General features: G+C 39.9%; 8 protein-coding genes and 1 long non-coding RNA gene across 13 annotated transcripts; 6 read left to right on the plus strand and 3 right to left on the minus strand.

The window, feature by feature from the left end:
• Positions 1–3,077: 3,077 nt before the first annotated feature.
• Positions 3,078–4,516, plus strand: si:dkeyp-59c12.1. The gene is made up of 4 exons (XM_040026990.1): positions 3,078–3,245; positions 3,338–3,391; positions 3,488–3,564; positions 3,998–4,516. The coding sequence occupies exons 1-4, from the start codon at positions 3,197–3,199 to the stop codon at positions 4,421–4,423; spliced, it is 606 nt and encodes a 201-aa protein (XP_039882924.1). The 5' UTR covers positions 3,078–3,196; the 3' UTR covers positions 4,424–4,516.
• Positions 4,517–34,801: 30,285 nt separating this feature from the next.
• LOC120730473 lies at positions 34,802–36,197 on the plus strand. Its single transcript, XM_040026878.1, has 3 exons — positions 34,802–34,880; positions 35,131–35,413; positions 35,649–36,197. The coding sequence occupies exons 2-3, from the start codon at positions 35,204–35,206 to the stop codon at positions 36,195–36,197; spliced, it is 759 nt and encodes a 252-aa protein (XP_039882812.1). The 5' UTR covers positions 34,802–34,880; positions 35,131–35,203.
• A 4,220-nt stretch (positions 36,198–40,417) lies between these two features.
• On the plus strand, positions 40,418–56,296 carry gnrhr4 (gonadotropin releasing hormone receptor 4). The gene is made up of 4 exons (XM_040025671.1): positions 40,418–40,881; positions 41,388–41,925; positions 52,294–52,498; positions 55,204–56,296. The coding sequence occupies exons 1-4, from the start codon at positions 40,808–40,810 to the stop codon at positions 55,665–55,667; spliced, it is 1,281 nt and encodes a 426-aa protein (XP_039881605.1). The 5' UTR covers positions 40,418–40,807; the 3' UTR covers positions 55,668–56,296.
• Positions 56,297–66,657: 10,361 nt separating this feature from the next.
• LOC120729784 lies at positions 66,658–72,973 on the plus strand. The gene is made up of 7 exons (XR_005694997.1): positions 66,658–66,709; positions 67,093–67,121; positions 69,825–69,923; positions 70,552–70,911; positions 71,095–71,238; positions 71,625–71,686; positions 71,835–72,973. It is a non-coding gene; the product is annotated as an uncharacterized LOC120729784 (long non-coding RNA).
• Positions 72,974–83,762: 10,789 nt separating this feature from the next.
• pex11a (peroxisomal biogenesis factor 11 alpha) lies at positions 83,763–87,410 on the plus strand. Its single transcript, XM_040025673.1, has 3 exons — positions 83,763–84,157; positions 84,288–84,403; positions 85,412–87,410. The coding sequence occupies exons 1-3, from the start codon at positions 84,102–84,104 to the stop codon at positions 85,978–85,980; spliced, it is 741 nt and encodes a 246-aa protein (XP_039881607.1). The 5' UTR covers positions 83,763–84,101; the 3' UTR covers positions 85,981–87,410.
• A 960-nt stretch (positions 87,411–88,370) lies between these two features.
• LOC120729788 (RNA polymerase II elongation factor ELL) lies at positions 88,371–113,024 on the minus strand. The gene is made up of 12 exons (XM_040025680.1): positions 112,855–113,024; positions 110,000–110,047; positions 100,520–100,647; positions 98,848–99,002; positions 96,631–96,872; positions 95,875–95,999; positions 94,373–94,487; positions 93,109–93,565; positions 92,573–92,636; positions 92,023–92,194; positions 91,862–91,906; positions 88,371–91,574 (listed from the first exon to the last, which is right to left on the minus strand). The coding sequence occupies exons 1-12, from the start codon at positions 112,990–112,992 to the stop codon at positions 91,464–91,466; spliced, it is 1,800 nt and encodes a 599-aa protein (XP_039881614.1). The 5' UTR covers positions 112,993–113,024; the 3' UTR covers positions 88,371–91,463.
• A 119-nt stretch (positions 113,025–113,143) lies between these two features.
• fkbp16 (FKBP prolyl isomerase 16) lies at positions 113,144–147,181 on the plus strand. The gene is made up of 8 exons (XM_040025681.1): positions 113,144–116,046; positions 116,272–116,441; positions 117,490–117,578; positions 141,163–141,380; positions 144,206–144,387; positions 144,611–144,688; positions 146,325–146,462; positions 146,569–147,181. Exons 1-8 carry the CDS (start codon positions 115,605–115,607, stop codon positions 146,653–146,655), a joined length of 1,404 nt encoding a protein of 467 aa, XP_039881615.1. The 5' UTR covers positions 113,144–115,604; the 3' UTR covers positions 146,656–147,181.
• On the minus strand, positions 147,028–158,047 carry zgc:162879 (ras and EF-hand domain-containing protein). Its single transcript, XM_040025679.1, has 18 exons — positions 157,892–158,047; positions 157,327–157,642; positions 155,493–155,645; positions 153,299–153,389; positions 152,860–152,955; positions 150,683–150,760; positions 150,479–150,594; positions 150,328–150,396; positions 149,601–149,682; positions 149,383–149,453; positions 149,093–149,279; positions 148,910–149,011; positions 148,554–148,701; positions 148,377–148,458; positions 148,120–148,234; positions 147,907–148,020; positions 147,708–147,784; positions 147,028–147,611 (listed from the first exon to the last, which is right to left on the minus strand). The coding sequence occupies exons 1-18, from the start codon at positions 157,953–157,955 to the stop codon at positions 147,509–147,511; spliced, it is 2,064 nt and encodes a 687-aa protein (XP_039881613.1). The 5' UTR covers positions 157,956–158,047; the 3' UTR covers positions 147,028–147,508.
• Positions 158,048–159,949: 1,902 nt separating this feature from the next.
• sema4ba (sema domain, immunoglobulin domain (Ig), transmembrane domain (TM) and short cytoplasmic domain, (semaphorin) 4Ba) lies at positions 159,950–214,430 on the minus strand. Of its 5 annotated transcripts, none has more exons than XM_040025678.1 (15): positions 214,329–214,430; positions 182,570–182,978; positions 171,879–172,039; positions 171,614–171,676; positions 171,088–171,186; positions 170,429–170,540; positions 170,093–170,209; positions 169,684–169,841; positions 166,132–166,313; positions 165,518–165,668; positions 164,236–164,446; positions 164,042–164,157; positions 163,477–163,634; positions 162,879–162,970; positions 159,950–162,715 (listed from the first exon to the last, which is right to left on the minus strand). In XM_040025678.1, exons 2-15 carry the CDS (start codon positions 182,685–182,687, stop codon positions 161,943–161,945), a joined length of 2,511 nt encoding a protein of 836 aa, XP_039881612.1. In that variant the 5' UTR covers positions 182,688–182,978; positions 214,329–214,430; the 3' UTR covers positions 159,950–161,942. The 5 variants fall into 5 exon arrangements, with proteins under 5 accessions (XP_039881612.1, XP_039881609.1, XP_039881611.1 ...); XM_040025675.1 differs by lacking the exon at positions 214,329–214,430 and adding an exon at positions 212,798–212,965; XM_040025677.1 differs by lacking the exon at positions 214,329–214,430 and adding an exon at positions 212,530–212,965.
• Between the last annotated feature and the right edge of the window lie 273 nt (positions 214,431–214,703).

Raw genomic sequence — 214,703 nt, forward strand, 5'->3', positions numbered from 1 at the left:
TACAATTTATTTTATTTACAGCATCTTTTCAATGTTATTAGTACAATTTTTAGCATTATCCTAAATAACTTCTATACCTTTTATTTCATCTTGGGCATTAAAACTCTGAGCAATGTGCACACATAAGATTAAAACAATGTCTAGCGTCAGTAAGTCCTTAAAAACCTCCTTTCTTAGTTGTGGATGGCTGCATGGTTAACTGCACGAACATTTAGCAATATGCGTCACATGAGAAAGAGTGAAACATGCACGTCAGTCTGGCACATTGATGAAATTAAAGCTGAGTCTGTGTTGCTGTCACTTGCACACCATGAAAGATGTGTGAATAAACTCTTAGCACATTAGCACAGAGACACATTTGTTTATGATTTAGTCTGTACAGTGGCTGAAATAAATTTTCTATCACAAAGGTTTGTAGTTGTTTTTTTTCTTCCCCCCTTTCTCACCATCTCTTCTCCCCTCTATTTTTCTTTCTCTCCCTCTCTTTCTTTCATTCTTTCTCCCTGTCCAATCCCCCAGTCATGTCTGTCCCATCTGTAACAACCGAAAATCAAATCAAATAAATACATAATTATAATAAAGGTCAATCAAATGGACCAATATGGCAAGGCCATGATGATCCAGTTGGTAAAGTAAATCTGCTTGGCATCTTTCTTGACCTTAAGACAACAACTCTGATGGCTAAAGATCCAAATGGGACAGGCAAAAAAAAAAAAAAAAAAAAAAAAGTTTGTAGTTTAACAGTTAGCTATAGATTAGCTATAAAGCTAAAGATTTTTGTGTTGTTGCGCCTATTACAGCAAACAAAAGCACAACACATTAGTTTTGACTTTGACTTATTTTTACTTACACGTATTTAATGTTTTGTTGGTTATGTACAATTTAACAGGCAATTAAGGTCAGCAATGTATGATAATATTAATCTAGAGGTCCTCTAAGCACTGTAAGGCAATGCATTTCTTTCAAAATAAACTGATTTCCTTATTTTTGGTTATCATATATTTAACTTTTTTTTGTGTACCTTCTTTATTTATTCCATATTACATGGAGCAACTCCATGAATTTCATAAATGTTGCACCTGCACCAGCCAGGAAATTTAATAATCCTCTGAAGTATGTGCTGTATTTCACACAGACACTGACAGCCTGGGAAAATATGAGTTTATTATTAATCTGATTTATTAAAATCACTGCAGAAACAACTTTGCTTCAAAGTTATGTGCCTGCTATTTATAAATTGCATGAGCACATATTTTAATTATGATGAATTTGTTTTAGATGAGCACATGGTTTATGAAGGTCATACGTTTGGCTTCATTTATTAGAATTAAGAAGCCAATGCCGCAATTGCTAAAACCTCCTATGATAAATGAAGGCATTCAAATGCAAAATTAAGCAGTCTTTCCAACATAACGAAAGCCTATTATACATTTATTTTTTTTTATAATCACAGTTAATTCACACTCATCGCACCAGTAAACAAAGGTTAGTGAGGATTACTATAAATACCAGCTATGAAATCACATAAATGCTATAGTATTACAGGTACATGGTTAGCATACAAATATTTTAATACTTGAGTTTTTGGAGCTTCGGTCGGGTTAAAGTCATTGATAAAAGTTAAGAAAAAGGAAATTATATCAGAGACAGTCATGTACTGCAATAATGTTTGGACAAATTACCCCCCCCCAACAACAAGTAGTTGACACAAAACATTTTAGAGTAATGAACTAAGAATGATTTGGTCCTGTGTGATTTAAGCTACACAAGAAACAAGGTTAGAGGAGAAATCAGATTAAAGCAGGAAATTGCAGCATGCAGAGGGGAGAAACTAAAGCTGATAACATCAAATCAAACACACACGGATGTGTTTCCAACACTTGAGAGGACAATATATTGTATCTTATTTTTTGTTGACTTAACCTAACTGCTGCTCATCTCACTGTAACTTTGACCAGAAGTAACTCATTAACCAAAGTCTGAAATTCCTTTCAGACTTAGGTCATACCTTGTGGGAACTTGTAGTTTTTCCCCATAAGGAGGTAAAGTTGCAGATGCACGTTCCCAAAATAATAGTAGTACAAGGACACACACAAATACACATATGTGTCTTTCTTAGCTATCACTACAAACTTAAATCTAAATCTAACCTTAGGCTCTAAGACCAACTATTAACCCCCTGATCAACACTTCAAAGGTCACTAAGTGCAGTGACCTCATACATGTCCTCATTCCCAAGATTTAAAACTCAGGCTGGTCCTCACAAATGCAGCTATACAAGTACACATCCCACCTCACACACACAAGAAGGCATGCGTTACAGCGTGTCTGTGCAAACAGCCAATTATCTGAGAGTCTTTTTCTGGTCAACCAATCGGTGATCAGCAGCAGCATCCGCTCTGTTTTTTCTGGTTTCAGGAAGCAAAATTGTGTGCAGCAGAAGAAAACATGAACTCTTGTTCCACCTTGTGGCTGTTTTAAATATCCCCCCAAAAACAAAGATGTTCTTCTTCTTCTTAAAGAGTGGACACGCAACAGATCCTGCTTATACCACGTTGTTTAGTTTCTCAGGTTCTCAGGATTTATTATACTTCATTATGATGCATTAGTTGTAGCTCAATGAACTCAAGTAAACCCTTTCTGAGGTTAAAATAATTATTTTGATCTATATTTTAGAGTATTAGAGTGTTGTCCACATCAATCTTCAATCATAAACAAAAATCCAGCATTGAAACTTTACTAATTAATCGATTACAGAATTATTTTTTCTATCCTTCATAGCTTTTAAAACTGCAGCAGTTGTGTAGATTATTTAGGAAAAGCTGTATTTGCCTGTTTAAAGCTTAGTTTCCTCTCAGATGATATAATAGAATTAAGCTCATGTGGCATACAGTGGAAATGAGGTTATCTGACGTAATGACAGAACCATTTTGGACTTTACTCCCTCTGCTTCAGCGCACTCCACAGGAGAGACGCAAGCGAGGGACCACGTGAGGGAGACATCATTAAGTTACTGCTGTTGTTGTTGATGGTGGTAGTGCAGGGGGTGGGGAGGTGGTGGTGGTGGTGGTGGGGGGAGTGGTTGGGGTTTGTTTACCCCGCCCACCTGTCTGCCGTATAATAACTGCTGTCAGACGGCAGCAGTGGCACAGTAGCAGCCTCCTCAGAGAGGCACAATACAGCTGTTTCATTGAATATGGATGCCAACATTGTTGTTATGGGGATGGAGAGCGTTGGGAAATCAGGTAAAAAACAAACAAACACATTTTCAGTGGAGATGAGAGGTTACACTTAGGTCTCTTTTTCACACAGTGAACTAAAGTTTGTGTCTTTTTAGCGCTGACTGTCCGCCTGTTAACTCGGAGATTCATTGGAGAGTATGGAGATATTGGTAAGTGCCCACTCTTTATTTTATTTATTTATTTATTGCTAACTTTGATGCATTGATGCCTTAAACATCTCCTAAACTATCTTTTGTGTTTTTCAGAATCAATCTACAGCCACAGCTTCATAGTAGATGGGAGAGCGGTCACTCTCAATATTTGGGATTCACATTATTCTCAGGTAAGAACTTCAATATGTTGTTACTAATTCAAATTTTTCTATTTAAAAACTCCCGTTTCTTGATATATAGTGTTTAAAAATCTAAAAGAAATCCCAGTCTAAGTAAAAGCAAAGGTATTAGTGCTGGCATATGGTAAATATATTAAAAGTAAAAGTAGGCTGCTCCTTTTATTCTAATATTATTTTTAAAATTATCTTAAAGTTCGAAGAACATTTTGAATGTGTGAGCTGGTCATGATAGCGATAAATAAAAAACTAAATATCTATAAGCTCGTGTCTGTAAGTCCTAGAAATGGAGTATCACAAAATAAAAATTTAAAATGACTGACTGTCTTGTTTTTGTACAAAAATATAAAATGCTAGGACAAATGTACTTTGCTGCTTTCTGCCTCTAACTGTTGCTTAATATGAACTTCAGTGTGTGGTTTTGCAGGATTTCTCTGCAGACTCGTCACTCTTTGAGAAGAAGGTGCGGTGGGCCGATGGCTTTGTTCTGGTCTACAGCATCTGCGACAGGGCCAGTTTCAACACAGTTAGCAGGCTCATTCAGACTATCAAATCCACCAAGGACTGCCTGAGTGCAGACAAAGTACCCATAGTGATTGTGGGTAACAAAAGGGACCTGCACCACAGACGGACAGTGACGAGCGAAGAGGGCCGGCTGCTGGCTCTCAACACAGACTGCCAGTTCTATGAGGTGTCGGCCGCCGAGAACTACCACAGTGTGCTCATGGTCTTTCACGGCCTGGTGGACAGATTGAAGGATGCCAAGCTAACCACGAAGAAGCCTCTAAGGTTGAAGGGCATAGTGAAAAGCATGTCTGCAGTGTTTGCCAGGAGACGGACTGAGTCGTTTTAGTAGAAATGTGACAAAAGAAGAGGAGACTCCATCAGGTGGATATCTGTCAGTGAAACATTACCGCGTGTCGCATGTGTGTTAAAAAAAAACCTCGAAAAAGGTAAAAGCTGTTATGCTTCAGAGAACATGGGCACAAAACAATTTCACAGAGGTTACAGATGCTTTCTGCACTTTAACTGCACTTAAGTTAACATAGTGTCATTCTTCATCCAGCCTCTTGCCATTTAAAATCCAAAAGTGTGCAGCGATGTATGAATTGTGTTTGCAGTGTATGTGTGTTTTACAAGATTTTTTCAGATGTTGCTTCAGATCCAAAGAAATTCTATGCACAAACTAAATGTGCCTTTACTTATTATGTATATGCCAAAGATCATTTCTCATGATTAGAGTGAAAGTTTCTTCTCACGAAAAAAGTGGCTGAAACGTGCTAAATCCGTTAATTAATTCTTGGAAGTGAGGCGTAATATTTCTATTTATTCAAGTCTAAACACTGTAAACGAACAACTGAATAAAGTGTTTTTTTTTGTCAAAGTGTTTTATATCTTTATGTTTGGTTGTTTGACTGTAAGTCAGTCCCTGAAATATACTGTTTGTATGAAGTTATAAGAATTTTAAATAAACCATGTGCAGAAAGATTTTCTATTGCGCTTGTTTGTTTTACAGTTATTGATTCCTGCTCACCCCAAAATGAGTGAGGATCCTGTGTGTACTTGAGATCAGCAAAGTCTATTCTGGTGGATGCTCGGCTAAAACATTCACACCCATGTCTCAAAACTGTCTCACAACTTAACAGCACATCACACTTCGTGTTATGATTGTTTGAGACCTGGATTGTTGCAGTTATTCAAGAATAGATTTGCAGTTTTTTGTACAGCTTCGACATCCACATGAACACATCGACTTTTAATTTTTGCTTAATCCCACCAGTTCACTTTTCTCACACTGCACTAGCTATACCAAATAATTGGCCAAAAGTGTGTATCAAAGCATAGGCTCAACGAGTCACAATCACAGTCAAAATGATGGTCTAATAATGGCCTAAGAAGATATTAGCTGCTTGATATATTTATTCTTGGACCATTATTAGACCACTTAAACCACTGCTACAAGTAGAACAAAGGAAAAGAAAGTTTTTTCATAATTTCTGAGGTCTCTCATATATGAAATGGACTGTTATCCAAAAATATTTGTATTTATTTGCAAATGTATTAAATTGACAAATTTGTGAAAGCAATATAACGCAAACACTAATGGGAAATACTACAACTTGAACTTAATAATATCATCCTGGAAGCCTGGATTCATCCCAAACAGGGTGAGAAAGAGGGCATGGGTTTCCTATCCATGTCTTAAGAAATAGACTGTGGATATCTTGATGCTTTATGCCAATACAGGCACAAAAGTATGATAGCTGGACAATTCATGCAAAGAATGGATGCATATACTTTTCAAAACCTTTTGTTGTATATTAAAGTCTGTGATGTAGTGCAAGTAAAATCACCAGCAGTGACAGGGTTGAAGCCTAGAAATGATTCACCTCTATTATTTAACTTAAACATAGCTGACTCATTTCATGTCCCCTTGAAAGAATACTGGCAAAACATCCTTTGCAAATCTATTTAGGACACAGTACATCCAATGCCATTAACTTCGAGCTTATAAAACACATTCAAGTTTTACTTTGACCCATTCCTATAAGCCACAATCTTTACAGATGTCTTCTCAAGATAGGTCTTTGAAAATATTACATGATGTGAAAAATCCTTTGAAAATAGCCCTGATGTTACAAATCACATGCTTCTCTGACTCTTAGAACAAGGAACCTGCCAGTAACCCTTAAGAAGATCGAGCTTACAGATACGTTCAGCTGGCCCCACAGAGTCTGTCATCATTGGGAGAGAAAAGGAATATTTCTTACTTCATAAAAAGCAGGGAGAAGCCCAAATAGATGAAGAATTTATACTAATACCCTGTCTGCGTCTAGTACTTTGCACTTCTATGGCGACTCCCTACAGAAACCCAGCGTGATAGGCTCAGCATCACCTATATCAACACCATGTTCTATTAAATCAGTTTGCCTGGAAACAAGCGTGCGCACCTTCAACTAAGTTCAACCAGTTGTTTACTCACTGAACCACTGCCCCGATCGAAGCAGACACAAAAATAATCAGGAAGTAAGTGAGAAAGCCTGGGGGCTATCACACACCCGGCAACGTGTCTGACAAAAGCTTGTCCAGAATAACATCCTCATTTGTGCAAGTATGTGGATTCTTTGTCTCTGACACAGAGAAGAAAACTCTTGGCTTCAATCAGATTAAAATGTCCATCAGGTGCATTTCTTTAGGCGCATTTCTTAACCGGGTGTTTAATAGAGTATCGTGAAAAGTGTGCAGATCTAATCTACTCAGATTATGTTGTTGTAGAAACACCCTTCTTCAATTCACACCCATTTGTTTTTTCCATGATAATCTGCAGATTCCACTCTGCAACCAGCAGACCACTTCCCCTGAAGAAATACTCTAATTTGTTTCTAGCCTGCTCCAGTGAACTTGGTCTGACCCTAGAGATTAGGTAGCAGACATATGCATTCTCCTGCGCTCGCCTTTAGCCTCATCTGTCAGGTGCTGGGAAGATGTCCATCTTTGAGGCTATTAAGGGAGCAGCAGAGGAGGGCAAATGGCAGATAGCTGGTGCTGCTCTCCCTACTTTCTGTTCTTGTGTATGAAGAATTTGACAGAAACAAGGCAGAGGTTAACAAACCAAGACTGGAGCAGTCTAGGCCCTGCAGGACCTTGTCACAGTCTCTGACCCCTCAAGGTCTTTACAGCAGGGCTTAGACAGAACAGAAGCCTGACAAAATGTTTCACCTGTGAGAGCAGCTTGCAGCTTTACTCGGGCTGAAATGATGTGTCTCTTGAGCAATGACACTTAGAGGGAAGTGAAACTTTTACAAAAAGGAGAAAAGTGTAGCTAAAAAGCATGCACTGTGTAACCACTTGTCATGCCATTGACTGAGGAAACAGCTTTGGAATGTTTAAACAGCAACAAGTTCTTTGGATATGTGGCAAACATTTTGCATCCAAGTGTTTTTTGTTCCAAAAAAGCCACCAAAGGGGTTTTGAAGAGCCTTTTAGTGCATTTCATGCACATTATAAAGAGCTGACCATACATCATGAATATGCACTTTGGGTATCGGATTCTTGCTAAGTGCTACCTATAATGTCTTACATGTTTTTGGATTAAAATTCGACCAGCATGCAGCTCATGATACCTGATGCCACTTGAAGCAGTAGAGTTTCAACAACAGTAAAATCATAAACTGTTCTTATGAATAAAGTGATTTTTTGTTGTTGTTCAGGGTCGTTGTAGTCTTTAGATGTTAGATATTTTGCAGCTGCTCATCAGATCTTTTTCTGCCTTTACATCAACCCGAAAACTTCAAGGCACAAACATGTGAAGGTGCCGAAAGTGTTTCACAGCTTCACTTGATGCTATCACATCAGCTGCAGAAAACACTAATATTATCTGAGCCCATGCAACAGGACAACATGAGGCTACCAGTGCACTGTGTGTGCATTTACAATGCAATTGTCCACGTTAATATATGTCCAAAATTTGTGTTCTTTAGCAGATATATAAATATAGAAAAAAGTACACCATACTTCTAGTAACTCATTTTGCTAACTGAATGCACATGTTCACCTGTGGTGTTTTAGCATTTTATCCGGTATATATAGTTTATTTTTGACTTATTAAAGATTATGCTATTATACTTTTGACTATTGTGACCATTGGCGGTGGCTGTAGCTCAGGTGGCAGAGCAGGTCAGCTACTAATCAGAAGGTCAGTGGTTTGATCCCAGGCTGCCTCCTAGCTGCATGCCAAATATCCTTGGGCAAGATACTAACCCCATGTTTGCCTACTGGTGGTGGTCAGAGGGCCCGGTGGCGCCAGTGTCCGGCAGCCTCGCCTCTGTCAGTGCGCCCCAGGGCAGCTGTGGCTACGATGTAGCTTGCCATCGCCAGTGTGTGAATGTGTGTGTGAATGACTGAATGTAGTGTGAAGCGACTGAGTAAAGTGCTATACAAATGCAGGCCATTTTCTGAACGTAAGTAGCCTGATTATATGCTATTTCACTTGTGCTGAATTGCGTTTTGTAAATATTTCTGTGCAGAGACTGTCTGAATAGATGAGTTTGAAGCTATTTTTTAAGGATGCCACAGAGTCAAGGGCACAAAGAGTGAGCGGTAAATTGTTCCAAAATTTTGGTACCAAGGTTTGAAAAACACAATCCCCCCATAGTGTTCAGAGGGATGCATTAGATCACAAGAAGGTTTCAGCTTGGAGAATAGGGGTGGAGTAGTTTGTGACAGATGCTGCAGGTTTAGTTAAATGACTGCCCTTAATTCAATATTTAATATTTAATGTTTAATGTTCCTAAAACTGAATCCTTCATTACCCTCCTTTATTTACTGTTAAAATAGAAGGTGGTCTAAAGCAGTGTTTACGGCCTGCATTAAAAACAGGCTCTGGAACCCGAAACCAGCCACTGACCTTGAATTGATACGACCGCCTTCGCCATGTTGTATTAGAAATTGTGAGGCTCGTGTTTACCCCTCTGCCTTTCAGGTTCAGTGATCACTGCTGGAGATCAAGCTACTGGAGATCAAGCTACTGTGGAGAAACTACTTTAGAGTTTGAGGAGATGTACTCTGAGATGTACTTTTTCTACACATCAGTGACGCTGAGCTGATGAAGTGGATTGCACAAATCACATATGTTAATCATATTTTTATCTAGAAGACTCCAGCTGTGATTCTTTATATTATTGTAGAAAAAGGTTTGTCCAGCTGCCCATAAGTTTGGCAGCTAATGGTCTCAGAAATCTCAAAAACTGCTTGGACTCCTGCCTTCTAGCATTTGGTCAAATAGTAGCTAAAGCACTGAACCCTGACTGACTGCTTGAAGTCAAAGTCACACAGCTACCTCTGGAAGTGAGCATACCTCAAAAGTATGTAGAGCATGGTTTGAAATTCCTTTGCAAAAATTGCAGACCCCCCACAAAATAAAATTAAGTGGACAGGATTAGCTGTGCTCGCAGATAATCAGTGTGTCTCTGTCATTGTGACAACAAAGAAAAAGAAACAACAAAATAAAATAAATAAATTGAGTATCTAATCCATACGTTTTTATTTTTAACTCCTAGTCACCCTCAGAAATCCAACAAGTGTTTTTATTTTTTTTTTCCAGGTTAGCTGGAGGCACATTTTGAAGAGACATACCTGATCAATGCAGTAACACAATGTAATTTTCTTTTGCCTTATTAAAGGCAAGCAGGTCTTATTTCATTACTGGGAAATCGACATGGACTAGGAGGCCAGCAAGTTCAATGATCTGGTAAACAAAGAAATAAAATGTAAGGAGAAGGTGGACCCAGTTGTAAATGTTACAAACCCACACATGAATTCTGTGAGACAGTAATGCATTGAACCATTTGGATTCATTGGAAAGGAGCAAACAGTATCTGGCTGACTGCTTTCACAGAGACAGAGAAGGGTTTAGAGAGGCTTAAACTGCATTTTGATCACGTTTAGTCTACAGTGCTTGGAGGGCTTGGTATTTATATCGGTTTATTCTAGCAATATTCATATTGAAATGGAGATGGGAAAAAATAGGCAGCAATTTAAAAGCCTGATTTAAAGGTGGCTGGAGCCATGAGAAGCAGAAGTAAACGGTTAGTTTTATAGCAGAAGTTTCCTTTATAATCTGATTGAGCCGCTACTCTATTTATGTGAACTGAAACTTATTAATTCAGCTAATGTTAGCCCAGGATTAATTCTCCTCTCATAGTATCTAAAAAAAGTGTATACCAGTAGGCAAGTGTATGAAATGAGACAATTCTTGGCCATTTTATCTATCTATCTATCTATCTATCTATCTATCTATCTATCTATCTATCTATCTATCTATCTATCTATCTATCTATCTATCTATCTATCTATCTATCTATCTATCTATCTATCTATCTATCTATCTATCTATATATATATAGATGAGGAAAATAAAGCATATAAAGCACCACAAGCTTAAGAAAGCTTAGAAAAAGAGCTTAGAAAGGGTTTCACCTGGACTCTTGTGGTGTTAAAGGCTTTGTAAATGTGAGAATAACTTTTAAATTCCTAATAAAATGTTTGCTCCGGGGGGTCTGGCATGTATGGACTGTAAGACTGAAGTGCTCAATGAGCTTTTTTTTTTGTTGTTGTTGTTAAATATTAATTTTTTTTTAAAGTGTTAACTGTTCAAAAAATGCCAGCTATCCCTTTACTTGTGCCCTTTTGGATTTGCCAAGCTCTCCCACAAAGGTTTAAGGACCTCCTGCAGTGCTGCGCTGCTCGGCACCTTTCCAAATAAGGCCTGGAAGTTTACACACACCAACCATAATTCACCCCCAGCAGTGAAAGCACAGAGTTCAGCAGCACTTTGTGCTGTTTCATGTTAGCATTTAGTAGCATTTCTCACTGCAATCTCTGGAATCTAAAACCCAATGCACACAAACATAGTCTTTTACATGTTGTATCGCAGATTTTCAGAGCTTATTTGCTTGTTTTCAAGCTCATTCAAACAGCACAGCAGAGTTTAATTGTGGCACGTGGTAAAGTTGCTCTTTGATGTGTAAAATTTGCTCATGAGAATAATGAGAGACAGTTACAGGACCCAATAGCCTCATCTGTCAGTTAACTGACACGAACATGGCAGATTTCACCAGCAGGTAGTTTATTAAAGTGACGTCTGCTTCACTCTCTCTATTATCTTATGACACAGAAGCATGATAATGCATGATATCAAATTCAGTACAGGACTGTCCTGCAGCTCATAAAATGGCTCTTAGTTTGATTGAAAACATTTTAATCTGCGTGATTCTACAGCTCAAGAATATATTTGCTCATTTGAGCCTTTATTAACCTCATACTACACAAAGGCTATTCATGTCTGGAGGACAGGGCTGATAACGCTTTGATCTAATATAAGCTGGGTGATTGAGTTGAGAAAATGTTTCCTCTCACATGAGAGGTTCACGTGGAAAGGAAATGAGAGAGATTTTCACACGTGAGCCAGTAAATGAAATCAGGCATGGGGTGTGAGTGACTCATTGCAGCATAATGGGTGGTGGAAGGTTGACTAGACAACGCCTGTGGCACACCATGCCTGCTGTAACTACCCATAAGTGGTCTTCCACTGAGGCTCAGACAAAACATATTCTGACCTCTCCATCACGACATTCCTTAAATTGAAAATTAATGAAAAGAGATCGAACACAGCAGCTCACCAGAGAGGATGTATGAAGGCTGAAATAACACTGATGCTGTTTTGGCCCTTTTTTCTCTCTCTTGTTGGAGTTTATAAAAGCACACTTGTGCTGTAAACGCCCCTCCCTGAGCCTGGCTCTGCTGGAAGTTTCTTCCTGTTAAAAGGGAGTTTTTTCTTCCCGCTGTTGCCAAAGTGCTGTATAAATAAAGTTACATTGAAGAATATGCCTACTTTTTATTTTTGCTACAATTAGAGAACATAGGAAATGTACATCATTGGCTTAGGTTAGATTCCGGGGTGACCCTTCTCACCCTGGACACAGTCTGTTTGACCTGCTCCCCTCAGGCAGGAGGCTCCGGTCCATTCGCACCAGAACCTCTCGCCATAAGAACAGTTTCTTCTCCTCTGCTGCTGGACTCATGAACAATAACCATATGACTGTTCGCACCACAAACACATGACCCTACACTGAGTTCACTGCATCATTCCATTTTTGCACTGATCACCACCTGCATTCATGTATATATCTACCTGCTTAGCACTTTTAATTTTAATTTTTAAGTTTATTTAAGACTGACAGTACATTTTGCACTAAGTACCGCAGCAATTTCCCAATGTTGTAAACCTGCTCAACATTTGGCAATAAAACCCTTTCTGATTCTGATTCTGATTTAGAACACTAAAAAACATATTAAATTAATAATACAGAAGTGTCTAAAATTCATGTTTGTCTTAATGACAATGCCAGAAATTGTTATCACTCAGATCTTAGCTAATCGGTCAGTGGCTGGATTTGATTTGACTTGACCGGCATCAACATCAAGTCAAGTCACTTTTATTATTATAGCACATTTAGGAACAGAATCACCCTTTAAACTAACAAGCATGGAGAAAACAGGAGGATACAGATCCAAGAGCCACAGAGAGCTCTCAGGCACAAGTATTAACGGTACTATACAAGTATACAAAAACGTATGTAATACGTATTGTAAAGGGAAAGCATGAAAACCACATAAACATGATAATGTATCTAAAAAATACTGGAAGCTGCCAGCGCTGCCTCTCAGCCTTCTAGTAGATACACCTATGGTGTCAGTTTCAGAATCCTACATCGCCTCACTCTCATTTTATCACATTCACAAGATTTTCAGAAAACTTTGAAGTTGACCTTGAGGTCGAGGTCACTAAGATTTAAACTTGTTAAGGATTTTTAGTTCTCATTCTCAAGTTATTGCACTCACAGACTTGCACAAACTGCCGCCTGCTGGTCACAGTATGTTGACGACAATACCCCATCAGTGTTTTATGGCGTGGGCTAAAAACAATCTTAAAATGAAATGATGCAACACAAAGCTCAGTGAAAGTAAAACAAACATAACTGGATGACTTATAAATAAATAAATCAGTATATCAAATAAAGAAGGTCCTGGGTGCGACCCTACTGGCTGGTTACCTTGCGTGCATCTGCATCTGGCTTTCCTCTGTATCCTCTTGTTTTCTCCCACAGTGGAGAGACCTGCTTGTTAGTTTAAAGGGTGATTCTAAATTGAATGTCAGTGTGAATGTGAATTGTTATCTGTGTCTCTAAGTAAGTCCTGTGATGAACTGGCAGCTTATCCATGGTATACCCTGCCTCTCACTCAGCGCGAACTGGATAAGCTCTTCTAAATGCAGAAGTAAAAAAAAATATGATGTGACATAAAATATGTGAAGCGATGGACTGAAATGACAGCTAGGGGTTGTAGGTGGGCCTTAAAATCTTATTAAATATTAGTGGTGGGACAGAAGACTATTTTAGAGTCTTAGGGTATCAGAAGTGAAAGGCTGTTTGCCTTTTAGGGTGAGAGTTCAGGACTGAAAGCAAGACTCAAGTGAGCCTGAGGTTAAATATGGAGTCGAGAACAACACAACAGACTCTCAGTGATGGAGAGGTTGCCGCTCAGTGTGCAGAGCTGGTTGCATCTCTGCATCTTTGCTGACGTGACAATGAACCCCAAACTGCTCCATATGATTGAGCCATTAAATGAGTGAGTGTACATGAGAAGCAAATAATTAGAATTTGGCTAATGATTAGCAACAGGAATACATGACATTTCTGTTATTACACAGATTTACATAAACATATTAGATTGATTTCATATAACTTTATGAGAACATTCAAACATTTTTTGTCTGAGTCACTGACAGTTACATTTTATCCGTGCAGTAAAACTGCATTACATCATCCTCACTAAATTCATCTGGAGAAAAAGAATCCACTTCACTAAAAGTAGCTTTGACCTTATATGTCTGAGAACATACTTTAAACTATTACAAACATTACTTAACTTGATTTTTGCCTTTTAACACAGGCTTTACTCAAACAGTTTTACCAATGTCTGCTTAACATAGAGTACGGCATACTTCACACAGCATGTCCGCTCACAGTATGCATGCAGACTTTAACAGCGTTGACTAACTGCCAAGATGACTTTACCGCAGGGGTCTGATGTTGTGTAACGGCTCTTTTGTGTGTGATATTCATCCTCTGACCTATGCTACAAACGTGGGCTCGGCAGAGAGTGTGTGCTGAATGTGAAGAATGCTGTTGATTATGTTTTCAGAGAGCTAAATCCGGGGTCACACAGCAAGACTGCTGGGTCAAATATTATCTAGAACTTGAGCTGCTGATGGAGAACTAATAGTAGAATACGCACTTTTTCATTATTAACTCGTGAAAGACGTGCAATCAATAAACATATATGCTAATAATAAGATTGTTTTGGACATCAAGTTGTCTGAAAGCAATCCACTGGGCTGGTTTTTCCTCAAAGTAGTAGCATTTGCATAGAAAATTAGTTTTGTATTCTTTGTTTTCTGTTGTTCTTCATGCCCGGCAGGGATTGAATTAATCACTATGGGACAGTAAAGATAATTGAGCTGATATGCTGCACGCCTGCAGGCTGGAGGAAAACAAACAGTCCCAATGCACACACACACGCAAAGGTTGGAGAAGACTATGCAAACTCCACTAAATGCCACTGCTATACACTAATTAGAGTCCTTCTTGTCTTGTGCTAATAGCATACTTCAATGTGAAAAACATTTGAAAAGCATCACTCAAAGCCGATGGTGGTTGACAAAATTAAGCGCCCTCGACACTGAATTTCTCAAGAAGATTCGATAAATTTCAGAAAACATCAAGGAGCAATTTTCTGTGCAAATGATGAGCAAACCGCAATCAGAAATGTCAAAAGCAGGAAATGGTCTAACACATCAGTGAAACAGCAGAATCCTCTGTGTCAGGAGAAATTATTGACTCATTAGTCATCTTGAAGTAGAGTTGACCTGAAAGAAGTTGGACAACTCCTGAAAAAACGTTAACAAGCTTTTTCCCATTATATCACAAAGCTGTATACTATTGATGTCATTTGGACTATTATGTGGTCTGTGCTTCGGGAGTATGGGGTGTCTGGCCCATTACTACAAGCCATTTGATCCTTATCTGGGTGTTTGACTCTGCCAGGGCTGCACTGTGTCACTGATTATATTCATAATTTTTATGGACAGAACTTCTAGGTGTAGCCAAGAGGCGGAAGGTTTTCACTCCAGCAGTCTCAGAATCTCATCTCTGCTTTTGGCTGATGGTCATCAGGTGGTGACCTCCAAAGTCTGAGGCCATGGTCCTCACACAGAAAAGGGTGGAGTGGCCACTCAGGGTCAGGGACAAGTAGCTGCTCCAAGTGGAGGAGTTTAAATATATCAGGCTCTTGTTCACGAGTGAGGGGAGAAGGGAGCGGAAGATCAACACAGGACTGATGCTACAGCTGCAGTGATGCGGTCGCTGTGCCGGTCTGTTGTGGTGAAGAGAGAGCTGGGCGCAAAAGCAAAGCTCTCAATTTACCATTTGATCAATGTCCCCACCCTCACCTATGGTCATGAGGTTTGAGTGGTGATTGAAAGAATGAGATGGCGGATACAAGCAGCGAAAATTAGCTTTCTCCGAAGGATGGCTGGCCTTTAACTTGGACATAGGGCGAGGAGTTGAGCCGTCCGAGAGGGGCTCAGAGTATAGTCATTACACCTCCACTTCAAAAGGAGCCAGTTGAGGTGGTTTGGAAATCTCACAAGGATGTCTCTTGAGCGCCTCCTGGGTGAGGTGTTACAGCCAAGTCCCACCGGGAGGAGACCGCAGGGCAGGCCCAGGACACGCTGGAGGAGGTGGCTGGGAAGGAGGTGTAGACTGCTCTACTTAGGCTGTTGCCCACGTGACAGACTGGTGACCTGTCCAGGTGTAGCCTGCCTCACCCTCTATGGCAGCTGGGATAGGCTCCAGGCTCCAAACTTTTTATTATTACAGTCAAAATACAGTTATGTCAGTTCTAAGACTAAACGTTCCAAATTGAAACCAGAAATTATTAACATTTCTGGGGTATAAGCCAATTTTCAGATGGCCACTCTCTCTAAACTAGTCATCCAATTTTTATGAAATTGGGCCGAGGTGAACAGAAACTGTATCAAGTATGAACATCCCACCTAGATATGACATCATAACCTGGTCTTGCAGACTGGGTTCTAAAAATGAATAAATTCAGCTGAGTTTTACTTTTGTTTATGTGAACTGAGCTTGAATATCCCAATATGTGTTAAAATTAAGTCTGCTCTATATAGAACTTTTTAATATTTTTACACAATGAAAAAAGGTGAAACACGAAGAAACCGGAGCTTAGAATGTATGATTAAAACTCATCCACACAATGTTCAGCAGTGATAAATGACAAATGTCTTTTCTTTCTTATCAAAAGAAAAGAAAGGTCAACTTAACTGACATATTGGGATTCAGTGCATCAAACTCCAAAAGAAATACCAGATTTTATTGCTGAAGCAGATGACTTCAGAAAAAATGTTCACATAGCATTAACATACATAAATATTCATGACAGTAAAGATTAAATACTAAAAACTGAGGGAGTTATAAACACACTGTGGGGTTAGTCCAAAGCAAAGTTTATGTTAACAGAACAAATGTATTAATATTTATTAAAAACCAGCTCAGAGCAGCAAAAAACTGCAGCATTAACTCGTGTCTTACAGCCGCGACAACAAGTTGTATTACAAGACGTTTTTAAAGGTATCATTTCATCTGCACAGACGCATTATGTTTTTATGAGTTCTAGTGAACTACGGGAGGTATGAACAGGTGTGTCAGTATCACACAAACTAATTTCTAAAAATAACCACAGGAGGGCAGCTGAGTCCAAGAAACAGTCTGATCAGCTCCATTCAGTTGTGCTTTGTGCTGTTGCCTGCATGTATGGCTGTTACTTTTTTTTCTCCTCAAACAAACACTTAATCTAGTTTATTAATATTTACACAATCTCAAAATATCCACATTTTTTTCATAACCACCATCAGTCAGCAAACGATAGCAGCACATTTACTTTGTTTACGGTTGCATTGTTTGTCTAAAAAAGGATTAGTGACAACACAGGTTGCGTTTAAATTGCACCCATCTGAATTTGGGGGTTCATGCTGAACAGATTAATCTGTGTGTGGCTCACTTCCCAAATTGTCGTCGCAGCAGTCCAGAGCCAGCGTGCCACGTACGGTGAAGAATGCTGGCCCGCTGACAGCGATGAGCGGTGGAGAGTCATTGTGAAGAGAATTTGCACTGGATTGTTACGCTTCCACGTTTTCATGCACATAATCTGAGTTAGCAGTTTAGGCTTAATGGCAAAGATCACTTCCAACGTAAGTAGAATGGCATTCATGCAGTGGGTCATAGAGTAAAGGTGTTCAGTTCTGCTTAGTCACGCTTCCCATTGACATTTTTAGCCAGAAGCAAATTGGCATTCAGTTTTATCCCTGAACTGCAAGTCGAATAAGTGCGCTCAAAGGTCGGGTGGCCCGCTGAGGAAGCCAGACTGACTTAACAGCAGATACTGACTTTGGCACTAATCACTTAGTGAGTATTAACGAGCATTTTGCTTGTCAGACATTATCTTTACCTGGTCAATAGTTTATGACACATAGGCCTCACTTCCATTGTGCCATGATGACAATTTTACACCAAATAATAGATACTAGCAAATCTTTTTCTCAGTCCCAGTCATCTCACAACCCTGAAATTACTATTTCTGTAATTATTAAAGTGACAAGTAAAGAAGAAAAGAAGAAGAGTGTAAAGACAGAGTAAAAGTAAGTAAAAGGAGACTCTTAGTGATATAAACCTAAAAGCACTGGAGAGCAATGGGTCTAAATTCAGAAAATCAATGGAGCTATTTGGCGGCAGCAGAGAAAAGAGGGGCTGATCTGAAGATATCCATCAGCAAAGGGTGAGCAGATAAAGTCAAATAACTATCTTTAGCTGTGTGTTAGAGCCATTTGCAGTTAAAAAGAAAAAGCTACATCTGCTGAGGAAATTAAGGCCCTTTGGAGTGGGCAGCTGCATTAAAACCTTTTGCTTTTGCAGTGGCTCACATAAAGTGATCAAGTGGTAGCTGGATTCAGGTGTTTTTAGTTTCATTTATGATCATTTTAGCACTGGATGATGCAGAAGATGCTACAGGTATTAGAAAACTTCTGCTTTTCATCCAAAAGCAGAAATTCAGCTTTAAATCTATGAACTTCACAGGGTAACAGCATTAAAATTAGTCGTTTGTCAGAGTATTCTCAAATGAGTAATGAGGTCCTCAGAGAGGAAACCATGGGAACCTGCAACTATACAGTTTGTAGGAAAAATAGCTTTATTTACTCTAAAATTCATTAAATTATTTGGACCACCAATGATCATTCACCAATGTGTTTTAAGGCGGTAAAAAAATGTCAGAGTAATTCTGCTTTAAAAAACTTTAAAAAAGAACAAAAAGAAGAACATTTCTGGTTAGGTTTAGACACAAAAACAACTCTTCATGATTTAGTAAAAGATTGAAATGAGCACCCTGAAAGAATGCTTGTTCTTGCGTTTCTATACAGAGAGCCTGATTATCACCTATGAATGCCATCCTGTGTGAAACTGGGTGCAATTTACCTAGCGTGTGCACAAGCAAATACAAGTAGAAGGAAGCTAAATGGGTAGAATTATGGCTTACACCTGTTTCTAGACAAAACAGCGCAGATTCTATGTTAGTTTCTGCAATTTGAGCATTGATTATACGGCTGAATCTACATGAAACAATACTAACATCCTCTATTTTTTTCTTAATGCTAGCTTTATGCCTGTGCATGTCAATTGGTTTATTATGGAGCTGGGAAAGGGAATTCTCCATCATCCGCACCTGTTTTCAAACAATAAAGATGTTAAACATTCAAGAGGAACTTAACGGTGACTGCAAACATCATTATGCATGAAATTGAGATGGCTTGTGTGGCTGCTGCATTCATATTTACCTGAAGGTATTTTACTACAAATGAAATCCTATGAAAATTTTAAACGTTGGGCTGTTTTTATTGTCTCTGTTATATTAAAAATATAATAAAAAGAAACAAGATTGGTCACATTTTTGAAAACATATTTTTGAAACATTTGTTCAGGGCTGACTCATGAGCAAACCCCAGGAAAAAGGTAATAGTTCTCTTATTTAGAAATTCTTCTGCTTTTCCCAACATGTTTTTGAATTTAAATGACAGACACTGTAATTTCACACATTACATTTAGCACTCTACTTCATTTACTAAAGGCAAGCCCTTAAACACTCTCCTGAGCTGAGCAGCCAAACCAGACTGTTGTTTTTATATATGAAAATAATCAAATGCAGCGGCATACCATCACTGTCATGCATGGTTTTGCTATATATGAGATTTTTGTTGTGCCTAGAACTCTGATAGGACGCAAACCAGTGCAATAAGTACAGCCATGAAATTTCCTCAGAACAAAATATTCCACATTCAAATGCTAGTGGCGTAACAAAAGTGGAAGCGACTGGCAACTCATCCAGGAAGTGGTAGACCACATAAAAAATGCAGAGCGGGGTCAGCAGATGCTGAGGCTCATAATGCGCAGAGGTCGCCAACTTCCTAGTCGATTGCCACAGCCCTCCAAACGTCAGGTGGCTTTAAGAATACCTCAAGAGCACTGTGTAGAGAGCTTTATGGAATGGGTTTCGATGGCTGAGCAGCTGCATCCAAGCCTTACATCACCAAGTACAATGCAAATCATCACATGCAGTGGAAAGCACGCCGCCACTGGACTCAAGAGCAGTGGAGATGTGTTCTCTGGAGTGACGAATCACACGTTTCTGTCTGGCAATCTAATGAATGAGTCTGGGTTTGTTGGTTGCCAGGGGAACAGTATTTGTCTGACTGCACTGTGCTGAGTGTAAAGTTTGGTGGAGTGGAGATTATAGTGTGGGGTTGTTTTTTAGGAGTTGGGTTCAGCCCCTTAATTCCAGTTAAAGGAATTCTCACTGTTTCAGCATACCAAGATATTTTGGAACTTTGTGTGGAACAGTTTGGGGATGACCCCTTGCTCTTCCAACATGACTGTTCACCAATGCACAAAGCAAGGTCCATAAAAATATGGACGAGCTAGTTCGGTGTGGAATAACTTGACTGGCCTGCACAGATTCCTGAACTGAACACGACAGAACACCTTTGGGATGAATTAGAGTGGAGACTGTGAGCCAGGCCATCTTGTCCAACATCAGTGTCTGACCTCACAAATGTGATTCTGGAAGAATGGCAAAATTCCCATAAACACACTTCGAAATCTTGTGGAAAGCTTTCCTAGAAGAATTGAAGCTGTTATAGTTATAGTTATATTAAAGCCTATGGATTAAGAATGAGGTGTCACTTAAATTCATACATGTGTGAAGACAGATGAGCAAACAGTTTAATATATGTGTTCCACAGGTCCTTTCTGTGACAATCCAAGACCTCTAATAAATTCGGATACTAAAGTTAAACTTGCTTCTGCTGAATGATATACCTGTAGTTAAACTGGAACTGACCCACTGAGATAGTCAGACAGCAAAATGCACTTGTAAGGCTTCGATGTCCTAATTAAGTGGGCAATGGTGTATCACGTGCTTTTCTCAGCCTGTAGAGCTGGATAAGGATTTATTAAATCTGACACAAGCTCAAAAAGATAAACTACAGTGGAGCTTTGCCAGTTCGCTTGAACTACAGCAAACAGGGAAGCCCAAACATTGACATACACTTCTGGGCTGAAAGAGCAAGTGGAAAAAGGATCATTATCAACACTGACTGTATGACAGCCTGAACAGGGACTTGAAGCCCAGACCCTCAGATTAAAAGGCTGATGCCCTACCAGCTGAGCTACTCAGGCCCAGAAAGCTTGCTGGCACTAAATAAAATCCTCAGTAAAATCCGATGTCTGTGAGACTGCACAGAAAGATTAGTTTAGCTTTTCTGTTACAAAAGGGATCTTAGTTCTCTTGGATTTCTGGCAAATGAGTGCTGATGATGTTATGAACCTTCCATCTCAACACCACAACTAGCGTATGAGTAAAAAGTAATTATTTCATAGCTAGTTAGCAAGACAAGTAGCCTTTATTTAATTTATTAAGGTTTTTTTTTTTCTAGAAAATCAGAGGCACACAATGAGTTTCCACAGTCAACAGTGCAAGAGGTCGAGCTGTGATTATCTTCCGCCGATGATAGTGTTGTTTTCTGCAAATTAAAGTGTGTGCACTGGAAAAGGGTTGGAAAAAATAGTGAGGTTAGTAAACCTGCCAGGGGAAACTCAAGGATCAGAACAATGCTGTTTTTGGAAAAATAAAAATGGATACTGGGGATAGTCAGCACATATATTCTGGTGAGGACTCAGCAGGTGAGACCAAAGAGAGATATTAATGCCTGATCAAGAATGTTTTTAACCACAGGGATGATCTAATCTCTCTGCCCAAGACAAAAACATATAGGTTTGCTCTGTCTTGGTGGGAATCTTTTTTGTATATCAATAAATTACGTACAAGCACAGGTACCAACCTACTTTCAGCATAAGCTAGTATCAGTGACCTTTAGATCTTCATCTAACCTTCTCCCAAATGAGCTCAGCATGAGCCTCAATGTTGTATTAATCGGTCACGTACACCTCTGGTCAAACTGCACTACAGCTGACCCACTGAGATAGTGAAGTGTACTTTTAGGCTTTTAATTTTACATTGAAGACAGCCAAGTGATGAACTTTCATGGTAAAACAGACAATCAATTAAGGTGTTGTGGGAGTGTTCCCAGTCAGGGAACCAGACCTCTGACTTGGTTTGATTGAAAATTTAATTTAAAGTTTCTCATTTCCACTCTTCTACCCAGTGTTTAATCTTGCATTAGGTGTTCATACTCATATAGTTTAAATACAACTTTTTGGTTACCCAAAACAAACAAATGAATAAATAAATACATAAAAATAAAGTCCGGACAGAAGAGCTACTGAATTTGTGTCACAGGCCGAGTCTCTGACCCAGCGGTTTTGAGTTATTTGGCATCTTTGATTCTTTTTTGCTTGTAATTTAGGTCTGTCAGGCTTCTGTTGTCATTTGTATGCCTCATGTTTCCTGTTTTATTTTGAAGGAGTCTACTGTGCCTTTGTCATTGCATTTAGTTTCACTTCCCAGTAGCACCATTAGGTTCATGTGCATCAGCTGTTTCCTCATGTGTTTTCACTTCCCCGAACCACTCTTGTGTGCATTTAGTCTGTGTGTTTCTGTTCACTCATTGTCAGGTTGTCTGTTATCTTCACCACAGTCTTCATTGACCATCACCATCAACACAGGAGCACCTCAGGGATGTGTCCTCTCGCCACTGCTCTACTCCCTCTACACTTCAGACTGTGTGGCCACCCATGGCTCCAACACCATTGTGAAGTTTGCTGACGACACAGTGGTGTTGGGTGCCATCTCCAACAACGATGAGGCGGCCTACATGGATGAAGTGAAGAATCTGGCATCGTGGTGCCAGGACAACCACCTCCAGCTGAACGTCAGCAAGACCAAGGAGCTGGTGGTGGACTTCAGAAGGGGTCAGCACAGAGACTACAAGCCCATTATCATCAATGGAGCTCCAGTGGAGAGGGTGCAGTCCTTCAAGTATCTTGGTGTCCACATCTCCTCAGACCTGACATGGGCTGCCCACATTCAGGTCCAGACCAAAAAGGCTAGGCAGCGCCTGTATCACCTACGACAACTGAGGAAGTTCAGGGTCTCTCCAAAGATCCTCAGGATTTTCTATACAGGCGCTGTGGAGAGCATCCTCACACAGAACATGACATCGTGGTTCGGGAACAGCTGTGTGAAGGACCAAAAAGCTCTCCAGAGAGTGATCCGTACAGCAGAACGCTGCTGCAGGATTGCTCTCCCCCCGCTTCAGGACACCTACACCAGGAGATGCCGGACTAGAGCAGCGCAGATACTGAAGGACCCGTCCCATCCTGGCAACAAACTGTTCCAACTTCTGCAATCTGGTAGAAGGTTCCGCATCTTCCGGGCAAGGACAGAGAGACTCAAGAGGAGCTTCTATCCCCAAGCCATCCGTGCCCTAAACACACACACCCGCCCTCTCACATCATCTATAATTGACTGAGACAGGACTCTTGCAGACACTAAACCAAGGCACAATGTACATTTCAATTCCTTTAATTTTAAATATGTTTATATTGTCTATCCTGTAAAATAGTCAGATGTCTATTCATATTAATGTACAGAATTCACCTGCTTGCTGCTACTACTGCACATTCACCCAGTGTATATACTATATGTGTGTATATATATATATATATATATATATATATATATATATATATATATATATATATATAATGTTCTTCCTCTACACCCCCCCCCCAATTTTTGCACATGTCGAGGAGCGTGTCAGGCTACATTTCACTGTGTGTTATACTTGTATAACTATGCATGTGACAAATAATAAAGAACCTTGAACCTTGAAGAATCTTGAACCTTGAACCTTGAACCTCATTGGTTTTTCCTCATAGTTCTCACTGTGTTTCATAGAGCCTTAGTTTACACAGTGTCCATGGTTTTCTTCATGGTTGTTCTTAGTGTTTCATAGTTTTCATGTTCTTTGCTGCCTTCAGCCAAATAAAGGCTTACTTTTTGTTCAACCTGCAACTCCTCTCTCCGCATCTGCTTTTAGCTCCTCTTCACAACACATCGGCCGCCCCCGCCGTGACAATTTGATTGAATAGAACTTTCACTTAGGGTCCTCTGTTGTGCTAAATTGTAGCAATCATTTTTTTGAATTCTCCCTCTGATGAATTCTGCTTATTAAAAACCAAAGGTCTAAAAACTTTCCAGGGTTTAATCTTGTGCTTAGTGTAGGTGTTCCACCTTATTCAGTGGAAACGCAACATTTTGGTTTCAAGAAAAGAATTGGACAAAAGAGCAGTTACAGTGTTGAAGAATTGGATTTTCACCGACGTCTTTTCTGAGAAATCATTGCAATTATTTCTTTGAATTCCCCCCCTTATGAGCAACCAAATGTCTAAGAACTCCCCCTGTGAACACCCTAAAACTCAGTGAATAACTGCAAATAACATACATGCTAGTTTCCCTTTTGCTTTCCACTTACTTCATCACCAGACTGTATGTACTTTTTGCATGTTCTGGATTTTCACATTTTTTGAGCATTTACTCTTTTGTCTTCCAGGTGGATATCATAGCGACATCATAGAAACTGTTAAAGCTTACTTTCCTGAAAATAAAGTGTTCTCACTAAATATAATCCACACAGCAAATGGATCTCGCTAACACGACTGGTAAATTAGAAGAAAAGGAATCTATTCTAGGAAGAAGAAATGATCCTTAATTAAACTGATGCAGTGCATGAATACTGTGGCTGAACAAACAGGAATTAGTCCAGATTAAGTTGTACTAGAGCACTGAATGCATTCTGAGAAATGAAAACAAGCTTTCTCTATCCATGAATATGTATAGCTGAAAAAGAAAAAAACCCTCACTCGATATATCGTCCTATCACTGATGACCACTTTTGCTGCTTTAAGATGTGAAGTGTGGATAAACAGCACTCTCAAGAGATCGATGCTATATCACTCAGACGCCAAACAAGATTAAATGATTAGAGCTGTTCAAGGCACAAATTCAGTGGAAGAGGCAACATTTAGGATTGACCAACTATTCCCTTTGTTTGCATTTAAATGGTTTGAAAGCAATTGCTGACAAACTAGTCTTAGAAATAATTGTTGCTAAGTAGTGCTTTTACAAAAGCTGCTTCTAAATTCATAAGAAACGCACAGTCATTTTAACTTCATTTTTATCTTAACACCAGAGTATGTGATTTAAGTGTTCTGACACTAGATTATGAGAAAAAGACAAACTGATAAATGGTCAATAATCCAGGTAAGGAAACCCCAGAATGGAAATGACCTTTTAAACCGGGGAGGGGACCTATTGCCTGAATTATTCTTCTGTTACAATATAACCAGGCCAATCAGAGTCATTGCGGGGAAAGGCCAACCTTGCCCTCATGGCTGTTGATTTATGTATATGAAATTGATCAATGTTTTGCAATATTCCTACTTTTGATTGCTGTTTGAAATGGTTTATAAGACTGGTGAAACCTGCAGTCCGCTGAGAAAGAAGAAGTCACTTGGGTGAGTGATGAAATATTTCTCCCACTGAAAATGTTGCTTCCGGTTGTACTTTCAGGGAAATATGGAACGTCCTGGTTGTTTTTGTTACTGAAAAGTGTGAAATGTATTGTCTTTCATGTAGACCAATAATAACTTTACTCTATAAACTGAAACATGGCCAGCCAAACAGCTGCATGGCCCTTCTTTTAGTCTTTGATGTTACATGAACATGCATACCAATCATTAAACCCTCAAGAAATTATAGTAGGGATGAATAAACCTGAGTAATATGCAAATGAATAAAAGGGTTTGTTAATCTGCATATTGCAAAAACTGTGGTGGTTCATATGCATGTTTATGAATTTCAGCGCATTAATTTTGTTTTGCTCGACTGAACAGTTAAAAAACAGCAGCTAATCCATTAATTGCATAACCACATAGCTGTTATTGGATTCAAGCAGAACATCAGAAGCAATTCAGACTCCAAAGAGTCTAAAGATCTTGTTATCGTTGCGATTTCTGTCCTATCTTATGTTTTTGGGCGATCGTGGTTCAGGGGGTTGGGAAGCTCATCTTGTAACCGCAAGGTTGCCGGTTCGATCCCCTGCTCTGTCTGTCTTGGTCCTTGGGCAAGACACTTCACCTACTGCCCACTGGTGTTGGCCAGAGGGGCGAATAGCGCAATAGCGCTTCTGTCAGTCTGCCCCAGGGAGGCTGTGGCTACAACTGTAGCTTGCCTCCACCAGTGTGTGAATGTGAGAATGAATAGTGGAATATGTAATAAAATAGTATTAATGTAATGTAAAATAGTGGAATTCACGTTGGCAGTAATGACACCTGGTTACGCCAATCGGAGGTCACTAAAATCAATATTGAATCGGTGTGTAAGTTTGCCAAAACAATGTCGGACTCTGTAGTTTTCTCTGGTCCCCTCCCTAATCAGACCAGAAGTGATATGTTTAGCCGCATGTTCTCCTTAAATTGCTGGCTGTCTGAGTGGTGTCCAAAAAACGATGTGGGCTTCATAGATAATTGGCAAACCTTCTGGAGGAAACCAGGTCTTGTTAGGAGAGACGGCATCCATCCCACTTTGGATGGAGCAGCTCTCATTTCTAGAAATATGGACAAATTTATTAAACCCCCCAAAATATGACTATCCAGAGTTGGGACCAGGAAGCAGAGTTGCAGTCTTACACGCCTCGCTGCAGCTTCTCTCCTCCTGCTCCTCCCCCCCCCCCCCCCCCCCCCCCCAAAAAAAAAAAAAAAACCCATCTCCATATCAGTGTTCTGTGTCAGCTCCCAAACAAACTAAAAACAAACTAAAAACCAGCAACAAACAACTTAAACATAAAAAATCACAAAGAAAGAACAATACAGTATCCACATCTGAACCAAAGAGTAAAACAGTGAAATGTGGATTATTAAATATTAGGTCTCTCTCCTCCAAGTCACTGTTAGTACATGACTTAATAATTGATCAACAAATCGATTTACTCTGCCTTACAGAAACCTGGTTGCAGCAGGATGAGTATGTTAGTTTAAATGAATCAACACCCCCGAGTCATTCTAACTACCAGAAATCTCGAAGCACAGGCCGAGGCGGGGGGGGGGGCAGCAATTTTTCATACCAGCCTTAATCAACGAAAGACCAAGACAGACTTTTAATTCATTTGAAAGTCTGGTGCTTAGCCTTGTCCACCCCAGCTGTAAAACTTAGAAACCAGTCTTACTTGTTATCATCTATCGTCCACCTGGGCCTTACACAGAGTTTCTGTCTGATTTCTCAGACTTTATATCTAATTTAGTTCTGAGCTCAGATAAAATAATTATTGTGGGTGATTTTAACATCCATGTAGATGCTAAAAATGACAGCCTCAACATGGCATTTAATCTGTTATTAGACTCAATTGGCTTCTCTCAAAATGTAAAAGAACCCACCCACCACTTTAATCACACTCTAGATCTTGTTTTAACATATGGCATAGAAACTGAACATTTAACAGTGTTTCCTGAAAACCCTCTCCTGTCTGATCATTTACTGATAACATTTACTTTTACAATAATTGATTACACAGCAGTGGAGAGTAGACTTTATCACAGTAGATGTCTTTCTGAAAGCGCAGTAACTAAGTTTAAGAATATAATCCACCCACTGTTATCATCCTCAATGCCCTGTACCAACATAGAGCAGAACAGCTATCTGAATACTACTCCAACAGAGGTCGATAATCTTGTTAATAATTTTACCTCCTCACTACGTACGACTCTGGATACTGTAGCTCCTGTGAAAACTAAGGCCTCAAATCAGAAGTACCTGACTCCGTGGTATAATTCTCAAACACGTACCCTAAAGCAGATGACTCGTAATCTGGAGAGGAAATGGTGTGTCACAAATCTAGAGGATCATCATTTAGCCTGGAGAAATAGTTTGCTGCTTTATAAGAAAGCCCTCCGCAAAGCCAGAACATCTTGCTATTCGTCACTGATTGAAGAAAATAAGAACAACCCCAGGTTTCTCTTCAGCACTGTAGCCAGGCTGACAAAAAGTCAGAGCTCTTTTGAGCCAACCATCCCTTTAACGTTAACTAGTAATGACTTTATGAACTTCTTCACAAATAAAAATTTTATCATTAGAGAAAAAATTACCAGTAATCATCCCACAGATGTAATATTATCTACAGCTACTTTTAGTGCCATTGATGTTAAGTTAGACTCTTTTTCTCCAATTGATCTTTCTGAGTTAACTTCAATAATTACTTCCTCCAAACCATCAACGTGTCTTTTAGACCCCATTCCTACAAAACTGCTCAAAGAAGTCCTGCCATTAATTAATTCTTCGATCTTAAATATGATCAACCTATCTCTAATGATCGGCTATGTACCACAGGCCTTAAAGCTGGCTGTAGTCAAACCTTTACTCAAAAAGCCATCTCTAGACCCAGCAGTCTTAGCTAATTATAGGCCAATCTCCAACCTTCCTTTCATATCAAACATCCTTGAAAGAGTAGTTGTCAAACAGCTAACTGATCATCTGCAGAGGAATGGTTTATTTGAAGAGTTTCAGTCAGGTTTCAGAGCTCATCACAGCACAGAAACAGCTTTAGTGAAGGTTACAAATGATCTTCTAATGGCCTCTGACAGTAGACTCATCTATGTGCTTGTCCTGCTAGACCTCAGTGCAGCATTCGATACTGTCGACCATAATATCCTATTAGAGCGATTAGAACATGCTGTAGGTATTACAGGTACTGCACTGCAGTGGTTTGTATCATATCTATCTAATAGACTCCAATTTGTGCGTGTAAATGGAGAGTCCTCTTCACACACTAAGGTCAATTATGGAGTTCCACAGGGTTCAGTGCTAGGACCAATTCTGTTTACATTATACATGCTTCCCTTAGGCAGCATCATTAGAAGACATAGTATACATTTTCACTGCTATGCTGTTGACACCCAGCTCTATCTATCCACGAAGCCAGATAACACACACCAATTAGTTAAACTGCAGGAATGTCTTAAAGACATAAAGACCTGGATGGCTGCTAACTTTCTGCTTCTTAATTCAGATAAAACTGAGGTTATTGTACTCGGCCCTGAAAATCTTAGAAATATGGTATCTAACCAGATTCTTACTCTGGATGGCATTACCTTGGCCTCCAGTAACACTGTGAGGAACCTTGGAGTCATTTTTGATGATGATATGTCCTTCAACGCACATATTAAACAAATATGTAAGACTGCTTTCTTTCATTTGCGCATCATCTCTAAAATTAGAAATATCCTGTCTCAGAGTGATGCTGAACAACTAGTTCATGCATTTATTACTTCCAGGCTGGACTATTGTAATTCATTATTATCAGGATGTCCTAAAAACTCCCTGAAAAGCCTTCAGTTAATCCAAAATGCTGCAGCAAGAGTGCTGACAGGGACTAGAAAGAGAGAGCATATTTCTCCTGTTTTGGCTTCCCTTCATTGGCTTCCTGTTAAATCCAGAATTGAATTCAAAATCCTGCTCCTCACATACAAGGTCTTAATTAATCAGGCCCCATCTTATCTTAATGACCTTGTAGTACCATATCACCCTAAGAGCACTTCGCTCTTGCACTGCAGGCCTACTTGTTGTTCTTAGAGTATTTGTAGGGTAGCTGTAGCTCAGGTGGCAGAGCAGGTCAGCCACTAATCAGAAGCTCGGTGGTTCGATCCCAGGCTGCCTCCTGGCTGCATGCCAAATATCCTTGGGCAAGATACTACCACCTACTGGTGGTGGTCAGAGGGCCCGGTGGCGCCAGTGTCCGGCAGCCTCACCTCTGTCAGTGTGCCCCAGGGCAGCTGTGGCTACAACATAGCTTGCCATTGCCAGTGTGTGAATGAATGGGTGAATGACTGAATGTAGTGTAAAGTGCTTTGGGGACTGAGTAAAGCGCTATACAAATGCAGACCATTTACCATTTATTTAAAAGTAGAATGGGAGGGAGAGCCTTCAGTTTTCAGGCCCCTCTTCTGTGGAACCAGCTTCCAGTTTGGATTCGGGAGACAGACACTATCTCTACTTTTAAGATTAGGCTTAAAACTTTCCTTTTTGCTAAAGCATATAGTTAGGGCTGGACCAGATGACCCTGAATCCTCCCTTAGTTATGCTGCAATAGACGTAGGCTGCCAGGGGATTCCCATGATGCATTGAGTTTTTCCTTTCCAGTCACCTTTCTCACTCACTATGTGTTAATAGACCTCTCTGCATTGAATCATATCTGTTATAAATCTCTGTCTCTCTTTCACAGCATGTCTTTATCCTGTCTTCCTTCTCTCACCCCAACCGGTTGCAGAAGATGGCCCCGCCCCTCCCTGAGCCTGGTTCTGCCGGAGGTTTTTTCCTGTTAAAAGGGAGTTTTTCCTTCCCACTGTTGCCAAAGTGCTTGCTCATAGGGGGTCATATGATTGTTGGGTTTTTCTCTGTATCTATTATTGTAGGGTATACTGTACAACATAAAGCGCCTTGAGGCGACTTTTGTTGTGATTTGGCGCTATATAAATAAAATTGAATTGAATAGGAATTGGAATGTAAAGTGCTTGAAAAGCGCTATATAAATGCAATCTATTATTGTTATTTTCCTGCCTGTGATAAGCCAAGTTTTACTCCTATGCTGCTGCTACAGGGTTAATGCACAAACAGCTATTCCACTTCCTCTGACACATCTTGAAATAACAGCTTGTTAAAAAAGGAAAAAGAAGAACCAAACTAACAAAGAAACCCAAGAGAACTGCTCTTTCACTGTATTGTATCAAAACTCAAAACACCGGGGCACCGACCCAGGACTGTGATAGTTACAGGAACTGAAGATACTTTGTTTAAACAATCATTCACCACACATTTATTTAACCCAGCATTACTCCACTACCAATTTAACTAAATTGTATATTCTAACTGACCAAACTTAACTTTTATCTTTCTTAAAAATCAAAATATATCTTTAAATCAATAGAGCCAGGAAATAGAAATACAACAATTTTTTATTGAACATATCTTTGTTTCAGTAACGAAAGTAACAAAAATGGTTTCTTTACAATATTGAACTGTGTCCGCTGAAATTTGGTGAATAAAATGACATTATAAAACTCAGCCCTGCTGAACACTGGTATCTTAACATTTACAAATAACAATTTGTAAATTTTCTCTTTTGGCTCTCACCGAAGGCGGTTGCACTTTTCTCCTCTCCTGCCCTTATCTTCTCTGCTTAGCTTCTTATGTCCTTGTCTTGTCTTGTGTTTTTACTTACTTTTCCCTGGAACACTCTCTCACAGTCTGTTCTCTAAAACCTAAAAGAGGAATTATGGATTTGCTCACGTGGTCTCTGAATGCAATTGACACCCCTTCTCAACGAGAAGTCTGGGCTCGGTTGAGCCTGAGTGCTGAAGATATCTACCTATTCGGAACCATGATAACAGGGTTCTGGCTGATCGGAGTTGGCTTAGCCCTGTCTTATCGAAGAATTAAGGAAGTGGAACCGGCTGTTCAAACCCCCACAAGGCTGCCCGCTGGGATTGAAATGATGGGACGAGGCGTGAGTTTCTCAAAATGGGCTCATTGAATGCAGCACGGAGAAGATCTTGGAGAACGCACGGCTGCCGTGAATACTCAGAACAAGACCTCTGAGTGAAAAACTGGATTACATCTGGAGGGGCTAGCTCGAATAACACCTTTGAGCGCAAATTCGATCACATCTTGGGGAAGTGCACTGCGGTCGTGAGTTCCCAGAACCTGCTCTTTGAGCAAAAAGAATGACAACATCACGGAACGTAAGTTTGGATAACATCATAGAAAGCTCACGGCTCTCCACATCTCTGCTGATTTTTAAGTGTTTGTAGTTTGGGTTTTAGATCTGTCTTACCTAGGTTCAGAAGTACTTGTTGAAAAAATTACAAGTGTCCTTCATGTACTTTGGGTTGTTCAGATACAGTGCATAGATAAGTCCGAAGACAATGTACATGGCCTGGAGCAGGTTCTCAGCATCCATCATAATCTTGCCCTCCAAGATGATAATCAGTAATTAGTACTGATTACTTCCCCAAAAAAGTAATCCCGTTACTTTACTGATTACTTATTTTCAAAAGTAATTGATTACTTAGTTACCTTTTAAAAACACGATTTACAGCCTGAACAGGTGATAAAACAATAGATCTTTCAGCCCAATTCTACTTTCTCTGCATAATCCATCATACAAAATGTAATCAAATGAAAACGTCTCTTTTTAAAACTTGTTTTATTAGTTTTAATCTTTTAAAAAATTTAATTATATGCAACATTCTCTGACTGGAAGAAATTTGTTTAATATTTAAACCTATTTTCTGCACATTCCAGCACATAAAATAAAATATTTTTTGTGTTTACACTCACTCTTTCAAATAGATGCAAGTAAAACACAGCAGAAAATAAATAAAGTCAAAGACTAGCGGTCCTGTTGCTCTGTTTTCACCTGTAAAGCAGGAGTGGGGTAGGCGAAGGTTTGCCCTGGTGCAGGTGTGCCGCAGCGGTCAGTTGAAGAATCTGCGAGTTTCTCTGTGAATTTCCCATTACATGGTAGCGTAAGTGTGTGGTCGCACTCGGAGCTTGCTTGGAAGTTTAGGGGGGGTTTTCGCTGTAAAAAGAAGTTTTCTTCCCACGCACAACGAACGCTAATGTACGGAGCCCCGCAGGGGACACATTAAGACGGACATTTGCGAGATCTCGCAAAACTAACTCGGGATCTCGCAAAACTTTTGCGACCGGGAGGTCGAGGCACGATGTGCCGGGAAAGCGGTGTTCCTCCCGGCTGTAGTAGGTCTCGACCTCCCGTTAGCTTTGAGATGGTGGGTGTCAGATCTCCGAAAACGTCGGAGCACTTTTGCAAATATGTGATGTCTTGTAAACCGAGCAGATATCTGACGTTTACACAACTACATTCACGCCTCAAAATATCTTAAAAGTGTATTTTGTGACCCAGAAAGAGTAATATTACAACTAAGTAGCTGCTGCCATTGTTGGAATTCAACTTTTGCGAAATCCCGAGTTTGTTTTGCGAGATTTCGCAAAAGTTTTGCAAAAGTCCGTCTTAATTTTTTTTTCTCCCATGTCCCCTGCGGGGCTCCGTACTAATGTTTTTGTCACTTTTTATGGAATCAAACTCAAAGTAAGGTCAGTACTTCCATGCTTTCAACGCTGCACGCTCATACTCTCTCCCGCACTCATTATATTATCCATTGCTGATCTGCACACAGCTGTTGTCACGAACGTCGCACTCGCTTACGTCACTGTCATGAGACATTCTTGCAAAAAAATCACGGTTTTAGTAACGCAGTAACGCAGCTTGCTTACGGGAAAGTAACTGTAATCTAATTACCGTTTTTGCAATAATAATCCCTTACTTTACTAGTTAAAGTAATCGGATTGGTCACAAATTTATGGTTTGAATCCGGCTCAAAGCCTCGAGATTGGGTTTTAATTAGCTAACAGGTGATGTCATGGTTACTATGACATGATGAAATCATAATCGCACTGTTATGATGACATAAACTCGAGTTTCACCCTCTAGATCATCTAAATATGTGTTTAGATGAAATCTGTGCTTCAAATATTTAGTAAGTCAGGAAATATTTAAAAATGGGGATCCAGACACTGTCCTTCACAATCTATACAGTTGAACAAAAACTAAATGTTATTAAAAGTCAGAAAAAAACATTTTTTTCCCCAGGTGGTATTTTACGCCTACCTGTATTTACTGATGCTTATCCTGATGCTTTTATTGGGTGAGGGTGTGCTGCTCTGAAGACAATCTACCCATACAGGGGACAATGGAAAATCAAATATATCAATTAAACAATCAAATATTCTGGGAAATAGAAATATACAGAAATAGAAATGTTATAAAGGGTGATAGCTTTACAGCAGACAGGATTTCCTGGCTTGGTCCTTGTGACAACTTGGCTTGACTGTCAGAGGAAGTCCCTCACGGCTTGTCATGTAGGTGATGGAAAAAGTGCTCAGGATAATCCCTAGTGGATAGCAATTGGATCAGTGTCCTGTCCACTGTGACTTCAAAGCCTTGAACCTCTTGATCAGTTTTGGTGCTGGCTGCTGTGACATTGCTTCCCCAGAGACCACAGTTAAGCACACTGCATGGGCCACAACCTCTGGTGCTGAAAGATTCAGCCACCACTTTACAGCCTGGTAAAAACAATGGTTTTCTGATATTACAGTTTTTCTCGATTGGTTTGGCTCATTTCTTGAAACCGAGATGACATTCTCAAAATAACATGGACAAATCTCCAAACCACCTTGCAATTGTTCACAACAGAATGTCATTTTTCATTGGTTTTATCAAATTGCAAATGCTTTAGTACATGTCTCAAGTGACTCTGTGCTTCTTTTCAAATGATTATGTACAAGTAGCTACAGTTAGCACAATGAGCCCACATTTAGCACATTTTCCAAATAAATAGATCTTGGCGATCTAAACGGATTAGTTGATTTTTCAGTGAAATGGTTACTCACTCCAAAACATATCAGCATGGTTTCATTGTGTAAGTCATCAAATGCACAATTGTCTGTTCAACTGTCAAAATTAGTCAAAGATATAATACCATGAAAGAATATCTTGGAACATTTGATAAAGTTATGACAGTACTTGACAATCAATCAGGTGAAATTAGAACTAATGAAGGAGCAGTTTCCCACATCTCAGATGACCAATCAAACAGGTTGTTTAGATACCTGACAGGTGTTGTCTATGATTATGACTGCTGCCAAAAGTATATAGACAGAGCTTGGCCTGGGGCCAGTTTCATTTGCAGTGTGAACATGGAAGCACCTCGCCAAGTACAACAGCAACTTCCTGCTCGAGGAAGAGGAGGAAGAAGAAGAGGAAGAGGAGGAGTGAGAATGCGTGGAGGAATAGGGGGAAGAGGCCGAGGAGCACGGAGGCACCATGATGTCCCAAATGAAATCTGGGCCACCCTTATTGACCACGTTATAAACCATCGCCCCACAATGGCAGAGGCAGGTCGCCGAGTGCAGCCTAATGTGCCTCGGTCTACAGTCTCCTCCATCATCCAAACCTTTCGCAGGGAAAACAGGTACAGAACTATGCTATTGAACTATTCAGTGTTGGTGTGTGTGTAGGCCTAGAGTACTGTAATATCTTCATGTGATGTCATATGATACTATAACAATGACAAAGAAAACAAATGGAGAAAATACTGTGAATAGTATTCCAGTCACTGTGCAGTGCATCACACTTTTGGTACCATAAAACAGCAGTACAATTACATTGGTAACTCATTTCGTAACAAATTTACAGTGTTGACCTTTGACTTGTATGTCTAGGATTGGACGACAGCCTCAAGTGGGTGGCAGAAGAAAACTTCTAAATGAACAACAAGAACGAGAAATATGCAACATGGTCATTGCAAATAATGCCATCACACTGAGACAGATTCGTAATGCAATCCTGCTAGACAATGTAATGTTCCAAAATATAAACTCTATCAGCATCTCCACAATAGACCGGGTATTGAAGAAACATCAGATGACCATGAAACAGATTTACAGGGTACCATTTGAGAGAAACTCTGACAGAGTGAAAGGGCTGCGGTACCAGTATGTGCATGTAAGTCAACTACTGGTTGTCTATCATTGTAACACTATTACAGTAAGACATGGTTACCACTGTTTTTTTGTTTTGCGTTATCCTTTTTACCTTCAGAATCCAGCTTTGTGTGACTAGAGCATTTTGCCTAGAAATTGTCTTCAGTTTTCCACTCCCTGTTTTTACAGTACTTTAGATCCTCCCTGCAGTATCCTTCTCTACTTGACTGATTAGATTTATTTCTATTCTATTGTAGAGAATAATGGCATTAGAAGGCAACGAAACCCCTCACATCCTAGTGTTCATTGATGAAGCTGGCTTCAACCTGGCCAAAGGTCGAAGGCGTGGCCGTAACATCATTGGCCACCGAGCCACTGTGGATGTCCCAGGCCAGCGAGGAGCAAATATAACAATGTGTGCCGCTATATCAGAAAGAGGTGTGGCCACACACATTCCCAGTTTAGGGCCCTACAATACACAAAAGCTCCTCAATTTTTTGGACCACCTTTATACTGATCTGATCCCAGAAAATGAGAGAGGTGAAGAAGGACCTCAGCTACCACATTATGTCATCGTGTGGGATAATGTGAACTTCCACCGCGTCCCACGCATCAGAACCTGGTTCACCACCCATCCCCGGATGCTAATGGAGTTTCTTCCACCTTACTCTCCTTTCCTAAATCCAATTGAGGAGTTTTTTTCAGCTTGGAGGTGGAGGGTGTATGAGCATCAGGCTCAAGACCAGAGGGCCCTGCTGCATGCAATGGATGCTGCATGTGAGGACATCAATGTAGGGGATGGTTGAGACATTCACGCCGTTTCTTCCCTCGCTGCATCGCAAGAGAAAATATCCGTTGCGATGTGGATGAGAATTTATGGCCTGACAGAGAGCAGCGCGTCGATGGCCAGGGGGATGAGGATGGTGGCCAGGAAAGAGAGGGTGACAATGGCGACCACTGAAAATATTACTGTACTATAGTTCTGAAACTTTATTTACAGTATGGTAGGCTAGAGTTTTTTTTTGTTTTTTTTTGTTTGTGTTTATAACTGTTCACATTTACAGGATCCTGTATATGTTTTCTTGTCACAGTATGTTCTCTAATGTTAACATTTCTTTGTACGAATAAAAATGTTTACAGTTTCCTTGAGTATGAGTGGTTTATTGGAGGCTGATTTTACTGTAAAATCTTTTAGTTTTATTCATAGTGGTATTCTGTTGCTAGACCTGTGCCTCAGTGACAAAACGTCTAAGCATTTTGACTTGCAGTGCTTAAACAATGCCAAAGGTATAATGCATTTTGGGGGCATTGACTATTTATATGAGAAGGATATTTAGTTTTGACACATGGATAAACTCTTTTGGGAGAGATATGAGCTTTTGCAGGGGATCCATGGTGTTGTGCTAAACCATCCAGGTTATTTTGACAAAAGCACTAAATGAATGCACATGTGCCAAGGCAATTGGGAAGGATCTGTGCTATTTTGACTGTACTGACCTTTTATATGGGAAAGGAATCTGCTTTTGAAGCATGGACGAAGAGTTTGGGGAAAGATATTTGATTTTGCTAGTGAGCTATAATGTTGGGCAGAACTGTAAGACTGTTTGGCCAAATGACCTTATGGTTTTGAGAATGTCATCTCGGTTTCAAGAAATGAGCCAAACCAATCGAGTGAAACTGTAAAAAAGGACAGAGTCACTTCTACAAAGGAGTGGAAACATGGTCTCATGGCACATTCACCTCCTGCTGTCTGGTCTGTGCAGTCTGAACCTGTTTTACAGAATGATGAATCTGAAGAATCTGGACCTCAACATTTTTTGAAGCCATGTGGGATCTTCTTGACAGAAAACAAAACAAAAGGCAACTAATATCTGAAGAAGAGCTTTGAATGTCCTTCAAGTAATCTGAAGAATGATCCCTGTAGATAAAGATTGAATTTCAAGCTTGTTCCAATTATTCAATTGTTTTTGACTCATTTACTGTATTTACAGTAACAAATGTTTCAATAAAGTGCTGCTCGTATTTCCCTGTAAAAGATGATGAAATGAGGGGTGAATTCCTGAATCAAGGCTAGTGCTACCCTGAAATGAATCGCTGCGTTTGCTTGCACCACTATAAGGGTGATGTTGAAATATAGCTGATTATGTGTGCCAAAGCCTTTGGGTAAGATGATCCGTGAGAGGAAGAAGTGGCTCAATGAGAACGAAAAATGAAAAATGCATGAAATTATGGGTAATGTCCTTCACACTTCCACTCCTCAGTCTATCTCTCTCCCCTCAGTGTTTGTAGGCAGGAGGCTAAATGGATCTGCGGCTTTGAGGGAAGCGTTAATTCACCAACAAAACAGACTCTAAACCCACAGAGAGAAGTGAACATTCATTCCAGCCAGACTGTGATTACCCACATGAGTTGTCACATCACAGTGGGTAATTTACTAAATAAGAAGGTAACAGTGTGGCGACTTAAATCAAAGCCCATTAGCCTTTCTACCATTGAGTTGGCCTTTGTTTCTATAGTTGACACTTCCATGTCTTTATCTTGAGATGTGAATTATTCAATTCAATTCAGTTTTATTTATATAGCGCCAAATCACAACAACAGTCGCCTCAAGGCACTTTATATTGTACAATTATTCAGGCAATAATTTAATTAACATAAAAGAGTATCACAGTTTAGGGACGATTAATCATTGTGGTTTTTATTTCAGTAAAACAAACGCTGTAGAATTTTGATACAAAATGACATTATCACCGATTACTTTGTATTTACTGATTATATTAGAGTAAATACACCGTCTCCGGCTGCTGTGGTAGCTTTTGATGATTGACCTACTTACTAGACGCATCGTAAAAGGAGCCCACCTTGACCTTTATGAAGGGACTCTGGATTTGTGCTCAAATGTAAACCCTAAAGTAACATCCTGCAGTATATTAGTATATTAGTAACACAGACAGCTGTTTTCTTAATTCCACATTTGACCTTACTTTACACAGTAGACAATGCCCTTTTTAAAATCATAATTATCATCTGATTTATTTATTTAGTTTTTTGGTGGGGCAAAACATTATCTATTAAGCTTCACTGCCAACACTTTGTCAAAAAGATCTCCTTATCCTCCATAAATATCATCCAAGGCCACCTTTTACTAGACTGAGCACAAGAGATACACTTCATTTCTACATTGTGATTAATTTACGGTTAAAAGGTCAGTGTATAAACAGAGAGCCAAGACCACACTTCAGTTTTCGTCCTCCCTGAAGCCACGGTGAGAACTGTAAGGGAGCAAAACTCCTCTCAATAACAGATGAGCTGCCCTAACATTGTGATATGTGCATAATTAACACAGAAAGTGCATTACTAACAAGAATTTAAGACAGAATTGATAGATAGATAGATAGATAGATAGATAGATAGATAGATAGATAGATAGATAGATAGATAGATAGATAGATAGATAGATAGATAGATAGATAGATAGATAGATAGATAGATAGATAGATAGATAGATAGATAGATAGATAGATAGCAAAAGCATGGTGCAGGGACTACAAAGACAGTAAATGTAAATGTTCCCGGGAGACTGATCTAGTGCTGTCAGTTGCAATGATAAACTCCAGCCAGAGGAAGCCTGCAAGACAACACAAACAGACAGAAGAAGAAAAACACACACAGGAGGCCCGGCCCAAGCAGCAGGGTCACAGTTACAGCTGCAAATATATAACTTCGTACATTTGATACTGACACTTCAATTCAATTCAATTCAATTTTATTTATATAGCGCCAAATCACAACAAAAGTCACCTCAAGGCGCTTCATAGATACAGAGAAAAACCCAACAATCATATGACCCCCTATGAGCAAGCACTTTGGCAACAGTGGGAAGGAAAAACTCCCTTTTAACAGGAAAAAACCTCCAGCAGAACCAGGCTCAGGGAGGGGCGGCCATCTGCTGCGCATGGTTGGGGTGAGAGAAGGAAGACAGGATAAAAGACATGCTGTGGAAGAGAGACAGAGGTTAATAACAGATATGATTCAATGCAGAGAGGTCTATTAATACATAGTGAGTGAGAAAGGTGACTGGAAAGGAAAAACTCAATGCATCATGGGAATCCCCCGGCAGCCTACGTCTATTGCAGCATAACTAAGGGAGGATTCAGGGTCACCTGGTCCAGCCCTAACTATATGCTTTAGCAAAAAGGAAAGTTTTAAGCCTAATCTTAAAAGTAGAGATAGTGTCTGTCTCCCGAATCCAAACTGGAAGCTGGTTCCACAGAAGAGGGGCCTGAAAACCGAAGGCTCTCCCTCCCATTCTACTTTTAAATACTCTAGGAACAACAAGTAGGCCTGCAGAGCGAGAGCGAAGTGCTCTAATAGGGTGATATGGTACTACAAGGTCATTAAGATAAGATGGGGCCTGATTATTTAAGACCTTGTATGTGAGGAGCAGGATTTTGAATTCAATTCTGGATTTAACAGGAAGCCAATGAAGGGAAGCCAAAACAGGAGAAATATGCTCTCTCTTTCTAGTCCCTGTCAGCACTCTTGCTGCAGCATTTTGGATTAGCTGAAGGCTTTTCAGGGAGTTTTTTGGACATCCTGATAATAATGAATTGCAGTAGTCCAGCCTGGAAGTAATAAATGCATGAACTAGTTTTTCAGCGTCACTCTGAGACAGGATATTTCTAATTTTAGAGATGTTGCGCAAATGGAAGGATTATCACTTGAAAATAGTATTGTGATGAGGTGAAATGTAATTTACAATAATCAGAAAGTAACAAGTTCTATCTTCCATCAGTACTTAGCCCTCTTGTTATGTTGGTTTCCAGGAACACTTATGTTCCCCGGTCAATTTGACTCGGGCATGTTTACTCATCCAAAAGTGTCAGAAACACTGGCATTGATTATTTTACAATTTTCTTTTATAATTTTGATCTTTTTCGTTTTCTGTAGTGATGCAGATGACATGTGACATCTCTTCTGTTCTGGGTCAATCTGACCCGCAAAGTAACAGGAGGATTAAAGGAGGATGTTTGCCTGTTTTAATTTAACAAAACTGCCTTCCCCTCCAATTTAGCAGCAACAAAGAAAACGTCAAACTTCAAAAATGAAAGAGCTTTAAAATTTCACCGAATTCAACCACCAGTAAAGGTATTTGTTATGGTCCCAGTTTGATGGGAAGTAAAATGCTTCTCTGCAGCTCCAAGCAAACATCAAATCCATGTTATGATGAAGTTTCTCCAGTGAAAATAAAGCTGGGTAAAGGAGGCTTACTCTCCTCAGCAGCATCCCCCCGCCCCCCTCACAGCTTGCCGAATAATTCGTCTGTCTTCCTCCAGATCTAACATTAGGAGCGGCACCGGTTCGTGAATGGTTAACCCGAGTGACGGCGTTGGTTGTCATTTTGCACAGCGGACGAATGAAGCGGTCTGAAGCAACAGCTGCAGTGACTGCAGTAACACGCTCTCTTTTAGCGATCACTGGTAACGGCGGGTAAGTCGTTTATTTCTGGGTCATAAATTGGTTTAATTCCGATTTGTTCCCCCCTGACTTTCTTTATCTTTGGAATAACGTCAGGAAGATGGGAAGGTATGAAACAGCGAGAAATTAAAGGATGAGACTAGAAGTTTAGGAAATGTTTACATCTCGGTTATTTTATTTGTTATTTTTTTGCATTTTCTTTACCTCTTTTTGAATTATTTTGTATGTTCTTCTATATCCTCTGCATTCTTTGTGTGTATTCTTTCCATTTTTTTATTGATAGTTTGCGCACAGCAGCCCATTCGGCAATATAATTAAAGCTGGACATACATTCTTCGGTAGAAAATGCCACATATGCATAAGGCACAACACCTTTTGCATTTATTATCAGGTTGAATGAAGATTTTTTTTTATTTTCCCCTTTCAGACTTGCAGTTCCGCGCTGGAGATGTTGGAGGAGAAGAGATACACATTCTAACTTTTCTTTTCTTCTCTTTTAATCTTGTTTTTGGGTCCAGTCAGTCCGATCTCCGTCAGGCTATGTACCACCAGCTGACGGATCAAACAGTGAATGGCAGCTGTCAGGGACCCACCTCAGCGTGCAATAAGAGTGCAGATGGAGACGCGCTCGAGCTTCCCACTTTCTCCACAGCAGCCAAAGTCAGAGTCATCATCACCTTCGCTCTGTGCGCGGTGTCGGCTGTGTGCAACTTGGCCGTGCTGTGGGCTGCCAGCAGCGGCGGCAGGCGCAAGTCACACGTCCGGATCCTCATCATGAACCTCACGGTGGCCGACCTGCTGGTGACTTTCATCGTGATGCCGGTGGACGCGGTGTGGAACATCACGGTGCAGTGGCAGGCGGGGGACGTCGCCTGCAGGCTGCTGATGTTCATGAAGCTGGTGGCGATGTACTCCTGCGCTTTTGTGACAGTGGTCATTAGTTTGGATAGACAGTCCGCCATCCTCAATCCGCTGGGAATCAGTGAGGCCAAAAGGAAGAGCAAAGTCATGTTGGCTGTGGCCTGGACCATGAGTGTCATCCTTTCACTCCCTCAGGTAAAAGAGGACATGGTGTTGCTACCCTGTGAGTTTGCAATTTAATGAGGAAAAAAAAGTGAATTAATTTTTATTTAAATTTTATTTAAACCCAAAATTCAAGTTTTGATCGTAAAATTTGAAAATACCACGTGGTTAAACTAAATATAAGCGCATGAAAACACTTTTGAGTTTAAATATAAATTTCATTAATTTCTAGACTAAATAAACTAAATAAATGATTAAAAAAAATATATATTCCACATTTGATCTCTCATATATTTTAGTATGAGAAAAAGAAGTTTAATAATAAATCTCAGTTTTTCTATGTGGAAAAAGCTCTAGCTGCTCATTGGCCAGACTGACCTCTAAGTTTAAAACAGAATTTTTTTGTTAATTGACAGAAATTGTCCCTTTTTTCAGAAACAAATTGTTTATCTCTTAGTTATTTACTTTGGTGTAGTGTGAAGGGCTATGGTGCAGGTCTTTATCATTCGGAAAAGCTAAAAAAATTAATGTGTTTTATGATTTTTTAATATGTGAAAAAACAGCTCACATTTTCCAATGCTGTCCAGCAGGCCAGACTGGTAACTTTGTGAGACTGATGAAGCCCCCCCCCCCCCCCCCCCCCTTATGCCTTTACCCTTCAGTTAGCGCATAACAAAGGAGGCTGGGGACCTTCATCAGGTTGCCTGCAGGAACTTAAGAATTCACAACATAACTTGTTATACACAGTGTTCATGTGACTAAATTGGATGCAATTTGCACACTTTTCAGCCGTTTGCACACTTTTCAGTGTGCTTATCACAAACCAGTGTGGCAGAGGTGCTCACACATGGGACCTACTTGAAGTTCAGTTTCTTGCCCAAGGGCACTTTGACACAGAGAGACAAAGTTCCGTTTAACAGACTTTTTAGACTTCACTTAATTTGTAGAGTGAGCTTAGACAGGATGGTATTGGACTGGTTCTTATATAGTGCTTCTCTACTCTCTTTGAGCACTCCAAGCTCAAGTAGCATCAGGTCAAAAGTGGATGGAGCTGTTCTTTCTCGTGGCCCCCTTTACTCTTTGACCTCAGTAAACACTTTTCAGATGATTTTATGGTGTCAGCTGCAGGCCACAGGTCATACTGAATAAAGAATAAAGTTATTTTTGTACATTTGTAAATTATCGAGATTCTAAGTGTCAGGAAAGAGGATTCTCTCTGTTCACATTTGATATCAAAACACTAGGGGTGCAACAATACTCGTATCGATATTGAACCGTTCGATACAGTGCTTTGGTTCGGTATGCATATGTATGAACAATACAAAATTTTTAATTTATTTGATCAACTTTCCTTCTGACGATGCTGTCTGTGTTGAGAGCTCAGTGGATCTGCGTTCGACTACTCCGCCTAGGCTGCACTGTCGAGCGCAGTTCCACTGAGCGTAGCACAAGCTAGCAAGACAGAAGCTAAGCTTGTTGCAACATGGCAAATTGAACCTCCCCCACTCTCATTCAGATCTGGCCTTTGGGACTATTTTGGTCTTCATGTGAAGTATGACCCTGAAGGTAAGCCCCTCATGGACAAAAGTAAAACAGTATGTCGGATGTGCCACGCAATGCTCAATTACATGGGTGGGAACTAGTGCGTTAGCGCAGTTTGCAAGTTAACGTGTTGACACTAGTGATGGGATTTCCGGCTCTTTTTAGAGAACCGGCTCTTTCGGCTCGGCTCACTAAAAAGAACCGGCTCTTCAGGTTGTTTTGTTGCTTTAATTAATTTATTATTAACAATAATATAAAATTATGCACAAAAGGAATTACTAATGTAAAAAAAAGTGGTTTTATTTATATATGTTTATATATAAATATATGCGGTGGCCCCTAGAGACAAAACACGTACAAACTCCAAAAAGCACATACAAACTCCAAAACACATTTCTAGCATGAACTGAACTTCCAAAACAGAGCTACCTAGATCACTTAAATTACACAATTGAAAGCATGAAAGCATATGTGTATTGTTTGTGTATTTATACACAAGCATTCATATTTATAGTCAAATAATAAATAAAAAAAAAAAAGTTCATTTACCTGTTATTACCACACACCAAATCCGGTCGTTGGTACTTGCTGGCTTGTGTAGCCACTAGGTAACAAAAGCTCAACACTGCCCCTAGCATCCTGGAGCACTTCTGTTGTCTTTTGTACGTGTTTTGAGTTTTTATGTGCTTCTGAGTTTTTACGTGTTTTGGAGTTTGTACGTGCTTCGGAGTTTGTACGTGCTTTTACGTGTTTTGGAGTTTTTACGTGTTTTGGAGCTTGTACATGTTTTGAAGTTTGTATGTGCTTTGTCTGTAGGGGCCACCGTAAATATACTTTTATTTATTCGCTCCACATAAAATGTAATAAATAAATCATATAATAGAAAAATCAACTATTCACATTTCAACTTTTAACTATTTAAATTTTCAGCTTTTTCCTTTTACAAATTTAAAGTGAAACAACACAAAACACTGCAAACCACAACACAATTAAATATAAATTAAAATATGAAAACATAAAGAAGATGCATATTCTCTGTCATATGGACCTGCATGAATAAACTTTCTGAATCCTTTATCATCTGCAACTGAAAATAGTTGTGAATGATTACTATACCTTTCTAATGTGACCTTGTTGTCCCTGGCTCTCTTTCTCTCTCTCTCTCCCTCCTGCTCTGTTCCTGTGCTACTGTGAGTGTAACTACCGCCCCTCCCCCCTTTTCCCAGCGTAAAGCACAAGGCTCGCATGCTGAGTGAAGCGGAAAAAAAGTGCGAGAGAGAGGGTGAGAGAAAAAAAAAAAAAACACAGCTTGTGATAAGGAGCCGACTCGCATCGTTCACGTCAAAGATCCGGCTCTAAGAGCCATTTCGTTCGCGACCGACCCATCACTAGTTCCACGGTAGCTCGTTAACGGAGATTTGCTGTGTTGTGGTGTTCATGTCATTTCAGATTAACGCTGACAGCACTAGTGGGAACACAACGAATATGACTGCACATTTACTCCGACATCATCCTAGTGCAAAGACAAGTGGAAGCAGACAAAAGCAACAAGCACACATGCTACAAACTTTACCCGAGTCATTTAGACAGCCGTTAGCACATGATTCTCCTTATGGGGACCTGATATGTTTAATATGCTGCTGAGAATTGACCCTGTGCACGAGAAAATAATAACTTCCTGGTTTGAGACTGGATGTGGGGTTGTACATTTCCGGTAGCTTTACTTTGCGGTCAATCGCTACTGCGAAGATATACTCCAAAATCATGTCCAAAACTCGAAAACGGAAAGATCGCGTTAAGTTACAAAGAGGAGAAGGTGGGAACACTCACCACTGTTGTGTCATAAAAAATCTAATGATCAACTTTGACGTTTAAAGAGTTTAGATCGATCAGTTGTTTACATCACTCAACACAAGCAGAACTGCATTACTGCATGCAGAAGACACATCGTCCACATTCAGAAGCACATCTCTGTATAGTGACTGGTCTTGTGATTTAAACAGGCAAATGTTCAGCATTCAAACTACAGGTGAAGAATAGTCAAACCAGATGTTTCCCCCGTTATGTCGATATCAGCTAGTCAAGTGTACACCTACACAGCATGTTAACAAACCGTGAAAAAAAGCCACACAAAAAATGAATGATTGCTGGTAAGGGTTTCTCTACATTAGTATTTACAAAGGGTATGTTGTGACTTACCTTCAAAATTACAGCGGTCCCTCGCTATAACGCGGTTCACCTTTCACCTCGCTGTTTCTCAGATTTTTTAGTGCAAGTTTGCATGCTTTTTTTACGTCACATTGTGTCCTGCGTCCTGATCGCTGCAGACGATCTCCTCCGTGCCGTCTCTCCTGTACAGTACAGAATCGCTGCATCGATCGCTAGCAGTGTGACTCTGAAGTGCAGTACTGTATGTCCACGATGTCCACGAAACGTTTTGCACCGTCAAAAAATAAAATTGGCTACTTGATTTCACCTATCGCTGGTTATTTTTAGAACATAACACCCGCGATAAACGAGGGACAGCTGAGAAATATAACATTTGAATCCCTTTTCTCTTTTGCTCTGAGGCGCAGGGAAAAAATATCAACAAGTCGGTGAACATCATTTACAGATATATTGGGTAAATGCCCAAGACATCTATAGAAATGTAAATCGCTGCTTGATTCATTCATTTGCTTAACTTGTTTTGGACCGTAAACAGGGCGTGAATAGGACACCGGAAACAAAGCTCCCCACAGGAGTTTCCACACCGGAAGTAGCATATGCTAACGTGCACATAGTCAACATACCCCAGAAGAAGCGTATAGTATAGCTTTTATTTCGGAAAGAGCCATTTCTCTGTAATAAACTCTCTTTTCCAAAGATGAGTGATTTCTCGATCAGATAGATTTATTATTTTATCCCTTTGTTGTTTCAGCAACATTAAATTTAAAAACTGTACTTTTGAGTTAAAAAATATATTTATAATTTTAATAAATGACAAATTAAAAAAGCATGAACATTTTTTTTGTATCGAAAAAATGTCGAACCGTGACACCAAAGTATCGAACCGAACCGAGAATTTTGTGTATTGTTGCACCCCTACAAAACACCAAGATGGTGATATTGAACACACTCAATTTGAAGCTTCAAATTGGGATCCTACTGACCAAATGACCAAATCAAATGGTGACTACATTCTTCTTTTATAAAGTCTATGGCTATAGGAGCAAAAACCAGATTAAGAAATTCACTGGCCACACAGGATTTTTTGCTGACAGCCTGTCCAGGGTGTACCATGCTTTTTGCCCTGCTGGCACAGACAACAGCCACACACAACTGCTGAATAAGTAGTTATATAAAAGGATGGGTGCATGGATGGACTGAGGTTTTCCCATTTTCACATACCCCTGTGGTCATTGGCCACTTTCAATAATGTCTTGGGGTGATTGGGCTGATTTTCAGGTACTCCGGGGTATTTATCTTTAATGTTACACACAGGTGTAATTTTATAAAGCACACTGACACACTGTAACACATTATATACTGCAGGAAAATTATTTGCAAGTTGTATATGTAAAATATTACGTTTATTACAGTGTTATCAGCTCACTTTTTAGCTTTGATCATTACTGTGCCCTGGAGACTAATTTTAGACTTATATATGTCTTTAAGGAATATTTCATGAGTTTGGGAATCAAATCAGCATGTGTGTCCTGATTTTTTTAAAATTATGAAAAAACGCAATGCAGCATAAAATAATTTAATAGGATGTCCTAGCAAGTCCCCCACATTAAAAATAGAAGTAACTGTATAATATTGTTTCTGCGCTTCCCTTTTTGTAATATTTCTTTCCCTTTTTGTGTTGCTTCTTTTATTTACTGTCACGGTCTGGCTGGCAGACCGTGGGGAGATGGGGAAATAGGACCCAAACGCGGACTCTTCAGTGCAACAGTGTTTATTTACAAGGTGGTGAAGTAAACAACAATAAATCCCCAGTTTCCCAGACTCCCGTGTAGTGTCTTCTTCCCAAAAGTCGTGTAGTGTGTAGTGTAGTGCTCTCTGCCCCAGTGTCCCTGCACTCCCCGTGCTCACTGCTCCTTCTCGTCCCACACTCCTCGTGTAGTCAAACGCAATAATCCAGCGTCGGTGGAAGCTCCATCGCTCATCTAAATAGCTCCCCCGACAAGCCCAGATGAGGAGCAGGTGTGCAGCAAGGACTTCGGGTGTGGCCAGCCCTCAAGTCAGGCCACGCCCCCAGGGCTGAAGGTGCCTGTAACTTGGTCACAGAAGAAAGGCAACACACACACACACACATACCTGCCTACATACAGATGTGCACAGGGGCAGTGCAGACAACACACCAAATAACAACAACAACAACAACAACAACAACAATAATAATAATAATAATAATAATAATAATAACAGTCATAGTCCCCACTGCCCACGGACCCCGAGTCCCCAGAGCCGGTCCGTGACATTTACGTTTTTTTTCTATCTATAAATCTTACTTGAAACATACATTAATTGAATATAAGTTTCTTAAAACAGCTCATATAAAACAAAATGCTAAAAGGTTGTAACACACTTGAAACTTTTGTGTCAAAGAATAAATCATTTCCACCAAAATTACAAATTCTTCTGCCACTGTTTAAACTCAAGTGGTAAAATAAAAATAAAGATTTTTGTCAGAATGACAGACAATCCTGAACGCTTATTATACCAGAATAATTTCTTTTAAACATCTCAATGCTTTTTTGTAGCCAACTGAATGAATGCTCTTGAGATGTCCATTTCAAAAGGACAGGATTTTACATTCTACTTAAAAAAGAAAAAAAGACCACTTAAAGTTCTTAGGGGAAATGTGTCCTTCAAGGATCATACAATGGAGGAAACTACAGTTACAACAGCAAAAACAAAACAAAAAAAACATTTAAAACTGCTCAGAACAAAACATGTAAACTAGCAGCATCAAAAATCAGATACTGCAGGAGGTAAACATGAGTCTTCTAAGGACAGAGGTACTGTGCTGTGAATCACTGGCTATCTTGTGGCTCCTTTGGGCCACAGATTCTTATTAACCTCCCCTCTAATGCTCTCTCTTGCATTGTAACAGGAAGATCCAGCAGGAACGCCACATCAATCCTCTGCACTCTTCTGCATATTCCTATATATTCTGTTGTCTTGTCCTCGCTTCACTGCCAGACATTGTCATTCCTCTCTCTGTTTCTTAGGTGGACTTTTTCAGCCATAAAATGCAAATTTGTCCATATATGCTGTTTATTGTAAAACTGTTGTACTCAGGCTTTACAAATGTTGTGCTCCAATTAGAGATCTACATATGTGGGCAGGACAAATATTGACGATTAGATAGTTAGATGGACCAGATTCTAAAAACTTTGCCTGGTCAGATGAGTCTCAATTTCCACCCCAGCATGAAACCACGGATCCTTCTTGTCTTGTACTGTATCAATAGTTTAGAGTCCTGGTGGTGGTGTAATAGTGTGGGAGATACCTTCTTCTTATTGGCACACTTTCAGCCCTGCTTGATTTTCTTTACTGACCATGCCCATCCCTTTATGATCGCAGTGTACCCATTTTCCAGTGACTATTTCCAGAAGGATAAAACACAATGTCATGAAGCTCAAATCATTTCAAATTGCTGTCTTGAACATAAAAATGAGTTCATTGTTTTCAAATGGCCAAAGTTACCAGACCTGAATCTAATAGAGCGCCTTTGGAATGTTGTGAAATTGGAGATTCATATCGACATAGCTGCAGTAACTGCGTGATGCTATCATGTCAGTATGGACCAGAATCTCTGAGGAATGTTTCCAGCATCTTATTATGCATTATGGCAGTTCTGAAGGCAAAAAGGGCAGTCCAACCCAGTACTAGCAAGGTATACCTTAACAAACTGGCTGGTGAGTGTATGTTACACACAAAGATATTTATGTTGCAAGTGCAATGCATTTTTTTCAGTGACTTATTACACAGAATATATTTCAGCGAATAACTTAAAGCTCTCAGTTTTCTTCCCTCAAATTTGTTTGCTGCACACATAATGCACAACACTGAGTAACCAAAGTCCATGACCTCTCAAAACCTCTTCCGCTGAAAACCAAGAAAAAAGAAAAAAAAAAACCTCTCTTGATTATTTCGAACTCTTCACAGACCAAAAGAGAACAGGCTCATGCAAATGTTAATGCAGTCGTGCACGCTCGAGTCCCACGATTTCATCAGAAAACAATCAGAACAAGATTAAACCCAGAACACTTTATGGATGCATGATTTATACTAAAATTTATAGATGGTATGCAGGGTGTGCATATCTTCACTTTTTTTCCCCAGCTTTGTATCAAAAGAGCAGTGTGATCTTTAGTTACCAGAGGTGAAATGATAATTTCTCTGCTGGGTAAGGTCACACTAACAAATCTCCCAATGCCTCATACTGAAAGTCAGCATGTAAACTAATATACTGTACATATACCCCAATGCTAGGAGGTGATATAAAAGGACAGTTTGTTATATGCATATACTGTATTACAGATAAGGTTGCACTTCATTCAGCAATTTAAGCTTGAAAACCAGAGAGACTGCTGGTTAAACGTTTTTACTGGATGTTCCACTGAAATTCTGCCAACGGCATTTTATTTCTCCCCTTACCAATTTGTTGAAGCGATGTCTACGTCGCTTTAAAACATCAATAGCAATGACATCACCTTCAGCCTCATACTGTTATATTATGAGCACATTCTCTCTCAAAAATTAATACCCTGCTCCACTTTTGCTCTGAAAAATGTCAGGAGCTCTCTCACCAGTATAAATGTTGGGTGAGGAGCGGGGAGGTTCTTCCACTTAGCCTTTGAGAGCCAAACTGGAAGTGAAAGTGTGGAAGGGAGCCAGATGGTAGCTCTTCTAGTACAGGTGGGAATCTTACTGGGGTCCCACACTAATAAACATTCAACAGAAACATGACTTTATACACTTTTCCATGAAAAGTGTATAAATTCGATTGGGCTCATTCATGGTATGTACGATTTTTAATAACAAAAGTGTCTTGCTCACACGTGCCTATTCATACCTGGGAAGAAAATGCATGCATTTACCAATTTACAACATGTTTCTCATTTATGTGAGAGCCGCCAACAAACTCCAGTTTATGTTTTAGCAAAATTGCCAGGAGCAATTCTGCTGCTGTTTGTTTCTTTTCTCTTCCCACAGACACTTCAAATCCAAACTAAATGCTTGAGCCCCGAGGTTTGACTTTCCCTAGAAACACTGTGACTGTCTATTTGTGTATCTTCATGAACACATAATAAAGCAGATTTGAAAATTAGAAGCATTCAGATTGTGAAACATATAATTGTTTTTTAATTTTTTAACGTAAAAACAGCAACATATTATGAGTTCAGATTTGGAACTAAGCTTTCCAAACAGAATGCAAATATTTCTTTTTAAGTTGATATAGGACAACAACAAATATTAAATTCTGAAGCTGAAAAGTGTTTTTGTTCTTCAGAAAACAAGTCCTAATTTTGAGCGTGTTTTCCAGCAACATGTTTTTCTAAAAGCTTGGTTCGAGGGCATCAAAATCTCACTGACTTCTGTCATTAGTGGATAACCTTCTACCACCTGAGCCACAGCAGCCCTCAAGTAATTGCACTGCAGCCCAGCAGCAAAAGCAGCACGTTCGATTACTTGGTGCTTTACTTTCATCAGGTATATTCCAGCAAGACATTGAGGACTATCATGTAATGAATAGAGTGCTGAATCTTAAACAGAAATAATATCTGCTATAGTAATGCACGGCTAAGTTAACAGTTTTTTAAAACTGTTCTATTGTGAAAGCAATCATCATTTCTCTTTGTATGGAAGTATTAAATGGATTGCAATTATATTGTGAATTATGAGTTATAATAATGCACTCAAAGTAATGACCTGTCTATCAGTAGCAACTGGGAGTCTCTTCCTTGCTTAAGGATACCTTGACATGTAAACATAAAGGGCCAGAAGTGCAGCCTTAACCCTAAAATTATTGGATGATCCCTATTTTTTACTCTCTTCCTGATACTGTAGCTAGGATCTTTTTAACCAGTCTGGAAATCCCTACTTTCAGCTTCTCCCTCATTGATAGGGAGTCACCCCAAAGGGAAGCTGCACATGTTTGATTTGGCAGCCTTTGGCACCACATGCCCAAAGAGATTTGTGGCTTCTCCCAGAACTGAACTGGGGATACTTTGCTTGAGTGGGGGATGTAATAAACAGCTATACTATACAGGTACTCACACTTGTTGCTCTTATTCACAGATTTTCAGACAACAATTATTGACGATGTCCAACTGCCTTAAAATGTGTCAGAATGAACATTTCGCTTGCTGGCTGTGGATTCAATATCGATTAGAGGATCTGTAAAGACAGTAAAACAGACAAAAATGATTTTAACAGACAAAAAAAAGAAGAAATTGTGCTTATTCACAATTATCTCTCAGATGTTTTTACAGTAACTATGGCAGAGACTGTAATGCCCAGACCACCTCCATGCAGAGATTTGAATTTCTAAAGCATTTCCAGTTGAAGGGTTTTAAAGAAAACCAGTATCCTTTGCTAACTTCAGCAAAGTGTCAATCCCAGGATGAAAGACGAGGCCTTAACCAAGCATTTTCAGACCCAAGCATTTGATCAGAAAACACCTTTAAGTGTTATTCTATGCAAGCATATGGTAAAATATCACTGTGTTCAGTTTTACTTTCTTATTAGATTAACTGATCACTAAATATTCATGATCCACTTACATCATGCTTGACTACAGGATAGATCACGAGGATGCAGTGCCGTCGCTCAGTAGAACTTTTCTCGTCTTTTTTTATCCAGATGTTTATATTTCGCAATGTGACCATCACGGTGCCAGAGAAGTTCACCCAGTGCACCACCCATGGCAGTTTTGTCCAGCGCTGGCAGGAGACCCTTTACAACATGTTCACGTTTGTGTGCCTCTTCCTTCTACCTTTGGCCATCATGATCTTCTGCTACACACGAATCCTCATTGAGATATCCAGCCGCATGGCTCGGAATAACTGTGAGTGTTTACTTTTATTTTTTTCAAAGGCTTCAAAAAACAGTCGTGAAAAAGAAAGTAGACCTAAATTACTCAGTCATTTTTTAGCAGCAGTAGCCTAAGTAATAACTTTTCTGTACGATTTTCTCTCACATTATTTTGGAGGAACTTTGGCCCACTCTTCTTTACTTATGAAATGTTGCTTCAGGTCATTCAGGTTTTGTAGGCATTTGTTTATACAAAGTTCTCTTAAGGTCCCGCCACAGCATTTCACTCAGGTTGAGGAATACGAATGTTTCACACACAAATCCAAAATGTATTTTTATACCTGAATTTGTTCATATTTTAGGAACAAATTCAGAAATCCCTTCAACCATGCATAAGAACAAATGACAGCATGGTTAAATAGGCCTACTAATAATAACAATAATAATTAAAATTATTATTATGCTTTTTTGGTCATTGTTTACAGTTGTAAAAACCACCTTGAGCCACAAAATGCTCAGAATTACAAAAAAAGGTATATAAAGAAAATAACATACTGCTGCTAAGGGAAAGCACAGCCACCCTTTGAAAAAAGCTTATTTCCGCCGCTTGTATCAGTTAGTACCCAAAGCTCATGACCATAGGTGATGTTGGAGATCTGTCATCTCCACAACAGACCTGTGCAGCAGCATCACTGCAGTCGTGGCCCTAATCCGTCTGTGAGTTCAAACTTGTTCCATTATCTCTTATATCACCTTATATGTTAAATGTTCTTATTAGTCATTTAAAATAGCTTCTATTATTATCATCATATGTCGTCACTTACAGTATAATTTCTTGGTACCGAAAATGGATTCTTGAGAATGAGGATTTATTTTATTCATTGCAGTGAGTTTCTCATGTGGAGCTGACAGATTAGGCTTACTGGTCCTTGTCCTCCACCTTGTCCTTTTCTACTTTTTCTTGTACTCTGTTAGTATTTTTCATACCAACTTTAATTCCAAACCTTTTTTTGCTTGAGGCACAGTAATTGTCTCAGAGGAAATTATATTGAGTACTCCTGTTATTTTAGTTTCAGTCTTGCTTTTTTATTTATATTTTCGTCACTCCATGGAAACACAAAACTAAGCTTCTTCTGGCTTCTTCCTTGCACCTCAGACTCTATTATTCAATTTTCTACATTCAGACTTTCTACTCATTTCATGCCTTAGAGGTTGTTACGTTCCCCTAAAAGGGTCCAGGCGATGAGGGAAAGTAACAAAAGGTGTCCGGGTCAGAAAAAGGAGACAAATTGGCAAAATGGTTAAATGAAAGAGTTTTATTAATAACTTTCTATTAATAACTCAACTAAAAGAGACGGACAAGCCATTTAAAGAAACAAAACAAAACTCAAGCGTCGGTCAGTAAACTGAAAAGCAAGTCAAAAAAGGGTTAGCAAACAAACACACTCATGTCCACCAAGCAGGAGCAAACAATCACAAAACAAAACAATCTCACTAGCTGCAAACACACAGCTCACTAGCTGCAACCACTCACATGACACTCTGCCACCAGAGCTCACCTTTCTCTGCCCTTAAATACCTTTAATTGCTGATGTGAGTCAGCTGTACAAAAGAAAAAGGTGGCACTAAGGCAGGAAAGATGCCCACACAGGCAACTTCAGGAGGAGGCCCTAATAGGGCCATAACACCCCCTCCCATAAATACAAACCTGTGGTTTGTCAAATTGTTCTACCTGTTGCAATAACCAAAACAACAACCAATCAAGTCCGTAATCGTTGCATCACCAAATTATAGCAACGGTTAGGCATTGCCTGCAGAAGCTGCCAACCCCATCTCAATGGGTTCAAAACACTGACTGAGGCTTCTCTCTTACAACATCTTGACTGATTTTTCTGCTTCACCTCAAGGTTAAAATATTTAATTATATAGAGAAACAGGTACTGAGCAGTGGCGATTGCGCAAAGCTGCTGGTTCTGAATGATTCTGATCTTCTAACATACGCATAGTGGTGGGAACAAAATATGCCCATTTCATAAATTCGACAGTAATTTTGCCTTCCAACAGATTTTTTTATGTAGATTTCCATGAGAATATTAGTAATTGAGTCCCAAAGTCCTGTTGCATGTTTGGCTCAATGTCTTCAAGGTTCCACAGGTGCTGTGCCAGCAAAACCAGCCCAAATCCTCCCCTGTCCACCACCACTAACAGCTGGTATGAGGTGTTTGTGCTGATTGTGTTTTGTTTTCTCCAAATGTGGCACTGTGAATCATGGCCAAACATTTCCACTTTTGGCTCCAAGTCTTGTGGTTTGTTCACATTGCAAGCTTAAGCTGTGCTGCCATGTTGTTCTCAGTGAGCAGAGGCTTTTTCTTGGCAGTCCTTCCAAAAGGGATCATATTCATCATAACGTAACATGCTAACTGAGACCTGTAGAGTCTTCAGATGTAGCTCTTGAGCTGCTGTACAGTCGACCTTGCGGTGACTTTGATGATATGTCCACCGCTGGGAAGATTTTGCATCATGTGAATAGAAATCTAAATGCTCCAGACCAAAACCTCTACCAATTTTTTTTGCTTTAACAGAGGTGCTTACACTTGCTGATGATGACCTAATCAAGTGAATCATTCCTATGGATTGCAGTAAGGGTGCATAGAGTGCTGTGAACAGGCTTTTCTTCACATGAATGTATATTTTCAGGGAGACATGGAGTAACGGACGTGGTGCTTTCTTTTCTTCCAGTCCTGTCAAGAGATGTTCATCTACGCCGATCCCACAATAACATCCCTAAAGCTCGGATGAGAACTCTTAAAATGAGCATTGTCATTGTGACGTCATTCATCATCTGCTGGACCCCGTACTATCTGCTTGGATTGTGGTATTGGTTGTTCCCTGAAAAAATGGAAAAGACAGTTTCGCATTCACTGACTCATATGCTGTTTATTTTTGGCCTTTTCAATGCCTGTCTAGATCCCATCACCTACGGTCTGTTTACCATTCATTTTCACAAGGGTATGAGGAGATGCCGTCAAAGTTCAAACGCACGGACTGAATTAGAAAACAACACTCGCCTTGTACAAATGAGTCGGCTGTCCTCTCGCAGGCAGATTGCCTCAGATGTTCACAGTGCAAGCACAGAGGTGGTAAGAGAAAGCAACATCATGAAGCATGTCTCAAACCCAGACATGTCAATCAGCAAGATATGATGGCTTAAATAATTCCATAAATGAATGTGTTTCTCTCAATGAAATCTTTTTGTGTTATAAATCTGTTCATGTTCCACCGATATAATTGATGTTGTATTATAGCTTACCTTGAGTTCAATAATCCTGTGGTTTCTCACACTTAATACATCGAAGGCCTCTTATATGATCTGAAAGAGCACTGCCACATTGGCTGAGGGTGACTCAGTACAGACAGATTGTATTAAATGTGAGCCTATGCAGCATGTTGTTGATACTGACTGCATGTCCAAAATCAGTTCTGTGTTTAATGTGCTGCACCAAAATCTGACTCGAGTGAAGGCTCTAAAAAACATCTTTGAGGAGAGCCATTTGGATATTTCACATTAGTATTAGTGTAATCTGTGTTGCTTCCTGTGACTGAGGCTAAAGAAAATATCTGGATTTTGAAGTTTTGTATTAAAAAGTAAATCAAACATCACATAAACCTTTGCTCCCTCAAAATAGTGGTCATTAGTAAATGTTTGCATGGTGCTGCTTCTGTTCTGCAAGATGTTGTAATGTGAATGTATTTATGTGTTTATTTATTGAATAAAAACTTCAGCTTTTTGCTTTGTTAATTCACAAACAGTAAGAGATTTCCCACCAATTTAATGTACATCTGTCATCAAAATAGAGCAATGCAGTGCATCTGATTAAAAATAACAATAATAATACTACAAATCCAGTTGTTGTAATCTTACATTTTCTACTGATTAACTTCTGTTTAGATTTAAGAATGAATTCATACAGTCAGTTAAACCTTATGATATAAATCTGTGTAGTTAGGAATTTCAACAGCTTTGGTGCAAATGAAAGACACAAAAGGTGCAACAGAGAGGAAACAACAGGTTAACTATAAACAACAACAGAAGATTTTGCAGGTGGTCACAGATCGTTGCTCTTTTTTTATCCCCCACTCGTCAAAGACATTTCTCTCTCAGATCATCAATGCCCGACTGGCAGGCTGGTCATGCTGTATGATGTTGCAGGCAGCGAGCTTGGTTATGGTGTCTCCAGGATGTCACGTGTGTCTCAGTGATGAACTTGCTCTCATCTATGCAGAGAATATTGCACGTACACAGGTACAAATTTGAGAAACACTGGGAAACATCAACTGATGACAGATTGAATCAGGCTGTTTTACAATAATTGGAGTCCTTGTCAGGGTAAGCCAGTTTTCTTTGAAAATCCAAGAATTTCTTTAATGAGATAATACGCATGTAAAATAACATTAAATGGCAGCAGTGAATGAGACTTGGCTCCAGCCACGGTCTCTCTTTGTTTAATTGGGTATTTAGTCAGATTTAACATTCCCGTAACTATAAGCTGATCTCTTCTTCTGTGTTCACTGCCAAAATAGCAAAAAATTGCTCATAAGCCGTTTAAAGATTAAAACAAGTTGCACTAGTTCACATTTTCATCATTCATCATCAGCTAATCTCTTGTGTGACTTTATTGTGGTCATAATTAAAGCGCTTAACCTGGAAAAGTTGCTTGACAGTCCCTGCAGATACATGGATAAGCAGTGCTTTTTAACATTTTTTTTTTTCATCAGATTATACCCAGCATTTTGCACTACCCAAAGCTCTGCCTTTTATTGGGATACACAGAGCTGTACTTCATAATGTTTCATCATCATCATCATCATCATCGTTTATTTATATAGCACTTTAAAAACACACAAGGCTGACCAAAGTGCTGAACAACAGAAACATAATAGATACCATAAGAATAATAAATACGATAAATAATAAATAAATAAAATAAAATAATAAACATAGCGAAAACAATAAAATACAAGTCAGTCAACTACTGAATCAAAAGCCAGTGAATAAAAATGCGTTTTCAATCTGGATTTAAAAACCATCACTGATGTCGATTGCCTAATGTGAAGAGGAAGATTATTCCAAAGCTTAGGAGCCACAATAAAGAACGCTCGGTCTCCTCTCAGTTTCAACCGTGATTTGGGGACTGAGAGCAACAGCTGCTCAGCTGACCGGAGCGAACGAGTGGGGACATAGGGCTTCAGCAAATCAGACAGATACGCAGGTGCCAGACCATTTAAAGATTTAAAAACCAATAAAAGAACTTTAAAATTAATCCTAAATTCAATTGGAAGCCAGTGCAGGGAGGCCAGAACCGGAGTAATGTGCTCAAATTTCCTTTTACCAGATAACAACCGTGCTGCAGCATTCTGTACTAGTTGCAGGCGTGTCAGAGTGCCCGGTCCAACCCCTATTAAAAGGGAGTTACAATAATCCAAGCGTGAGGTTATAAAAGCGTGGATAACAGTCTCCAAGTCACGCCTTGAAAGAAAAGGTTTAACCTTCGACAGACGCCTGAGTTGATAGAATGACGATTTCACCACCCCATTCACGTGGCCATCAAAGGTAAGTGCAGAGTCGATTTTTAACCCAAGATTGGTAATCGAGCTCTTCAGGTGAGGGGTCAGAGCAGCAAGGTCAACATCAGGGATGTCAGAGGAACGATTCGGGCCAAACAGAATTGCTTCCGTTTTACGTTCGTTAAAATTTAAAAAAATTTGAGCCATCCATGACTTAACATCACTAAGGCAATCAAGCGGGAGTCTAATTTGGGAGCTATCAGAATGACTGAAAGGAAAATAAAGCTGGCAATCATCAGCATATAGATGAAATGAAACTTTATGTTTACGAAAGATCGCACCCAGTGGCAGGAGATACAATGAAAACAGTAATGGCCCAAGAATAGATCCCTGTGGTACACCCCATGGCAGAGGGGCCACAGAGGACGATGACGAGCCCAACTTAACACAGAAGCTCCTGTTTGAGAGATATGATTTTATCCACAGGAGTGCAAAGCCAGAAATGCCCACACAATGCTGCAATCGAGAGATCAGCAGGTCGTGATCCACTGTGTCAAATGCAGCAGTCATATCTAGTAGTATAAGCACTACGTGTTTACCACAGTCCGTCGCTACCAGAATATCGTTCATAACCTTTATGAGAGCTGTCTCTGTGCTATGAAACGGCCTAAAGCCGGACTGAAAAACTTCAAACATTTGAGAGTTGTTTAGAAAATCCATCAGCTGAGTGTGAACAACCTTTTCCAAGATCTTACTCAGAGAAGGAAGTTTAGAGATGGGTCTAAAATTTGACATTGCTGAAATATCTGAGCCTGGCTTCTTAAGTAAGGGATGAATAACTGCATGCTTAAACTCACTTGGTACTTGACCTGACAAGAGGCTGGTATTGATTATGTTTAAAATATGTGGTCCAACAGTAGGAAACACCTCTTTCAGAAAACGGGGTGGAACGACATCATTCGGAGAACCACACGGTTTAGCACTTAACACAAGCTTCTCTAGTTCAGGTAGAACAATTGGTTGGAAAGCAATGAGCAAATTTAAACAGGGAACATGCACAGCCGGGCCAACAGAAGATTCATGAGTGATCTTTTTTTTTTTTTTTCATTGTTAATGCTGATAAATTAAGTCTTATACTGTTTTAATATCAGAAAGCAAGGGAAGCTTTCTGAACATGTATACTGCCAATATGACAAGTGGCATTCAGAGTGAAATACTCATTAGTGACCTGCAGGAAAAATGCTATGCTAGAGCGGATGATAAGGTCATTAATTCTGGCAGATCAGCCTCAATGGCATTTTTTCTGCTAAGTGATATGAAACCTAGCAGGAGATGGTTGGCTTGACTTTTGACTTTTTCATTAAGTATATTTTATTTAAAGCCTGGTTTTGCTTCCTTTATACCCCAGCTCTCTCCCATCTAAATGACATCATGTCTGGTTCTTAAAAAAAGATGCCTTTAAATTCCAAACCTCAGGCTGGAACATCATATTTTCACAGTCCAACAGTTAATCTTACTCTAGCTACATCCATTTCTTATTTACAGCCCATGGTAAAATATAGTCTTTATTAAAAAAAATATTTTTTATAATTCATATGCATTCGTTTTTTTTAAGTACACTAATAATAATAAAAAATACAAACAATATTGAGTCTTACAAAATGTCGCATTGCAGTAAAACAAACAAAAGTAGTGCACAGCTGGACGCTTATGTGTCTGCTGCAGTTGCTTGATGTACTCAATTTAGTACACCCATTCAAGTGTGTTGTTTATGTAAATCATGTAGCAGCAGCTCAGTGCATTTAGGCATACAGACATGGTCAAGATGAACTGCAAAGCTCTAATAACCAGTTGTTACAACAGAAGTATGCAGAAGAGCATATGTCAAACCTTGTAAAGGTGGACTACACCTGCAGAACACCATGCCAGGTGCAACTCCTGTAAGCTAACGACAGGAAACTGAGGCTACATTTCGCATGGGTACTTCAAAACCTTATAGAAGACTGAAAAATGTTCCCTGGTCTGGCAAGTCTAATTTCTGTCAAACAGAATTTGGAGTAAATAACATGAAAGCATGTCTTGTACTAGTGCTTCAGGCTGCTACTGCTGTTGACCATGTTCATCCCTCTTTGACCACAGTGTACAGATCTTTTGATGTCTGCTTCCAGCAGGATAATGCATCACATCACTAAGTTCAGATAATCTCAAACTGGTTTCTTGAACGTTATACTAATAAAGATAATAATAAGCTGCTATAACTCTTTGGGATTTTATTTTAAAGGTCACCAGGTGACACTAACTGGCAATATCTGAACCACCTATCTATTAAAGAGAACCCCACCAGTGAAAAATGTTATTATTGTAAGGGGTGTGGGAGAAAAGTGAGACTAACAACCCAGAGCACCAATGTGGTGAGACTGCTTCTTATTAAGTCATTAGGGTGTTATGAAACCAGGCTGTTGTTTTTTTTTGCTTTCTTCCTCTTCTTTGCTCTCACGTGGAGTTGGAAAAGTATCTCTTCCAGCTACTCATCCACATCCAGTCCAGGTCCATTCCTGCAAAAGAGAAATTGTGTTTTTACCTACTTGAAAACGTGCCTGCCCATCCACTCCCCTCCATCTCTTTATGTCCTAGGAAAATATGACTGGTTGCTCCCTCCACTGTCAGCCTCACCAGCATTTCCAAGTAATAATCCAATTTTTTGTTTTTTTTTTACAAATTTCTCCTGCACTGTATTGCACTAGCATGAAAGTTTAACCCACTTCTCCTGTCTGACAGAAGTCTTCTCATGTTCTGTGAACTGAAGCTCTCCTGTGGTTGTTTAATCCTGAGCTTTGCTAAATAAACCTTTTAAAACTGTGTCAGGTCGTCGAGTCCACCACTCTAATTACCTTAATTGGTTATGGCACAGTGTCATGATTAAACTTTGTGAATAACTCACACTGGATGACTAAACTTTGATTCAAACAGTAGTGCAGGCTCTGATGCCTCCACTTTCACCCCTAAAAAAATGAAGCAACGTTATTCAGTTCATCATTCGCTGGACTCACAAAATCAAAGACAAAAGCAGCAACTGAAGGAAGTTAGTTGAAAAATTTGGCTAAAAGAAAGGCGAGCAGAGCACAACTCCAGGTTAAGAATGATTAAGCTATCAGCCGTTGGTAATGGCAGTCATATGTGACACTATCTAAAAGTCATGTAACACAAATCAACACAAAATATGTATACAATATATGGTAAAATGGTAAATGGCCTGTATTTGTATAGTGCTTTACTAGTCCCTAGGACCCCAAAGCGCTTTACACATTCAGTCATCCACCCTGTTCACACACTGGTGATGGCAAGCTACATTGTAGCCAAAGCTGCCCTGGGGCGCACTGACAGATGTGAGGCTGCCGGACACTGGCGCTACCGGACCCTCTGACCACCACCAGCAGGCAACAGGTGAAGTGTCTTGCCCAAGGACACAACGACCGAGACTGATAAAAATATATATGAAATACATCTATAAACAAACACAACTGTTTCCATATTGCACTAGCCCCCAATGGTAAAATGTGGTTGTAAACATGGAAACATGAGACTGTGTTGTAACATTGTAACATTTTACATGAAAGTTATATTGGATCTGACTGTTTCTGAGACGACTTGGTCTGTGCGGTTCATCAATTAAGAGGAGAGGACAGCTGACTATCCACTGGGCGTTATATAACCATACATCACCCCGTGGAGCTCTTTCTTCTGTGCTGTTTTGCAGCTGGAGAACCATACACAGAAACAGTAGGCCAGGATGCTCAATACCGTGCAGCGATTAAAGGACACTATCAACTTCACAGGGATGTTATTCTCTCTGAGAACCTTTAGAAAGCAGAGTCTCTTTTAGGTTTTTCTAACTACATCATCAGTTTGCTTGGTCAGGTCCTCCCTGATGATGACTTCCAGTAAGCATTAGTCAGAGATCCTCTCTACACAGAGCCTGTTGATGGTGAGTGGCAGGATGTCATTTGCCTTCTTCCTAAAATCCACGATAAGCTCCCTATAAGCTCCTTGGTCTTTGCATTATTCAGGAGAAATTTGTTGTTATTACACCAGCAGATCCATCTCATCTCTGTAGGTGGATTCATCCCCCCAGAAATGAGCGCCACCACCAAGATATCATCCACACACTCAACAAAGGTGTTACTATAGTGGGCAGGAATAAAGTTGTGTGTGAAGTGGGTGTAGAGCAGGCAACTCAGGGGTTAAAGCTTTGCAACACATACATTAAGCAGTAACACTTTACAATAACTACATGTGATTAAGCGTTAGTACACTATAAATCATCCTAAGTGAGGACCATGTATACCATAGAAAGCATTCATAAAATGAACTGAAAGGTCCTTGAGACTCAAACTCGAGTCTTTGCTACGTTCAAATCAGAAAACAGACAAAGCACAAAGTGATACAGAACATACAAATTTTTATTGCATGATGCAACAAAATCCACCACAGGTTTGGAGAATAATGAAATATTAAGTTGGTCCAGAATCTGAGTTTTCTTGGGGGTTTAAGAGAGAAAGACACGCACAGGAGTGGAGCTTGAGTACTTTACCTTCAATAAACTGAAGTGTCTCTATTTAAAATAAAACATGAATGAGGTATAGTGACGCAATGGGGACTATTTCACAGAGCTTCACATACAAGTGTAAGCACCACAAAGTGTCCAACCTGAACTGAGAGATGCTGCTTTAGACTGCTCCCAGTGTGATAAGCAGGGCTGGACTGGCCATCGGGCATACCGGGCATTTGCTTGGTGGGCCGCTCGTGATTTTTCGTTTTTATGGGCCGATGGGGTTTTATTTCTTTTCTTTTTTTTAACGGTATAAATGAATAGTGGTGGATTGGCCAGTTGGTCATGATCGACTCTGGGCTGGACCAATTACAGCCGAGGGGGTTAAACTTTAAAGTTGAGGTGAAAAGGAACGCGATTTGTCCCGTACTACTTCAGCTAGAAAGTTGCTAATTCAATCATGAAACAGATCAACGATCAGCTGATCGGCTTTTCTCTCTGCGCCAGGAAGAGGAAACCGGCGGAGGTCACGCATTAAACAACAGCAGCACGTTTAAGCTTGATCAGCTGTTGTAATTTATTTAATATTACTTTCTAGTATCAGCTGATGTTTGCTGGAGCCACAGCTGTAAAGCTGCTGGTCATGATATCCGTTTGTATATGTGGTGAGAGGGAAACATGAAGATGAAACCAGGAGATGTCCTTACTGAATCATCAGAGCTGAACAGGTGATGGAGAAACAGGTTTACCTTTTAGGTGACATTAATGAGTTGAAGGGAAGTTATGAACTGTTTCTGAGAGACAAATAACACCAGGATCCTTTTCTATGTAGCTGACAGCTGGTAACTGTGCAGGGGTGGATCTAGCAAAGTTTTGCCGGGGGGGGGGGGCAGGTAGGGCATTAACAGGGAAAGGGGGGCACAAAGAAATACTTTTCTTTCTTATTCTTATTTAAAATGTCTAGTTTTTAATAAATAATTATCTGAATCTTACAACCAAAGTTTTCATTTGATGTAAAATGTATAGAAATCCATTATTGTATTCAGTAAATATTAAGTCTAGTATATGCCCTAGTAAGTTATAGTATTCTTCCCTTTGGGAAGGTACCTTCTATGACGTCTGCAATTTTGTTGAAGAAAGATGTTGAATCTATTTAATTACTGGAGAAAAATAATAGATTTCTGTGCATTTGTTTTATACGTGCATTAAATTAAAATCGGTTTTGTCAATTAAGCATCTTGAGGGTGTAGGTTTAAGTTTATTATAAAGGCTTTATGGCTTTTCCTATAATACCATGGTGGGCCGGTCACTAGTCAAAATGCCCGGGCTGATTTTTTGTCCCAGTCCAGCCCTGATGATAAGGGTCACCGGAAAAATGCTGGAAAATGTCACTGGGATGTTTCAGACTTTTTTCCCCCGTCTGGATAGGTTAGTTAGGTTTAGTTTCAAAGTTTTCCCTTTTTAAACAAAAATGTTAAGTTGCTTGGTCCTGTGCTTTCACATACAGTATGTGAGCTCAGCTGACATGAAGCAGTGGGTGTCTCTGTCTCCAGCAATAGCAGCACCTCGAGGTAAAGGGGTGACCAGGTTCAGGAGTGGGTTGCCATGTCCTTTATCAAGGAAAATGACATTTCCATGTAGTCTCAAAAGCCTCTGTTTGGAAATAACAGCTTTTAAAAGCCATGAATGTGAATTCAAAATTCTAAAAATATTTTTCTAGGACAGCAGGAAATAAATAATTGAATATATATTCACACTAGTGTTTTACATCAACTGTGACTTCTTTTTAGATTTTATTTAATCATCAGTTATGGTCATAAACACATATTTTAACATAGATCTTACAAGTATGTTTACTTTCAATCCTGGATTGAATAACAGTTTATCATCATACATCAATTCACTTGGTACAGCTAAGGTCGTAATTTTAAAAGCACATGAGCGGTAGTCATATTTATCGTATTGCAGGTTATTATTAGCACTGATGGCACACTGCACTGACGCCTCTGCAGCGGTACATGCTGCACCAACACAGGTGTGTAACTTAACATCAAAACCAAACAAAGCTGGACCAGGAGTGTTTTTTCTTTGCCCCTTACTACATGTAACTCATGGATGGAGCGGTGTTTTGTCTACGCATAAAAGACAACTCAGCAAATAACTGTAATAACTGTATCTTCATCAGTCTGTCACAAAAACACATAATTTGTTCCAGTCTCTTTAGCTGAATCTGTGAAAAATGTCCAAAGTTTTCATGAAGCTTTGAAACTCTGATCAAAATATCCCAACAGTGACATCTGCGGTCTGGATGGGGTAGGAAAGTGTGAGGGCAGAGAGGAGGAAAGCAGTCCTGAGGAACTTTTTTACATACATGAGAAAAATGGATTTTCTCATGGTTAAAGATGCAATGAGTGATGTGGCAATGGCTCCGACGTCTCTTATTGCATCTTTCAAGATTGCAAAACATGTGCAACTCTCCCACAGAGAGGAATAACTCATAACACACTCAATGTTTGAATTATCTCTGGTAAAGCACTCGGGGTTGCAAACATGGTTAAACTTAATTATTCATAAGTATACTGACTATCTATCAATTTATCCAAATGACCAAAGTTACATATATACCACAAGCTATTAAATGCATGCATCATTCCCCTTCACAGCCTATGGCCCAGCATGTTAAAGAAATCTTATAAGCCATTGTTTTACTGGTCAAGTTACATCTTTAATAAGAAATCTTTGCTAATCAGCCAAATAATATAAAATCTCACGATGTCAAAGTTCGTTTCTTCCTTCTTTTCTGAATCATCAGCTGCCGTTTGTGTGCATCTGTGACCGAAGGACGGCTATGAGATGGTAATATAAATATAGCGTTTTTGATTTAACATTGTGAAACTTGCATGTGCTTCCATGGTAATCTGCTGGGATGTGTGCCATAAAGACAGATCTCTTAAGACAATTCAAGAATTTTCAGTTCGTTGTCCTCAAGAGTTATAATCCTCGTTCAGACATTTAAAAAAGTTAATTTTTACCTTTCACCTTATGCTCGAGGAGAACAAAGAGACAATGAGCATTGTGTTGCTGAGAAACATGCAGATCATCCACCGTATACCTGAAAGTCTAATAAAGCTTAAATGCTCAGAAAATTCATTTTTTTGTTCCTCTTTGAAGGCTTTGGGAGTAAGACTAGAAAACTGACAAAACCCATACTGATTTGTTGATTTGTTTATATAACCTAAAGCTACTGTGGGTACTTAATAGTTCTTTTTGTTTCAAAAAGTGTAGACAGTGATTATGAAAAGTAAAATGAGGAAGATAGAGTTCCAAGCCAAGATGCTCCTCATATTTCCAGAAATATATGAAAATATATGACAAACAAGATGTAAAAAAAAAAGAAATTGAAGATTATGAATCTTCTTGCACTGGGCTGGACTCCCCTTTTTAGTTGTATTTAAAGTATAATTCATATAAATAATATTTAATAAATATCACTGAGACTCTTAGAGGACGATGTTTCTCTTGGAACCCAAGGACAAATCCAGTCACATCCATCACTGGTGTGCTGTCAGACACAGGCATATGTGTGGCCGACTGAGATTTCTTTTTTATTTATTTTATTCCACTTCAGACAACAACTGTTATTTTTAAACACAGAAAATAAGAACCTGTCCTACTTGAAAGCTGAGTCCTCTGTTTGGTGTCAGTGAAATCAATAAAACACTGAACCTACCCACACTTTTCTTCTGCAAGGTGTAATCTGATTGACTGCAGGGCTGCTCTTTCCACAGCTGGTTTCTATTACATTCTTCTGAAGCAGCAGACGTGACATATCACAAACTAGTTCTATCCGGTTAATTAAAAACTTTGTGGGAAGATACACATATCTAATGATAAAGTCAGAAAAAAATGTTTATATTGGTGGCAGCAGTAGTAGACAGGCTCATTTTGTCATTCAGCAAAGCAATTAGAGAAAACCTCTAACGCACTGGGATTTATGGGTAGTTGGAAACTTCTCACTGATCTGACCTAAAATGATAAATTTTCAGTGGCTTTAAGATTAACAAAGACAGAATTTCTTTGAATTTAGAGTCAGGAGCTGTGGTTCAACCTGATTTGAACTGTAATATAAAGGTAAGTGATTAATTTTATATTCATAAACATACTATACAAGTACGAGTTCTGTTATTAACTTGAGCAAAGAGACATCACTGAAAGGTGTTGATATAAAAAAAGGTCTAATGTACGACTTATCCAAGGTGATCTAATGGAAGCGGACGAGGTTCCTGTTTTCTTTAGACTTTTAAAAATTTGAAATTTGATTCTTTTATACTGTTAATTGCTAATTGCATGCTGTAATTTTTACATCAGTTAATTTTTATATCATTTAACTGCTTTTTATATAGCCTCTGAAATTATTTGAATTAAAGCTGAGAGACATTGTATTTGTTTAAGCTCTTATGTATTATGTGCAAAGTATGATACCATAACTGCTGCTCTTTCATCTCATTGTTCAGCTTTTTTGGAAAAATGATACTGGTTTAAGGTTAGTGCAATCTTCTTGGGCATTTTTTGTCTGTGTTGGAGAGTGTCTCACAGACCTGATTTTCACTTGGGGCTCAAATGTTGGGGAATAAAGTATGTCACCATTACGTGCAGTCACACTGGGCTCAACCTATTCTGGTCATCTTAATGTGTGCTGCAGGGTTTTTGAGCCTCGTGATTATAAAATCATATAAAGTAAATGTCATAAAAGTAAAAAGAAGAAAAAAAAGAAAGAAAACTCAGAAAAGTGTCACTGTGCTACAATCAGTATATGATCTCACAGTGGTCCCTTATTCATTTAGCAATATAATACTTATAATTTCACACATTCGAGGAGGGAATTGGAATTGAAACCCTCAATAACAATCTTTTTACTTTGTTCTTTGCTTTTTTAAGGTCCGTAAACACAGATGAGTGGGAATGCAATCAACCATGAAGAGGTTAGCATGATTATTTGATTATAGTATTGCTAAAAACTGATTCAAATATAGAAAAAAACACAAATCACAAAAAAGTCATGCTTCTTCATCAAATTACTGCTCAGAAATAATGAAATTTTCCATTTTGAAGACTAGACAATCAAAAAGTAAGTGATGATCAAGTAGGTGAGGGAAGGACTGGATGCAAAGTCAAGCTTTGGGAAGCACATGTAATCAAAAACATCTCCATCATTGCTACTTTCAGTAAATCAAAGGTGGTGTGGTGTTATTGGTAGCGTTCATTGTGTTTGTAGATTGGCTGCTTCATCAGTGTTAATTTTGACAGCAAACTTTCTCAAAACTTTTTTAGTTTTAGTCATAGTTTAGGCATCAAATTCTAATTGACTAAATACCATCTTTTTTACTGAGAGAACTTCAAGAGACAATCCAGCAGTTGCACTGTTTTATAATTAAGCAGTTAAAAGTTCAGGTTGCATGTCATGGTTCTGGGTGTTTCACCCAGCTTTTGAGTTTATTGTGTTTTTTCCAAGTGTTTTTGTGTTATTGTGATGATTTAGGTTTCACTAGTCAGTCCTGAGTTTTTCTTGCTGTTTTCAGAGTTTTCTCGTGTTCCGTGTTTCCCCTCCCTGTGTCTCCTCCCGTTGTCCCCTCAGCCTGTCTAGTCCCCATGGATTAGTCTGTGTCTTAGTATTTCCTGTTTTATTTTGACAGTCTCCTGTCCTGTGTTCAGTTTTGCTTCCTCTTGTGTCATTAGGTCTGTTCATCACAGCTATGTTCCCCATGTGTTTCCACTTCCCTCGTCACCCCATGTGCATTTATTGTGTGAGTTTTCCTTCGTTCATTGTCAGGTTGTTTGTTAGTCTTCCCCATCTATTGTTTTTTTTCCTTGTTACCTGTGTGTTGCTCTGAGTTTAGTTTCTCCCAGTTTAGATCAGTTATTGGCTTTTGGTTTTTCTTATTTTTGTACCTTTGTGTTTTTCACCTAAAAAAAACAGCTGCTTTTTGTTATTAAGTTCCTGTCTCCATGTGTCGTGTACGCCTGAGTCCTCACCTCACACACGATCTGCAGATTGTTGACATTGCACAGCTGTGGACTTATCTATGTCAGGCAGTCTGCACATGGAGAAGTGAAGTGCAATTCATAATTCAAAGCATATTATTAGACACATGAAAACAGAAAATTTTTGTGATTGGCTGTCGATGGGGAGATGGAATAAAAGAAAAGACCCAGCTGTTTTTGGTGTGGTGCTGCTCTATCTGTAGTTTGCATGTTCTCTGTGCCTGTATGGGTACCGTGGCTTCCTGCCCTGCTTGCTAGGTTAATTAGTGATTCTAAATTGGTTGTAGGTATGAGTGTAGAGGGTTGTCTGTCCTGTGTGTTGGCCCTGGGATAGACTGGGGAACTGTCCAGTATGTACCCTCCCTTTATTAACCATATCACAGTTTGGATAGGTTCAGGCTCCCACCGTGATCTTTAACTGGATTAGTGGAAGACAATTTACAGTGAACGGCTCTCTTTTTTTGGGTTTGTTTTCAGTGTTCGACACAACTGTATTTTGTGTTTGTTTATCATTTTATTCCTGTATGGTCCCAAGAGGCTGCAGAGCTGCAGAACAAATATAAAAGATAACATTTCCAGTCAGCTGCTGGTGAATCTACAGCTGGAGCATGGTGACACAATCATGAATTACATACTTTGCATAAATGAATCCACAAATCACAGAAATCAAACACATGTCTGCTTTCTGGTGTCTTATAACTCCTACATGAGACTACACTTAAAGAAACTTACAGTTATGTAACACCTGCTTTCTCTCCAGTAGCTTTTTTTATTGGTTGCATTTGGAGACGGGACCAAGTTCGTCAACCCATCATGCTTTAACTTGTCATATGAATGCAAGTGTTACTTTTTTAGTAACACACTGTTGAGATAAGATGAAAAACTTTTTTAGTATGCTTGTAACAAAACAAGTGTTTCACAAACCCTTCAAAACACAGTTGCACTTCCTGATTTGGTCGACACAATTTCTGAAGGATGCAGAGTGTACATTTAAAATGAGCAGCACACAACTGTTAGTGTTTTTCGGGGCATTATTTTGTGCTCCATCCAGAGTTTCCCTGTTCATAAAAATCCTTTATTTTCCCTCTTCTCTTGTTCCTCCACAACAGACAGTCGTCTCAGTGAAGCAGCCGTAATAAAAAAACAACAACAATACACACTTCTCTTCCTCTAACACACCAGCTTTAGCTGTTATGTTTTTTAGACAGGAAGTCATTGGAGACAAGCTGAGACATAGAAGATCATCTCTCATACGATAAACTGGAAATGTGGCTGAATCAGTTGGCTCTGGTGTTGCTCACAGGTAAGTTTATGATTTCTTAGTGAATGCTTTCAGGGTTTGGGTCTGTTAGTCAAAGTTTTTAATTTTTGACATTTTGGTTTAAGATTTTAACTTTTTATTATTCTGAAAGTGAATTTGATTTGCTGTGGTATTTGTGAGTCTTTGATTTAGATGTTTTACTTCATGTGTTTCCCAGTAATGAGTTGCTCTTTTGAGGTCCCATATTTTGGTATGTGATTTTGTTGTTACTGTAGTTTGATAAGCTTTAGTTGTATTGTAGTTTTTCGGTTTTTATAGAGTTTTGGATGCCTGTTCAGATGAGTTTCTGTTGTAGTGTTAGATCTGAATTCTTGAATTGGATTTAGTTTTAGTTCCTTCGTTGAGGTTGTTATCTGTGTCATGTTCCTCTTGGTTCCTTCTTCTGTCTCAACTGCTTGTGCTTACACAAATGCTCCCTTGTCTGTCTTTATGTTCTTTTTGATTATTTCCTGTTTTACTCGGTTTAACCTGTGTCCTCTGATTCCCATGCACTGTTGTTCTGCTAAAAACTCCACTCTATGACTCAAAATTGATATCTAACACAAATAAAATAAAAAATTAAAACAGAAAAAACAAGAGGTATAACATTTCTTCTTTTTTCTGTCTACAGTGGTAGCAGCAGCTGTGGGGATATCGGGCCAGACTCACGTATTTCTGGATAAAACCCAGACAAGAGTGATTGCTCCATCTGGGTCATCTCTGACTTTGCACTGCTGCTTGAGTACAAAGAAATATGAGAGATATCGAGTGTCTTGGTATTTTAGCTCACATGGACCTTCATTCAGCAACTCAGGGAATCTGTGCAGTAAAATAATTAACAAGTTTGCAAACAGTTCCACTGAAGGCAGTGAAAATACACACATTTTATCTGTTGTTAATGAAACATGCAGTGGATGGTGCTTTTGCAAAATCACAGTAGAGGTTCCCAGTTTAACAGAAATTCGGAGCAATGGAAAAGAAGTACTGGTTTGTAAGTATTCTTGTAGTGACATTTTACTTTAACTAGCATGTGTGAGCAATGCGCAGAAATGTAATAACTGGTTTAGTTATACATTTTGATACTAATTCATATGCTTCACCCACTGATACTTCAAATAAACTGGCTTACAAAGATTAAATGAATGCTCGTCAGAAACTATTATTTTGCCCACAGCAAACATCTTTCAAAGAAGAAGAAGAAGAAAAGGAGCTAAGCCCTGTTCAGGCCGTTCGTGCAGCGTGCCCAAAAAGAAGCGTAAATTTTTTTTGTCGAGCCGTTACAACAGACAACAATCTTGTGGATCAACAGAAGAGCAATGTAAGACTAAGTATCTCTTGTATGTGTATATTTATGTATTTAACTTGTATTTATATTAAACTTATACAATTAGCAGATGCACACTTAGGTTTGTAAGATGAATCTCCTTTCCGCAAGTAACGACAGGAGTGCCAAAGCAGCCAAACATTTGTATCGGTACTTTATTGTTACATGGTTATGTGATGGGTTATGGTATATTATAATAATTTGAGTTCTGCTATACAGATAAATTTAACTTGCAGTTAGACATAGTAATGAGCAGAATAGCAAATTACCTTTTACAGGGAGTGGATTAGTAAAGTAAAGAGTTAGTAAAATTTCACTCTTTTTGTGTAGCAAGCCTAATAGTGAAGAGCCTTTTTTGTGATGTGTATTTGACTTTTCAGCTGTGTGGACAATGGCCAAAAGAAGAGCCTAAACACGTCGATTCAGCTGCAACAGGCCCCAGGTAGCCTATCTAAATACTAATTTACATTACCTTTGTTTCTTTCATTTATAGTGTTCATTACATGTTTGCATTACCCAAAACCAGTAAGCACATCATGCATAAATATTGTTTAAATCTATTGTCTCTCATTTCCTTTTATTCCCCACAGTGGTCCCGCATACGTCCTTCAAACGAACTTATATAACTTAATGCCGTCATAATACTGTTTGTTGTGCCACGTCTACCTTTCACTATTTACTGCACACAAGATGTTCAAAATAAAATTTTAACCTTGATGTTTTCAGTCATCAAGGATTGCAGTTCAGCACGCCAGTGAATACTAATTGCCTCCAACCGACACTTTGCTCCTGATAATGTGTACATCTAATTATTAAAAAACATTCTGATTAGGTCAACAGCTCATCAGGAAAGGACAGAAAAACAATTCACAAATCCAATTTACTTCATATACCCAAAGACTGTCAATGACAAAAAGGAGTAAAACAGAAGCTAAGGACATAAAGGATGCTGTGGCCATTGGGTTTTATCATTTCTATTTTTTCTGAATTTTTACCTTCAAATCTTAATATTAATTCAATCTTTTTTATTATATATACATTTTTGTTGTACAATCATTGGAAATTAGAGAACTTTTTAAATCATGAAAGTTTTTTTTCTACAACAATAAACAGAAATTATTGAAAGTGTCTCTCTTCATCTTTGTGTTTTAAACAATGCAAAATGTCCTGTAATCTTATCATCATGTGCTTATGATTTTTCTAACAAATGGCTGAATTTTATGCATTACCAATGTGAAATCACAGCCTAATCTTAATGCAGATGTTTGCACACATACAGTACTGTACATGCAAAAGATGCTCGAAGTGGGGAAACACTTCAAGACATTTTCTCTGTGGGAGGATTGTTCACCTATTTCCAATCCTGATTATGACCGCCACCTCTCAGGCCGCCCATACGTCTGTAAAGTCAGTTATGATCTGGGTGTCTGGTTTATGATTATATCAGGTTGCAGTGACTTGACAAAAACTTTTTTTTATGAGTCAGACGTGAATAATAAATTAGACCAAATATAAAAAGTAATGAATTATGTGATATAAAAAATGGATTTTCTTTCAGTAACCTCAAAGAAATTTGTTCATCGTGCATTTTTTTAACCATCATACCTTCTTTTTTGTTTTTTGCTTTCTTACACTCAATCTCAACATGTTCAGTGCTGAATTAAATTAAAACAAATGAAATTGAGACCATAACGCTGCACGGGTCTGAGATTCTGCTCTGTATTAAACTGTCTGCAAACAGCATCTCTGAGTGCTCTCGTTATTGGTGATAGATTCAAATAAAAATTGAAGCAGACCCCTGTGGTGCTCACGTCTTTTCTGCAGTACAAAAGAATAAATAAAGACAAATATTATAGCATACAATAGTAATTATTTTTGTCTTCTGTTATGTACAATCTGTTGAAAATAGTTATTCAGCAAATAGAAAAACACCAGTCGGCCAAAAGATATAATAGAGATATTCAAAATGTGTTATTTGAGAATTGTTTAGAGGAAAAATGTTTTTTGACATAACTGTGACTTCATACTGTGGAGGTTAAATTCAAAAACTCATCACTGCAGTCAGATGAATTATTTTATTAATGCCCCATTAGTAGGTGTGCACAAAGTCCCCCTTCATATAGTTTTAAATGTATGCCTGTAGATTAATGAGCTTTTCCTGGTTCTAATTATAGCACAGCAACACCATAGCAACAGCAACAGCATGGCCACAACGTCCTCATATTTCTTGGCCTCCTCATTCATTTCTAAATGCTGTCTTATGGGATTTTAAAGTGAGGATATTACTTTGATGCATGCACTGATTTTATCAATCTAAAACCCTTAATTAGATACAGCGGGGAAAATAAGTATTTGACACATCAGCATTTCCATCAGTAAGGGGATTTCTAAGTGGACCATTGACACAACATTTCCACCAGATGTTGCCATCAAGCCAAATATTGAATTCATACAAACAAATCAGAACATTGAAGTATACAAGTTAAACCATAATAAATAAAGTGAAATGACACAGGGAATAAGTATTGAATACATGAAGATAACAAGGGGCAAAATGACATAGAAAGCCAGGAGATCACCTGAAATCTGTCAGTATTGATAGAGAAATCCTGTCCCCTATCAGTACTAATTGATATCAGCTGCTTTAGTCCTAATTGATGGCCTATAAAGGCTCCTCATTACCCAGAAGGCACACAGGAAAGACTTCATGATGGGTAAAAGCAAAGAACTCTCTCAAGATCTTCGTAATCTTATCGTTGAAAAGCATTGTGATGGGAATGGTTATAGGTGCATTTCCAGAATGCTGAATGTTCCTGTGAGCACTGTGGGGGCCATTATCCGGAAATGGAAGGAGCATCAGTTCACCATAAACCTGCCACGATCAGGTGCTCCACGCAAGATCCCTGTCCGAGGAGTCCAAAGAATAATCAGGAGAGTTCTCCAAGAGCCAAGAACCACTCGGACAGAACTTCAGGAAGACCTTGCATCAGCAGGTACTGTTGTTTCAAAGAAACTATAAGCAATTGCACCGAACCGCCATGGCATCCATGCACGCTCACCACGCAAGACTCCATTGCTGAACAAAAAGCATGTCAAGGCTCGGTTAAAATTTGCGCAACAGCATTTGGAGAAGCCTGTGGATTATTGGGAGACTATAGTATGGTCAGATGAAAGCAAGATTGAACTTTTTGGCAGCCATTCTACACACCATGTTTGGAGAAGGAATGGCACTGCTCACCACCCCAAGAACACCATACCAACAGTTAAGTTTGGGGGTGGTAGCATCATGGTTTGGGGCTGCTTTTCAGCAAGGGGTACTGGCAGACTTCATATTATTGAAGGCAGGATGAATGGAGAGATGTACCGGGACATTCTGGATAAAAATCTGCTGCCATCTACCAGGAAGCTAAAAATGAAAAGAGGGTGGACATTTCAGCAAGACAATGATCCCAAACACAAGGCCAAGGTAACAATGAAGTGGTTTCAAAAGAAAGAAAATCAAGTTGCTTGAATGGCCCAGTCAATCACCTGACCTAAATCCCATAGAAAATCTATGGAGAGAACTGAAGATTAAAGTTCATAAAAGAGGCCCAAGGAACCTTCAAGATTTAAAGACCGTTTGTGTGGAAGAATGGGCCAGAATCACTCCTGAGCAATGCAGACGACTGGTCTATCCATACAAGAGGCGTCTAGAAGCTGTAATCACCAACAAAGGCTTTTCTACAAAGTATTAAATAAAGTGTGTTCAATACTTATTCCCTGTGTCACTGCACTTTATTTAATATGATCCAACTTGTATACTTCAATGTTCTGATTTGTTTGTATGAATTCAATATTTGGCTTGATGGCAACATCTGGTGGAAATGTTGTGTCAATAGTCCACTTAGAAATCCCCTTACTGATGGAAATGCTGATGTGTCAAATACTTATTTTCCCCGCTGTATCTTATAAAAGTATTTCAAAACTTTGTGGATTCTCTGCCTTGAAGGCACACTTGAAATCCTGTTTGATGCAGATAAACAGGCAGCTCACATGGTTGAGGTTTTGATTAAAAGTCCCAAAGTCACTTGTCTCAACTGAGGTTTTAAAACAGCCCTGTCGTGTGTGTTTTTTCCATCTGAATTAATAAAAGAATGACAAGTGTGTTTGAGGGGTTTTTGTAAAAAATGTAAGACTAGAGAGCTGCAGTGTTGACATCACACCCTGAATAACCTCTCACAATATTTTTTTTCCATAAAAGAGACAAACATCTTTACTTCTGAGAACATCTTTACTTCTGAGAACATCGTGAATTCGCAACAACTGTTATTGCAAATCAGAACCTTGGTTATTTTCCACAAATTAAGGCAATGATTACTTTGTCCCAAGCGTCAAAAGTAGCAGTGCTTTGGTCTCTACTGGTTTTTGCATCACTTTTACATCATTCAGCCCTCCTCTCACTTTAGGCATGCAGTCCAAAGAATAAACCACAATTTTATTATTTAAATAAAATCCATTCTTATCTTAACACATGAAATAAACAACATAACATAAATACTCCATACAAAGGCTGTCCTTTTAATACTAGCTGACTTCAAACCTGTAGGTTCTGACTTCTCTTTCAATACTGACCAGAAGGAAGGAGCAGGATTACTTATTTATTTATTTATATTTAACATGAGATGAGATTAATTCCACTACTAGGATAAGGATGCTTGGCTGAAAAGCATCAGGATAAGACCTGCATATAACTGGTCTGCACTTATAAAGCGCCTTTTTGACCTTTGCAGTAATACAAAGCATTTTAGATTATGTTTCACATCCAACCACATCTACACACTTACACGACAATGCCACGCATGATGCTTGCTTTCTGTCAGAAGTACCTCCTGAGTTCTCCTGATAGCAGGAGAAAGGCACCAGCAGCCCTGTGATTAGTGGACAACCTGGTCCACTGCCTGAGTTGTGGCTACGTTGTGAAAGTTTCTTGTAGTCAGCTGATCCTTCAAAATCAGTTCCTGAACTTATTCTACATGTTTAGATTTGTCTTTAAAAAAAAAAAAAAGAATTGCTCAACAATTGTCAATTGCTCGACTACCTAAAAGGGATAAGCAACTGTCTGTTTTTCCAAGTCATAGATTAACCTTTAATCAATTATGCCAATTTTCAGTTAATATACTGACTATTGTTTGTGATGATTTGTGTGTTTTTAATATTTTCAATATTTTATCTCTTATATTTTTCTTTTGAAAGAGTATTTTTGTATTTCAGTTCCTCCTGCTGTTTCTTCTAATTCATCTCACGTGCCAGACTGTCTTTATCCTCAAAGCAGTGGAGCATCTCCACAATCCTTGTGTCATTCCTCTTTGTTTCACGTGTCTGATCTCTGCCCCTGTTTTTTTATGCGTCATTAGTCTTTACGCATTGTTTGGTTCTTTGGATCTCTGGATGGTTCATGGACTCTGTCGTTTTTTCCTGCTCCTTATCTACATTTTTTTGCCTGACCTACCTCTGCTTTGTTTAGAAACACTTGGATTTTGGACCTCGCGGCGTGTCTGATCCCTGCAGCGTTAAAGAGACTGCTCTCGCTCTCTTTAACGCTGCTCCTCCTACGTGTGCCTGTGGTGATTTATCAGGATTCATGAGCTGAATGACAGCGAATCTTGTTGAGCCTTTTTTGTGAAAGAAAATCATTTAGTCCTAATTGGTGACATTAGGTTTATTAAATAAAAATAAATAACTGCAGTGAGTTGTTATATGGTGTTAATGACATATTAGTATAAAGTGCAATTAACTGCAGTGTTTTTAGAAAATCAGTTACTGAGGCCATTTTTGAAACCTGTCAAATACAGACATGGTGCATTCATGGTTGTGTCATAAATTACTACTTCATACACTGCAAGTAATAAAAGTGGTTTTCAAATGAATTATTCAGAAAGAAGGGGCCCACAGACAAATCTCTATCTCAGAAACTCCATAAGTTAAACTTTGCACAGCTCAGAAAGAAAGTCGGTTGGCTTGTGGCTACAGAGTGTATATGAGCCCAGACATCGTCTTTATGTTTCTGCTGCTTGCTTTGAATGGGCTGTCTCCTACTCGGATCTCTAAACTCCTACGCTCATGCTCAACCCCATATCCCCTCAACTCATCTAAAATAAACCCTTTAGCTATTCCAGGGAGATGTTGCATGCTTGAGGTCGTAGCCCTTTAATCTCAGAAGACTCTCCCACACTGTATCCGACCTGCTCTCATCACTGACGCTTTAAAAATTGTTTTCATATCCCTTTATACCTTTATGCCTCTGTGTGCATGGCAGGGCTATAAGTGCACCACACTTAGAAAATGTGTTGTGCTTTTGTTGTTGGTCTGGTCTATTGATTGTTTTTCTTCTTACACATAAAAAACTTGGATTCACAGAAAAAGTTCATCTTAACCCAGTTAAGATCGCCTCAATGTAGATATTCTCATGTGTTGTTACTTCCTTGTTTTGCGTCCCTTGGGATGAAACTAAGTATATTTTAAACAAAAAACAATAAATCGAACAGGGATTGGCTGTATGCTTGTTAAAAATATTTTAAGGTACACTGAGGAAAACTGAGAGTACTTTTATGGCACATAAACAAGTCGGGGCGAAATTAAATGTGTGCATGTTTGAAAAAGCACTCACTGAATAGAAACACAGCATGATTCCTGTATTAGTTAAATTAAAAATAATGGTAGTCAAGAAGGAGAAAAAGATGATACATGTAAACAGACCACACACTGTCTAATTAATGGCATCAAAGCAACCAACGTTTTAAATAACTTCCACAGAGAAAGCTACACATGTGATCTACGCACATACAGTCAGAAGTCTTTGTTTTTTAGAGCTTCAGCATTTTGTCTATAAAAAGGTGCAGTAATTACTGATGTGTGTGGTAGGAGCATGACATCAGTTATATTTCCAATCATTTGTTTTGTTTAATTACCAGAATAAAATATAATTTACTGCATCTGACACAAGCAGACGTGAAACATCTGGAGAAGCTGTGGAAAGTGCTACTCTACCTGTAACATCATTCAGCATGACCAGTTTGGTGGTGGGTCGGTGATGGTCTTTGGAGGGATATCCACAGACCTCTGCAGGCTAGGCAACGGCACCCTGATATCCATTAGGTATCAAGATTAAATCCTTGGACCCATAGTCAGATGCTACGCCTGTGCAGTGGGTCCTTGATTCCTGGTGCATGACAATGCCCGGCCTCATGTGGTTAGAGTACGCAGGCAGTTCCTGGAGGATGGAGGAACTGATACCATTGACGGGCCCCAACACTTGACCTAAATTCTATATGACATCTCTGGGACATCATGTCTCAGTCCATCAGACGCCACCAGGTTGCACCTCAATCTCTCAAAAATGTGGTTCAGTGATGCCCAGCTCCAAAACGGGGAGGCAATCACCCAGGACACCATCCGTCATCTCATTATGAGCGGCCCCTGATGTTGTCAGGCATGTTGGAATCATACAAACTACTGAGTTGCTGCAATAAAATCAGTAAAATGTACAAGCCTGCAACATTTTTTTACTTTGATTTTCAGGGTTTCTTTGAATTCAAACCTCTGTAGGTTTATAATTTCCATTTCCATCAAACGATGTGGAATCCTCTCATTCCTAACACGTTACTCAATCAGCATATCAGTATAGATTCTTTCCCACTGAGAGTTATATATATATATATATATATATATATATATATATATATATATATATATATATATATATATATATATATTCATTCAATAAAAATATTATTTTAGGACATACAGGATGGGGGGTGAAAAGGGTCACACATTAAAAAGATTTCGTTGTTAATTATACAGCCTCAGACCGCCATGCAGCTTCATGTCCATGCAAATAAGTCCAGTTGATATTTGCAGTACAAAGTGACCTTCTCTACAAAGAGCTGAGGAGATCTGAAATCCCGCATCCGACTCTGATTTTCATGCACTTTCACAGCAGTGGAATTCAAAGGTGGGCTTTCAGAAAGCTTATACTGTAATTTACATACTGGCTGTGGACAACGCCTTGACACTGGTGGTAATAGTTCAGCACCCTACAATATTACTTCAATATTCTGTTAAGATGTCGCAAGCATAATCCCATCTTTGACTTTTATGCACCTTCAAATTTAATAATATCTTACAGTTTTTCTCAATTAGTTTGGCTCATTTCTTGAAACCGAGATGACATTCTCAAAATAACATGGACAAATCTCCAAACCACCTTGCAATTGTTCACAACAGAATGTCATTTTTCATTGGTTTTATCAAATTGCAAATGCTTTAGTACATGTCTCAAGTGACTCTGTGCTTCTTTTCAAATGATTATGTACAAGTAGCTACAGTTAGCACAATGAGCCCACATTTAGCACATTTTCCAAATAAATAGATCTTGGCGACCTAAACTGATTAGTTGATTTTTCAGTGAAATGGTTACTCACTCCAAAACATATCAGCATGGTTTCATTGTGTAAGTCAATTGTCTGTTCAACTGTCAAAATTAGTCAAAGATATAATACCATGAAAGAATATCTTGGAACATTTGATAAAGTTATGACAGTACTTGACAATCAATCAGGTGAAATTAGAACTAACGAAGGAGCAGTTTCCCACATCTCAGATGACCAATCAAATAACAATGTGTGCCGCTATATCAGAAAGAGGTGTGGCCACACACATTCCCAGTTTAGGGCCCTACAATACACAAAAGCTCCTCAATTTTTTGGACCACCTTTATACTGATCTGATCCCAGAAAATGAGAGAGGTGAAGAAGGACCTCAGCTACCACATTATGTCATCGTGTGGGATAATGTGAACTTCCACCGCGGCCCACGCATCAGAACCTGGTTCACCACCCATCCCCGGATGCTAATGGAGTTTCTTCCACCTTACTCTCCTTTCCTAAATCCAATTGAGGAGTTTTTTTTCAGCTTGGAGGTGGAGGGTGTATGAGCATCAGGCTCAAGACCAGAGGGCCCTGCTGCATGCAATGGATGCTGCATGTGAGGACATCACAGGGGATCAATGTAGGGGATGGTTGAGACATTCACGCCGTTTCTTCCCTCGCTGCATCGCAAGGGAAAATATCCGTTGCGATGTGGATGAGAATTTATGGCCTGACAGAGAGCAGCGCGTCGATGGCCAGGGGGGTGAGGATGGTGGCCAGGAAAGAGAGGGTGACAATGGCGACCACTGAAAGTATTACTGTACTATAGTTCTGAAACTTTATTTACAGTATGGTAGGCTAGAGTTTTTTTTGTTTTTTTTGTTTGTGTTTATAACTGTTCACATTTACAGGATCCTGTATATGTTTTCTTTTCACAGTATGTTCTCTAATGTTAACATTTCTTTGTACGAATAAAAATGTTTACAGTTTCCTTGAGTATGAGTGGTTTATTGGAGGCTGATTTTACTGTAAAATCTTTTAGTTTTATTCATAGTGGTATTCTGTTGCTGGACCTGTGCCTCAGTGACAAAACGTCTAAGCATTTTGACTTGCAGTGCTTAAACAATGCCAAAGGTATAATGCATTTTGGGGGCATTGACTATTTATATGAGAAGGATATTTAGTTTTGACACATGGATAAACTCTTTTGGGAGAGATATGAGCTTTTGCAGGGGATCCATGGTGTTGTGCTAAACCATCCAGGTTATTTTGACAAAAGCACTAAATGAATGCACATGTGCCAAGGCAATTGGGAAGGATTTGTGCTATTTTGACTGTACTGACCTTTTATATGGGAAAGGAATCTGCTTTTGAAGCATGGACGAAGAGTTTGGGGAAAGATATTTGATTTTGCTAGTGAGCTATAATGTTGGGCAGAACTGTAAGACTGTTTGGCCAAATGACCTTATGGTTTTGAGAATGTCATCTCGGTTTCAAGAAATGAGCCAAACCAGTCGAGTGAAACTGTAATAAATCTGTCAGTTGTTTGCCCATCCAGACAGTTTCAGGTGTTGGGGATTCGAGTTAGTGGATGCTGAATCTCTAAAGCTGCTTTGTTTTACATCTGTTTCCTTTACAGTGTGTGCTGCCTGCTTCACTCAGTCTGTAAGGATCAAGTTGATTACTAACTGCACTTCCTCCAGTGGCCACTTGAAGTTGGCTATATGAATCAGCAGACTCCAAAATAAAAATCCCAACTTTACAGCATTTAAAAGAATATTTACAGTCGATTAATGAAAACTATTTTGGGCTCCGTGCTTTTTCCATAGCAACTGTGGAGGGTTAAGTTTTTAAAAGTTATCCATGTGGATACTGTGTATGCTGTGGCTTGCATTCACTAATTGGAGTCACTGAACTGAACTTCTCCACCAAGTTTGTGCCGTTGTTGCATTTTTCACCCTTTTTTTAATGGCCTGTCTTAGAAGTGTGTGCTTAAGTATTGATGTGTGAAATTCTAGTATTTTCATTAGGTTGTTATTTAGCACTAATTACCACATATGTGTATCGCCGTCTAACACTGCAGCTTACAATAGCTAACTTTTAACATAGCGGCCTATCCTGTCATCCAAACATGGTCACTTCACAAAATTAACACAGTGATAGTCAAAAAAGCAAACTTTAAGGCGTCACAAACCAGTGGGCGACTTTATTTATTTTTGCATCCATCATTTATATACAGTCTATCGTTCATTTTCAGTATTCAGTTTTTGGTGGATATAGTTGTCTTCATGTTCACCCAGAAAGCTGAGCTCACCGTCTGGGACAAGGCAATGTGAACTGCTTTTGAATTAATATACTGTAGCTGTGCAATTTTGGAATCTGACTATCATAGTTGACAGTTTGGCTGTCCACACTGATTTCCATGCATTTAAAAAAAAAACACGTTAATATATATCTATTGTGTATGGAACTAACTCATTTTATAATCTAAAACATGCAAGTTTAACATATATGCCAAAAAAACCCAACACAACAACAACAACAACAACAACACACTTTTCCGCAGCACTTTTCTAGTCAATTTGAGCATGCAAAGCACTTTCTTACTACAAGCTTCATTAACACAAGTGCTTTATTCTGTGTCTAACCACTTTACCTAACATTCACACTCACTCCAATGGATGCATCAGGGACAACTTGGGGTTCAGTATCTTCCCCAAGGGCACTTTGGCATACACACTAGGGAGCCAGGAGAAGTCTGGTGCAAAATAAAGGCTACTTTTAAGTATAAATATATTAATTTTTTCCCAAAAATTACAAAATGAAAAACTGAAATAACAGATCACAGAGCTGCTTCTTTGCCAATAAACAGAGATTTACTTTTTAGTTCTCTGGGACTTCACTGAAATACTTTTACAGAAATATATGTTCATATTTTCTTGATCTCATCTGATGGGTATCCCTCTGCTGAACAAAGAGGAGGGCATATGCCGCAAGCAATCAAAACCACTAATACCATCAGAGCTTACATTACTGAATACATAACAGAGCCAAGCAGACAGACATACACATACACACACACCAGAGAGGCAGAGTGTAATTATTCAGCACCTCACCAACAGTCAACATGCTGTCAAACTAGAGAGATTAAAAATAAATAAATGCTGTAAACAGTTGCACAGCAGAGGCAAAAAATAATTCCACTCTCCATTAGTATGATGGCAAGTATTCAAGAGCAGTTTCAAGGTTATATCGTTACCTGAAGGTAAGGGCTCTCTCAAAGTCATGATGTGTCTTTTCAAAGTGTGAGACACTACTCCAGCATTTCTTAGGTTTATGATCAAAGAATATTAATCTAATAAAAAAGGCTGCAGTGTCACAGAATCACTTACATGCTCTAGCTTGACCAGCTGTAACATTAAAATGTTTGTGAACACTGATAAATTGTCTATCTGTATTTATTCTGTTTGCACTCAGGATTGCTGTAACTTCACTTAATTTTGCTTTTTTAAATTCCCTGGTTATGCACTTGGAAGCTAGAATTTTGCAATATCCCTTTTGCCTTTGGCTGACCTTTTGTCAGTGCTACAGCAGTGATGTGGATACTCATGTGTATTTCTGCATAAGAAACATTTGCTGCACATCAATAAGAGGAAAAAAATCTCTTAGAAATAATATATAGTTTTTTTGTATTTTAACTGCTTTTTTGTAACTCGGTTTTTCAAATGACTAGTTAAATCTACCTGGATCTGTGTTAAAAAAAATAAAGAAATGTATCCAACCATGCAAACTGAAAGATTATTTTTTTAATTAATAAATTAGTTTGTTTGAGACTTTCTATTGTGTGTAATGTAGGTTTTTATTCCCCGCTTTATTTATGTATTTATTTATTACATTTGTATTATTATTTTTTTTACATTTCTTACATTGTTTATTGCGTATTTATTAAATTTAACTAAAAGCAAATCGTAAAGGACCGTTTTAGTTTTAAATTGTTGGTATTTTTATTCACATACGGTAACAAAACCCTTCAATTTATTACAATTTCTTTTAGTCTTTATTTTTCATTCTTTGGGTTTCACTGTTACCATAGTAACTGGTAGTAACGCATTGGTCCGTACAGAAAATCAGTTCGGCTCTTGGTCCGTTTCTAAAACCATCCGTAGTGAAACAAATAGGTGTTCTTCGGTTGCAATAGTTTGACTGCAGGGAAAGGAGATTGGCTAATTGTAAACGTGGGGTATGGATAAAGTTTGAAAATCAAGATTACCTGATAAATACTTGATAACGAGTTTTACTCATCGGCGTTATATCACCCTGGCATTGTGTAAGCAGAAGAAAAGTGACTGATGCCGTGCCGACTGTAACGACAAATTAATGTTAACAGGTTCGACGAGGTGGAAACTTGGCTCTAGCTAACTAGAACAACCTGTACTGGTGTGGTTTAACAGCATGGACCCATTTGTAAAATTCACAAGTCAGAGTCAGGGAAGGGACCGCATATTCAGGTGAGCTTTTCATCGCTTTTGTAACCAGCTCGTACAAACGTTACTTTATTTTCTTGATAAAAACGGGAAAGTTACCGCATGACTGTATCCTTCTAACTTTCCCCCTTCATCTGCTTCTTGTTTATTTTAGGGCAGCTCAGTATGCTTGTTCACTCGCTGTTTATTTACTTCGAAACAACTCGGACAGAAAGGACCTTGTGGCAAAACTTAAAAGTCTGGAAACCAGCTTGAGCGCTGGACGAAAATGTGAGTAACTGTTGAGGGAGTTAGGAGGCGTTCAGTGGCTGCGGTTAAATTGGATTTCAGTTTCAAATCCACTGTGTGGTTGTCCTAATTTATTGCATTGGTTTCTGTGAACATGGGTGGTTCTAAAAACTGTGATGAATTCAAAGAGCTTGTTTTATTTTTGACCATCAGACAGAAATACAGTTATTCAAACTAAACAAACGCATCATACATTTGGTTAACAAATGACTTGAATCTTGTCTCTCTGTTGAGTTTGTCTATGAGCACTGTATTTCTTCATCATCAAGGCCAGTAATTCTGCCAAGGAGTGCACAAATGGACAATTTTTTTTCTTTTCTTGGCAAACTGTCTACTTAAAACTTAGACAGTGTTGTTCTGTAGCTTTCTCTTTATCTCACTGTAAGCTGGGATAAAATCTGCACCGACTGTTGCTGCAAATGACGGTAATTCTGATAAAAGTACCACTCATAGATGTGCTTACTTTAGAATTCATGTGGAATTTGACACATTTTGTACCTTGACATTTGGTAGCTTTAGTATGAATTAGGTAAAGACTGAAATGAAACAGGCTTTGCATGGAAATTAAGGATATGGCCGTGCCTTAGAGCAGCTTCTTTTGTTATGCCGCAGCTGAGCTGTGTTAAGGCCAAGGCCAAGATCTGTTTGTGCACCAACTAATGATCTCTTTAAGGAACTTTGCTGCCTCTAGGGCTGGCCTGCCTGTCTTTGTGTTTCTGGGTGAAGGGTCATTTATGACTCCCAATTTAAAATGTGATAACGTGTTGTGAAAGGTTCAAAAGTTTAAAATGAAGAGACTGGGGTGAATTGATGTTGTTCCAGTATGTAAACACAGATAGGCAAATAGTGAAAAGATGCTGTAGTTAATTTTCTGTGTACCTTAACTGTATTTCCATCTGTTGTGGGCTGCTATAATGAAGTGTTGACCTGCCATTTCATATTAAATTGATTACTGCTCTAATACCCTTTCATGTCCTCCTCCTTTGTCAGTGCTCAGGCTGGGAAATGCAGCAAATTCCATTGAGGCTGCTAAGCGAACCGTGCAGCTCTCGGACCGAGTGCTGCGCCTGTGCCTTACTGTGGCCAACGTGAGCCGCACCCTCTACTTTATCTGTGACAATGTACTTTGGGCCAAAAGTGTCGGTCTTATCCGCAATATCGACAAGGAACGCTGGAGTTTAAACTGCTTCCGCTTCTACTTCTTCTCATTAGTTATGCATCTCAGCAGAGATGTTTATGCGGTTCTCCAGGTGATGACAAAGAGGTCAAGAGATAAAAACTTTAAACAGAGAATGGATCAGCATCTCACTGAGAATCCTGAAGTAGCTGAAGTTGTCGTCCCTCACCTGGATGGCTTTCTCTTTCTGCTTTTGGAAACCCTGAAATCACACCCGGACCTTGCCTTGGACTCTGTGAAAAACATCTGTGATCTCTTCATTCCCTTAGATAAGCTTGGTTTATACCAGTCAAATGGGGGAGTGATCGGATTCTGTGGTCTGATATCATCGCTGATTGGGATTGTCACCCTCACACAGCCCAGGCTAAGGATTGCACCGTGATGACACGGGCAAAGTTAAATATTACAAAGCGATTACAGATCAAAGAGTTAATCACGTCAGGTGCGTTCAAGAGGTCGCTGGAACTGTAATGGTGGACAGAGGTTAAAAACAAAACCAGCACATTTTACAATCCCTGAGTCAGTAATAACTAATGGACTTGTACTTTTTTTAGAATTACTGGATTTCTCTGTTTTGCACAATATCTGGAATTAATTTTGAAAGGGAGCAAATCGAGTCGATATAGAAACTTTGTCTATTTGTTGTACTTTAGAACATCCAATGACAGGTACTTTTGTATTCCAGTCTTGCACAACACCAGCTGTTTTACACTGTAGTAGAAAATAAGGGCTACTTAGTGGTTATGAAAAAGAAAAAAACTTACTCTGTCACTTCTAAGTTCACTGTTTTTCTTGTTTTTCTGCTTTGTACTTAAAATGAGGCAAAACTTGCAGCACCAGTTTCAGAGAGTTTCTTCGGTTTCTTTCTTTTGGCGTTGGCTGAACGTGAGTAATTTATAGGATGTATGTTACGAATAGAAGATGTGTTTGAAAAATGAATAAAACTATGCAACAATGTTTGTATTATAGAGAGAGTCACCTTTTAAACATTCTAATAAGAACATATCTGTGAATTGAATACTCGAGACACAGAAACTCACCGGTCACTTTGTTAACTAGACGTGTTAAACTTCTCTTTAACGCAAATGTCTAACTCAATGCGTTTAGTTGTGTAGACGTGGTCAAGACGAACTGTACAAGTTGAAACTGACCATTAGAATGGAGAAGAAAGGTGATCTAAGAGTGGCACTCTTTGATTCTGTCATAGCCTTGTGCTTCTATATCTGTAGTTCACAGAGTCAAATACAGGAGTGATTAGCTCCAACAAAATGATGTGAAGTAAATATCCAATGATGCAGTTCTCTGGGGAAAATGCCATTTGGTGCCAGAGACGAGGGGGATGTCCAGATTGCATTGTGCTGATAGGAATGGCAATGTTAACTCAAATAACCACTTGTTAAAACCAAAAATTGTCTCTCCCAATGTACAACACATAGACCCTTTTAGCATTTAAGATGGGCTACAGCAGCAGAAAAACACACCAGGTGTAACTCCTGTCAGCTAAGAACAAGAAACTGAGGCTACAGTTCACACAGACACAATACAATTGGGCAAAATTACTCTGGAAAACGCTGTGTTTGAGTCCAGATTTGTCAATTCAATTCAGTTCAAGGCCTTGAGGCACTTTATACTGCAGGGTAAAGACCCTAAATAACACAGAAGAAACACCAACAATCTGAACCATGAGCAAACACTTTAGTGACAATGGGACATAAAAAAAAAAAAAAACCCTTTAACAGGAAGAAACCTCACCTACCAGAAACCTGGGCACAAAGACACCATGTGAAAGAGAACCAAGGATTAATAATATAACTAATGATTAAATGTAGAGTGGTGTATAAATATATATATCAAACATTCAGATGCAGGGTCAGAGTTTGCATAAATAATAAAAACACATGGATTCATCCTGTATTAATGAGGCTGGTGGTGTAACCTACAACCACAGTGTACTCTGATGACTACTTGTAAAATAACATGCCAGGCAGCTCCGAAGGCAAAAGTACGTCTAACCCACTATTCTAAGGAGCTTGGAAAGAAAAGCGTCTGGACTTTTTTAAGTTTCTTGAAGACGTTTAACCTGTAATCCGAGAAGCTTATTCAGTTCTAAGAGCAACTGGTGTACGCGTGACACAGCAAAGAAGAGCCATCTCAACGGGACAAGACTCAGCTGTTCATCTGCATCTAAAGGACAAACGTCACTCTTTCCTGGATGCCAATTTTCACATTTTGGACAGAGAAGACAGATGGTTTGAAAGAGGAGTGAAATAAGCCATCTATGTCCACTGTGAACGGCCATCTTTGAACAGAGGTGGTGATTTACACACCCAACTGTCTGCCATCTATAATCCTGTTTTGAGATCCCTTCCCAGACGCCTTATCGCCCACTCACATCAGTATATCACATGATAGGGTGGGGCTAGGTTTCACTATGGGTTCATCAGAAACCTTGGCTGATTGTGACCTACACCCGTTTTCACACCTTGGCTCCTGTGATTAGGTAGGGGATCAATAGGGCTTAAAATCTGGGACTCTACAACAGTTGCTCTTAGAACTGAAGAAGCTTCTCGGATGAGAAATGGAACGTCTTCAAGAAACTTAGAGAAGTCCAGACACTTTTCTTTACAAGCTCCTTAGACTACAATGACCTGGATGACAGCAACCTTCACAGACATACGTCTAACCCAGTACTGCTTTGTTTTTAAAGCAGACGCTTTAAAAACTGTTCAAAAATGGAGCAATACTGCCCTCTTGAGGAAGTATGACGCACTGTTGAATTGAAAAGACCTTTATTTTTCAATTTCACCGAGACAATACACATTTTTCTTGAAAGCTTTTCTCAAGAGGATGACATGATAACGCATCCACAATCAAAAATTGCAAAAATATATCCTGTTTCCCTTTCATCGTACTTGGGTTTTGCTGTGTAAAGAATGAACAAACTATGCAGAGATGAATTCAATAAAAGAACAAACACAGAACATAATAAATACATTTGCTCTCCTAGCTAGATCAAATGCAGTGATTTCTAAAAGAAGAAGAAGAAGAAGACGAAAAAAGGGTCATTTCACATTTTATCATGGCTTTTTTTTTTTACCAGTACCAAATAATATGTGGAAGTGGGTTGCCAGGTTGGAATCAAAACCAAAACATAAAAGTCCAGGCTGTTCTTTCAAATGCACATGTGAGCAAATATCAAGCAGCTTCTATAATTTTGGAAAAATCCAGCTTGTCCTAACTGGAATAGTTACACATTTCAAAAGGCATCTGAGATTAACTTTATCAAAAAAAAAGATGAAAAAAGCACTTTGAAAAGTGGCACAGTGTTAAACTACAAATTTATAAATACTGCAGCCCCAAGTTTCCTTTTTCCAGAATACCGATGATGGTTATATGTAGAATCACTCTGCTCTTTGAATGAAAGGCACCTTTAGTAGTTAGCTACTGTGACAGTACAAAAAACAGACAGCACTTGAAAAGCACCTTAAAAAAATCAAAGGTGTGGTTTGCCAAAAACACATTTAAACAAATGGAACATTTATCTTCATGATACTGTGATTTTGCCCAGGAAGTTTCACCTCTTCTACGGTTTATTTGATCATTGTAAAAGGTTCTTATTTGTAAGTGTGAAGCCCTTCATTTAATAGAAATAGTTAAATTGCGACTTTAAACTCTCGTGATCTAGCTGGTGCTCCATCCTGCCAACAGTAGAAACATTTTAGTACCTTTCTTGTGCCAAATACAAATAAACTGTTTTGTATTTTTAAGAGCCTCTTGTGTTTTATTACCACTGAAGCATCTGCTGCTTTTTTCTAGTACCAGCACAAATGCTACGGGTGTTTATCGCGTATTTGCTTGGTTGCTCAAACCAGTAAATCTTAAAGAGATCTGGTCCTGAGAAGATAACCAACCAGGCACATTAACTAAATGATCCCTTTTCTGTGTACTGGGGCTTAAGGAATCTAGTTCTGGTAATACTGAATGTTGAAAGCTGGTGCTTCCTGGGCTTACAATTTTCCCCTTCCCCAATCATCAGTGCAGATAAATGTATCTTTCTTGGAAACTTTCATATGTGCCGAGACAGAGGAAATGTTACTAGTCTAAAATCCTTCAAATATATCAGAGTACTGAATGAATTAAAAAGAAACAAAAAAGTGATGATTGCAAAATAGCAAAAAGACCCCACCGTCTATTTGCACTGACAGAATCAAGAGGACCTTGGTTTTGCAATGATTTCTGCAAATATTCCTCCTGATAGTGGTGCTTGCTAGGATTGGACGTGATTATCTGACAGATAACGAAACGACAAATGAAGCTAAAAATACAAAAACAACACAGATAAGACAACTGCTGCACAACACCTATCCAGTAACTGAGCTATCCTTCAAACTAAAAAGACATTTACAGAAACAGTCTGAGCTGGTTAAGCAGAGACAATTTCAGAACTGGGGTACCAGGATTGTGGAAATGTCAGACATAATGTACATGTCAAGGCAAATATTGGCTTCATTCTATCATTTTTAGCCACCTTTAAGACAACTGTTGTTAGTATAGCTACACTGATGCAAATGTCCAGAGAATACTGAAATCTGATCTGCTTATTTGCACTTTAGGCTAATTCGGGTGAAATAAAATGGCAGGTGGTGGTTAAATGAAAACATCTAAAAGTCTCGCCAGCAGCCACTAGAGGTCAGTCTGCTCCTTACACGCAGCCGAACCAGAGTGGTTTGAACTTAGTGAGCGACCTACAGTGCCATACTCCCTGTGGGGCTAACAATTACACAGTAAAATTTATAAAGGCTTTGCTGTCGCATTCAGCAGAATAATATCAAAATGTAACACCCACTCAAGTGAATTATGCTCTCACCCCATTTTTTTTTTTTTAAATAACCAAGGTGTAAACACAGCATGCTCATGTATGTCAGTAAACCTGTCACAAAATAAATTGGGAGAGATTTCTGAATCAATAGTTGTTTTTTTTCCTCACTAGACACTAAAAGGCAATTCTTGGTACTGTAGGCTACATGTGGGTGAAAGTGACAGAAACTGTGCACAAGCACTTTCTCAAAAAACCAACGTTATAGCACTGCGAGGAGTCGTTTTGTGGCATTTCAACATTTCTCAGAAATGAAACAGTACGCTAGCAGAAAGCTACAGGACAAAATCCATCATTGAAAAAGCCTAAAGAAGCAGATTTTAAAGAGAAATCGACTTTTCAGGGTCTCAATCCTGCAGAAAAGGTGTCTTGTGTTGTTGTTGTCTCGTCGTAATGAAATATAAATTAATTAGTAAATTATGATCTAGTCTAAAGAGAGAAACTGTTCATGGCACGGTCCTATCGCTGTCAATATGGGATCTGATCATTGACTGATCAATCATCATTTGACTTTCTATCAGCAAAAAGCGCATAAATTTCTCTATTTTTAAATATAAAGACTTTAGTAGCATTTGTTTCCCCTCTAGGACTGATTGTACCATCACTTTTAATACTTAAAAATCAACACTTTTTTTTAAGGTTTTTTTTTAGTTCAGATGGGATAAAGGAGAATTTTTAGGCAGGAATGATCACACCCATTGGCTTTCACCGTGTCACGTTTTACAGCAGAAAGAATCCAGCGGCAATCACAGCTGTAAACCAGATGGTGTCGAAGGGTAACATCGGATCATGAGTCCGTGGTCTCGGCCCGCTTTTTGGGAAAAAAAAGAAAAAGAAAAAAAGAACCTCGCTCCTCGATTACATCAAGACCAAGGAGTAAAGTGAATAGTGTCTCAGCGGCTTCAGGACCCATCCGGGCAGTCTTTGGGTCCGTTAGGAGTCTTTTGGTCCAGTCGTATTACACCCTGCCGAAGGGCCGAGGCCGATCACTACGAGAGTCCCTGCGCTCTGTCGTATTCTGTGATCAGGCCTTTGATATGCGACAGTTTCTTATGGAGGTACTCGCATCGCTTTTTCTCTTCCCGATACCCAGGAAACTTCTGCAAGAAAGAGGAAGAGAGTCCAGTTAGATGTTGTTGGCTTCAACCTGATTTTATGAGAAGATGCTTATCTTTGCTTATCTCTGATTATCAGTAGATAAAGAATTTTTAAAAAGAGCCATCGATGCATATCAGCAAAAAGGAATGGTTTGATATGAAGATAACGTGGCTAACATATCTTAGATGATGTCTTGAGATAACTCTTTTAAAACCAGAATATGTTTTTGTGGTTCTTGTACACCACTGAATAAAAGTGTTTAGATAAAAAAAACAGCAATAAGTCTTACTTTTTTGTACTTGCGATACTTCTGTAGTATTTGTTCCTCCATAAGCTGAAAAAGCAAATATAAGAAAAGGTGTTAGTGTGCCATATGATCTGATCTGTTTTCTATTGTGGTGATTTACAAGAAACGGAGCAGCTAGAGTAGCCTCCAAAACCGGACAGTACCTTGTACTCTTGTGTTCCTGGAGAGAGAGTGTTGATCTTTGAGCCCAACTGAACAAACATCTCTGTTATAGCCCCAATCCGGTCATGAAGAGCTCTGTATTCATCGTACTCGGCGCAGAAGTCCTCATTATACTTCTGACGCTGCTCCAGCGCAGTTATGATGCTGTATTTTCTAAAGAAAATGAAAGAAAGAGAGGAAAACATTGACTTTTTTTTTTAAAAGCCAAGAAGCAGAGCCATCGTTTCCTGTGTTTCCAGTAGGTGGCACTGCACATTGGCAGATTTCAAGGCCCGAAATGTAACTGATTACAGCCTAATATGTTGACCAGATGTACGAATAAAAAGCTTTTTTTTAAAGTAATTGTCAGGGAAGCTTTGTGGCATGTTATTTAGATGTGCATTTTTTCACTATATATAAATATTTTGAAGCTGAACTTCAACAGTCAGCCAGACTCTGAAACCTAAACACCTCAGTGAGAGATGAATCTCTTCTAAATCTGGTAATATGACATAAATAACAAAGCCGGACACAGAACATATTTAATCTTACGTTAAATAATCAGGCAGATCCTCTGCTGTGCCACAGCTAACAGGTGTTTTCTCTCCCTCATGGCCTGTAGATAGGAAAAACACACACATCGAAAAAAGGTTAAAGCGCACTGCCAATGCAAATGTGATAATGTGGCCATCATATCAAGGCTGACGGACTCATTTATCTCTGTGTCTGATAAGATTTCCGAGCCGAGGCAAGCGGTGACGCCAGCAGCCCCGAGTAGGAGGCAACCGCTGCCTGCTGACTCGCTCGACCGTAGGTCACACAGCTGTTCCACAGTCAATCATCAACAGGCTAAACACAGGGTGACAGTGTGCGAGTTTTAACCGCTCATCTAAAATCATTAAAATTGAGAAAAATATATCGATTTCTCCTTGTGGTCTTCCAGAAACAACATATATAAAATATAGAAATTCTAACAGCTGAAGGGTTTCGTGGCCTGCACAAATAAGACTATGATGATTGGTGGCTGAACAATAGGACACGCGGAGGGTGACAATAACATGACATTTTATAGTTTTATTGCTCTTTACCTTGGAGATTTTCTTGATTCTGCTTCAGGTCTGGGCTAGTTTCTATCCAGTCTGCTTTCAGGCGTTCTCTTTCTTTGTCTTTGTGTTTTTTGGATCTTTTCTTTTTATGTTGGCTGTTGGTGAACTGCTGGTCATTGCACATGGAGGTTTCAGTGTGCGGAGGCTTGGCGGTGGGTGCAGTCGGAGCTGCTTCAGTCCTCTCCGCTTTGGGAACCGTGGATGACCCGCTGAGTTTGTGTGGCGAGTACAGACCGTTTGGGCTCCCCTGAAGATGATTGTTGGTTTTGTCAAACTCTGTTTTAATGTGTCCGCTAGAGTTTCCATGACTAGAGGAGCTACGAGCCCCATTGGTGCCAAAGTCAGCATGGGAGGGCGACTGCAGAGGCTGGCACTTGTCTAATAGCCTTTGTCTTTTGGGGGTTTGAATGTTGGATGGGTCCAAAGCTGATGGGCGTTTCTGGGGGAAAAGAAAACACAAGTTTGCAAAGTATGATCAGAAATATTCTTCTTACTTTATGGTTGCTATTTTTTGAATTCATTTTAATTCAAAGATTGGCCCATTTCAAATGCTTTTACATCAATAAAAAGCTACAGCAAGCAGCACTTTTGCAAAAATTCCACAATATGTGACGATTACAGTCAGGCTCTGGCTCAAAGGGAACAAAATCATCTTAATAGCATAAATTCACACATTAAATTTGTTTAATTTTAGATTCACTGTGGATGGGTTGAAGGCTGCTTATGTGAGAAACATGTTGTTTGATGTTTTCTCTGCCGAGACTAGTTACTTGGTGGAGTCTGGTTGTTAACAATTGCTCCTTGCCAGGAAACAGTCTGGCACATAAACATGTTAATCTACCCAGATCCAGCTACATGTGCTAGAGGGAGAAGTTCGCTGCCAAGGTCTTGAAGGAGAAAGGAGCTTTCAGCTGCAGTTTGGTTAAGTTTAAGTAAACAAAACTGCAAAGTTAAAGAAGAAACAACAGCATTAACAACTTTTTAAAGAACACAAAAGAAGAGCATAAAACCTTGAAGGCTAACTTTTCCCTTATTTAACATAGAGGATACAAGACTGGTGTCAATTTTTCCATATCGCTCTGGGCATTCTTGCCCAGAGCGATATGGAAATATGCATTTCCCTAAATGTCAAACAATATCCATGTTTACACAGTGTACTGTGAATCTGCATAAGAGGAAATTCCCTGTCTATTCTTAGTCTAATAAGACAGAAGCAACAGGGGGGGAAAAAATTACGTTGAATTACCACAGAGAGAGTTTTGGCAGGACTGAGCTGTGAAGGAGAATCCCCGGGAGTTTTGTGGAATGAATGGTTGGACTGGGGACTCTTCAGCTGGCTGCTGTGGAGTGGCTGAAGCTTCCTGAGGAAAGATTGAGAACACAGCACCTTCAGTTGGACAGCAGCTTCAAGGTAAATTGCCTGTGAAGCTAAACAGGAAGAGCCAGTATATAAGTCACAACGTTTTCTTTGGCAGATTCCTGAGCAAGCACATGATAAATTATCATTTACTTTGATGTGGAGATGACAGCCTTTTCAGAGAAGCTCTAATCATCAACCTTACAAAACTGCATTTTTCTCCCTCCTCGTTTTGCTTTTTGCACGTTTCTGTGGCACAGTTCGTGTCTTCGGTGATGAAATCCACAAGGGGGCAACCACAAAGACAAAACACAGGCCGGCGTAAGAACAATAGCAGCTGATTTAACCTCTGTAAGGGTAAACACTATTTTCTGGTAATCTGCTTCCTACAGCTCCTTCCTCAAACAGATGCCACTGCATAAAGTCACTTCCCCCAGTGGTTTCAAACCTCTTCATTAATGCGCAGTGCAGTTCAGAACAGATTAACATCAAGAGGTACATGAGAGTAGTAAGAAAGCCTTCACAACAAGGACCTTCCCCAATGCACGGATAAACTACAAGGAAGAAGCGTACAGTTTGCACAGTTTACAGTATGTGCACAGCGTCACAGCTTTATCACACTTGGCGAATCATTCGATGACTACAATTGTAAGACTTTTACACTCAGTGGGGGTGGTGAAAAAAACAAGGGAGATTGTGCAATCAGACAACAGCACTTCTTCCAAAATTCTCATGAAGCACATGGCCTGCATGGCTGGCAGGCTGAGGAAATGCACGAGGGGTGGAAGCTCACCATCAACAGCTCAGCCTTGCAACTCTGAGCGCTCCACGCTAATGCCATTTGGCAACACGGCGCAGGGAATATTTTTCGGCGCTTTGATGTGTCCATTAAGCGATTCATCAGTGCGGAGAAGTAGCTCATTTAGTAGCTCCTCTTTCAAAATGATCACAGCAGACTTCTACATCAATCCATTGGCCTTTCGGTGTTAACGCCAGCACTGTCACAAAGCATCTATCGCTTTCTTCTAGCCTTATCTGCCTACGAGAAGTCTCTGAAAATCTAAAAAAGAACTTAGGGGTAATGGACATATGCTTCATTTTATGCTGCCAGTCAGACACTTATATTCGTGTGATAATGGACTAAACCCAGCAGGCGGTTAGTTTAGGATAATCTCCTTCCAGCGCCCCAGTTTTTGTATAAAAAAAGGAATAATATATTAATTTGTGAGATGCCAGTGGGTGGATATTTTATCTTTACGCTGAGCTGAGCTGGTTGTTTACCCTGTTTCAAGTCCTTTTGATAAGTTAAGCTAACCAGTTGTTGGTTTTCTAAAACATTTTGCTTTTTAAAGTCTCTCAATGGAAAAAATACCTGAAAACTTAATTCTCACCTGATCAAGAGTCGGTGGATGAGCTGCTTCTCCTCTTCTAGATATCCAGGCCATTCTCTCTGGACGTGTCTGTAGAGCTCATCCTTCAGAGAGTAGCTGTGGTCTTTAGGGCTCAGTTTAGCAACCTGAAAACCCCCAAAGATTTCAGTCAATCCACAGGAAAAAAGAGATTGAGTATAAAAATAAAATAGATCCAGCTGCGTTTGGCTTTATGTGTAAGTAAAAACAAAAACTACCTGTGTCTGATAAACAGTTTAACCCTAATCCCGCTGATACAAATCTGCCCAAACCAACCACTTTCAATTTTGAAAGTAGTCAGATCCCAGCTGGAGACAACACGCCCCCCCCCTCCTGTCAAAACACAATCTTCTCGTCCAGAGATAATTAAAGCAGAGCCCTAATTACAGCTACCAGCGGCGGCACAGTCTCCACTCGATGATTGCAGTGGGACACTCAAACATTGTGAGCACAGGAAATATGCCTGAAAGAAACTAAACTGACGTCACTTTCTTTTTTTTTCAAGCACAGTTTTTAGCTGCATAACACTAAGCTAGTTATAGCGGGTGTATAAATAGTAGTTTACTAGTAAATTGCATGTTGGGCTTTTATTTATGTTTGCATGGTCAGTCTTTAACATGATAGGAAAAAAAGCAGCCTGGTTTGTATTCACCTGAATTTTTTTTTTACTTGTTGCATTTGAGGAAATTTCTCATTAGTGGGCAAGGTGTTTACATAGCATTTTACCAGATATCTCACCTCTTCCAGTACTGAGGTCAGGTCAGCCTTGTCCTTTGGAGTTGCCCGCTCCCTATCCAGCCACAGCAGCAGCTCGGGTTTCCTGTAGGGCTTTAAGGCCAACAGATGAATGATGCGATCCCTCAAAGGCCGGTGTGCCACAGGGCTGGGAACCAGGCTCCTCTTGTTGTTGGGGGAGTGCTTGTTGTTGCTATCTGAGCTTGACACCAGACCTTGTTTCCGCTGGACCTTCACACACTTGCCTAAAGTCAAAACAAAGCAGCTTACTTTGATTAGAGATAGGAAATTAAAAGGTTATCGGTGTAATAATCTCAGGCTGATGAAAGGCAATACAGTCGCTACCCTGTACAAAATTTACAGATTATAACTGATCTGATAACAGGATTCACAGTATCCTGTAATAGCGCAGCCAACATGTTGGGGCTAATCCAGTCCTCAGGCCAGATATTCAAATACAACCTGGTTTTGAAAGACCAACCTGCGAGGGAGTAAGTGTCGCCAGTCCCCTTAAGTGTAACCCAAACGAAGCACATGCACGACTTGCAACGCTCTCATCCTAATCGCGAAAATCAGTTTTAACGTGTAAATAATTTAAACACTGCGCTCTCTGCACATATGCAGAGGCAGTGTTCTTTAGAGTGGAAAACAGTGAGTGGGTTAGATAGCACGCTTAGCTGCCGTGTAAACAGGAGAGCGTTTAAACTAAAGCAACTAACAGAGAGAACCTTTCTCAGTTGGACCGAGGCAGGCAGTGCTTATGGATATCTACAGACTGTAATCTCATTATAGCTGTAACACATGCTTTGAGGTTGCTGTAGGTCAAACGCTAACAGTGCTTTCACGGGGACAGTGTGGCAGACTGTGCTGTATGTACAGATGATGCTTTACAGCACAGTGATAATGTGAAAACTGCTGATATTTACACTCTAACAGTAATTTGCAGTTTTGGCAGTATACAGTATTTCATGCTTCTTGCACAAGCTTGTTCCAACAATTTACCCATGTCGTGTCAATTTTAGGCAAATATCCACCCTGCTCTGAAACAACCTGTAGTGCAACTTTCCAGCAAGCAGCGACTAGAGCCATTGTTTCACAGCAATAAATTAAAGCAGCGCTTCGGGGAAGTTTTAAGATTCTCAAGGAAGCTTTGCTGACTTTCCATTGTGACCTACTAGAGTTTACACGCTTTGCAGTAGTGCGGGTGTATTTCCGCACATTTACCAAACAGCCTGAGATGGAATTGTATGCAGGAAATGGCTCAATTTATTTTTCTTTTAAGACTTTTTCAAGCTTCCGAGCACCAAAATGTGTGTACTACTGAACATAACCAAAGATTAAATCATACAATACAGTCCAAATTATGTACATTTTTCTATTGTAGCCTGCATTTAGGAGTTGACGTATAGACTCTTTTTTTTTCCTGTACAGTGTAACATTACTGTACCATAAAAAGACGGCAAGTTACCGCAAAATAATTGTGCAGTCTCAACTGCATGCAGTGCATACTGCGATCCATTTCTTTTCCCTCTCTGCAGGAGTGTCCAGGAGACGGTACATGAAAAGACATGTTTAACTGAAACTGGATATTCTGTAACTGCACCAGGATGTCTCCAGTGGTTTTTGACATTTATTATCTGAATACACATGTAAAAGCCTCAGAGGACTATTTCTGTTTTCTTGTACAAATCATAACCTAAGCTAACGCTGGGCTTGAATGCCACCAGGCCTCAGTCAGGAGTCAGGCACAGATCACTACAGGTTGTGTGTGTAAATATCTATTTAGGTGTTTTTAGGAAACATATAAAATGACTAACATTTCAGTTTGTGTAATTACATTTTAGACAACTTCACCAGCATGAGACCTGTTAGCGCATACTTTGTGCAAACTCAATCACATTAATGATGCTGGCAGGGAAACTGGCAAAGTGCCTGAGCAATTTTGTCAGAATGAAAGCAAGAAGAAGAAAAGGTTCTGCTTTCACATGAGTAACTGCAACACGGCACTTTGATCAATTATGTGATAACTTTATTATGTGATAGCACCATATGGTAATTATCAGAAGGATTAAATATTAAAAGGCGGTGGTTTCAAGGCTTTTCGGGAACATAAAAAATTCCAGTTATCTGTCCTTGGTTCCTAAATGCCTGAAGGCTGCTGTGTAAAATGAAGTTGGAAGACACAAGAAAATATCGACGCACGTATTGTAAGAAACGTACTTGGGCCCGGCTTGATCTCAATTGCTGACCGGCTCCAGATGTCTTTCTCCACCTGAGACATGCGCTCTCGGGTCGTCTGATAAGAGTCGTCTGTGGCGCAGACTGTGATCTTGTCCTGAATGCTCCCCTGGCCCTCCAGGTGATCCCTGCCCTCTCTGTGTAAAGAGGGAGGGAGAATTAGGAATTCTAACTGTCACCCAGCATTTTTTTCAGACACCATGAGGTGCTGGAAAATACCAAAATAAGACCAATATTTTCCATTTTTTTAAACTTTTTTATGTTTCCTAAAATGTGATAAATTCTAGACTACTGTGCAAAAAACCTGATTTCAATTACCTACCTTTGTTTACTTTCTACAGTTTTAACTTGAACACATGTCTGTTATTTGAATTACAGTGTTTTAGTAACGATAAAAATACCTAAACACTTACTTGTAGCACATTTGTAAATGATCAACTCCTCTAGGATTACAAGAAATCATCAATCGCAATCCACAGAGTAATATCACCACTAGCTAAAGATGGAAAAGTTGCCAGCATCAATGAATGAGGCATCAATGAGGGAGGCACACACAGACGAGATGTTTGTTTATTTGTGGTTTATCCATCACAAGCTGTTCGATAAACTACATTTTTTGGAGATATGTTTCTCGGAGATATTTGAGAGAGTGCACGCGGTGAAGCCGAGTCAACAAACAGCAGTCATTGTGCAGCTGTTTTTGTGCACGGCCTGTGCTGTGGCCGGGTTTTCCCGCGCTGCATCACATATAAACACCATTCCTTAGTCAGATAAAGAGACAGTGAATCATTGCTTTTGTACATATGTATATTTAGTGATGTATATCTTTCTCTTGTGTCTGTTTCACCGTGCACATCCTGCTTTACCCTCGCGGAGCGTGGCAGACAAATAAAGATAACATTAAACTTGCTATGCCACCTTGAGTGCAATTAAAGCTTCCCAGCAAGTATTCAAAATAACATAACAAAAGGACAAAGAGACAGATAACCCCATCGCTGGCTCACCAACTTGTTTGACTACAATAAAGTCGCAAATACTATTGCAAACAAACATACTGCCAACCCTTTGTTCCCTTATGCTCTCTCTATTGAAACTGTATGGATCTATCCACGCACCGATGTTTACATCTGACATTTGGTAAGACATAAAAACATAGAGCTGATATCTTTGATTAAATTCCATGTGTCATTCATTTGTCACTTATATCCCATCCATTCATTTTAGCAAAACATCAAATGAACAACTGAAAGGGAAAAAAATCCTGTCATTGTTCCTCCATGACTCTGTGCCAAATCTGGTCCGGTTACCAAGTTAAATTCTTTATAACAAATGTTATGAAGGCTTAATGACTGTATTTCTAACAAGCTGCTCTAATGTAACCTTTTAACAAACCCTTTAACCTGGCAAAGCATAAACACTACTTCTCTGTTTTCAGTTACGTGTGGTCACACCTTTGAGGTCATGGTGGCACGACAGCCTCTGGGTATTTTTGTAGTTGAATAGAGCCTGACGGTGATTCTCTGCCTGTTGTGGTACTATTACCAAAGAGAGAGGCCACTGTTTGGCCTGGTCCTGCGGTCTCACTCTGGTACCAAATTTACTACAAATTCCATTTGTGGTCGACTCTGGAAAGAGTTATGTGTGTGTTCCTTACCCTGAGACATACTGATGAATGCAGTCGAAGCTGGACTGAGGCTTGTCTTTGCTGTCACTGGATAGGTAAAATGAGAAGACTCTGAATCCATCTGGAGACTCAGGAGTCGGTGCGGGGATCTTTACGTACTATCCGAGACAAAAGAAACAAAAACCACGAGTTTTAAAAAACATTGATTTACAGAGTAAAGAAATGCTTATGATCAAACGTTTAAAAGCTGGTCCTTGGTAATCATTAACAGTTCGACAGTGTTCTCTGACATGCTTGAGTGTGTGTGTGTGTTTGCGTGTGCTAGCATTGCTAATTTAAGAGCCGTGTTATGCAACAACCATGTTTTATCTCCCCCAGATATAGCCTCAGCTCATTCAGTGTTATCTCAAAAACACTACCCAAAGTAAAGCAGCCAAACTTACAAACTTTGGGGTTTATTTTCCTGATCTCAGTGACACCTAAATAATCTTTTGTTTGCGGCCCATAACAAGAGGCCTCCCAGGTCACGTATGATGACCTTTAAGTAGTCACAAGAAGAGCCTGTTCGCGAGGCACAACATAACAAAAGCACAGTGGACAACCTTTTCACTCCGGCGATAACCTCTTCTGTCACAGACTGTCCACGGCTCTGTTCCAACAAACAAGCCAGCAGGTTGAAGTCTATTACTTTTAGAAGCCTGTTACATAAAATGACCTGAAAACCCACTTCCACTGAAAGGATAGTTCAACTTAGAAAGTCATTAACCAACAGGTAATATGTCCTTTAAAGCACACTGGGTAGTGGCTCTCTGCTACACTGCCTGCAGCTGTGTTTCAGCCTGAAAATGGGCAGTTTGGCACTTTTGTTGATAGACTGTCCTAGATTCAGATGAAGCCCGTGATTATTGCCCATGCTTTGCAAACACGAGTACGTGTTCACTGATGAGTAGGACTAAATGTTGTTGTTTTTTTTGCCTCTTCAATGGCAGATCCAGTAAAACTCCTCAGGCCAAAGCATGCAGTAGTTTCTTTAAGCACAAGTCTCAAGAAAAAACAAATGTCAGTCAGATGGACTTCTTTAGTTACCGTTCATGATTGATTGATGATGAGCTGACTGAGCTGAGAGCGCTGTCCCCCTGGCAGATGTGGCTGGCAGGACTATAGCTGTCACAAATGCCCAGTCATGCAGCAAAGCCATAAGCACTTTTTTTGCAGCAGGGAGCCAATGAACAGCTCTTCTCCTCCACACCCCTCCTCCTTTTCTAAAAACCCAAGGCATGCCATTCACCCCACCCCCCCATCTGCCCCCAGCTTTCCCTCATGCGCACCCATGTCAACACAAAACGCAAAGCAACACACAAGGCCGGGGACAGTTGAGACTCACAGCTGACCATTAATTTTGACCTATTTATGTCTGACCGTTAACATGAAGAGGTAAAGCAGAGCCCTGCATATGTCGGCTTTGCTTCCCCCCCCCCCCCTTTAACAGTAATTAGAAATGATCAGCCAGAAAAGCATCAAAGTGAGCAGGCATAAGAGGCGAGGCACGTCCTCGGGACCAAAGAGTAAAGTAGTGGCTGCCACGACCAAAATTATAAGTCAACAAAAGTCGCAAATTTGTTTTTAAAATCAGGGTACGGCTAAACAAAGGCTTTGGGATAAAGTGAGGTTGCACTTGCACATTTAGCATTGCAATACTGCCACCACGTCCCCTTTTTCAGTCACTATGAGCTCCTCCAGCCATGCATTAGATCTGCCTGTCACCCCCATCGGTGCCACCTTGCACACTTCACATTCTAATTCTAATCAATGTCACTTAGGTCAGACTGTTTAGAGGTCGTCCCCCATTTCATTCACAGCTTCCTTTTCAAGCTTCATAACCATATGTCTTTTAACCCATTAGTTCCCACTTCCTGACTTCTCGAGGAGAGCCTTTCTACATAGCCGCAGGATAACAAACTTTAAAGCGCCAGACGACTATAAAGCCTGAACAATAACCATAGCTCAGTTTATTTAAATATCACAAATTTACAACAAACGTCAACCTAATTGTAAGGTTTGTATTGTAAGGTAAAGCTCATACAACATTAGAGACAGAAACAGCAACCCAATAATCCCCTATGACCAAGCACATAGTGACACAGATGTTTTATATTGTGCTTACTTGCTTTCTTATATTATCAACTAAGAAGACCGATGACACTCATACCTTAGAATATATATGAAGCTACAGCTACACCAAGTAGCTTGCCTGCGTTAGCAATAAAGCTCAGAAAAGAAAAGAGAGATAAGGTATCTATAGCTAATCAGCAGTAATTGTGGAACTATCACATGACCCACTGTCTCATAATTCCAAGAAAAGCTATCAAACTATATCAGACAGGAAACAGTTAATCATGAGAAAGGGTTAGCTGGTATCAGTTAACTTGTAGAGGCTTGATGACACTTCCTCTTTGCTTTGAGAAAGTGGGAGATCTGAAGAATATCACTGAGTATGCAAGATTAATGCAAGCTTGAATATCAATTTATTTATTTATTTGTTTATTCAAGCAGAGCATTTGGAAAAATATTACAATTTTTCATTTAACATTTTAAGTCCAACAGCTTTTTGTAGCTAGTGAGTGATATCATGGATATTTTCAATGTGGAATATGTCCAACTAAATAATTGTCTTGCACTTCTGTGAATAAAAAACAGAAACCAGGAACTACAATTTTAATGCAGAAATTCAACCACCCTTTTATTTTAACCCTTTTTTTTTACATTTCGGAAAATAAGGTTTGCGAGGCCGCGACAGATCATGATGAAGCGCTCAGTAAGGGTTAGTCGCACTGAACCTAAAAATGCGAGTCATTTACTTGAAGAATTTAGGAGTCACTGTCTGTTATTTTGTAGACACGTCTGCAGGCACTTGTCCTTTACAGCTAATCATGTATCTGCGTCTTTGGTGCCTCCTGAGTTTGAACAAGTCTCAGAAGGAAAATGCACAAACATATGCCTAATATTATTTCTTTAACTGCTCAAAAATGACTAGAACAACACTGCTGCTACTTTCTTACCAAAATTGATTGTTTGAACAATAAGTTTTTTGTATGTTATCTTGTAAAAGCTTAGAGCACTAAATAACATTTTTCTCTGACTTGTTACCTGGTTAAATTGCTACTTTTTTGCTTTATACCAACAGCAACTAGTAGTGCTGAAGTATCAGCAAATACAGGTTTATCTGTTTATAATTTTAAATGCTGCAGAATACACTAATTATCACAGTCAAGTGGACTTTTGATGTGGTAACTCAAGGATAGAACTTGCACCAACAGGTCTGTTATCCCAAGGCTGCTGTCAGTCACGTAATAGGTGTAGATTTACATAGAGACGCTGAGTCATACACATATGGAGCTTTGGCCTGATCCCCTGAGGCCGCCAGTGTGTGTGTGTGTTGTCTTTTTGTCTTTTTTTAGGCAGAGGAACCTTCACACCCTGACGGGTCACACGGAGGGAGAGAGGTCAAATATTTGACTGTTTCAGTGGAATGTCAACAGAGAGGCTATTATCAGTCAGAGCTCAACGCTCAACGCTGAACAAACAAAAATACAAACAAAAAGAAAATAAACTATCCAATCAAAAAAAAGAGTGTAATTGGAAATTGGTTATAGAAGATCCACACACAGCTTTTATATGCAGCTACTAACTCAGAGATAAATGAGTAGCTAACATCAAAGAAAAACGCAGCTCCATTACCCAGAGGTCACTGAAACAATATTTACTTCTTCGTGTGCTTGCTGCTAATGACTTTTCATTTTAGTTCAGTACTAGTGACAAACTATCTCGAAACATTTTATTCTAGGGGGTTTAGTTGTAATAGGAAAATATGTCAGTTGAATTATTAAAAATGCGCTGTTGAACGCCATTTGAATAATTTCTGACTTCTGTCTTGATTCCTGCTGTAAAAAGTTCATAATTATGGAGATAACTATTAATTCAGGGTTACTTGTCCGGTTCAGAACGTGGCAAAGAATTCATTAAATTGCTTATGTGCTACAGTATTCCAATTATGATTGTCGAGTCCTTTAATCTGACGATTAATTAATCAGAGAAAAGCTTAATCGGGTATTACTATGATCAGAGCGTGCTATTAACACGTGTCAGTTTAATATATTTGAGCAGCTTAATATTAAGAAGCACACAGCGGTGAGAGCTGTGTGCAGCACTGCTTCTCATTATTATGGCGAGAGTAAAAGTTTAGCTGGAGGACAGTTACAGTTCGAGCAACAAAAAGGCGAGCCATAGCACCTTGTCAGTGCGGCCCCCCCATCGAGCGCACGGGCTAGTACAATAACTGCCTCTGTGGCTGTAGCCCAGGCACATCTGCTACTCCAGGCCCTGTGTGCGGAGATGTCAAATACTTTCAAGCTGTTTTAAGGTGTGAACTGGACTGGAACAGAAAACCTTGGCAGGGGTCTCAGCAGTTGAACAAGGACAAAGGGCACCGATGGTGATGTCCTTGTAAAACTTCATCTGTAACTCCTCGAGCATGTTTAAACTGCTCATCTTTGATGAGGTTAAACAGAGTTCTTAACCCTGTCTTTGTGTGACAAGAGCGAGGGGGGGAAAGGGATCATTAATGAGATCTACGTTTGCCCACCTCTGTGCTACGCGCAAGCCAAACATCTGCAGAAAAAGATGAGAGGATAGTTTTTCCTCTCTTTCTTTCTTTTCTTTGCTCTGCAGACGAATGCGAGGAGGCCAAGGTTCCCAGCTCTGGTATTTGGCATGGTGGCACTGAGCAGGCGCCTGGATATGTGATTTACTCTGAAGCCTCTGCCTCCTGCCCCTGTCTGTACTGACACTAGTAACCATTGTCTTCTCATCTGAGCCTACTCAGCCATAGCTGCTCTGTGAGCTGCCCATCTTTTGTTCTAGCTTCTTCCCCCACAAAGCTGAGTGCAATGGCCTGTCGGGCCGCCTGGATTATTCATGAACAGCAGGGACGTGTGGCTGTGTGTGTTGTTGGGTGGTAAAGGGAGGGATTGGGGGTTTGGGTGTGTGCGTGGAAGGGATGGGGGTGGCGTTGACTCCCAGTAGAGCCAGTGCATGAAGGATGGCCCTAAATAGTCTTCCTTTAGGAATGTGTATCTCAGTAGAAGAGGGGGATGGATCCTGACTGGAACTAGTGTACTGGTTATGTTTCTTTTTAAAAAAAAATACAGTTTAATATATGAATGTAACTTAAGATTGACAGTAATAATAAAACAAAGGAGAGGAATTTGTTATTAACGTTCATTTGTTACAGTGTGAGCAACATATCCACTGTGACAGTTATTAAAATCAAAATTACATACCCTCAAAGATTCATTTAGACCTCTTACAGTGTGAACTGAGCTTTCAGTGAGGGTGGATGGATGTGGCGGTGATGCTTGAGGATCTATTCATCGAGGGGGGTTGGTAGATACAGGAAAAGCAAAAGAAGCGGGGGTGGGGACTGACGGGAGTTGTTGTGGGGATATGGGGATGGGCAACTGTCGAGCAACCCCCAAGGTACTGCCTGTTATGCCAAGCAGAATCAGTCTTTTTCCAAGAAGCTGAAGCTAATCTGTCATCCCTCAACAAACGCTCCCTATCTCAGCACCCCTGACACCCCCACCCCTTCTTTTAGGTGCCTTCCTCTTCACACACAGAGGGATGGAGACGACACTTAATAGCCTTCAAATGTAGAAGAGCTAGGCTGCTGTTTTCTCTCAATACAATATGTAAACTTCCCAAATAAATAAATAAAATCTATTACACACATGCAGATTGTGTTATTATTGTGTTATTCTGCAAATGTGTTCCCCTTATAATCCAACAATCCACTGCAATCACTCTGCTTACTTATTACTGGACTGGTAATCCTATAACAATTCCCTGCCTTGAAAATGAGGTAAAACGAGCAAATAAACATTAAATATCTCCAAAACTTTCAAAAGAGATGAACTGCAGGGCTGTCATTTTGCAAGAACTGGAATTATCACCATACAGGTTCATACTTCTGACTTAAGCCACTTTAAGAACCTTGATTCTGGTGGCATGCAGCATGACCTACAGCGCAAATCATCCCGGAAAACAGTCACATAATCTGATGAATTTCTTTGTGGAACCACGTCTCAGTTTCTGGTGCCTTGCAGATATTTTTGTTAATAATTTATGGTTGAAGGCTTTACTTGTTCACTTTGGGGATATGGAGCATAATTTAACAACAAATAAAATCTAAATCTGCAAATCTGTTTCAGTGGAGTCATGCGTTATTTCTGAGTTTCCTAACAAGGCACTTGCCTCTTTGGGACGTAAATGAACTGCATAAAGACGCAACACGAATGCAAAACTATTTGTGTTTCTAATCCTGAAAATTCTGTTTGACTCACTTGCACGTTGCCACCTTATTGCCTGTCCAGCTTGAGCCACTGATTCATCTTTTCATCACTCTTGTAAGCTTAAAAGACCGGTGTTCTTCAAAAGAAGCCAAAGAATACAGTAATGACAGAGAAGCTAACTAAAAAAAAGTCCTCTTTAACCCTAGGATCTCATGGGGCTTGTTCTAAAATATACTGTATGATCTAAAAATCCCAACTGCCTCTGCAAAAACACAGTGGGCCTCAAACGGGCAGAGAACAGAGGGACTTTTGCTTCGCTTAACACATCTGGATGAATAGAGCGGCGTGTGCCCTTTCAGAAACACGTGGGACAACTCTCCCTCTCACCGCTTTGCCACTGGGAGAGGACAGCTCTCAACCACATTCCTGTTATTGTTATTCTAATTAGGTCCCAGAAAAAAAGGGGGGAGCGAAAAAAAAAAAGGATGTGTGGTGTGCATGCACACATACACTCTCCCACAGTGGAAGAGCTTATTTGCAGTATGAACGCGAGGCGAGGCAAAGTGGTGCGGTGACAGGGGAATAGAGTCAGAGCAGCCATGTGTGAGATAGAGGCCCTGATGGTCTTGCAAGGATTCAGCCAAGGCATGGGGTGAAATGGCACAATAATCAAGAGGACAGGCGGGAGGGAGGAAGCTAGCTCTGCCTTCACACGCAGTCGTCGTGAGGATATCTTAAGAGCACCTCTGCATTCCCCCTCATCCAGCGCCACTGTCTGTACGTGACAGCTGTGCACATGAAAACAGAGCCATAAACAAAAACAATTACTCTGGCAACTCCAGTTGACCGTTTATGCACTGAAAAGGTAATAAAACCGACGTCACAGCTGACACGGCACATCGCACACGCGTTTAAACGAAATGGCAACAACAGACGTATTAGACTCATCAAGCCTTTTTTCAGTGCTGCGGTATAACATCGAACGACTCTACACTACAGCTTTGCAGGATAATAACTGAGATTTCTTATAAATGTATGAAAACATGAAGGTGCGCGCATTTAATTAACAAGCAGCTAACCTTTACCTATCAGTAGACTTTAGCATGTATTATTATAAAACAAAGGCCAGGTTCTTTTCTTACTAAATGGATATACGTCATGCCAACAAGCAGGCAGCATTGCCAGTAGCACAGGAAAATAAGCACTGGGATGTGAAATTCCAGACCATGGGAACCCAGACCAGCTCCGAATATATTCCTTAATCCTAGTGATGACTTTTAAGGAATCCAGAATGTTTCTTTTCAAACTCTCTTCTACAATGTTCTTATTGATTCATCAAAATACGCTGTTTTTCCTTTTTTTTTTTTTTTTTTTTTTACCGTTTTCCACTCACTGCTCCCAAAGTATTGTCATTGATCAAACTCACTCATTTTCCTTTCCTACAACAACATGCAGTTTTAAATCTGTTTGTCCAAATTAAACAAGTAAAAGCCGGGGTTAGCTAGATTCTCCTGTTTTTTTTTTATAGTAATTTGTGTTTCATAGTTGCCTTGAACACCAGATACAGAGTCCTGTTGTGTCTTTCATTGCATGATTACAAGCTTGGCAGACAATTTACAATAGTAGGGCAGAATGCCGCAGGGACAGAGGGAAAAGCAGCCGAAAACCTCAGCGTGCTATTTCTTGATAGGAACCCTGGCCCCTGATACCACGCAGCCCTGGACTGATGCCAGGACGGTGATTTGGAGAATTCTTCTGGTTTCTGCGGCCCTGGAAGTGCCCTTTTTACAGGAAACGTGACATGAGCCAGCAAGGACAAACATCAGAAAGAAGGCAGTCGTGGCTTTTGTGATCAAGCTCTACAGTTGGCAGCTGTCAGCAGACGCATGACCTCTTGGACCTCATGTTGCTTTTGGGGAAAAGGATGTGATCCAGCTAACAGTTAGCAAGTGGAAAGATAAGGGGAACGTCTACATCTGTGATGGTGAAACCCTCCAACCGACACAGATACTGGATGTCCTCTTGGTCTGTTATGTGCCAGACTGCCATGTTAACCAGCATCCTCCCCCCACTAACGGCTTAATATGGCCTCCCCCACCACCAATGGCTGCCGCTACCTCATTAATGCCCAATCGTCCAGCTCTGGGACTATTGTCGGAGGGGGAGGGAGCCCATGCTTGAATTCCGCAAAGCAATTTGAATATGTAATGTGCCAGCCAAGATATAATCACCAAATCCTATTCAATGATTAAAGCACACTTAAATTGCACTCACTTAACATTGCTACACAGAAAGATGCAATAAGCTGGTTAATCTGCTGCTGGCTTTACAGATGTTCCTTTACATGTTTACATTCATCATTTGCACTTTGAACATATTTTGCACATTTTCTTGGATAAAAATTCCTCCACTTGTTTACCACCCCTGCTCGTCAGATCTTTCATGTCTGCGCAGAGACAACAGGCGTAGAGACATGGGGGCTCCCTGGGGTTTGCCAACTCCCCTTCCTCCTCCCCCCTCCAAAAACAAAGCCTCCCCAGTTACAAGCCTGACCCAGTAACCTGGCTAGCAGCCTCGGGGTGTAGCACACCCTGTCTTAGGGCCCATGTGAGCACACAGGGCTAGCATTTGTGTACAGAGCAAAGTCACTTTCGTCAATGCAATCGGCTCTTATGGGGATTAGAACAGCTCCTTTTAGACAGGGCTGATTGTGTGGTAAATGTGTAGAGGCCTAGCAGGCAGAGCTCGGGAGGTTGTAATACTGGCCGGGCTAATCTAGCCGGACACAGGCAGGAATGGCCTCTTACTTTCAGCACCAAGCCATGATATGTATCTGATTTCTGTACATATACGTTTAGAGAAAGAAACATTTGACACAACTTATTGTGACTTGGAAAATGACTGACACCTTTCCCTCAAACTGGGTGCACTGACTGCTGTTATTTTCTTCATAAAACAATTCAAGGCAGCAAAACCCATCGACCTATGACAATAAAGTCATCCAAACATTTGGAAAATCACCACCTCTTCAACGATGTGTTCTTAAGAATCATATAAGACATCTTCCAGAGGAACTGTCATAAGCGTGCTCCACAACAAATCAGAAGTAATTAGAGCGTTCAGGTTCTCAGACATCAGTGGGAGAGTATGCAAAACATCTTACCCCTTGGCTCCCCTTGAAGCAAATCGCTGGCTGATTTGATAGTGATGCCTGAGGAGAGAGAGAAAAGGAGACACTGGTCAGTGATTGAATCAACAGCTCATGCATTATGAGTAAAGAAATACCGCCATTGTTTCTAGATAACTGCCGTTTGGATTAGGGAACTTAAAACGCTAAAATGTTGCCATCACTCCCAGCTGCTCAGATGCTTCTTGCTTTAATCAGAGGAGAGTAATGTGAGCGTTAATCGTTCCATATCCTGCAAAAAACTTCGCTCATGTCAGTCGGCTGGCCGAGCGCGTTTGTGCGCGGGTGTGCGTTTCGGCTGATTTCCCCTCTAAATGAATAAAAGGCTAAAAAGCAGATCCCAGAGGAAAGACAAAGTACGCTCTGAAACCAATTATATGTCTTTGAAAAAAAAGCACTTTTACAAGCCTGCACTGTGCTGGAAATACTGTACTGGTCTCCAAGACCACAGTGAAACCTGGCTTAAGCTCCTGAACACAATATTGTTTCTCTCCCAGCTAAATGATAAAGAAATATTTGAAAAATCCCTTTAAAAATGAAGCCTGCTTTTGAGTCGACACGGCTCCCAGTAAATAGCTGGAGACTGTTATCCACGAAACACAGCTTTGCCTGTGATTGACAGGGCTCGTAATTTATTATTAACAGCTTTGAGAAATGTATTCGCTATTGAGCATTGTTGTAATTTTCTTCATAATCCATTAGCTTTTAATATTGAATGGAATAATAAATATTAAAGCACATAACACAGCCGTAAGGCTAAATCTAACTTGTTAAAGGTCCAGATTTGATCATTTACTCACTAAAAGAGTCGCTGTTTGACAGAATTGAAATAATTGGTTAATTGAAGTGCTTTTATAACACGTAACTAGTGGTTTTACAAATGTCAACAGACTGTTTATTTATTAACAATTAGCAAGATTTCTTTGAGGGGGTTGCCAGGTTGAGGGAAAAGCCCTCTGACTGATGTTTATTGTTCTACCGCAGTGGCATTTAAATCACATTTATTAACAACTGCAAACATGACGGCTTATTGGAAAACGAAGACTAATGGGTGTTTAGTGACGGCTCGTCACATTTAAATAAAACGAAAGGAATTTATTACAACTTGGGAAAACATAAAGTTGTTACTGATTTGTAACTTGAAGTATTAGTAAAAATGTTATTGACCTTTAGTAAAACCACTGTTGTTTGCTAAAATGGCACCCATTACAAAGAGCTGCAGATTAATTCATCAACATAAAATAAGCAATTGTTCTTATTCTTATTTTTGAGCAGAAAGCAGCAGTGGTTTTCCTTGTTTCCTTAAATACCTGCTGGTTTTTGGTTAATTATGGATAATTATGATTTTACAATAATGTTATAACAGTTGTGACAAACTGTTATAACATTATAAAATGGTTTAGTGCATTAGATCTTCAGCTACAGACCTTATGTGATAAGCTTTTGTAGTTTCCTTAATAAAATCATTCTCTAGCTTGTGCTTTACAAAAACACATGTATGAAAAGCATAAATAAATCATAACTAGTAACAGAAACTTTCAGGTTGCGGCTCCTTGGGACAACATCTTTCACAGCTCGGTGGGAGACCAGCGGTCTAAAACCGTATTTACTATGGGTGGTCTCTGACTTGGAAAACTTTTGCAGTAACCTCTCCTGCCTGCCTGCCTGCTGTGGCCTGGGAGAAGCTGTCAGGTCTATGAGCTCTGGAGTTTACTCTGCTTCACAGACCAATGAGCTCCGGAGATGGGCAGGCGTCCAAGCGTGTAAAGGCCAAAAAACAATACACAAGAGCACAGCAACAACTTGCAAAACCGTGCCACGCCGACCCAATGCGTACTACACAGCTGATCCACCGAGTCCCAAATCCAGAGTTAGTTTCGGGCTGTTGTCTTTTATGGTCCGTGACCGGAAATAGACTTGTTTTGATGGTTAAGCAGGAAACAAACAAACAAACAAGAAATATATTTAAGCAAATATGACTTCAGTCATAACTGGGACTAACTGTCTTATCGAGCATTGCTTTGGGAAAGACAATTTAGACAGACTAAATTATCCCGGTCTAATCTAATGGACCATAAAAACAATAAAGCAGTCTCCAGATTCGGAGCAGTCGAATAATTTGCTTGATAGCTTGTTCATTAATTTATTCATCAGAGCGGAATAGACAGGGGGAGAAAAAAGCCTTTTAAAGAACATTTAATGATCGGCAGGGACAGTAAGTAGTGCGCATTTGGAAACGCAAAGCAGAACTTATGATACCAACAGAGGACGGTAGTAGTCCCCAACCACATTTTGTTTATAGGAAATCGCCTGCGTTTTCCCATAATCTAAATGTACATATGTTTTTAGATCTAGTGTACTGACACACGAAAACAAAACAGCGAAAACAAGCCCAGGGGATAACCACAAACCTTTGTCATAAAAGAAATCTAACACCTTTTGGTTTTCAAACAGATTACGATTTGATAACTTCTCATTTTCTGTTCAAAACAAAACAAATTTCTCGGATTACAGGAAAATTCAGTCACCAGAGTGAAATGATTTGCTTGTTATAATCACAATAAATCATGCTCAGCCTGCCTTTTACTGTAACACAGCCAGAAGAAAGTAACGCAGTACACAATTATCTACCAAAACGCTTTTGTCGACGGCATTTGAACCGTCTGTAATCGGGATAAGTGGGCAAACTTCACAGTTTTCTCCCTAAAATAAGGAACTGTCTTATTTTCATGCAGGTCCCGGAGTTGGGAGGCGATTCAAAAACAAGAAAATATAGAGAGGAAAAAAGACACACAAGCTCCAAAGTTGGTGAACCTGATAAATTGTCTTACCTTCAAGTTCTGGTAGGCTTCGAGGGTCCGGATGGCGGTGTCAGTGAGCTTGACGTGGTACAGAGTTTGATTCGGGGTGTTTTTGTTGATTTTAGCACAGGAGAGCCCATACCGATGCTCCTGTCTCAGCGCTGCCATTTCTACAACTGAGAGCTGCTGCTGGCGACATTCTGCCTGAAACGTCACCGAGGAGACGACCGTCTGTGGGCGGAGCTAACACACACTTACAGGAGCACGCACGCACGCACGCACGCACGTACACACGCGTACTTTCGCTTTCGAGAAGTTCCAGTCGTCGGACACCCCGGTCTCTTTTTATCTGCTCTTTGATCCGTTCGCGGTTTGGGGTTTGGTCGAAGTTAATCTCATCCACCGGGGTTTTGGTAAATGCATGTCGTGACTGTTTGCAACGTTAGAATAAGGTAGACTATAAAAAGTTACACCTGATGGGATGTTAGCTGTAATTTATGTTTAATTTCTATAGCATATTTTCGAGTTTTAACTGCAGACAGCAGACAAGTATAATAAATAGTTAACCTGCCAGTCCTTCTACATATATATATATATATATATATATATATATATATATATTTCTTGTCTAACAGTGGCTACACGGAAACTTTAAAATTTGAATAATTGTATTCAGATAATCTTCATTTAAAATTTAAGAAAATAATACAATATTTATTGACGTGTGAGGATCTGGAACCAAACAATTTTTTAAATTATTATTATTATTATTATTATTTCCTTTAAATCTGGCTAAAAACTAAAGCAAGTATTAAAGAAATTCCGAACCAAACTCCTTACATAAAAACATGTGTAGCCTATCTTATCTCCATATGGCAGAAATCAAATAAGCACTTTCATTCATTTCTTAACAGATAACTTACTTTAGCTGCTGATTAAAGAGCACAGCCAGCTCTTATTTACCTATACATATTAGCCAGTTCTCTACTTGAGGGTTTACAAACTATTTGTGAAATAAAAGTGTGATCATAAACCACTTAATAGGGTGTATTTTGCAATGCTTCAGATTTTGGTATTGCTGTGTTGATATGGTAAAATGATAAGTGGGAAATAATTTTACAGTGATCTGTTATTGAAACAACGTCAGTGGGTTATTATTTTCTGGGGGGGGGGGGTTTCTGTTACATTAGCAGAAACCCTGATAGCGTTGTATTATTACCTGTGAACGATAGTGCTGTTGCCCCACAGCCAGAGGTTCCTGGATTCAGGGCAGGGCGTTTTTCCCAGTGATTGAGCTCCCGCACTCATGGGCATTGTCATGAAAGGGATTTTAAATCCAAAAAGTTTCACTTCCTAGTTTTTTAAAAAAAGAGCAGAATAGTTTATCGCACTTTTTATTATGAGATAAATCTAATTGGAAGTGTAAAACAAAAAAGAAATCTCACTTTTCCAAATATTTTGCTCCCATACATGTTTGGACAAATGCTTTTGGGCCACACCTCATAATCTTCAAAGTCAGAGTTTTTCAGTCTTGTTGCCACAGTTGTGTCAAATCAAGCACCTTAGCCATGCAATGGGCATGATACTATAACACAATGCAACCAGTATACGTCAGTTTCTGAAATGTCTTTTCTCTTGGATATTCCATGGTCAACTGTAAGTGGTGTTATTACAAAGTGGAAGCATTTAAGAACCACAGCAACTAAAAGGCACAAAGGCACAGACCACGTAAACTCGTAGAGTATGGTCACTGATGTTGTAAAAGTTGCCAATGCGCTAGTGATTCAATAACTTCCTCTGGCATTAACATCAACAGGAAACTGCACCAGAAGCTTTGTGGCATGAGTCAATGGCCAAGCAGCTCTTGTAGCTGTAATATGTAGACAGCCCAGTGCTTTTACTCATGTAGTATATATATGTTGTGTTGCTTTAATGTAAATCTGCTGTTGGCCTGGGGTGTGAAGTTAAATAGCAGCTTAAAAAAATCTGGCTTGTGTGTTTTAAAGATGAAACATTTGCATATATTTTCTTTACAACCATGACAAAAGCAAACATCGCATGGAAAGTGTGATGGATAAAACACTGCATTTATTTCCATTTCTAACGAATAACTGTGACTAAAGCCAAATGGATTGTGCATAAACTGTAATCCACGGTCATCTTTGCAGCCTGGGTGTTATCACGGGTCGTCTGTGAATCCTGTGACACTTCAGCGAATATACAAATCTCCAGTGCAACTTGGGGTAAATTAAGTGGGAGCTTGTGTCTGCTGAGAGCTCATTGGTAGATACTGCATTCATGGAAACTGCGTTATGGAGCACAACGGTGAAGTCATTAAGAAGCTTACAGACGTTCTGGCAGATTAGGTTTTTCTCTTCTAATCCTGTAGATTACCACTGCACAAGCCCTGCTGGCTGAGAGTGCGTCGATGCGTTGCAGTTTCTTTACATTGATCATTTTTGTGTGTGTGTACTAAAGTGTCATCACTGAACTACGTAGACTAAGACTGATACGAGCGGAAAAAAGGACAGGTCAAAGTGCGCCAGAAGTGCCGAAAGTAGGCATGGGACCAACGCTTTGAAAAAACCACTGATGAAGCTAGGATTTAAGGATCTGACCTGGATTTACTGAAGCGCAACATGGATTTTTGTAAATATTATTTGAAGGAGATATTTTGTTGCACCATAGTTGGTGAACAGAACTCCTAACCTACATCTAAGGAACCACTGGGTGAACAACGAGGATCATCTCTTTTGGAGGCCCATGCTCTCTGTAGTGAAATGGAGACAGAGCCATGTTGTGAAGCGCATAATGACCCTGGAGTAACGGCTACAGATTCTGAGGTGAAGGAGCCAATTTTCGGACTTGTTGATGGAAACAGTCTCAATGAGCTGCCCCGTGCGCCTGCAGAGGAAGGCGAGGAGCTGTTTGGGAGTGAGCAGGCTGAAACAGAGAGAAGTGCAGCAGAGAATAAAGACACTGAGATAAAAAGCCCCTCTGATCCTGAGCAAGAGAGTGGGGAGACAGGATGCAAGGCAGTGAAGAAATTCAAAAAATCAAACAGTTGGAAGATGGTAAGATTTCAAGACCCATCAACAGAAGATGATGTGTTGGAAAGGGACAGCTCCACGGAGAGTCTCTTTCCTGAATATGCCACACAGGAGTGGACTTCCACAAGCTTTGAAGACCTGTTCATGGCAGAAGATTGGACAGAGATTACAGGTAAGATACATTATGTGTTGGTAGGAAATCCTTTAAAAAAATTAATAAATTAGATTTTATAACCTTTATCTGTCTCATATAGTTTTGACGACAAACTAAAACAAGTGACCAAAACGTGACCGAGCTAAGGCCCGGCCTGTTTGTGGCTGTTTCTGAGCACGTGTTTACCCACAGCAGATTAACCCCATTTCCTTCTGCACAATCTTTTCTTCTTTCCTCACGCAGAGGACCGGCTGTTGAGGAAGAAAGTGCTGGAGCCTGGGACCCCACAGGGCCCGCACCCTGCCTGGGACCAGGAGGTTACTGTGAAGATGCAGTGTGTCCTGGAGGACCGCACTGTGGTGGAAAAGGACTCCAAGCTTGTCTTTGTTATTGGCGAGGGAGATGTGAACCAGGTGAAAGCTTTAAGCCTCTGCCACAACGTGTGTTTCTGCATTATTGAGAGTGTGTATTACATCACACTTGTTTGTCTCTGTATTACATCACACAGTGACGGATAGAGACACAAAAAGCAGGTCAGGAAATCTCTCTAGCCAAGCTGCTGAGTCCGTGAGCTAACATCAGCATGCTAACATGCCCATGCTAACAGGCCCATCTTCTGAGTGACTCAGAACATGGGCCTGTTTGTGATTAAAACAAAAGAAAAACAAAAGAAAAACAAAAAGTGTAGTCGAGGTCAGAAGCAAGAGCCAGGCTGAAACCAAAAATCTGGAACTGGTTAATTACTACTTAATTAATGCTCATAAGATAATTACATATGAAATAATTTGTTGCTGCACTGCTAAAATGAGGCAGAATCCTCTTGATGAGGTTCAATTAAATTCAAATCAGTTTTTTCTCATATAGCACCAGTTCTCAACAATAGTCAATCAAGACACTTTATATTGTAAAGTAAAGACCCTAAAATATTAGAAAGAAACCCCAACAATCACACGATCTCCCATGAGCCAACACTTGGTGACTGTGGGAAGGAAAAACTCAATTTTAACAGGAAGAAACTTCATGAGATAGCTATTAGTTATATAATCATAAAAAAAAAACAGAATTGCTCACCAACGTTTTTCTGTCTTATTTATTCAGAAGATATTCTGAGCTATATATGAATATCTAAACCAAATGTAAAGGTAAGCCATCCAATAAATATTAGACTTAACCATCAACCTCTTGTGGTGGCACAAGAGGAAACCTCAGCGGCACACGAGTAAAATTATTGCTTGTCCTCTAATATCAAAACAACCAAGTCCAAACGAGACCAATGTAGCAGACCAACCAGACAGACTGACATTGACAGTCATCAAGCTAGCATATCGGAAAACCAGGTTCAGATACTTGGAGTTCATCATCTAACGTTGCAGTCAGTTAGAAGAAGCAGACACTGTCTTTTGTGTAATTCAAATAATACGTACTCAATCCTCTAAATGACTTGTACTTTGAGACCTGCAGGCCTTGGAGGAGTGTGTCATGTCCATGCAGAAAGGAGAGATCACATTACTGCTAACAGATTCGCAGTATGCCTATGGACTTCTGGGAAGGTAAGGACTTTCCAGTTATTGTTGTTTGATGATAATGTTATGAACTAATGAAATGCAATGAAACGGAAACAAGAAGTGGGCTGTTACTTTTTTTTTTCAACATGAATGACAATTAGATATCATCCCAGTTAGCCGCCCAGACCTCTTGAACCTGTTGCTGTGGGGGCGGCCTGGTTATCCAGGGGTAGCAGGGTTAATGGACCATAAACAGGAGCAGATGGCTTCCTCCTAACAGCCTGCAAAGGCTGCCTATCACCGGTGCGTTCGCAACATCCCGACCTATGGGAGCGCAGCGCTCACGTTATGGCCACTGGTTTGGGTTTATAACCTTTACACCATTAAAGAGTCAGGATAAACACAGAGGAGATTGGTGTGTCACTGCAGAAAACCCGATTGTTTATAGTTTAAATGTTTGTTCTAGATAACCTGAACACGTGAGAATGAGACAGTAATGCACCACAGTGATTAGATGAGATTGTGTATAACACCAGTGAAAAGACTTAACGAAAACATATTAGCAGATGTTTTTAATGCGATTTGTTTCCCCCTGCATGATGTTGCTGTAACATTTTTTCCGCACAGCATTTTATTCCATATTAAGCAATTTCATAAAAAGTAAAATTGTGTCCATTAATTAAATTCTAAAAGCCATAATGTGAGCTCTGTACTAATATTTGAATAGCCCCACATGCATTAGAGCAAATTAAAGATTATTAGACAGTGGCTCTCTGACTGGAGATTAGTAACAAATATCACATTTGTCTGCATTTTTTTCTAGGTGTAAATCATACTGTACCATTAACTGAGAAGCTGTAATTCAGAGTAATTCATAAGAAAAACATCTATACGCCCCAAAATACTATGTGTCAGTGAAAGACTGAAAAAGGTTCAGTGAACTTTGTTCAGATTTACTGAACACAGTGTTTTTCCCCCAGTGTGCGTGTAGGTTATAATGAGTGCTGTACATAAGGTTCTGTTTGTGTTACGGAGATATGTGCACGACATGATGTGTGAGAGGTAAGGACGAGGAGTGTCTGAGGTGTTGTCTGGAATCTGGCCCAGCGTTGTGCGTGCAGTAAGAGACAGCAGGAGGTTAGTTAATGACTGTTTTGATGGAGCTGATTAGGGCTGTGTGCTGTGGAGTCAAACTTATTTGTGCCTAAAGGTAGACAATCAGAGCTTCGTGCTGGTTTAGATTATATTCGTCTGTCACTAAACTAAATATTTAGTGTGACGTTTGAGAATTTTAGTAGTGTGGCATGTTTCAAGGGATAAGCTTGTACCTGCCTGCGTAAATTTAAGCAGCAACAGATGTCGTGTTTCACTGTAGACGTGATGGCTGTAAAATATAAGACAATGAGGCTAAATCTCAGCAGCCTCTTTCTGTTTGAAGGCACATTGCTGAGTGGATTGAACTGTGTTAGTCACCTGTTGCGCACAATGCCACTTCACCGTTGTCTGCAAGAAGGGTGCCAGTGTGATTCAGCACAGGGCGGTGGAGTGGTCTTTAGTTCGGAGTGTGGGTGATGGGCTGGCTGCAGTGTCTAATGTGATCATGAAATGCAAATGTGAATATTGAAAAGAGGTGAACACGAGGATGATGAAACGCTGGCAAATGTCGGCAGTGTTTAGCCACTTGGTTACAGAATAAAAGATTAAGGAACGCTGACGTTTGTCCTGTGAGAAAGAAAAGCTCAGAGCCCTTTAAAGACTACAAGTGACAAAAGACTTCATCATGTTCGCCTTTTTGTGGAACAGAAGTGTGCGTCAGTTCTGTTCCCGCTGAGAGATGCTACTTAGTCAGAGACACAGACTGCATCCCCTCAATCAGCAGGTCATTATCAGAGAGGAGTGGAAGCTAACATCTGTTGATCTCTGGACGGGCACTTTAGCATTCATAAAACCTTCAGGAGCCGGAGCGAGCCTACCTCATCTGTCCTGCGCAACCCCAAAGTCAACAACTTTATCTATCACCAGTAGCTGCTTTCGCTGTACGGCTAAACTCGCAAAAGGAGGAACTGTAATTTGAAAAGTTTACATTATGCACAGCACATGTATTTTTAGCTCTGTCTCACTGTGAAGAGAGTGCACCCTACGGTTATTTTGGCCAGCTGTCAACAAACATAAACAGAAGGTTTAACACTCGTGTTGGCACCAAAGGTGTTGGCGTACGTTTACTCCTGGCATTACTGAGAACTAACTCAGCGGCATACATGTTAAAGTGGAGTTAATTAGACCACTGGGAAGTGTCAGAGTTAAATTAATAGTTTTATCCAAGTCCAGATGGACAGTGCCAGCCAGCTAATTATTCTAGTTTTGCAACAATGTGTTATGAGGGTATTGTGTGCTATTTATCATCAATCCATGTATTGTTTATTTGGCACTGCTGTTCAGCTTATTATTATTACAAGTACTTATTAAAATAAAATAAAAAAACAACTTTAAATTTCTTGGTTTACAAAATAAAACATGTTAAAACAAACTTTAAATAGAAATATTAAGAGCATGGACGTGGTGCAAAAGCCAAGCTTGGATATGATATGTCTACATGATATATACACTCACCAGCCACCTTATTAGGTACACCATTGTAATATTGAGTTGGAGCTCTTGTTGCATTCAGAACTATCTTAAGTCTTAATGGCATATATTCATCAATGTGCTGGAAACATCCTACAGAGATTGACATGAGAGCATCGCACAGTTTGTTGGCTGCCGTGATGGGAATCTACAGTTGAACCACATCCCAAAGGTGCTCTGTTAGATTGAGATCTGGTGACTCTGGAGGCCATTTAAACACAGTGAATTGTAATGTTCAAGAAACCAGTTTGAGATGATCTGAGCTTTGTTACATGGTCTGTTATACTGCTAGAAGCAGCCATCGGAAGATGGGTAAGCTGTCATCATGAAGGGATGACATGGTCAGGAACAATAGTCAGGTACTCTGTGTTTTTAAACAATACTCAGTTGGTACTACAAATAGTGCCAAGAAAATATACCACACTCCATTACACCACCAGCAGCCTGAACTGTTGATACAAGGCAGGATTAATGCTTTCAGGTTGTTTATGCTAAATTTGACCCTACCATCCGAAAGTCCCAGCAGAAGCTGAGACTCATCAGACCAGACAATGTTACTGTGATTCTTTACTATCCAGTTCTAGTGCGTCTGTGCAAACTGGAGCCTCGGATTCTTGTTCTTAGCTGACCAGAGTGTTGGTCTGCTGCTGTAGCCCATCTGCTTCAAGGTTTGATGTGTTGTGCATTCAGAGATGCTCTTCTGCATACCTTGATTGTAACAAATTGGGTTACTATTGATAAGATAAGATAAGATAAGATAAGATAAGATAAGATAAGATAAGATAAGATAAGAGTCTTTATTGTCATTGCACAGCCACACATAGTACAATAGTACAATAGTACAATAGTACAATGAAATTGGAAAACTGTCCCACGTCGGCACGTACAACACAACACATCACAACACAACACAGCAACTTATGTAATAAAAGTAATAAAAAGAAAAATAAGTGTATGTGTATTGCACATTGTTATTATTGAACCTTGTTATGAATATAAATATTATTATTTTTATTGTTGTTACCCCCCGAAAAAGTCCAGGGAGGTAGGCAATCAGGTCAGCTGTTTGCATTGATTAGGACTATTGCCCTGTTGTAAAAGCTGTCCTTGAATCTGTTCGTCCGCGACCACAGCAGCCTGAACCTCCCGCCAGACTGCAGCAGCTCAAATACCCGGTGTCCTGGGTGTGTGCTGTCCTGTAGGATGCTGTGTGCGCTCTTGAGACAGCGAGTGCTGTAGAGGTCCTTCAGGGAGGGAAGAGGATGTCCAATGACTTTTCGGGCCATATTAATGACCCTCTGAAGTGCTTCCCTATCAGATTGGCAGAGTCAGACCATTCTCATCTGAGCTCTGACACCAATGAGGTATTTTCTCTCAGACAGAATTGGCATTTACTGGATATTTTCTCTTTTTTGGACCATTTTCTATTAACCCTAGAGGTGGTTGTGTGGAAAAACCCACTATATTACATGTTTCTGAAATGCTCCAACTGGCCCGTCTCACACCAACAACCATGCCACTTCACTTTTCTTCCCCTTTTCTGATATTGAGTTTGAATTTCAGCAGATCATGGTAACCAACAGTGTAGATACTAAACTCAGTTGTTTGCATGTGGTCAGCTGATTAGATATTTGTCAGTATTTAGAGCACTCATCAAACATCCCTTTTCTGCTTTCAGGCTAACGAATGTTAAGATACATTCATATAAACTTGGCAAAGTGGCACTTAGAGTTTAGTTTGAAAATAATCCAAAATTAAAACCTTTATTTGATTTCCAGAATGAATTATTATAAGTGTGGTCAGATCGACTCAGTTACCATTGGGGTTTTATTATCAGTATGTGAGTTATACCATCTCCTGACAGGACAGTAAAGCATCAAAGTACACACATAGCTAGAAGATTGTAGTGTTCTCAGCTAAGGGGCCAAAATCCTATTTTACTATTTTAAACACAGTTATCTGGATCAAAAAAAAATACAAAATAACATAATTAGTTCCTTCTTTCTCTGCTCCTCTTCATCAAGTTCATAAGAGAGAATGTGAAGTGCAAAATGCAATTGCAATACACCTATGAATAGCCACTAAAGGAAGGGCAGAAGAACAGGAGACGGCTATTGTCAGTTTCTGAGGAGAGAAAAACAAACAAGTGGAGGGGAGGAATCTCCTTCTCTTTGGCCCCAGGGGATGTGGGCTTGGTAGCTTCTGGAGCTTTGCTTACACCACCTTTACTCTTCTGACTTTATTGTTGGAAAGGTGAAAGACACTTTATAAAGCTTCCGTTCATGGGAAAGTATTGTAAGACTCACCTTAATAATCATTGTAATTTTGTAATATATGGATCTCAGTGTGAGTGCCAAAACGTTTTTCCTTCTAATATCACACTGGATCCGACTGAAGAATTGATAAAATCCTGGACTGGTTTCCTCCAATATTCTAAAGACTGAGAAAGGCACTCCTGTCTGACAGTAAAGGGAAACTTTGTTACTTTTGAACAACAAATTCTGTTTGCAAGTCTTTGTGAGTACTGGAGCATGTGTGAAGAAATGTTCCAAAGTCATTTGGACTCTTTTAAGTGTAAAGACTGTCTCAGGAGATGTTGCTTGAAGCAGTGTTGCTTAGGTCTGAAGACTACACGCTTCCAAACAAATAAATCAAATTGCTTTGTGGGTAATTGGTGTGCAAGTTTCGACACAGAAGAAGAATCTCTGCTTGATTTTCATCGGTTTCCTTGAGATTGTCTGTGTGACAGTGTTGTTGGAGTGCTGGCTTGGAAGAGATGGGAAATATAATAAAATACGAACAAACACATAGTGATGTGAAAAAGTATTTCACCTCTTTCTGATTTCCTTTTTTTTTCATAATTACACATTTCAGATAATCAAACAATTTTAATATTAGTCAGAGATACCTAGAGTAAATACAAAATGCAGTTTTTAAATGGTTATTTTATTTATAAAGGGGGAAAAAAGCCCAGCATATCAAAATTACTCAGTTATGGTCAGATTTCATGATTTAACAATAACTGGGAGAGCTCCAAGGAGAAAACCACAGCCAACCAAAAAGAACACAGAGCCTCATCTCATATTTGCCAGAGAAACATCTTCGTGATCTTCAAGACTTTTGGGAAAATATTCTGCAGACTGACGAAACATAAGTCAAATTTTTGGGAATATTTTACTCCCGTAACATCTGGGGTAAAACTAACAGCATTTAATTAAAAGATCATTACACAAGCTGTCAAACATGGTGGTGATAGTTTTTGTTTGAGTTATCATTGTATTAAAATTTGTTTAATGATCTAAAAGATGTAATTGTGGAGGGGAACAGCTGTTTACAGCACTTTATTTCTTAGTCTATTCCTATCTAAGCAGTGCTGTGAGGCTAAACATCTGTTATAAGGCTTTATTAACCTAACACGCTCACATGCTGATATTAACAACTTTCCCTACTGTTCTACTTAGCTGTAAACACACAGTACAGTTTGTGCTTATAGGGAAATCATTCACTTTCCAGGTTTCTCATCACAATATTAATTCAGTTAAAATACCATGACCCAATGATACTGTGAAGTGGTGAACTGTCTTATGCTTAATTTATGCTACTAAATTTGCTGAGGTTATCTGCTCACAGAGAGCCTACGGAGAGGAGTTTTCAACCACCGCAAACATATTTTCAAGCTGTTTTCCAAAATCTCACCTGTGACATTCACCAGGAATAGGAAAAATGTTTAAAAAAGAAAGAAAAAAGAAAGAAAAAAGAAAGCGTACAGCATGAAAAGTCAAGATAGTGGCTGCAGTGGACACTAGACATTGTTTTTAACACTCAGTTTCACTTCAGCTCTTTGTGTTTTTATAATGTTGCTCTTCTTGACAGCTGTTTTAAGGACCTACAGTAGCCAATAGACCGGTTGTACCACACGTTTTCGACACTACTGCCATGTGACAACAGACACTCTCTGCTGGTAGACGGGCTGTCCGTCTTCCTGTGCACAGACTGCGCACACACTACCCCTGCTGACCCATAATTTCCCCATTAACCAACACTGCAATACTGTGAATGAGTACTGACAAGCTGACGCTAGCAGTGATGTCACCAGAGATCAAGGAATGTCAAGGATATACAGACACTTGATGAATTAACCTTTAATGACCCCAAAAGAGTGGGACCCAAGGTAAACTTTGAGGTGACTAATTGAAGTGACACCTGGGAATGAAGGACGGCTTAAATATAACCGGTTATGTAATATATAAGTGGGTTTGCCATTCAATTAAAGCTTGAAATGTTCACCAGTGACGATCTAAAAAACAATGGACAGTGAGCAAAGTCTATAAATAGCATAAGAGACACAGTTACATGGCTATTAAAGTCTACCAAAGTATTTCCTGCGCACTTCATTTCCTGTTTTTAATCTAACTGTTACTTCATGTTAAGCCTCAGGCTACTCACTCGGACATACGGGACATCCAGCCTTTGTAAAACAGATAAAACAACTTGTCAGTTTTCAAGTGTACGCATGTGCGTGTGTGACATAAAATAACAAATATTTAGTTGGAACAAACAGACAGTATACAATGACCGTTGATATAGCACTCTGTTTGTTTACATTTTTGAAGATGTTAAGCTAAGTGTGGAAATCTTTTCCCAAGGCCTCTGAGGCACACCCATATCCGACAGGGAGGGAAGCAGACAGGTGCCGGCGACACTTCTTTAAGCAGGAAAGCGCACAGATAGATTCACAGTGATCAAGCCTGATCAAGTCTGACTGTGAGTAAGGATAGACGACTGGCATAGTGGCTTGTTCGTGTCCAAAACACAGACAGAAAAGCAGTTTGACGTGTTCTGTGTTGCAGGAATAATTAAAAGGGTGTTGTGTGGGATTTATGGCCATGCACTGGTGCCAGTTTTAATGGGTCTTTGGCTAGCTAGAGACAGGGATTACAGGAATTCAGAGTAGTCAAACTTGCACACTGGAGTCCTCTAAAAAGCTCACAGTGGGCAGCTATGATGACACTAAACATAATTTGAATGCTGGTTGGTTGAAATGTTGACTTGAGCAGGAAAGGAAACAACATCAAAGGTCACCACGAAGAAGAAGAACCTCAAACCATCAAAGCTCAAAAAGAGAAGTACAGACCCAGTTTTGGACACATATGAACTTCTGGTTTCACTTCACTAAAAAAATGTTATTTTTCTCTGTGACTTGTGTGTCCTACCTGACAGAAGCTAATCCTTGAGATGAGCCAAACAAGAGACATACTTTTGACACCGCCCCCACGTGACAGTGTACAGCTCCATCATGTAGACTACTTTGTGCAGCGCCTATGGACCACCAGCATGCTCATTTGTTCTTTATGCAAGCTAATCTCTCTTCCTATCACCCACTGTAACAAGACACGGCCAAGAACTGGCAGTTCTGCTTTCCATTACATTAGTTAGTTGCCAGCAGACAGGTAGGATGACTCACTTGCCACGCAAGTGCACTGGTGTCTGTCACTTTAGTGCACACAAGCTCACCTCCCCCGTCTCTTTAAATCTAACCATGTTGTCCATTCAGAAAATCTTTGAGGTGGAGTTCCTCTGTGTGACTCACTGTGCAGAACCAACTGGGTCAAATGAATAATGTGACCTTTGAGATGCTCCTCTGTGGAAAACCCGTTTACATAAACCATTCATCTCCACACTGGTGTTTCCACCCTGTGCAAAATTAGTTAGGCAAACAATTGGCTGTTTGGTATAACTCACAGTACTATGAGCAACTTTGTGCCTCGCTTCACTGTTTGTCATCAGTGAGGGATTCCAGAAGCAGATGTGAACAAGATGAACTTTTGGCTTCACGTGTGTCACGTGACCTGAACAAGTTTGACTGTAGCTTTTGGTCTATGCATGTGTGTCTGTGTGTCCCTTTCCCAGCAAAGAGACAGCAGGCTGACTTGAAACCACACCCAGTCCTCAGGCTTCAGGAGCAGACCAGCAAGCACTGACAGCTGTAACACGCTCTAGATAAGATCAGGCTCAGCTTTGAGTCGGCATGCCTACTTCTGCTTGTTACAACTGCCCAGTAGATTGTGGCTTTAACGTATCAAACTTAAGCTAAAATTAAATCTGAGCTGAACTGACCTTTTGCTTTTCCGTCTGAAATCTAGATGATGAAGTTGTTTTGGCGCCGCGAGCAGTATTTTGCCACTCAGGCCACTGTTTGAACTGTGCATGTCCTTCATCTAATCTCCCTGGATGTTTACCTTTTTCCCCTACTGCTAGCAGGCTTATCTCTCACATCGACAGCCTGGGTTGTAATATAGCACTGCCCTCATTTATATCTACTTCTGCTTTCTGTGGTCAGGCAGGGGGTATTTAGAGGGAGAGTAAATCTCCTAAACTGAAATGTTCTTTTATTGAATTTTAGGTAGACTGTTTATTTTAGAGCAGTAAGGCCTGGTAGAGAAACACTGGTACTGGATAAGGATTTATAATTCTTGTCTAGTTTTAATCTTACAGTGCTTACTTTCAGCTTTTTATTTATCGTTGCTGGTTATTGTGTTCCTCTTTTATCCCACTTTGATAGGCCCGGTTAACTTGGCACTGCATTTGCTGTGGTGTGGTTTTTCACAGATTTATTATTGTGCAATTATGCAATTTATACCTAAAATATTATCTGGAGGCCACAAGAATGATCCTTGTCATGACGGCTAAAAACAGTGGCGAAAGAAGTAATCAGAGTACATAATTTGGGAGTAAACAAACAAAGCCTATATATACACTCAGTGTTTCTCATCAAAGTAAACTGTGTGAATTCTTGAGGCTGGATTTCCAGATCCAGTTCCATAAGCCATCATTTGTTTTATTTTATTTTATTTTGTTGGATGCAATGCTAGGTAGCTTTGAGATCAGTCTCATCCATAGTTTATATTTCATAGTGCATCACCAAAACAGAGTGTAGTTTTAATTACTAATTGAAAATGTAATAGCAGAATTTGACTCACTGAAAAAACACAGTAAGAGTTTGTCTTAGTGGATGCACTGTGGGGATAATTAAACACATTAAGTCATGTCATTTGTAAGACGATTTCATAAAATTTGCATAATGACTGAAACTAGTACCACTGAACTCTCTGTGAATGGTACTCATGGCCATTGATCAGTGGGCTTTGATCAGTGGTTGATGATCAATGGTCATTAGAATTTGCATATTAATGATCAAGGAACTGACCTCCCAGCCCATCGTTCCTTCAGTCGTGCTAGTTTCAGTCATTATGCAAATGTTCTGTTAATAAGATTGGGGAAACCTGCAGTCAGCTGAGACTGAAGAAGTCACTTAGATGAGTGACGAAACATTTCTCCCACTGAAAATGCTAAGTCCAGATGAATCAACTTTTGGGGAAACTATAGCTCTATTTTCTCTGTGACTGTCATCAGCCTTAAGCAACCACTCGCAGCCACTCTCCTTTTTACCTCATGTCCCTCATTTTTTGTGGACTAGCCTCTAGGCCTGTGTGGCTGGGGTCTTATAAATTCTTCATGGCCATATTAGTACGTTTTTTGTTATCACATTGCTCAGGTCCAAAACAAACACAGGAAATAGAAAAAAAAAAGATTAATTATAACTAAAACTTAAGCTTTCAAAAATTTATAAAAGGACAAAAAAATGATCAGCAAATGAACATTTGGCTGTGGCCTCTGAGATGATAAAATAGTGATTATTTTATTCATGTGTTTTTGTTATTACACTGTATTAATCCTCATCATCTCCGTAGCTAAAAACTGGTTTTTACCCAAACATTTCCACCTAAGGTAAAACTCTCTATATAAACTATATATCCCATTCCCGCTACAGAATACGGTTAACCATGGTACTCTTCTTGAGAGGGACGTCAATATCTGTACCTGCTGACCAACCCTCATATCTGAAATGTTACTCTCCTTGGTGTCAAAACATGATGCCTGCACTCAAACACCACACTGTTGGTCCACTGTGGCCTTAGGTATTGTATGCTGTGTTGAACAACCACCATATTACAACAAAAGCCTGTTTTCCAGTGTTTGCTGTGCAGGGGGACATGAAGGACCACACGTGAGACAGCTCTTCAGCCCCACCAGCACCTTTTTTACCATCCATGCCTGCTGTCTACAAAACACACAGATGGAGAGGCACAGAGATTAGTGGAGCATGATAAGGACTAGATGGCTGACCAAACCTGATTTTAAAAGCAGCTCATGGTCAACTGGGCTGTATGTTAGCTGTGTGAAATTTAAATTAAGGGCATTAAGCCTTGTGAAGAGGTCAGCATGCTTCAGATGACGAGCATCTAAAAGACACGGTCTAAATTACTAAGGTTATTACTTCTTTCCTCTTTGTATGACAACTAAGTGATGCTGTCCAGAACAGCTATAACTGTTGCTGCTGATGTGGTCCGATGGCATGTCATATGCCAAACTTTGTTAAGTGGATACACTGGTCTTTGTTGCTTTGTATTCAAAACTGCTTTCAATCTTCCTCGTCGTTCTCTCAAACACAGAACCTGCCTCTGGGATCCTTTGACTTCCAGGACCACCCTGTCCCGCTCGTCATTTGTGGCTCACAAAAGACACTTCCTATTATGATTTTACAACTTGACGTTCACATTTAAAACTTGGAAAATTACAGCTCTCCTGTGGAGTGAGCTCAAGCAGGCTGATGAGGGAAAACACACAAGAGTGGCCACTTTATACGTATGTGTTCATTTGGAACTGCAGCAGAATGGAAGCAGATGGGATACTGGAGGGGGCAAGCTGTTTCTGACACTGCACACACATACACACTGCATAGGTGGGTTAATGTTTAAGGTACCATGCTCTCTGAAGGCTGAGGCAGAGAAGACAGTGTGCCTGTGCAAATCAGCTCGTGCAGTGGTTGTCAGTAGAGAAATGTGCTGCTGCTGCTGTGAAAGGATGTGAGGTGACGAGTGCAGCCGAGGAGCTCAGAGGAGAGATCTGTAGGAGAGTGACAAGTGGCACTGGTGTGTGTGTGTGTGTGTGTGTGTGTGTTGAGGTGATGAAGAGGTACCGTCAGCGGGGACGTGGAGCATGACTCATCGCACTGAGACGTCAGCGCACCGTCATCACACGTCTGCTGAGGACGAACTCCCGCTGACGTCCTCGCTGCGAAATCAAAATCAGATGTGCAGTCCTCGAGCTTAAGGGATTAACTCAGCCTCATTACGAGATCTCATTATAAATGAAACAGTCTCTGTTGTTTGATAGCACTGATGGGATTAGCCGCACTCTGATAATGTTTCATATTGTTATTCCAGATGGTGAAGGACAAAACAAGTGAGCTCATGTGCCAAAACAATGCATTATCCGCAGAGGAAAACAAGTGTGTTTGCGAATATAATAGGAGCATAAATGGCTTGGAATTCTTTGCAAATGTGCTCGTCTGTGTTTGTTTTCTGAGAACTCTGTGATGAGAGGGACCTGTCCCTTTTCCACAGGCTCAGGTTGAGTAAAGCCAAGCCCTTCCTCTTAAGAAATCTGGATGTTTTAGTCATGATTAACGCTTCAGGTCTCATAGTCGACACAACGAGATGGAGGGAGAGACAAAGAGCCTGCAGACACGGGCTGCTCCTCCATGACAACCTGACTAATAGGTCAGGAGTTCGGGGTGCTGCTTTTCATTCACAGGCTACACAGGGAGGCACAGCTGGCTGCTGGTAAAAAGAAGCTGTGGCTTTAATTGGTTAGATTATAGAGACACACTTATTGAGGCAGTCATATTTCTCCTGGACACCGAAGTGACAGTGAATAATGGCCATGACGTTGTTGTCTGATGTGCACACAGCACACCTTCAGGAGAGTCAACATGCTTGCTCGTAAATGACTCTTTAAACACGTCGAACATGGAAAAAAAGGCACCAAGGCCAGGTGTAGCTGTGCACAGGTGCACGGGGGAGCAACAACCGCCGATTCAAAGTTACATCTTGTTAAATAATCAGTCGGGGGGAGCGTGATAGCTCCTGTCTGTTTGTTGTGCAAAACGATATTGCAGAAATGGTGACATTTTCTCGGCGGGCGTTATCTGGTTTCGGCACATGCACATTTGACAGTTCAGACTTAGAAGGGAAATTAATTTCTGATAGCTATCTCTTTATGACATTTATTCCGTGCCCAGAATGTCACACATAAAGCAACTAGAAGCTTGTGATCAAACATTAATGTTCACAAACACAGAGGGAGGCAAACAGGAGACCTCGTTGAATGGTAATTAACGTCTCACCCATATTTTATGCTCAAATCACATTTTCTGGGGGGGAAAAGGGAAGAAAAAGGAATTTTTCGATTTGAATGGAAGTTAAATCATCCAATCAGGAAGCATAAAACGCTCGGGCTCCGCTGAAGTAGGCAGACATTTATGTGAAGTGTAAGAGTAATGGAGGAGGAGGACTTTCATCTTTCAAAGAGCAGGATATTTTGGCTCCTTCCTCTGAATTTGTTGTGAGCTTTGAAGTTCCAGTGTGAAATCCAAAACTGGGAAATATTTGGTTTATATAATCAGTAGACATAATGTCTGCCCAAAGAAAGAACCTGGCTGCCATCGCTTCACATTAACATCTCAGTGGATCCACTGAAACTAAATCTTAGAGCCTTGGGCTGCTTGAGAAATTGCCTCTTGACCGGAGCGTGCACACCTCCGAGATAGCTGCTTGTTCATATTGATTGATTATGGACTTAAGAGTCAATCCAGGGCTAAGATTTCTTCTGCAGATAACAGTGAGAGTGATTTAATAGATAATGACTTGCAGTGGTAAATTTCACAGGGAAACAGACTGCAGTTATCCTCCCCAACACTCAGCAAGAGCTCTGAGCCTTTTTTTAGGGGCTGGGGGTGGAGGGGAATAATTCATCTAGATGCTGCCACACATCAGAGCCTCAAAGCTGAGAGATTTCAGATTATTGCATAAGGTAGAAACCGAAACTTCCTGCTCACCTGTGAGTCAGAGAAAAGGTGTTGTTTTTGTTGCAAAGCTTCACTCAGTCATTGACTGCAGAGAGCTGGAGCTCGCCGGTGTCCTATTGCGGGGCAAATTCGCTCTTAGATTTTAAGAGCAGATGGATTTTTATCAAAAATACATTTACTTTAATGGGTCAATATTTCATCAAATTTCTAATTCTTCACATTTGCTGCAAGGGTTTTCTTGCTTTAAGCTCCATTAACAGTTTGTTTAGAAAAACACACACACACAAAAACCATTTGTCAACTGAGATTTCAGCTGATGTTATCGTGGTCGATTCTTTCCACCACTGATTGCCGTCTTCTTTGATGATAAAGCCAGTTATGTTTTAGGGAGGGCCTGCCATATGATTGAAGAGTGTCTTTCGGTTTCACAGTCAAATCTGTCCCATGCTTCTGATGCCTGTTTTTAAAAAGTAAAAATGGCAAAGGTGAAAACTCTTAGCTTCAGGCTTTAAAAACTGGATTACATGAAACCCGTTGGTCCATTTTTATGCACATTCTTGACCACATTCCATTTACGTTAGGTACTTCCAGGATTCTTGTTATTTGGAGACTGACTCTCCTTACTGGTACACTTAGTGAAAACTATAAGTCACGCATACTGTTGTTACTTCCTGCTATGACACGATAACATTTCCTTGTATATGTTCCATGATGTGCAATAAGTTGTGGCTTTTGATGAATCTCTAAATCCACTGATCTGCTACACCAGTGGGATTACCTGAGTCCTGTTATTGTCTCACTCTTGTCCTGCACTAACCACTGCAACTCTGTGCTGTTTATGATGCTTGCTGGTTATCTCTCTCGTCTTCTGTTTGCTCACCATGAATACTGAGTCAGTTCAAACAACTCTAAGCAATGAGTACATAAAAATAGTCCTCATCATTAAAGATTCACCATAATCCTGAGTAATTACTTGGCAGAGGAAGCATTCAGTATGAACATTATTAGTGGAAACTGAGATTCATGAGACCAGAAAACAATGTTCAAATCTTCTATTGAACAGTTTTGGTGTCCACTTTTGTCCAATTTTGCTTTGAATTGTTACAATTTGTCTCTCCTTAGCTGACTGCAGTGGCACCCAAGAAGTTTATGGTCTTGTCCTTTCAGAGATGTCCTTCTACAGTATGTGCCTTGGTTATTTGAGTTACCGTTGACGTCTGCTCTGAACTCTGACATTAATAATGTGTTTTTTGCTCAGAGAAATGACGCTCACTGGATATTAATCCTTTTTCATACCAATCTTTGTAAATCCTAGAGATGGTTGTTCAGGAAAATCCTAGTAGACCTGTCATTTCTGAACATCTCACATCTGCTCATTTAACTCATAGATGGTAAAAACATGGACGTAGCTTTTCTATAGGAGAAATGAAGCCAATGCAAAAGTTTTTTAGACTTTTTTAGGGCACCAGATGGTGGTCACAAAGGACTCTCAATTTATAGAAGTCTATTAAAAACAGCTTTCTGTCTTGAACTCTGTAAAGACTTACCTTCTGAGTTCACTGACTAACTCAATCTTTTTGGTTATTTTTTAAGTCTATTTTGAAAATCTTAAGCTCTACTTGAGAGTGGAGGATTAGCTGTGGTATAAAACCGCACACTGATTGGCTACAGATTAGTCAGTCACAAGTCCGGAGCAAGCTCAGACCTGCTCTGTTTTTTTGCAACTGAGATGGCAATAAGGGAATTTTTTTTCTCGAGGCTCCAAAACGGGACTTCAGGAAACAGTGGATGATGTCACGGTAGCTACAGTGGGGCAAAAAAGTATTTAGTCAGCCACCGATTGTGCAAGTTCCCCCACTTAAAATGATGACAGAGGTCAGTAATTTGCACCAGAGGTACACTTCAACTGTGAGAGACAGAATGTGAAAAAAAAATCCATGAATTCACATGGTAGGATTTGTAAAGAATTTATTCGTAAATTAGGGTGGAAAATAAGTATTTGGTCACCTCAAACAAGGAAAATCTCTGGCTCTCACAGATGAAGTGTACCTCTGGTGCAAATTACTGACCTCTGTCATCATTTTAAGTGGGGGAACTTGCACAATCGGTGGCTGACTAAATACTTTTTTGCCCCACTGTACCTAACAAAGTGACTTAAATAATGGTTTGGGTGAGTTGCAGAAAAAAGAAACGTCTCTTTTACTGTATAAAATGAAAATATTCCAGTATGCAGTAAATTTAAACATAAAAGTTGAAGACCTTTTTGTAGGACACACATTTTACTCACACTTGCACGGGTGGGACCTGAGAAAATCCTAAAAAAGAGAATTGCTGGCAAAAAAATCCAAAATGTAGCCAATGTTAATTTGCGTTAGATATCAAGGACACAACCTGGTTATTTTTTCACATGTTACAGTGTAACCAGTGGGATCTTCGCACGTAAACTGCACTGGATATACTGATGTTTGCATAGTTCTGTTGCACTCGCATCCTCGTGTCATTTTTACAGAAGGTACTAGTACTGACATTGACCCATGCCAGGCAGATAATTACAGGACGTACTGTACTTTCTCTACTTAATAAAGTTGTATAACCAAATGATCCTCTGGAGTCTCTCTGAAACGACTGGACAAGTACCCATCCCTATGATTAAAAATCCACTGTATGCCCTGCAGGTAGCCCAGAGCTGAGATGAGATTCATTTTAACAGGCCTAAGTAGAATGTGCTGTAGCTTATAAGGGGGCTTTCAAGGGGCTCAAGAACCAATATGCAGACAGGAGATGTCTTTGATCCCTGTGAGCACAGTTTCATTGGTTCATTCTTGGAGGAGGAACTAAAAACAAACAGGAGAGGAGAGTGCATGCGGCGGCAGCAGCTGAAAAGTCTTACACTGGTAGTTTGGTTTCTTGATCTCTGACTGTAATATGAGGCTGTTTTGCTGCAAATTAACTAGTGCGGCAGCAGGCGAGGAAAAACAGCTGCGACGTCTCACCACTGCCAGGATTATAGCTAAGCTTCTTTGCGTGGCTGTATTGATGCTGGCTGTCCATCCAAGAGTCAAAACAGGCTCCGCACAGACATGTTTTCACCACCGGAAAAAATAAACAGCCTCATAAATCCTCGTGCATTTTGCATTATCATACCACCTGCACACTGCATTTATTACGGTATATTGGACGGTTGTAACCATAGAAACCAGGATGAGGCACATCGCCGTCCTTTCCATCATTTATGGAGCGCGTGACGTCAAAGTGACCACTATTTTTCCTCCGAGGGAGTTTTTCCTTTCATTCGGAGCAGCCAGGGGTCTGCGTGACAGATAACAGCATGAGTCAGCTGCACTATCAAACACCTTAATGAGGAAGTTTGCTAAGCCACATGAATCAAAGTCATCTATAATGAATTCATACTCGCCTCGTGACACAAGAGGGAAAAGCGCATCCTTATCTCACTCGCATTCACATGAGCACGAGAAGTGTGGAAACATTTCTGCTTTTAATCTGATCTGCAGGCCCATTATGACAAAGACAACCGCGTCACGCAAACGCCACACAGTAAAGTCACTGCGCTTAGAAGCAGACAATGTCCTCATCACTGGAGATAACAGAAATGGGATATTCGTGGAATTTCTGCTGAGTATATCGGTGTTGTTGCTGTAACATTTCAGCATTTCATTCAGTATGTAAATTTTGTAAGAAAGTCTATTTAAGGCGTTAACTGCTTCTGTGACACCTAGAAATTTGATCCCTCACAGCCTCGGGCTCTGTCCTGCTGCTCCCACCCAGAAAACCTTCCTGTATGTCTTTTCGTTGCTCTAGTTTTGGTCAGGCGACAACCTGTAGAGTTATTTCTCTGCAACACGTTTTGAAAATGAGGAACAGATTAAAATCAGGCTTTCGTTTTTAAATAAACGTATAACTGTACAAATAACAAGATCCTTTATAATAAAAGTGATCGGCCACAATACAAGGGAGTCACAGCAATAATTTTTAGTTACTGTCTTAAACAGCCAGTCCAAATTACCATCAGCATAACAGATTACAAACACTTCCATCGGCAGGGTTAAGGAACAGAAACAAACAAATATGGAAACACAGGAACTTGGTCAATCAATCAATCAACGGCTTTCATAGCTTAAAAACAAACAAGTTATGTGACTTTTGTTTGCTATAAGAAACCTCTTGCATGATGAGATGGTGTCATTTGCCACTTCAGTCCAAATAAATGTCTTCATCACAACTTTCATGAGAGTTTGCACATCTAAACATCTTCTAACTTCATGCCATTATCATCGACTACAAAGGATGGGTTTAACTTCTGGCACTCAGCGATTTGTTGACAACATTTTTGAAGTCGTTTTTAATATTGCTTTGTAATCCATCGCCATTTCGATTCTCTTGAATGTAGACGTGACCAATTTAGAGGACAGGGTGCTGGCTAGCTAGCTAGCTTGGCAAGGTTAATCTGCAATTAACTTTGATATTATGTAAGATTATATCTATTCTTAGGGGGGGGGAAGGGTTAAAACAAAGTGGGCCTATCAGAATCCACTTTGTTGTACTTAAAGTGTCTAAAAGAACAACAACGTGTCAGCAAGACAAAATATCACTCACCTTCCACTCAAAATGGCCGTGGCCTGAATAAAATTCCTCCTCCTTATACAAAACTAACAGTTTTATACGATTACTGATCCATACATTCTCCCACCCCATTACCTGCCTATGTGGCTTTCTCTCCCGTTGTTTGGTAGGAGGAGCTAAAGTGGCTCTTTTGATGTTGAAGGTTGCTGACCTCTGCCCTAAAGGATGCCCTACTTCATCTGGTTTTACTCTTAATAGGACCATAATTCATGAAATTAATATCATGGCGGAATAAATTAAAATACTAATAAAGTCAAAAACTCCTCAGAAAAGAGTTTGTAAAGCAAAAATTAATCTCATTTCGCAAAGAAATTTGACTTCTTTTTGAAAACGCAGATTTTTCTATGCGTTTGCACCTTTCGTCCACACGTAAACTGCGTTTTCTGTCACTGAAAACGGAGATTTCTAAAAACGCCTGCCAGGGTGAATATTTTCGAAAACTCAGTTTTTGCATTTACGTGTGGACGAGAAAAACGGAGAAAACGCAGCGTCAAAGGTGTGCGCCTTTTTTGACGTCACACTGTGCGCCACGTTATTGTTTCGGTGAAATTAATTTCTACAATACTGTTAATTGTACTCTCTGCAGTGTTTAAATGCTTACATATACACACAGTTACTGTCCCTCCACACATACGACTCGGTTCTGCTTCTATGCCCCATCTTTGTTTACTATTTCCCACCGAGGCTTCTAGACTTCTGATTGGCCAACATTTCTACACGGTTAGGAATATATCGCCACCTGGTGCTTTGGCATGTTCCTAGCAGTGTTTTCCTTCTGCGTTTACGTGTGGACGGGATTATTTTTTAAAACGAAAATGGAAAATCTCAGTTTTCAAAAATACCCGTGTACGTGTGGACATAGCCTTAATTCATAGAACACCAAATACACAGCAAAACTCGCTGGTTCAGACTACGTGGCTACAAATCTTGGGTGAATAGAGCGTAAAACAGACCAAAGAACCTTTAATAGTTAAATCTAACTTTTAGCTTTGTTTAGTTCTATAGAACAGCGGTCCCCAACCCCCGGGCCTCGGACCGGTACCGTTCCGTGAGTCGTTTGGTACCGGGCCACGAGAGTTGAGGCTCAGGTGTGAAATGTATGGTTTTTAGGGGTTTTTTGCGTTATTGTGTTATCGTTTTTATCGTTAACTCGGTTTTCCTGGGTCTTTTCACGTGTGTTATGAATAAATCTTATTTTTTTCGGTACCAGTACTAGTTTTATTTTGTTGTATTTATCCGCGACACCTTAAAGGCCGGTCCGTGAAAATATTGTCGGGCATAAACCGGTCCGTGGCGCAAAAAAGGTTGGGGACCGCTGCTATAGAAAGTACAAAAAATTTGCAATTGTTACACCATTACACTTCATTAATTAATTAATTTATTTATGACCCTAGTTTCTCCAACAGCAGCAGAGAGAGGCTGCCAGGAGTAAGCGGAGGGGGGTGTTGACTCTGCAGCTCACTTTTTAGGAAGTTGACCTGGGCTGTAGTTACAGGTTCGGGTTTCACTGGGATCTTGCAGCGAGGCCGCACCCCGTCCAACAGGCTCTGCTTCCTGTTTGCACTAAAAGGACCCTTGGGGCTCATTGGCTAAACTCGGCGTAGTAGCACACTGGTGTGGCGCTAATCATCAGTGACCCGTATGACACTTTAAACCTTATAGATCTGTCAGCAGGCTGTGTTCTCAGATTACTCTCAACATCTCGAAAGTCATGTTTATTTTGTTTAATGCCCGAGTCTGTGCGCGACTTCAGTTTCATTCGCAGGGTAGCACATCACTTGGAGTTAGTCGAGTGTTGATGTGGCACATTCAGTTGCCACAGTTGACGTTGAAGCAGCTGTGTGGCTGCAGCGATTAATAAGAGATGAATCATCACTTCCCAAATATTGTGTCTCATCCTTTGTGAGTCATGAGCAGCAAAGTGTTTCTTCTGTCTGAGAAAATTGATCCCTAATGACACATGAGTGAGAGGTTTTAACTCTGAACAAAATGTTCGATTCAATGCGGATCTCTTTGTAGGCCAAACAAAATAACTTCTTTCTTTCTTAAATGAGATATTTAGGTTTATTTTCTATTCTCGGTAGAAACTAATCCAAATCTCTTGTAAAGTAGAACAAATATGTGAAGCAGCTTGAGCTAATTCTGTGATAGGCTATTTATAGTTTTAAGAACACTTTGCTGTTTACTGTACTATGCACTGATTTGCAAGTCTGAATGTGTATATTCAGTATAGAGCACTCAAAAGTCCACGCTACATAATGATGGATTATAATAATGATGCACATAATGATAAACCGATTCTCAGTCGCTGCTCACTGTAACATTTATGTTTATCATTATCGTCCGCAGTGGTTCTCAAACTCAAAGCTTTATAATCCACTTTATTAGATACACTGTGCTTGTACTGAAGCCTTAATTCTTCGTGGCAAAGATTCAACAAGATGCTGAAAACATTCCTCCGAGATTTTGGTTGACATTGAATTAATAGGGTCTGTAAATCCATGGTCAGAATCTCCCATTCCAGTATACCAAAGGTGTTGGATTGAGATCTGGTGGCATTTTAGTGCTATATTTGGCTAGAAAGCCATACTTATTGTAATAAACTAATGAGACTCAGACTTTAAAAACAGATTATAAATTCTGAGTCTTCATGGTGACTAAAAGAAGTTTAGTTGGATGTACTTTCAGATTGTGGTGGTTAATCAGTGGATTCAGGGGTGAATTCCCACAGATCCCCTTTAATCTGGAACCGGGCACGTTAAGGTCGGAGTTTGCCGGTCTCTGCGTGAGTTATTGTTATATGTCAGGCGCTATTACATAACACACAGTCTGGAGATTGTGTAATATTTTTAGATAAGAGCAGAGAGAAGCAGCTACAGTAAGCGTACAGACAGTTACAGTATGTGCGGTACAAACTGATGGTGTTACATTCTTCCTATGCCTGCAACACACATGGCGTGAGCGGGATATGATTAGAAAGACCAACATTACAAAATGCAACACAGGCCATGTGTTTTTCAAAAGCTCAACTTCTGTCTCTGCCGTTGCTCTCGGACACCTGCTGCACAATTCAGCTCTGTGCAGCAGTATGCAAAAACAGCTCATTGAGGTTAAATAATTAAAAGAGACTTCTAAAAGAGTTTTTTGAGATGTGAGGGCGGGGATCTGGCTCGAGTTTCTGAGGGCTTGGCTCAGATGCTGGTTTTACACTCCTGTGTGTCCTGCGATAGTGGATGAGGTCTCCAGAGAGGGGAGGTGAAAGGGTAATCCGATCCCACCTGCTGACACAGCCTTCCAGGATAAGGCCGAGGATACAACTACAAGTCCGTTAGACAAAAAGAAACTGTGCCACTGACGCAACCGGTGTGAATATTTAATAACCTAATTTTAAAGAAACCCTTGTATTATCACTTTGCAGTAAACAGAGGCTGAATGGGGGTCTGCAGGAACACCTTTGCTTTGTGATCTTAATTAAATACTTTTGCTTTTGGTGTTAGTTTCTATTATTGTTTCATCGCTTGTCGTATTGCAGTCGTTTCAGAGTGAACCTTTAAAAACGTAGCCTTCTGTCTTGGCTCTCTCTGTCTCTTTTTCTGCCTCTCTCTCTCTCTCACACACACACACGCACATGCACACACACCCCATCTGAATCAGAGCTTCCACACAGAAACTGATAATGGGCCATTGTGTGCAATGTGGTCACAGGAGCCAGATGATTGAGAACCAAATTAACTTTCCTTCTGAGTGACTCTTGAGTGAACTGAACACATTGACAGCTCCAGAGTTCACACCAGTGTCGAATTCTGGTCTGTTTAAGTGAACCGGGGTCTCTCAGGCATCTTTAAAGTTGTTGCTTTTAAGGTCTATGACCTGTTGGATACAGTGAAATTTAACACACGCTGTACTGATAGCGTACCAGCACAGAGAGAGGCATAAATATCAAGTCAAATATCAGAAAAGTGATGACAGTTATTTACTACTTTGTGTTCATTTATTATAAACTCTAGTGTTCAAAAGAGGTTATAATAAATGAACACAAACTGGTAAAACTTGCAACAAAAAAGATACCAGACTGATCGTCACTTTAATTCTGTAAAACCTGAATCATTAACTAGTTGCCTGAAAATTCTAATTTTTTGAAACTGAAGTGTTTTTGGAATTAAATTTGTATAACTTTTGCTCAAAAGTTTATTCAAGTTTTTTCAGGTGTCAAAAACTCACAAAACGTCATGTATCAAATATGTCACACTTGGGCCTACGGGGTTAGGGAATTTACCATGTGACCAAAAGTGCCGTATAAGTACCAGCGTTTTTAACATGCACCGGTGTAAGCCACAACTGAAAATCTTGTAAAAATAAAAATCTTTCTAGCTGTGTCTGTGTCTTTAAATTTAAGAGCAGCATTAGGGGATGAGAAGTGACGCTTTTGTTCTTGTTGGAGAGTTTGCTATAAAGATAAAACACAAGCAGTGACGTGACTAAATAATCCTGGAAGCTAAGCACCAGCTATCAGTTCAATAACTGGGTCACAGAAACTTTCCTTGAGACTAACGTGTCCAAGATCGCGCCACCTTTTCATTCACAGTGAAATTCATCCAGATTAAAGCTCTCTAAGGCTAAAATGTTTTAAAGCCGAGTAGTGCCATACTGTGGTCTGGGAAGTGCAAGTTCAGCCACGTTTTCCTGAAGCACATCACTCTACACTCATGGTATTCCCTCTGGGACTTTATCAGCGCTCCAAGCTCATCGATCTTATTGCCCAATACCTCACAGCCCTCATGATGATAGCTGGAATGGACGATTTATATTTCTTCCTCTTTGTTCTCTGCTTAGATCCAGCTCTGCAGCCCCATTATTTCCTCCCTGGCTCATCAGGGATAACAGTACTCATTCCATTCAGGATTACTGATGTACTCAGTGCCATCAGTTGGTCTCATGTAGAAACAATTCCACTGGGAAAAAGGAGCAAGAAAAAAAGGCACACAAAGTAATACAGTTATAAGGCCTTAATAACAGTTAAGACAATAGCTTAAGAACACACACACACAAGCTGGGGCGATCGTGGCTCAAGAGTTGGGAGTTCGCCTTGTAATCGGAAGGTTGCCGGTTCAAGCCCCCAGCTCGGACAGTCTTGGTTGTTGTGTCCTTGGGCAAGACACTTCACCCGTTGCCTACTGGTGGTGGTCAGTGCTCCCCAGGGTGGTGCCAGTGTCCGGCAGCCTCGCCTCTGTCAGTGCGCCCCAGGGTGGCTGTGGCTACAATGTAGCTTGCCATCACCAGTGTGTGTGAATGGGTGGATGACTGGATGTGTAAAGTGCTTTGGGGTCCTTAGGGACTAGTAAATACAAATACAGGCCATTTACAAGCTGCTGCCATCCTCTGGCATCTAGCCTCCTTCATACTGACTGTGTTTGTTTTTGTGTTTATGTGCAGAGAGCCTGATATTCCAGCCTGGGCTCCTTTACTCTACCAGCTGCAGCTGCTGGACTTCAGAGAGAAACCGGACCCATTAACTCTGCCCATTGCAGACCGCATCCGCATCGGCAACCAGAAACGAGAGACAGGGAATTTTCATTTCCAGAGGGAGGAATACAGCTTGGCTGCCCGGGCCTATTGCGTGGCTCTGGATGTGCTGACCACACGCAGCAAAGGTAATACACCCTTACTTTTGAGTGTGCCAAGGATGCTTTGACAGAGACAAAGAAACACACACAGAGAAAACACAAACCAGGGCACATAAAACACAGACTAAGAGACCTGAGACACCTTATTGCCACATCAGCCGGGGATGACATAACAGGTTAGCGCTCTCCTCACTTCTGCCGTCACACTAATCGCTTCAGCACGATGTAGCGCCACGTCCATCTGAGCCTGGGGCCGTGATCGGTTTTTTTGGCTTACTTCTTTTGCATAATCAAAGCTAATCAATGGTCTTATTTTTTCTACTTACTTAATCACTTTGATCATTGATGAGGCAGGGTCGGGCCAAGAGGGAAATGTGACTGAACATGTCAGCAAAGAGAAAAACATGCACTGCTTCATAATGCAACAATGACAGTAGACCGGTGAGACAAGTCACCATGGCACTGAAGAGAGGAGTTTATCAGGGCATCGAGATCATGTAATTAGTGGATGAGAAGATGACCAGCAAAAGGGAAAACACAGACCTTATCTCTTACTTGTGTCATTCGGAGCCTAACACACAAAAACCAGCTCGGCACACACGAAGATTTAAAATCAATATAATCAATTAACTGGTAATCACGTAAAAATAAATATGCTCTTGCAAAATATTAGAAATGCAAAACTCAATTAATTTTGTGTCATTTTTTTAAAAGTAAGAACTTTTAAGTTTACTGCGTGGATGGATGAAACATGGTAATTTGAGCTGAAGTGTCCTATTAAATGTGGAAAAAAGGGAATATTTTCACTTCTATGTCAAACGCTGTTCAGCTTTTAAAAAAGGAAAAAAAAAGAATAGTGTTTGGTTTGAAGAGGAAATGGCGTTTGAGTTTGAGGTTTTCAAGCTCAATATTTAGGCTTTTTAAAAAACGAATTTAATAAGTAACAAAATATTATTAAATAATTCATTTATGGGAGAAGAGCGTCAAATGAAGTAAAACTCGAGCAGATGACCGTCTAAATTATTTGTAGCACATCGATACCAACACTGATATTGTTTTCGGATCGACACTAGCTCGATAGAATCAATACTTTGTTTCTATCCTCTAAGTTCAGTATGTAGCCCACATAATAGCCTATAACAAGTTGGAGCTGGAGTTTTAGAAACAGGCGCATTTGCATAGCAGGTCTCCAAAAAACACAGTTTCAAAATACATGAGTTAGAATTTGGTATAAATGTACGATGATACACACACACACACACACACAAAAGCCAGATAAGCTGCTTTTATATGTTAAAATATCATTATTGGTATTGGTATCAGCAATACTGGCCCTGCATTTACTTGATATCGGATCAATGCCAAAATTTGCAGGATTGCACATCATTATTATACATTCAGTTTACAACAAAATAGAGAACCTAATAACTTTGTATAAAACACTGCAAAACATTATGATCCCCATGTTTTGGCTTAAATATTTGCAGCTAACTGGAGACCAAACAGTTGTTTCATACCTTGTCCGAGCACAATGAAGTGCAGTGCGTGTTGTTAGTGTGGCCGCTGCTTGATGCATCCAGGTGCTGTTTAAAAAGGTGAGCCCAAGCGCCTTTCACTTGGACTCGAGCACAGCATCCACGTAGTGTGATGCCTATTTCATATCACACTGCTTTCAATGCTTCCTCAGCTTTCCCGTGTTGAAAATGCTTTGTTAAGTAATTAACATATATGTGGGGACAGTGTGTCACTGCTTCCCCAATTAAGCCACAAAATGCATAAAATTATGAACCCCTTTTTCTCTGTAACAGCGCTTTTCAAGAGCAGGTGTGCACATAAAGAGGGAGAGGAGCGAGTGCTGAGACAAACTGAAGTGTTTTAGGGTCTGGGTCATCAGGGGCAGCGTGAGCGTGGGGATGGGTGGCCTATAGTCTGTGATAGTTATTGCTATGATGTGAGTTGCATGAAAATGAAATAGTGGTTGAACAGTTAACACTGAGACACTGACACAGACTCGTATTTTGAATTAGCTTGTGAAAAATGGGTCCATGCATGAGAGTCATCGGTCCTCTTTATTGTCAGATCACATTTAAAATAACTGATTTTGATTTGTTTTCTTTGCAAATTGCCACATCACAATCCTGACATGCAAATATTTGGTTAGCTATTGTCGTGTTGCAAATCGATTAGCCATTTGGGCACAGCATGTATTATGCTTCATTCAGTAAAACTAAGTTGCATGTTTTTCACGATTGACAGCCAAAGCACTCTTTGGCAAAAGATCAGCTTAATGGATGCAAAAGTTGGTTGTTTTTTTCCCCCTGTTTATGCGCGATGTACATAATTTCCTAAACATAACTGTCTTATTTCTGATAAGTTTTTGTTTTTAAAGGCAAAAACAGGCACAGTAAATCCAAGACGTTTGTTCAACTTGCTCAGGCGCATTTGCGTGGCACATTCACAAAAATGTAGCCCCTAAGCTGCTAACATTTATCACCCATCATGCTCAGGGCCAGGAGTAAAATCCCTTTGCACTAACCAGTGCTCATTACTTCAGTCACTGCTTAAGCCAGTTGGACATCTTTGAGCCTAATGGTAAAACCATGCAGGACAACGATAAAGCATCCAGCTGAATGCAAAAATAGCACTAAATAGCACCGAGTTTCTCCCTGACAGTCAAGATATTACAGATAGACAGTCATTCACCCTCACGTTTACATCTATTGTTAGTTTACAGCTGCCAGTTAACCCTACATGCATGTTTTTGGGCTGTGGGATCAGTTCAATCTAATGATTGTAAAGCTACAGTTGAAGCAGCAGGGTATGTTATAAGCCATGCGTCTCTCCCTGTGCAGATGGTAATGATGTTGGTGTGAAGGAAGAGGAGGAGGAGGTGCAGGACTACCGTGTGAAGTGTTTGAACAACCTGGCGACCACTCAAGTCAGACTGGAGCAGTTTGACGAGGCTCTGCACACCAGCCGAGACGTTCTGACCCTCGAGCCAAACAACGTCAAGGCCCTCTTCAGGGTAGGAAAGGTGAGGATGTATAGACAGTGTGTAGCATCTAATTTGAACCTCGCAACCTATAATTTTAAGGAGGTTTCCTGGAAGGAAGAGGAGTTTGTTAATATAGTTAGCGTTTTATTATTTTTGTGGGTAAATAATAGTAGGTACAATATTGCTATCTTCCTCTCTGTCAGTTTTTGATTTATGCTTCCTCCAGCTCTGCTCACACTGCAGGGTTTCTAATCTCTTTCAGCTCCTGTCTGACAAGAGTGAATACAAAGAGGCTATGGAAGTGCTAAAAAAGGCCTTGAAACTGGAGCCAGCCACCAAGGTGAGATGATATGGGTGAGCAGGTCCTTCTTCCAAGGCTGCCTGTGAATCTCTCCCACATAAAAAAAAAGAAAGAAAAAACAGAGGAGAGGTCGCTCCAAAATTATTTCTGGCTGCCAATACTCTCCAGTCGGTCTAAATGATGTGTTTTTATTTTAAAAAGGACCTCTCGAATGTGCCATTATTGAGGTTAAAAAGCTCTGCATATTATAATTTCAAGGGTAAAGACAGAGTCGAGTGCTGTTGTTAAACTTGCACTTGCACAGCGAATGAATAAATAATTTCCAGGCCTCGTGCAATTATTCAGAAGAATTCAGCTCCGTACTAAACGCTCAACATGTGTTAAAATATTTTTACATTATTACATTATAAACGATCAACCATCAAACAGCACGGGCTCATATAATAGCAGTGCTCTGAGGCTATACTTGAGCAAAATCGCGCTTTGGGCAATATGCTGATATCGCCATGCCAACGTGCAACAACGCAACTGATTTATTTAATCCCAACATGCACAGTTAGGCTTAATCTTAAATAAATATAAACAAATGTAAGAAAAATCTTTGGTTGATAATTAAAAAAATTGGTTTCCGCTTTATTTAAATTGACAATATTTTTTTAAATGCCTATAAAATCTCCAGTTTTTTAATACATGAAAACATTTGACCCTGGATACGGGATAAATTACCATCTCTCACATTCACACAAATGGACATAACCGCTTTATTTTGAATATTAACGTTTAGAAGCTTTTAAATAAATTTGCTCCACATCAGCCTGAAGGAACCCTGGTGAACTCTTTGTGTTGAGGCCTGTACCATCTTGTTTTTGTGGTTTGTTTAATCTGCCAAATCCTCCACAGAGGCTTATGCAAACTGCACATCTGGCAGTCCACAGATGTGACCACATCACTAAGTGCTTTCTTGCAATCTTGGCAAAAATACCACATACATACATAACTTAAATTTTTGTAATGCGGAGAGAGTAACCAAGTCCTCTTTTTCAGCTACAGCAGAGGAATGTACAAATGCTGCAAAGATTTGAATTAATCCTAGTTTATGGTCATTGCTTACTCCAGCACCGCAGGATCTGATCTACAGAGTGTGAGGAGTACATTTCTGCCAATGTTACAGTGACCTGATCTATAGGGCGCACTGCCACAGTCACAAATATGCCTGGTCTTGTCTAGACAAAACGAAAATATCTGCTGCTTTGGTAATTACACGCTTGTCCCAGCAGTGGATGAAATGCTTTAGAGAAACCTGATTTAGCTGCTCTGTGAGAAAGTTGGTGCACTGCACTCTGTAGTGGTGGGTCACCCAAAAAAAAAAAAAAAAATCAGAAATTCCACTGAAAATAAGAAAAATGGCTTACTTTTTATGGCGAGCTACAGTTTTCCGATGATAAATCTGCCATTTAAAAAATATAAAAGGTCCTCTGTGTGAAATTTGGTTACAAGTGCAAAGCTGTTAGTATAAAGTTTAAAATGTGACTTTCATAATTCCCTGGTCTTTAGCATAAAGGTCTACTTTACTTTCAGATCTCTGCTTTCACCTGCTGGACACTTTTAAAACTGCACCTTCACCCTTTGAGCGTTTCATTTTTATTTACTAGAAGCATCTTCCCCCCCCTTACAGGCAATCCATGTCGAGTTATCTAAACTTGTCAAAAGGCAGTCTGGAGACAAAGAAACCCAAGAGTGGAAACCCAAACCAGCAGAGATGCTTGGAGACAATATTGCACCTTTCCTGATCCCATCAAAGAAGAAGCCATCTGTAAGCTGTGATTATATCTACTACTTTTTTTTTTTTTTTTTTAAATTGTGATTGCCACGAATCTGGCATTGACCGGAACTACCGTGGTGTTTTTGTTGTGTTTTAGGGAATTTCCTGGAAATTTATACTTGGAGCTCTGGTGGTGGCTCTGGGCAGTTTGGTGACGTCAATGATTTGGACTGCAAGAAACTGAAATCCTCTGCTGGAAGTAGTTCGAAGATCATCATCTTCATATGCAGGAGCAGAGTTTGGTCTCGAGTCATCTAATAAGTTTATATGAAAAGAGTTTTCTGCTGTTGATTCAACACGACAGCACTGGAGCCTGAACTAAAAAGCTCTCGTCTGAAAAACGAATAATAAAACAGAGTTCTCAGTAGGTTTCTGCTGATCGATACGACAGAAGCTTCTCAGCTTTCCAGTTCTGTCTGTTTCACTTGGAAAAAGGATTACATTTCTCTTTGTTATAAATAATGGGGCCTGGAAAATGTTCCGCTATCACAGATGTTCAACAAAAAAAAAAAACCCCAAAAAAATTAGTGGATGTGAGACTTTTGTAAAGAAAAAACCCAGTTACAAGCAGTTTTATTTACACACAGATAAATCCTTCAATTAGTACAAGCGATAAACCCGCAATGTAGTATTGCTTACAGTGACGATGAAAACAAAAAAATTAAATATTTTTCCCCCTCTTATGCAACTCTAGAAAAGAAATCTGGGGGGAAAAAAAATAGTGCATTGATCGAAAAAAAAGTGTTTGTGTCTGGCAGTTACAGTTAAAATACTTACATTAAATCAAAATGTAAACACTGTTGCTTATTTTATAAAATAACCTACCAAATAAATAAAACTTTTTAAAAGAAATATAATGTTGTACATTTATATTTGCACATGTGCAATATTCCCACAATAGAAACCTTCATTTTGATCAAATAATAAAAGTACATTTAGGATTTTTATAGTAATACATATAACAGTTTTTAAAATTTGACATTTATTAAATAAAAGTAGCACGTTGTCCTTCGTTGCTCTGTACAGACATGAGTCGTCTACAGTCCACAGCAGTTGTTAAGAGTTTTCTTTGGGCTGATTTGATTCAGTCTGACCTGAGAGTCTGACTGCGGCCTCAGTTTGACATTTTTCTTCACTTCTCTGTGTGAAAGTAAAAAGGCAGGAGTGTTGCCACGGGTTACCAAGCAAAAAACGAGCAAAGAAATTAACTCAAACTCTCTCTCTCCGACCTCCTACCTTGCCAGATGAAGCACAGCCTCTGTGATGTTTGTACCCTCTTTGGCACTCGTTTCGCAGAACAAGGCACCGTACGTCTACAAGCAAAGCACCGACATCCCTGAGTGCATTCAGTTTACTTAGACACCTTAGACGCCAGGTGTCTGTATAAATACTTTTCCACTAGGTGAAATGGAGAAAAAAAAAAAAAATAACACACCTTGGCCAACTTTTCACCGTGCAAACTGCTCACACAGCTTCCCTCAGGAAGCTCCCCTCGGAGGTCCACCTTGTTTCCAATAACACACATGGGTATTTTCTCCTCCGCTGACTCCTTAATAGAAACAAAGCAGACGATAAATTCTGTTCCTACTTTTTAAATAGTGCTTCTTTTGTCATCTTTTCAACAACTGATCGTCACCATTGCAGTTACCTGAATCTGATCCACCCATGCTCTGACGTTAAGGAAGCTGCTTTCTGAAGTCACGTCATAGAGGAGCAGGACTCCGTGAGCTTTACGGAAGTAAGACCTGGCAATACTACGAAACCTAAAATAAACATAAAAACTCATTTTACTCTAGTGTCTTTTAATTGAGTCAATAATTTAAGAGGTTTGCATGTGTTAGAACCAAAATGATAGCAGCACATTTTCACAGTTTTCATTAAACGGTTCTCATGGGGGTGCTGTACCTCTCCTGCCCCGCTGTGTCCCAGATCTGCAGATTTGTCTTCTCGCCATCCACCAACATCCTCTTCATTTGGAAATCAACCCCTGGGAACAAAAAAGAAAAGAAAAGCAGATTTATATCTCTGAGATCAAGTGAGTGCCAGTGTTTAATCAAAAGATATGTTTGCCATGGCACGCACCCAGTGTTGTCTGAATATCATCTCTGAACTCGTTAAGGGTCAATCTCAGCAGGAAGCTGGACTTCCCCGCTCCTGCGTCTCCCGCTAAAACCAGGCGGTACATCTGGGTGGGCTCATCACATGCTTCCATGTCTGCTTCCAACGGCCGCTTAAAGGGAGCATAAGATAACAAGGTTACCCAACACTGACCATATAAAGCAAGCATCATTTAGTTACCTTTCAGAAATGAGACTACGCAGAACACAAAACTAAAATCAATACAAAATTACAAGTAAGAGCAACGCTAAACACAACACCAAAGAAGAAACCAAAGGAAAAGTGGAAATGCAAAACATTTAAATCAAGAACCGGTTTACCTTTGGAGAAAAGGCAGATAAACGTCTTCGTAGGGAAGAAGCGATGGAGGTGGCCATACTCGGAGCCATTGACACGGCAGCTTCAGATTTCACTTCTGATATCTGTAAGAAAAACACAAATTCAATGTCCCGAGAGCAGAGGAGCGTGTATTGGCATCGAGCGATCCTGGACCTGTCCCCCACCTCCATGTCAGATGGGACACATGAGTAACTGAAGTGCACAGTTTCCACCGAGCTTCTGCTGTCGTCGCTGTCGTAGTCACTGCCCGAGCTCTCAGCTGTGTCCATCGGCAGGGAGACCCCACTGTCCAGGTATTTATCGGCCCAGGTGGCCACATGAGAGTAGGTCAGTTTGCTCGGGACCTCCAAGCTGTACGAAAACAACCGACGCAAACTATGGCTTTAGATGTGACACTTAAGTGCGTAGACATCAATCGGTAGAGGCATACAGGTGTGTAAAAATCTTTATATACCCGCTATGGTTGAGCGTGCTCTGTCGGAGGGGTTTCATTCTCCTGGCTGGGATTTCATTTTGGGGAGACAGCTGTTGAGCAGATTAGGAAAGTCAGGGAGGAAAAAAAAAAAAAAAAAAACCACCACCTCAAACTCATGAAAACAGTTGACTGTGAGCTTCTACCTGACAGAGCCAGAGGGTATAGGGAAACATGCTATTAGAACAAAAGAGACTTACCCTTCTTTTAGCTGCAACTGCTTCACTTGCCAATACCGAGCGCAGGTCGTCATTACTGTCATACAGCTTTTTATTCAGTTCCCTAATGATGCATTTAAGGAAATACGTGAGAGTCACATTCACATACAATTATTGCACTTCCTTACTTTACTGTATGGGATTGTCAAGCAGTCAAACACTCCTTATAAATAGTCAGTCAATGCTATTGTTTGTGTGTAGTTTTTATTCTAAAGACATAATTTAAACAAGCACGCAACATCCCCAGGAGCGGCATACCTTTGGCCACTTTAGTAGCTGTCCAGTGAATTCACAGTGAGACGGCACACGAGCGTTCACATTAGTCTGCCTTAAAGGTTTTACCATTTACCTAATAAAATCAGTCATTATGCAAATAGCAAAAATCCCGCTATTCTGTTACCCCCAGTTAGTCCAGATAAGTGGCAGACTCATACAACTAGATTAGAAAGATTAGAGGCATTTAGGAGGTACTTGGCTCTTCTATTACATCGTATGGAGAACAATAAATATTTGCATGAACTTGGATTCTCAAATCCAAGTTCATGTTGTTTATATAGAGCTCATAAATGTCAAACAGGAGTGACACTGTCAAACCTGTGCGCTTTATTTACTCACAAAGAAGAGCTTGAAAGTACTGACTAGAGTCATTACATTATTGTTTTAAAAAGTCAGCATAAACACATTATTATGAGCTTAAAGGCAGACTTACTGGAGAATCTGAATCTGACTGGAGTACGACTGGTATTCCATAGCCATCCTCTTCAAATCTTCCGTTTCTCTGTGAAAGGACGCACACACCTTATATGGATTGTGGTTCCTGAGCGTCAGAATCGTCAGGTCAGGTCTGACAATAGCTTTACCGTTCATGTTGAGCTTTCTGATCCGCATACACGTTCTTCAGCTTGTCCAGCTCTGAGTGCAGGATGGCGATGTTTGTCTGGGCTTGCAGAAGAGAGCCGCGTAGCTGCTCGTTCTCCTGTGAGGAGATTCGGCCAATGACAACATAAAAATTAAAGATAAAAACATTTTGGGATTTACTGGACTAATCTTGTAGTTTGACTTACGTGTGAGAGATTGCTGATTTGTCCGCTCAGTCTGAGCATCTCTTCCTTTGAATGGTTCAGTTCAGAGTCTTCTTTACTCTTAAATCAATTTAAAAAAAAAACAAAAGCAGTTACATTAAGATTTGGTTAAACAGTTTTACATTTTAATTATATGAAGCAAAGAAAAGCCAAAATACAAAGTAACAGCCACCAAATCTTTTATTGTGAAAGAATGAAACAAGCAGTTCAGAGTTTAGACATTTTTATATATAAAGTTCAAAAAATTTAAATAAAGGATGATTTTTTTTAAGAGAATTGCAACTCATTTGTAGCAAACAGGATGTTTTACAGTTTAAAATGACCTGATGCTGCGATTTAGAAACACTGTTGAGTGTTTCTAAATTACTTTAAACACACAGACTTGCCTCCAATCTCTTGAAACGTACCATCTTATATCCATCAAACTGTATGCTCACAATAAGTTAACGCTGTGTAAGAGCAGCTGATCTATCACGTTCACCATCTACAGGACAAGGAAACCAACTGCTTCCACTATACTGTATGTGCCAAGCAGACATTTGGTACTATTGCAATACAGAGGAGTCTTACTATTAAAGCTACACAGTACTCCAATTACATGTCTTACATAATAACCTAATTGCATTGTTTTGTTTACTTTGCAAGTTCACGTAATAATGTCTCGTCTTCCTCGTTGATAGGAAATTATTGACCAGGAATTACTGTCAAAAACTGAAGTAGATGTTTTTAAGATGACTTCTGCTGAAGGTTTAAATTCAAAAAGGCTTAAGTGAATCATCAGAGAGTCTTTATTTGACCGGGCTGATGTTGGTCACCATCCACAATAGTCACAGACACTGGAAATTTGTCTGACAAAACATATGCTGCATGAGGTGGCAATCATATTTTTGCATTTTTCAAAATGCTAGTGTGGCCTGTAGATGAACTACAGTAAGCCACATAGAGGTGCGTTTTTGTGACGCTGTAGCTTCTTAAAGGCTTTTAAACAGCTGGGTACTGTAACACTAACTGATATTTTTGCAAAGAGCTGCTTCATGTGTTTAATCAAAAAATGCTTGGCTGTGAATAGGCTGTAGTCAACATAAAGGGGTTACACATAGTTTGTTTTTTTTCGTTTTTAAATGACCCGTTTTGCAGGCATCCTTATGACTCTGCATTATCAAACTTGCTCTGTTCTATATTCTATATCAGGTCAGTCCTTTTTGCCAGTTGAAATATTTTCATAGAACTGTTATATTTGTTGCAGTTTCTCGTTCCCTCTTTGCCACACCTCTCTTTAAAAAAAGATTTGTTTTTATCTCAGCGAGTCTTTTTGCCAGGATAATTAAAAGCATATCTAAAAGTCCAAAAACTGATGTCAGCTTCTATCTTGTGACGGGAAAGTTAAAAATCACACATATACATAACTCCCGTGAGATATGTCTGACAAATTATGACAACAAGTTCTTTACAACACTTTAAAGTCGATAATTTTCAGCAGACACTGGCAATCACTGTTTGGCCAGTTCCTGCTTTAAATGGGTGTGGAGTGAATTTCTGGCTTCACTTTTTATGCCTCATTTACTCTATGCATTTAAATGCCTCCAGCATGGTTCGATTGAACAGTACAGGTAGTGTCTATACAATGTGCGCTTTTACATCTATGTTAATGTGCGTAATATGAAGCCTTAGAATGAGCGCAGCTAGTCTCCATAATACACACAACTCTCTCTTAATTATGCTTTCCCTCTTTTTTTGTCCCCTCCTTTATTCAATTCATCTTTCCTCTGTATTTTTATTCACTATTCAAATCACCAAGGCCAACTTATTGTATAGCTAACCACAAATGTGTATGTTTACATTACATTTTCTGCTACGTCTAATGTGAACGGAGAAGCAAAATGCACGAGTAAAAAGTCTCGTTTTTAAGCGAAATCTTGACATTTTCTGGAAATACTGTCATTTGTGGATGAAAGGTAGTGAGCAGACTTTATCTGTCTGCACGGTCCATCACACTTTCCCAGAAAGCAGCAGCAGCTAGACATCCTACAAGAGCTTGTGTGTTGCTTTTCAGATACAGAGGCTTTCTTCTCTTTTTGTATGTTGTTAGAGAACATCATGGGGGTACAAAGTAGACAGCTGTCTGTGAAATATGAAAAAAAAAAAAAAACACAACCTACCTTTAACAGTCTTTCCACACTGGCATGCAGGTCTGCAACTTCATTCTCATGCCTCCTCTGCAAGCCGGCCATAATTTCTTCCATTTTCTTTCTCTCCTGTGAAACCGAAGCAGTTAGAAGTGCAGGCCAGCTCAGGCCTTGAAGAGGGGCTTTCATGTGACTTTACAGGAGGCTCTTTGTGAAAACACATGTAACTAGCTGCTGTGGGCTGTGCCACAAATTTGCAGGTAGCTCACATGAAATGCTGAGGAATGCGTGCAATCTTTCCACTTCAACAGGGAATCAAATGCAATCATTTAGTCCACTTGTCTGCGTGCTGTTTATTGATTAAATACGCTGGCTTTCATGATGAAATTTCTTACGTTTAACTTCTAAGTATTGAAGTAAATCACAGGAGCAACGCTTCACATACTATGAACCCTGCAGCTATTCCACTCACCTCGTCTCTCGCCCTCTCCTCCGTCCTAGCGAGATGTTGTTGTATATCGTCCTCCAGCTCTGTCAGCTGACTGTGATTTAAGCCCTCGGCTCTGTTTGAACAGAAAAGTCTGTTTGAGTCCATCCTGGCAGCTTCAAGCACGCTCAGTCAAAGCAGATCCTCCAACAGCAATCCGAATACAAAAATGAGCAGCACAAAAAAACAGAAGAGTCCATTTACTTGATCTAGCTGACTGATTTGACTTGAAACCTGCTACACTTGTGGCTTGGCTCTTCAGCTCAGACAACACGTGAGCCAACCAGAGTCGAGGGAGGGACAGAATTTCAAAACAAGACTCCACAGGTGATTGCTATTGAGGTACTGATTACTGCCAGTGGAGTTTCTTAATTAGATGCCCACACACATTTATTCTACTTTAGTTTATGTGGGGAAAAGGTTACTTTATAGATACACATATAGATACAACTAATGGAAACAGATGGAAATACCCAAGCTATGAAACAATTAAACGACTGGGAAGGGCAGCAAATTTTAGTCTTCCTACTTCCTTGAGAAAGGAATGTTAACTTTCCCATTCCATGCAATTAGTGAAGCACACAAAGCTCTTAGAGACACACTCACTTTTGTTTGTTATAACAGAGATTCCATGGCTTAACAGACTGTCTTTACAGGAAATTATTAAAAAGGCTGAAGTCAAACCTTGATTAACCCTTTAAGACACAAACTACTAAAAGTCACTGTTTGGCTACTCAAAGTAAGCAATCAGGAGTGGTTGTAGACCTTAAGCAGCATCAACTTTTTTGTAAAAACATCCATCTTCTTCTGCTTATCCAGGTCAGGGTTGCAGGGGGGCTGGAGCCTATCCCTAACACATAGAGACAGACAACCATTCGAACTCAGGTTCACACCTACGAGTGTCACTACTAAGAAAAACATCAGATAAAGCTGCACATTTACGGAGCAGATAAACAAAGGGGAAAAAGCTGAGATAGTTAAGTCTCGGCTGATGGGTGTTACCCATGGTGCAATATTTCTTCACCCACCCACTTTCACTCTCCATGTATTTATGAACCACCTTGCATTTTTTATTCGTCTCTGGCTCGCTTACACAGTGTGTCTTTTATCCTGTCTTCCTATTAAAAAGGAGTTTTTTCTTCCCACTGACACTAAGTGCTTGCTCATAGGGGGTTTTCTCTTTATTAGTGTTGGGGGTTTACCTTACAAAAATCCTTCAGGCAACTCTTGTTGTGATTTAGCACTACATAAATAAAACTGAATTGACTTCAAAGGAGCTGCAGGAAAGTTTGGCATTCAGTGGAGCAGCCACATGATGCATGGACAGGGTCTACACAGAAGAGAATTGAACCTAAAAAAGATGATTTCTTTAAATTTAGGATTAGCGTCTTCAAACAAAGCACAAAAGAGCCCCTCACAATCCCCTCATTTGGAGAGTACAGGAATCGGTGGTATTTAGTTCGCTATACCTGCAACACAGCATAAAATACTTCAAAACTTTAAATGATCTGAAGATAAAAGTGGTTGAATATCTCACAAAAAGACTTTGTTGTATAAAAGGAAGTTTTTGTGTCAGGAGGCGATTCAGAAGCACAGTTTGACACCCACGTCAGAGAAGGATAGAGGAAGACCTTGTGTATGCACACCACTGGCAGTGTTATACTAAGAACACCCTATTCCAAATCACAGAGGTGCTTTTATTATTATTATTTTTCTATTTCAGGACAGTGACTGATGAGCCAACTGACAGAAGGCATATGAGACTGCAGCAACATCAGAGGAGTCAACTAGCAGTTAGACCTCCACTAATCAGAACTGTTGAAATCTGCACAGATTCACAGTCTGCCCAAATAAACATTTAACTCTGCTGTTGTGTCTCTAGCTCATTTGGGGAAAACAATTACAATACATTAGCTTAAGAAATATGCAAATTGCACACTGACAAAAGTAGTGAAGACCAGACCAGGGTTAAGACCACACTTAGCAGCTTCAGTAGTTAGATAGTAAACCAGATTAAAAATGCACTTGAACTGCATCCACAAGAGGGCAGCCACTTCATATCTGCTCATATCATCACTGGGACCCATGTGCTGTGACTTCCTGCTGATTGTTATATACTGATTTGACTTTACAAGTTCCTCCTAAATCTACTGACCACACACAGGACAGTTGCTCTTACCGCTTCAGACTGGTTTCAAGCTGTTCACACTGAAGTCTGCTGTCCAGGCTTTGGCTGATCAGGGAGTGGATGAGTTCCTCATACTGCTGCAGGAGAGTCATGTTTGCAGAGGAGTGAATGGCCTTGTAAAGATCGGCCAGCTGCTCCCTGAAACTATGACAACACAACAGTTAGTAACCACCTGCTGACTGACATTTTTTCAGTTGCATATTTTGACTAAAATATGGTTTTAGCAGCAAATTATAAACTCCTGGAGGGCTAAAAGATAGGTGTTAAAAGTTGATCGTTTCAGAAAGAGAAAGCAGTGCAACAGACCATTCATGATGGATATCCACTGTGGAATAAATGGGTGAAACAAAAAGGTAGAGGTAAACATCTTTTGGCAAAATAGTGCTGTAATTTCTGTTTCAACCCTTCAATTAAAAGATAAAACTTAGTACATCAGTCGGTATCTTGAGTGTTTGAAATCTACTCTGATGTGGTGTACAGAGCTACGTTTAGGACATTTTTCTCAGTGTTAAAAAGTTTCTAGATCTCATTAGTATACAGCAAGATAGCAAAATCTAGCTTTTCTAGGTTTGGAGAAGATCTATACAGATCTAAAACAGTTTGGGTTTCTGTGTGTCACTGATCACCATTAGAGAAAACTGTGAAAACTTCCATTTAGAAATAATGTAACAAATATAATGCCAAGCTGAGCTATGCTTAAAGATAGTTGCATTTTTTAAACTATATTTTTCTGTATTGTTTTCTTTTTTCTTTCTACAGTGTTGAGTCACATAATACAATACTGAAATGTAACTTATTACAAATACTAATATTTTACTTTGAGTACAGTTTAAATGTCCTTGAATGTTCTATACAAATATTGTACTTTGTATTTCATACCATTTAATGTAAAGCTATTTATTTCTATCATTGTTATTATTATTATTGTTATTGTTATTATTATTATTGTTATTATTATTGTTATTAATAATAATAATAATAATAATAATAATAATATTTAACATATAGAATTATAGTAAGTAATGAAAATTGCCAGATGGTGCTAAAATGATTTATGCATTAATTAAGACTTCATCGTGCGTGAAACCATATACTTACATCCAAACCATAAACTGGCCTGACCTCTCCTTTAAGTCATAGAGCCACACACATTTCTCCCAGCCAGTCATGGGATCTAACCCCTAAACATACAAATAAAAACTTGGAAAAAAAAAGTCACAAATGCAACAAAGTCTCTTTTTTTTCCAAGTCTTTCGCTGAGTGCCCTGATATCAGTTAATCAGTAATAGTCCAGCAATATAATTGTGCATAGTACTTTAGGCATTTTAGGTATATTTAGTACTTAGAATGAACTTTACCACTTTGACCACTTTGCAAGAAACCTATTCAGTATAAACCACTATTTGAACTCATGTGCGTCAGCAGTTTTTAATACATCGCATGTTTTTCTGACAAATATTCTGATTTCCTGTACTTCCCTCCGGCTTCCTCTTGGTTCCGAGTGGCACCCCATTTAAAAATCCTTTATAAACGCCCCTGCCACTAAGAAAGATGACATCAGTGACGATACAAAAGTTATGGGACGTAGACACTGAGCTAAGTATATACTTATTATCTTAGTATAAACGTCCAGTGTTTTTTGATTACATTCAAGCTGTATATCGTTTTTAAGGGTGAGCTTGTTTATTCTTCCAGTACACACCTGTACCGCATGACTAATCAGTGCAGCACAAAGCTAACAGTGGGGCAGCAGTACCCACTGGCCAGGTAATTTCCAGCCAGAATACGGGTAGAGCAAACTGGAGCTTCCCGGATGTGAGTTTACCTTTCGGTAAGGATGGATTTCGTATCTGCCTTGTCTTCAAACTCTTCCCAGGGGGAGTCTTGTGCTTGGGATGCCCCTGCGCCGAAAGACGCCAGATCCAGAGTCTCCGAAACCTCCTGAAACCTGGAGGAAAACCTGTTGTAGTCGATGTATCCGTCTTCGTGCGGGTCAAACTTGTCAAACAGAGTCCCGATCTCGGTTTCAGGGACGCTGAGCTCCCGGCAGACTACAGTAAAGTCCTCGTACTCGATCTTACCGGACTTGTTCACGTCGCAAACAGAGAATAATCTCCGAAGGCTGGGTCGCTCCATAGTTACTGGTTTAAAAATAAAGTATAATCCAGAAAATGTTAGAATTTAACAAACTTGAGCCAAAATAAAAGCCCCCACCATCGTCTCAGAGTTACTGTAGAGGATTGGTCCAAACCTGCCTGTAGGCGGGTACCAGCCGAATCAATGGACCCTAATGTGCCTCCTCGTTTGGCTTGGACTGGAGTTAGATGTCATGTATGTTTGCAGTGACGCTGCGATATAATAGAACTACAACAGACAACGCAGGTGCTTACCTGTGTTTACCTTTAAGGTGTGTGTGCTCCATGTGAGAGTTTTATCAGATAACCTGCGCACCATTGTTTGGCTGGGTTTGCAGAGTTTCTGACAACACCCTGAGAGGAAAAGCGGTAACCTGTGCTCAGAGTTGGGGCCCACAGTTTGTTCCAGCTGGGACTGCAGCAGCGTTTTTAAGTCACTGGCCACTTATTTAGAATAAGTGTTCCTTGAAATAACAACATTCCTAATCAGCCAATCACATGGCAGCAACTTGGTGCATTTAGTTATGTAGGCGCCAATTGTGAAAGTTCAAAGTGAGTATCTGAATATAGAAGGGTGAGTTAAGTGACTTTGACTATGACATGGTTTTAGGTACCAAGAAAGCTAAATATCTGCTTCAAGCTAATAGTATGAAAACAGGAAATGAACCATGTTATGACGAAGTAATGCAGAAGAGCGTCTCTGAGCCCAACATGATGAATTTTGAAGCAGGTGAGCTACAGCAGCAAAGGATCACACCGACCTCTGCTCCTGACGGCCACAAATAGAAAACTAAGGCTATAAATCCCACAGGGTCACCAAAATGGGACAAGAGAAAAGTGGAACTATTGCTTTGTTCTGTTTTTGCAGCAACTTTCAGATGGTATAGTCAGAATTTCGGGTAAACAACATGAAAGCATGAATCCATCCTCCTTGGTAATTAGTGGTTCAGGCTGATGGGGGTATAATGGTGTGGGGGATGTTTCCCTGGTTGCCCTAGTACCAACTCAAGCTGGAATACCTGAAACTTGGTAAAGCTGCTGAACATCAGTATCTCAGGTTAATTCTGAACGGCACTTACTATTGTGTGAGTGTATAAAGCATTTATGTAGTTATTAATTGCAACATATATCAGATGGTGCTGCCGCCATGCGGTAAAAAGAGAAATTACAGTTTATTCTGTTTATGGTGGCAGTCCATAAATAATACATTTTAGGGTAGGAGCGAAGGGCGATTTAAATCGGACCTAGGGCCATGATTCACAGTCACTTCAACGCGCTTTATATTGTGAGGTAAAGACTTTACAATAACACAGGGACAATCCCAATAATCAAATGAGCCCTTAATGAGCAAGCACTTGGGAACAGTGGGAAAGGAAAGCTCCCTTTTAACCAGCTGGAGGTTAAATAAACAAATTTCTACCAGAAAATGATACAAATTGGTATTTGCATCAAATGTTAGATGGTAAAAAATAAAATTTCTTGCATATGGACCCATTAAAACCCCGATTTGAGGTCTCCCACTACAACGCTCTTGCAAAAACCTGCACCATTGTCTGAAAGGAAATGGTTAACCTACTGAAATCATGAGCCTTTCAAATAACAAAAATCTCCATTTTATCTTTATTTGAAAAATTAAAATAAAGTGCTTTTTATATACAATACAAAAAGAAAGAAAACAGTAGTGATGTATGATACAAAAAAATACAATTCACAATATTTTTTACATTGGCAGCTGAATTTACAAAACAACTTTACATAAAAACTTGTTTACTTACAATACATGTTGACAAGAGTCTGAGCAACTTGTACTGTCACAAATAGAAGGCGGCCCGACTATAGTGGTTCAATAAGTGAGAGCAGACGACGATACTTTCACTGTGGCATTAATAGTGTAGGCTTGTATTCAAATACAGAAAAAACATATTCAGTACCTGCACATATTCGACTAAATCACTGCCACGCCGTATTTATTCTGCGCTTTGCAAATTTAATATTGTTCTGATGACAGTCGCTTCACCAAAAGCTGCCACTTGTTGTTTTTAATAACAGTCAAAGCATGAGTCTTTCATATTGCATGATTGAATATAGCTGACTAGTCTTTGAAATTCAGTTTTGCAGTGCCATTTATAGGAAATGTAATATAATACTAATGCTTATATTTTTTTTTAATATTTAAAAAAAAAGAAAAGAAAAATCAGCCAGTGGTTATTTATGCACTACAGTTTAAGAATAAAATAGAATCCCTGACTGCGCTTGAAGCCACCCTAACAAAAATGTAAAATAAAACGACACCTCTCATGAGCACGTATTGTACAACATTGACACAATTAAATTACACGAATTCACGGTTTTGACGTTTGTTTGTTTTTTTTAAGTATGGCCAGTCCTGTCACACCTACAGTGTAGCGTTTGACTCCAGAGCACTACTACCTGGTTAGTTTATTATCCCCAAGAGGCACATCTCTTGATTATTGTTTCAGAAGGCATTCTCCATTCCCACCCCTCCCCCCAAGGCAGATTTGTAACCAAATCCATAACCTGCAGTGTACTAAGGCTCCTAACATGATGTGCAAATCCTGTGCTTTCTGAGTCACGATGTATATGCCTTCCCTTCAGGTACGCATTTTTTCTGTTGCTGTTGTTGTGAAGTATTGATTTTGCTGGCTGGATCACAATACTAGAGCCATACTCAAGTAAGAATAAAAAAAATATTGGATGACATGAGAAATGCTTTCAAGTTACGCAATCATCTGATTTAGTTATATTAAAGCGAGAAAAATCAGTAAAATGAACAATTCCCCTGTTTATTACTGAATGACAATGAGAGTTATTGCCTTAATGGTTGCCTTTACAACCACCTAAGAGGCCGTTTTCTTCATCAACACTCTTCAGTTTATATTTATATCAAAGGTGGCAGTCTACAGGTGTGTTATTGAAATCACATTATTTTTAGGTGTTTGTTTTAGATTCAGTATGATTCAGTGACAGAACAGCTGTGAAAAAATGTCTCCATAAAATAACCATTTGGCCACATAATAATAATATTAATAATGACGATAATAAATATTGATAACCTTTCATCATGCTGCAATAAATGACCTGCCGCAGATTTAACATTACCGTTCCGGATGCTCGTCTTTTATCGTCTGTTTTTGTCACGCCAGCCTTTCAGGGCTGCATCATCTTTCTCCAGAAAACGCACCAAAATGGCTAAAATCTCTTGCATACTTGCGACTGCGGTGTAATGAGTGTGCGTCTCTTTGCGTGGGTGTGTGTTTGTAGTGCCACTGTATCTAAAGTAATTAACAGTGCCAACACCTTTGTGCTTACTCAGTCTCAAGGTGAGGTGTTTCTCGGTGTTTACCCCACTTCACATTATTTGCTTTGCATAGACTGCCTATCTCATGAAGAATAGCGTGATAATACCTGGAATGAGTCCCCCTCCCTTCCCTTTTATCATATTTGGTGAAAGAAAACCAAGACAAATCTAACAACTTAAAGTCAGTCGTCATCAGACAAATATTTATACCTAGTAAAGATGGCAATACTTAAAAAGCACATTTCTCTCTTTTCTTGGAGTGCAGTGATTGAGGTGGTAAGAGTTTCTGCATTTCTGCTTTCATCTTTTCAGATTTCTTTGTTCTTGCTGTGTTTGAATTAACTCTAAAATAATGAGTGTACTTGTGTGAATGTACACAGGCTATCCTGTAAGAAGCATTACAGGACTTTTTTTTAATATATATGTATGTATATCTTGCCTGTCTTTGACTTGTTCGTGTGGATTCTGCTTTACCTTGCTACAGTACAGTACATAGTGCACAACCTCAGTGAAGGCTAAACTCTCGCAGAATGAAAATAAATCAGCAAACACTGCGTCAGGCGTCGTGTTCGAGCATCACTCTGCCTTTCAGAGTATTACCGGCATGTCATATGGACGGACTGTGAAAGGCAACTCTCTGAAATCTGTTCGCTAAATCGTGGTCACGATGCCATCTCAATGCTCGTTACATTCCCGTGAGCCGTACGTGAAAGTCTGAAGGCGAGCCGGAGCTTCTTCAGTGTGCTTCAAATGCACTTGAATAAGAGGGTGAGAGGAAAACGAAATAAAACGCACATGGACCACATCGACAGAATTAAAAAAGAAAGAAAAAGGAGCGAGAGAGAGAGAGAGAGTGCAAAATCTGTGTAATGTAAAGTCTCTCCACGAGAGTGCTGATTTTTCCCTCTTATGTTTTTGTCTTTCTCAACAAGTGCACTCTTTCCTTTGAGTTCAAAAGCAGTCACTCCATATAACATGAAGCCTGCCTCACACTATAGAGTCTTTAATCTCGGAGCCTAGCCTGACTCGAGGCCGGGGGCACGTGGATGAAATCTCCACGTGGCTCTCTCTTAAGTTCAGAGGCCTCTTCTCCGATTCAGAGAAGCTCTTGCTGTTATCAGGTGACGAGCACTCGTGCGGTGGAGTGCTGCAGATGTAGTTGTCATTAAGGGTCTGGTACCCCTTGTGATCCGAAGCTGAGGTTGTGACTGTGTTGCCGTTGAGCGGCAAGTTTTCAGCGGGTTTCCCCACTATTCTGGGCTTCTTCTGCTGCATGTTCGGGCACTCTCCCTCCTTCAGCATGGACTTCATGTGGTCACGGTTCCTGTAAACCACAAAAAGGGAGAAGACTACCAGGGAAAACACCAGGAGGGCGCATACAACGATCAGCTCGTTCCAGTAGGTCTTTGTGTTGATCTGCGGCGAGCGGGCCTCCCCTGGCAGGATGATGATTTCCTCCTGTGAGATCTGCGGCGTACGTGAACGGCCTGTCAAGGTGGTGCTCTCCTCCTTGGCTTCGCCTCTCACACAGTAGTTTGCCAGCAGCTGTCTGAAGCCCTCCTCCACTGACCAGCACTCGTATGTTTCCTGCTTGTCCGCTTGAGCTACCACCACCAGTCCCCCCTCTGGGCTGGGGTAATGGAAATGACCTGCGCTCTCACCGAACTCCCACTTCCTTTCAGCCAAATTAGAGCGCAGCTTGCAGGGCAGTACTTTGAATGTGTTGGCTGGGATAATGATCACCTGGCATGACGACATCCCTGCGGAAAGTCAAAATGCAGATGAGTCAGGTATGGCGTGAAAAAAGGCTGTACCACGCGGCTGATACAGAATAATGTTTTTTTTAATCAACTCTCATTTTGAGAGGCATAGCACCGAAATGGAGAGTGCTCTGTAAATCTTAGAGAAGAGGAGGCCACATACGTGTAGGTGGAGGTCTGGCAAACCGTGGACTTGTCGCAGTCTTATTGCAAATAGCTGATGTGTCTGCTTCATCTACATCCTGCCGCCAGGCACTGAAACACATACAATTAACCATAAATAATAATCATAATCTTTTTTTTTTTTTTTTTTTTAAATGCACTCTCTCATCTAATATTTGCATATCACAGGCATAGACTGAATATAAAAGAAGGACAGAGCCCCTGGGCCTGAAAAGTGAATCCAGTGTGAAAGATCTTTAAACCCGTGTTCTTTCTCATGTCGAGCAGGGGGCAAATCTGGGCGCAAACAAAAGATTGTAAAGCGGATTAAACAGTTTCCTAGTGGGTTTATAGTCTTAATTGCTAGTTTCCAGTCTTATTTAATACAACATGATGCTTGTTTGGTAAATTGTTTTCCTGTTTAGAGTAAAATACATGATTATTCGGGGTAGAGCATCCCTCATGCCTGGTTCATCAAGATGGTGACAATGAAATTGCCAAATTTGAGGCTTCAAACAGGACTTCAACCTTTTATGTACAGTTTATGATCACAGAAAGCCTTGGCTGCTAAAATAAATATTGTGCAGCGGGATACGTACTTGTTTGGTGTAGCACGTCTGACATCTACACATTGCTTCCCATTCCAGGCACAGTAAGGATCCCTGGAGAGGATGCACTCCCCACAGCTCTGATAATTAGTGCAGTTAGCTACTGAGACCTCCACCAGTTCAGAGAAAGAAGAAACATAGAGCTGACCCTGTGGATGACAGATGACAAAGAAGGGGACAGTCAGGAGGTGCCCCAAATACTGATACTGGGTTACTATTTTCATCCAGAGTCCTCTCTTTGTGACCCTGATCTAAATGTGGTAGACTTCTTTCATCCATTTTAAAAGGAATTCCTTTGCCCTGATCTATGGAAGCACATGCCAGGATTCAGGAAGTGTCACAAATCCAGCTGTTAAAACCCCAGCTGCAGATCCCCTGAGAGAAAGTTGCACGCAATTAGCTCACTGAACACGGGGTACGCTGCAGGCTGCGACTCTTAATGGCTCATGGAGTCTCTAAACTGCCAATAAATGAATTTACTGAGCCCATTAGTTTAAACCATGAGAAAGTGCTGTGAATTAAATCGGACCGTTTTCTTTCCGAACACCACGTGTACCTTTTCAGTGTCCAGCTCAATGTGCTGCACCGGCTGAGAGTCACGGAAGAGCACCATCTCTTCAATAATGTGCATCTTCTTGTTGACGTTAATGGCTTTATGAAGTCTCCCATCATCTGGAGAAGAGAGTTTAAGTGAAGTCAGATAAAACAAAGGTGCAGGTGAAGAGTGTTTGTGAGCGGTGAGCTGTTTACCTGTGCCAATGAAGAGCACGTTATACACCTTTTTAGCTGCTTGAACACGATGGACGGCGATCTGCGTGTAGCGGACATTGCGCTTGAGTAGCAGAGGCTGGCTGCGGATCACGCTGTCCATCAGGAAGTGGTCTTTGACAAAATTCAGCACCTTGTCTGGCATGAGCAACGAGGAGGAGATGCCCTGTTTTCTGGCAGCGTTTGTGATGCACTGGAAAACACAACAAACATACTGCTTTACATGCTTTCCCCATACGTTCACTGGATAATGAAACCTACAGCGGCTGTACAGCACTTCTTTGTGTGTTTATTTTAATACCAGGTCATTTCAGTGATTTGAGTTTGATAAGTCAGGAAATTAAACCTACAGTCGTTTGATAAGAATCATGTTTAGGACCTGGAGACGAGTGATGCCTGTCTAAAAGATATCTGATCAAGCCTCTATCAGCAGTCACAAATGGGAACAACCTAGGCTACGTTCACACTGCAGGCGAAAGCGCATCAAATCCGATTTTTTTGACCCTATGCGACCCATATCCGATCTTGGTATGACAGTGTGAACGGCACAAATCCGATATTTTCAAATCCGATCTGGGTCACTTTCGTATGTGGTACTGAATCCGATACATATCCGATGTTTCAGAAAGCGACTGCTGTTTGAATGGTCAAGTTCCATTAAATCCATCTTTTATGTCACTGACACAAGACAGACGCCAATTATCAGCGCCGGAGAAGCGCCTTATAAGACATCGCGAACGCTTCCTGGCCATCCGGTGAAACTGCTGGGAAGACAACGTTGGAGAAACGTTAACATTTTATTTGTACTGTATAATCTGCAGATTATGACAGAAATCTGCAACTATCCTTTGAAGCACCGCTCCTCTCTAAAACAGCAATAAGGATAATTATTAGGTTATCTACATTATTATGTAAATAACAAAATAACTTGAAGCAAAAATTGGGAAATGTGAAGTCCAAAGTCTTTATATTAAGGGCCATCAGTCAAACAATATTGTTTGCTCTGGGTCTAAACAGAGCGCGTTGTGTGTGACATCTTCTTTTGCGCTATAGAGCACGTTTGCTGTCGCATTTTATTTGTAGTGTGAACGAGCAGACAAAACAAATCGGATTTGATCAAAAAATCGGAATTGAGCATTAAGACCTGCAGTGTGAACGTAGCCCTGGAGACCTCATGCAGCTGAAGAGACACAGTGCAGAGTAGTGACATGTGCAGGATGTATCTACTGGGTTTTCCAGCAGAGGGCAGCAGGAAAGCACTCACCGCTCCAGGCCGAGGCTCTGGCACCGGATGGTTGTAAGTATACCACTGCTGGGTTTCGCGGTTAACCTCACGGTATCGCCCGTTGAACGCCTTTTCTACCTGGTCCATAGTGAAGGAGCACACTGCAGAGCTTCCTGATGCACCTTTGTACCTTTTATAGGACATAAACAATTGACAGGCGATTACAATCTTTCAAACTTGTAAAGCCTTGAAAAAAGCTGTACGTAAACATAGAGATAATACAGTGAAAATCCACCAAAACAGATGGAAAACTGGTAGTTAAGTCCTGTTACACTCTTCTTTGCTTGACAGTAAATTTTATACATACATACATTTTATCTTTAAATAACAATTCTCATCTATCACAGATCATTGAGAAACATGATTGAATACATATTTAATTAGTAATCTAAATGTTACGAGTAAGATAAAAATGCTTGTCTTGATCTTCCTGGTGTTCATAATGGTTTAAATCTCCACAGCCTTCACAAACACAATCAGGTATGCCACTGTTTTTCATTTTATAATCCCTCGTGTGTGTGAAATAATTACCTTAAAGGTGTCTGTACATTTATTTCATTGTTATTTTAATCAAAAGATTTAAAAGCTCTCACCACTGAGAGGTGAAGACTCCATAAAACACTGTGTTCTTCCAGTCCTCGGGACTGGGTGTGAGCACAAACATGTCTTGGATTATGTTGAAGGGAAAGCCGTCATCGGGCAGAGAACACAAGAGCTGAGCCTTCAGGAACGTCGTCCATTTCTTCTGCAGCACCCTTTCACCTCCAACGTCACCCTGCAACACAATAACTGTTGGTTAGGAGGGGGATTTTTTCCAGCACGAAGCGCTGCAGTATGAGATCTGACACCTGAGGTCAGTATAGACAATATCCTCACACAGTTTGACACACAAGTGTGATTTGATGGGATCTGACAGATCTGCGGTGCATATTCTGAAATGATGATATGCACCACATGGTACACTGCAAAAACATACTATAACATGCCTTTGATCAGGGGTGTCAAACATTAGGCCTGGGGGCCCATTGCATCAGTTTGGAAAATTGAGGGGAAACAGGGATTGGACTTTTAACTGTATTTAAGTTTTACAGCGTTTCCTGGTGATAAAGACCTCCCCTATGGCCATTTATACTACATTAAAGTAATTAAGTAACCGATAAACAATTAAATGAAAGGGACATTCTTTGTGAATTTAAGCCCAAATAGTTGTGCTAATACACTTTACTTCTATCATGTAGAAAAACTAAGATGTGTTGTTGAAATTACACTGCTTTTTTATTAGATTAAGATACCACAGAGATTAAATGTGTATTTAGTGTAGTTAAACTTCTTTACACTGACAGGAAAGGAAGTTTCACTGGTTGAGTGATCGAAGTGGGCTGCATGTGGCCCACCGTGTAAAATGAGTGTTAACATCCCTGCCTTAGACACTGTATGTTATAATGTGTAGGGAAATACATTCTCCTGTCTTTGTTTTCCTTCTTTGTGACAAAAACAAAAACAGAGAGCGCACTGTCCAAAGGTGAATTTGTTCAAATTGACGTAACTGAAAAACATTAACCTCCTCGTAAAACCACAATGAGCTAAATCAATTGTGCCTGCAACATAGTTACAACCCCGAGGCAGAAGACTTCTAGGTCATGAAAACAATATACATCATCACAACTGGCATAGATAAAAAAAACACTTGGGGCTTAGAGGAGGGCAAATGCTTTTAAATGAAAAAGAAGAAGCACTGCTCTCTGACAATCCTCCTTGACTGATACTGCTGCTGTGATTCACCGCCTTTGGCACGAGCCTTCAAATTGCTATGAGGGATGTGGGACTTCTTTGACATGCAGACTAATTAGGATGCACCGATTTGTATGATAGAATATCAGTGCAAACTGGAGAGTAAATACATCTCGGCGCTTCAGTGTGAATGACATTTACAGTATGTGATATGTATATATATAACTGTTTGATGAGGTGTTACAGGTCTCAGGAAGGTGATTGCACATCAAGAGCTAAATTAAAGAGCTTAATTTAGTTTTGTAAAGAGACAATCTGTTTATCATAGATCTAACAAGCTCGAAGTTCGCCGTTGTAATCAGTTTTGCAGTTCTCCAGAAGGACCAAGAGAAATGCTAAATGACCTAAACCACATAAAACGTCTTTAACATGAAGCTTCAATTGAGTCCACCTTAGCATAACATTAATCAGAGGAAGTGGCAGCACGGGATGGAAAGGGAAATGACACATGACCAAGACTGAGCTTCTGAAGCAATTACTTGTTGTAACCCAGGCAGATAATGAGCAACATATATATTCCCTGGTCCTTTGGGCTGAACCGAGTTTTATAATTCAGTGCCACTCTGGGCTTAAACTGACTTCTGAATAATTGAAGCAAATGCATCCCATTCATTAATCCCTTGTAAAAGCACCCCTTGTTCAAAAGGCTGTTCAAAAAGCCATGAACATGGCGGGCGGTAATGGCTTCTTTCTGGGAAACGGAACAATCCTGCAAATGAGAACATGCTTTGTTGTGTTTGTTTCAACCAAAACATTGTTTATCATTCCATAGTTAGCCTCGATGAAGTGGAACTAAAGTAATAGTAAACACCTGGATATACAGCAAGTATGGAGACGGCCGCCGACACAGTTGGTGAAGCACATTTTGGAAGACTAAAACTGGACGTGAATAGTTTACTTGAACTGGCGTCGCTGTAAAGTTTTACCGAGACTGACCGTTTGCCTCATTTTAAAGCTTTGTTATGCTTTATTTTTCCTTCAGCACTGCTTAAGAAGCTAAAAACCTTAAACATTATTGCCAATTTCCTTCTGGGTAATCTGTTCCGTGTTACATATTTTAAACGTACGTGAGAAAATTATCATCAAAATGCCACATGAGCAGAGTTATAATAGTTTTGATTTTTCTCTAATTAGCTTTTATTTTTATTTTGTTTTGACATTTAGTTTGGGTTCAGTTAGTTTCCAGAGTGGGTTTGCTTGTTTTAGTTCAGTTTTTATTATTTAAAAATATTTAGTTTAGTTTTTAATGGTTTAACTTTCAATTCAATTTAGTTCAATTCAGTTTTATTTATTTAGCACCAAATCACAATAACAGTTGCCTCAAGGTGCTTTATATTGTAAGGTAGACCCTACAATAATACATACAGAGAAAAAGACAACAATCATATTACCCCCTATGATCAAGCACTTTGGTGACAGAGGGAAGGAAAAACTCCCTTTTAACAGGAAGAAACCTCCGGCAGAACCAGGCTCAGGGAGGGGCGGCCATCTGCCGCGACTGGTCAGCTTTAGTCTTTTTAATTATTACTCTATGAATCATTTTGAAAGGATTTCACTCACAGTCTTGTTGACATTCATCAATGCCTCATCAGGAAAGCTTTGATAAAATGTTAGTATAAAACTAACAAATACTAAAACTTCCTGCTTCTTATTCTTTTACTTAATTAAAATAGGTTTTTTTAATCTATTTTTACTAGTTGCTCCTGAGTCAATATTAATATTGGAATATTTGTCCTTTAAATGGATGTATGGAGAAAAAAAGGTGAATGAATGAATGGATGGACCCCCCCTCCTTCCATCTCAAACTCTCATCACTATTTTTCACCCTCTTCACACAGTGGTGAGTGTGATTGTTTTAGGAGAGCCAAACAGCAGTCTGATCTGGAGGACTGACTTCTCAAGGCATAAATACTAATATAGAAATGCTTAAAAATGAACAAACACTGTGTGAGGTCCGCAGAAGGTGTCAAAGCATTTCTGCACACAGATCCCACGCTTCAGTAATCCTAAGTGATTTGTAGTTGGATACTGAATCCTGTCTGAACGCAAATATTTGGTGAAACACGATAAGAGCAGAGAGAGCGGATTTGGATGGAAAGGAATCAAACTGAGGCGAACGTGCAAGAAAAATGTTTTTCTGTAACAACAGCTCGTGCGTCACTGCCCAGAAGGACTCTGAGCTATAAGCAGCTTTCAGTAGACTACATACTGTACATTCCTGTATAGGTACTGAGCACAAACAAACAAGCAAACTCCTGCTTTAATAGAATTCTATAGAGACAGCAGGGAGTACACATTACCCAAGGGTAAGAAAGCTGCTTTAGATGGACTATCTGCCTTGGAGCGTCGCTCACCTTACACACACGAGCAATGCGTGACACAATGGTGTTGTCAAAGAAATCAAACTCCTTCCCCGCTTCACTGAAGAAGAAGTAAATCTTATCATCATCGCCCACCGGGTTGCCCTTGGGAAGGCTCTCCTGTATGTAGGCAGAGCCAACAAAGGCTGGATCTGAAAGGAAACCAACAATACTGTCACAATGGGATCTAGGGACAGACATCCCTATTCCCATGGCAAACGCAGTCCAATTTAACAGGGACTGACAGACTGCAGGTACACACTTTTTCATATTCATCATTTCAAGTGATGCCACACTGTAAACTTCCCATTCAGTAGATTTGGTGCAAGCAGTTTGACAATGTCATTTATCTCAAATAAGACACAACAAAAAAAACCATTGCCTTCCAGCTATTATACTGTACCTTGAAGCCAGTTAAGTGAGTTTTCTGTTTTTAGAGCTGTTCCTTGGCTTAGACTCTTGTAAATGATGGGTTCATTTCCTTGGAAATTACTGACTGTGCCAGTATACAGCTCTCCATCTGCAACAGGGTGAAGAAGACCATCGTAATAAGAGTACTTATCACAAGGGAATGGGCTTCTGCGTCACACGCGGTAATGAAATCCAGAGGTTATGCCACAGTTTGTCTTTATAGGATTTACCAAAGTACTTTACTGATTCCCACAGTGGCTTCTATAAATCCAAAACATTTAAGCGAGCCTGAGTTTTATCAGCGGCTGACAGCCATCGTGAGACCTACCAGCCATGATGGCAGTGGACTTGTATTCAGGGTTGAATGGGCAGCGGCTCCGTCCATCCTCTGTAACAATCTCACCAGTATCGCTCTTGACAAGGGAGAAGTCTGTAGTGTTCTGGAGGAAACACACACACACACACACATCACATGTCACACGCTGAGTTTGAAGTAGAGCTGTAACCTGCTCTGATAGTGACCGCAGACTCAAGTCTCACAGCGGAAAGGAGGTCAGTCTGTGTTTGCTAGAAACTGCAGGAAAGGTCACGTGTTTGTTTGTTATGGATTGCTCTAAAAGGCCTTAAAAGATTTGTAGAAAAGGATTGAAAACGACATTGATTCTTACATTATTCGATTACGTGCATTAAATATTTTTGATCCATTTCCCATAAGGCACAGGAGATAATAAAATAATGCACTTATATGGTATCTGGCCGGGCAGAGCCTGAGCCAGACTGCTAAGTGAGTTGAGAGGCAGGAAGCAGAATGCATCTCTTCCTCTAGAATCAAATAAATAAATCAGATATAAAATCTTGCACCAGGGGTAATCAGCTTTTCCAAAAACAAACAAATGGAACAGATTTTTTTTTTTTTTAATATCCAAAACCAGGCGTGCTCAAATGTGGGCACTGCAACAGATGCATGCCCCTCCATTAAACACTTACTATGTAAGCACAGATGGGGCTGAAGGCATAGGTTCCACAAACGTACAGATGAGTGCTGTTCATGCGTAGTAAGATTTTGATGTAGTTGAAGCAATCCGTCTGTATTAGAAACACAGGGAAAAGTTCTGTTAGACTGATTGTTTTAACCAACTTCTTTCTTTTAAACTGTCCAGAAAGTCATTTTTCTTTTCATGCTCTAACATAGAACAGTTTAGAGAAATTTGTGAAGAAGTAAGAATACATTTCCATCCGACAGCTTTTCAAATGGTAAAGTAAAAGCACTAATTCCTCCTGCTAATGTAGTGACCCTTACTGAAGGCTCTGTGACTGGGGGCTGCCATTAAAAAAAAGTGGAAAACTGTGACTGGAAGGAGGGAAAAAACATCCATTGTTGTAGCATGGAAAGTCTCAACTTGAGAGGAAATGTCCAGGGTTCTGCCCTGGATCTGTTTGCCATCTAGCACTGGTCGTGTTTGAGCCACGTGTGAGTTTAGGCACTTGTGTATGAAACCATCAGTTCACTCGCCTGCAGGTCTTTGCCTTTGAAACTGCACTCTTCTCTCTTCCTCTCTGGGGTTTTCCATGCAAGCTGCAGAAGAAAAATAGCATCAATTGCATACAGTAGATATCATATAGTGAGGTGTGTTATAGTCACTTTGGACTACTGGGAGCTTAGCATACTTATTGCCATCTACGTATACTACACCTCTGGGATCATATCATAACTGAATTCATATAAATACAGTTTATGTGGTATTGCAGTTCACAGCTGCTTGCACACTGACTCTTACCTTTCTTTGTAGCTTGGCTGCGCTGATATCAGAGAGGCTGAGAGCGAAGAGACTCTCCCGAGCGCCAACATACAACATGCCGTTTTCGCTACTGAGCAGCAGAGAGGTAAAGTTGAAGACTCCGCTCACTGAGAAACTTCTGGTAGTTCTCTCCTTTGCATCTATACAGAAACAAAAACACAGACAGAGGAATAAAAATAAACATGTAATAATTCAAAAATGAACTTGTCCAGGTTAAAATGAGGGGACGGATCACTATATTATAAACTGCTGAAGACAGGGAATGAATTAAGGTGCAATCACAACACAGAATGAGACTTTTTGTGTGTCTTAATATTAATGACAAAGATTTTCTTAAATGATAGAATATTTATCTCTGCATGAGCATTGCTATTTTGCACTTTTGACTTCATCAGTTAGCACACAGTGAAAACTGATGTGAAAATGAGAAGAATGAGGGTGAAAGCAAGAGAAAGCCACCCAGCTCTCACTTGTGACTACATGTTCAGCATCTAGAACCAGAAAAAGATGGACTTTGAAGCTGAGAATATCAAGTAGATGAGATGAACAGCAACATATAATGTGGGCCTCACAGTGTTTGTTAAACCTGAAGGTTTTTGCAAAAATAAATAAATGACTGAACGAATGTGCCTGTTTCTCTGTCTGCTTGGACAGCACGTGAAACTACAGCTTCCAAATCTTACTGGCCCCTCATCAGAAAAATTCCCCATATTTCTCCAACAGTTCAATAATTTTAAATAAACTATGGAAAATAAATTGCTTTGTTTCCACCACACCAACAACTCCTGACTAAAGCCAAGAGTTAAACCATTAACTCCCTCTAATCGCTGCTTTAAAAAAGCCCATGTGTATCTCAGACTTGCAGCAGTTTGGAGGCCTTCACTGCCAGCACAACGTGAACAACTCGCCTCAGCGGCATGCCAGCATAAACAGAAGCCAGGAGCTAATGGAAACTTAGTCACTGAAGTTCTGAAACAGGATCTCAGGCCTTGAAATGTGAACTGTAAAAAAAAAAGAAAAGAAATAACAGAGTCCTCTTTGAACCCACCTACTATAAGAGTACGGACACTAATAGCTGCATAAATACTAAAGATTTAGAAAATGAAGTTAAAGAAATAACACAATATACCCAAGTTGTGACATTTCTGTAAGCTAGACAGAAAGTAAATAAGAAAATAGTTTTTTAAGTGCCACATCAAAATGCAATGCTTACAGAAAAAAACAGAAAAAAGAAAATGCAAATAGCACATACAAAAAAAAAAAATGAAAATGAAAGCTGAAACAGTGAGGGGAACACAATCTAAATTTGTAAATGCAACTTTTACAAATATACAAAAAAAGGTAGTAAAGCAAACAGTTTGCAATTTCACCCTTTGATTGCTTTTCTTTCCCTTTATTTAGTTTTAACATATTTTCATCAAGAAGGAAAAAAAAAAAAAAAAAAACACACTTATTTTAATTCGTATCACAATATTTTGAAAGTTACTCTCATGTATTCGGGGGACTTCCGATCTATGAGCCAGCAACAACATTTAGAGCGCCTCGTCACATCAGCTGATATGATGAGGCGCCTTTATCTACACTGTACACAGGTGACAAGATAAAGGACAAATCAGTACAAAGTTGTTCTGAATGATCACCTCTAAGTTGAAAGACAATTGCTGGGGCACAAAGGGTCATGGGATGTCTGGGAATGAAAATGACAATACACCTGTGGGAGATTTAGGGCCATCATCGAAACACCAAATGAAGGAGTATATACTTAAATTTAAATGTGGTAGGGTTTCAAGGCTTTGAGAGTCGCTGCTAGTAGCAGCCCACTGTGGCAGTGATGCATTTTCACTGTTTTTCACTGTTCAAATTTACAACATCACATGCACAGTAGAGTGAAACTGTATTAAACCCACTACTGCTGGTGGTAATAATTAAAATTATAGCACTTCACCGCATTAAACTAATCCGGTCCAGATAAAGCCATTAAGTTCTACTGACAATAGGCTCACCATGTGGTACATACCCTGCAGTATATGTGACCTAATATAACCTCACCTTAGTGTGCTGGTACAGGAGGTCGAGAGACTTCCTCTCCCTTGGGAAAACAACATGTTAATAGCGGTCCATCACCACGGCAACAGTGAGCCATATTGTAGTTAAATCTGTCCGTAAAACCACAAGAGGCTCTCCTCCATGTACTGTACATGGACCCACGGGGGCCATTCTCTCTCCTTCCCACTATCATTAAAGGATAAATGGACTGCTGCTCCATGCCGGTACTGTTCCCCCCATTTTTTTTTCCTCCCCACAGAGCCGTGGGCAAATTCAGCTGTGATTTACAGAGCGGGAAAGACAAAGGCCAAAGCCTCAACCAAAACAAAAGCTTTGAGGGATTTTCACAGAGGAGAATATCTACACAATTACTCTCTGGAGTCAAATCACCGCTGTCATACTTAGCAACCACAGATGACAAAAAGAAACAATAAGGCTCCCAATTGAATATCATTAAAGAGATCCAGGAGGGTTTTGCAGCTATACAAAGCTTTTGCTTCATACCTTTTGGAAAACAAAGATCATTTATTGGCGACCAACTGTTTGACAATGCTTTATTTCTCTGAGGAGTCGGTAATTGCTAAATGGTACATTTTATCATTTTTTTGACCACGTGGTGCATTCGGGCTTACAGAAGCGGCTGGACAGTCTTAAAATTAATGTTTAATTTGCAGCAAGCTGTTTTTTTGTTTTTTTTTTTAAAACATCTTCAATTTCACTGCAATACTGGGGAAAAATAGCTAACATTTTGCTCACATTGGAGTCCAAAACGGAGTGAAAGGGGAGTGAATCTTAATCATAAAGTCCCAGGACGGTTGGAAACACAACTCCAAATGAATGCTAATGTTAATGTGGTGCCCACTTTTCTGCTGCAGGAGCTCAGCACAAGGTGCAGCAAACCAGACTCATGAAGTGATGTGATAATTTTGTGACAGCTTCAAAAACAACAATGCATCTGTGAGACAAGAGAACAATGGAAGGAACAGGCACAGATGATGCTTCACAGTTTTTTTTGTATCCGTCTACACGAGGAATTGCATGTCGAGGATAGTGATGTTTGAGAGAGCGCCAGAGTGCAGTTTGCTTTTCCAAAAATGCTGTTCGTTCGTTTTACTACTCAGTGTCAAACCCTGCCCAGTAGGTTTTTGCAGGCTGCTCTGAAGTACCTTATATAGAGTAGGTAGTGTTTTCTTGGAAAGGGAAGCGGTCCAAGCAAGGTTCATGCCTACTTGGATCATATCAATAAAAGTGGAGTGCACACACATTCATACAAGCTCTTTTCTCCCCCCTATAGTTAAGTGATTTCCATCTAGCATTCACAAACATTCGCTCACTTGAGGTTGATATCTTAGTATTACTAAGACTGGAGCAGCCAGGGATCGAACCGCCAACCTTCCAATTAGTAGTTGATCCCGTCTACCGCCTGAGCTATAGTTAATTTGTCCAGTAAAACAGATTATTAATGACTTGCAGTTAAGTTTTATTGCTGAAATGATCAGTTGATAACAGGCTCTTAGCCATAAATTATCATTTGATTCACTCAATGTAACAATAAGTCTCGTTTTAATTGATTCACGGCGGAATTAATCAATTATTTGTTCAACATTCAGTGGTGGTTCCAGCTTGTTAAATGGATTCTTTTAAACTGCTGTACATTTTTTCCACAATGTTCTGCAAGTGAAAAGAATTACAATATCATAAAAAGGGTTTTTTTTATGATATTATAGCGCCTAGAGCACAAAACCTGAATAGACTAACCCACAGGTCGGACAGTGTACAGACTCTTACCCCCAGCAGCTGTGGCAAAGGAGAGAGGGCCAGCGTTTTGATCCCTGGCTCCTTCAACCAGCACGTCTTAGGGCTAGATATTGTGTGTGAGAGTGTAATAGGTTATTGAATGTGTGTGTAAATGGGTGAATGTGGATTGCACTGTAAAAAACAAAACAAAAAAAACAAAAAACGCTAGACGAGAAATGGCTCATATAAATACCAAATCAGCATCAAAAGCTGCATGCATCCTGCATGAACTTGTCTTTCCCTCCGCTCCACATATGCCACAGTTTCTTAAAGAATCCGCTCTATTGTTATTTGACTGTCTGAGGTTGATTTGCGACGGGTCATTTCATGACAATGCAGCCCCAGAAATGTTGTGGTGTACACCAGGAAACAGACAGACGAGTTCAAAGGAAGAAGGTTTTGTATCCGTGACAGAGAAACAAGTCAGAAGTGGCCACTGTGCCACTACTAGAACAGCAACAACAGTATCATCCTGCAGCATTTCATCCTTGTCCATCTTACCTTTTTCATGGAAGTCCCTAAAAGTAGGTGTTGACTACTTTGAAGTGCATGACTCCAACAGATGGGCTTATTTTTAGGGCGCATTTGTATCAAAGTGGTTTAGGCCTTTTTTCCCCCCTTTTTTTGGTTTGTTATAGAAACCTTACAGCATGCAAGTTACTTGCATCTCGCATTCATTCATTATAAATACTTGGATGATCTACGTGAAGACACACTTGTACTTTTTTTACGGTCTTACACCTTTATGTTATTTTTTTCTTTCAACACTGATCTTTCCACTTACGGGAATCTAGATGAGCAAATATGTTTTTTGTCTGCTGAGGTTCTAACATGTCATCCAGTAAGTTATCTTAGAAAAAACAATGAAACATGAGCCAACATTTGGGGAACAATGGCCAACTCTGTGATCTTTCAGCACTCTCACTGGAGAAAAAACTCCCCAGGAAAACTGAGGCCTGTGGATTAGCCCCAGAATCTGAGGCATTGTTTCTGGAGAGACAAATTATTGCCTAGTTTTTCTAATTGTAGTTTCATAAACAAAATTATACACACACCTAAATGTCATGGTATTTGATATTTGGCGGAAAGCTCAAAGGGTAAATCCAAAATTATATGGATGGATACATACCATCAGGGATAGGCGATTCATTTTGTGTTTGTTTGTTTGCTTAGTTTCCTGGGTAAACTGATATTTAAGGCAGGAAGCTAATTTTCAAAAAAAAAAAAAAAAATCAAAGGAAAGACGAAGAAGCAAAAGAAAAAAACTAAACAACCGCTGTATTTTTTGTAGGCTGATTATGGACTGATCAGAATGAGTACACAATGTCGTGCTGTCGAGCTGCAACTGAACGCACCACGAAAAATGGAGCCAGCAGGCAGATGTCTTATAGAGGGCTTTAAACTTCACCAAGTCAGTGCCTGACCTCTTAATCTCTGGTTTGAAATAGCAGCTTTGAGCATGGTTAAATCCCTTCATCTGTGACCTTTTCTACAAGTGCATGAAGAGCACCCTCTCTGCCATCTGTAAGCAATATTAGATTATTGCTATTATTATGTAATTAAGAGTAATTTGTGCAAATGACAAAGGGCTAAATGTACTGAAATACTTGCACAGACTAACTTGCTAATCTATTTAGAGACAAAATTAATAGCATCTTCTGCTTCAGGAAGTCATTCTGCATTTTTGCATCTTTTCTTTTTTTTTGATTGGTCCCAAAAAACGATCATTAAAAATGCAGAACATCCTTTTAAGAGAGCAACTGTAGAGAAATGTGTCCTCTAATGCCAGAGATCTAAGTCCCTTTGTTTTGTAGGGCAATGATAACAGGCTGATTCAACCAGCGCCCTCTTATAAGGGAACTGTTTTATCAGCTCTTACAGCTGTATGTTCAGGAGATCAGACGATTGCATACTTCATTTAAACCACCTGTTCCTGTTTTCTTTCCACAGAACTCTAGAAAAAAAAAAAGAAAAAACATCCCCACTTCTGGATCAACTGGATATGTTGAACAGCAAAAAAGGTGTCTTAAAAAAACCCCCACAAGATAATGTCCCTATCAAAACACCTGACTTTACTGATAATCTGCTTGGAATTGTACATTGTCAGGGTTCACTAGAAGATGACCCAGAAAATACACCCCTGTTTGTCTCTTTATCGCCTTCAAGAGCAAGCAATAGACTCATGACAGATCCTCTCTAAAGGACATCATATGCCCCATTTCCAGTCTTCTGACCACAAACATGACCTACATTCCCATCTCTGAGGGAGAAGAAGAAGAATACTTGCCAGTAATAGTCCTAAGAGAGCACATTTAAACAGGGTTGAATAGGCAGAAGAGGATGCACGAATGACAACAGTTGAGGAAAACATCACTACACCTATGCACACAGAAGCAGAGCCAAATCAGTGTTATGTAGAAAAAACCCGATTTACTTTAAATCTGGCAACCATGATCAGCCTCTAACTAAAAAGTGAGGGGGATGAGACCCCTCTATGGTAAAATGGGAGTTAGCTTTTTACTTTTTTACAGAACTGAGTGCCTATCCATCCCTACATATCGGTCCGGTGAGTAAAAGTAAAGTAAAAACACTGATTCAGTTTATTTAATGTAATTCATTTCTTAAAGAGTGAGGATTGCCAGATGAGCTAGGATGCCTCAACATTTGGATAATCTTGTAAAAAAAAAAATAAGAGGCAGGAAATTACATTTACAAGAAGCAGGAAAGGAACTTCTCCGGAACGAATGTCTTTCCTTTGTCTTTATCTGTCTACTGTACTTGTTCAAGGACTTTGCTCAGGGTAGAACAGATGAACTCTTGTAAAGCCATTTGCTTTTAGAAGAATTAGAAGAGTCCTGCTGGGTCAGAGCTCCTACTACTGTCGCATAGTCTGGTGACATAAAAACAGCCCACACTGGAGCTCTAACTACATTATCCCAAGTAATTTTAACTAGCTACTAAGAGCTGCTGCTGAATTGGTAATTGTGTGGGAGAGCAGACCCGGGAAGCTGAAGGACTGAGACTAAAGCATCTGGAATGCATTAAGACAACAGGCCAAGAGGGTCAATCCACCGGGAGGTTCATTAGGCAAGCTGCGAGCACGCTGTTTGTATTGGTAAATTGTGGGGCTGCATCTCGTTAGCAGGATATTGTCTCCACAGCACCATCCACATGCAGAGAAAGGTGGTAAATTTGAAGACAACATTAGGAAGCAAAGTCTGGAAAGGCATATCGTAAATTCTGAGGAAAGTGTAGAGATAAAATATGTGCAACAGGGATGAGCCATAACAGGCTTTGGTGGTGTAATTTATAGAGGGAAAATACAGCACGCTGGGGCTTCAATCTGTTACCATTTAAATACTTTAAATCAGTCATTTGTAAAGAAGAAAAAAAACCTCACACAGCTCAGCTCTGTAGGATCCTTTTTTTTCTGTTGATAAGACAGTCTGCAGGTCAGGGAGCTACAAAAGCTGACCCTGGATTAACCACTATAATGTAAACCAGCTGCTGGTTTCACCGGGAACTCACCCTGACCCCTTTCTCTACTATGAACAGTGCTGAAGCACCAAGAAAAAAAGAGACTGTACATGAGGTCTTGACTTGTTTTTAGCAATACAGCAGATTCAGACCTGAACAGCCAGACTCCACGCTGTGCTATTGCAGAAGGAGCAGAGAAACTGAAAAGTCACTATGTCCCCACAACACCCTGAAACTGAATGACGTGAAGCAGCTGCACAAAAGTTAAGAGTTGCACTCTTTACTTGTTGTTAGGGTCATTTTGTTTTAAGAGCTGAACTGAAGCTATTCTCGTCATTAACTGTGGATAAGGAAAGTAGTGCAAATACACCAATTCACCAATTAGTGCAAATTCACAACAACACTTTTACACTGAAGGTAAGGCCCTACTAAAAGCTGGAGACCAAGACTAAGCTGTCGCATTAGTTAGATTTTGAAATGCCATTTAAAAATTTGACAAATGCATTTTTACTACATTTTCCTTCCTAATTTTACCATTTACTTACATAGTCTTAATATAAAGTACAACTTTACACGTCTCTATTAGGCAATGTAATCACATTTGCTTGAGCGCTGATACCATCACGAAACCAGTGTTCAGCTATGTGGCATCAACATAGTATCGAGAAGTCGTTATCTCACTTGACACCACTGTCCTTTTGAATTACTCGAGAGTGGCTGATTCAACTGGCCCAGACACGACAGCTTTTAAATAATTAAAAATGCTTTACTCCCTAGTGTGGCTGTGGGCATACCCCTTAAACAAAATTAAAGCACGACTGTCACACGGTGGGAAGAGGGCTGAACGGTTCAACAAGAAAAGACGGGCAACTAAAAGGCTTATAGGTGTGTCTTTTAAATAGTGCTCAGCACACTAAGCCATTCAACATGGTGCGCATTAAAGCCTGGAACAAAAAAGCAGAGAGAAAAGCAGATGCGGGCTCTATTCCCCGAACCCATGATCCGTCCTGATAGGCGCATAATGAGAACCAGACAAGTGTTCACACCATAACACATACAAATCCCCATTCATTATTCATGGCAGATTACCCTCTTCATTAAGGCATAGGCAGGGACCAGGGGACAGAAAGAGAGAGAGAGACAGAAAGAGAGACAAATAGAAAGTGATAGGGAGACCGAGAGAGTAAGAGATAAAGCCCGTCTACAAATATGGTACTAGATGAAGATCAGCCAGGCAGGACTCTGGCCCGCCTACAGTGCTACATTTAAGCACGCAAGCCATCAAGCTAACTGGCATCCAGAAAAGACAGAGAGGACCAGAAACCATGATGAGTTCAGGCAGCTTCTGCTGTATAAAGTTCAGGTCCCTGAGGCCTGCAGCACTGCATTCTGCTTTGATACTGTAAATACAATGTGACAAAGCCCTTCTGCGGGAGGCTGGAAAATGTCAGTGTAGCAGAACAGACACTACCACAGCAGGACAACTTTTGTCACCAGGCCCTCTTAACCTTTATCTGCTGAAGAAAAGAAAAGAAAAAGAAAAATACTTGTTCTTTGCTTTAAGCCACAAAATAAAACTGGTCTTTTCAACACTAACAATACCAGTGACTCCACAAATTCTATGTCAGAGTTGCTTTTCAAATCAGCTAGTACATTTTACAAAAGTATGGCCTCTTAACCGCGTCAACAAAGAGTAAAATTACTGCTTGTTAAGTTTTACAGGGACATAATTATTATTTCTGTTGTTAAATTATTATCTACATGACCCTTCATGAAGTTATAAATAAGGTTAAAGTTACAGCAACATAAATGCTGCTATAAAAGAAGCTAATGACCGACTAGAAGCCTGGTAAGCCCCAATAATAAAAATCGAAGCAGGACAGAAAACCCTCCCTGCTTATCTCCTGGACAGTCACGTCACGCATGCTTTAAAAGTTGTTGTTTAACACCAGCAGCACGCCCTCCAAGCAAATCTTTCCTTAAGAACAGGCCCAAGTGTGAAGTGTCTTTTCAGTGAGTGATGGATGGTGTGTGTTGTTGTGAAATGCTCCACAAGGGATAAGCTATGGGCTTCGCTGAGGCTGGGAGGTGAGAGAGATTATCTGTTTGTATAGAGGTCCAACATGAAGGGGAAGGCACAAGCTCAGACAGGCATCTATGTAAAAGCTCGGTCGGCTTAAAATTCGCTCCAAACTGGAAATTCTACCCGTGTCTGTAATAGATTACTAAGCAGCATCTATCAACATAATCCTCCCTGAAGTAACTCTAATGACGCCTGAACATGAGTCACTAACTGCAGATCAATCACTGAAAGCCTCTACCGATCCCACAATCCATCATTTTGTTTCATTCTCTGTGGAGATAATAGAGCACAATTAATGTGCAAAGTCAACATGTCATCTTAAATGTACCAGTATATCATTTGAATAATTGGATACAAGCAGTTCTTGGTGCCGGTGGCTCAATCTATCAGTGGAGAGAAAACAGAACATCGGAAAAACAATACATGAGGGCGAATATAACTATATCTCCACCATAGTTTAAGAGTGAAATGTGAAAGGTTCCTAAGCTCAAAGTTATTTTGCAAGCAAACAGAAAAAAACTGATTGTATAAGAGCAATAACTCTCAGCGCTCATGAGATTGTGTCCACTTGTCCTTAGTAAGTCAAAACACAATGGGCCAGTTCATTTGTAATTACTGTCTGACCTGCAGGTACTCGACAGAGCCACCCTGATAGAGCAGCCATTCACAGCATGGATTTACATGATGGAGACAAACACCATTTCACCCCTCGAAATCCTTTTAGCTCTTACAATGGACACATAAGAAGTGCATTGATTTTTTTCTTTTTTCAGTGGACATGGTTAATAAATAGGGAACCCACCGGGAACTGGACGACCAGATCTGTAAGCAGAAAGTGAGAGTGGCAAATGTAGAACTAAACAGCTCAGCAGAAAACAGATGTTTCTGTTGAGCGTTCATGATTTAAGTTCCCAGGTGGACTTATGTAAACTTTTACCTCTAGACAGCTGTGAGCAGCACCTAGAGAAGCGAATGCAACAATGCCAGTCTTGATGACTGTTTATTGACAGTTGGCCACGTGCTGCGGTTCGCACAAAAGGATCCGACGACGCTCCAGCTGGAGCCTCAGGCATCTCCAAACCTCACATTTCCTCGGCTCACCGAGAGAGGAGGAGAGCCTGGTGTGTCTGCAGGCTTGCTGTGTGTGATGTGCATATATGGGATAGCAGTGCAGCTTGGGACCAAGCACGCCTACTTAAAAAAAAAAAAAAAAAAAGTAATTTGTAAAGTGGCTGTTTTTGTGTTGTGAAGAAGTTGTGAAACTTACTGTAAGAAAAGGTGAGGCGTGGAGTTACGTCATTTTCCGTGACAGCCGTATGAAAACAACCAAGCAGAAGGACAATGAAGGCAGAGAGACGCAGCCAAGCCATACTCATTGTCCGCATGCCTCCTAAGGTCTGCCAGCCAACTTGCAGTATTTCCCTTCAGGTTTTTGGTGAATTCATGTAGAGCGTCTTTTATAACACTTGTTTATTTTCTTCTCCTCTCTCTCTCTCTTTAGTCTTGCAGCTCCAGGCTCCTTGAACAGAATGCGCCTGCACCGGTGTGAATTCAGGGCAGTCTTCTGGGCTACAGACGATGACGCTGGTTTGAAATGATGATTTGTGACCTCAGAGCAACAGCCTCCATTGATCAGCCTCCATGCATATGCGGCAGCACAGGGTCACAGCTGAAACCTATCAGGATAAAGAAAGAGCATTCAAATTAGTGTGCATTAGCACGCTAAATGAAATAATAAGTCAAGTGACAGAAAAAGTGATCTTAAATCACTCAAATTATCTGTTAAATGTTATACGTTACTTTGCAACAGGTTCACTGAGCTATTGTAATATATTAGCCTGTCCACCAATTGTAATGCCATCTGCTGATGTCCACATGAACGGTTCAGCAGGGTGTATGAAAAGTTCAAAGCCTGCCCAAATGTGATTGGTTAAACAGAAACCAGAAGGTTTCATGTACCAAATTCTTGTCCCTTGCCTACAGATTGTACATATGAATTCAATTTTATATTTTATTTTATCACTCTAATATCTTCATGCTTGATAGTCTCTCTCTCCAGCCTTATTGTCTTATCGTTATGCTTTTTACATCTGTCCTATTGTCAGCTCATCAGTCATTCATAAATTACTTTGAATTCATTTATGAATGACTGATTCACCTGAACTAAATGCTGAACATCTTTTCTCGGCATTAAGAGGGTTTTTTTGGCACACAGCTGTCTTTATCTCCACACAACACAAAGCATGATTATGCAACAATGACATCGCATTCATAACAAAGTGTATAAGTGCCAAGGGTCAAAACGAAAGACTGCATGATTATCTTTCAGTTTCTGTTCATAGGAAGCAAATGATCATTTTGATAGTTCAGGGTGTTCATGTGTGAGGCTGTTAGTAAGGCGCTAACACCAACACTCTTAATCTCTATATCTGAGCTGCATATACCTGTTCTGCTGTGCGTTGGACTGAAAGAAAACAGAGATTTCTTGGTAATCTCTGCTTTCTTGAAAAAAGGTGTGACACCCAAGACACAGCTCATATTACAAGAGCTACAGGAGCTTCTGTCCCATCGTTTTCACCAGATGAACTGTAATTGCGCTGCAGAGTAGTAGGAAGTTGCATGTACAGATCAGAACTTGTCTCAATATAAAAGAGTTGGATTTCCATAGCATTCACTGGGATAAAAGCAACTAAAGCCTAAAGACAACTTGTGGAATAACTGCATAGGCACAGTGCTCACTTCTCCTTAAATGAATATGATATACGCGTCAGCAGTGTTGTGGAGTAACAGAATACATGTACCGCCGTTACGTACTTGAAATACAAAATATCAGTAACTGTATTCCGTTACAGTTACAGTTAAAAAAGGTGGTATTCAGAATACAGTTACTTTGTTGAAATGAATGGATTACACAACGGTATTTTCCTGTTTCATAAGGCTATGCCCTCGCTATTTTTGGTTTCCACGCCGGTGGAAACCCAAAAAATACGCATTGAGAGGCTCCAATGCCTGTGTCTCAATCTCACGGCCCATGTCACCCCTACTTGCGGCCCGCATAATGACGTGAAGAAATATTTAAAAAAATTATTCACAAAAATTATTTAATATGAAGGCAATAGGAGTCTTACAGGCATAGCCTGCGCATCAGGGAATCTGAACTTTTAGATATTTTTTCATTTCCACTAACACCTTTATGAACAAGCTCTCCAGCTATTTTTTAAGAAACCGTCAGTCCAAACCGCAACACGACCAGTAATGGAGTTGAGGGGGCAAATCACAGACTCTGATGAACTGAATGTAGTGAGACAGACTTAAAGGGAAACTCAATATGGATACTCCAGTTACAACTGCAAATGCTCCATTACAGTGGCCACGGGGAGCTCCTCATTAAATGCTACCAACAGGAGATTCAGTTTCATGTGAGGTATTAGAATCAATTTCACGAAGTACGGAGCGAAGCTATTCCGGCTTTTATCAAGGGGATCTTGACTCTTAGTCAATAAGCAGTCAGATGCTTATTACAAAACCAGACATGTCCAAATCTGATGTAGGCAGATGACATCTGCAAGAACAACAAGGCCAAGAGACAAGACACAAAGATGGTTATTTCTACAGCAGCAATGTCACACACAAGACTGAAAAAACAAGAAAAAAACCCCATGCAGACATGTCCTGTCAATTCAGCCTGAAGGGCTTGCGGTGCGTCAAAACACATATTTTGGTAACACTTTATAATAAGGCCCATGACTAAATGCAGTTAAATTGAATTGTAAATACACTGTACTTTTTATGGACAGGCAATATTATGGAGTGACTGTACCTTCCTTTTCGCATCTTTATTTTTTTACATCATTATTTAATATTGATTATGTTGAAGAGCATGATAGAAATAATGAATAACAAAAAAACTATTACAGTCGTGTTTTTTTTTTTTTTTTTTTACGCTGTACTTAAAATTACTTATAGTATAATGTGTGTCTTATTTCCTGTAAAATACCCAGACGTCAGGCAAGGTTAAGCAGCTCCATAGTCCAGCCCACATCCCGAAAAGTACAGAGTACTTAGATGTGAAATGGACGAATATTGTTTTTCCACTAAATTACCCACAAATTACGCAGTACTTAAAATTAACTTCAATATGATTATTTTTTTTGTTTCCTATAAAAATTCTGACTTGTTGTCCCTTTATTCTAGTGTATCTATCTTTAAGTATTTGTATATAATCGCATTGTAATTTCAAGTACATTGAATTCCCTTTAATTGCTGGAGAATTATGCCCTCAGTTGGAGACCATATTAAAAAGTGCTACCCACATTTCTAGTTTTAACTTATTTGACTCTGTTTTAATCTTTTGCCCACGGGACACCTCTTAGAATTAACTATTTCAGGTGTGCTTCCACAAAAAAGACTGGGTTAGTGAGGGAGCTCTCTGCCTATACAATCTATACCACATCTTTATTGATGTAGATATTGAGATGTCAAAAATCTTCATTAAGGGTACAGAGAAGGTTGTACCTATGGGGGAAAGAGTTAAATTAGGGTTTGATTAAAACATTTTTATAGTTTAAAAGAATCAGGTCAAAATTATCTCCCCTTTCACCGGGTCAGATACGCAAAAGCTATGAAAGGAAAAATAATCAAGTGTCTGGACAGCAAAGAATTTGGACCTACAGCAGTATGACTGTGATTTTTAATGATCCTGATGACAAAAACAGACAAGGTTCTGAAAAGCTTCTGCTTTTAAAAGACCGGGCTCGGCCACAGTCTGACATTTTTAGACAATCCCTCCCTGTCAGCAACCTACATGATGTCAGTGAACTATGACATGTAACCGACAAAAAGAGTAGCCATAAGCATCATTAGCGTCTTTTGTGTGGAAACAACCAAAAATGAGACACTACTTGACCACCGAGTGGCAGAATTAACAATAATCCCGGTTTTGTGTGACAGTCAGAAAAAGCGGTCTGCATGAATCCGACTGAGGTATGAAGAGAGAGTTCGACTCAGCGTGAGCAGGAGAACAAGGGCCCCTCTGACAGCACAGAAATCTATATGCAACTCTGCACTTCACTGCTCTCTCCTGCATGATGCATAAACTGAATCATCCCTTTCACTCTCTACACAGACGTGATAGTGTGCTCTGGCTATGGATGATACTCTCCCATCTCTCTGTCAATGATCTCTTCCTAAATCCTTTTAGAGTATATTTCTCTATTCCCTTCAGCAACACATCACCCTGATAGAATAATTTCATCATTTCTTTACCAGAGATTGTAAAACATCAACAATTAAAGATACTATAATTTTATTAGTGGGTGGGGTGATTCTGTCTGGTTTTTCAACCAAATTAAAAGAAAGCTATTTGTATTTATATCTTTATATTAGCCTTTCTCTTAAAAAACACAGATGGGATTTATGTTTGCATGCCAATGGAGTAAAAAGTGTTGCTGCTTTACATTTTCATTACATTTCATAGAGACTAACATGGTGTACTTTTAATATCTGCAACCAAAACAAACAACTAAACGGAGATATAAAATAAATGTTCTGTCAGGACCACTACAGTAAAACGAAAACTGTCATTTTCATCTGGAGTAAGTTATTTTTGGCAGCATCACTCCGTACTGGGACTTCTCTCCCTTTCCATGTGCAGATGTGAAAAGCTTGAGGCAGCGAGACCGGCGCGTACCCCCCATACAGAACAAAGAAGGCATCGCTGTCAACAGATGTGACACTGATTAGGTCAGACAACATGGAAAATGTTTGGGTGTTCAGATGGGTTGCAAAGCAGCTTGCAGGAATGCAGCAACTGTATGTCCAATATTAACCTTTCCAACTGAATGTGTGTTAGGGTATCAGCTGAGCCATCAGATGATGTGGGCAGACACAGAGTGGGCTGGGATCAACGGATCTACGGATTATGTCTGAACTTTATTTGATCAAGGATATGCACAGTTTTTAGTCTATTTTATACATTTTCAGCTTTGATCAGTGTTAAACAATATCTTTATATTAGGATATATTGTAATAGTTTGTAAATACTTCATGAATATAATATAATTATTAATTTAGTAAACTTAATTAGCTATTAATAATTAATAAATGTATAAATGCTCCAGGTATGAGTTCTGGCAATCTAGCCACCAAGGCTTCCAGCCCAGTGCACATACCACTGGACCCCTACACCCCCCTCCTCTGGGTAGTGGACCGACAGGAGGGCGGGTCCATTTTGCCCATTCAAGATAAGCCGAGTCAGGTCTATATGCAGCATTCTGAACATAGTCAGTTCATTAATTCCTCAACTCTAACAGTAACAGAGACCTTTCTGACAGTACACAATATTAAAATAATTAGAGGAAGGGAGATAAATCAAGCATTAGGACATACTGCCAGGAACAGCGTGCCAATAAAACTTCCAGAAATAAGCAACAGTCAGATTAGAGCTACAGAATAAACTCAAGCTGTGGTGCTTCATTTTACAATGTAAAACTCGGTCATAAAAAAATTTATAATACCTTTCTTACACTGTCCAAAAACTTTACAGTAATGTATCTTATAAAAGAGGAACCCAGTTTTATATTTAACCTAACAGGGAAATTCCTAGCAGTGTTTGGCGGTCATTTACTGTTATACAGCTCCTCGTGTAAAGTGAAAATATCACTATGTATCACTGAATGAAAAAGCTGGCCCAATGACAATGCTACTTTTAAGACTGTATTATAAATAGCTGCATCGCGTATGCTGCTGAAACAGGTGGTACCACCATTAGCTTTTGCTATTTGAGTAGAGTAGGAGGGGTGAAGGCTTCCTGGATTCCACACGTAGTCTGTTGACTGGAAAAGTGTTGCCTGAAAAATATGACCTTTTGCCTTCCTGTCATCTGACGAAGCCACCTGTACACATACACACACACGCACGACATACTGGCCACCTACATCACGCCCGTCAGATAACGTAGGTCACATGCTACCACAAGTTACACCCAACTTGTGAGTGTTTCCCCTCAGGCCCTGAAACACCTCCACGTCACTGAAGGGCTCTCTGATGTGTGACGGAGCAGATGTGGGATGGGAGGATATCATCTCTCAGGAGTGGCTTTAATGGAGGAGCACTCCTGCACATACGGACAGTGGCTGAGTTGCTGGGTGAGTTGTGTGGCTGTGCAGCGTTGACATACTTCCGCCCTAGTCCTACCGCTCTCTCATGTTAATGTTCAACAACTTGGCCAGCTGTAACGATACCTGGCTATGAGTAAGATATGACAGTGCTTCTTTCCCAAGGCCAGTGCATCATGACTAATCACAGTCAGAAGAGTTTGAGAACATGCTCACTCAGCTCTCATTAAAACAACTAAATGTTGTTTAGTTATTATGCTATCTATTATGTTCATTATTACATAATTGTAAAATTGTAAAGTAACAGCCACAAGTTCAACTGCTCATTATGGCAAATATCTAATCAGCCAATAACATGGCATCAACTCAGTACATTTAGGCATGTAGACATGGTCGAGACTGTCATTGTCCCACACAACTGTCTTCATAGTTTACAGAGAATTGTCTGAAAAACAGAAAATAACCAATAACGGCAGTTCTCTGGATGAAAATGCCTTGTTGATATCAGAGGTCAGATAAGAATTAAAAGACTTCTTCAAGCTGATAAGCAGGCAACAGTAACTGAAATAACCAATTGTTACAACCAACGTATGCAGAAGAGCATCTGTGAATGCACTGTGTATTGAATCTTTAAGCAGATGAGCTACAGCAGCAGAAGACCACACCAGGTACCATAGGATATGACCTAAAATATAATAAATCATGTATAAAATGGTATAGCTGAGAAATATGTTCGTTGTTTGCACTAAAAAATTATAACAGCCTATAGCATATACTAGCCTATGCTCCAATCAATGTTTTACAGTGACTCCCTCTTTAATTGATCAATTTCAACTGGGTAATGCTACAAATGTTTCCATTACAAAGTCTTAGCGACTTCTTAAATTTCAGTGGTGCAATTTAAATAACAAGCTTAAAGCCAACTAGAGCTCTAGCTGTCAAGAAATTGCAATGAAGTTAATAAACAAATACAGTCTTGGATTCACAATAGCTGGTGCAACACAGTGCAGCTACTGAGTTAACATATTTTGTCATTCAAAAGTCTGGCATGTTGATTAGATGAATATGGTGTTTGAAGAAAATACGCTCTTTCCTGCCCGACCTATTTTTAAGTTCAATCCCTAGACCCAGCTAAGAATAATTAATGGCTCAATCGTCCCTAAGTGAACTATACAGCAGTAATTATGACCATATGCTATTCCAAAGACTTTTAATTGCCTAATTAAAATCTTATTAAACTATTGGACAGAGATAGGGGACATTTTGAACTTAAGGTTCAGGGGAGTTAAATTCATCAAGCTTGCTTCTCCTCTGGGGCTTGTGACACAGGGTCAGAATTGTGGAATTTATCACAAGTGCTGAATTCCTAAAGCATCCCAAATTTAAAGCTATCAGGAACTAAGAATGTATTGATAGATTAATGTAATATATGGCTGTGAAAGTGGATGAGCATATTTCATCACCTCTGTCTTTGAAACCTATACAAGTGCTGAAACCAACCCTGTCTCAGAAGTGAAAATATATGAAATGATTTTCCATTTCATTCCATTTCCCCTCTGCACAAATTTCCATAACAGATGTGAAGCCAGCAGAAGCAGCTTGCTGATGAAATGTAAAGTAGCGGAGCTAGGTCTGTCGCCAGACCTGCTATTACTATCAACGTCGAAGTGGGTGAAAGAAGAGCAGCAGGGGCTCTGCGACGGGCCGAAAAGTGCTTTAATACCGTAAATGCCGAGGACAAAGAGAAGCAAATGAAAGGACAAAGACACCACCTTCTCCTGCTGGTCACCTCATCTAACTCCAATCTTTATATTAACACTAGTAAGGTGGAATGAATCACTTCAGAGTCGCTAATCTCATCAGCAAAGTTCAACGTTCAGACTTGTGAGGGCGAGTTGCTTCTCTTATTTGCTTCTCCTTTATTTCTTGGCATGTTGGCCAATTCACATGTCCAAACAAAGGTAAACAGGGCTTAAAAAGCGCTTGCGTCTTAAAAATATTCACGTATAGTCACTGCCATGATGCTTATAGAAGCTTGTACTTTCTCTCTGCACTTTTTGCCACTCTTCTGAAAGCCCCAGTGTAAGCTGATCCACTTTAAGGAAGGAGACTGCACTGTTGATCTTGCAGAAATGGCCTATTTCTTTTCTACAGTCTCTTGTACTGTTGTCACACCGATTGCAGGGAGAGGGAACACCCTACATCTCCCATTTCATTATGACGCACCTTTCAGGGACCAAAACTAACAAACAACAACCTGTTATAAAAAGCATTTTTCTCTTATTGGGGTTTTGGTAAATAATTTGACCCTTTTACGCTTGATCGCTTGTATGATAAACTATCCAGATATTCAAAATCAGTGTTCAAAAGCTGAAACTATTTTGACGGCGATGTTCAACAGTTAGATCTGCAAAACAAAAAGATGTTCCTCTTTACTCGGAAATATAATACTGCGTGTCCTGACATTTGGTGGAATGGCACTAAAGAAAATCACTGCTGTTTACACCACAAATGTTTATAGTACTATTCATACTACAATAAATGTTTATTCTTTTATAACTACTGAGAGGAGGATGGAGTGACCTGCAAACAGTGCCTCGGCTTCAATCTTGAACTATTTATGAATTTGCAGTTTCAGTGAAATAAAAGAGTTTTCCACTTATAAACAAAATGTAAGAGGTTTGGTAATGATTATATTTATTTATGTTGCTAATCTGCAGCTTAAGAAGTTTACTCTACAGATGGAAGCAGGCTAAAGTTCTCACTGTCAGGAAACATCCTTAACCATCTCACCCTCTCAAACTGTTGGCTGAGAGTAACAGCCTGTATCCGTGAGAGTGACCATATGCGCTCCAGCAAATGTGACAAATTCTTCGATGACTATTTTATAGCAGAAATAAAAGCACAGAGTAATATACTGTTCAGAGTACTGGATAAGATATTGAGGGCCTTTAGTTTATGAGGCTTCCTGCCTGCTGCCAGACACAGGTGAGAAACCGTTTCAGCCCAGGCTGCTGAAAGTAGGTCAGGCCTGTTGAAACACTCAGTGCCATTCGAAATGTCTCCACTTGTTTGCAATAAAATCCTGTCTGCGTTTGCTGGAGTGAAATATCGACCACAATGCAGTGAGATAACAGCCATTCACCTCAGGTTCTGTACCGTGCTTCTCCTTGTTTACATCCACTAACTTGGTTTTTTTCAAAGATAAGCATGTGAAACACAAGTAAAGTTAAATGGAGTGGTACTTGTATGCACCTTTCCACTTTCCACTCTTTTCTTTTTTTTTTTACTACAAGTCTCATTCAACCAAACACAAACATTCATAATACAACACTATCTATCACTATCTAAGCGCTTACTAACTTTCACACTTCAGTGGATGCATCAGGGGCAACTCAGGGTACAGCTCTTGCCTAAGGATGCAACGGCATCCGAACCACTAACCTTACAATTTGTAGATGACCCATCCTATCACCCAAGTCACAGCTGCCCAACAAAGTATTCTGAGGCTGTTTGAATACAAGTTTTCATGTTTTAGAAGACACACTGAAAAATTCAAGTACTAAAAGCATAAAGTTATGCTGTCTGAACTGTCATATGGTGATGATGTCATAACATCCACACCTTTTATGACACTTGATGTCTCAGCCATTAACTGTAAACTTCCAAAACCAACAAACCATCATACACACCCATTTCACCATGTGACTGACCTGCTGAGTTATACAGAGGTGAGCAAGGGTCAAGGAACTGCATTCCCTTTGTAGCTCTCATTTTAGCTTTTGTTATTTAACTACTGTGGTAATGTTTATTCTAGTGCAACACTTTTAATGTCTCCCACGAGAAACTGCATGTAAATGTAGCATGTTATCCCCATTTTTAAATGATTTCACATTTTACCATTCTATGATGGACGGCTTTTCACTCTTCCCAATAGTAAACTTTGTTTGGAACAACTTTAAATACATCTGATTCAGACTAAAAAGAGCAGCATGTTAGCAATAAAGTCAGAATAAGCTTAAATCTGCAGTACCAATTATTCCAGAGAAGCTGCAGCTCTTCCCTTCTGCTAGATGAGCCCTTGCATATATGCATGCGCTTCATATGCTGAAACAATAGGTCAGTGCTGAATTCTGGCATCATGCAGGATTTGAACTACATGCTGCCAAGTCTGGCAAGCTGAAAGTTCTCTGCTTAACCTTTTGAGCCCTACATATTATGTACATGTTGGCCAAACTCTTCCATTAAATTTTCTAAAGCCTAACAGGACTTCCTCCCTCTTACTTTTCATTTGTAACACTGAGTTATCCTACATGGTAGCCTATGGCACAGCTCACATGCACCTTCCCAGAAATATAATTACATTACAAAAACATTTGGTAGTAATATACCATTTGTTTCACTTATAAAACAAAATGCAATAGACTGTAAATGTATCAAGTTTGCTCATTATAGTGTGCCACAGCTTATAGTCAGCCTTTTTCTCCAATCAGTATATACACTCAAAATCAGATGTCTTTCTTTCTGTAACAATAAGCGACTATTTCATTGGGAACTTGATATTAAGGGTTTCATTAATGCAGAGACACGGAAATTATAAATGTCCACAAAGTGAGGACTCAACGCAGTACTATAAATTATACTTTTTTCCCCTACTTGGACAGCTTTAAACTGAAAGGTTATTATCAGATTTTTTTGTCAGCTGTCACTGAAAAAATGTTACCAACCCGTGTTTTACAAGAATAAAAGATTAACTTTTAATTTCTTTTTTTTGACTCCTGAGATTATTTAGCATATGTAAAGGAGTTGCCAAATAAAACTGAACAACCATAAAAAAAACCACTATATGCTTGGAAAAAGCAAAGTGAACCTTTTGAACCATAGAAGTCAAGTTTGTGGACAGTTGAAAAACGAAGTGATGTGCTGCATTTGCATTTGCTGCCCGTGTAAACTCATGGATCGTTCGATCAACAACAATCCATTGAAATATTTAACCTCGCTAAAATTGATTAGGCTGGTGTGGCATCCATGAAAGGGCGCAAACAAAACACGGCGGCTGTTGCCGCTTGATGTCCGCAGCAAGAAGCTGCACGCATTCCAGTAGCTTAGAGGCTTACACACAAGCTCAGGCTATAGGCCACTGGGCAGAGAGCTGCACCCATCCATCACTGTGTACAAATGATAAAAGGCTCAGAACGTCCACTTCTCCAAATGGCCACAGACCAGCTTTTACCGAATGTCAAGAGCATCAAGGCTACAAAGCACATCGTAAACCTCACGGATCGAACATGCTGGTGACCTTCAGTCCTTTTTTTAAATAGACAAATAAAGCAATTCTGAACAAAATGCAATCAACCAAACTTTCAGTCTAATGAATATTGATTATGAAGCTAAAAGAATACTGGAATGAAAACTATCACTTAAACCATAAGAATAATAAAATTAAGTTAAAAAGAAACATTGTCAGCATATAATAAATGAGAAATGTAATACTGCCAAAGCTTTTTTGAAAATCACTAGCTAGAAACAAAGATAGCCCAGGGAAAGGCGTGTTCGTCCGAGCAGGTGTAATCAAGTTCATGTTCACGCTGTAATTATCTATTGTGCAGTCTGTTTAAAATGACACCTATGAGAACTGTTTATAGCCTAATCCAATCGTGTGGAAAGTGATTTAGATTTACAATACCAAGAGCTGAAGTAGCAACTAGTGATTGTTCACCAGTAGCGATATGACTGTAAATCTGATTATTGCTAAACTTTTATTTAAGTAGCCACAGCTCTTAACATGACAGGAATTGTAGACTGTTCCTTCTTTTATTCGGGCCTTCCACTTGAAGCAAAAGGCATGTTTTGAAAGGCTTATCGCTCTTCAACAACACATTCAGTGAGATTCAGGGAAGTCCACTAACAATGACCAAAAACCAAGTTCTCTAAACCGAGCTCATGAGAGTACACAAATAATGACGAATGACTCCTTTTCCTGTGCTTGTAGTCATACTCGTTCAGTTGTGTCTTATCTCTAGTGTTAACCCTTAAGATTCAGTGATTTAAAAGTTAATTTTTGACCTCTTTATCTGGCGAACAAACCACATTAAAAAGTTTTTGTGGGGGGTAGTCTGTGTTCTTTATATGGGGTCCGAGAGTGGGGCAGCTGCCACCCACATCAAGTGACCTCACTTAGTACCGATCAATAGCAAGCTGCGCATTCCTAACGCGAAGTATTCAGCCATCACTTAAAACGCTGGTATCCTAGTCATCCGAGCTATCTTGAGAATCCGTCACTACAATGATATTTGGGTTAAATTCCAATCATTGAGATCCAATATCCCAGACGACCAGATCTGACCTATAAGGGCAGCGAATCTGGTAAACCATACGGGGGAGATGAGCTCTTGTCAATCAAGAGTATCTGCCTATAGGCTGCTGCTGATCCAGATACTCAAGGTCACACTTGTCAAGCCAGCACTGCTCAGTTTAGATTCAACTTCACATGTTTGCTCTTTACTTTTTTTTATCCTCGTGCCCTTTTTTTATTTGCCCTTTAAATCGCAAACACCAATCGCGCACACAGCAAATATATGGCCCAACACTGATCCCGTGGCTTGATGATTTAATGGATGACTGACTGACTCTTCTACTTAACTAGACAAGTATAATCAGGGGATTAGCAAACTATCAGATGACAGAGCTCAGTGTGCTTGCCTGCAGGTACAGGGGTATGTTAAAAATTGCTTCAATTCTACAGAGTAATTTTTAACAACAACAACAAAACAGAATAATCTAACAAACATCCCAGTTCATGACATCTTAAAGCCAAATTGCTCTGAGCAGTCAGTTAAGGCAGAACTGCAGTGCATATAATAAGGACCCTTAAAGTTCACGTAGCTCCATGTTTGCACCAGCGTGTGCTCGAGATACAATCGAAGCCCTGACATGTCTGCACGGCGCCCAGCTGGATTCGTGTAGGTGGGAGCTGATGTCATGGAGAGATGGAGGTGAAATGGTGTGTTACTAGAAAGTTGAGCCTTTTCACTGTGATGTCAGAGAAGCACACATTTCCTCACCTATTTCACAACGTGAAGGTGCTGAGGGATGGTTTATTATTTTGCAGACAAGAAAGGACTAAATTAGGAAATTCAGCAGATAACATCAAGCCATGTTTTTTTTCAGTTGAATTTACAGATAATGTGGAAAAAAAATCCTATTATCTATAATGATGAAGCACATTCCCGTAAACCAAAAAAAGGTCAAATTTTCATTTAGGCTTATGAAAATAATAGGCAGATAACAGGAACATTCAAGTCTCTCTTAACAAACATCCAGTAAACCCAAGAGGCTGCTCTGTAGCTGGTCTCTGACGTTACCATGAGCCAAGCAAGTGATTCATCTCAGTATTTATAAACTATAAGATGTAAAGTCAGTGATTTGATGCATGAGCTGGGACAGGATAAACAGCCTTGTTTTGCTTGGATCACTAACAAACCAGAAAGAGAAGTGGACAAAAAGCAAGGCCAGAAGACATTTTAATACTTGAAACAGTTTAATATGCAGATACCTGATAAACTGAGCTCTGTGCAGGATTGTTTAGATTTAGTCAGGGTACTGATTTTTTAGAGTTTAAGCAATCCAATCACTGAAAAAAGTATTTCTTTATGTATTTTTATGCCCCAATAAGACCCAGTGACCACAGAAGAAGTCATCAGCAGTGTTAGTTGCTGTGAGCTTGAACTGCACCTGCATGCCGAACAGCTTCAACCCCTCCAGATGTCTGGAGGCCTCTCTAGACCTAGAGCCAGCACATCTATAACTGTCTCCTGCACTGCCCGGACTCTAGTGGATAACTGCCAGAAAGAAAGCAGAGATGCAGGAGGATCTGAGCCCTGCAGCCACTCATGCTGCACAAAAAGTGCTGAAAGAGGCCATAGGATGGCCTGTGTACTCTGTCTTAATATATCTCATCTTCAATCCGATCTGATGAATTATTCAACCAGAGCTATCTACTGTGCCTCTCACCTAAAACATCTGCCCTGCCAGCCTGTCTGCCAGGTCCGGCTTACACTCTGCTCTGCCACAGGAAGCTTTTAGTCTACTGCTGTCCTGTGGGCTCTGTTGCATTTAACCCCTTTGCTCCATTTCTGTTTCCATCTCTCGGACCGCAGGCGTAGAGAGGAAAAGAGATCATGTTACTGTGTCAGAAAACAGGATCAATCTATAAAAGGCCTTCTGTTTTTTTTGTTTTTTAAAAAACAAAGAAATACAGAAGTAGATTTGTTACAACTGTGCCACCATCCAACTGTCTCACATGACTCATCGTCATTTCAATATATGAAAGCAGAAAGTATTCTGAAAGGTCACACTCAAGAGCCAAATTCAACATAATTGGCAATAAAGACTGAAGACTGATGATCTATTTAATTAGCAACCCACAACTGTTCATGTGCTTCATAAAGTTAAAGTCAACATTTTTCAGGGCAAAGGACTTTCAGACACCTCAAAACAACCAAGCAGGGCCTACATATTCACATAAGAGTTAGCTAACTAAAATCACACCTGCACTCTCATAAAAATTGATCAACAGATTTACAACAAAGTGTGTAATATTTGAGCTCTGTGCAACATGACACATGAGAGGCGAGAGTGCCTTTTGCATTGGGCTACATTGTACTATTTGTGTCCAAGGTTAGAGAAGAGCAACTATGTCAGTTAGGTGTTTCAGCCAATGTCCATCGAATATGTCTCTGTAAAGTAAGTAATCACAATGTTAAAAGACAGCATGTTTATAAGGAGGGGCAATCAGACGTGTGATTGGAGAGCTGCCGCAGGAATGTCTTTAAGGGTCAGTGGCACCATTAGCAGAGTAAAGGGCATAACCTGGAATGCTTAGAGATATCAAATCACGGCTACGGGGGAGGGACAAGTTGCCAAACAAGGCTCGGCCGGAGGCTGATTCAATCATCAGAGCTACTCCCGCACTCACATCAGGATGGACACAAACAAATTCAACCACTAACAGTGACATGATGTACATTTCCTGTATGTGATCCAATAGTCGATGCGTTCTTTTTATAGCTTTACGTTTTAAAAAACAGCTTTATAATGAAACATGCACGAGGAACAGGTGCGAGGTGATGAGTGACGGAAATATACCCTGAAATGGGAATTTTGCAACTCTCACACCAGCAACTAGGAAATGCTGACACGTGTGTAAACATACTCCACATAGTTTTGTAAAGCTGTTTCAAATGATTGTGTACAGTTAAAATAGAGCGCTGCACGTACAAGACAAGGTCCCGCAGGACTTCCTGTGGATGTGACGTTTTTTCGATGCGTGTTACATGAGGGTTAAAAAGGCACGTGTGGGTCTAGGAGATGCTGACGTGAGAGCACTGATCTGGCCATGTTCCATGTCCACAGTCATTTCCCACACCATGGCACAGCACTAGACTGGGAATAAACAGAGAAGCCCGCTGTGCTCCCAGAATGCATGTTTGCAGAGTTCCCATCAGTGAGTACACAGTAATAGGACTCCCTGAAGGCCTGTGTTTAACCTTTAGGTTACAAGTGGCTGGCCCTTCTCTTCTGTACCCCGGCCATAAACCCTTTTTTGTCTTGTTTTCAACAACACTTAGAAAAACGTAAAGGAAGTCAGATAAAATCACAACATCTAAAGGACATGTGACGTGATTAAAAAGTCCAGAACAGCTAGTACATGGACTTTGCAGCGAGACTAGTCTTGGTCAGACTCTGAGTTTGAACTGTTAAGGCATTACAGACGATTGCCGACACTCAGGAAAAGAAACCGAATACCGGTAATCTGAGATTTCCTGACCACTAAGTAAACTCCACCTGCTGATGAGAATCGTGTAACTTGACCTAAAGTTACCAAAATCTTCACTTTCTATTTTATTTATTTTACTTGAGGGCTCATTTTCAGGAACATCTCTGTAAGAAACACCATGAATGCAAAAGAATACCTGAGGTTACTGCAGTAAGTATAGATCAGGGATGTCATTGGGCAACATTTTGGATGAACACATCTCTTAAAAATATTTTTCGCAACTGCTGAGAACATACATATAGTACAAATGCTGTACATAGCAGACACGCATATGCATACTTTATGTTGGGGCAAGAGTCAACCTGACAATATAAACAGATGAAGGAGGATGAGAGCAGCCTAAAGCTGAGAAAATACCCCTGGGATGTGCTGACAAACTAGAAATGTGAACGTGGGGCCAGCACGGAGGATTAGCTGTGGTAAAACAGTGTGATGCAGTATGATTAATTTCTTCTTTGTCTGTTCTCCACAATGCAGATTTAGTAATCAGCAACAGGTTGCTTGTTGCTTTGAGCTGCTACCATTGACAGCCCACAGTTCCACCTTGCTTACACTGCTTTGAGCAGACTCGATGCAGCACAGCAGCGCCTCGAACACACTTTCAGTCTGCAGAGGAATCTTTCAGCAGCGTTCAGGTCAAGGCAGGCTCTCACTGCAAGCAACAACCACCATGTCATAAATTTAACTTTTTTGTGAAGTCTGGATTTTAGCTATTGATATAACAGGCACCATCCTTTACCAACGAGCCAAAGCCTCTCTGACAGCATCATACAGGCAGCTCATTGTCGAGGCCGCCGGCATCCAGAATGCAACTGCCAGCTGTTTTCTTTGTGGATCAAACCAAAAGAAACAGCAGGCCAAGGTCAGCACAGACAAGCTTTTCTCCTACAGCAGACAGACCAATCTCCATATAGCGGGAAAAAAAGTCGATCGCTGCCACAAATGTGATAGCACTGTTGATTATATTCCACCCTCTTGTGGAATAATCCGCCATTCTTGAAAATTCATGAAAGCTCGCATTTATTCCCGTTCTGCTGGGTGTTTGTTGATCGCTTGAGAATCTGTGTCTGCATGCAAGCCTGTTTGTGAGGGTTATCTCTCACGTCCCCTGTTGGTAGATAGATGCTAGACAAACACAGATAAGCTTTTAAGGAGGATATCAAGTTTTCCTGAGGATGTATCCTGTAAGATCACAGTGATTCAGATTGTTTTATGGTAAAGTTTCCCTCCACTCCAAAAAGTCCACTCCAAAAAATAGCCTGGATGTTTTGAATGACCTTTACTGTGCGGAATGATAAACATACACCTAAAAGAGAACATGATTGTACGCACAGCCAGCTGCAGTAAAATATGCAACTTTAAAAAAAGCTTATGGGGAAGCTTGAAACCTCCAAAGTTCACAACCGGAAGTTATTCTAGTCAGACGGCACTATTTCCATATTTATTGAGCCTTTTTATATTAGGGAAATGAAATAAACGTGATGTAAGAATACAAAAGACAATATAATACACAAGTTATTTTTAAATGCAACATAATAAAACTAAAGCTCACTCCAATAGGGGAAAATCAACCATATCCTTCTACTGATTGACTGCTAACCACATTTCTGACAGTTTGCCATTAGTAGATTGTTTTGCCAGCAGCATGTCAGTGAAAACATTATTTGATGTTTCTATATGCTATCACACAAAATTCCAAAAAAGGATTCCAATTTCAATTGGAAAAGTACATGCTGATGATTCTGTTCTTTCATCTCATTTTCCATACCCTTCTTGATTTACAAAAAGTAGCTTGGAGAGGATGCAGGGGTAATTGCACCCACATTTCCTACCCTCTGCCTGCAAATAGGAGCCCAAACCCCCAGACACAGGCTCACTCCTGAAGAGCTGTGCCTCAGCATAAAGACGCTAGAGACAGCCGATACATGCCAAAAAGTGTTAAAATGTAACACACCCAGGCAAATACCTATTATTCTAAGGGAAACGAGTCCAAGATCAACATCACTTAATGCATGGGTATCTCCTACATGTAAACAATGACCCACAAATACGAACGCACTGCACACACATGCATGAGGCTGCACTCAGAGTGGGTTTTTAATGACCCCATTGCCCTCCTATCACCTTACGATAAAGACCTAGTGGAGAGGATGGTGGTCTGTCTCATGTCAACTCACACCCACTTTTCCTTTTAAAGAGAGAAGCTAACCTCACATGGGCTCACTCATAAAAACATCATAATTCTCCAACAGGCAAATGATGGGTTATCCTAGCATTGTTTTAACAGGTAACCAGAACTGCAGCGCACTCGCATCAATGATTCATGCAGCCACGGCACCACGCAGTTAATGAACACAAGGGTAGTCATTGTAACAGCATTACTTACGCTCTGTCCCAGTCAGCTGTTAAACAGAAACTCACGTCAGATCTAAAACAGCCTTCCTTTAGGTGGCCCACAGGCAGATCAGTCCCTCTTTCAGGGGGGGACGTCTGAAGAAAAAAAATCCACAGGTACAGAGAAGTTTAAATCTCTCTCAGATGACAGCTCTGAGTCCACACGTCCACACTCTCCCTCTGTCTGACACAGTCTACTACAGCCTGCCCCCTGGCCACTCAACAGACTGCAGCTCCGCCCACACACAGTCACAAGAGGGAGGGAGGTACACTTCTACAAGTCTGATGTTGACTCATTTTTTCTTTTTTTTTCTTACTCCAGCAACCTTCTGCACTACTTTAATGACTCAGAGTAAAATAGAAACACTCACATTATCCTGCATGGGGAACGTTAGCAATGAAGATCAAAAAGAACACATAAGCAATAGTAAAAGACAGATAACAGATCTAATATTAACCACAAAGACAGTAAACTATTAACATCAGATTTATATTTTTTTACTTAGTATGCATATCCTAACATTCCTCTTTAGTGTGAACTTAAGAAGACGTTCTTGGCATTTTTGCCCAACATCATTTGTTTTTAAAAATTAAAATAAATACACTAATGTCCTGTCATTTTCTGGTCATTACATTTTTGGCTGTGCTTTCAAAGAGAATTCCTACAATGTTATGCAAAAGCAACAACTGAGCGTGAACTATTCCTCTCCAAAGCTCAGAAAGAAACCCTGTGAAAACATAAAGAGAGAATACAACAGCAAAAACTATTTTTTTTGGACAAGACTCCACTGATACGAGTAACATATAGAAGCTTCCTTACTAGTTATAGTGACACAAAAGCAGATTGGATTTCAACACTTATAATCTCTTAAATATGTAAATCTTAAATATGTTAATAAGTAAATATTAAAGCTAGAATGTGCAGCCTTTAATGAATCTGTATTCCTAGTCTTTTATTTGGAAATTTAAATTCCTGAATAAAAATCTAGCCATCACAAACTTTTGATAACAAATAGAACAACAAAGATCCTCACTAGTGTTAATTGAGATGTGGTAAACTTGTTTTTGCAGCTCTCCCGTCTTATTATTAGTAGTAATACTTCTTTCTAATAGTCATTCGGATCTTGAGACAGTGTCTGTTCAAAACAAATACCTCCCAACCACAGCTACAGCTTCTTTTATTTCAGACTTAAACCTCCGTGAAGTAAAATCTGACGATCAAAAGGATCACTTCTTTCTCTTTGGATGGTATATCTGTGAAACATGTCACTAACACGCAGCTTCGAGCATGAGGGTTCACTTGTTTACGTCTTGGCAGCGAACATTCTTTTCATTTTCCAAGTTAATCACCAGAAATCTGACAGAAATGTCTAGAATTTTATCATGTAGCCACAGCATTGCAACAAAAGCATTCTTCAATGCCTCCTACATATTTAAAACTTTAAAGCAGCATTAGTCCTTTTGCATGCTCCAACAGTAACCGTTTCGTGCTTATTTTAAAGTCCTAGGACTTAATGTAAATCAGTGAGAGCCGAGATCCACTGAACTTAAGGCTACATGAGAGGCACGTGAAGAAGAGAGTCCTGCATGTGAAGCTGAGCCACATACCAGTTCTAAAATAATACACACAACAGTAGCAAGGGCAATGTTTTCAGGCCATGACACTGAAAGTACGACAGAGGTGATGCAAAGTCTTAGAAGAGGCCTTTTCATTACTTGTAAAGGGGACATCAGACTCCAAAGAATCACCTCTTTTTGTGCTTTATGAACAGAGCTCTAATAGTTTTCTTAATATATTAATAATAATCATGATTTTTACAATGTATACTAATATGCTGATACCTCAGGTTTGTTTGAAACATGCTAATAAATACACATCAAAGTATTTAAAAAGTCTAGTCGAAGTGAAGTGTTACCAAAAAAACTTTACATGCCCGCTCCAAAAATATTTGCAGGGTAAATAGAGAGAAGTGTAAGATAGCAGCATGTTGAGACGGGGACGCCTGTTTCGAAAATAGCATATGCTAATTATACACTTTAGGCAACTGCTAAGGAGGGCGATGCGATGCCAAGTTTGAGATGTTGGGACTCTGAATTTCAGCTCAGTGTTTCTTTACGAAGTCGACTCCACACTGAGGCCGCAGCGAGGATACTCACTCACCTATTTATAACTTACGTCTACTGGATACCTCCCTCAGATTAGTGGCACACCTCTTGTTGAGCTAAACCACCTGCTACTGCCATGCAGCGGACAGTTTCAAACAATCCGTAGGACTTCTCTGACAGATGTCTAAATACATAGAGCAGACCAGTCAAACAGATACAAACTGGCCCAGTTAATGCGCGTGCCCTGAAAATGTCACTTTTCATTGCGTCTGCTTTATGACTTCAACAAAAACTGCACTCCTGCAGTTACAATTAGCAAACACAGAAACGCTCCTCTGTGCGAAATGGTTAACTACCACAGAGGAGGCTATGAGGACATTACTCAGGGATGGTTGGCCATAAGCTGCTTTTGGAATTAGGTTAAGCATAAATATTAAGGGAAAGAAGACACTGGAGTACAAAGTTTGAAAAACTGAGTGAATAATTCCTTGTTTTTATCTATTAATATTCTGAAAGGGCAGTTGCATTATTATTATTATAGGGTTTTAGGTTAATATTTATGTGTTAAGAATAAACCTGATATCGCTTACTGTTTACATACAAAGACTCATCATGGGATTGAAATCACATTAGCGTCACTGTCACGTCACAGGGAGTGTCAACCAAGAAAGAAGCCCCATGCTCCAAAACTGACACCTACAAGCTCGACTGAAATTTGCAAAGCTTTTATGGCAAGACAAGACAAAGTTTAAGCCATTTGGCTACAATGACAGGAGGTATGTTTGGAGGAGTATGGGTGAGGCTAAGTTTGATTATCAAGCACGGTGGTAGTAGCGTCATGCTTTGAGGCTGTTTTGCTGCCAGTGACAATGGTACATTACACAAAGTGGATGAAATGAAGAAAAAGGACTACCTCCAAACTCTTCTGCTTCACATCAGATCAGGAGGTAGACAGCTCAAACTTAGACACAGTTGGGCGTTCCGTCTGGACAATGCCTCCAAACACAGATCATAACTGGTTTTGCAATGGATAAAAGCAGGCTAACATTAAGCTTCCGAAGAGGCCGCCCCAAAGCAACAGCCTCAACGTTATTCAAAATTTTGGGTCTGTGCCAGGAAACTTCAAAAGTTTCAATGAGATCTACCAATTCTGGGAAGAACCATTTGTTAAAGGCCATTCAAACAAATGTTAGTGTTGGTATATGTATCATTTTGAGCCTGTTTGGATCAGAGAAATCCAAAATAAATGAAAGATTAATCATCCAGTTCTTTTTTTTTTAAGTCATTAAAGATGCATGCTGTACAATCATTCCACACTGGGAAAGAAAACAGTTCAAAGAAATAATTAAAAGCACAAAATTACCATGACATTCATGCCCATGATGAGAGTATGTAAACCACAACTGTATATGGTAATGAAAATATTGTTCAGAGCGTATTACTCAGCAACTACGGTGGACCGCATTTTGCATAAATTAACCAGAAGCAATCTACTGATTGTTGAAAATCTCAAAATAGCTGGAAATGTTTGATGAAGCAAATAAACCCTGACATCTTGGAGAAGAGCCATGCAGTTAGTTTTAAGTTCGATAACATTAAGCATGTGACACATAATGAGCTTTTCTGATTCCAGAAGACCACTTGAAAATGCAAGTTTGATCATTCTCCAGCCTCTGCATGTTTCACACACAGCAAGCAGAAGTGCTGACAAGTCATTCTATATAAATGAATAACTGCAGAGGAATTACAGCGCTGCGATAAGCCCTCGTGTTTCACATATTAGTTTAATGGGAACACACCAGATAGCAGCACTTAAGAGTCACTGAGGCTGACAGAAGCGCTGAAGACAGCTGAGAAACACCGGCCCCCAACTCTGTTTCAGTGTTTGTCAACGCAGTGCTATCCAATGTGTTGAAACCCTGTAACTGTGCAAAGCATGTGATAGAAAAATGTGACAGACAAAAACCAAACTGGCTAACTTCTTCCTTACTGTACGCCGTTATTTTAGCGGCTACATTTTGTCAGAATAATACCTTTTTATGCCGAGGCTACTTATGACCTTGTGACAATCAAATGCTTGGCTTCTGCTCAAGCCAAGCATTTAACAAACTTATTTTTTTCAATAAGAAGAAAGAACCTAAGATCTCCTGAGACCTTCACTTTCAGCAATAAAAGTGTTGTTAACATGAGCTGGAAAATATTTCACCTTTAGCGAAAACACTGCCGTGCATCTTACAGGTTGTCAGCAGTTGCATAGTAACAGCAGGGCCACGGCTGGCACTTGCTTCAAGCATCTGTTCAGTGCTACAAACTAAAAGGAAAATTCCAGTCAACAAAGTTGTGAAGCTACTAAAGTCACAACTACTCAGCTAAGGCCTTTGTTTGTCCTCATACCACTTATATTAGCACAGCTTTGACACCAGGTCAGGCGATGATCTGGCAAAGTTCGACAGCTCTTTATTGTTAAAAATCCTCTTACTGCAGTCTGACAGTAACAGCAATAGTTTGTTCCAAATCTTCATTAAACCCATATGATGTTTACACAAAGAACAATTCTCAAACAGAAGCTTTTATGGAGCGCCAAGCTCTTCTGTTTGATTTACATTTTGCACTTTACACAACGCTAAGCTCCCCTCTCTCTGTCAGGAACTCATGACACTCAAGACTGTTTCTTGTCAGCATAAAGCCTGACATATTTACTACAGCTGAAAGTCTGGGATCTGCACAAGAGTTTCAAATGACTTTTTTCTAGTTTGCACAAGGTATGGATGCATAATGACAGACCTACTAGCGGACTATTGTTTGCTATTAGGGTATCATAGTTGTTGAAAGAGTGGATAAATTTGGGTGAGACTAAATAAGTTGGAGCAGGTGGTGAAAAAAGAAGGAAAGAAACAAAACAGTAAGTAAAACGAAAACAAGACAAAAATAAAAACAAAACTGAAACAGCAAACATTACTAACTAAAGGACAATTTAACACAGAAACATAAAGAGTAACACTAAACACGATGACAGAGACAAAAGACATAGGAACAAAACCACGCCTGAAATGACCAAGCAAACCACAATGACAAAGACAGTCATAAGACTCAGACTTGAACTTGGGCCCCAGTCACACAGGCCTAGAGGTTGGTTATTGACTCCCTGGCCACCACTCCTTGCTATGGAAAAATGTGTATTTCCAACTGCTTGGTGAGTGGTTGCAGGCAGTCACTGTGATAGCCACTAAAGCCCCAGTCCCACAAACCTAGAGACCACTCAGTGACAGCCCTCCACAATCTCTGGCCACCACTCACCAACCAGTTGGGGAGTAGTAACTCTACTCTATTTTAAATCTCAGCTTGTTCTAATTTCTTTACATATACCAAACCTGGTGTGGTCTTGCCTGGTGTGGTCTACCACACCAGGCAACACCCTAGGTGCAAGCTGTGTAAAGATGCCCCTGAGACAATCCAGCACATAACAGCAGGGAGCAAGATGCTAGCATGCAGGGCATACATGGAACACCATAACCAAGTGGCGGGCATAGTATACAGAAACACCTGTGCCGAATATGGCCTGGAAGTCCCGAGGTCAAAATGTGACTTCCCCCCAAGGGTGGTGGAGTATGAGCGAGCTAAGATACTGTAGGACTTCCAGATACAGACAGAAAAAAATGGTGGGGCTAACCAAGCAGACATAGTGGTGGTAGGCAAACAGAAGAAGACGGGCGTAGTGATAGATAACTGTTCCGAATGACAGCAACCTCAGGAAGAAGGAACACGAGAAACTTGAGAAAAACCAAGGGCTCAGAGAAGAGCTCAAGAAGATGTGGAGGGTGAAGGTGGTCCCAGTGGTATTTGGAGCACTAGGTGCGGTGACTCCCAAGCTAGGCGAGTGGCTCCAGCAGATACTAAGTATTGATATAGCTAAGATACTGCGCAGGACCCTCAAGCTCCCAGGCCTCTGATAGAGGACCCGAGCTTGAAGGATATATATAGATATATATATAAACTCAATTAATGTTTGCATTTGTAATATTTTTAATTTAAGCAAATATGAGCTAAACTATACAGAAAAGTACCAGCAAAGGTGACACAGTTTGATGCGCAGCTGAGGTGACTGATTCATTTTCACATCCAATGTGATGGGAGCAGCATGTCAGATGGTGGGAGATACCCAGCATACGATCAATCACACTCTCTTCAGACACACCTGTGAATGTGGGATGTTGCGATTTTTCCTCCGGTGCTTTGTGTGTTTGGGGAGAAAAAAAAATTGAAGCTGTGATGGCTCAGTATGACACAACTAAAGGCATGACTCCACCACCTCTCACATGAAACTCACCAGCAGAGAGGGTTTGTGGGATGAGTGCCCTCTGGCAGGAGGTGATGCCAGTGAACAAACCCTGGTGCGTGTGTGTGTGTGTTTGATAGAGAAAGAGCTTTCGAGCGGCCCGTGTGACTCACCCTGGTCATTAAAGTTGCATACATGGTTATTTCCCCTGTGTCACCATCTTATGCATTACTCACTTATCTGAAACTGCTACCAAAGGTTCCCAGCATTAACGGTCACACGGTTAACCGATCACCGCAATCTACGTGTACCTTCCCACATTATGACCTTTGTCACAACATGTGGCCGTTTCCTCCGCTAATCATTTTCCAATCTTTATCTTTTTAAAAAGAAACAGTTTGTTAAAGCGGGGCAAACGGGCGCACCTCCAGAGCAACTGGGTCAGTTTCAAATCCAACAGAGCAAGAGGAACAGCTCGAATGCTCCTCAGGTGGCCCAACATATCCATGGCAGCGGCTCAACTTTCCTGTATTTTCCACCTCAGGTCTCCCTCCCCCACACATACACCCCCCTCCCACTACCACATACAGTAACAACCATGTCCTACAATTGAGGGAGGATAATCTGCTCTTGACACAGCCAGAAATTTGATTTAGCAGCCACGAGTTATCACAACTCATGTCATAGAGTAAACTGGTGGGAAATATGACCTTTTGCACAGTCAGTGATTTTTCTGGATTATTTATACTGAGCTAGATGTTCTTTTAATATAAGTAGTTATACTAAGTGATTGTAGGCGATGCTGTAAATCAATGATCAGGACAGCCAGAAATATCAGACTCTTAAAGCAGCTCTTTTAATGTGATTTGGTATCTTTTATTGTATGTATTAATCTTATTTAATTCACTTGTACATTTGTATAGTTGTATCGGTGATATTTTAGATCTGTTTTTATTGTTAGCTATTATTCTAAATGCTGCTTGTACATCCACACCTTGAACATCTGATATGTAATGGCAAAAAAGGATTCTGATTCTGACTGATAAAATACAAAATACATGGTCATTTTTACAGATCTTTCTTGAGTTTAGATATCAGTATATTGCAGTATTAAGACTGCAACACAGTCAGATGGGTTGACAGAAGTTTAAACGCATATATTTTGATACAATTTTAACATTTTTTCAAGCAAAAACAAAAAAATTTAAAAAGGTTTGAGCTTCTCGCATGAGATTTTTGCTTTTTTCCTTTTATTCTTACTTATAGGAAATGATTTAAATGATAGTAAATCGAACATCTTCGCATTCTGAACTGTAAATTAAAAATGATTTACTTTTTAATTACATTTATACAGTTTTAAGTTTTTTAATACAGTCCTGATCAAAAGTTTAAGACCACTTGAAAAATGTCAAAAACTCATATGTTGCAAGGTTGGATCTTAACAAGGTTCCAAGTAGAGCTTCAACATGCAGCAAGAAGAAATGGGAGAGAGACAAAACATTTTAGAATAGAGAATAGAATAGAATATACCTTTATTATCCCACAAATTAGAAATTTATGGCAAGGGGAATATAAAATATAGAAGGAAGACACAAAGTAGTCCTATATACACAAGCAACTGAAATTCGTATATACAGATGTACAAAGATATATTTTTATTATTACAGATATATTAAAACAGGCTGTTTTGCAGCTGATTAAATAGTTTAGGACCACATGCCTTTAAAAGGCCAAATCTGTCCAAAAATGTGGATTCACTCTCATTTTCTGCCAGACAGTCACATTGTCATGACATTCTGATAGCAAAGGCAAAAAAACGTTCCCTTTTTGAAGTGGTTGTTGAACTGCATAAGCAGGGTCTCTCACAGCACGCCATCACTGCTGAGGTGGGAGGCAGTAAGACAGTCATTTGGAATAGAACAAAAAAGTCAAGTGGAAGACCCCAAAAAATTTCACCAGCACTGAGCCGGAAAATCCTATTGGCTGTTGGTCAAGACACTGGACGATCCTCGACCCAAAGTTACTATTGCCGACTGCAGCCCCATAACCATCGTGGGGCATCTGAGACTGAAGGGCTTTAAAAAACAAAAGTGTCTTCAAAGGCCTCATCTCCTTGAATGCCACAGAACTGACCATTTGGACTTTACAAGAGAGCACCAAACATGGGACATTGAAAGGTGGAAAAAGATTTTATTCTCTGATGAGAAAAAAATTAACCCTGATGGTTTCCAACATTACTGGCATGACAAGCAGATCCCACCTGAGATGTTTTCTACACGTCACAGTGGAGGGAGCGCCATAATGGTCTGGGGTGCTTTTTCCTTCAGTGGAACTATGGAACTTCAGCAGGAGCAGGGGCGTAAAACGGCTGCTGGCTTTGTCAAGAAGTTGCAGAGAGCTTTGTGGTAATGACTGGGTTTTTCAGTAGGACAACGCTACAGTACACAATGTCCACAGGACAAGGGACTTCTTCTTTCTGCCTTCTTTTGGACCATCCTGCGTGTTCCCTGGTCTAAATCCAATCGGGAACCTTTGGGAATGGATGGCAAGGGAAGTTTACAAAAATGGACAACAGTTTCAGACAGTAGATGCCCTTGGTGCTGCCGTCTTCACCACATGGAGAAATGTTCCCACTCACCTCAAGGAAACACTTGCATCAAGCATGCCACAACAAATTTTTGAAGTGATCAACAATAACAGCGGAGATACTCATTACTGAGTTCATGTTTGAAACTTTGATTTCTGTTTTGGGGGGGGGGGGTTTACAGGGTTTTTTTGGAGGTGTGGTCCTAGAACTTTTGATCAGCTGTAAAACAGCTTCTTTCAGTTTAAGAGTTGTTTTCAATAAATTGTATGCTCAAAAATGTTTTGTCTCACTCCTATTTCTTCTTATTGCATGTTGAAGCTCTACTTGGAACCCTGTTAAGATCCAACCATGCAACATATGAGTTTTTTGCCATTTTTCAAGAGGTCTTAAAGTTTTGATGGGGACAGTATAATGAATTAATTAACAAAAAAAAGATATACACACATTTCTGAAAGACTGAAAACAAACTGCATTCATTTTTCCCCATATTAAATAAATGAGGTGTTCTGGATACCACCTTCAAATCTTCCAGGGGATACACCAAGGTCTTCTCAAGCCAGCCAAAAGATACAATCTCTTCAGTGTGTCCTGGGTCTGTCCTGAGGCCTTCTCCTAGTGGAACACACCCAAAACACCTGATCCAAGAAGCATCCAGGAGGTATCTTGGTCAGATGCCCAAATGAACTCAACTGTCTCTTTACAAGTTCTAGTTCCAATGAAACAGGGGTATAAAAAATGTGTCCATGTGGCCAAAAATGGCCCGACAGAGGAACCAGTCCACTGCACTGGATGGCTTGGAAAAAAATGAGGGAAAACTTTTTAAACAAGCCACTTGATTGCCATTGCAGCAGCATGGTTGCTTGGTGGTTAGCATTAATGCATCACAACAAGAAAATCCTGGGTTTGAACCCTGAGTGAAGTTTTATATGTTCTTGTTGTATTTTCTTCGGAAGCTCTTGTTTCTCCCACCATCTCAGATAGCGCTATCTATCTCAGGCCAGAACATTTGTGAAAAAGATTATTAATCTCATTAGGGTTTTTTCTGATTAAATAAAGGTTTAATTAAAATCAAACGGCATCCTGTCATGACAGATGTTGTCCAAACTTTCAATTTCCTTTGCAGCCACCCTCCTGACAAAAACACTAACCATGGTCTGCCATTTCCTGCAAATGTAACACTGCTGACCCCAGTTCTTGTTCTTTTCTTTGTAATAAAAGATGATATTCTCATTACACAGAAATTAGCAGCACATTGTTTAACATAGTCCATTGCCTTGATGATAAAATTGTACAAGAGGTCAGTAAGTCCGTAAAAGTCAAAACCTATACCCAATTTAAATTTGCACAATCTCACATTCAAGATCCTCTTCTGGCACAGCTCTGGAGCTCTGGATTGTTTTTCAGAGCAGCTGCTGCTTTTGTTTTTTATTTTTATCAGAAGGCTTCTGGCCACCACCACTGTTCAGATCTTTCCCTCAAAAGCACCTGGACATTAGAGAGAGTCTGGACTGACTGCCTGAGTGAAAACATAACATTGTACAAGTTCATGGAGTGATTTACTGAATTAAAAAAAACAATGCTGTTCATCCTCCTCGGATTGAAAATTGAAAATTCTCAACTCCTCTGCTAAAAACTGCTTGGTTTAGCCAGAGAGCCATCTTTCATTACCACCTAAAAGTGATCCTAAACATGAAATTTGAGCTTGAAACAAGAGCTGATGAGCACACAGTTTAAGTGTTCATTTATAAAGAGCTTTTGTGCTGGAATCTGTCTGGATCCAAGAAGATGACCTTGAATTGGAAATCTTCCACATTTATATCGGGAAAGACTTTTTGATGTTTATGGACCTGTCCCCAGAACTTCTTCATACCGCATCCTACCCTTAAACGTAATTAAGTATGTTTTAAAATTCTGCTTTTCTGTCGATGTCACCTTGTCTTTAAGGTGGTGATACTGTTGGAGGTGAAAATGGAAAGTGGGACTGTTGCTTTCAGTTTTAACCTAGTCACAGCATGCATACAGTATGCCTGCTCTCATGAATAATATACTCTGTCCAACCACCTTCAATTACAAATGACTTCTACCCAGTGCGATAACCATAAAATAACCTTGAAAAGCATGGTTACTCTTTATCTAATCCAAGCAGAAATTGCAATCCAGAATAAATCATGATCCCAAAGAGCTAATGAGATTGTGCTTCAGAGACGTGTTAGTTCATTAAGCCAATTACTACAAAAGAGAAATGTTATACTACTAATGCACTGTGTACTCAGGGAAATGACCCAGTGAGATGAATAGATAGAGAAAAAGGAAGAGGAAGAGAGTGATGACTCAAACACAGGGAAAACCCTCAAGATGAATTAGTTATAAGGCCATCTACATGTGGGGCAGACGAAATATGAAATATTAAGTTAGCATTTGATATAGCGAAAGAGTTAAGGTTAAACAACTCCTGAAAATAATCAACTACTATCCATTTAGAACCGTCCAACTGTGATGCTGCGCTGGAAGTACACATGCCGTTCAAAAAAGTGTTTGATGAAGCACTGTAACCACAACGCTCTGTAAACTGCTGCTCATTTCTGAAGCAGTTGAAAATCTGCATGCAGATAACGCCCACTGCTTTGCTCGTATCAGCTACATGGCTGTCATTGTACACGCCCAGTTATTATTTTTTTCTTTTTTTGAGCGGACAAGTCAAAATGGGTCAAATATTCCAAGGAAGTACAAAATTATTATCACATGCAAATCTTCTTTTTTATAAGAGAAAGTGTAACAAAGCTGTGATCTTTAAAAAATATTTAAATCCATAAAAAAAGAAAAAGAACCTGAGGGAAAATTCTGCACAGGAGATGAGAAATCATTTCAAAATAAAGGTAATTATAGCTTTCCACGACACATGCTGAATTACCTCTGAGCCAGCACGGGGATCCGTCTCATCTTTACCATGGAAACCAACACCATACAGTACATGCACGCACACTGAGGGAGCAATTGCCATGACATCCAGCACTGTGGCGAGAAGAAGCTTTCAGCAACTAGACCAATTTACTCAGCAGCTAACTGGACAGTCAGTCAACCCTCTGTACTGTATATCACTCCCTATTTCACTCACTCTCCTCCTCTCTTTCCCCTCTTTTCCCCGTGAATTTCTTCTGTCATGATGCCAGACGAATTACCTTTCATCAGCAGAGGACAAGGTCTTGCAGTGCTTAGTAGGAGTGGCTCTCATTCAAGTGGTGACAGAGAAAAGAAAGCTCTGCAGGGATCCCTGCACAAGGATGCAGTTGAACCGGCACCGCACGCATGCATCCACCGCCACTATCACTACCAGCGAGTGCAACGGCAGCAGTAGCAAATCGGAAGGGGAGGGGTAAATATAAATATATAAAAAAAAGCAGGAGAGGGGGTTGCTCTATCAGCAGCAGGAGCATTACATCATAGGCTGCCTCTGTGGAAGGGTGGGAGAGGAGTGGACAGAGGAAGGGAGGTGCTCCTCGTAGCAGCAAAAGCTCCCTGTTACTGTTGAGCTCTTTTCTTTGCGTGCCCAAGTCCAAATTTAATATTTATGATCTGGTAACTGTGAAATGCCCTTGGTGGTTAGCATAAGACCTATTTAATCATTAACTCAGCTGCTCTTAATTGTGTACCTTCACCAGGATTTGTTGTCAGAATGGATATAATATGATGTACACTCTAATGTGGATCATCCCTTTGGGGCACAGACTGCGTGCATGAGTGTGTGTCCAGCTCATGGAAGCCTACACAATGTCTATTCTATGTGGTAATTGAATTGCGTGACTAGCAGTTGCTCGCCACTGCTCCCAAAGCATGCTGATATTCATCCCTGGAAAAAGGTCAACTGAGATTCCTCGGGGCAGTGAGTGGATAGGTAAAAGTGTTTGGATTGCTCACGATGATTAAAACTTATGTGTCGCAACAAATTTGTCAGAAACAACTGCATGATTATGCCGATGCTCTGAGCACATCTGGGAGGCAGGCGCGACCATAACGAGAGCGCTACGGGTCACCTACCGCAGCGGACAGCTGTTAACCACCTACACACTGGTACACCGCAGACCACTGGCACGGACAACAATGCACTTGACAATAATGGTTAGTCAGAACCAAGTGATCCCACTTTTCCTGAACAAACACAAACAAAGCTCCCACAACTATGTACATGTTGTCAGAAGGACATACACTGGTCAACTGACAATATACATCCAATACTTCAACAGTTAATAACAATGCTTTCCACGCCAGGTAGAAGGAAAGTCATTAAGAGGAAAGTGGAAAGGAGGAGGAATCATGGCAGCTCTTAAATTCAGCATTTCAAATGTAATTGTTTTGACTGACAATTTTCATTTATATTATTTATTATTCTGCATGTTTTTTCTGAATTGGTGGATTAATTGTGTGTTCTAAAAAAATAATTATGCCTTGGAGTGCAACAATTCCCCATCTTACTAAAAGTCCAACATATTTAGTATCCCATGATGTGTGTACAGATGAATTTTTTGGTAATTAAAACATCTTTGAAGAGCCTTTGGGAGCCTTAGCTGAGTGTTTTAGTGTTCATGTTTGGCATGTAGCGGGTAGTCAGATCTCATTAATTTCTGTAGGTCGAAAGTATATTTCCAGCACAAGCTCTAATAAACCCACCATATGCTCCCTGCTGAGCACCAGACAGAATAAAAACAAACTTACCAGTTGGAGGTGAAACAAGCTGGAGACCCAAATATTTTTGGTAATTAACAGATGGATTCCAACCCATTCCCTTAATGTGATTACTGTGGAGGAAAAAATATATAGTTTACTATTAGCACTAATAATGATAATAATTCCATTTCAACTGTTTAATGTTTGAGGTGGCACAGCAGTCGATAAAGCAAACAGACTGTAACACATTATGCAAATGGACTGCAGCTCTCCCTAAAGTGACATCTGTTATGACTCAGTTTGAAATAAATATCATATTAACTGTTTACGAAACTATAAGCAATTTGTTCAAGTGAATAAAATCATAAAAAGAAAAAGATATAATAATCATACATCATTTGTAAATCAGGTCTACCTGAGTAT

The sequence above is a fragment of the Simochromis diagramma genome, unplaced genomic scaffold (genome assembly GCF_900408965.1).
Source record: "Simochromis diagramma unplaced genomic scaffold, fSimDia1.1 OVJJ01000293.1, whole genome shotgun sequence".
Taxonomy (NCBI): Eukaryota; Metazoa; Chordata; class Actinopteri; order Cichliformes; family Cichlidae; genus Simochromis; species Simochromis diagramma.

Excerpts from the sequence above, each read along its gene's own strand:
- si:dkeyp-59c12.1 (XM_040026990.1), top strand. The coding sequence starts at position 3,197 with ATGGATGCCAACATTGTTGTTATGGGGATGGAGAGCGTTGGGAAATCA. Across the intron at positions 3,392-3,487 it reads TGGAGAGTATGGAGATATTG|AATCAATCTACAGCCACAGC; the intron begins GTAAGTGCCCAC and ends TGTGTTTTTCAG. Across the intron at positions 3,565-3,997 it reads GGGATTCACATTATTCTCAG|GATTTCTCTGCAGACTCGTC; the intron begins GTAAGAACTTCA and ends GTGGTTTTGCAG.
- pex11a (XM_040025673.1), top strand. The coding sequence starts at position 84,102 with ATGGACCCATTTGTAAAATTCACAAGTCAGAGTCAGGGAAGGGACCGC. Across the intron at positions 84,158-84,287 it reads GGAAGGGACCGCATATTCAG|GGCAGCTCAGTATGCTTGTT; the intron begins GTGAGCTTTTCA and ends TGTTTATTTTAG. Across the intron at positions 84,404-85,411 it reads CTTGAGCGCTGGACGAAAAT|TGCTCAGGCTGGGAAATGCA; the intron begins GTGAGTAACTGT and ends CTCCTTTGTCAG.
- zgc:162879 (XM_040025679.1), bottom strand. The coding sequence starts at position 157,955 with ATGGTGCGCAGGTTATCTGATAAAACTCTCACATGGAGCACACACACC. Across the intron at positions 150,397-150,478 it reads CAGAAAGCTCAACATGAACG|AGAAACGGAAGATTTGAAGA; the intron begins GTAAAGCTATTG and ends GTCCTTTCACAG. Across the intron at positions 149,012-149,092 it reads GTGTCCCATCTGACATGGAG|ATATCAGAAGTGAAATCTGA; the intron begins GTGGGGGACAGG and ends TTTTTCTTACAG.
- fkbp16 (XM_040025681.1), top strand. The coding sequence starts at position 115,605 with ATGGAGACAGAGCCATGTTGTGAAGCGCATAATGACCCTGGAGTAACG. Across the intron at positions 116,047-116,271 it reads AGATTGGACAGAGATTACAG|AGGACCGGCTGTTGAGGAAG; the intron begins GTAAGATACATT and ends TTCCTCACGCAG. Across the intron at positions 144,388-144,610 it reads CCCTCTTCAGGGTAGGAAAG|CTCCTGTCTGACAAGAGTGA; the intron begins GTGAGGATGTAT and ends AATCTCTTTCAG.
- LOC120729788 (XM_040025680.1), bottom strand. The coding sequence starts at position 112,992 with ATGGCAGCGCTGAGACAGGAGCATCGGTATGGGCTCTCCTGTGCTAAA. Across the intron at positions 100,648-109,999 it reads GCTTCAAGGGGAGCCAAGGG|TACGTAAAGATCCCCGCACC; the intron begins GTAAGATGTTTT and ends TGTCTCGGATAG. Across the intron at positions 92,637-93,108 it reads GAATCAAGAAAATCTCCAAG|GCCATGAGGGAGAGAAAACA; the intron begins GTAAAGAGCAAT and ends TCCTATCTACAG.
- gnrhr4 (XM_040025671.1), top strand. The coding sequence starts at position 40,808 with ATGAAGCGGTCTGAAGCAACAGCTGCAGTGACTGCAGTAACACGCTCT. Across the intron at positions 40,882-41,387 it reads GCGATCACTGGTAACGGCGG|TCAGTCCGATCTCCGTCAGG; the intron begins GTAAGTCGTTTA and ends TTTTGGGTCCAG. Across the intron at positions 41,926-52,293 it reads TCATCCTTTCACTCCCTCAG|ATGTTTATATTTCGCAATGT; the intron begins GTAAAAGAGGAC and ends TTTTTTATCCAG.
- LOC120730473 (XM_040026878.1), top strand. The coding sequence starts at position 35,204 with ATGGTCATTGCAAATAATGCCATCACACTGAGACAGATTCGTAATGCA. Across the intron at positions 35,414-35,648 it reads TGCGGTACCAGTATGTGCAT|AGAATAATGGCATTAGAAGG; the intron begins GTAAGTCAACTA and ends ATTCTATTGTAG.
- sema4ba (XM_040025678.1), bottom strand. The coding sequence starts at position 182,687 with ATGCGGACAATGAGTATGGCTTGGCTGCGTCTCTCTGCCTTCATTGTC. Across the intron at positions 169,842-170,092 it reads CTCACTTAACTGGCTTCAAG|ATCCAGCCTTTGTTGGCTCT; the intron begins GTACAGTATAAT and ends GTTTCCTTTCAG. Across the intron at positions 165,669-166,131 it reads GGAGTCTTCACCTCTCAGTG|GTACAAAGGTGCATCAGGAA; the intron begins GTGAGAGCTTTT and ends GTCCTATAAAAG.